Source organism: Gasterosteus aculeatus, chromosome 3, assembly GCF_964276395.1.
Source record: "Gasterosteus aculeatus chromosome 3, fGasAcu3.hap1.1, whole genome shotgun sequence".
Classification (NCBI taxonomy): domain Eukaryota; kingdom Metazoa; phylum Chordata; class Actinopteri; order Perciformes; family Gasterosteidae; genus Gasterosteus; species Gasterosteus aculeatus.
In genome coordinates, this window is record NC_135690.1 from 6995721 (window position 1) to 7284078 (window position 288358).

Here is a 288358-nt window from a genome sequence, read left to right on the forward strand (position 1 = left end):
ACCAGTGTGTTAGAATGCTGACATGAGCCAATTAGCAATACATACACATTTCAGTCTTCAGTTTTCAGTTTTTATGGTTTAGTGTGATGCAAAAACAAGCTTAAGGGACTTAAACGTTTTGTTCTATGATGTAAAATATTTCAGTGGTTCACACATTTGTGTAACTCATTGACGTCTTAAAAAGAGGCTGAATGAGACAAATTAACATCCTCATGAGAACTCTTGTTTGCCTTAAAGTCACTTGACCGTGGTGTACAAGGTTTAAAGCCTAACTCAGCTTTCAACTTCAGCAATCAGGAAACATTCATTACCATAATATGTCAGCCATACAAGGAATTTGACTTGCCAGTTGGTGCATTTCTAAAGTGATTAATCATTACTTTTAAGATTCAGTCTTTAGAAGAAAAACAAACATTCATTATAAACAACATTGTAACAACAGCAACATTCATTCATTTCCATTAACCGAGATGAATGAATTTCAAAATTTAATGTCACTGTCTCCGGACCTGGAAAACTATCCGGTAAAACTATTGATAAAAATGATCGTGTAATGTTTTCAGGGGATTTAACGGTGTTAAAGTAGGCATTAGCTCATTACCTTTTGAGCCAAATACTGTTTTAATTATGAAAGTAAAAATGTTCATAACCAGAGTTGGTAAAAGGACGCTGGTGAATTAGCCGTGCGCTGCTGTAGGCGTGAGCCGGACCGACGTCCATCGTCATTGTAACGTCACTGTCTCCTGACGCGGACGGCGAAATCTATCATCTGCAAAACTAAATAAAGGCATACAGACATTTATTCCACTGTTGAGGCCTTTACGATTACATTTTGTAAATCATTTAATGAAAATGTCACTTAGTAAATGAAATTCCTAAGCGTATCCTGACAGGAGGGACCATCACGACATGTGACCAGCTGGAGAGCATTGGATGGAACATGAACCTTGTAGCTGAATGATGAATGTAGTTTCTGATCCTCCTTTGTTCAGCAATTGTAGGAACACTCTTTTGAGTGGAACAGTTGCAGCTTTACAACCAAACCACTCATGGGCAACTGTAGCCACTGTGTGTGTGTGTGTGTGTATATATAATCTAATGACGTAATACGTATACAGCTATATGCACATACAGATTAAACAGTTCCTACTTTAACCGGAGCCCTCAGTCATCCGTTACATCAGTCTGATGGAGGAGGCCGGTTCCCCTCCTCCATCAGGCGAGGGAACCTGCCTAATGATCTATGTGTAACCATGCTGCCCCCTGCTGTTACACACACACACATCAGCACAGCTGGATCCTCTCACAGATCAACACTGAGCAGCACAAATTGCACACATTTTATTTCAAAAAGCTTAATGCTGGAAAGTCTGTGTGGTTGTCATGTGACCAGTACTTCAGTTAGAGAAGTTTTCTCTCATCATACCACCCCATAAAGGTGAAGATACCAAAACAAAAAATATTCTATTTCTGCAAAGTACCTCTGCTAATACAACAAAATATGTCAAATCTGAAAATAATGTTTGACAGAATTGTATTATTTAATTTTATCTCATAAATCGACCACTGATCCACTGATTTTAATTATTTTAGTCATAATGAGGAATACTACTACTCTTACTAGTACTACTTCTACACTACTACTATAGAAGACATCCTGCCTGTTTGTACTACTAAAGACGTCCCACCTGGTGAAGAAGTTGGTTCTGTGAATCTACAAATAAAAGAATGATATTAATTGATCTTATTTGATGACGAGGCAAGGCAATTTTATTCGTTGCACATTTTAACAACAAGGCAATTCAAAGTGCTTCACATAAAATCATTAAACACATCCAAAAATAAAGCAAGGAGATTTATAAACAATTAAGAACATTGATATATTGAAACATAAAAGAAAAACAGTCATTAAAGGGATAAAAAAGGATACGAAACTACCAGACTATGGATGAGTTTTTTCAGTTGTGGGAAAATACCAAACCAACATCATTCACAGCCGACGTCTGTGAGGTGTCTCGGAGGCATTGAGTTAGAACGAGGAAGGCGAGGCCGTTAAAAAGCCACGCTACCAAAGTGCATTATGGGACAGGAAGCAAACGTGGTAAATCGGTTTGCACTCTTTTCTACATACCAGTATTAAATAATGTAATACTGATGTCATGTTAATAATAAACATATAATTAACATATTTCATTGTTTTCAATTATTGTTTTAAATAAAAATTAAAGAAAACAAAGTTGAATGAAAGATGTAAAAAGGAAACACTAAAGTATGGTTTACCTCATGCACCACCTCGTCATTTGCAAGTGCCTTCATTGTAAAAATAAATGAATAATATACAATAAATGTGAATGGTTTTGTAAATGTCTGATATTGTGACAGCCCTAAATGAAAGAAGCAGTTAATACAAAACTCTATGCATTGTGTTGGTCTGTGGAGTCGGATTGAGACCATGCATGAGCTGCACAGTCCAGCTGCTCTGGCCACCAGCAGGAGGCTCTGTGGGGACGTGAGAGACTCCACGGTGATGTGCGAAGAGGAGGGAGGTAAATCTGTGAAGAGAGAAGCCTTCCATCAGGGACGATTATCAGCACCGCGAACGGATCTGTGGGGCCTTCAAGGATTTTCCTTCCTGCTGCATGCATGGAGTGTTTGCTCCACCATTGAAGGAGCACGGCTTTCAGTGTGTGTGTTCCTTGAAGTGAATGATGGTATTCTGCACTAACACACAACCTTCTGCCAAAGTCAGGACACATTTGATTAGTTCACATGGAGGACTTCTGTGTTTTGGTTCTTGTCCTTCTCACTGGTCTGAAGTCAGTGGGCATCGCCAGTCAAAAGTGATCAAACCAAGGACACACACACACACACACACACACACACACACACACACACACACACACACACACACACACACACACACACACACACATACAGTTCCGAGACCAAAGCTTTTTGTTTTGAGAGCTAAAGTTTTTGTCATGCAGCCAAATATTTTCGTTTCATAAGCAAAACTACCAAATAATGTATTCTCAGTTTATATATATTTACTTAGAAACTTGATTTTTGTTTGTGTTTATCGGCACCAGACCTCGAGGTAATCTGGACCGGCAGCACAGGTTACACAGGCTAGGACGCACTGTGCAGTCTGTGGATTGATACAGGGAGAGAGGACACACGTCAGCGTCAAGCTCAAACCAGAGCTGGTTTTATTCTGAGCTTCGCATGAGCGGAGCCTGTAGCTACGTTCTCTCCAATGGATCCACAGCAGCACCACAGCGCTCTCTACGGACGTGAACGTGTAATACCTCAATATAACGTCTGAAAGAGTGCAATTATTAACAAAGAAAAAGGTGGGGGGTCTGTTTTTGTAGCATTTCCAACCTACTACATTTACAATGCAAGAAATTTCCTCTCAAAACAGTTTTTTTTGTTTGCATGATAAAGACATAAATCTACCTTAATACATGTCAGGTACATCTTGCTAATCTTGCTAGTCAAAGGTTGGACCCCTTATACCTTCAGGACTGCCTTCATTCTTGGTGTTATACTTTCAACCAGGTGTTGGAAACATTCCTCACAGATGTTGGTCCATATTGACACAATAGTATCACGCAGCTGCACATCTATGATGTGAATCCCCCGTTCCACCACATCCAGAGGTGCTCTACTGGATGGAGATGTGGGGTCTGGAGGCCAATGGAGGACAATGAACTCATGTCCAAGACACCAGTTTGAGATGGTATGAGCTTTGTGACATGGTGCATCATCCTGCTGGAAGTAGCCATCAGAGGATGGGACACTGTGGTCATGAAGGGTTGGACACGGTCAGCAACAATACTCAGGTTGTGTTAGGGATTTAAGCAGAAGAGCACATAATGGTTAAAATGTGATGAACTGTGATGATTTAAGATGTGTTTTTATTAAAATGTACCATCTATCAGATGATGTTATTATGCATGCTATGTCATGTTTACATGATGAAGCTTTAAGCCAAAGATGGGATCATTGAATGTCGTATTAAGTGAACAGGGATCGGTCAGGTCAATGAGGGATTTCAGATTTGGCCGTCAGATGGAGCCAGGAGGGAGTCATGTGATAACTTGGACCACAAAGGAGACACGTTTGAATGTGCAGCCAATCACATTCGGTTGCACACAAAGGACACACCCCGGGAGTTTTATAAGTCGCTTTAGACTTGGACCAGGGGACCAGAATGAAAATATTATACTATTCATACTGTATTTCACGTTCTAATTGTATTCCTTCTGTTAGTTAGTGAATTGGTTATCATTTTTAAACTCGATCCTGTTTTTTTCGTCTCAGAAGGGGCGATGGGATCCGTGATCAGCCGGCCAGTCCACAGTAAGCTGCAACATTTAAACCGTACTCAGTTGGTACTATGGGGCCCAAAGTGTGCCAAGAAAATACCCCCCCACCATCACCCCAGCAGAAGCCTGCAGCGTTGGTACAAGGCAGGATGGATCCAGGCTTTCATGTTTGCTCCACATTCTGACCGACCATCTGAATGTCACAGCTGAAATGAGACTTATCACACCAGGCAACATCTTTCCAAACTTCCATCGTCTCATTGTGGTGACCCTGTGTGAGTTGTAGTCTCAGTTTGCCCGGCGTGGTCTGCTGCTGCTGTAGCTGATCTTCTTCAGGGTTCCCTGTGTTGTGCGTTCACAGATGGTGTTGTGTGTTGTTTCTGTCCACACCACTGCTGCTCACTGGACATTTCCTCTTTTTGGACCATTCTGTGAACTCTAGAGATGGTTGTGCGCGTAACAAGCAATTGAACAGTTGTACCCAATAAGGTCAATAAAGTGGCCGGTAAGGGTGTATATCCATGTATCTGACGCAACTAAATGAACATGATGACAACTTAGCCCAATAAATATTTACAATACCTGTCATAGGGTCGTCGTGGCGCAGGGGTAGAGAGGGTGTGCTGGGAACCGCAATGTTGGTGGTTTGAGTCCCGGCTGCCCCATGTCAAAGTGTCCCTGAGCAAGACACCCAACCCCTAATTGCTCCCTGGGCAAAAATGTAAAGAAAAATCCATGGATAAAAGTGTCAGCTAAATGACCTGTATGGTAATGTAATATTCAACACACCTCTTCAGACTTTACCTTGACTAAAACACTAAATTGCACCACTTATAATGGCTCTTCTATGGATCTATAGAAAGTTGTAAATCGGCTAATTTGATCAAATTTCACTTTCTTGTTTCTTGTTCTTCTGAGTTTGTATCCCTATGGTTAAATGCACTTATTGTGAGTCACTTTGAAAAAAAAAGCGTCAGCTGAATGACATGTAACGTAATCCCACTAGAAATAAATTAAGAGAGTAAGACTAAAAGAATAAAATTAAAACCAACATGATCTACAAATATTGCAGCAATGTGATGAAAAGAATATTTATCATACGTGGCAGTACATGAAAACCCACTGATCATTTGTTGGTTTCCTGCTGGACTTGACTTCACGTGTGGCTGAGACATTTGTTCATTTCAATAGTAACTGATGTATGATGGAGGGAGACTGGAGACGAGGCTCCGCCAACGGTTAAGTGTACGGTTAGGGTCCAAATGGAACCTTACTAAAATAATTACAATTTAAAGAAACTTATATCTATTAAATCAAATATCTCACAAGTGTGAAGAGCATGTGTGTGTATGTGTGTGGCGCACACATTGTGGTTTGAATTCCCCTGCTGTTTGTCTACTTGACCATCTGTCTGACCCTCTCACACTATTGACCTCGTTCTCTGTGTGTGTGTATGTGTGTGTGTGTGTGTGTGTCCAGTGTGCCCTTGGCCTCAATCACATTAGCACAGACATTATCAACTCTTGAATGACCACAGCACACTCCCACTCGGTAGTGAAAGATGAGGGAAAGAGAGGAAGGGGGGGTGGAGACAGAGCCGGGAGGGTGCGGGGGGGGGGACAAGATAGCGGGAAGAAGAGAATGAGATGTGGAGAACTTAAACTACATCTTGGAAAACTTTATTTGTCACAACTGTCCTCACTAAATGGCTGTGGCTTCATAATGGAGGCTGTGTGAGGTTTTCTTAATGTGGGTGAGATGCCAGATACCAGCTCTCGCTGTCCTTAAAAATGTTTAACATTGATGTGGGAAGAGCTCCACCTTCACAATGAAAGGAAGGCAGGTGTAGTCCAAATATGCAACCACCTTTTCGCCGCCACACTTCTTTACTATGTCGGAAGGAGACTCTTTTGTGTGCTGGGGGATAAACATAAGACATGTTTATGATGCTTGTTTAGTAAATGTTAGTTCTATTATATGTTAACCTGTTAACTAGGGAGACCTTTACAGCCCTTCCTGAATAGATCATGTATCCCTTTTAACTTCCTGTTCTACCTAAATAAATCAAGATGTAAGTCAATGGCAAACATGTTGACATTCCTTCAAATCACAAGAGTTTATTCCCCTAAATCATAGGGCCGATGCAGAGATCTCACATTGTATTGATTTTAAAGATAATAACTGATTATTTTATTAGAAATCACCTGCAAGCACGCTAGCGGAGCATCTTAGTCCTCCTCTCCGTCAGACACGTCGTAACCACACTGCTTCATTTCATATTAAACTTGCTATGGGCCCAGTGCGAGTGGTGTTTTCTCCAGAACTTGGTTGGTTTTATATTTTAGTTGATTACATTAATGTTCAAGTGGAGATTCAGTCAGTGAGTCTTAAAAAGTGCCTTATCAGTGTTTGTATGAAGTAAAGTGGGCAATACACTACTTTTTAACTAATAATTGAATTTTGTTTTTTCTTTTTTTCTTGGTTCTATGCAACGTTCATTGCAATACACACGTTATCTTTCGCATGATAATAATTTAATACAAAAAATCCTGTGTTTGATCTTTACCTAAGTTGTATTAGTATAGAGTGTGCTATACAACAGGTTCCCTGGCTCCTTTGGATCAAGCAACACGTGTCCATTTAATTTACTTGTGTACAATCTTTACAAAATAAGCTCTGAAGAAAGACAACTAAGTTAAGTTAAGGCAACTAACACCTGGTTGGTCAGGTTCAGTGGTTTGTATTAAAACAAGTACAGACGTGTTATAACGTCCATAACAAACAGATCAACATTGACTTCTTGTTTTACACATCTGCGGTTATGTTTGACCAATCCAATCCAATCCAATTTGGCAGTAGTTATACTTCCTTGTTTATGATTATTTATGATTATTGTCATGAAAAGGATAAGAACAGCCAGGTTATTTTTAACCCAGCGGCTACAAAGCAGGCCAATATTGACTCTCTTTCAGCTCTGTGTTTGGTCTCCACCTGTTCTATGGAATACTTGTCTGCAGCAGTTGTCCCATTGTCATTTGAAATTCCAAACATAGCCACTTTACTTTAATGTGACTTGACCGCTGACACAGGTCATTTTAGGCATTGACCTACCAAGCAAGGAACATCAGTCAGTGTGTCGTTTTGTCTTTGTACCACAGGTGCTGAGCTTGGTCCATAGCGGGGTTTTACGGGCTGCGCTCATTGACTGATGTTCACCGTTGCTGCTGGTCACTGGATACATTAACACTACAACCAAACCTGTTCTTGCTTCTTCGTGGAACGCCCACAATCAAGACCCGTGCAATCCGCCCGCTGCACTGGGGCAAACGAACAGAGCAGCAATATCGGAACATGTAGCGTGTTAAACATGGTATGGAGCATATGTCTTATACGTGTTAATACTGAACACAAATGGATTTTGAAGCCAGCCTGGTGGAACATAACATCTATTTAAGATATTAATCTTCACTAATTTCCATAATAACCAATGTCCCATTAAAGTTTCATTTCATCTTACTCCGATTTATTTAGGTGAACTGTGTGCAAAAGTTATTAGTGGATCACTGTTTTCTTATTTCTCCAAAAGGCAATTCCAACTTTAATTCCAAAATTAAAAGAAACATCAAATGAAAATGTAAGATATAAATTCCTCCCTGGTGGGTCTAGCGAACACAGAGGCAGTGTGCGTGTGTGTCCATCCATTCCTGGGGTGCAGTGGAGCATCCTGGGAGCTGATAGGAGCTGAAGTGTAATTGTGTCAGAGCAGAGACCCAGAAAATACAGAGAGACAGACAGATAGATAGAGACAGGAAGAGAGAGACACACAGAGAAAGAGAGAGAGAGAGAGGGACAGAGTTCCCCCCATCACCCTGAACTTAGCTAAATGTCATCCATCAAGGCATTTGACTATTTTCTAGTTCAGTCTGCCGCACACAGAATGCTGCACAGTATTTCTGCCTGACTCACCAGCCGCCCACCTGCTTCACATGTTCCATTATCAAGGCTGCGCCTGCTGCCGAGCACAGACTCATAGCACGTTCTCATTGCCAGCTGTACATTTGTTTGATGAAAAGATTAATGAAATAAAAAAATATAGGACTGTAATAGAAGCTTTGTGAAATTGCTTGAGTATCGAGGGAGAGCGGTGCAGCAGGCAGCTGCTAAACGTGCTGCTGTGTGATTGGGCATCTAAGTTCAAGTGACATTTAGATCCCTTGAAGTTACTTTAATCAGGTAAACACAAATTTAACTCCAGAAGAACACTAATGCTGCTTATGTGTCTGCTGTAAATAGGCAAGTGTGTGCCATGTGTGTAGACAAAACAGATGGCCGGGTGTATGCTGGTGTAAATGAATATTTTGGCATGGGTGGTCTCAGGCACTTAGTTTTATTTACCCGGGTTTTGCTATTCCCAAACAGGGGAGGCAGACGGTCACCGTGGGTAAACAACAATGAGAGTCTGCGTGAGATTTCATTTTGGCTTTAGCCTTATTGTCCTTTGCCCTCACTTCAGAGTCTGAAGAGTTACTGACAGTGTGAGTGAATGAAGGAATTTTTGTATATACCTTGCGTTGGAATAACAGTTCTGCAGGCGTGCTTTTTGTTGTACTGTGGGGTGTAGATCGATGCTCACGTAGAAAGATGTTCAGTTGTTGTTTCCACAGAGGTCCCTGTGTTTCAGCCACACAAGTAGCTTTGCTAAGTGTGCGCATGAATCGTTCAGCTATTGCATTAGCTTGAGGCCACTGTGGTGAATCCTAGATGATCTGCGAACTGGGAGAACTGGTCACTGGTGAATGGGGGACCATTGTCAGTTTTCACAACTCTGGGGATTCCAAACATGGAGAAGACTTTATCCATGACCAGAATGACTGTGTTTGCCGATGTTCACCGCACGCTCTCTACAACCGGGTATCGTGTATACTCATCCACAAGGACTATCAAGTATTCTCCAGTTGGAAGCGGTCCATAGAAGTCTGCACTTACACAATGCGAAAGAACTTCTGGCAGAATTTTAGCAGCTCCTTATGTGTAACTGGTGTATTGGCCTGACATGCGAGACAACTGCGTACTTCTGCTTTGCGATCAATGTCTGGAAACCACTCCTTGGTTCGGAGTAGTGATCTCGTTTTGACAATGCCACCAGAGAGCCCTTGCAGTGTCTAGCATATAGCATTTTGAAATACTTCCACAGCAGAGGATATACCAAAACTCAGTCTCTTGTAGAGCCTCAACCCAATGTGTGTGGTGAAGGTAGTGATGTACCTGCTGTCTGGATGAAGCTCTAGCTGGTGGTATCCAGCTCTTAAATCCAGTTTTGAAAACACTGTTGCTCCGTTTAGCTTGTGTATCACATTGTCCATGGTGGGAGTTATGTGTCGTTCTCTCTCTATTGCTGTCTTAGCTTGGCACATATCAACACAAAGTCTGACTTTGTCGGGGTTTTTGGCTTGGGAGGTGCAACAATAGGTGAGACCCAAGGTGTCGGGCCATTGATCTCCTCAATAATGTCATCTTCCTCGAGTTTTTGAAGCTCATCTTCAACCTTCTGGCGAACGCGGAACGGTACACGTCGATGTGGTTGGCTTGATGTCAAGCTTTAACTGAAAGTCCTTCAGTTTTCCGATCCCTTGAAACAGTTCCGGATGATTTCTCCATCAGCTCATCTGCGACTGTGCAACACTGTTGTGTGGACGATACTGCTGTGACTATTTTAATCAGTTTTTATGGTGTTGGTTTGTCTTATACTGTGCTTATGTTTGTGCCAATGTCCCTAGTTGTAGAGCGACATTGTTTAGTAAAGTGATTCAGCTTTCCAGTTTCTGCATTGTTTGCTTCTAGAAGGACATTCTCCTTCATAAGGATATTTACCTCCACAGTTCCTGCATCTGTTGTCTGAATATCGTTTTTCTGACCATCGACTGCTGTTAGGATGCTTCTGCACGGCCTTTTGATCCAGCCTCTTTTTATGCCGGTCGCTTACATTTCAGACAGCCCAAGTGTTCCGTCATCAAGAAGCTCTTCTAGGCCAAGTTCAGATTCCATTAGCGCTTTCCTGCGCAGCCTGGATTATGCACAGCTTTGTATGATTTGCGTTTTAATCTCTGCGTTGACATCTGAAAATTCACAGTTCCTCGCTAGCATCCTTAGCCTGGTATGATAACTGTCCCCATTTTCTCCTGGTTCCTGTACCGTTTTTCTGATGATGTATACTTGATACTGTACGTTTTTCTCAGGAGAAAAATATCCAGATAACTCTCTGCATACTCGTCATCCTCTGCTGGTAATGTGTCATAGATATCATGCACTCGTTCTCCTGCAATATGTAGCAATAATGCTTTGAGCCTAGCATCTCCAGTAATGTTCATTGCAGTGGTGTAATTTTCAAACCTTTGCTCCCATTTATTCCAGCGAGGTCCAAAAGAGCCCAGGTCAGTTTCCGTGTCGAAAGGTGGGAGCGTAGCAGGGTTCCCTGCCATGCTTACTGCGACGCGCCGACTGCCATTCACGTTCGTCCGTGTTAGCTTAGCTAGCTTCTCACCCTCGTGTCCGTTTTTCTCCTCCCTCTTCTTTTTCTGCTCGAGAAACTGAGAAAGAAAGGCATGTCCGGGTCAATTCTTTGAGTGTCTTTCCGTTTACTCCTCGTCCCCAATGTAGTGTTTGTGTTATATGGGTTTAAGCACCATAATATGTAGCACAATGAAGATCAGAGAAGAGAAGAACAGCAATCTTCATCCTCATTGCTTCATATTCTCATAAATCGGATCTGGAGCCCTCAACCTTACTGGGTTTTCCTTTCAACTGCAAGAAAATTTCCTGATTTTAAATAACACATGCAAACACACATTCGTGCTGTAGGGTCATTGTATAATCCCATCAGCCTGCATCGATCTCCTCATGTCTGAGAAAATTGAGAACACTAGATGGAAAGAGGGGAGAGAATCACCATCTTTTTCTCTGCATTTCTCTCTGCAGATGTGTAGTGACGCATATTCTCTTTGTGTGTTTCAACAAAAGAGACACAGTGTTTGATATCAAATATCAAAGACATAATGGTTGTGATGATAGAGATATGCACAGAATGACATTTATAAATGATATTTTTAAACATGTGAATTGAAACAGATCAAATTAGTAGACCTCTGACCAAAGTGACTGCTTGATGATGCTCATTTATCCCAGAATGACAGTAATAATAAAAATTTTCATAACTCTTTAAAAACCAGACACCAAGAAAAGGGATTTAATTGCTTTTAATTCAGACAAATATAGCGAGGGGTCGTGGTTAGCACGGAGCGATTGTGAAATGTTGTGAGGGTCTCAAATCCATCATCTTCAACCGCTTATCCGGGGTCGGGTCGCGGGGGCAACAGCTCAAGCAGGGGACCCCAAACTTCCCTTTCCCAGGCCACATCTACCAGCTCTGACTGGGGGATCGCAAGGCGTTCCCAGGCCAGTGTAGAGATATAATCTCTCCACCTAGTCCTGGGTCTCCCCCGGGGCCTTTTCCCAGCTGGCCGTGCCTGGAACACCTCCCTAGGGAGGCGCCCAGGGGGCATCCTCACTAGATGCCCAAACCACCTCAACTGGCTCCCTGCGATGCAAAGGAGCAGCGGCTTTACTACGAGCTCCTCACGAATGGCTGAGCTTCTCACCCTATCTCTAAGGGAGATGCCAGCCACCCTCCTGAGGAAACCCATTTTGGCCGCTTGTACACGCAACCTAGTTCTTTCGGTCATGACCCATCCTTCATGACCATGGGTGTGTCACGGTGTGGTTCACGTCTTTTCTTGTAGTTTTCTGCCACTCGTGTCCCCGGGTAGCTTCACTTCCTGCCTTGTCCTGTCATCCCCTGTGATCGTCTGATACTTTCCACCTGTGTCCAATCACCCGCACCTCCCTAGTGTATTTAAGCCGTGTGTCTCTTCTGTCACTTCTCGCGTCATTGTCTATCGTTGTGGATGTTCTCGGTTCCTGTGTGCCTTTTTGCCCGCAGTTCCCGTGTTTTGACGATTAAAGTCCTTTTGGTTTAAAGTCAGCATTTTGAATCCTGCCTTCCCCGCATCCCTGACAGGGTGAGGGTATGAACCAAGATTGACCGGTAGATCGAGAGCTATGTCTTACCGCTCAGCTCTGATTTCGTCACAACGGTGCGGTAAAGCGAGTGCAATGCCGACCCCGCTGCTCCGATTCCCCCGGCCAAACTCACACTCCATCTTCCCCCCACTCGTGAACAAGACCCTGAGGTACTTGAACTCCTTCACTTGGGGTAAGGACAAATTCAATACAATCCATCGGTTTCCTGCTGAGAACAATGGCCTCAGATTTAGAGGTGCTAATCCTCATCCCGACTGCTTCATACTCGACTGCGAAACCCTCCAGGTCACAGACAGAAGATGCCATCAGGACCACATCATCTGCAAAAAGCAGTGATGAGATCCGCAACGCTCCGAACTGTAGACCCTCCTCCCCCGGACAATGCCTTAATATCCTGTCCATGACCACAAGACCACAAACAAGATTGGTGACAAGGGGCAGCCCTGGCGAAGGCCAACACCCACCGGAAACACCTTCGACTTACTGCCGAGCACCCGAACACAGCTCTCGCTTTGGGCGTACAGGGATTGGATGGCCCCAAGTAGGGACCCCCTCACCCCGTACTCCTGCAGCATCTCCCACATTTTCTCTTGGAGGACCAGGTTATATGCCTTCTCCAAGTCCGCAAAACATATGTAGACTGGATGAGCATACTCCCAAGCCCGCTCCATGATTCTGGAAAGAGTAAAGAGCTAGTCCACGACCAGGACGAAAACTGCATTGTTCCTCTTCAATCCTTGGTTCAACTATTGGCCGAACCCTCCTTTCCAGCACCTTGGAGTAGACTTTACCTGGGAGGCTGAATAGTGTGATACCCCTGTAATTGGCACACACTCTCTACACACTCCATACCCGATCTTTCATGCAATGTTGAAGAGGCGTGTAATTCAAGATAGCCCCCCAACACCCATTGCTTTTAGCATCTCTGGACGGATCTCATCAATCCCCGAGGCTTTGCCACTGCGGAGTTGTTTGACTACCTAAGTAACCGTACTAACCAGGCAAATTGACGATGATCCCTCCTCCACCTCCAGCTCTGCCTCTACCAAAGAGGGTGTAGTAGTTGGATTGAGGAGTTCCCAATAAGCTCCTCGGTCGCGGTCAACAGGGTCCCATCCTTATTGTACACAGCTTGGATGGTTCCCCGTTTCCCCCTCCTGAGGTGCCGGATGGTCTTCCAGAAGCACTTTGGTTCCGACCGAAAGTCCTTTTCCATAGTTACCCCGAACTCCTTCCATACTCACTGCTTTGCCTCCGTCACAGCAGAGGCTGTTGCTCTTCGAGCCTGTCGGTACACTGCAACTGCCTCCGGAGTCCCACCGGATATCATAGCCCGGAAGGCCTACTTCTTCAGTCAGACGGCTTCCCTGACCACCGGTGTCCACCACGGGGTTCAAGGGTTACCACCCCTTGATGCACCTAAGACCTTGAGGCCACAACTCACTGCCACGGCTTCAGCAATGGAAGTTTTGAACATACACCACTCTGGTTCAATGTCCCCTACCTCCACAAGAATGTGAGAGAAGTTCCGCCGGAGGTGTGAGTTGAAAATCTTTTGGGCCTCCACCAGACGTTACCAGTTCACCATCACTACACGCTTGGGTTTACCGGGTCTGCTCCGAGTCTTCCCCCATCCTCTGACCCAACTCACCACCAGATGATGATCAGTTGACACCTCTGCCCCTCTCTTTACCCATGTGTCCAGAACATGTGGCTCAGATCAGACGATACGATAACAAAAGCGATCATTGATCTTTGGCCTAGGGTTTTCTGTTACCACATACACTTGTGAACATCCTTATGTTCGAACATGGTGTTCGTTATGAACAATCCGTGACTGGCACAGAAGTCCAATAACAAACAGCTGCTCGGTTTCATAACAGGGAGGCCATTCCTCCCAGTCACTCCTCTCCAGTTATCTCCATCGTCGCCCACGTGTGCATTGAAGTCTCCCAGTAGGACTATGGAGTCCCCTACTGGAGCCCCATGCAGGACTCCATTCAGGGTCTCCAAAAAGGCTGAATACTCTGAGCTGCTGTTTGGTGCATATGCGCAGACAACAGTCAGAGTTTCCCCCCCCCACCACCCGAAGGCGTAGTGAGGCGACCCTTTTGTCCACCGGGGTAAACTCCAATGTAGCAGCACTCGGCACGGGGACTTATGAGTATCCCCACACCCGCCTCGTGCCTCACACTATGGGCCACTCAGGAGTAAAATAGAGTCCATCCCCTATCCAGGAGTGTGGTTCCAGAGCCGAGGCCGTGCGTAGGGGTAAGCCCCACCAGATCCAACTGATAACGCTCCACCTCCCGCAAAAGCTCCGGCTCCTTCCCCCCCAGAGAGGTTACGTTCGACATCCCCAGAGCCAGCATCTGCCGCCCAGGTCTGTTCCGTCTAGACCCCCCACTGTCACTGCCACCCTTGTAGCAGCACACCCGACCCCATCGGTTTCCCCCTCAGGTTGTGAGCCCATGGGAAGTTGTGTGTGAGAGAACCAGCCAATCAGCTGAGTGCATGTCAGCAAGTCACATTGATTTTGGAAGTATTTTGAAGTATTTTGAGAAGGATGAAAACTAAACTCATTTTCATTAAATGTTGTTTCCTCCTCCCTACCAGGTTTCGAATAGAATGTTTTTCTTATTCTATGTTAATTTTATTGCATCATTCAAATATGTATTAGTAGGTGCTACTTTACAGTTTCACTTGTCATGACAGAGGTGAACTAGCTCATTCGCACCAGGCTGTACAGGCTGTAAATAAACACCGTTCACAGTCACAGAAACATACATGTTAGCTAAACACATTACTTTGTAAAAATGGTGAAATAGTGAAATAAGGATGATAGCCTTTAATGATACCAAATCACAACGCCGTGGTGCAAACGTAGAGCCCCCCCCCCCCTCAGGGTGTCGCCATGTTGAGAGCCCTGTGGAGGCAATCCCTCGGTCATTAACCTGTAATTCCACAAAAAGGTGTAATTGTTTATTTTATAATGACCTTATTTTTGTTAGTGCACACTGTGGGATCCATAGTTTTTTTTAAATTAATGTCTCATTCATTTCATAGTCAGACAGAATGGGACAGAAAATACAAACATTGAAAAAATATCAAGTCACGAAATAGACCGGTGGGCATTATGGCAGCACAGCCCAAGTGTTCCGGCCCACGCTATGTTTGCAGCGGGGAAAAAGTCCATTTGGTATCTGTCGGTAAAACATTTGACCTACACAAAAGCCACTCAATATACACAACAACCTTCTGAGAATAAACACACACACAGAGGATATTGAGTTTTTCGTACAGCGGCGTAGATGGTGTCTTATTTCACGTTACGTTGCACTTACTGTCAGACTGTGTGCTGCGGGTCAGTCAGGTGTGACTTGAGGCTAGCTGGCTGGAGATGTGTGAACACAGAACCCCAAGCAGAGGCATATGCATGAATACATATTGCTATCAGTGAGTATGCTACTGCACAAAAGGTCTCACTCACCATACAAGGAAATTCTCTGCAACGTGCACAGCTTCTAGTTTGAGCACTGGTTGCAGTCCTGTGGGCGTGACATAGCGACACCTGCCCACAAACAGAGGCATGAAGATGCTTCTTAATGGCGACTATGTGTTTTCTTTCAACATCTGATAATTCAGATATGAAAGCAGTCTCTGAAAGCTGTGATGGTTTACCTGCAGTCAGTGCTGGAAGACAGTCCAGGACTAAATGGTTAGATGGTTTTATTCAAAGATCTTAAAACGTTGAATTTTCTTTCTTTGCACAAACATTGCTCCTTTGCAAAGAAGCTTCTTTCATTTTAGTGAGCCTGTTGGCTTAGTTTTTCATGTAACGTATCGTGGGACCAAGATAAGCGTATTGAGCTTGTGTCATAGGGCACAGACAGGTGTAATTTGGATGTAATCCGATCATTTTTCAAAATAAAACATTTTTAAACTATGATAATTGATCAAATTGAAATAGTTTGTTGAACTAAACAATCAACTAGATGCAGTTAGTCTGAAGTTCACCTGATGAATCAATTATTTTCGTAAATGATGGAATGGCAAGCTAAAACATCAAAAATGAGAAACGTTAGGGAGAACGTCAGAGGAGGATCCGTCTCCTGATGGACAGACTACAATGGATGTCATGTGTACAGAATGAACAATGTACAATACATTCAATTCCTATAACAGAAATGATTCAGACAATGTAGTAAGCCAGGTGTACGACAGGATCACTGCAGGGACAATCACCATCAGATAGAACCACCATCAGACAGAACCACCATCAGACAGAACCACCATCAGACAGAACCACCATCAGACAGAACCGCCATCAGATAGAACTGCCATCGTACAGAACCGCCATCAGACAGAACCGCCATCAGACAGAACCACCATCAGACAGAACCACCATCAGACAGAACCGCCATCAGATAGAACCGCCATCAGACAGAACCACCATCAGATAGAGCCACCATTAGACAGAACCACCATCAGACAGAACTGCAATCAGATAGAACAACCAACACATAGAACCACTATCAGACAAAACCGCCATCAGATAGAACCACCATAAGACAGAACCACCATCAGATAGAGCCACCATTAGACAGAACCACCATCAGATAGAACCGCCTTCAGACAGAACCGCCGTCAGATAGAGCCACCAACACATAGAACCACATCAGACAGAACCGCCATCAGATAGAACCGCAATCAGATAGAACAACCAACACATAGAACCACTATCAGACAAAACCGCCATCAGATAGAACCAACATAAGACAGAACCACCATCAGACAGAACCACCATCAGATAGAACCACCATCAGACAGAACCGCAATCAGATAGAATCACCATCAGATAAAACCACCATCACATAGAACCACCATCCACAGAAGAGAAATGTTTGTTGATAACAGTAATAGTAATATGATTAATATTTAAAATGGTAATAATAATAATGATGATGATGATGGCAGCAGCAGGTGTCAGCAGGGCCACAGTAGGAGGCAGGAACAGGGTCTATGGAAACCTGTGAGGAGAGAAAGCACAAATAATCCATGGAAGAAAGAAATTTAGTGATACCCATTAATGTTTACAGCAATAGAAATGTGAATATCAATGGTGTTAGAAGCGTTTTCAATCAAGCCATTGAGTTTAAACCCTTAAAGTGTGCAGTACCTGTTTAAGGACTTTGTGCCATTTAGAGACCCCCCAATGGTCTCTAAATGCATAGGAGGTTAGTCAACTACGGGGACTTGTGAGTTCTAGATGCATATATCCCAGAAGCCTCAGTCCTTTCAGCTGACTTCACCAGAAACAGACAGGATTTAGCTGGGTTGTGTAGTGGGACCAACTCCCCTTTCCTATAAATTTCTATCACTTACGCGATGAAACATAAAATCTTCTACATTGTAGTGGCCAGCAAAGACTTACAGTTGCTTTATCAATGTATAAGAATGTTATTACATGACTGCAACATATGGCACCCTAACTAACAATTAAATGGTTTAAAAACCTTATTTTATCATAAGCAATGCTATTTGTCTCTCAGTTTCTGTGTTTCTCACATTCATCTGCACACAGTATCTTTACTTTGCCTACTATGGCATTTAAGTGCATTTGAATTGATTTGAGAGAGACAGAGGGGGAGGGAGCCGAGAGGAGAGGGGGATGGGAGAATGTTTCCATGACAACTGCCATAATAATCATCCTAATGATTGATGTGCTGCGCTCCATTTCTCCCCGTTTGGACTCTGTCTCCTTTTTTCTCTTTTTGTTCAGTCTGCCTGTCTGTCGCTCTCTTTCCTGTCCTCCTGAGTTCCTTGTTTTTTTTTATGTGCCTGCCATTACAACGGGAGCTGCTCAACAAAAACATAACTCATAATTTACATCTTGTTTTTTTGAAAAAGTTTTTTTTATTTCATTACTGTTTTTTCAGATTTTCTCTTTGAATGGGTAGGTGAATATTGACAAGAGTGCAGGGAGGTTTTGGTTTTCCAAGTCACCATTGCAGGGAGACACCAGATCACTGTCACATCATCACTTCAGCCTAAAAAATAAATCATACCAGTCATCCAAACACAGAGACGTGTTTACTTCATTAACCATTTCTCATCGTCCCAGACAGAGTATAACCACCCAACCCACAGCACATATGCGGCTGTAGGTCCTCACATTGTCCATCATCTGATGATGTATACATATATATATATATCACATACGACCCTCAGTCAGGCCTCCAACCAGTACCAGTTCCACCCTGCCAGCACCCATAGCCCCATTCCTGTGTCCCAGGCTACAGTGGCCAATTATTACAAGACAAAAAGTTGAGAACAATGCATGTATAGTTCTCTTCTTTGCACAGTATTTCCGACCATAAATAAGCAGAGCAAACTGAAAAACACCCCGTTAACAACTTTTGAAGCTTGTACACTGCTAACAGCTCAAGACACTTTAGAAATAAATGAATAAAAGAGAAGAAATGTTAGCTTGCTCATCATTAGTTAATCTGGAGTCAAAAGAAAGTCATTTTGGAGCGCTGCGGCCCTGACCCACAATGGCTCTATGGATCTACAGTATCTTACAGTATGTCATAATAATAACTGTAACATACTTTTAAATTTCCATCCCATGCTTGTAAATAAACGGCCAATGTCATGAATAAACAGTTAAAGCTGTCAATTTACAATAATAGCAGACTACCGTAATTACAGGACATTACTATACATGCAGCTGTCACTTTTATCCAAAACACACACGGTTTGATATAATTTTATGTGGAGTAATTGGAGGCTGGGTGTCTTGCTCAGGGACACTTCAACTTGGCACAGGGTGCAGCCAGGATTCGAACCTTGCACAGCACACCCTCCCTATCCCATGCGCCGCCTTCGCCGTCGTTTCAGTGGCCGGAATGTAAAGATTATAAATATTTGTATTATTCAAAGTATTCATTGCCTAAAAGTCATTTGAGTGTTAATCATGACCGACTGCTCCTGAATGTGACGTCAGACGCGTAATCTCAGTTCATCCAGAACACCTGTCAGTGGAGTTCAACATCGGAGGAGTTTCTCATTGCCTCGTCTCTCCAAGTAACGTTGGTAAGTGTTATTTGCCTAGCATGATTAACATTCTCTTTCCTTACATCTTGTCGTCTTCCTCATCTTTTTATTTTAATATTTTACCAATAAATATTTTATTTTGGTTGGTTTTACAGAGGCACTGGATTAAGAACAACAGCCGTTTGCTGCGGTCAATTGAAAGTGTTCCATAGCGTATTGTTGCAGTTGGTTTACCTTGTTCCTAATAATTTTATGATTCATTTTTGTATTATGGTATACAGCAGCCTACAGCGGCATATTTTATGTTTTGTTCTTGGTTACAAATAAGGCTATAATCTAATAAACTCCAACCATTATGACCAAAATGAGTTTGGTTGTCTTTCTTTAATTTGTGGGGAATTAAACGCAAAAGTACACGGTTATAAGTAAACGATAACATTCTGGTATTTTTAACACAAAAACAGTAATCGTAGAACAAACTGTAATCCAATATACGACAACATACCGTATATTAGGTATATTAGGTAGGGCACTGTAAATAAAACAGTAAGTTACAAGCGTCGACTGCCAGTAAATTGCAGTTAATTCACAGTAAAATTGGTTCAAGTTTACAGTAACATACGGTATTATACCGTAAAATAACGGTAAATTCCTGGCCTCCTTGCTGCCAGTAAAACACCGTTAATTTACAGTGAAATTTTTTAGAGTGTACACAAAGAGGAATTTGACTTTTAACAACAAACTGGCTCGCAGCCCTTTTCAGCGTCAATGAATGAATGTGTTTGCTAGAGAAAAAAAATACTGGGATGTACTGGGATACACTCAGAGTGATTTTTTAAACATGTGGCCAAACCCTAGCGGACATGCAAACTGTTTGTGCCCCACATTTTCCCGTGCTTCACTCTGAAGGACACCTCCAGAATCAGAGTCCAGGAATGTGAACACCTGCCGCCCTTAGAGACTGATCGTGCCTCAGTTTGGGGTCTCTACATCCTAAATTCACGATTTTTATTCCATTTGCAAATTTCCCAAAGCTACTTCTCTAAAGATTTGTTCTTTAGAAATGGCGGCGTACCGGACACGGTGATCCGCGTGGAGGGAGCTAACAGCTAAGAGACTGCACAAATACATTCCTGATAAACATGCGCTCTAAATCAGCTCATACATGAGGCTCCTTCTTCAAGAACACAACTGGTTCTTTGTTCATTCCGGATGCAAAGGAGAGCTTATCGTGTCCTACCTGCTCACCGACAGCAAGCAGAACCTCCTCCACGGTGACGCTACCATCCAGAGGGACCCGCACTCCCTGACGGAGGTGGCGTCTCGGCGGACGCCATTCCTCACGAAAACACCTCAATCACTCAACAGCACTCAGTGAAAGAGTTACTGAGACATACCTGATCAAGCATATGGGACACATGATGAAGAAAAGCAGTCTAAACCCGAAGGTCAGGGACATACACCAATTCATCGGCACTTGCAAATCCACTACCGCACGTTCACACTCAAAGAGAGGAGAGGAGGATAGATGGAGGGGAGACAAAAGTTTAGGAGGAGAGCAGAGTAGAGGAGACGCAGGGGAGAGCACAGGAGAGTAGAGAATAGATGATTATTTAATATGAAGGGATGTGGCCTGTTTAGGAGCTTGGATCAATCTTTCTGTGTCATTGCATTAGACCACTCAGGCGTTGTGTGTTTGTGTGAATGTGGTCTTGTTTTACCGGACTTGTGGGGACATCAATTTGACTACAGTCACATTGTGGGGACTAATATTTATTGGGGGGACAAAATAAGGGCAATTAAATGTCTCCAAACACTTTGTTTCAGGTTATGGTTAGGTTTAGTCTGGTATTGGTTAGGGTAAGTCCTCAGGAAATGGAAGCAAGTCAATGTAATGTCCCCAAAAGCCACAAAAGCTCCACTGTGTGTGTGTGTGTGTGTGTGTGTGTGTGTGTGTGTGTGTGTGTGTGTGTGTGTGTGTGTGTGTGCAGTGTCATTATAGATAGCCTTGTACTCTACTACAAACAAATTGCTCTATAAATGTTGAAAGGGATTACTTTGAAGGCCAGTCTAGGTCAGTATTAGTAGCTACATGACTGAGTACTGGAATCAAACACAAAAGCATCTGCCTGGACAGAAGTCTGGTTTAGCTTGGATTTTATTTGTTTTTTAAGGTTTATACCTCAGCTCCTGAGGTGAGGTATAAATAAGATGGTAAATGAGATGGTAGTCCAACATTTTCAATATTAGAAATGTTTTGAATGTGCCTTTAATTTGCTAATTAAATAATTGGACTTTTTAACAGGTAAAATATTCCAAATGCACCCCTGAATGTTCACACATGGCAACGTGCAAGATGTCAACATGAGTGCTACCTTTTTAGCACGAGTGCCCATCTCGTGCTTCTTTGTCACGTGAGATCTGTAGGAAATTGTGTTCGGTCGGCTTCGTGAAGCAGGCACCTGTCTCTCGAGGTTCGTGGCCAAAATAAATCTGATTATATGGTTCAATTAAAATCAAAAGGGGTTTATTGTAGAAATATAAAAATTGAAACAATCAGCTGAATCACAACTAAAAATATTCAATGGAACCGTCTCCACGTGGTTAAATTATGCCGGCTGGCGTACAGTCTCTCTCAAATTCTCCTTTGTTCTTGGTTTATATTTTTGGCGTAATTCCATCATTTTGTCCATACGTCATAAATATATTCAGATCAGGGATTGTGTGAGACTCCATACCGCGTACGGAGTAAAACTCATCGCCACATGGTTGTTGTCTCTACATTGCATGTTGTCTATGCAAACTGACATGCTGTCAGCAACACTATCTTTTCTTCTCCTTAATTAAAAAGCAGTGTATTGGGAAAACGCTGGGAAACTTGGCATGCACACAAGACAATCTGGCAGGGAACAAACCAATGTGACGGCCTTAAATAGTGAGTAGCTGATGAGGGGATGTGCTTCAGGTGAGGGCAAGGAGAACCAGGTGAGGGTAACAAGCTGATGATGTGGGAGGATCTGAAATGACAGGAGAGTTAGATAACATGCGGTGAAGATGAAATTAAACTATGATGTGGTCTCTTGTGTGACAATCACAGTATATGAATATTGTTTCTATCTTATATCCATAACGTACATCCAATGTTATGTTTTGTCTGTTTGCGTTCCTCTGTCCCTCGAGATGTCCATACATACGGGATCCTTGGAGTACTTATAATAAGGGTTAACCTGTTGAAATGAGAGTTGAACTGACAGTAAATGTTCCTTCTTCATTGAAATTGTTACATTTTACAAGGAAGTGCTTCAATAGTGAGCACATCTCTGTTTATTTGCTATGATAGTTTGTGTCTTTTAGCCTGTACTCGGTTAAATGTCTCTTCAAACGTTCAGACTTTTTTCTTGACATTGTGTTATAATGTGGTTCCCTCTGGTTGGTGTGTGGAGAGCCGTGTTGTTGTGATACTGGTTACAGTGTGTCTGAAATAAAGCAGTTAGTATCAGCACCAACTGAGATAGGGGGTCTCTTTTCTGTGCTCGGGTTTGGTGGACTCAGGACTAGGAGGTGTATAGGCGGCTGGATTAAAGGAACCTAACCCACAAAAAGTATTTTGCATAGGAATTAGTCAATATGAGCTAGCTTGAGGTTTCACAAAGAAATTAGTTTTTTTTCTATCGTGCCTCTGGTGAAAGGAGAATCTCAAAACAGATGCAAACTGACTCAATCCCAGATGGATTAATAGTGAATGACGGTGGTACGGGTATACTTTATGAAAACGTCTGTTCAGAAACACGTAAACTCACTAACAAAACATGCTCTTGCAAAACACATCTTTGCCAAAATCTTTATTTCTTAAAACAATTCCGCAGCTAGAGCACATTCATTTAAGCACTAAGGTCAATCCCCCCCCCCCAAAATACTGTGGAAGTACTTTTTACGTGCAGAGCCATCTTTAAAAAAAGGAATGCAAAGACTCCCTTTGCGTAGCTTGTTAATCACTCACATACTCACACACTCCCCCGGTGGGTAACGAAAGTATTCAGACCCCTTTACATTTTTCAGTCTTTGTTTCATTGCAGCCATTTGCTAAAATCCAAAAAGTTTATTTTATTCCTCATCAATGTACACTCAGCACCCCATCTTGACAAAAAAAACAGATGTAGAATTTTTTGCAAATGTATTTAAAGAAAAGCCTGAACATGGTCATAAGTATTCAGCCCCTTTGCTGTGACACTCATATTGAACTCACATGCTGTTGAGATGGTTCTACTCCTTCATTGGAGTCCTGCTGTGTTTAATTAAACTGGTTGGACTTGATTAGGAAAGGCACACACCTGTAAGACCTTACAGCTCACAGTGCATGTCAGAGCAAATGAGAATCATGAGGTGGAAGGAACTGCCCAAGGAGCTCAGAGACAGAATCGTAGCAAGGCTCAGATCTGTCTACGGTTACAAAAGCACTCAAGGTTTCCAAGAGTGGCCTCCATAATCCTTAAATGGAAGAAATTTGGGACGACCAGAACCCTTCCTAGACCTGGTCGTCACAATCACAACAGTGAAACATGTTGGCAGCATCGTGCTATGGGGGGGGGGGGTGCTTTTCAGCTGCAGGGACAGGACCACTGGTTGCAATTGAAGGAAAGATACAAAGCCAAGTACAGAGATCTCCTGGAAGAAAGCCTCACCCAGAGTGCTCATGACCTCAGACTGGGCCGAAGGTTCACCTTCCAACAAGACAATGACCCCAAGCACACAGCTAAAATAACAAAGTAGTGGCTTCGGAACAACTCTGTGACCATTCGTGACTGGCCCAGCCAGAGCGCTGACATAAACCCAGTTGAGCATCTCTGGAGAGACCTGAAAATGACTGTCCACCAACGTTCACCATCCAACCTGAAGGAACTGGAGAAGATCTGCAAGGAAGAATGGCAGAGGATCCCCAAATCCAGGTGTGAAGAACTTCATTCCCAAGAAGACTCATGGCTGTACTAGCTCTAAAGGGTGCTTTTAATCAATACTGAGCAAAGGGTCTGGATACTTTTTTATAAATTTGCAAAAAATTCTACATTTCTGGGGTTTTCTTGTCAAGATGAAAAGATGATAAATAAAATAAACTTCTTTGATTTTAGCAAATGGCTGCAACAAAGAGTGAAAAATGTAAAGGGGTCTGAATACTTTCCGTACCCAATGTATCTGCTGGAAAATTTAGAGCAGCATGACAAGACGGACCCAATCTCTAGCATCTTTTTTTAGGATAAAACTGTCAACTCAACAGTGTGCAAGACAATATTTGAAAATTCATAGATTTCTTTGAACTAACAAATGGATCTCGACTTGACCCAAATACTAATACCTAAATAAACGACTGAATGTGTTAACTTTTAAGCTCATGTACATGTATGCAATGGATGCACGATGCATACTGTTAGTTGTAGTTGGTACCAACTGGCAGTATCAGTGACTGGCCCGGGATATTCACTGAGCTTTACAGAACCTCTAAAGGAGCGCACATCAGTCAGAGTCCCATCATTTTTCATTCAGATCACTTTAAAATGCACCAGTTCAAGCTGCAGCTCACTTCCTGTCATACATGTCTTCCCTGTCTGTTAAGATGAAAAGGCCAAATGACAACCTGTATATTATATGATTTACAGTGAATGCTCTGGGGTATTAAGGAATGCTGTTTTGCAATTGACTTTTTGAGTGCAATAGACTGCTCGAATCCTGTCATGCAGTTGTGTTATTAAAACCTTGACATGGATATAGACCTGTAGTGAGCGATTGGGCCCATGCCAACACAGGAACAGAACAAGCTAAGTATTATGTACAGAAAAATAAATATAAATGTCTGTGTATTTATTTATTTATAAATTACCCAAGAAAAGCCAAAGAGCTGTACAAGTTAGCAGCTATTAGAATATCTTTAGTCACACCCTCATAATAAACCATTTACGTCTACTAGTTTCCACTCATTGGCTAAAAACTACTCCTTTGACATCCAGTATATTGCAATTGTTTTTGACATATTACATTGTTAATGTCACTTTCTCTCCTAAAATGATATAAGTGACCACAGGGAGTTCCTCCTACCTGTTGTTTTTGTGCAAACATTATCTCTTAAACATAACATTACAGTTTTTTTCAATCGCTAACAAGCGTTTGTCCAAACAGTTGTCACATTTTAAAAACTCTAAACACAATTACACAGCATCGGTGTTTTGTGGCCATACCATTCACACATTTCATGTCGTTTTCACACAATATGCAGTCAGTGAACACATGTCCACAATGCTTACATTTTTCTTAACAGACAAGCCAAACCTCCCAAAAAAACGATGGATTGTTTTAGTAGTATTCACAAATGTTAACACACACCATCCCACATTAGCAAAAACAATATTCCAAACCGTAGATACAGTATAAAAACCTCTGCTTCTGCAATGATATCAGTTCAAAAACAATATATCTCAGCTGATAATGAACAAACTATTGAATAATTGACACACAGCTGATTTATGTTGGGTAAATTGGGCCAACAACAGCTGATTGCAGTCTGGCTTATTTAAGGAGGAATTTGAGGAGTGATGTTTTTGGGAACGGAAACAGAAACAGAAAAAGACACTGTAATGTCTTTGACGAGGAAGAGGAAGAGCAAGGGGCCCAGAGAGAAGACCAGGTGCAGGTGAAGGAGGTGCAGGTGCAGGTGCAGGAAGAGGAGCAGTGAGCGGTGCAGTAGGAGGTGCAGTGAGAGGAAGAGTAAGAGGTGGAGTGAGAGGTGCAGTAAGAGGTGCAGGTCCAGTGAGAGATGTAGAAGGAGGTGCAGGTGCAGGAAGAGGAGAGGCATTCCAAGGGCTGCAAGAACAGTAGTCAGTGATGAAATTTGTGCCACTATCATTGACCATGTAATCAACCACCCAATTTAAGTCCATTATTCGTATCTTTCAACAAACCAACAGGTAAGTATTGCATTTTACATGGTTTGTTTCTATTCTCATTTGACATGTCAATAAGGTCATACAGTAATGCATATGTTGTTTTTTTTGTTTTTTTTTCTCTAAAGAATGCAACGTCTTCCAAGAAGAAAGCTCCTCAATAATGATCAAGAGCTTGCCATTGTAGAAATGGTTATTGCAAATAATGCAATTAAACTGCATGAAATTAAAACTAGAATTGTGGAGGACCATGAGATATTTGCCAATATAGAAAGCATCAGCCTCACAACCATTACGTGGACATTGTCCAAACACAGAGTGCGGATGAAGCAGCTCTACACTGTTCCCTTTGAGAGGAACAGTGAGAGAGTCAAGGAGCTACGACGACAATATGTCCAGGTATAGTGTATATTCAATTCAATGTCCAGTTATATAAGCTTTGCACTCTGCAAGTAGGTAACCTACACAGTAATGGGTTACAGTACAGTATGGTAGACACAGTAATGACATAACATAAACTTTGTTTCAGAGAGTTATGGAATTGGAGGCCAACCAGACCCCTCATGAATTCATTTACATCGATGAGGCAGGATTCAATCTCTCCAAAAGGCGTGGACGTGGACGAAATATAATTGGGAAAAGGGCCACAGTTGATGTGCCAGGACAGAGAGGGGCAAACATTACTATGTGTGGAGCAATGTCAAATGCAGGATTACTCCTTCACAGATGTCAGGTTGGACCCTATAATACAGAGCGCCTCCTTGCGTTTCTGAATGATCTCCACCAGCGCCTGGTACCAGAGCAGGGTCAGGAGGGTGAAAACATGAGGACCTTTGTAATTACCTGGGACAATGTTGCTTTCCATCATTCACAAGCAATAACAGCATGGTTTGAAGTCCACCAAATACTGGTGAGTCTCTTCCTTCCACCCTAGTCACCTTTCCTCAACCCCATAGAGGAGTTCTTTTCTGCATGGAGGTGGAAGGTTTATGACCATCAGCCACATGACCAGATGCCCCTCCTTGAAGCCATGGATGCTGGCTGCAGGGGCATCACAGTTCAAGATTGCCAAGGGTGGATCCGACATGCCAAGCGGTTTCATCCCAGGTGTATCGCCTTAGATGATGTCAGATGTGACATTGATGTGATGTTGACGAAAACATGTGACCGAACCCTGAAGATCGCAGGGATTCGATGCATACATGTTTTGCTATTTTTAGTTCCCCCCTTTTCATCTGGGCTTTTGGCTGTTTTTTTTTCAGAATGCTTGTGTGTTTCATGGATATTTTGTTAAAATAAAATAAACCTTTTCTGTTCTATTATACTGTTTCTACTGTACCTTCTTTGGTAAACAGTTCAGAAAAAATAACTGATTTGCTTTTTACTGGAATGCGTTTGAATGTGAACATTACTGTACATGTGCACATACAGTTCCAAACCAATAAATTTAGTGTAAATGGTGGATTGCATGTTACCTGAAACGTAAAAGTCTATGCAATTTTTTATAATGTCAACAATAGCCAGAATTTTGAAACCTGGTGTACTTCGTTTGACGGCATGTACCTTGTGAAGTGAAAACAAATGTTATTCTTTGACAGAATAATTTGATTTTGAGTCAGATTTCCAGTGTTTTGGTAAAGTTAGTGTGTGCAGAGAAAGATGTGTTCTGTTTTGAAATTAAGCGTTAGTATATATTTAACAAAATGTGTTTTTGAGAAGAAAATTATCAATATGGCTAATTGTGTCTTGTAGGTGTGAGTCTGTGTTAAGAGTTTAGAAAAAAATTCTGAAGTATGGCTAAGTGCTTGTTAGCGATTAAAAAACACTAATGGTTTTGTATTATTAAAAAGCAGCTGTCGCTGGTAGCCTGAGCCCCAGTGGGGGAACGGTAGATTGTAGTTAACCTTATGCAAAAAATAAACGTTCTGGAGGTATAAGACTAAAACTCAATGTTTTTGAGCAGTACTTCAAAATTGTTCACATGTCCAGGGTTAGAGGTGTGTGGTTGGTCATTTTCAAAACATTTTGTAAAGTGTGCCTTAAAGTCTCCTTACTGTAACATCTTGTTGGCCGTGTGTGTGTGTGTGTGTGTCGTTAATGACTGACTGCCCCTTTTTGTGGATTTGTGCTCGCTCCCGGTTGGTGTTTTGAGTTTATTTTTGTTCATCGGTAAAGTGAAGTTTTCAGCCAGCCGTGATCCGTGACACTTGCGTAGCAGGTTCCACATTGGTCACTATCACAGTATTGGCCTGTTAGCTCATTAACATTTGACAATTACCGTTTTCTTCAATCGCTAACAAGCATTGTTCAGTACTGAAACCACTCTCAAAACTCTTCACACACTCCGCATTACCAAGATCCATTTTGGCCAAACAGTTAATCTAACCTCCAAATCTCACTGAGGACCAACAGAACACTTCATAAATGTCTCAAAATAAGCTCGTTCCACCATCACTGGCAACAGATTCTCATTGAGAAAACATACATGTTGCTCATAACACACTGACCTAAAAAACACTAGCAACAGGGAGCATTACATAAATTATGAACTTTTATTGAAAGTTTGAATTTTTGCATACAAACATTATTTCATTATAGAATAACAGATTTTTAATTCATTGGATGTACTAAAGCGTATGTACGTAACAAGAATGAATCGGAAATTATTTGTTTTCTTGCACATCTGAAAAGATTCGCCATCTCCCTCCTCTCTGAGGCAACCTTTGGATCCTAAAACACAACAATTACTGTACTGTAATATGTATCATCTCACCTGTTGTTTCGCCGGAAAAGTCGTGCTATTGACGCAACTGTTGAGCGGTGCAGATTTGGCTGCAGCCTCAGACCGGCCTCTCTCACAGTGAGACCACGTTCACAACGCTTACAGTATTTCATCAGACATCAGCGCTCTGGGTCTTCCTCTCCTTTGTCCTCCACACACTCTCCCTCATATCACTCCTCTTTCCCCACCAGCCTGTATTCTGTGATCCATATTTCCAAACAAAATCAGTTCCAAGCTACCACCTTGTACTGTAACATGGTAATGAGAGTAAAGCAGGACACCTGGTCGGCTTTGTGCTGAAATTGTATGGATGCATTTTGTCTGAAAGCAATGAAAAATTATTCACAGTTTGGTCCGTATACACTTGTGTGTCGCTGAATGTGTGAAGAGTCTTGGAAAATGTGGTTTGAGTATTGAACAATGCTTGTTAGCAATTAAATAAAGCTGTAACTCATGATCTCACGCGATTGATTTGGCACAGGTTTCATGTTCTTGCCATTTATGTCGTTACATGAATTAGTTCTACCAAGATCCTAACGGATTGGGACTTATCAGTATTACATGCCAGTTCTTAAACACTCACTGTCAAACATATTGTTCATATATTTGTGTAGGTATGAACTGAAACCAACAACAGGAGCAGTCAGGTACTGGTGCATGTAATACTGTAAAAATAGTCAGAGGAGAAATTAACTGTTTTTTTCAGTCAGAGAGAGAAAAACACACAAAAAACTACAAAATTCTATGTGGTGAATACTATATGTGCATATATTTTTTCTCTGCATATTGTATATGTGTGTGTGTGTGCTGTACAGCAGCATAAAGAATAAATAGCCCAGTATAAAATAATGATGAGATTGGGTGTAAAACGGTGACAGCATTGAAAAATAGTCCTGAATGATGCATCAACCCTCTGCTAAAAATGTGCAAATGAAATCAGTGGACTTGGTATTCATCGAATGAATGAATGGATCTGTGTGTGTGTGTGTGTGTGTGTGTGTTAAATAAAAAAGCAGAGTTGAGAGGGGGAGAAAGAGTATATTTGTTTGTACAAGGGTCATAAAGGTTCATATTGAATCTGTTTGCCTTGTGTTTTTTCAGTAGGGCCGCTCCCTTTCTCTTCCACCTGTTGTCCTTTCTTCTACTTTCACAAATTGACATGCTGACCTGTTACTGGAAGAAAAGGTGTGCAAAAAACATGTTTGAATGTTACAATTCACTAAAAGTGCAAAACATGTAGGAGATCTATTGTAAGTATGTTGCTACACTGACTCCATGTTTCTCGTTGACGCTTGGCACCCGGGAAGGTTTCACTTGGTTAAATCTGTAACCTCAATACTAGATGGCGCCAGATCTTACACACAGAACCTGTAAAGAAAAGTTCTGTTTTATTTAGGGCTGTCAACATAAACACCTTAATCTATGCAATTAATGTGGCCGAGATTAATGCAAAATATTTTACGTAATTAATGTATCCTTGTTTGAACGCGGAAACGAAACTGCTGCTAGCTGCAGTCAGTTACATCAGAGAAAGCAAGAACTTTTTGCATTAGAAGTAAAACAAACAAAGGCGCGACATACAGCAGAGAACTGAGCAGAGGAATTCCTCCATGTGTCAAACAGAAGAGCGGCGAGTGGCAAACGGACCACTTAAAGCACCGCTATGCTAAGCTAGCTGCTAGGCTAAGCTCGCTGCTATGCTAAGCTAGCTGGAACAGTCACCAGTTCAACTGTTAGGCTTTCTCACTGACTCAATCGCAGACCAGGGCCCTGTTCCTCGGGCTCACTGAGTTAGCCGGATCATTTTCAGGATGAGATGACGTAGATCAGGCTTTGTGGTTCCCCAAAGCAGGTTTGTCTAAATCACCACAACAACACATCGAAAAAAACTTGCTGCTGGATTAGTTCACCACTCCCCCGGAAAAAAAGGGCAGCTCACTTCCTCGTTGATGAAGGAGCGATATCAGTTAGATTAACGTTTTATAGGGAGAGACTTCTCCGAGGACACAAAGCCACTTTGACATGGGACATGGAGCAGACGGGGCTCTAACCTCCAACCTTACGGTTCCCAGCGCACCCTCCCTACTCCATGCGCCACTGTTGTCAACATAGTAACAACAACCACATTAGTTATTCAACATTAATCGAGATGAATGAATTTCAAAATGTGCGCTATAATTAGTTGCATAAGTATTTGTTACAAATACATGTTAATAGCAAAAACCCGGTAGCTCATGTAAGGTGAGTGTTGTGCAGAGACACAGGTTCATTTGCATCCTGCGATCCTTTGCTGCATGTCATACCCTCCCCCTTTCATGTCATTCTCTTGCTGCACTGATAAAGGTAACAAAGGCCATAAAAATAATCTGATCTTCTAAATGTTTCCTTCATAAATGCTGAATGAGGGGTCAAAATACTTTGGTACCATACTTCTTCTCAGTAAAGCCATTGGCGGCTTGTAGAAGCGGGTTTGATTCATGGAGGGAGATCGCCGCAAACGCCGGTTTGCCGGTCGAGAGGCGCACAAAGTTGTGGAGGAATACGGGACAAATGTGTCCGCGATGAAAAGCAGCAGTGGCGATGCACGGGGCAATAAAGTCTATGATAAATAAATAAACAAATAAATAAATAGACGTGACTCTCTAGGTCGTCTTCAACAAAAACACGTTACTCCGCCTGTTGTTCTGGAGGTGAATTGCTCTGCAACACACGCAAGACTTTTAGAAGCATGAATTGAAACGAGTGTGTCGACGCAGAAGCAGAAGCATGCGCCGGCCTTTATTCATAACCATATAAACATGAACGTGTATAACAGGGGTAACAATGAATGCACTCACACACAACCGAGTCTAAGACTCAAACGTGCAAGTTATGGATGCGAAAGTTCTCATCTGATTAAAATCCAGTGGGCAGGAGGGCCATGACCGGTGCAGTGGGAAGGGGCAGTGGCGGGTATACGTCAGTGACATTTGAGATGTAAGTACTGTATACCCATACAGAGCTCATTAAAAAGGATCTCCAGCACCACTGTAACCAACCTGAAGCATGAGCTCGTTCGCACCCTGAAGTTCAACTCTCTTCTCATTATTGACTTGGAGGGAGAGCAGTTGTGGTGGTGGAGATAACGTCCGACGTGTCACGTGAAAATGACTTTAGAGTTCATAGCTTTTAAGAAAAAGGTAAAAGATATGACTATTGCTCTTTGATCGAAGATATTTAGCTATTAAGGCCGCAGTGACCCGAAGGTGAGAGAGGTGAGCTTCTGACTGGCAGGATAAATCTGGGTTTCGGAGAGCCTCCTCCTTCATTACCACCACTGAGGGGCACTTGAACAAGGCCCTTAACTCCAGCCTGCTCGTCAGAGCGGATCAGACTGTGGTTGCATTGGTCGACTTACAGAAGAAAAAAAATTACCCGTCAAATCCTGGCTCCCTCCAGCCACATTTCCTGCCTCCCAGCCCCTCATCACCAATCTCCACCTGTCCACCAGACGCCCTTTGACTTCCAACCCGTGTTAAGGTTCGGAAAGCAAACAGTATTTAATAACTAAACAAAGTGATAAGGAATACAATTACAGAGTGAAATACAATACAATAGTAAGATATTTGCGAAATAGAGAATTCCCAGACCAAGTCTAAAGTGACTCATCAAAGCGGCTGCAGGAAAACGGTCCTTTCCCCGCTTTGGTCATTTGACCTTTTGGGAGCCTTTGAATGTCATTGGCTTCTCTTTCGAATGTGTCTCCTCCTGGATTGTCCCCTTCACGTCGAGGTGTGAATCTGCTCTGCAACCTGAAACCTCTCTGTCTTATCTGTCCCTCACATTCCAACGCATTCAATGAAGATATATTTGGCTTTATGTCTCAATGAGTGAATATAACATAGCATGCATAGTTTGTCTTCATCTTATAACTAGTACACTTTAATTACAACACAACATTAATTATAACAATTCATCAAATTTCATCATACGGTCTAACACAGTTCATGTGGTCCAATACGCAAGATATTTGCCTCACTTTGCTGTCTTGCATCCAGTTGCTCATCTATTACCTGACAGGAGGAAATTGGGAGAAATCCATAAAGGACGGCAATTAGCATCCGTCCCCAGGTTTTAACACTACGTCGTGACAGAATGTTAATGTGTACAGTGTTTATGATTTACATGACTATAACTTGTGTTTGATCCATATTGCATTCACTTCATCTAACATGCTAATGTAATAACTAATATCCAACATCACACAAACAATTCTACACAAAACATTTCTACTAATATTATAATGTCTACTGCTTAAATCCCTAACTCCCGTCCGCACTCTTCTCTCTCCCCTCATTTCCTGTCTTCATTATCTACCACTGCCATCAGAAGAAAGGTATACAATGCTGCAAAACATTGTGATAAGAAGAATTAATCAAGTTGCAGCAACCTTAAAATTCGGCATTTACTAGAAGAGCCAAGACACAAGCTGTATTTCCATCCACACTGTAAAAACACATTTTGGAGGGTAGTAATTAGAACCCACGCAATGTATGTTTTAATTTTACTGGAAGTGTATTAGTCAGCGAGCAAATATATAATTATGGGTTGCTGTGTATCATGAAGGTATTTAGTTGTAAATTGATGTGGTATAGTGGCCTTGCTTCTGTGTAAGACAAATCATTTAGGTTTGTAGTCAGGTTGTTGCCAATTTTCTAAAAAATATAGAAGAAGAACTTTAGGCACGTGAACAGAACTGAGCAAAGACCCTAAACTGAGGAATATCATGGGTGTGCTGCCTCATTGCAAACTAACTTTATCTCATTATTGTACTTAACCTAAATAAAAGTCCATGTTTTTTTTGTTTCTTTCTTTAAAATGGAGGACAGGAGGGAGGTCAACATGGACCAAACCATGAAGGTGCCTGTGATCCATAATCCTGGAGCCAAGGAGGATCCAGCAGACGTGTCTATTGTGATTTAGGGAAAGTGCTGAACACGGTTGGTAGTGCACCAGCCGTGGTGGCTGGTTGATTTTTTTCTGAATTTGTATATAACTGTATGTATATATAACAATATTCAGAATATGATATAACTACCATATCGTAACTATTATAAATATCCAATATAAATATCGTACATATCATATAATAAATATATTATATTACATTAAAGGATAATGTTACAATATAAATATATTTATATAAAATCTATTAGAACATGTGTGTCTATATATATATATTCCTCGTTGTGCGTCGCTGCTGGGTAGCGATGTTAACTTTAACGTGACGTGAGTTATGCTGCGGTCAACCAGCCTCCACAGCCTGCGGTGCGCGAATGTACAACGTTAGCATGTAGCTAACTGGCTAAACATTCAAAAATACAAATAGAGACATATTGGCCAAATGTGTTTTTTAATATAATTTTTAAAAGTTATCTTTTTTTATTTATTATTTTTGGTTGAAGGTGAGGCCACGCCGCATTGCCCTCTATGGATCAGCTGCCACTGCCAACCAGGGCATGTGTGCTGCTGACAACCTCAACCTTGAGTAAAATTATACATTTGAAGTATTCCAAAAACGGTCTATTTTTTAACATTTCCTTGAATAAAAATAATTTTGACATGATCAATTATCAAAGTTAAGTAAGGCTTACCTTCCCGGATTAAGTAATGGTTAATAAATCATATTGTTCAATTATTAATAACAATTATTAGATATTAAATGCTTAGAGTTAATATTATCTACTTTTTGTAAGTAATCAGTTGTATAAGTGTAAGTGTATAAGCGTTTGGTAGACTCATATCTTAGTTGCTTTACATAAACATGTGGTGAAATCTACTCAAACAAACAGAGTGTAATTTGTTACCTCACATTTATTAAGTAAATTCTATAGGTTGTTTTTTATAGTGCATTTCCTTTCAGGCATATTTACAATTTGTGGACAAATGTTGGCCTATTGCAGGTTCTGGTGGTCACAAACCCACCTCAGGAATCTCAACTAAGAACTCGGGCGGGGCATAAAAGTATTTTACGTTCACCTTCTAACTTTGCTCAACTTTTTGTTTGCTTTAAAAGGAATGAAGATCCAAGAGGTGAAATAAAACCAAGGAAGCATGTTGGTGAGATACGTTGTCAGAGAAGCTAAACATTACCAAAAAAATTAACCTCACAATATTTTATAATGTTTAGTGTCATTTTGCCCTTCCTCCTCTCTCTTACTATAATACCTGAAGGCTGACGGGTCTTTACCCTGGATGTGAATCCTGAATGTAAAACCAGACATGATGAGACACACGTCATTCAAATGCACGTCACTGTTTCAAAACAGCAGATATGTTGGAAAGCAAATGAAAGGAAATCTGAGAAATGTGTGCAATAGAGAGAGTGTGTGTGTGTGCTTGTTCTACGTGCATGTATGTGTATGTGTATACGTAAGTGTATTCCAAAGTATTTTGACATGCATATGGTGCAGCACTGGATTGGTGTGTTTATGTTGCAGTTGTGTGATTGCATCTGGTTTTATGTCTGTGTGTGTGTTACTGTGTGCGCATGTGTTAGTGTCTACATAGAGTATTTAAGTGTATATGTGTGTTTGATGAGTTTAGTGCATACGAGCGTGTGGTTCGGAGCGTGTATTCTGTGTCTGCGTTTGTGTGTGTGGAGTTTTATCGAGAGGAACCGTGTGTGGGGGAGGAGAATGTGGAACTGAATTATGTCTTTTTCAGTGGGGAGGGGTGCATATATATATATGTGTGTGTGTATGTGGGGGATGGGCAGAACACCCACTGTATGTATGTTCACTAAGTATGTGTGGGCTGGCTTGTGGCGTGTGTGTGTATGTGTGTGTGTTAAGGAGAGTGAAAGACAACATTTTATAACACCAATTTGTGTGCGTATAAACTCAGTGTGTATGTGAGTGCATGTGCATGTGCTTGTGTGTCTGAGATTACGTTTCCAGAATGCACGTGTGTGTGTGTTCAGATCGTATATGTGTGTGTATGAGTGTAATTATTAGTGTGTCTGCTGGTACTTCATGTGTGTGAGTGTATTTCATACATGTAATATGCATGTGTGAGCATCTGCTGAAGTGTACTGATTGTGTGTGAGTCGGTGAGATGTGCATCTGTGTGTGTGTGTCTGTGACCGAATCTCTTTGTTTATGTGCTTCTGTGTTTATGGATTTATTTGCGGGTAATGGAAATGTGTTGTTCTGTCATTGCAGATCTTTGTTTATCGAGTTTTGAATAGTCTCTGTTTGTCAAACACACACGAGCTGCTTCACTGATTCATCTGAAAAAAGAGCAGTTTTCACACAATATCAATTTTATTATTAGCAGGGTAAGAAAATGCCCCTTGTAAGCCAACATGGATGTGTACTGTGTGTGTGTGTGTGTGGAGTTCCTGTTTCAGGCATTACTGACACCATGGGCGCGGTTATGCGCCACAGCCAGAGCAGCAGAAACCGCTTGCAGTGATCCCGTCTGTCAGGGTCATTATCACTGTAAGTGGATCATTTTTATTTCATCTTTGAATTCCTCATGCAGATTTCACCAAATGGAAGGTTTTGCTACTTGCAGCCCAACGTGCCGGCCATTGCTCCTCACCAAACTCTGGTTTGGGTCGATGGATTGCCGTCCAGCTGTGTATCGGTGGTGTGGCTGCGGTGACCCCGGTGTTAACCGGCCTACGGTACCACACATGAGTGGCCCACGCGGGGCGGGGGGGCTGGATGACTCGCTTTCCGCTCAAGGCGGAGGTTTATTGTGAAGACACACGTACCAATGCGACACCACAGAGAGGACCAAGTCATTTAAAGATGTTAACAAACATTAAATGGACGTGTTACATTCAATGGTGACAATGTAGTTCTTTGGTGTTTTCCCAAAGCCTTTCCCATTTTCCCATCATTACATTACATGTCATTTAGCTGACGCTTTTGTCCAAAGCGACTTACAATAAGTGCATTTCAACCATGAGGAAGGCTCTCTGTGGTCCTGATGTCATCAGAGAGCTCGTTCCATCATTTAGGAGCAGGACAGCAAAGAGTCGTGATCTAGTCAAGTGTTTTGCTCTCAGTGCGTTTGGCCGATGCAGAGCGGAGAGTGCGGGTTGGCGTGTCGGGTTTGACCATGTCCTGGATAGACTGGACCCCATCCATTCACAGCACGGTACGTAACACCGTAGTCTGGAGATGCGGTATAAACTATATCTAATGTATACATACACCATTCACACAGAAAGAGAGGGAGAGAGATGCCGGCCAAGCACATAGAGTGGGACTGAAAGGAGAGCCACAGAAGGTATCAACTAAAACAACACCCTGAAACTACCTTTGATTTGCTGATGCTGTACTTTGGTATTAAGGAATTATTATAATGCAACCAAATTAGCACAGTCAACCTGGGTTTTTAGGAGTGCGTTCTATGCAATCTTAGCACCACGGACAGCAGACAAGTCAATCATTTACATAATTATGTTTTTTCTACAATATGTTTATCATGAAACGGGCGGTACGGCGGCGTGGTGGTGGTTAGCACTGTTGCCTCACAGCAAGAAGGTCCTGGGTTCGACTCCGTCCAGTGGCCTTTCTGTGTGGAATCTGCATGTTCTCTGCGTGGGTTTTCTCCGGGTTCTCCGGCTTCCTCCCACAGTCCAAAGACATGCTCTGGGGATCAAGTTGATCGGTGACTCTAAATTGCCCGTAGGTGTGTGAATGTGAGTGTGAATGGTTGTGCGTCTCTGTGTAGCCCTGCGATTGGCTCGCGACCAGACCAGGGTGAAGCCCGTCTATCGTCTGAAGTTGGCTGGGATAGACTCCAGCCCCCCGTGACCGTGTGTAGGATAAGTTGTTTGTGAATGGATGGATTATGTGCTTCGTTTCAATTTTGACAATTTATTGTCACACAAGAGTCATGCATTCCTATCGTATAAAACACTCACCCAGTCACTTAAGTGTGTGTCCAAAGATACCCCTGGCTGGATCTTTAGAGGCACTGTCCACTCTGGATGGAGCATCTTCTGCAGCTCAGCTCGTTTTGGATCTATTTGTCAAGGTGGACGAAAACACTGTCGGTCGTTTACTATCAAAATAAAATCGCTCGGTGTTCCGCACCAGTACTTGCTACACATTATACCACTGAAATGTATATTATAGGTAGTGTAATGAGTCGTGGACATTTTTAATACATGTTTTGAAGTATCCGTTATCGCTTTTAATGTTTTGTTCCGTGGTCGTCCACGCGGGGCTCTGCGCTTTTATTTTGTGAGAGAATGCGCTTCCGGCCTCGTCACTGCGTGCTCGTGCTGGCTTGATGGCGGAGCCTCTTTGTAGGACTGGCTTAGCAGCGGAGGCGGAGGAACATTCATCAGAGTCCCAGACAGGGACAGACAGGGTCCAGCAGCGTCCCCCTGTCCGAACCACCTAGCAACGTCAAAAACGAGCGAAGGGACCTTTTCCAAAGTGCACCGTTCAACGTGTGGAAGAAGCGCGTTTACCGGGGAGTTGGCGTCTCGCGGCGGCGCGCGTAGGAGAGCATCGCTCCAAACTTCCCCGACTCCATGAGCTCCGTCAAGGGTTATTCTCCCTGAAACCGGCGTTTCTTCTCCAGCAGAAGCTCCTGCTATCAGACGTGGGGGGGTTGGTTCGCCTAAAAAGCATCTAACTTAGAAAAGGTTCAGGTTTTTAGACATTCCCCGAGAAACTAGGAGGACGGACGGAGCGAGAAGTGGATGTATCTCCAGCCATGGATGTAACAGTTTACCCGCCTCCTCATCAGCCGCTGGCCGCGTCGGACCACACCAGGTTGGGACAACTCTCCTACCCGGACTCGTCCTACGGGACCAGCAAGGTAAGGAAGGAAGGAGAGAAGGAGCCTCTGTTGGACCCCTTGTGTTTCCCATTGTCTAGGACAGAAGATGCCTTTGTGGTGTTCACCTCTCCGTGTGTCCATCTTCATGGACGTGTCCACGAACGCCGTGTTGGAACATTCACATGCGGGCAGTTCTTTGCCGGTGATGTAATAACGAACACCCTCAATTAACGGCACCACCTGTAATATAAAGGTAATTAAGTTCATAAATGCACAGACAGGAGCCTTGTGGTGTGAATACAATTGAATGGAAACACGCATTGTTTTATTTGCCGTGCATCGAATAGTTAAAAGTGGAGTACAATCATTGGGATTGAACGATACTGATGTTTGGGGCAGCTGGGTGGTTTTTCCTCCCTCCAGAGCAAGGTCAAAGGTCAGGGTCCGATTTGCGAGAGGAACGTGGAGCTTAGAGGGGTCCGGTGCGTTGCCACCGTTTGAGACCCCTCTGAAGCAGAATGGATGGAATGATATTTGATCATAGGACTATCTGTCCATCCAGCCGCGTCTCCACCCATGTCTCCATCTCACCAGCCACCCGGCATGTGTGTGCAAAGGGCAGTTTCTTGTGCGGTGCGGAGGGACACTAGAGGCAGTGGGACCTGCTCATTTGACAGTGATTAATTGCTTAATTATTTAACTAGTTGCACTGATGAGCGCAGCTATTAGAGAGAAGGATTTCGTTATTATTAGTAACCACTCTTAAATCTTCACAACAGCATTTGGAACACTTACTAGAATTAAAATTAGTAAGAGTTTCTATTACACTTCTACTCAACAGTGTGAAAATATTTTTTTTCCTCCTTTTTTTATTGTTCAAATCACTGACCAAAGCAGCATCATGTAACATCCACGTAGGAACGCTTTGCTGGCTGCACACATCTCCCGATGGGACTTCTTCGTCATTTTAGCACAGCGGGACCCAAACGGAGCCACTCTGGACCCGCGCTCTGAACTTGTGATTCTGCTCCGTCATGGAGTATGTTGGACTATTTCATGATTGATTGTCTGATGGCGCCGTGCCCGCAGACATTAATTCCCCCTCAGCATTTAGAAGAGAAACGCTGCGTTCAAGCTCTCTGCCCACTTTGGTTCCACGTGAAGCTCTTTAGGGTGAAAATGTGAACTAATTGACACCATGAAAGTCTTTAAGTTGATAACCTAAAATAAACACAATATTTGCTTTGCATAACAGGTTTTATGCTAATTTTCATACATTTGAAGAAGCCATGTTAAGAGATATTGGTTTTTTTCATATGTCAAAGGTTTTACACAAGCAATTTTATATCTTTGAATCACTCCAGAAATTTGAAAATATTGTCTTAAAGTTTCACCATGTTTTTATTACTAAATGTGGTATAAATCAGGCTATGAATGATATATAATAATAATAATAAAAAAGAACGAAACGGGATCTTTTGTTGTGTGTGAGTGCAGCTGCTGATTTCTGTCTCCGTCTGAGAACCATTTTAGAGAGATGTTTCTAACTAATAGTTATCGCCATGAAACTTCCCCTGTCTGCAACTCCCATTAGAATGATCCTTTTTTTAATCCATTGGTAGTACCCTGCGCAGCGTTTGCCCTGTGTGCCACTATAACAGCCCCCCCTGAAGTTGTAAACCTGGGCCAAACACTGCTGTTGAAAGTCTACAGATGCCAATAGACAAAATGGTGAAATAAACTCACAAACATATATTTAGTCTGAGTGTAGACGTCTAAAGCCAGCAGGATGTCAAAGGTCGTCTCCTGTGGCGTCTCTCCCTGAGGACTAACAGTACAGAATTACTTATTGAATGGAAGATCATTTGTGCATTATTATGCCTTTCTGAATTTGAGCTCTTTGTGTGATTCACTGTGACCTCTGACCTGCAGGTTGGCCATGAACGAAATATCACGTCTATGTCTTTATGAGATTATAGTGATCTATACTGTGTCTCTTTTCTCTCTCAGTATTTATTACCCGCTGTGCCGCGCGCCAATCTGCTGCTTTTAATCTCTGATTCCACCATCACTTGTAGAAGTGGTTTGCACACGGAATCATGCAACATCGTATGGTGGTTTTTTTTCTCCTCAGTGAGTATTTTTGTTTCAGAGAGAGGGATGTGGAGAGAGCTGTGTGGTGTGGTTGGGGGTAGGGATTGAAAAGAGAGGGAGAGAGAACAGGGCGGTTGGGGGTAGGGATGTTGTAAATGAGAGGGAGAGAGAGAGAGAGAGAGAGAGTAGTGGGGGTGGGGCCACTAAGGTTTGTACTATATTTCTCTGTTGATTCACGGCTGTGTCGGCCTGATAGAAAAGATCATGTTACTGTGTGTGCGGGGGAACAGCAGAGAGAATATAAAAGGAGAAGGAAGGAGAGAGAGAGAGAGAGAGAGAGAGAGAGAGAGAGAGAGGGAGGTACGGCTGAGGAAAGGGGGAGAGAAACAGGAAGTCAGAGGGGAATAAAGGTAGCAAAGAAGAAACAAAATGAGAGAAGAGAGACTGTGTGTGTGTAAGAGAGAAAGTAAAGCAGGTCCTGCAGATGTGTTAATGTAACGACGTCGTATTCGGAGTGCCCTACATTTTTCGTTTTAATTAAATACTGCAAAATGTCCAAAACTACCACCGAGAAGTGGAGGTATGCATGTGGAAGCCTCACAATTAGATCCTGACGGCGACGTTGTGTGATGCATCGACCCCTCAGTTTGCAATGATGCATAAGCGTTTTCACCATCCAGGTTGGTCGAGCATTAGCAGACACTTTGCTCCTGCTTCCAGGACTGGAGTCCAGCTCCAACTCTCCTCTTCCCCGACGGCTACGCTACAACAAATGCAATCAGAATGTTTTAAATGTACAATTGAAGGTTTGAGAGAAAGATGGTGGCTGCTGATCAAAAGCATAACCATAGATAACTTGATGGTCTGGAAAAAAAGTTTGTTTTCCTTTTCACATCTGGAGCATTCTTTATAGTGCTTGTGCCAATCTTCATTGCCATTACGTATAATTAGCATTATATAATAATTAACATCCTGACAAAGAAGTTGTTTATAGATGACCGAAGCAGTGCTCCGCCTCACGCCTGCGGTCGCCGTGATGTGGTGAAAGATGTGTACGTGGTGGTTGTCACGGTTACCAGTAAACTGACCAAGATAGCATTTGAATTAAAGTCCGCATGGAAAACTGGCCTAGAACATATTGAAGTTAAGTCCTTCAGTCTGAAGATATTAATTACATTAATACAGTTTTACCCCAAAACATATATGGCATGTGTTTGTTTCTGTAAATCTTTTTCTTTTCGCGAGTGAATACCTTGCGTTCACCTACAGCAAAGCTCCTCCCCAGGTGGTCCGCGGGGGTACTGCAGGGGGGGCGCGAAATCTTTGGTTGATAAGGTTGATTGTTTTTTTCAACCAATTTTTTTTCCACAAATTTAAATGTCTTCAGAATCAGAATAAGAATTGTATTTATTGTGTTTAAATACACATTAACATGAATCCAATATATTGTAGCGAACGGATAAATTGATGGAGGAGACGTTATCTTTCAGTCCCAGAGCAGCTCTCTGCTGGACACCGGTTCCCTCACAGCTCCTTTGCCACCTTTGGCACCAGCCAATCAGATCCATTCATGCTCACGTCTAAAGAGCGCCAAGCTCAAAAATAAAAGATGGCGGACCAAACTCGTATAATAGGGGGTCCCTGTTCCGTCTCGCCATCAGTTTGGGGGTCGTCGGCTTGAAAAACGTTGAAGAGCCCTGAGCTACAGCATAAACAAAAGTGTCACTGCAGCTATAGTTACATTAACGGAATGAACGGAAGAAGCGAGTGAGCAACGCCGAGCTCCGATTGGATGATCGTGCTCGTAATGAGTTGCCGCAAATGCAAATAGGAGACACTTGTTCGCTGCAAGAGTTTATTGAAACATCAGAAAAGTTGCATTGAAGGTTGTCATGAAGTTAAAACGTGTAGAATCAATCAAGTGTTTTTTGTGGTGGAAGACTGCAGAACTAAAACGAGTGAAATAAAGCAAGAAGAGCAGACACTGAATGTGGAGTAGAGGGAGGGCAGGGTGAGAGAGAGGGAGACAGAGAGAGGGAGAGACTAATGTAAACATGATGATTGTGAAAGCTCGGTGAGGTATTTCTAAAGCAAATAGAGAGGACGACAGAACAGGGAGGAACAAAGAAGGTCTCAGTACGGACCAGGAGACTGTAGAGCGATGCAGAGCAGTATATAGAGGATAGAAATACACTTTCAGGGTTATGAATTAGAAGACAAAGGGAAAAAGTCATCAAAAAACAAAAAGAACCCTAATACTGTGTCTTTCCTATGAGCTTACATATCCGTCTTCTGTCATACATTGTCTTCAAATTGTGCAAATCCACTGGGGTTTACATCCACTTCTCTGCTTCTCCGCATCATCCTCGTTGTTTTGAACAATATTTTAAGGGAGCAGGTTTCAATACAGTGTGACGGCAATCTCTCATACTGCGTCATATTGTACCACATTGCATTGCGTCGTATCGTATCTCCTTGAATTGTACCTCATCCCGTTGTGTCATACCTCACTACATCGCACCGTCCTGCATCGCGTTGTATTGTACCGTACCGCATCGCACCACATCGTATCGTACTTTATCGCACTGCATTGCATCGTTCCACGTCGTATCGTACCTCATGGGATCTAACCACATTGCACCGTTTTGTACTTCATACTTTATTGTACCGTATGGCTATCAGTGTTTCTCCCAGGTCTACAACTTTGGGTTCGGGGGGGGTAGAAGTCGGGCAAACGGTTCGGCTGTAGTCACCGGGAAGGGGGGCAGTCACTCTGGTGCTCTCTGCCCCCGCTGCTGCAAGCGCCACATTTATGCCAGTGTGGATCTGCCGTGCGTGGAAAAATAACGGAACCCCCTTTTTTTTTACTTTAAATTGCACTTGACCCTTTTTCACATACATATATGGAAGGGACATATTCCCATTGTCCCTTCCACCTGCTTTCTAACCGGCCACAGTGTCGGCATCTCCTCTAATTATCTATCAGAATACAACCAGTCGATCTGTCTGTCCGTCTGTCCCTGTTGGCCGTCACTCCCGCTACTGAACTCCTCGCCAGACCCCCCCCCCCCCCCGTTCTTCCATCCCCTGGAGCCCGCTGATGCTTGGGTGACTTTCAGCGTGTCTGAAAGCATCTCAGTTGGTCGGATCATGGGGACGAAGTGATGGGGAACTTCTGGTTGGTGGAGGGATGCCAAATGGAACAGATGGGCGGAGATTGAGCGCTGCCAGAAGAGACTAATTATCAGGATTTAGTTTCCAAAACAAACATATTGCAATCAAATCACATACTGCAATCATTGCTGCATTGTTCTCTGTGTGTCTGCGTGTGTGAGTGTGAGTGCTGTATAATAACTTGGGTAAATTAAGTTGTGTTGCATCCATTCCTGAGGATTTTTCTTCATCTTTTGTTCACAATCATACAACTATTACTATGGTGGTGTAGTGATAATTACTGTGGATAGAGTATAAAAAATAAGTCACACTTCAATGCGTAAACTCGTGTCCGTTCTGACCCTGTGTCCTTCTAGTTTGGTAACTCTTCTTAACTTGACGAATGCCACCTCTTCACGAGAAACTGTATTTTTATGATATTTGAGTGTCATGAATCCTAAACGGGAAAACTCTCAGTCACAAAAGGTTTTCCAGAGGTAACACTTCTCAATGTGGAGCTTCTAATCCTGCTGCCAGAAATCAGCAGTTCATGTCTTGTTTAGCAGTAGTCAACAGTTGTATTAGGCTTGATGACGGATTATTGGCATATTGATATGTGCAATCAATATGCTCATTGATCATTCCTATTGTGACAGATATGAAGACAAATGGTGTAACATAAAGTTAAATCTTGTTTAATAGCAGGGTCCTACAGATGGTAAAGTAGAAACACCCACAGACGTCACTGTCACGGTGTGGTTTCACTTCCTGTTGTATTTTGTAGTTTTCTGCCACTCGTGTCCCCGGGTAACTTCACTTCCTGCCTTGTCCCGTCATCCCCTGTGATCGTCTAATAGTTTCCACCTGTGTCCAATCACCTGCACCTCCCTTGTGTATTTAAGCCGTGTGTCTCCTGTGTCACTTGTCGCGTCATTGTCTTTAGCCACGCATGTCCTGTCTTTGTCTTGGATGCCCATAGTTTCATGCCTGAGTGTTTTTGCCCCTTGGATTTTGGACCTTTTGACTATTAAAGTCTTTTTGTATTGGAAAACTCTGCGTCTGAGTCCTGCCTCCCACCCGCATCCCGTGACAGAATGACGCGACCAAGAAAGGACTCAGCAGAGTTTTTTCCCTTGGACGAGTTCAGGGGAACCTGTCTGGCAATGGGCGGTCCACGGAGTCTCCAGCGGGCTGCCCGTAGTGGGGGAACGGTCCTCCCGGGGGTTCCAGCTGGGTACTTGTACTACTCCGTCTCCCCATCTGGAGCCCTCAGTAGGCATCTGGGTCACCATCCGCCGCCCCCCACATGGTCTCCAGAGGAGGAGACCATTTCGTGGTCGTCTGGCGGCGATTCGCACTGGGAGCGGGTAATGGACCTTGCGGTCCGACTACAGGCCACCTATGCTCCCCACGCTCGGCCGCAGCGCACAGTGTCCAGCGCTGGGCCGCAGCGACTTCCCGACCCCGCTCGGTCGCAGCGCACAATGTCCAACGCTGGGCCGCAGCGACGTTCCGACCCCGCTCGGCCGCAGCGCAAGATGTCCCGCGCTGGGCCGCAGCAGATTCCCGTCCCGGCCTCCCGACCCAAGCCCATGACCCCCGAGCCAGTGCCACGATCCATGCCCCCGACCCCCGAGCCAGTGCCACGATCCATGCCCCCGACCCCCAAGCCAGTGCCACGATCCATGCCCCCGACCCCCGAGCCAGTGCCACGATCCATGCCCCCGACCCCCGAGCCAGTGCCACGATCCATGTCCCCGACCCCCGAGCCAGCGCCACGATCCATGCCCCCGGTACCAGCACCACGTTCCATGCCCCCGACCCGACCAGTTCCGGCGCCACGTTCCATGCCCCCGACCCGACCAGTTCCGGCGCCACGTTCCATGCCCCCGACCCGACCAGTTCCGGCGCCACGTTCCATGCCCCCGACCCGACCAGTTCCGGCGCCACGTTCCATGCCCCCGACCCGACCAGTACCGGCCCCACGTTCCATGCCCCCGACCCGACCAGTACCGGCCCCACGTTCCATGCCCCCGACCCGACCAGTACCGGCCCCACGTTCCATGCCCCCGACCCGACCAGTACCGGCCCCACGTTCCATGCCCCCGACCCGACCAGTACCGGCCCCACGTTCCATGCCCCCGACCCGACCAGTACCGGCCCCACGTTCCATGCCCCCGACTCGGCCAGTACCGGCCCCACGTTCCATGCCCCCGACTCGGCCAGTCCCCGCTCCGAGACTCATGCCCCCGACTCGGCCAGTCCCCGCTCCGAGACTCATGCCCCCGACTCGGCCAGTCCCCGCTCCGAGACTCATGGCCCCGACGCCCCCAGTCCCCGCTCAGAGACTCAGGCTCCCTCCCTCCCATCCCATGGTCCTCTCCCACCCTCCCGTTGGTGATTTGAGGGCCGTCTGGGATCCGGCCCTTGAGGGGGGGGCTATGGGGTGGGTTATGGGGGGGGCTGAGCCGCCGCCGACTGCGGAGGTGTTCCGTGTCCCCGAGCTGGAGCCGACTACGGAGGTGTTCCGTGTCCCCGAGCTGGAGCCGACTACGGAGGTGTTCCGTGTCCCCGAGCTGGAGCCGACTACGGAGGTGTTCCGTGTCCCCGAGCTGGAGCCGACTACGGAGGTGTTCCGTGTCCCCGAGCTGGAGCCGACTACGGAGGTGTTCCGTGTCCCCGAGCTGGAGCCGACTACGGAGGTGTTCCGTGTCCCCGAGCTGGAGCCGACTACGGAGGTGTTCCGTGTCCCCGAGCTGGAGCCGACTACAGAGGTGTTCCGTGTCCCCGAGCTGGAGCCGACTACCGCGGAGGTGTTCCGTGTCCCCGAGCTGGAGCCGACTACCGCGGAGGTGTTCCGTGTCCCCGAGCTGGAGCCGACTACCGCGGAGGTGTTCCGTGTCCCCGAGCTGGAGCCGACTACCGCGGAGGTGTTCCGTGTCCCCGAGCCGACGGCGACAACCGCGGAGGTGTTCCGTGTCCCCGAGCCGACGGCGACAACCGCGGAGGTGTTCCGTGTCCCCGAGCCGACGGCGACAACCGCGGAGGTGTTCCGTGTCCCCGAGCCGACGGCGACAACCGCGGAGGTGTTCCGTGTCCCCGAGCCGACGGCGACAACCGCGGAGGTGTTCCGTGTCCCCGAGCCGCCGACGGCGACAACCGCGGAGGTGTTCCGTGTCCCCGAGCCGCCGACGGCGACAACGGCGGAGGTGTTCCGTGTCCCCGAGCCGCCGACGGCGACAACCGCGGAGGTGTTCCGTGTCCCCGAGCTGCCGCCGCCGACCCCGGAGGTTTCCCGTGTCCCCGAGCCTGCCATTCTAGAGACGTTCCGTGCCCTGCAGTCGCCGCTCCGGAGCCGGCTTGGTGACCGCCCGCCGGGCCGACCCCCAGAGGCTCCCCGCTCGTCTGGCCACCCGCCGGGCCGCCCGCCAGAGTTTCCCGGGTGGTCCGACCAACGTCTCTGGTTTCCCTGCCCCCCCACCCCTTGTTTTGCTCTAGTGTGAGCCGCCTGGAAGTCGGTCCTTGAGGGGGGGGTACTGTCACGGTGTGGTTTCACTTCCTGTTGTATTTTGTAGTTTTCTGCCACTCGTGTCCCCGGGTAACTTCACTTCCTGCCTTGTCCCGTCATCCCCTGTGATCGTCTAATAGTTTCCACCTGTGTCCAATCACCTGCACCTCCCTTGTGTATTTAAGCCGTGTGTCTCCTGTGTCACTTGTCGCGTCATTGTCTTTAGCCACGCATGTCCTGTCTTTGTCTTGGATGCCCATAGTTTCATGCCTGAGTGTTTTTGCCCCTTGGATTTTGGACCTTTTGACTATTAAAGTCTTTTTGTATTGGAAAACTCTGCGTCTGAGTCCTGCCTCCCACCCGCATCCCGTGACAGTCACATTTGGGTGTAACACTGAAAATGTGCACAGTTCTCCCCACAGTCACCACATATCAGGCTTTCAGCCTGGAGCCCAGGCATGAATATGACGCTGTATCCCCCTACAGTGAGTACATGCTGTATTCCTGTTTGACACTAGAGGCACCGTTGCTATATATCAAATGTGTTTCATTCAATCTACAGATGGTCTACAACAGTGGTCTTTAACAGGGGGTCCGCGGAGGTACTGCACGGGGGTCACGAAATTTTTGCTTGATAAGACAAATTTGTGGTGTTTTTTGACCATTTTTTCCCCCCACAAATTTAAATGTCTTCAGAATCAGAATTGTATTTAATGTCTTTAAATACACATTAACATGAATCCAACATATTGTAGAGAACGGATAAATTGATGGAGGAGACGTTATCTGTCAGTCCCACAGCAGCTCTCTGCTGGACATCGGTTCCCTCACAGCTCCTTTCATGCTGATACGACATCACAGGCACCAGCCAATCAGATCGCGTTTATGCTCGTCTGAAGAGCGCCGAGCTCAAAAATAAAATATGGCGGACGAAAATCAACCAAGTTAAATGGTTCTTATTACAAATATTTGGTAGTCATGGTTGTGTCGGATTTAAATAATAATAAGAATATTGATCTGTAGTTCTTTTGCTTTTAGGAAGGGGACATTTTTTTGTTCCTTTTTTAAATCTGATACTCCGGAAAAAAGTTAACGTAATCTGTGTTGTTGCTCATCATTGAGGTGTCCAGAGTCATTAATTAAAAGATAGTATACAATTCTATTCATCATTTTTTGTTTTTTTTAAATGTCCCATAAAAAGCTATAGCGACATTATAAAAATAATTATTTAAAGGCTTTAGCAGATAAGATCAGGAAGGTTGATAATGAAGTTGTCAATCGATAATTAAAACAAATTTTTGACAGTGTTTTTGACTTTTTAAAGGGATGCAGAAGGGTTGAATTACTGGAACACTTACGCACACACAGAGTAGACTTTTATTCGGTTTAGCCGATAAAACGTGGTTTATATTGCTGTCATGGCGACAGAGATAAGACAGATAAATAATTGCCGAGGTGAACTACCACAGCTGTGTGAACACACACACACACGCAGTCGGCCATTAGCCTCCCTCTCTCGTTCTCCATCCATCTCTCACTGTACACTTGATTTAATGTCTCCTGATGGAGTTTAGAGTCAACTGAAATCCCTTCAGTGCAGCCAGGGAGTTTCACACGTTTACTCACACAGAGCCCTGCAGGCTCGTCTGAAACTTTTAAGGAACGCTTTATATTTGTCTAACTCACATTCATTATTTAAGCCAGTGAGGTCATACAGGTTCTCGCCCTGGGTCAATAGGGTAATGCATGTATCTGATAAATATCCGCAGGAAACTTCCCCAGTTCATAACTTACGACAAAGTCTTTTCAATGTTTAATCATGCAAATTCAGCTTTTTCTTACTAAAAAAATTCCAGGAAAAGACACTTCTGGACCAAATTCTTGACCGATCTTTTACTTACTTTCTTATTATAATATAATATTATATTACTTACGTATTTGGGCTTTTTGAATCACTGAGAAATAACATATAGAGTTACAACCTGTAAGAAGTTAGGGTTAAATATGCAAACAAGGCCTCATCTAGTGGTCTTCTTTGGTGAATTTAGGAGAAATCTACAAATGAATAAAGAAAGTAGTAAAAAGTAGGTCACCTGAACGTGTATCTTAGATGTTTTGTTCACACTATAAGTCCTCTAATCTCAACACTAATAAATGATGGTCTTCCATAGATGTTCTGATTGAATACTGATTTACTTTACTCTGCGTATACTTGCAGAATGATTTTTTAAACATGACATTAGCTTATTATTTCGGGTATTGAATCACACTTTACCCCCTGCCTCTCCCAAACTCTCCCTCTCTGCACCGCCTTCTCCATCTCCTTATCTTATCCTTTACATTTCATTTCTTCCAACCTCCTTCTGCCGCTTCAGCTCCTCACGCTGCTGCATTTTTTACCCCCATACACTGTATTTCTCCCTTTTCCTTTGTCCTTGTCTGTCATCCTAATAGTCTCTCCCCCCTCTTCCTCCCCCCTTCCTCCGACCCTGACCCACTTAGCTGGCTGCTTGTTATTCAAACCATTGCTTTAACCACACAAACACGCACATACAGACATACACACACACACACACACACACACACACACACACACACATACATACACACATAGAAGCAGCCGAGATGAGAGAGTAAGAGAGGCATGGGGGGGGGGGGCTAATTTAGTTTGACTACAAACCATCTACCTAGAGGCAGCTTGTCTCTGGATTTTATTTTTTCTAGAACTAATGCTGACTTCCACCTCCACTACCGACCAATCTGCTCTTTTTCCTTGAAATAATTCATCCTTCAGTCAATGAAATGTTGAAAGCATTTATTCCATAATATGCTTTATTTTTAAAGTGGAAAATGAACGTGCACACGATGCCTAAGCGCCATCTGTCCCTAACATGATCTTATATATATATATATATATATATAATGTATAATATAATAATATTTCATGCCTCAAGATATGTTTCACACCAACTAGACAGAGGCAGCAGCACAGCGGCCATCGCATCACACATGGTTTATATCATGGATCATATACCTGTAGTTGTGTGTGCATTATACTGTATGTATAGTACAGATTGACCTGTGGTATTTGTTTGACTATTTAACCACATAATGTCTAAATGTAAATCAGATTCAAAGAAATGTGCACTGCTTAAGTGTAGGCGCCAGTGAGATTGTAATCACGCACACAATGATCAATATCCGTCACTTCTCTGCCCTCCACAGACTTATTCTGACTTTGATTAGAAACACATTTATCAAACGTCAAAAAAAGAAACCCTCACATTGAATTGAAAGAGAAAACCTGTCCAAACCTTTTACTATTATACTTTTACTTTATGTATCATGTCAACGTGTTTCTAAAAAGAGGTTTGTGTGGCTGTTGTTTTAGCATCAACATCAGGCTGATGTTTTTTTCATGCTGGTCAGATTAGGTCATGCTGTGGGGGGCTGTTACGCAGCAGCAGGGAGAACCGCTCCAGTGGATGCACGCAGCACACGAGCGGGCAGGTATGGGGTCCGAAGCCGTCACCTCCAAACAGCAGGAATCTACTCTAACTTTGAGGAGTGGCATCAACTTTCACGTTGACATGTTTTCAGGAATAAGGACACTACGCAGTTCTGCGTCATCTTGCGAATCGTGTCGTTTGGCACGTGAGTTTAGTTTTCCAGCTCAAAGACGCTGGGATACTTTGCCTCAAAGCTTTGTCTGTGAAACACTAATGCACCAAATATTTGTTTTGGGGCGCGCGATTGGCTGGTTAATGCACCTGTTTGCCTTCATGTTAAGAAGTGGTTGCAACCGTCCAAGAACTAACCACTGCTAATCACTCATTTAATCACTGGGTCGATACAACGGTTACTCTGGTATTCGCTCTAAAAGCCTTTGTGTTACATTCAGCTTATTGTGTGCGTCTCATTTTCAGTTCCCGCAGATGTGTGTGTCTGTGCATGCGTCCATGTGTGTGTGTGTAACTGCCATTCCATAAGCAACACTGTGCATGTGTGTGTGTGTGTGTGTGTGTGTGTTATGTCTGTCACAAGCTCTCTGTTGACTCTGTAAACCTACACCTCATTTGCATAATACCTAACAGCTGGCGAACGGATAGCGCAGTTACACCTGCCCGTCCACCTGTGTTTGTAAGTGTGTGTGTGTGTGTGTGTGTGTGTGTGCATGTGTGTGTGTGCGCCTTGCTTCCACCCACCTGTTCAAACGTTCTGCTGTCAACCCAGACAATGAAAATGCACCCATGACCTCTCAGAGTGTGTCGTTGTGTTGTTGCCCAGTAGAAGTGCTGCAGGAATGAGCAGCACGACCTCACTCTGCACTTCCTGTTGGCCCGTCTATGTTTTTTTGGTTAGATGTCTGAAGTAAGGTGGTTAAAACAAGCCGAAGGGATTTAAAAAGCTGTGTATTGAGATGTAAAATAGGTCAGTAAATATTCCTGTTAGGAATTTAGTAACTTAATTGTCATAAAGAGGCATAAAACCTACTACTGCCTTTAGCTTAGCTTATTCTTCACATTTCATGAACAACGATATAATAATAATAATAATAATAATGCATTTGTAACATGAATCATTAGTTATTATACAGACATATTTTGTGCCGTGGTTTGCGGTTCGTCGGTGGCGCAACCGGAAATTATTTTCTGTTTTGTTCATTAATCAACTGTCTCTGTGGGCTGAAGCACCGAGCTGGTGAGTCCAAGGAAGTGTCTCTAAATGGCCCTTATAGACATAACAGTTCATTAACGTCGCCCACTGTGAGTGCTGTTGTGTGTTTGTCCCTGCTGGGCCGGGTCTTCACACAATAGATCCCTCACTGAGTCACACAGTGAAGGAAAATGACCTAGAGACTGCAGCTGACCTCTCTTTTTACAGTCCAGTGCCATCTGCTCGCGTGTCCACCTTCCCCTCCTGCTGCACTGACTAGCGGTTTCTCTTTCCTCTGTTCGCTCCCTGTGGACATTGAGTCTCTCTGAACCTCCGTCAGACACATTGGCTCTTTGGGTTCAATTTTGGATTGTGGGTCGCTCAAGTGACCCAATATCAATCACAATAAGAGCTTGACCATCTCCTAAGACAATGATGGACCAATGATAGTAACCAAAAGACAATAATCGTTTGACAAATTCTCAGAATGGCTGCCAGTGGCCACCTAGCGTCTGTGTTCCTGAGCACGGCAGAGCATACAGCGATGTAGCAGGCTTTTAGTATCAGCAGCAGTCTCCTGGGGCCTCGGACATGGCGTAGGGCAAACACCAGCTCGTGGATGGAGGAGGAGATAAGGGAGCCCACGGGAGGAAGAGGAGGGCAGATAAGAGAGGGAAATGAGGATATAAAAGTCTATACCGCATGCTAATAGGATCCATTGTATGCTATGTAAATAGTACAAGAGTCTGATCTGATGGACGCCCGTCACACCGTGAGTGGAATGTTCTGGAAACACTTTAGCTTCAGGATACGGATCCTTGCAGTACTTTGCCACCTGCTTACATTTAAGGCGTACATGACATCATGTTATTCATGACCTCCTATCGGGACTTTGACCACTCACAAGTGTGACGGTCAAACACCACCCATGTGTCCCTGTGATGTTTATCCTGACAGCTGAGCTTCTGTACCATCGCTGTATCTGTGCACTACGCTGAGGCAGAAGAGGAGCTGGAGCTCCAGCAGCCACTAGCAGGGTGTTCTACGTCTCAAGGAGACGGCGTGCAGACAGCGGCCTTATCTTGTCTGCGGGCGCCGCCCCTTAATCACTCACCTACATCTCCTTATTGTCTCCTGGCCGGCCGGTTGTCTGATTGCAGTTTTTTGACACTGTCGCTGTTGTGTTCTTTTGTTCTCTCCAGCTGGACGGAGACACCATGTTCCTGGGTATGCCGGAGCAAGTCCTTGACTATGCCTCGACCAATCAGGTTGGTGTGTGTCTGTGTGCGTGTGTGTGGGAGTCAGGGTCCTTTCTCCTGATTACTAATCGCACTCTGAGATTTCCTCAATTGAACTACTTGTAAAACTAAAGTGTTGTTACATTTGGCATCTTTTACACAAGTGGAGATGCTAACATGTCTGAATGCAACTAAAAACAGATGCATGCCAGATGTGCATTAAGTGAATATTCCGTTAATTATCAAGCAATCATCACATTCAATCACGCATGTCAAATCCATTTTTCACTCTTGGCTGGTTTTACAGCTTAAGTAAAGGACATCAATATTGTCCACTAGCTAATAGTCCATTGTGGCTTAATGGTTTCCCAATATCTGTTAGGCTTCAGCTATTAATTATGCCACGGTGCTGGAGTAGAACCAGTGATACACTGAGGGCTCAATAAACGTTGATCCATCTCCATCCTACCGTCACAGGCTTTGTTCTACTTGACAATTGGACCTTCTGATGAAGAGTCCTCAAACAACTCTCTGAGCTTTGCCATATAAGTAACCAACCAATGCAAAACCCTTATAATGAAACGCAGCCCGAGGATTCATACGTCATTTTTCCAGTGTTACTAATATCAGAAGCGAAATGAAGGCTTGACACGCTCAACGTATGGAAGCATTTCTCTCCTCCGTCCTCTCTGCTCAGCAGTGCAGACGAATCTCACTGAGTTTATGTCTCGTGAAGGTTTTTTACAGACCATGTTTTTTATTGAAATGAGACACGAACCATTTTCAGCTTCAGATGAGTCTTTTCTTCCCGAGCGTTCCCTCACCAGTTCAAGGACCATTAGATATTTGAAATATTTTCTGTAACAGTAAACGTTTCTGACAGTGATGAATAATGTCATTTTGACTTGTCCTTAAAATCCACCAGCTGAATATTACTGGACCAGAGAGAAAGAAGCGCAGACATTATGTGGAGATTAATTTACAGTGAATTAACAGTATTATTTTTACAGACGGTGTTTATAGGCGTGTCTTTGAGTTCCCCTTTAGCTATTTCAGTCATCACAGTTATTTGCAACTTTTCCTCCCATCCTTTTCCACAAATCGATATCATTACATTACATTACAGGTCATTTAGCAGACGCTTTTATCCAAAGCGACTTACATTACACTTTGAACCCGTGGCTTTTTCACATTTTTGCCCGGGGAGCAATTAGGGGTTAGGTGTCTTGCTCAGGTATACTTCGACATGGAACATGGGGCAGCCTGGAATCGAACCACCAACCTTGTGCTTCCCAGCACACCTTCTCTAACCCCTGCACCACGATATCACTTACTGCATTGGACCTGAAGCCCAGGAAGCACTGCGTTGATGGTCCGTGTGGCACGACCACGCGGTGTGCTGAGGATTCGTAACGCAAGTCGCCTTTCAAAGTATTTGTTTTGTTTGGGATGCCGGAATTGCAATTAGTGTGCTTTAAAAACTGAAAAAATGTAGCGTTATTTGCCTTGAGGAAAGGCAGTAATCAAACGCTGAACCATGTAATCATTGACTTGACCGATTCAATCTGGGTTTGTTAAAAACTTAATAATTCATTAATATGTGGTGTTTTAGAGGCCAATAAGTGAGACATGATGCTTCTCACTCTGTGCACAAAGCTCTGTCAACAAACTTATTTAATGTTATCTTATTCAAATGCAAATTGGAACTTCTTTAATACATATTTTCTGTCATATTTCTGACATGGCGCCAAGTGCTACGATGCACAGACAGCAGCGACCACGTCTTTCTGTAGCCAACAGGAAGTCGGCATCGCGCTGGTTCCCTCGACAACAAACCTTCAAACAAAAAAGCTTCTATTGGATTTTGGGATAATTGTGGAAAAACCCCTCTATGGAAGTTAAGGAGGGAACAGGAAGTGCAAACATGCTGACTCACTTCCTGTTAACTGGCTCTGAATACACACACAGACGGTCTCAACCATTCACAGGACTTCTCTGCCAGACGTTGGAGTTGATTGAACCACAGTTATTAATAACCTGCATCACTGAAAGTGTGTTTGTCTTCTTTTCTGGGAGATGCTCCAAAGGACATGCAGTCCTCGGTGAATCCCAGCTGTGTCCGTAGTGCTGCTGGACGTAGACTACTGACGGCTGGATAGACAAACAAAGAAAACTGATTTATGAATGTTAGCTTGTCTGTTTAATGCCGTGATCAGGGAGGATAACTTGTTTTTCTATACAAATCCAGATCAAAGTCGCAAACAGATTTGCTTTCATATTTGATTTGATTACATTAATGATTAAGTTCAGATTTAAAATAAATATTTGAACTGCTACTGTGTGAAGGGAATACGGATGTTAAAATGAATTATATAGTTTGAAGTGTTTGCATAAATAAAAGTGCTCAATACCCTAACTGCACAAAATGCGATGAATCGCAATTACAAGTTTGATTTGTCTTTTTATGTCTGTTTTCTGTTTTTATTTCTGGCCACATATCTGAACCATCCAACTCACACAGACACCAAATGACCATAAAGTCAATGACAGTAAAACATTCTGTCTCCCTTTACCAGTAGCCCCCCCTCTCTTCAACACACACACACACACACACACACACACACACACACACACACACACACACACACACACACACACACACACACACTGGCAATAGAGCACCTCCCTCCTGCGTCATATAACCCAAACAATTCCTCCTCCTCATTTGCCTTCATTCCCACACCATGAACAGAGACACTGTCATTAAATGTTAGCAGACGTTACAAAGCTGATCGTCGGATGGATACATGAGTTTACAACTGAGTCCATGGTTATTGCTGACAGGTGGACGTCCTGAGACGGGCTGAGACGGGTAGAGAGGGGACACGCGGTGGGAGCTGCCACCAGAGGACATTGTGTCCGTTGCAATGAGTGAGCGATCAAGGTTTATGGTGTTTGCACAGCTGTCGCGTTACGTCACCTCAGCGCCGTGACCGTGGCATTAAAGATCAGCTGTCTTTAGATTCCTGAGCGACCGGCCCTGAACACGGCTATGCAGCAAACACTGAGCAGAGTTACCTCGCCGCGCAGCAAAGAAAAGACCCTCACAGATGCATTATTCATGGAGTACAGTGCAGAGAACATTGTGCGGGGCAGGCGTCCATGTTTGGATGTTTTATTCATGTTGCTGTGCCATAAGAGGACGGGTACGGAGCGCTGGGTGGAATGGAAATGTGTGTCTGTAGTATTCGTAGCGTTGCTTCCATGAAGTCACAGGTTGTTGAGATGAGCGTGAGCCACTTTAGTCCAGTCGGACCCGTCACTCTCGCCGCTGTGTCTTGAGTAGGTGATGCAGGGCAGCGTGTGATGCTGCTGGTCTCAGCCTGGAGCAGCAGAGAGGCCCAACGGAGCGCTGCCAGGACGGATCATATCCACAGCTTGTTAGCACCCATTGATGTCTCGGATTCACTGGTGTTGTCTTACTTTGGCCCTTCGCTTCAGCGACCATTTTACGAGAGCGCCTCTACATAATGAGAAAGAGACATATGGATTTCATGTAATCAAAATGTTTATGTCTCCAGTCATTCTAAGGTTGGATTATTAAAGGGATTCTGTCGCTCCTTTGATCTCTTTGGGTCCATAAAAAGCCTTGGAGGAAATTGGGGTCTTTAATCTTCTTATGGCTGACAAAGTGCTCTTAGGGGCTTTTGGATTGGCCCATAACACCAGTACTTGTTTACTGGTTTAGGGTTAGCAGCAGGTTACCAGCGGCTGGCAACAGTGTCTCTGGGATTGTAACGGACAGATACGAGAGTAGTGTTGATCATTGTATACGATTCACCACACAAAATGTTTCCTTTAATCACTTGTTCATAGAGGGAGGATTCCAAGTGTGACTTTGGATGCTGATGCGTGTGAAGTGATCACTATACTTTGAATCTGAGCTCGCTACAACGTGTGTGTGTGTGTGTGTGTGTGTTATGTGTGTTTGTCTTTCTTCATTGCAGCTGTACAGTCCTCCGTGTAAGCTTTTCTTATCAGGGATTAGCTGTGGAGCGAATGAACAAGCAATGTATTCACCGGCTCTCCCTCTTATCTCGATGCTTCTCTAAAGAGCCTCCGATTCTCCTTTCACTCCTCGCTGTTTCTTTCAGTCAACTCCGCTCAGTTGTTGCTGCTAAAAGCAACATCAGCCAACAATAAAGATAGAATATCATTTTGACGTGTGCGTGGGAGTCCTTCTGTGTGTGTGTGTGTGTGTGTGTGTGTGTGTGTGTGCACGCGAGGGCTAGAATCTCTCTCTCTCTCTTTGCTCCGCTCTGTGACCTTTTCATTTGACCTTTGACCCTCCCCTGGCCCCGGCGTCCATTTGAACCGCTGTTGGTTTTTGTTATTCTTCCCACAGTTTCGTGTGCCACAGCCCCCTCACCCTCTGGGCAAGGTGACGCCCCCCAACCAGCCCTCCCATCACTGGAGGAGGGACACACACATGGCCGACTCACACCGCCTGCCCTGGGTAAATGCACACACACACACACACACACACACACACACACACACACACTCACACTCTTATCCATCAGAGGATTTTATGACTTTGTTTGATGATTTGAAACTTCTATTGATTGTTTTAATCGGGGGAACAGAATCGTTCTTTGTTTTTGTTTTTTGTCATTCGGCTTTTATCAATGTAAACGCCAGTAACGGCGTTGTAAAGTCCAAAAGTTAGAATGAAAAAAGATTGCTTGAATCGCATTTAAAATCCGTAAATGTAATATTCTTCTTCAATCCATCCTAAACCAACATTTAAAAAGGCTGCAGGCTTTTTAGAAGAAATATGAGGCGACGCTCATGTTATGAGTCACAAACTCATGTTACATCCAAAAGCAACAGCTGTTATTAATCAGGAGACTAAATAACCGCCGTGGCCTCAATTTGAGTCCACGTGATGCACCTTCAAAGTGTCGGGAGACGAGTTGTACTTCAGGCCCCCCTGCAGGGCCCTGGATGTGTTTGTGCGCTCTACTTCCCTGACATTTCTACAACTGATCTGATACTGACTGAGTAGTGTACACGCCCCCTGACCTTGTTTTACAAGCACTTCCATCACGGGTCCCCCACCTTTTTTGCCTCATGGAACAATTTCATATCAGGCAAAACTTGGCAGACTTTTTTTTCTATTTTTCCTGCGGCCTGGTGTCAGACGGCCCGCAGATTTTGTGGTTGTTCGATGACGTTTTTACAAATCCGAGCTGAGATCAGCGTAGTGCACGTCTGAGCTGGTGCGAGCAGAAGTCCCAAGCTCCAATCACAGTACAATGGCATATATGTCCCTAAGCGTGGCCCCCGGCAAGTGCACTAGGTGTGGCAGTGGGTGATACATGAGGCCCCCACCAGCTCTCACCCACACATCTGCATCATAAACAAATAGAAATCAAAATTATTTTACACAACAAGATGTACTGAAATGAAATAAAGTTATCCTTGATACTTTTCATTGGGTAGAATCCATGCAAACATCAGACGAACAGGCACAGGTTCTCCACAAAGGCCTTGTGCTCAGCGACATGCTGATTTACAGCTGTTTAAGCACACAGACTTTACTACCCAGCTGGTATTGAAATAATCACATTCACCACTACTGGAGTAAAATCAATGTACATGTTATTCATTTCTAATCCAATCTAATGTGAAGACTGTTGGATATACCGGCCCCTAAAGAGACATTAAATCACCGTGATAGTCACACGTTGTCCAACAGTGATACTTTTTTGTATTGTCTGGGTCGGTCATGAACATGAAGTTGTGCGAAGTGTGTAATGTGAACACAACATGTGTGAAAGGACCTTAATCCTGACTACATTAGTCACTGTAGAAGCTCCCAGCGCACAGGGAACAGACTATTGTACTGGCATGAATGGAAGAGAGAGAGAGAGTCATTTGTTCAGAAGCTTAAGAAATGGTAGAGAGAGTGGTGGAGGGGGAGAGAGTGTGTTTCATGCACAGCGCTGAGCGACGGTGAGGTGAGGACGGCATGAAGTAAGCATGAGGATAACGTGCACACGGCTCAGTGGGGTTGAACAACTTCAGCCGGGTGACAGAACAATAAACAGCTCCATCTGATAATCCCAGAATGCACTTCTTCAACCTCACCATCTGAAAAGGAAAGGTTTTTTTTAACTTGGCTTGAATGGTACGGTTCAAATTGAGCTTATTAGCTCAATTATTTGTCACTTAGTTGTACTTGGAATTCAGCAGACAGCAATGCAGACTGCAAACATTTGATTGGTGGCTTTTATTGTGAAATGTTCCGGTGGTATTACTTCAGCAGTTCTTACACTTCAACATAGAGATTTTATCAGTGATTAAGTATTCTGTAGTTTATGACAATGAGACATATTGGGGTTAATCTGTGAGACGTGCTAAATGAAACGCACCCTGCTGCAGCAGTCTGTGCACTTGCAGCCCTGGTGATGCTGATGATGCTGATGATGGGTGGGCTACCCACAGTGGGCACACAGCACCCGGATGCGTTCTGTGAAACACTATCATACATTAGAGCCTGCAGGAGGACAACAGGGACACGTAGAAGCTGTCCTAAAGTCTGTTCCACGTCCCTTTAATCACACCACCGAATCCACATGGCAAAGGCAGTTTATTAGTCGCAGAGAATACAGAAGGTGCTATTGAGCTGCAGATTCAGTGTTTAGACTTCATCCATATTGAAGATGTCTGTGACGTCTGAACCTTTTGCTTCTCTCAGGAAGTGTGGCACTAAACGGCTGAACTGCTCCTTAGTAGTTCAGTTTATTAAGTGTAGTGTGTAGTTACGTAGAGCCAGCTGATGTTATTTCTTATTTTTTAACAAACTTAGATGCAATCCTGCTGGTTAAAATGGCTTTTTCTTTTTTTTAATTGAAAAAGGGCTCAGTTATTTCCTCAAACAGCTGAACATTGTGGGGTCTTTTCTCCTTTTTAAGCAACTACATCTCATTTGTTGGGGACTACCTTCAGTCGCAGATTAATGGACTTTACATGTTGTGCTCCGGGTAATTATTCACAGTAGCTCCAAATTAACTGCATGAACCAACACATTCCAGAATGCAGGCAGAGATCTGATATACAATCCCAAACCGCGGCCTCCGTCCCCACACCAACAGAAAACTCAAACATGCAATTTCCCTCTAGGATTAATAAAGCAGCAGCAACCTGTTCATATGTCGCCACCTCCACGTACCACCGAGCCCAAAATACAATTTGTTGGTGGCACCTCAAACATCACTTCTCCTGTAAGACTGAGATGTGTTAGCGCCTTTGCAGCAGAGGGGTTAGCAAAAGGACCAGCTGTATTCTTACTAAAACTACAGGGAGGAAAAGTAGCAAAAATAAAAAAAAATCCCACAGAAATTCAAATGTGTTCAAGTAAATGTTCCTGTGTCCTAAAATCGTCTTTCTCGCTGGTGACCACCAGGGGGCGACTCCTCTGGTCCCATAGACCTCTATGAAAAATAACTCGTTCATCTAGTACACGATGGTCCATGTAGAGTCAAATAAAGAAAGGGGTGCGTTAGGGCAGGGCTACACTATGATTGACAGGTACGCTACAAGAACTGTATTCTCTGTCACACTCATTCGCAGTCTTATTACGGGAACCTTTGCTAACTGGTTGCAAAAAAGCCAAACGTGAGGCTCTAAAACGGCTACGACAACCTCCACCTCTGTATGCGGTCGATGGTTCCATCCGATCACAAGACGGAGAACATCACCACACCTGTCCTTCAAACTAAGTGTGTGAGTGCGTATGTGGCTCCTGGTTGTAGGATTAGTGTTAAAGTGTGTACTGCTGAGACATCGCCTGCGTTCCAAGTGTACTGTCACTCTCGGTCTCCTTCCTATTGTGGAAGCACTAAAGGAGGGAAACGCTGCCTGCCAGAAATAGATGCATGTGAATCCACAATGGAAAGGGAGATGATATGGAAGCTTCTTTATGTGCTTGGGGTGCAGGCTGTGATCATATCGCATATTTTCTGTTGCCTACATTTTATGTTAAAGAGGCAAAAAATAAGAGAGTGAGCTCACGCATCGCATGCTGAGCTCCTAACTCATCGCTCAGCTCACAAGTCACGCAACTCATAACTCTCCGCCGCATTCTGGGTCACAGAGTGGAAGAGAGAGAGAGAGATGAAAGGGAAATTGGGGATGAGGGGAGAAGAGCGAGCGGGCTAAAGAGGGCTGGAAGGAGAAGATGGAGAGAGATGGAGAGCCAAAGAGAAGGAGAGGGAGACACCGGTGTGGCCAGCAGAGCAGAAAAGGCTGTCAGTCTCCATAAAAGATCTCCTCTGTCAGATTAGTGTGAGAGGGCTCCTCTCGCACTGACTCTCTCCCTCTCTCTCTCTCTCTCTCTCCCTCTCTCTCTCTGAGTGGAAGGAGCGTGGGGTGAATTGTTTGATAGTGTCTTCTATCTGTTATTTCGTTCATTTGCAGTGTTTTTCTGGTGTGTGTGGTGGTGTGAATGTGACTTTTGTTTCTGGGGTTAGGGTTAGGGTTAGGGTGGGGGGGCCGGTGGTCATCTTTGTGGACAGTGTGGAGAAGGCGTGCGAGGTGGTGGCGAGCGGCGTGGTGGTCCGCGGGCAGGTCTTGTGTGTGACGGAGTGAAAGAGGGGATGGAGGTCCAACAGGAAGGTGAAGGAGTTCGGGGGGGGGGGGCTCGTTGGTGCGGGTGCTGTCCGAGGTGGAATCTCGGACAGTGAGGAAGATATGGAGGAGGGGGGGGCTTTAAGGTCCCCCACCTGAAAGGGAAGACGAGGGCCAGCAGGGGAGGCTCTCAGGCAAAGAGGGGGGGGAGCAGAGGGGAGGCGGCAGGTGGGGAGTCCGAGTCCTCTTTGGGGGGGGGGCAGTTTGCATCTGTTCCATCTATTATCTCTGACTGTCCCTTTGGTCTCTCTGAGTCCTCCATGTAATTCTTATCGATGCCACTTGTCTCTGTCCAATCGGTGAGTCTTCCTCCTCAGGTGCCTGTAATTGCATTGTCTCTCTTTGCCGTGTCTCTTCAGTCCTACTCAATGGGCGGTTTGGGCGACGAGGACTTCAACATCCCGCCCATCACTCCCCCCACCCTGCCAGACCACATGCTGCCCCCCCACCTACCACACGATTCCCGCTCCGGACCGTACCACCCTCTGGACGGCCCCTCCAGCTCCGCTCAGCCCCACCCCTACCAGCTGCAGGGCCTGGATCTGCCCGACGGGGCCACCATGCTGAACCCAGCTGGGCGCACCTTCAGTCCGGATGGGGGTCCGATGACCAGCACCCTGTCGGTGGTGAGTGCTCATAAACGATGCCACTTATAAATGATTGTTTGGTTTAGAACGAGGGAACAGCGGGCAGGAGGCATTGCCTCCTGTACACGAGCGCCCTGCTTTCCCCCACGCGTGCGTCCAATAGTACTTTCCAATGAGACCTTTCTCCCTTTCACACAAACATCCCTGGAATATTCACGCATTTTTCAGCTTCAGCCCCATGAATAAATGAACCAATCACGTTGTTGAGAACAAGTTGGGTCGTGCTGCAGTTCTGCTCCGTCCGACTAAGACGCAGAACTCGGTTCTGGTTTCAACATTGACAATAAAAGCCCCTAACATCATTTCTTATGTGTTTATTAGTCATTTTCTCCTGCATAGAGGTGGTCAGTGTACAGCATACACTGATTGGGGCTTATGAATAATATCTGGTATTAAATGTATCTCTTGATTTTTCCATATTTTCTCTGGAATGTCTGTTTTCTGAAACCCTCTGATGCGTATGATCAGGACGTTTCTTAGTTTCACTACTTTGACTTGAATTCCTGCCTGTATTCCACCTCTCAGCACACGGACCAGCGATTACTACTGTTCTGTTTGCTGCTTTGATTGGAAGCGTTTATCTTTTGGACGACTTAATCTGGCGTCTTCATTTGTTTTTCTCAAGATTACCAACCCTTCCTCTAAGTGTTTGTTTCCCAAAGATGAGCTCAAGAATGACAGTTTGTCACAAACATACTTTGCTCTGTGTTCTGTGCCGCGCTGGATACTTTAAATGGCTCATTGTGCCTCGTCCAGAGATACTTTACTTACTGGCAGAAAATTGCAACTCTCAGCAGTCTTTAGAATGCAGCTGATACATTTCCGCTATGTTCTTTCAGTTCAAACAGGTTGAAGGGGGCTATTGCCTGCAGCAGGGCTATTTAAATCACGGCATTTCCCTCATATTTAAGTCTTCATTTCCCAGTAAAGTGAAAGTCCTGCTCTGAGCTGTGACTCACACTACAGAAATGAGAGCCTCACCTTCACAGACCTGTTGTTACTTTAACCGTCATAGAGACGTGTTCACTGGGGTGACAAAGGCATATGTCTGTCTGTCTGTGTGTGTGTGTGTGTGTGTGTGTGTGTGTGTGTGTGTGTGTGTGTGTGTGTGTGTGTGTGTGTGTGTGTGTGTGTGTGTGTGTGTGTGTGTGTGTGTGTGTGTGTGCAAAAAAAACATCTCCCATCTTATTAAAAATGAAACTTCTCACCTCCCACTCTTGATCTTTGTCTCTCTGTCTGTTGTCTCCATCTCCATATTGAATCTGCTGTAATATGAAGTGTCTGATACCTCACGATGAAGCTCTCAACCCGGGTGGAACTAGAAGAGCCGTGAAATAGCAATAGACCGTTTGGTAGAAGTTTTGTCTTTAAATGTGACTAACCTGTCGGTTAATAGTGGAGATAATGATTTAAATGGCCCGAAGGAAAGATCTTCTCCATCTATACTTCTCTACCTCGCTTTTATATTCTCATTCTAAGATTCATTTACTGCCAGGCCATGAATGATGGTTGCCTAGCAACCGTGCCTGGCTCAGCCTAATGGAGGGGGGGGCGTTAGAGAGATTCAAGTGAATGTGTCTGAAAGAGTGAGTGTGTGTGTGTGTGTTATTCAAGAAAGAGGCTCATTCTTCACGGCCATCAGAATGAAGGTCAATGTCTAACATGAAGAGCTTACGGAGCTCTCTGGTGGTGCTCAGAAGGTGTTGTTACCTGGTTCATGGATGCAACCCAAAGGGGGCTCAACCTTTAGTCCTTTTACCGGACCTTTTCTCATCTAAACACACCTGCTATACACAGTAATACACACACAGCAGTTAGAAGATGAAGTGACTCGTTGCCATGGGCTACGAGCAGCACCACACAAGTATGCTTCTGTATATATGAAGTCTTGGCTCTCAATTATATTTCTAGATATCACACTATATGGGGATATTTGTCAATAATGTGATGCAGAAATTAATACAAAACGATGCAATTATTATTAGAGATTTCTCATTAATAATAAATAAAACTCAGACTTCAGGCTTCAGAGGTCCATTCCAAACACATTCTGGCCGTCGCCATCTTGCTCTATTTGGAGCAGGAATGGATGAAAAAGGCCAGGTTGTCTACCCCAATCAGCAGAAAAGCACATGAGCTGTGTGTAGACCTGACCTGTGTGTGTGTCACAGTTATCTAGTTACAAGGGGGACACTAGCTAGTAAGGTGCACCACCGCTTTTCTCTCAAAGAACCAAACACTTAACTTAAAGTATCAACAGCCAACTCTTTATTATAATGAAAACTCAATACAATATTTTGAGGCACAAAATATGTTGCATAACTGAGATGCCAGTCAAAGTGACCACACCAGCACCAGAGTCATGACAGGCTCCACTCTCACAAAAAGACAAGCATCTACTATTAGGAGTCAACTTTTCAAACCCACTCATGAGTGTAAAGAAAAGATGATTTTGCAGACTGAAATCAAGAACCGATTGAGAATGTTACAGTGAAATCCATTCATCAGCCACACCTACGCGGAGACTCTTTCCCCTTCGGGTGTCATCACTCGGCCCGCCTGCATCAGGGGCTTTCCCTCTGTTCTCTTTGGCCTGTTGTTTATCCGACCCCCCGTCCCCCCCGCACCAAAGGAAAAGCTGATCATTAGTTTTGTTTCCACTGTACATTTTTTCGTAGGTTTTAAGTTGTTGAGCGACCTTGCGACCTCCTTCAAATGTCTTACCAGCCTTTTGCTTTGACTCACTTTTGCCAAGAAAACATTTTTTAAAATTTAAATAATCAATTGGACACCCTGAGCCATGCAGGTTTATCATAAAATACATACGATACAAATCAAATATAATGGAAAACTAATGGAAAATTGCCAAAAATCAAAAGGTTGTTGTTTTCAAGTATTTTTCTTATGCATCAATGCATCATCGACCGCTCAGCTTGTTCCCCTTTAACTTTTATGGGTTACTGACAAATAGATATAACTAGAAGTCAAAGCTCTCAGGAGAATTGTTCCTATCACGACATTTAACAACAACGCCTAACCGCAGCTATTACTTTCTGCCGGCGGGCGTCGATCCGGAAGCTCTCCCCGCGTTAGACAAATGTCACTCGCTGTTCCATCTGAGCACCACAGGGTTCGGTACCCGAGCTCAGGTGGCGCGTTCCCCGAGAGGGCCGCGCCACATCCGCTGTTATTTGATGCTTACCGAGAGGAAACTCTCGATGCGCATCATCAACCGAGCCCGGTCGTCACCAGTCCCCATGCCGAGGGTGTAAACCCTTCTGGTTTAGCTTTCGTTTTCCTGAGAAGTGGACAGAGACTCGCTGATGAGTCACATTTATACTGTGTGGCTTCATATTTAGACCAGAAATACCTTTAATGTCTCTATCTCTGGCCAAAGGAAAAGTGAATCACAAACATCACATCATGGCACAAAAAGCCAACAATTCCAAAGCGGTATATATGAAGAATGTTTTCAAACAGGTTGAGATGCACGTGAACATAACGAGATGAATGCTTGGCACGTGTAGTTGAGAATAGTTTGGAGAATAAATGGTGGAGGCGGTCAATACGCCGAGGTGCAGACCTCACATAATAAAATAATCCATTTGGGATGAGTACAAAACTAAGTATCTCCTAACTCGACATTGAGAAGTAGCTCCCTGGTTGCTCCATTGTGTTTAAAAGACTGGAGCTACGCGCACAATGCTGAGCCTTCAGAAAGACTCCACACAAATCAAAGCCAAAGCTTCAGAAACGGCACTGTGACCTGACGTGGAACTTTGAGATGGAGGAACATTGTGCGCACGACACCCTTCACTTTCATTGTGTACATATTCATTGACCTTTTGTGTCTCACGTGAGATTTGGTCGTCTCTCGCTGTGAAGGAGCATTGTGCGTTCATGGCACGGCGCGCCCGTAAAACCGTCTGGCCACTTCATCTCCAGCAGTGCGTCGCTTTGGGACAAATGACGGAGGCCAGGGGGGAAATAAAGCGGAGTGTGTTTGTCTCCGACCCGTCTCCTCCGGGCGGAAGGACGGAGCAACGGGAGCTCAGTGTATTTACACGCCAGCGTGAATTGATCTCATTGACTTCTGATCTCGTCTCCTCCCTGACCTGTAATGCCTGTTGCCACGGTTACTATCAGATTTCATTAATAGTGAATCCCAGGCCGCTGAACACGGGACAAGCTGTTTCCGATCCCAGCTGGCTGTCACGTAAACAAGTTGTGTAGCTGAGATAGTGTTTCAGCCCGCCTTCTGTTCAGTGAATGTGGGACAAAGCCTGAAGCCATTGTCATAACATCAAGTTATGTCGTACGAACGTGTTGGCAAACCGACACTTTTCCCTATGAAAACGACCTCTCCTCTGTAAGCCGTTGAGTTGTGCACTCACATTATCCCAGATGTTTGCAATGACTCATCCGTCGTCTGGATCTGAAGCAATCAGAGAAACAAGCCGACGACAGCTCAGCCCGCAGGCCCCCGGGACGTCCCGCTTCCACCGAACAGCGTGGGACATGCGTGTATCACTGCACCAACTCCCATGATCCCAAGCCAGCTCATGATGTCACTAACAATCTCAGCACCGTGCTCGCCGGCCGGTCCAGATCCATGAAGTAGTTATGGTGGTGTAGCGTACTGACTCCTTCCCACTCTGAGCAGAGATGTGGCTCTTTACCTGCTGAACATGAAAATGGGGGGCCGGGTCACAGGGTTCGGACTACTACGGGGAACCGAAGACTGAACAGGTTTTACAATTGGATTTTAGAAAACCACAGATTCAGAATAAGACGTAATCTTTGAATGGAAACAGCATTAAAACATAATATGCCGATACTCAAGTGTATCAACATCTTCTTGTACAATTACCCTCACAGATGTTCATGTGGAAAGGGTGAGGTCAGGGCTTCCAGTGGGACCTGATCGGGAATAGGAAATGACACTCTAAATGACAGCTAAGATCCATACACTGCTTTGTTGTGGCTCCCAAACAAGCGACGTCATGGCAACAGCGGAGGACAGAACATGGAGAACAGCAGCGATGGAAAAAGGGTGAGACCAAGCTGTCAGAATCAGGGCAGAATGCTGGTGCTGCTTCGCTGGTTTCACGCGTGTCAGTTAGCTCGGCTCAGATGCTGTTTCAATTGGACGCAACATGAAGGTCACGTGGAAGGTCAGAACCTGAGAGACGGGGGTAGGACCAGCTACGCCTCCCGTCACAGCGCAAAGAGGTGCATGTTGTCTCTTTAGTGGACCAAGACGGAAAGAAAAAAACACTCGCTGTTATTCTGAATCTTGAACTCATACGACTGCAGTGGATTTGACTCCTGTATGGAATAGATAACTGCATCACCGGGCTGATTAAAGGCCAAGTGGAACTAAGGAAAGGACATTTTAGACGTTGACACGTAATCAAACTCCAAATGACTCGTGATCTTTTCTTTCATTTACAAACTCGTTGCACAGATGCAGCAGATGGTGAACTCTGACTCCCGCTTCACCAGCAGCCAGCAGCCAATCGAGGCGGCTCTCGGACCAAGGAGCCAATCGGGCTTAAGCCAGAAAAGCCAGTTGTCCACCATCAACCAGTCCCAGCTGGGGCTGAGTGGGAACTCTGTCCCCCATAACTCTCCCTCCCCCCCTGGAAGTAAGTCGGCCACGCCGTCTCCCTCCAGTTCAGCCCACGAGGACGACAATGATGAGGGACTCAGGGTAAGAAATCACACACACACACACACACACACACACACACACACACACACACACACACTCAGAGTCCCGACTGCTTTTCTTGGTTTTACAAATTTGATAATTTTACAAATACTCCAGACAAAAAAGTACAACATGGTCCGGATCCACAGGGTGTTACATTCAGATGCTTTACTGTGACAAACTGCCACCGAACACAGAAAAGACAACAAAAGTACAACAAACACACAAACACATCGCTCTGAGGAGATATGAGTTGTAGGCCTTTAACAAATTAAAAATAATGTCAATACAGTAAAACAAAATGTATGTATATATACACACACACACACACAGCGGATAGTTTGTATGATAAAGCTGTTTTCTCTACATATCTGCTAAATGCAAATCAGCTCTAGATGTGAAACCGAAGTGACTGTTGATATTGTGGGGAAATGAAAGCATCACTGTGCTGCTGACTGACATCTGCACTCTGCACCATCCTCATTGGTCAAGTATGGCTGGTTGAGATCATGCAGATCACTCATGTTGATTTTGCAATCACTACAACATTCATATTTTTGAATCGCACCTTTCAAACATTGACTAATATTTCATCAGCTTATCTCTAAACATGATGAGATTCTCAAGAAGCCAAAGCTACAGTTACAGTTCATCTAGCGTGAGACATATTTGTATTTGTCTCTTGTGGCTCTGAAACGTGGGAGGGGCTCGTTGGATGAACGTTACGTCCCACAACTATTGGCACCCGACTTCAACCGTCATGTGATGTTACAGTGCGTGCTGGGTCATGTGGGGAATAAGAGCTGTGCTGCTCCTCTACTGAATCGGCACGGACATCAGGAAATAAATACAGCACAATGACAGCACAGTTGCTTACGTGGTAACATAGATACAGGAGTCAGTCTTTGTTGAATGTCCCCGTCGGGGAACACGCGGTTCTCAGTAATACCAAGGTGTTACGGGTCGAGCCGTACAGAAGGTCCCTGATCCTAGGATGTGGTAACGCTCTAAAGCGTAAGAGGCTGGAGCTGCTGCAGCTGGCTGCAGGGAAACACGGGTGAGGGCAGTCCACACGCTATGCACATGACGAGCACACACAGGTGAAACTGAGGAGAATGTGCATGTCACAGTGCTCTGGGGACAGGGGTGTCTAGCTGTAGCGAGTCACAGGAGCCTGAATCAACTCTGGCGTATTTCCGTAGAGATCCAAAGCCAGCTTCCTCTTCCAAACGCTGTCCAGTCATTTCAGAGAGAACGGTTATTCTTCATATTTAGTCAATCGTATATTATAACTTGGTCAGCTGAACTGCTCATTAATTATCTTTACTAATTGGGATTCGTTACTGGCTAATGAAGTGGTATTTGATTTGTAATTAGCTCGTAATCACACCGTGTATCTGAAATCATCACGAGATCTCACGCATGTGGTGAGGGTCACGCATACACTTCATAAACAGCGTTTGACTGTGAGCGCCTGGAATATTTCTACTGACTGACACACACACACACACACACACACAGATCAGGCCTACACACAGGTTGTGCTTCTCTGCTGACTGCTGAGGAGCTCGACATCAAACCACAAGTCATGTAAGAACGTGAGAATGTGTCCTTCCCCTCACACACGGGTTGTGTTCCCAGAGAAGTGTGCCGAACATCCAAGTGACATGTGTATTACTGGTGTCGTGTGTCGTCACTGAGTAGTGCGCTGAGAGGGGACCCGTCCTGCACATCTCTCACTGCCATGTTAACTGCTCCCGACTACAGTAACTTCCCAGGCGCTGTTTCAGCTTGTCATACAGCACCAATACACACACACACCTTTTCATTGAATTGAATGCTTTTGACTGGTCGTGTACAAATCATGCATTTGTGCTCCAGGACTGAACCCATCCGTCTGCGCATCAGTGTCTTCATCCCTTAACGTAGTGGTGGTCACTCACCGGCCTTCTTCTCCGCACAGCTGGTCAGTGGAGAGAAGAGGCCAGCGGCAGTGGACATCGCCAAGAAGCCCAAAACACCAAAGAAGAAGAAGCGAAAGGACCCCAATGAGCCGGTGAAGCCGGTGTCCGCCTACGCCTTGTTCTTCAGGGACACACAAGCCAACATCAAGGCCCAGAACCCCAACGCCACCTTTGGGGAGGTGTCAAAGATCGTGGCGTCCATGTGGGACGGGCTGGGAGAGGTGGAGAAACAGGTAGGTCCTCCATCTCTGCGTTAGCCTGTCCGTATCATCGCATTGGGAGCTACACAGCCTTTCTGACTGAAAACAACTGAGACAACCAAACACTGCCGCCTGACCTGAAGTTGTAGTACATTTCATTACATTACATTTAGCTGAGCCAATTTGCAATTTGCTATAGATAAGTGGCCTTACAAGTACAGTTTGTTAGTAGTTTTGTCTGGTTCCATCCTTGTGTAAGCTGATGGGGATGCTGTGACTAAAGCCATTCACTCATTTAATGCAATATCATCCTTTGTTTCAGCTGTACAAGAAGAGGACAGAGACGGCCAAGAAGGAGTATCTGAAACAACTGGCTGCCTACAGAGCCAGTCTGGTGTCACAGGTACACACACACACACACACACACACACACACACACACACGTTCTTGGCATTCGACTGTGGAACCTGCAAACTGACTTTCTGTCCTTTTCTCGTTCTCCAGAGCTACAACGATCCCTCTGAAATGAAGCCCCCCCACCCTTCCTCCACCCCTCCCTCCTCCTCAATGTTTACCTCCAAACCCTCGGTGTACCCCGGTCACTCCGGTTCAATGGCCCACCCGCACTCCCTCCCTCCCCACCCCCATCAGCACCCGAGCATGTACATGCCGTACCCTCACCCGTCGCACCCTTCCCACGCCTCCAGCCCCGGCCTCAGCCCGCACCTGCCCCCACCTCACTCCCAGATCCACCCCCAGCTCCAGGCTCTGTCCTCAAGGGGCACCGTGCCGCGGCCCAGCGTCCCCCACCAGGGAGTTCTGTCCCTGGGTGGCATGGCGGCGGCGTCCCCTCCTCCTCTCCAGGTCAGCCCTCCTCTCCACAGCCAGGCACACCTGGGGGGGCTGCACAGTCCACACCACCAGCACCACCAGCACCAGCACCACCAGCACCACCAGCAGCTGAGTGGACACTCGCTTGGAATGGCGCACTCGCCTGGCATCCCACAGGTCAGTCTCAGTCTTGATTGTTGTCAACAACTGTTGACTCTTCCCAATTGATGTATTTATTTCTATTGGGGACTATTTTCTCCTGCGAATTGTGTGTGTCAATGTGTTCACGGTACTGAGGGAACTTGTCACCGGGGGCAACGGATGATGAGCTGCCAATAGAGCTTTGTGTTCTTATGGGATTATTTAGGTGACGATATGAAACATGCAGATCTATAGATCTCGATCCACCCTTAGTGATGTTTTCTCACCCTTTCCTCAATCAGCTCACTCAAAAGTCAGCCATCTGTTCTTTTGAGTACTCCTCATTTTTAAATTGGACTTTGGAATCAGGACACATGTTGTGTTTCCTCAGTACGTTCCTCTATGACCACAAAACCATCTCACACACACACACACACACACACACAAGTCAGCCTTCCTATTTCCTTGAGGTAACAGCATCTGGCTGCTTATAAAGCTGCAGAGAGAATGGAGATGGATGAATATATCAGCCGAGGAGACACGCACAGTGTACATGAGATGGGGGCTCGAGGAGGAGAGGACGCGTCAGCATTTCCTTGAGGAGTGCAGCCTGAGCAGACCTGAACATAACTCTATTAATCCTCATCATCATCCAGTCGGATCAGTGGACCTCTGTTTCTCGCCTGTAGAAATCAAAGAGGGAGCCCAATAGTTTCCATTAGGACCTACTTCTAGCTTTCAGCGTACCTGTATCAGTCGATACACTCTGACTGCAAACAGGAGACGAGGAGGACGAGCGGCTGTCTCCTCCGGAGAGACAAAAATGGGGCGATGGATTGCTGCTCGGTCTCATATTATCCTTGGCTTTATAGTGCACTTTTAAATCCCACACTCCATAATCCCCCCTCGCTCTCTCCATCCTCCATGCTTTTGCATATTTTTTGCAATAAAAAGAGAGAGCCGACAAAAGTGGAAAAAGAGAGAAAAGGGAGAGAGGACACAGTGACACAGACCGAAAGTTTTTTTTCTTTCCGATGAGTGAAGAGTGAGAAATGATGGGGGAAGGGAGAAAGCGAGGGAGGGGGAGAGACAAAGGAGGCAGATGGGGTCTTTGTGAAGGAGTGAAGGAGAAGAATTTGCTCGACAATGGATGAATAGGTGAGGTAGAGGAGGAGAGGGGGGAGAACCCAACCACCTGCTGTCCTCCTCTTTCTCCTCTTTCACTCAGATTAACTTCCCTTTCAGCCTCTCTCTCCCTGTGTGTGTGCGTGTGCGTGTGTGTGTGTCTCTCTGTCACACACACACACACACACACACACACACACACACACAGCACTCCCTGGTTTTTCTCTCCCTCTCCATGTCCCTCTCCTCCCTCGAGTATCTTATGGTTAGAGACATGCTTGCCAACTTTTCCTCCTCCTCTCCTTCTTCCTGCTCTCCTCTTACCTTCTCATCTCCTCTACACCCCCCCCCCCCCCCCATCTCCCCTCCGACCCCCACATTCTGTGTAATTACTGCTGATGAACCCATGACTGATGTCCGTCTCCTCATTACCTCACAGCCTTCAGAAGGTGGTCTTTATTCAGCGGTTGGTTTGATAGGACACCGTCGGCTGAGGGATGGGGGGGTTCAGTCGTGGACTGTGTGAGGGTGCAGGAGGACGTGAGGACACCTACTGTCACTATGATGGATCTCACGTTCAAACCTGCTCCTGCACTGCCACCAATGCAGACAATCTCAGCTTTCAACCACTTCTGACCAACGTAAAACCTTAAACCATTACTAAAGAGCTGAAAGGAGTTTCTAAGGTCCTCCTGACTCTTCTTCTCGGCCGTGTGGTGATGGATGTTCAGGCTACTATCACTTGGTTACTTTTACTGAGCAGAAGTTCAAAAGATGGGATTTCTCAAGAAAGGGCTGAAGTTATTGATTATTCGTGATTGGATTAGGAGGTAAAGAGCATACATATATGTCACTCTAAGTCTCAAGCATAGTTCCAGCTAACCCTCACTGAGAACGTGGGTTCTGTCCTTAGACCACATCAGTTCCCGGGAGGCTGACAGGCGGAAGCTTACTGAAGCAAAATAGTTCCAGGGGCAGAAATCAATAGTTTGATGTACAACATCAGAAAAGAAGCCCTCCAGCGACAGGATTGTTCATGTCTTCAATGTTCTTCTCACTGGAGTCTGCTCAAGTCAGATGTGAACATCACCAGAACCTCCTTCAGCTCAGACTCCAGCGGGTCCACCTGCACCGACCCAGTTCCACTTCCCTGCAGCCTTTGACCTGCAGTCGGAGCTCCGGAGGGACAAGGACAGCGTCTCCTCCTCCAGCAGCAGAGCGCTGGAGACCCAGGACGTAGTGCTGGACCCGCCGGAGGGGAGGGAGGCACTAAGGAACCAGAACCAGCACTGGGAGGGGCCGACTGTATACGGCAATTTAATGAAAGGTTTTCAAAAGGGACCCTGGTGCTCCGAAACCACCGCATGGGACCTGCATGTGTTCTTAGCCGTAGAAAATGCTCAGCAGTACCGTATAGAGCTGCTCTGCAGGCACTTCAGCCTCAAGGTTCAACCTCCCAAAACCAGGAAACATCTTCTATGTAAAAGGGTTACGTTATTTAATGAGGCACCTTTTATACACCAAGTGCTTTTTGTTATAATTCCAGGGCTACCATCCATCCCTCCAGTCTGACTACCAGCAAATAGGGGGAGGAATGCTTAACGGCGGAGGGATGATGTCATCATCAGTGGACTACCATCAGCTTGGTCGACACGCGCCCAACCACCACCCCTCTCTGGACTGGAGCAACGATTACCATGGCAACGGGTAGGGTTTTAGGGTCTTTGAAGAGTAAAATGACGTTTTCGCTGCCCTTCTTCACGCATTGCCACAGTTAGGTGCAGCTGTAGCCAACGACACTGTGACATCACTATTGGGGGCGGTTACATTTCTGGCCACACCCATCGGTACGTGCTGGGTCAAGCAGGCTCTCTGATACTTTGATTGAGAGTGGGCTGCTTCCCAGCTGCCCCTGACGGGCGCGATGGACTGTGGTGACCTGTGGTGCGGTGTCGGGTTCCTGTGACCTCACCGAGTGTTTTCTCTCCTCCAGCAGCGGCCTGCAGAGGGACAAACCTCTCTATCTGAGCTAATCTCAGGACAAGATGACGGCAAATCTTCCACGCCGAGGAACACACGACAAGCCTGACCCGCCACGGAGGACTCACCCACCGACACGCGAGCTACACCCGAGTTCAGCGCTCCAACCAGAAGCCTGAGCAGCAGAAGGGGACTTTTCTGCTGCAAAAAGTTTCCGGTCCCTGCATGTCCCACGGCCGGTCGTACCGGTTTCTGGCTCTATTTTTTTCTACCGATTGTCTGGACCGATTGCTATGCTTTGAATTGAAGTTGTGTATCCCAGCGCGGAGAGGCGGTGTGCTGTGAACCACGACCATAGGTGTACATACTCCTCACAAAGGGACGTTCTGTCTAATATCCTGTCCTCCCTAAACAAATGAAACCCCTTATCTAGTTCTTCATTTGGTAAAGACGCCGTTTACTGTCAGCTCCAAAAAGCTCTGAGGAGCCAAGTGTAAATTACTGTAACATAAAGGTTTGAGCTGTCGATTTAAAGCCAATTGACTCATTCTTTTCTTTTTCTTTTGATCTGATGTCTCCTTCTGCGACCAAAGGGAACACAGCACGCAAACAATAAGTAACCAAATCCTCCACAAACTGTTCTTCACTTCCTGTAATAGACTGTGAGATGATGCCGGATGGACTCAAGTCCCACACGCACTGAACTCGCAGCGCTTTAATTGTGTGCGATTTAAGAGCTTTCATTGTTCTCGCAGCGACGCTACAAATTCATTGTATTTTAGTCCTTGAGACAACGAAATGTCAAACAATTCTTTGTTGGGGGGAGAAAAGAAACGAAAATAGTCCTTTGGCCGCTGACAGCTCCTCCTCGCGGCATATGTCCGTTGGTGATATTGATTCGGATCCAAACTGCGTGCGAGTGTGTGAGTGAAGTGTTAATGAGAAGGTTGGTTGGGGCGCACGGTCTCTATGTCATCTCTATTTCTCTGTGCACAGAGGCTATTTAATAAGAAACTATAACTGTTGCTGGGTTGGCTGTGTTTTATTGTTGTTTTTATAATCAAATACAAGTTTTGTTTTAGTGTTAATGATGATGAGGGACGCATTTCTCTCTCTGCTCTGTATCTCTTTGTATTAATGTGTTTTTTTTGGCAGATGAAAGGACTCTGGGCAACAACAACCATGAAGATTTTCTTATTTTTGGATTCTAATAATGTGTTTGAGAATAAAGTCAGCGCTGCATTGATGTGCAGTCATTACTCCAAACCTGCCTTTTCTCCTCCTTTGTTTCCGAGTGGTTTGTGACAGCAGCTCTAATGACGCCACATAATAATGCAAACTTTTATCTCCGTAAGACCTTTGGGTCCCGGCCTTTGCGTGTATGCAAATCAGCTCTGCTGTAATTGCAGAACAAATGTCTGAAGTTCCAGAAAATATGTATTTTTAATCTATTGTCAAAACAAGTTTGTTGGCCACGTGAGCCGTGCCGCTGTGCAGGAGAGGGAGACGTCGGCTGGTCGGTGCAGACTGAACCCCCCCCAGAGGTCGATTTGGTTCACTTATCCTCACGAGTTGGTGGAGACCAAAAGGGAGCTGAAACCGTTTATTGGACTACATGAGAGACTTGTGTATACATCTCAAGTGCAGTATTTTCATCCATCAGAAGCAACAAGCCCACATTGGGGGAGAGGAGGGGGGGTCAGTCAGTTCAGGCTGCTGCTCTTTAGTAACAACCCTATTCTCATACTCGCTGTCCGTAGTCCGTAATTTGTTCAGGGGATCCTGAAGCTCTACACAATATGGGACATGTTTCTGTCTTTTTCTGGGGAGGAGGCTAAATAATTTCAACATTGTGACATACCAACAGTTTTGATTCCGTTCTCCTTCAAATCCGCCTTTAAATAAATGAATTTCTTTGTGAAATAATGTGATTAAGCTCATTGGGTTGGTTGCATTTTGTGTCCAGAAAGTGTCATTTCCCTTCTGTCCGCCATGAAGCCCACCGCTGTGGAACAGGCGGCCTTCAGTGAGGACACACTGCCCCCTGCCGGGCCGCACGGGAGGGCTGCAGCTACTTCCTGTCCATACATGTCCTTTCAATTTGACTTTGGGCTAAATGACAACTGTCCCTTATCCTGTCACCGGATTTTAGTGTAAAAAAGTGTATCAGAGTCATTTTTTAACCATTTAAACTGGAGAGATGAAGTGAATGCTGAAGCAGGACCTGGATAGACCTTCACTGATGGTCAGGTGTGTATAAGCCATGGCCTCTAATGCCTGGATAGCTACCAAATAAAGGTACACTGAGGGTCAAAACCCCAATTGAGATTTGGGAGCCCTGGATTTCGTGGCAGACGGCCTACAACACAACTTCACTGTATCGTTTAGAATCTGCCTCTTTTTAAGCAGCTAGTTGTTTACAGCTAAAGGTCCTGATGAAGCCATTGCGACCTGCCCAGGCATCAAACTATCCCGTGAACATAGTGGAGCAGATTTTATTCCCTCAGGAGCATATGAGAAAAGTACCTGAACGAATGACGTGTCTGCTTGGTGCGTAGCGGAGAAGCTTAACCTGCTGACCTGTTTAAGGTGACGAGGTCTGCTTTAAAGCTACCTCAGCTTCCCACAGTTGGATAAAGAAAATACAGTATATTAATACAGGTTTAAGTAGTTGCTTGGAGTATTTTAGCATCAATAAATTATTGATAGATTAATTAATGGTTGTCAACTTTGGCTGAGTGAGCGGCTGGATTTCTTATGGCACAGAAAGGAAGAGCACGCCCTCCTTTCCTGTGTAAGCGCACTTTGCATTGAAAAGCCACAAGGCTTTTGTAAAATGTTGTTTCTCATCTTGGCAAATTAGCAGCACTCTTGACATGGCACCTTCGGGAAGTGTAAACCGATCCACCTGCAGGCCGCGTTTAGAGGTCGGCAGTGTGACCAGTGAAACCCAACCTGCTGCAAACAACCGTCCTGGTGCCAACGAAACAAAACCCAATCCAGCAGTGACACACAGAATCAGCCTGGAGGTGTGAGGTGTGAGTCCCTGCAGCCTCTGTTACTGTAGTGCTCAGGTCCATGGGCTGCCCCGATCACTGGGGTGTCAGTGACGTCACCGCTGTTTTTTTAATTTTGTCTCAGTATCTGGTGTTCAGTAATTAGAAAATGAAAGTGATGTGATGTCAGTGAAGTTACTGAATCGTACTACATACTTAAAGGTGCTACATTTTAAATTCAACATGGCAACTGGTGACCTTGCAGACAAAACATCCCATTAGACGACTTTGAGCTTTGAGCTTATCACTTGCTCTTCATGGAGTCCTAGAGCTGGAACTTTACAGTGCAAACAGCCCCACAAAAGCTACTAAATATACCTGGAGGTAAGATTGTTTAGTCAATAGCTTTCTTTAAGATCAAGAATTGCATTAAAAAGTCCAAAATAACTTTTTACACAAGTGAAACTTAAATGCAAAGAAAATTGAGCTTCTCTGAATCAATGATAACTGAGCAAACTGTGCAGCGGTTGAAAGATTAATGGACATTTTGTTAAAAAAGGTCAAAAATGAACTCTGAAACTCAAAAATAACACCAACCTTTTTACTTATGGTTTATAATTACAAAAATACAACTCCTAAATAAATCTCTGGAACACTCATTTAGTGTTCAACATATTTACAAGGTATGACAGCATCCACCCCACTCCTCTCTTCATGTGAACTTGAACTATCTTAGATGACTTGAACGAATGCTTCTTCTGACCCTTCCAGTCCACAACAACATGACAAGAGCCGCTAGCGTATCTTTCTCTCCAGAGCGGTGGGTGGTCGGCTCAACGTCTTCTCAGGAAGCACCAGCCTCAGCTTCCTCCTTGGGGAGGATCCACCTTCCTCTGACAGGTACTCCTGCTGCAGCAGTGCAGCTGCTGCGTCCCCGGTGGAGGACACGCTCTGTGTGGACACGCTGGGTGCAGAGACACCTGATTCAGACACATCTGCTCCCTGCATACTGCCTCCTGACAACTGTGCAGCAGGTCCTTCAGGAAGGGCGGCAGCTGACAGGACTGTGGGACCAGCATGCACTCCCTCAGTCTCTGTCTGACTGTTGTTGTTTGACAGATTCTCCACTGTAGTCACTGGTCCAGGAGCCTGAGGGGTCACTGCGGACAAACCATCCCCACTTAAAGAGGCCTGAGTTGGGAGATTGTGACGTACTCCTACCCCAGTGGAAAAGCCTGATGCCGGGACTGGATCAGGCTTCCAACTTGCTACAAGAGGAGAGCTGTCCGGAGGGGGCTTGCTCTGCGAGAGGGACTGCACATGTGCAGGGTCAACAGACGGGTTTAAACTCAAGGGCAGTCCTGCAGCATGGGAGGTAGGAAGAGGTGAGTTTTGGATTTCACTTGCTTGCAAAGTCATGTCACATGGAGCCATGTTTGGCCCACTGATTGCTATAGGACCAACGGATTTAGCTGGACCAGTGGGGAACAGCGATCCCGGGACAAGGAAATTCCCTCCTTGAAGGAAGAGACTGCTGCCAGTTGGTTGAGAGCTTGTCGAGCCAAGGAGGGAGAGGTTGTGAGAGATGGATAAGGGATGCTGCGAGGAAAGCTGGGCACTCCCCAAGACCATTCCAGCTCCCTGAAACTGAATACTCCCGTCCTGCAACATCTGTCCTTGTCCAAAGGCTGATGGGTCAGCAGCGTTAGCTGTATCGTCACGATGGGAGTCCTCTATACTATCTATACTCTGCCCCCCGTTTTCCTGCTCAAAGGACGCTTTACTTTCCTGGCCTCCTTCTGTGTCTTCAGCTTTGTTCTCTTCCTCATGATCCTCATTCGGTCCTTTGTTCAAGGTTTTCTCCTTGGTTTTCTTACCAGACTTTCCTATTGCTTCCCTCTCTCCTCTGTCTTCTGCATCCTGCCTTTTGTCTTTACTCTTCTTTGAGCTGACTTCCTCTGAGTGTCCCAGCTTGGTTGTCTTTTTAGGATGGACTTGGATCTTTCCTAGTGGGTTCAAGTTCAGTTTAACCTTCGGTGGCCGGCTTGACTGGACTTCAGCTTTATGCCTCTTTCCTCTCTCCTTTTCTCGGGAGCTCCTCACTTCCCCCTCCCTCTTGTACTTGCGTCTCGGGCTGCTTGAACTCTCCAGGTCAAACGTTACATTTCTATTTTCTCTCCTCAATCCTGTGTTCTTTGTGTCATACTTGTTGTGGTTAACATTCCTAACCCTGCCAATCTGTCCGTACTGAGGATGGACGCCTTCAAAATGAATCCTTCCTTGTCCTCTGTTCTGCTCTGGAGGTCTGTTCATCCTGTGGCAGCTCTCACAGGGTAACATCTCATGTTCTCTGCTCCTACCTTCCATGTGGGTCCTGTGGCTCTCCTCAATTTCTATGTTTGTCTTATGAGCCAGGGCCTCTGCTCTCTGGGCAATGGTTTCTTTACGTGGACGTGAGGAAGAGTTGACGTTACATCGTGGAAGAACCTCGTCCTGAAGGTCCCTGCCTATTATTCCCTGCTCAAGCCTCCTCTTTTCTTCCATCAGTATCCTCCTCATTCCCCTTGTCTCGCTTTCCTCGTCCGTCTCCATCTTTCCGCGTGTCCTGTCGTTGCATCTCATCGGTTTTGGGCCCATCCCTCTCTGTCCTTGGGTGCTGCAGTCTGGACACCTAAAATGCCCGTCGCCGTGGCCAGTTCTGGACTCAAACTGGCCACTGTGGCCCTCTGTCCATGCATCTATCATCAAGGCCTCCCTGTCCCAAGGCTGGATTCTATGTGCCTGCCACAAGAGGTCCATCCTCTTTGCCCCAACATCTCTGTGATCGGCACGGTGATTCTCCACGGTGCTGTTTCTCTCTTCTTCTTGCTGTCTTTTACTTTCTTTCAGTTTCTTACTCCAAAACACTTGATAGACGATGAGGACTGCCAGCAGGGTCAAGCACACACCACCTGAAGAACGGCAGGACGGGTACAATTTTTATATTCATCTAAACAAATATACATGAAGGTGCCGTGTAGCGGGTTTGACATTCAAATAGATATCCAGTCTAATCGATCTAGAGAATTACTCTCTTAGAGCACAGCAAAGCCACAGAGATATTGCCTCAGTCCTATTTATTGTATCCCAGCGTCTAACGCCACATAGCCGCTCCTAACAAGACTATAGGTCCAGACAAGCATGTTTCATAGTTTGGAGTACATAGTAAGACACAAGCTCATTAAGTGACCAAGTTAGAGTGATTGCTAATTGGTGGCTAGCAAGTTAGCTATGTCAACGGGCTGCTTTTTTGTAAACTAACTGTTACCAGTTAGCATCCTTGCTAGATATCCAACCAGCTTGGTTACAAATGAAATATAATATAATGCAGTTATTGGAAACAATATGTTTGTTGGCCTTAAATAAGCCAATATTAAAGTCACAAGTTGTAACAGCAACTGCAAACTACTGTTTTATACTGGGAGCCCCTGAGCAGTACCTTTGAGCAGTACCTTTGAGCAGTACCTCTGAGCAGTACCTTTGAGCAGTACCTTTGTGCAGTACCTCTGAGCAGTACCTCTGTGCAGTACCTTTGTGCAGTACCTCTGAGCAGTACCTTTGAGCAGTACCTCTGTGCAGTACCTTTGAGCAGTACCTTTGTGCAGTACCTCTGTGCAGTACCTTTGTGGAGTACCTCTGAGCAGTACCTCTGTGCAGTACCTCTGAGCAGTACCTCTGTGCAGTACCTCTGAGCAGTACCTCTGTGCAGTACCTCTGAGCAGCTAAAGATAATGCATTGAAAATGTTTTTTATTCTTTTTCAATGAAATCCAAATGTAAAATCTGTGTTTGCATTGTTTTCCAGGATTTCTGCTGACGGGTATCCAGTTAAATTATGGTTTTCTTTGCTGTGCTACAGCTAAACTTAACAAATCAAATGATTCCTGTAACTGTTTTGTGTATCATCCGTACCGATGAAGCAGATGACTGCAGTGATGGCCAGATCTTGGGCGTAGCGTTGAGGGGTCACGCTGCCTTGTGCGTCTATCCGCACTGTGATGTTCTGATTGGACGGGACACAGTTGGCCAGCTGGTTGGTCAGCTCCAGCACCGTGGTTACCGCCGAGTTGTCGGCGCTCACACACACCATCCTATGGCCATTATAAAGGGTCTGAGTACAGCGGGGAGCAGAGGTGTAAGGTTTGAGTAAAGTAGGCATGTCATCATCATTTAAATGAGAGAAATAAGCTGAATCAGTAAGCTGCTAAACTGATCAGTGTTGAGAGGAATCTCTTTTAATTGCTTATATTTCATTTCACCTGTATCATCAAAATTACACATTGTGTTTTATTCTACCTCAGAACTCCTGGAGTCATAGTTTGCAGTCCCCAAATAAAAGATGATTCTGCTCTGTTTTAAGGTTGAAGACGTCATGCACCTTGTCGGGCTGTTGTATGAAGGTGGTCAGGAAGGCAGCCAGGTCCAGCAGCTGACAGGAGCAGTTCCACGAGTTGAGCTCCAGGTTGAGGTTTGTCAGCCAACTGAGAAAGGAAAAAGCCTCAGCAGGGGCGCAAGTGCCACAGAACCAGACGGTTTCTGGACAGATCCAGAGTCTGCAGTCTCACCAACCCAACAAAACTAGGATCACAAAACCGGATATTTACTGGGTCATAAATACATCGAATATTCATAAATACATCTAATGCTATAATACGTAAATTATTGGAAAATGTGCTCTTGCAATAAAGTTTAAAAAAGCAAAGTGTGAAAAATACTAACTAACTAACTAAATACTAACCTGTTTCTATGCAGATGATCTATCAGATTTTCTGACAGATCCAGACTCTCCAGACCTCTGAGATCATTCAGGGGAAAGAAACCAGAGTCCAAACTGGTGAGCAGGTTCCCCTCTAGCTTCAGACTCCTCGGGGCCTTGCTACCTTTGAGCCAGCCACCATGGATCTGAACATCAACATCATGTTGAGACATGAAATACCTAGTTGTATTTGTAGGTCCATGTAGTCCTCTCTCATTTCAAGAAGCTGAACTTGTCATTCCAACTGTGACAATAGACTTTCTCCCCATCCACTGGATCACCCAGTTTATTCAAATAAAAAAATACGTCCTCCAGCTTTATGTGTCCCCTGAGGCGGTTCCCACCATGCCGATGAGGTTGTGTCCCAGGGCGAGCACCTCTAGTCGGGTTAGATTGGTCAGAACTCCTTCCTGTAGGGCCTGGCTGGCCAGAAGGTTGTGGTCCAGCAGTAAGTTGTGGAGGAATGGCAGAAATTTTGAAGGACTGTTTCCCCAGTGCTGATATCAGGTTGTGACTCAGACCTGGAAGATTGACGGACATATCTCTAGTTCAACATTTTAAAGCTACTGTGTATTGTGTTTCCCTTCCTTGTCGTTCATATACTCTTTGCTTCCTAAACAGTATAATGGCTAAATGATACACATTTGTGCAGGTACATATAAATATACAAACTCGGGTAGGTACTTACTGCCCTATGACCTTAACGTTGCTGAGGTCAGAGAGTGAAGCAGGCTGCACTGCGGATATGGAGCCTTCTGTCAGCAGCAGTGTCTGGGTTGTGTCTGGAGCATCTGGTCACACACACAGTGAACCCATACAGTACATTCCTGTGAGCACATGACGTCTTTAAATGTAATAAAATGACTTTTACCTTTCTCTGTTTATGTGTGTGTTTGTTTTACCAATAATGCAAGGCAGTCTGTGACAGATGACGGCATCTTCAGAGCAAACCACACAGGAAGCAGGGCATGACGGGACAAGGGACACAGGCTCTGATGTCTGACAGTAGCGACAGCAGGAAAGGGCCTGCAGATGAATTCACATTATCCCCAAATACGGTAAACTATATGGTAAACGCCCTAATATGTGACGCCGATTGACTTGGTTTATTTGGGGAAAATGAGCCTAATAGCTTGCTAGCCCTGTCGCTAAACACACTGTACCATTTGATTCAATCTTTGCAATCTTTACATTGTTATTGACTTGGATTGCAGCCATAAAGCCAACTTTCTTTCCCGCTGAGCCAAAGCTGAATGGACTCGATACAGCCCCTAGTTTGGCCTGTTTTCATGAAAAGTTAACCTTTCAATGCATAGAAGCTGATGGAATGGTGGTCCCACATACCAGGAAATCCTTACCCTCAATAATAGCTGCTGGGATGCAATTAACTTGATGCATAAAGTATTAACGCTCCTTAGCTGTTCTGTTAAACAGCTGCAGAATGTTAAATAAAGTGAAGCTTAAAGAACTTAACACTCCTCTACAGCCCGTCAGGCTGGAAACGGCAACATCATTTGTCTTCACTAAAAACTCTTCTTCTCTCACTGTTGCAAGCAAGGGGTTACACAATGGTATTTCCCATTTATCCTACTGCACTGTCTCATCATTTTGCGTAGAAAGAGACGATCTACTTTGAACAGCACTTACAGGTCATGTTGTGTCACAGTAGAGGTAACATGGTGATGATCTTCTGTGGGGCTTCAACCCGCTACATCTTGTCATGATCTGATCAGCCAATGAAAGCATACCATTACATCTTTGGAAATACACATTAAGCACCCTTCTTAAGCTCCATAATTATGGGTAACTTCTACCTATATTACCTATTTTTCAACAGTGACAACTGCGGCCTGATAAAGTATATTTCAAAGTAAAGCTTACCTTCCCTGATTAAGTAATGGTTGGTAAGTCATATTGTTCAATTTTAACAATTATTAGGTATTAAATGCTTGCAATCTAGAGTGCAAATTGTTACCTCACATTTATTGAGTAGATTCTATAGGTTGTTTTTTATAGTGCGTGGTCATGTCCCACGTTCATTGATCAAAAGCAAAAACTTAATGTCCTCTAATTATGTCGTGTTGTAGTGTTTATAAAAAGCAATGAATCCCAGTAGTATAGTAAACAGTAGTATTTCTCTTCTAATGATCATACATTTAAATTGTCAGTGTGTTGTTAAATAAATGTCATGGGACATTACACAAAGATTGACAGGAACGGAGCGTGATGTCCGTCATTTGACACGTGTTCACTGTTGCTAGGCAAACAAACGTGGTGTCCCCCGAGGACGCAGACTGATGGATGGCGCCAGTCTTTGAAGCTGAAGGAGGCCTATCAGGTTTCACTCTTTTCCTCTTTTGAAAGAAATCCACAACAGCAGCTAATGTTTGCATTAAATCCACAAACTGAAGGTTGATGAACAGATTTGGACGTGAATGACCAGAGAACAGAGCATGACGGAGTGGAAATCAGTAGCTTGCACTCAGACCTAGTAAACCATTAAGCCTTTGAAGTAATAATCTGGAAAATTTAATTGAACCAAATGTGGCCATTTTGCATCTATTTGGTGGGTTTGTGTTTCTTTGCAGTTGTTTGCATCTCTTTGTTATTTATGCTGCTTTTTGGTGCCTGTCAGCGAGGAACCTGTGAATGTGTGCGGGAGTGTAACGTCCTCGACAACTCTGAATAGAAAAGCACAATCAGCCACAAACTTCTGCACTACCTGCCGAACCTCAACTCCAAAGGATAGAAAGTTAGCAAACAGTTTGAAAGTCAAGGTGGAATTGGCCTTTCTCTGTTGGGCGGGAGCACAACTTTAAATACCTGCTAATGTGTCTGATTGAAACGTAGGTTAGCCATTGCTTGCTAACACGTTTAGCTCATAGAAGGTTAGCATCTGCCTCCTAGTGGTCAGAAATGAGGGATGCAGCTTCACGCTAAACACTCGCACGTTATCAATCGCTCCTCCCAAGCGGTCGTTGACTGTGCTTCATTGTCATTGTGAATCCCGGTGCTCTTCTTGGCCAGACCCGTCCTGTGCGCCATACACGCGCGTGGTGTTGCCTGGCGTCCATGCTCCCCCGGGCACTGATGCCCTGACCAATGGGCTCTCTGCTGACCTCTGCTCAAGGTCAAGGCCTAACCTTAACCAACCGTCTCTACTAAGTACACGGGAAAAGACTCGCCAAGAAACAAAGTGGGCCGGTTCAGCTAGACGACACCTCAGATCAGTTCAACTGGAACATTCAAGGTATTGAGAAAAATGCAGATGCACAAGGACCATGTGATATGTGTCTTCATACTTCATACTTTAAACATTTATTTGAATTTATTCTTTAGACGTTTGTCCAATCAAAAACTACAACCTCATCCGAGCCGACTGATCCCCAGCAAACATGCGAGAAATATTTATTACACCTCCAATGTATCAAAGAGCACCACAACACTGTTTCTTGATTTGGTTGTTTTCTGAGCATCTACTATACATACACACACCTAAAGCAAAGAAATCCTGATCAGACTGCAGGATCGTTTGGAAACCCACCACGAGCTGCTCACCTGTTGTACAGAACCCAGAGGTCCTCTGCTGCAGGCGCCATGGAACTCTCCATCGTCATTTCTGAATCCATAAGAATCATCTGAGGGCTGTTGGGCGACTTAAACTGGGATCGCCATCGTCTCCCGGTTGCTACAGCGCTGTAGCAGATACAGTGTGTGTCTTAAGTTACCTGCCTCTCTCCGGAGCATGCTCAGTAGAGCCGCCTGTCACCTGAGAGGTGTCCTCTCATGTGAGCATTTCACTGTTCTCCTTTCATCGTCTTCCTTTCATCCCAAATGTCAATAGTGTTTATCACAAAGAGAGTTAAAAAAGGCTTTTTTTGGATGGATTTATTTTATTGATGTTAACCATCTTCTTCTGTCAGGACTCTTTCCCCATTATTCAAAGCTGCGCTACGATCACATGATCAGGACCGTCTTCCCAGCAGCACCAGCGCACTGGATGATGTCGTGGTGGGCCTGTGCGGCCTCGGCGAGCGGATACTGGGAGCCGACGACCGGACGCAGCCAACCAGCTTCCATCCCGGCGTAGAGCAGCGCTGCACACTCCTCGTTCTCCTCCTGAAAGAGGAGGAAGAGGAACACTCCTGTTAACGATCGCAGCGTGCTATCAGGGCGGCCTGCGCGATGCCTCTGCGTCGTACCGGCGTAGCAAAGAAAAGGGCCACTCCCATGATGCTGCTCTCCTTAGCCATGGTGTCTCTGGGGTTGATCTCCACCGAGCCTCTGCAGCCGACGATCTAGTACGGAGGAGAAAGAGGGACGGGGCCGTGTGAGGAAGCACGACAGGGACACATGTCAGGATCAAGTTGGAGGGGACGTCTCAGGGACTCGAGAGTCTAAACACGATGTCATCTCATTTGTGAATATTTGATGCCTCGTTCACTGCCAACTCATCACATAGTATTAACAAAACATGATGTCACCCGTTGCTTCAGCTGGATCTCACTTCCTTAGTGGAAAGTATTGTTGTGCTGATCTCAAGGACAGCTGAACCTTAAATAAAAAATACTCATTTTCATTCTCACCCGTGTTGCAATTTATCAATCTAGATTATTTTGGTGTCTCTGCAGCCAATCTAGACTTACAAATAGCACCATGGGGAAGTGTCCAAGGAGGAGGACTTTTCCTTTCTTAGGAATTTGGACTTTGTGATACTGACCATAACACGTCCTCCCAAAGCCAACATCTGGAGATCTGCACTGAGGTTGACGTTTGACAGCATCTCTACTATCACATCGATGCCTCCACCCTGTGTGGCTTCCTGGAGAGAACACACACACACACACATCTTTAACCACCACTAAAACATTATCTTTTCTCCATTATTGAGAAATTAAGTATAAAAAGGTGATTGAAAGGTTAAGCGCTTGGTGAGCTTTACGAGTGACTAGTTCCTTCCCTACTTGTGTTCCTGCGTGCGTGTGTGCGTGTGTGCGTGTGTGTGTGTGTGTACCATGATTCTGTCTGTGTAGCCCTCTTCTCTGTGATTGAAAGCCAGGTGAGCTCCGTTGCTGAGGGCCAGCTTCAGGCCCTCCGGCGTCCCCGCCGTCCCTAAAACCTTTAGACCCAGAGCACGGGACAGCTGGCACGCTGCCACGCCCACCTAAACAAACATGTAGACACCTAAACAATAAGCGTGTGGGGGGAAAAGCATATATATATATAAATTAAAAAAGAAATTAGTTAGAAGAAAGCAAAATCAGCACCCCGCCACTGGCTCCATGGATGAGGACGGTCTCTCCAGCTTTGGCGCGAGCTCTGCAACACACGTCAGTAAAAACACAGTCAAGTGGAAGTCGTTTATTTTCCTAACTGCCCTCTGACTTCCCACTTGACCCATAAAGACTTGCTGTTTACATTTTAAAAGTGGAAGCTGGTTACGACGCGAAACCCTGAACCACAGTGCACACTGTCGTTGCATATTTGCATAACGTCATTCACTGTAACGTAAAGTTAGGTAACTTGTGCTTCTGAATTCGTAGGTGACGGTGATCATCTTTTTAATTATCTTCATTCACTAATCTTTTTGTCCACGTGCTGGACTGAAGCCGTCCTCTCTCCAGTAACCACTCGGTGCAGCTTATAATCAAATCAATTCCCTGCACCAAAGCGCCCCAGATATGAAAGACTGCAGGCTGAGCCGAGGTCTCACTTGTGAACCAGAGCCCTGTAGGCGGTGAAGTAGGGGACGCCCATGGCTGCGCCCTGGCTGAAGTGTAAAGCGTCGGGCAGCTTGTGGACACACTGGTCGGCTGCCACCGCGTACTCCGCGTAGCCCCCGGACTCCGTGGCTGTGGTGAACACGCGGTCTCCTGCCTGGACCACACACACACACACACACGGAATACATTTGCTGTGGTTGTATTCTGTCAGAAAGCATTAACGCTGTGGATCCGGTTGACTCTGATTGGCCACCGCTAGTTCTGGTGGCGTTTGTGGTGTCTGACCTTTACTGTGGTCACTCCTTCTCCAACAGTTTCCACCACTCCGGCTATGTCTGTGCCCGGTGTGTACGGCAGGGGGGGCTTACGGGCGTACGTCCCTGCCCGGATGTACGTTTCCACAGGGTTCACTCCGCAGGCATGCACACGGATCAACACCTGCAGCGGAGAGAGACGCCGTGGCCAGAGCAGTAGATGGATAGATGTTCATCCAAAGAAGGATTTTGGAGACATGAGAAGTGAAACGCACATTTCCCCCAGTTTAATTGGATCTACATGACACACTCTCACGACTGGAAACGTGCGCCTACCAGACGGACACCAGAGACAAATGATTAGCAGGAAAGTCTAAACACAAGTTACACATTAATTTGATGTGTTCAAGGTTGATTTACTTTACAACATCAGTAAGGCTTATAAGGGACAAGCAGCCAAGTATGTGAGTATAGTGATTTCATAGGAGTAGCTAGATGATTATAGATAGTTTAAATGTAGAACAATGTATGTTTCCATCGTAATCAGTTACATTCAAGGACTTTGCACTAAAGTATGACAGTTATCTGTCAATAGAGTATTGTGTTTTTTGGGGGTCCTTTACTTCCCAGTTTGAAACATGTATTACAAAAGTGATCAAACATTTGACATTTGAATCCGTTATAAGTGAAATGCCATTTCTGATGTAACGTTGTGCTTCGCGATACTGCTCACACACAGCGAGGTTATTGCGGTTCACTGGTGACCGCGTGCTGTGGACCCGCTCGGCTTCCGTCGCGCGGTCTCACCTGTCTGTTTCCGGGCTGCGGGACTGCGACGTCCGCGCGGAGTCTGAGGACCGACGGAGCTCCGAACTCCGTCACCCTGACGGCTCTCATCAGCCTGCTGCCCGCCGACATGTCTGCCCAACTTCAGCGGGCTCCACCTCTCCTCCACACCGCGCTCCACCCTTCTGTGGGTTCAGCAGCGCCGCCACCTGGACAGGAGGGTACTGCAGTTCGATAGAGATGATAAGGATGATATCATTTCATATGTATCAACAATAGTTATGGGAAAAATGAGGATGAATCAATACAGTTTGGATTGTTAAGGTTATTCTTTTTTTATATTTGTATGATCCCAGAAAAACGTCTCCAAGTTCGATCGGATATTTAAGATTTGTAAACACGTCACCCAGCTGACTGTGGAGGACGGAAAATGACGAATGAAGAATGAAGTATGAATAAATAAATGCATAAATGAATGTATGAATAAATAAGGGGATCAAAAAATACATGCTTGAATAAATGTATGAATAAATAAATACAAAGACAAAAGAATAAATACAAAAATGTATGAATATAATTGGATACCTAAACAGGACATATTAATATAAATCTATTTCTACCAACATACTAACATTATACTAAACCTAACTAGGCGGTCATGTGGCGTTCACTTCTTTTTATTTTTTGCAAAAGCAAATGTTTACCTCCAGGGCCACATGACGTATTAAAACGAAGTTTTAATAGGATCAGACTCAAGCAACGCGTTAGTAAACATCAGGGATATCAAATCAGACGCAAGACCAGACATTATTATGGAAATAAAGAGAGTACGACATGATCAAATCCAAAAGGAAGTTTGAGAAATGAGAGAAACTAACCGAAGGAATAACGAGGAAGATAGTATATCTAGAATGAGGTGTGGACAGACTGGTCTTAGAAGCACTCAAAGAATACTGAAAAATTAGGTTTGCCTTCACACAACTGATGCAACTTAATTCACAGCATACAGTTGATAGGCACATATTTACATATAATATAGCGCTGTCGTTGCAGTCCACACTCCTTTTCAGAAGGTGGCGGTAATGCGCAACAGAAAAGTACTTGCCAATCGCCATGAAAAAAAACAAAAGAAGAAGAAGAAAGTGGCTATTACAACGTCATATCCGTTTGCGTTTCCGCGGCTCCTAAGCAACATTTAACGCGACACGAAAGCTAGCAAAATGCTGCTGCACGCGGAAGACTTATTCTCATCCAACCCGGTCAGTGAAGTCCGGTTCTCGGCGTTCGTCCTCATGTGTTGAATAACGGCGTCACTACACAAGAAGCTCTCCCTGACAGCGCTCGTCGTCCTCCAAACGGCTGACGTAACATCCGGTTGACTCTGACAGCTTCAGTCAAACGTCCCGCTTTGGTCCTCGGTCAACATGGCTGCGAAGAGCAGGTATGCGCTTCGGAGGGTGTTCAGTGGACTCCGAGCTCACAGCGTTTGCTCCCGGAGCCCAGCCGCACGCCCACGTCAGGGACGCCCGCTGTGGACACCCCAAATCAGACACGTGAGCGGCTCCCTCCCGCTGCTCCGGTCACGGTCTGCGGCCACAGGTAGGCAAAGAATGCTTCGTCCCCTTATTACGGCTCCCTCCAGTCTTTAATATATATGTAGCGACTGTTTAAAGGCTCCTGGTTGTAGTTACATCTGTATTAAAACTAGTGGATACTTTCCATTTGCCTTGTGTAGCCTGAAAAGCACAAGTGATAATTACATTCCTTGTTATTTGGGGCTTTGGAAGTCGAGTCCCGTCCTAGTTGAGTAAGATGACTTATCAAGTGTAGACCATCATACTAGCAAGTCCTAGAAGAATGTGTCTTCTGTGAGACATGTCTATTGACTCCAATTGAAATCTTTCTAGAAATATCCATTTTTAATACTATTTAAATTCACAGAAGCCCAAGAACTAATCAAACCGAAAGCATCGCATTCCGTTCCACCGAACGCCACACATGTGTTTACTATTTTGTAGCTCGGGGTGGTTTGGACGATGGCAACGAAGACGACGTCACGTGACCAATTCCAGGTATCGCCCCGTCACATTCTCCACCTTCATCCTCCTCCAGGTCCCAGCAGTCTGTCGTTCAGGAGTCACACGTGTGGAGAACTGAGATCGGACCACGTGGGAGAGGAGGTGTCTCTGTGTGGCTGGGTCCAGTACCTCAGGTAGTCTTCTGTTCACGTAGCCTTCAAACCCTAACCTTTTCTTCCAAGTCCTAACTTACCGCACAGACGATTTTCAAAATCAAATGTCATGGTTAAAGTGAAATGAGAACAATGTTGCCTAATTTTCCATTTGCAAAAACATTTGTCACAATTTAAAGCTGCATACTCAATTTGAGGCGCACTCGCCGATGTTCAGGTCACCATCACACACGCGTTGTTCGCTTCCTGTGAGCTCTCCATAGCTCGCTGCTCAATACTTTATGGAGTAAAGAGAAAATGTACAATTACACTGATATTACCACTTGACGGTGGCACAGTTAGGTGTTTTGCTCTTTTGATCTCTTAAAAAAATAGTATTTAACAATGTTTCTGGCTCCAACAGGCAGGACCTGTTTGTCATCCTGAGAGATTTCAGCGGATTGGTCCAAGTTCTGATTCCTCAGGAAGAAGTAAGGACGAAGACAACTGGAGTGCATTGATGCTCTGATTTGTTTGATGTCAAGAATATGTGCTTAAGCTTCTGTTTTGGTTTGAAGTCCGCGTGCCATTTGAAAGCAGCGCTGTGCGATCTCCCAGCCGAGTCTGTCGTCAAGGTTACGGGGACAGTCAGAAGACGTCCCACGGGCCAGGAGAACAAGGTGTGTGTGTGTGTGTCTGCTCAAAATGTTTTGCTTAAAACGGTAAAATGAAAACTAATAACTTCAGTAGAATAGAAATTGTTACATTTATCTCCATTTCATATATGCATTTATTTGCTAACGTAAAATATAAAACAAAATGTCTTTTCCGTCACAAAAAAGAAAAACGATCCCGTTTACAGCTTCAAATATACAGTAAGTGTTTAATGTAATTCATAGTGTGTGTGGAACAAGTATCCAGCAATCTCACCTTTAATCATACCAAGGATTACACTGAATTGCTGTTATGTGTAAGTTTGAATCTGGATCGTCAGGCTATTTGCAAAGAGGCGTTGTAGTCATTTCTTGTTCAGTGCTCCATCTTTTCCTTCTGCTGCTCCATCACCAACAGGCGATGCCGACAGGAGACATAGAGATCCTGGCTGATAGTGTGGAGGTTTTCAATGTGAGCCGGAAGCTGCCTTTTGAGATCAAAGACTTTGTCAAAGTAAGTTAATCTTTCACGCACTTCCAAGCAGGTAATGTAACTTTCATGCTGTTTGATCATAAAACAAGGTTTCTGCTGTTTGATTGCACAGAAATCGGAGTCATTGCGGATGCAGTATCGCTACCTGGACCTGAGGTCCTCTCAGATGCAGAAGAACCTCAGACTGAGGTCTCAGCTGGTGATGAAGATGAGAGAATACCTCTGTAATGTGCACGGTGAGCAAGAGGATCCTCTCCCTGCAGCTCAGTAGTGGGGGTCGTCCTTCCATCAGCGGTTCAGGGGTTGGATCCATGTTTCTTTAAATCTTTTTTCTTCTTTTTTTTTATTGAATTAGCAAAACCGGGCAGAAAGCAAATTTGACACTTTATATGACATCATTTATATTCCAGGGGTTTGTTCTATTCTTCCAGGTGAGCTTTGATTTCTCCCTGTATGTAAAACACGAGGGTTAGACTTTCGTAACGCTACTGTCATCTCCTTCTTTTGACTATGACATCAAAAGATGAAGGATGACAAAGATTCTCTTGGCAGAACCTTTTTGTCAGTAGCGCCGGTTCCTTGTTCAGAACGGCACAAGCTGATCTCAGTTGGATATTTAGCGACATGCAGATTCCATGTAACGTTAAACGAGTACCTTCGTGAGCGTGGGTTTGCCGTTTTTTCTAACTTTATTGAGAATCTGGCACAACGCAGCGACTTGCAAGAAACACAGTTTTCTGTATTTGCTCATAGAGTCTGAAACGGATCATTTGGCCGATGTTTTGATGTTTTAAGTTTTGTTTCCATTATTGTTAAATGATCAAAGATCACATTTAGAACAACGATCCCCAGAACGGCCTCTCTTCCTCCCGTCCCTGTGGGGGTTTCCGCAGTAGAACCCACGCAAACACTATAGATGAGGTGACGGAGTCCAGCCCTCATTGCTTGAGCATGTCTATTCATTTTCTGTAGGTTTTGTCGACGTGGAAACTCCTACCTTGTTTAAAAGAACACCCGGGGTAAGAGGGTCTTCTATCATGTATCATGATTACGTTCAAACCAACATTCAAAGGATTTAACAGTGGCTGTATGTGACAGAGATTTAGGAAAATTCTGTTTGTTTTCACTTACCGAGGGGTTGAATCTCTTGTTTCAGGGAGCCAAAGAGTTCGTGGTTCCGTCCAGAGAACCGGGCCGGTTTTACTCGCTGCCCCAGAGCCCCCAGCAGTTCAAGCAGCTTCTCATGGTGGCGGGGATCGACAGGTGGGTGCAGGCCCGAGCTGTGCTGGTCCGACTCACACGGGTGTGACGTGAGGGGGGCGCTAAGACGTGTTTGTCTCGTGGCAGGTACTTCCAGATGGCTCGGTGCTACCGAGATGAAGGCTCCAAGCCGGACCGGCAGCCAGAGTTCACCCAGGTAATGTAGAGGGGGGAAGCCTTTTTCAATAAATGCCACATTTCATTTGTGTCGATAGTGACGAGGAGTCACCAGTAGAACAATTACATTTGGAACATGTTGACTCCCGACTCGACCTTTTCAATGAAGGTAGTTTGACTCATTTATCCCACAGTGGGACTTTTTACTGAAGCAATAAGGTACGAGAGGCTGTGCTTTATCGTCCAATAATGTAACAGTTCGGGGTGTTGTTAGCAACCCTCAAACTGTTATTATATTATTATTACATTATTGAATGTAAAGTACAGCCTCAAGTACCTCATTGCTTTTATAATACGGTTACCAGCGAAACTAGAATCAGGAAGGAAATCGCTGCCTTTCAGCACAAATTAGTTGTGTGTCTGTGTGTGTCTCATTTCAGTAGTCTAGAGACAAATAGTCCCTGTACCTGCACGTAAACAGCATCGGGTCTCGCACCGTCTCATTCATTCACATCGATCATGACGTCCACCTTAATTGTCCGCTTGTGAAAGCTGGCATTGCCCGGAACCGATCAAACCGATAATTTGTGGGATTTCTGGGTTTTATTCGCCGATCGCCACCGAGCTGAAAGCTAAAACGTCAACTAACGGCCGCGCAAAATCTAACCTGCTACTTTGGGTGCGCAGTGATACGGAACGCTCGGGTCAATGTGACCAGCTACTGTACATTATCTTTCAATAACGTACCCCTCGTGACTCACTCTCAACCAATCAGAACGCTGGATTTCATCTACCCTAATCAATATCTAATCAATATTACAAACCGCTCAATCATCATTTCTATGCATTTTTGAGCTGGCAATAGATTTAGTAGCAAGATGTATGTTTAGAATATCCGAGGAATGTCAACAAGCCTTTATGAGGGCACGTAAAGTGACTTGAGCATCATTTGGGAGAGACGTCTGTTTCCTGCTGGCTCCGGTTGCCTTCATCTGCTGTTGACTCTGACTTGTGATGACCCCGGTTCTCTGACCAGCCTCTCGCTGTCTCTCCCAGGTAGACATAGAGATGTCTTTTGTGGACCAGGCTGGCATCCTGTCCCTGGTGGAGGGTCTCGTACAGTACTCCTGGCCCGCAGAGAAAGGTGCCGTTATGGCTCCTTTCCCGACTATGACGTATGAAGAGGCCATGAGGGACTACGGCGTGGACAAGCCCGACACCAGATTCAGCATGACGGTTAGAACCTTTTCACTGCCTGTTTCTTTGCTTCGTCACCTAGATGATCTGATATCAAAACGGATTTTCTATTAAGGTCATTTCACGACTGACGTGCTGTTCTTAGTGTTCTAGCAGCAGTGGTGGAGGTTTCTTCTGAGCACGAGTCTGTCGTCTTTCTGTCTCTTCGTCCAGCTCATCGACCTCTGTCAGGTTTTCTTGTCCACGGAAATTGACGTTCTCAGATCAGCTCTCAGCCAACCGGGAGGCTCCGTCCAGGCCATCTGTGTCCCCAGCGGAGCGGTAAGACCGAAACCTGTTCTTACTGCTAAAAGAGACCCATCAGCGCACGCTGGCCTGACAACCAAACAGAACTGTGTTTGAGCGGCTGACTCCAAGGATCCTCTCGCTCTCGTGTTTGACCACAGAAGCTGTTTGCTGGGAAGGATTTGGAAGAACTGAAGCAAACAGCCAAGACTCAGTTCGGCCAGGTCGGTTTCTTTGTCCACTTTCCTTCAACTTTTGTTGATCTTTGATGGGATTGCACCATTTCTTCTTGTTTTCTACTAATCTGCCCGTAGTGAATAAGGCATAGAAAGTCAAATCAGTTTCTAATAATAAATAGATGATTTGTGCAATGCTGTATGAGGTACTCCTGCAATAACTATATTGGATGGAGTTTTAAGAAACCGACTGGAGTAGCAGCACGCGAGCAAACTCTTTGCTAACTTCACGCCAACGCTCCCCAAACCAAAACAGAAGTCTCACAAAGGTTTATTTGAGTGTTCCTCGTGTGTGAATGCCTTTCTACCCCCCCCCCCCCCCCCCCCCCCCCCCAAGGGGCTCAGCGTGGTGCTGGTCAAGCCGGACGGGACGTTGAGGTCTCCTCTGAAGAAGCTGTTGTCCGTCTCGGACACAGACGAGCTGCTGCGGAGGACCGGAGCCAAAGCAGGAGACCTGCTGCTGATGGCAGCCGGGTCCCTCCACAGTGTGGTACGACACACGAGCCACGTCAAACGTTCTGCTCGTGGCTTGTGCATGTGTTGACATCCTATTCTCCCGTCTGTCCCCCTCAGCGCCCGTTGCTGGGTAACCTGCGTCTGCGCTGTGCGGAGCTGCTGGAGTCACGCGGCGTGTCGGTCCGCGATCCCTCGGCTTTCCACTTCCTGTGGGTTTTGGACTTCCCCCTCTTCTTGCCCAAAGAAGAGGCGCCGGATCAGCTGGAGTCAGCCCATCATCCATTTACTGCCCCGGTGGCCGAGGACACGCCGCTGCTCTACACGCAGCCTCAGAAGGTACGCACGTAGAGTCGCTCTTGCCTCAGCGTCGTTTCCACCTGTTCTCGTTTGATAATAATCACACGCGTCCCGTCCAGGTACGTGGTCAGCACTACGACCTGGTGTTGAACGGCTGTGAGATTGGAGGAGGATCCATCCGCATCCACAAGGCCTCGGAGCAGCTTTACGTTCTCAAGAGCGTCCTGAAGGTCCGTCATCGTTTGCCGTCACAGTTTGGGAATTGGGTTGAATCGTTTGTCAGACCTGCTGTTTACGAAGTGTGTCCACTGCAGGAGGACCCCGGTCTCCTGTCTCACCTGCTGGAGGCTCTGGACTCTGGAGCGCCGCCACATGGGGGCATTGCTCTGGGTGAGGACAACTCTGTACCCGACCGCAGCCGGCTTCGGCGATCACTGAACTAGTATCAGCAAGGTCCGAAGGCCGGCCGATGCCGTCACAGATCATTCAGCTTCCCATTCACGTGAATAAGAGAAAAGGAGCCAGTCGTATCTGTTCCCAGTTGCGCATTGACCTGGCTGTGTTGTCAAAATTCCACTCTTTTTCAGGGTGGGGGGGCGCCCCCCTTGATATAATGGTAGGGAAAACACTAACACCACAGTCTACACCTCTGCAGATACTAGCTGTGTTCTCATGAGGAATCAGCCCTCTAGTCTACCTGGACTAGATCCTCCAGGTGCAGAGCGGACTCTGAAATGGGGCGGTCTGTCCTACGGGGGGGGACTTCCTGCTTATGTCATCAGCTTTGACAGTAAAAAAGGGCCTTAAAAACCGAAAAACTTCTAGTACTTAATTTACCATATATACAAGGCGCTCCGGATTATAAGGCACTGTCGTTTTTTGAGAAAATTAAAGCCTTTTAAGTGCGCCTTGGAGTGCGGAAAATGCGGTATATTTACTTTAATACTGCAAGAGGGCGCCCCATTGTTGAACGACAGGCGGACAAGAGCAGCCGTTTTGAGCAAAAGCCTGGATACACTTCAACACTAAGTAAACTGTAAACAGTTAATATTTTGTTCAATTTTAAGAAAAGAAATTGCCTTGGCATTTTGTTTCAATCATTGTTTTGTGCTTTTTTTTTTAAATGTATTTTTTAAGTATCGGTTTAGGCACCGCTATCGTTATAAAAGTATGTGTTTAGCACTGGTAATGGAAAAAACCCAGACGATGCTCATCCCTACGTATGCGGTCAACGAACGTGTCCTTAAGGATGCAGCCCACGAGTTGAGACACACCCACTGATGCCTGTCCAGTGTAGAACGCATGGCCAGCTCCTCCTGCTGCATATTGTGTGTCGGGGCTGTAGAACTATGCATTTCATTAGATGAAAGGTTCATTATAAACGTGCTTTCATGATCAAGGACCAACGTGCCAGCTCTGTCTGCTGGGCTCACAGGTTACTGCACAACATCAGGGTTTCTATTGGTTAAGCTATTTCATCCAAGCCGTCCTCTTATCACTCTTGCTTATCGCTTCTCTAGGTTTGGACCGACTGGTCTCCATCCTGGTCGGCGCGCCCAGCATCCGCGACGTCATCGCCTTCCCCAAGTCATTCCGGGGTCACGACCTTATGAGCTGCGCCCCGGACTTTGTGTCTGAGGAGGAGCTCCAGTCTTACCACATCGCTGTCAAATGGCCGGTGGACAAGGAGGGAAATGAAGAGGGGAAATGAAGATGTCAAGAAGTGACATCAGAGGAAGGGGAGATGCCTGCTCAGGAGGAGGAGGAGGAAGAGGAGACGAGAGAACAAGGAGACAACCAGCTGTTAAGACCTGGGGAGGAGGAGGAGGAGACTGCATGTCAGTACTGAAACTTGTACAGTACTGAAGATGTGGAACTGTGAGACATTAAGTGGCTGAACAAAGATGATTGCAGGTCTCTTAAGGGCAGACTGATATGTTGGTTTATACAGACCAACGCTAACTATAACCCGTCTTTATCAACATAAAGTTTTCCATGAACTTCCTCGGTGTCTCAACGTGCGGCCGTGACTCTAAGAAGCTGTTTGTTTTGTATCAGTTTGTGTCAAAGATGTGGCTTCAGAAACGTTGAGAGAGACCTGGATTATTACAATCAGCCAGTGCCGCTTACTACTATAATAATAATACTTTTTCAGGGTAAAACACGTTTGCACAGCTCAGTGGACAAATAATATTGGGCTTTTCTAACGTATGTGTTCCACTGAGTGTCACATTGTTCTTCCGCTCCCTGTATCGCTCACACACACACACCAAAACACACCAACGCCATAAAGACGCTCCACAATGACAGTCCAGTACAAAACCAGACAAAGCAAAGTAAGATAAGAGAAAATAGACACTAATAAAAAGACACTCTTCCCAGAACAGTTTTTACGTCAGCCTCACACTGAAAACACTTCTATACATTACATTACATCTATACATTATTTGGTTAAACACACCAATCAGGTGTGTTTAAGCACCAGGAGATGCAGCGGGTGAGCTGAAGGAGAAGAGTGAGGGTGAAGGGGGATCCACAGAGATGGAGGAAGACATGAAGCTCAAAGAAGAAGAGAAACAAATGTAACTAATGAAATCCACACAACTCTTGTGGACCATTTTGTCAACCATGGATTGACACTGAGGGAGTCTGGACTGAGTTCATCCAAGCAGATACACAGTGGCATCTGTCATAAGGATATTTAGACCGAAAACAGCTAAGACAAACTGTTTACGGACGTTTTATTGTATGCACCATATGAACCCTTTTGATACCCATTCCTTTGACATTTTACAGTGTATTTTGTTCTACATCAGGCTGCGAACGACAAGGAAGGGCGTCCATTTTAACACAACAGCATCTTTAACCAACTCTCCTCCTATCTCCACTGTAACAACCTCCTTGACCCCCACCAGTCAGGCTTCAAGGCCTTTCCACAGAGACTGCTCTCCTCGCTGTCTCAGAGCAACGCCACACTGCTAGAGCCGCCCCTCTCTCCTCTGTCCTCATCCTCCTGGACCTCTCTGCTGCATTTCACACGGTCAACCACCAGATCCTTATTTCCTCCCTTCAGGAACTTGGTGTCTCAGGCTCTTCTCTCCCTTTTCTCGTCCTACCTCGACGGCCGCACCTACCGGGTAACCTGGAGAGGATCTGTGTCAGAACCATGTCCTCTTAATACTGCAATGCAAATATTGTCCCCTGAGTACAGGGAGGTTGAGCCGTGTCTTAGAGTACAGCAACACAATAAACACACACTAATCCTGTTTAAACTGCAGCATTTCGTTGAGAGTCCGGTTGTCCATCCCTCATTGTAAATACACTACTTACCCATTGTATAGAACTGCGTCTATGCACGCGTAAACGAAACAGAAGACAGTGATGCGTCCGTGGAGTATACATAAACATATATATATATCTCTGTGGGGGTCACCTGTGTCTATATATATATATATATATATATATATATATATATATATATATATATATATATATATATATATATATATATATATATATATGTATATATATATATATATATATATGTATGTATGTATATATATATAGTTGTATATGAATATATACTTATATACGTATGTATGTATATATGCATCATTTTAATACCAAACCCAAAAGCGATGACGTCACCAGCGTAACCCGGAAGAGAAGCGAGCAGCTCGTGACCTCTCGTGTGTTCGTAATGAGTGAACAGAGGTGTGATTGTTCCGCCTCGCGCTCCACGCCAGCAGCACGTTAACGGGCGGAACGAGCAGCGGTCCCGCCAACGGAATGCGGCTACGGACCCAAACGACGCTCGCTTATTCGGGGAATCTCGTCAAACAGACACCGGACGCCACTAAACGCACGAGCAGCTAATCGGCGTTCGCCCGCGTGCGGCTTCTCTGACAGCGCGCTGGTTTCCTCGCGTGACAGTCGACGCGTTCACGCCGGCTGCGAAGTGGCTCGCGGACGTTAGCTCGCCTCGCCGGACAGCCACGTCAGCTAACGCTAGCTTAGCATCAGACGCCCCTGTGCCCTCTCGTGTTGTGAGTCGTCATCCCAGCGAGCGCTTCAGTGTTCTCCTCCGGCGATGGCTCCGATGGGCGTCCGGCTGTCCCCGCTCGGTGTGGCGGTGTTCTGCCTGCTGGGAGTCGGCGTCATCTACCACCTGTACGCGGGGGTCATCTCCAACCGCTGGGCTGCGTTCAGGTGAGACTCTCCTCGCTCTCATTTACAGACACGATTATGGCGATGATCGCTTGGCATCCCCTCTCACGGCAGGTCCCGGTCCGGTCCTGTGCGACTTGAACGTGTCTGTGTAGTTCGACTTTCACTTAATTTGACCGATAGGATCAAACATTTTTGTTGGTCGTCTGGCTTTCAGTGGTGGAAACACGGATTTGTCTCTGCAGATGTGTGATGGTACACATATACACAAAATATCAGCATCGTAGCAAACTAGAAAATGCATTTCCTGCTGAAAATGCGTTGGAATGCAAAAAGCTGAAAGCTGAAATGAACTTTTTAAAATAGCTGAAAATACAGAAAGTTGAAGGGAATTTGAATACATTTGCTGAAATTATAGATATTAGAAAAGCTGAAATGAATTTGAAATTGCTGAAAATACAGAAATGGGAGAAGCTGAAAGGAATTTCAATAGATTTGCTGAAAAAGCAGAAATGAAAACAGCTGAAATAAATTTGAAATATTGCAAAAAAATACAGAAATGAATATTAAAAAATTGCTGTTGATAGAGGCATAAGAATAGCTGAAATTATTTTAAAGAACTGCTGAAAATACAGGAAGTGGGGAAGCTGAATTTCAATAGATTTTCTAAAAACAGAAGTTGCAGGAGCTTAAATTTGTTGAAAATTGTTTGTAGTAATATTAGTAGTAGTATTAGTTATAATTGTGGTATTAGTAGTACTAGCAGTATAAGCAGTAATAGTAGGTTTAGTATCAATAGCAGTAGAAACAGCTGTAATACTATTAGCCATAGTCGTATTTGTAATAACATTAGTAGTAGTTGTAGTATTAATAGCAGTAGAAATACTAGTAGTATGGTAGTAGAAGTATCAGTTGTAGTACTAGAAGTACGAGTAATATTCGTAGTGGGAGACAGAATGTTTGTTATTCAAACTAAGAAGTTTTTAATTAATAGGCCTCATCACAAACATTACAGTAAAAATTCCCTCCATGTGGCTTTTATTTTGAAATTATTGGATTGGGTGGGTTGGGGGGGTGTAGATAGAGGGAGGGAGGGTGAGAGGGTGAGGAAGGGAGGGGTGGTGAGGAAGAGATAGAGGGAGAGAGAGAGGAGGAGAAATAGACAGACATACTGACTGACTGAGTGATTAACAGTGAGAAGAGGTCAGGGTGGAGGGGGGAGGGGGGGCGAGTGTCTTTATCATATTGGTCTGTTGACAGAAAGCATAGCTGCGTCATGTGACTCCACTAATCACGTCATTGGAGCAGCTGTGAGTCACACACAGAGATACTGCAGCGTGTTTACGAGTAACCACGACAACGGCGCACCTATTGGATTGGGTGGGGTGGGGGGGTGTAGATAGAGGGAGGGAGGGTGAGAGGGTGAGGAATGGAGGGGTGGTGAGGAAGAGATAGAGAGGGAGAGGGGAGGAGAATTAGACAGACTGACTGACTGAGAGTGATTAACAGTGAGAAGAGGTCAGGGTGGAGGGGGGAGGGGGGCGAGTGTCTTTATCATATTGGCCTGTTGACAGAAAGCATAGCTGGGTCATGTGACTCCACTAATCAGGTCATATAAGCAGCTGTGAGCCACAGACAGATCCTGCAGCATGTGAGTGCTCGTAACCACGACAACGGCGCACCTGTGATCATTAACGAGCGGCTGCAAAATGCAGAGACATGGCAGCAAGTTACACAGAATCCACACCTCAAACAAATGGGAACCAGCGCAAAACTATAACAGCTATCTAAAAAATACGGCGTTTGTATGAGACCCAAGACTCTACCGAACGCGTGGATGTGTATTTATGTCTGTCCGGTAATAAATACGGCTCCTATGGCTGTTTACAAAACGTGTACCTTGTGGATTTTTGTGAGAAATATGTCGGCAGATTTGTATTGGAGCCTATGGGGCTTTTGGCAGAGGTTGTGTCACTCAAACACACCTTGCGCCAAAACTAAAGAACTCTGGGATTCCATGAACACATTAATCCAATCAGCACAACCATACCCTCATTAATCTGAAGAAATGAAGCCTCTAGAGTGTATACTTTGGCTGCAAGGACAAAAGTTCCATATTTTTTTAACCAGATTCCTGCGATCCCCCACACTCTAGCCGTCGAGCTCTCCACTCTAGCAGACGCAATACACACTCATGTAAAAGTCAGAAACGGAGCGAAGAACTAGTGAAACATAATCAGTGATTATGAAAAAAGTACAATAGATATCAAGAAGCAGTTTTTTTCATAAAATAGTTGAGACTTGTGTCAACATTTGAAAGTTTAAATGGTGTCTGTAGCTGAAAGATTGGGGAAGCTGAAAAGTCTGAAAGTTGAAGAAGTTTAAGGAGGATTTGAAAACAATTTCCATTGGAAAACCATGTTAAAATATTTATGATTATTGATTTATATAAATTCAAGCATAAGTGGTAGAAAGCTGAAAAGTCATAGCCTTAAAGCCAGAAAGGAGCTGAACATTTTAATATTTGAACGGTTTAAATAGCTGAAAATGTGAAGGAGTTGAAAGGTCGCGCGGAAGAAATAGAATAACTAGAAAATGCATTTCCTGCTGAAAATGCGTTGGAATGCAAAAAGCTGAAAGCTGCACTGAATATTTGAAAATAGCTGAAAATACAGAAAGTTGAAGGGAATTTGAATACATTTGCTGAAAAGCTGAAATGAATTTGAAATTGCTGAAAATACAGAAATGGGAGAAGCTGAAAGGAATCAATAGATTTGCTGAAAAAGCAGAAATGAAAACAGCTGAAATAAATTTGAAATATTGCAAAAAAATACAGAAATGAATATTAAAAAATTGCTGTTGATAGAGGCATAAGAATAGCTGAAATTATTTTAAAGAACTGCTGAAAATACAGGAAGTGGGGAAGCTGAATTTCAATAGATTTTCTAAAAACAGAAGTTGCAGGAGCTTAAATTTGTTTAAAATTGTTTGTAGTAATATTAGTAGTAGTATTAGTTATAATCGTGGTATTAGTAGTACTAGCAGTATGAGCAGTAATAGTAGGTTTAGTATCAATAGCAGTAGAAACAGCTGGAATACTATTAGCCATAGTAGTATTTGTAATAACATTAGTAGTAGTTTTAGTATTAATAGCAGTAGAAATACTAGTAGTATGGTAGTAGAAGTATCAGTTGTAGTACTAGAAGTACGAGTAATATTCGTAGTGGGAGACAGAATGTTTGTTATTCACACTTAAAAGTTTTTAATTAATAGGCCTCATCACAGACATTACAGTAAAAATTCCCTCCATGGGGCTTTTATTTTGAAATTATTGGATTGGGTGGGGTGGGGGGGAGTAGATAGAGGGAGGGAGGGTGAGAGGGTGAGGAAGGGAGGGGTGGTGAGGAAGAGATAGAGGGAGAGAGAGAGGAGGAGAAATAGACAGACATACTGACTGAGAGTGATTAACAGTGAGCAGAGGTCAGGGTGGAGGGGGGAGGGGGGGCGAGTGTCTTTATCATATTGGTCTGTTGACAGAAAGCATAGCTGCGTCATGTGACTCCACTAATCAGGTCATAGGAGCAGCTGTGAGCCACAGACAGATCCTGCAGCGTGTGAGCGAGTAACCACGACAACGCCGCACCTGTGCTCATTAACGAGCTGCTGCAAAAGACAGAGACATGGCAGCAAGTTACACAGAATCCACACCTCAAACAAATGGGAACCAGCGCAAAACTATAACAGCTATCTAAAAAATACGGCGTTTGTATGAGACCCAAGACTCTACCGAACGCGTGGATGTGTTTTTATGTCTGTCCGGTAATAAATACGGCTCCTATGGCCGTTTACAAAACGTGTACCTTGTGGATTTTTGTGAGAAATATGTCGGCAGATTTGTATTGGAGCCTATGGGGCTTTTGGCAGAGGTTGTGTCACTCAAACACACCTTGCGCCAAAACTAAAGAACTCTGGGATTCCATGAACACATTAATCCAATCAGCACAACCATACCCTCATTAATCTGAAGAAATTAAGCCTCTAGAGTGTATACTTTGGCTGCAAGGACAAAAGTTCCATATTTTTTTAACCAGATTCCTGCGATGCCCCACACTCTAGCCTCGAGCTCTCCACTCTAGCAGACGCAATACACACTCATGTAAAAGTCAGAAACGGAGCAAAGAACTAGTGAAACATAATCAGTGATTATGAAAAAAGTACAATAGATATCAAGAAGCAGTTTTTTTCATAAAATAGTTGAGACTTGTGTCAACATTTGAAAGTTTAAATGGTGTCTGTAGCTGAAAGATTGGGGAAGCTGAAAAGTCTGAAAGTTGAAGAAGTTTAAGGAGGATTTGAAAACAATTTCCATTGGAAAACCATGTTAAAATATTTATGATTATTGATTTATATAAATTCAAGCATAAGTGGTAGAAAGCTGAAAAGTCATAGCCTTAAAGCCAGAAAGGAGCTGAACATTTTAATATTTGAACGGTTTAAATAGCTGAAAATGTGAAGGAGTTGAAAGGTCGCGCGGAAGAAATAGAATAATAATAAGTCGGAAATAAAGATTCGAAGAACAATACTTGGAATGCATCGTTAATGCATTCCAACAATAACTAGAAAATGCATTTCCTGCTGAAAATGCGTTGGAATGCAAAAAGCTGAAAGCTGAAATGAATATTTAAAAATAGCTGAAAATACAGAAAGTTGAAGGGAATTTGAATACATTTGCTGAAAAGCTGAAATGAATTTGAAATTGCTGAAAATACAGAAATGGGAGAAGCTGAAAGGAATTTCAATAGATTTGCTGAAAAAGCAGAAATGAAAACAGCTGAAATAAATGTTAAATATTGCAAAAAAGAATACAGAAATTAATATTAAAACATTGCTGTTAATAGAGGCATAAGAAAAGCAGAAATTATTTTAAAGAACTGCTGAAAATACAGGAAGTGGGGAAGCTGAATTTCAATAGATTTTCTAAAAACAGAAGTTGCAGGAGCTTAAATTTGTTTAAAATTGTTTGTAGTAATATTAGTAGTAGTAGTAGTTATAGTTGTAATTGTGGTATTAGTAGTACTAGCAGTATAAGCAGTAATAGTAGGTTTAGTATGAACAGCAGTAGAAACAGCTGTAATACTATTAGCCATAGTAGTTTTTGTAATAACATTAGTAGTAGTTGTAGTATTAATAGCGATAGAAATACCAGTAGTATGGTAGTAGAAGTATCAGTTGTAGTACTAGAAGTACGAGTAATATTCGTAGTGGGAGACAGAATGTTTGTTATTCACACTTAAAAGTTTTTAATTAATAGGCCTCATCACAGACATTACAGTAAAAATTCCCTCCATGGGGCTTTTATTTTGAAATTATTGGATTGGGTGGGGTGGGGGGGTGTAGATAGAGGGAGGGAGGGTGAGGAAGGGAGGGGTGGTGAGGAAGAGATAGAGGGAGAGAGAGAGAGGAGAAATAAACAGACATACTGACTGACTGAGAGTGATTAACAGTGAGAAGAGGTCAGGGTGGAGGGGGGAGGGGGGGCGAGTGTCTTTATCATATTGGTCTGTTGACAGAAAGCATAGCTGCGTCATGTGACTCCACTAATCAGGTCATAGGAGCAGCTCAGAGCCACAGACAGAGATCCTGCAGCGTGTGAGCGAGTAACCACGACAACGGCGCACCTATTGGATTGGGTGGGGTGGGGGGGTGTAGATAGAGGGAGGGAGGGTGAGAGGGTGAGGAAGGGAATGGTGGTGAGGAAGAGAGAGAGGGAGAGAGAGAGGAGGAGAATTAGACAGACTGACTGACTGAGAGTGATTAACAGTGAGAAGAGGTCAGGGTGGAGGGGGGAGGGGGGGCGAGTGTCTTTATCATATTGGTCTGTTGACAGAAAGCATAGCTGCGTCATGTGACTCCACTAATCAGGTCATATAAGCAGCTGTGAGCCACAGAGATACTGCAGCGTGTTTACGTGTAACCACGACAACGGCGCACCTATTGGATTGGGTGGGGTGGGGGGGTGTAGATAGAGGGAGGGAGGGTGAGAGGGTGAGGAAGGGAATGGTGGTGAGGAAGAGAGAGAGGGAGAGAGAGAGGAGGAGAATTAGACAGACTGACTGACTGAGAGTGATTAACAGTGAGAAGAGGTCAGGGTGGAGGGGGGAGGGGGGGCGAGTGTCTTTATCATATTGGTCTGTTGACAGAAAGCATAGCTGCGTCATGTGACTCCACTAATCAGGTCATATAAGCAGCTGTGAGCCACAGAGATACTGCAGCGTGTTTACGTGTAACCACGGCAACGGCGCACCTATTGGATTGGGTGGGGTGGGGGGGTGTAGATAGAGTGAGGGAGGGTGAGAGGGTGAGGAAGGGAATGGTGGTGACGAAGAGATAGAGAGGGAGAGGGGAGGAGAATTAGACATACTGACTGACTGAGTGATTAACAGTGAGAAGAGGTCAGGGTGGAGGGGGGAGGGGGGGCCAGTGTCTTTATCATATTGGTCTGTTGACAGAAAGCATAGCTGCGTCATGTGACTCCACTAATCAGGTCATAGAAGCAGCTGTGAGCCACAGACCCTGCAGCATGTGAGTGCTCGTAACCACGACAACACCGCACCTGTGCGGCTGCAAAAGGGGAGACATGGCAGCAAGTTACACAGAATCCACACCTCAGACAAATGGGAACCAGCGAAAAACTATAACAGCTATCTAAAAAATACGGCGTTTGTATGAGACCCAAGACTCTACCGAACGCGTGGAAGTGCTTTTTATGTCTGTCCGGTAATAAATACGGCTCCTATGGCCGTTTACAAAACGTGTACCTTGTGGATTTTTGTGAGAAATATGTCGGCAGATTTGTATTGGAGCCTATGGGGCTTTTGGCAGAGGTTGTGTCACTCAAACACTCCTTGCGCCAAAACTAAAAAACTCTGGGATTCCATGAACACATTAATCCAATCAGCACAACCATACCCTCATTAATCTGAAGAAATGAAGCCTCTAGAGTGTATACTTTGGCTGCAAGGACAGAAGTTCCATACTTTTTTAACCAGATTTCTGCGCTGCTTCACACTCTAGCCCGCGAGGTCCCCCTCTAGCAGACGCAATACACACTCATGTAAAAGTCAGAAACGGAGCGAAGAACTAGTGAAACATAATCAGTGATTATGAAAAAAGTACAATAGATATCAAGAAGCAGTTTTTTTCATAAAATAGTTGAGACTTGTGTCAACATTTGAAAGTTGAAATGATGTCTGTAGCTGAAAGATTGGCGAAGCTGAAGAATCTGAAAGTTGAAGAAGTTTAAGAGGATTTGAAAAACGATCTCCATTGGAAAACCATGTTAAAATATTAATGATTATAGATTTATATAAATTCAAGCTTAAGAGCTAAAAAGCTGAAAAGTCATAGCACCCCTCTCCTGAAGGAGCTGAATAATTTAATATTTGAATGGTTTTAATAGCTGAAAGTGTGAAGGAGTTGAAAGGCGGCGCGGAAGAAATAGAAGAAAAATAATAAGTCGGAATAAAGATTCGAAGAACAATACTTGGAATGCATCTCAATGCATTCCAACAATAAGTCGGAAATAAAGATTCGAAGAACAATACTTGGAATGCATCGTTAATGCATTCCAACAATAATACCTGGGGGGGCAATGTCAACAAACCCCTCCCCTGATGTGGCCCACACCGCGTCATCAGGTGTGACGTGACTCTTCTGTCCTTTGGTCCCTGCAGGAAGGGGGACAAAGTGGATCTGAGGGACCTGCTGGCTGTCTCGGTGGAGGCTGCGGTGCTCGGTGGCTTGGAGGTAAAACAAAAGAACCATGTTTACGCGGCTCAGTGGGCAAATATTGAAAAGGCTCATGTTCCACTGAGTATCCCGTTGTTTTTCCGCTCCCTGTTTCACACACGCACTGACGCCGCGAAACCGAGGGGAAACGCTGATGCAGCTTACGTATACTACAATGTGTGCAATACAAGTCTCGTCCACACGTCCCCCAGGTGAAGAAGACTCGTAATGGTGATAACCTGGAGGAGAAGTCAAAGGGCAAGACGAGGGAGGGAGCCGATGAACTTCTGACCACGGGTGACCTGCGCTCTCATAGGAAGATGTTCAACCTCATAAGCAGCACCTTCCCTGATGTCACGGTACGAAAAGGCTTTGACCTGAACGTTAGAGGAGCGCTTGATTTAAAGACGAGCCTAACGCACGTGACTCGTACCTCTGCCTGCATTTGTTCAGGTGATCAGCGAGGAGCACGACAACACGGTGGAAGAGGCCGCGTCCTGGAGCCGCAACATTCCAGCCGACATACTCGACAAGATCAAGGGGGGCAAGGACGTCTCGGCTGAGAGAGTCACGGTGTGGATCGACCCCCTGGACGCTACACAGGAATACACAGGTGGGCGTTGTCACTGATGTTGCGTCGTCCTCATCTCCGTGGCCATTTGAGGAGACCCATTGGACAGCAATACGCCGCCCGCACAGCTTCCGCTGCTGCCCTTAAAGTTCAGTGCGACGGTTTGATGGAGAGTTGTGAGTAGTGTAGAGGGGAGTCAGGTGACACTTCTCTCTGTATCTGGTCTCATCCGTACTGACCCGGTTCCCTACACGGCCCTATGAGCTCTCCTCAGCATCTCTCATCTTACTCCCCACAGAGAACCTGGTGAAGTTTGTGACCACAATGGTGTGCGTGGCCGTAGATGGTAAACCAGTCATTGGGGTCATACACCAGCCGTTCGCTGACTTCACCGGTAAGTGTGTGTGTGTGTCCATGCCATTAGGGGAGGCATCTGTGAAATAGGCTTTCTAGAGCTGTTATAGTGACATAAGACACGTATGACCTTCTCCCCCTCCCCGCAGCCTGGGCGTTTGTAGGTCAGGGGTCAAATGTGAGTCCCCGTGCGTCCTACAGTGTCAGCCCTCCGAAGACGATTGTATCACGTTCCCACTCTGGACAAGTTCGAAGCTTTGTTCAGGATGCTTTTGGAAACAGCACAACGATCATAGAAGCAGGTGGAGCAGGTGAGAATTGGCGTTCATGTACAAAATACAAGTTGGAATTGTTTCAAACCTTCAACCGGAGTGCAACAATTGATCATTTTCACCCATCAGGTTTTCAGACCAATGATCAGAAATGTGTTAACAAAAAGCTTTTACACTGTTACATAATGTATCAACGTCACTAGAGGAGGACGGGCATCTGCTGAACTCCTGATGGACTTTGTCCCCCAATGAGGGATGGCAGGCAGCAGTAAAGACATTTCTGAAGTCTGATCTCAGCTGGTTGGGTGGATGTCAGAATACCGTGGGACTAGTTTGATTCATTATTGGTTGTTTGTGTCTCTCAGGGTACAAGGTCCTGTCTCTTGTGTCAATGCCTTCGAGTGCAAAGGAGCCTGTGGACGAGGCGGACGTTTACATCCACGTCACCTTCATTAAGAAGTGGGACATCTGCGCTGGTGCAGCACTACTCAATGCACTGGGTAACTTCTCTTCTCACTTTCCATTTTCATTCAGGTTCCCCCGCTGATCTGTATCAACGAGGGGGGGTTACAAGAACAAGCACATTCTGACTAAGTTGGTAAATCCTGAAGTACGTGACTGAGCCTCATTGACTTTAAAGCAGAGATAATAGGGTGGAAAACACGGCCACGTCTCGCTAAATAACCCAGGCGGCTCTGACCTTGAGTGAAAACAGTTAGAGGACGCCATCTGTCCGAGTAGTCTCTGTGCCCCGTGCAGCATTTATGTTGCCTAGCAACATAAGATATCTTCAGCGCACATGAGAGGCGTGCTAAAATGCAGCCGGTTGTCAATTCAACCTCGAAGGACATTGCGTAATGAAATGCCTGTTCAAAATGATGCTGTGGGCTTAGAGTATTTGCACATGACCTTGATTAGTTTTAAACCGTTGGCGGTCTCAGGCTTTGCACCTTCTATGTTACCCTCTTGTTTGGTATCGTGGTTTATGTTTATTTTAATATACCAGTTTTACCATTCTTCAATAATAATTAAAAGTTCATTGCTCTTTGAATCCGTGCATTAATTTGCTGATAGATTCTCTTTATCGTGGCTAAAAATGACGATCATATTTTATATTTGAGAGTACATCCATCCAAGTAATTATACCACAAACTAAGCTTGTTGTATTGTTACATTTTCAACCAATGAATGTTTCATGCGGAAGGGGCCTGAACCAATGACCAATGACTTGTGCCTGTAGGTGGTCACATGACGACGCTGAAGGGGGAGGACATCGACTACAGCGGCGCGGCGCTCAACAAAGGAGGGCTGGTGGCCAGTGTTGGTGTGGACCACAAGGCCCTGCTGGAGAGGCTCCCAAAGGGGGGGCCCGAACAGCACTGAGTCCCGCGTACACACGGAGCTCAGCCTGTGGACGGGAAACACGTGGCAGCCATGTTCTATCACCGAGAGCGCCCACTTCATCGTGACACCAAACAATCAGGATGCATCGGAGTGGGGGGGGCGCCCAGCAGGACTGCAGGAAACAAAGATGGCTGCCCCCGGACACGCGTACTTTAAGCGGGAAGAAGCGGTGCGCCTCTCTCCCCACATGCCAACGAACGCGGCGCCTTCACCTTCACACAACAACACGGGGACCTGAGGAGGGACGACACGAGGACCCAACGACATCACATGACTCATTTCAGAAACAGCGAGCTGCCGTCAGTGAATCCGCAAGCTGACGGAGTAGAAAGGAGGCGGTGGAGACATTTGTTGAGTAAACCCTCAGTTTACAGCAGCGTCTTAAAATGAACGGTGAATGTGAAGAATGTCTCTTTATGTCTCGCAGACGCAGCGTCTCAGAGCAGCAATAGTTCGATCATTGCTTCCAGAAGACTCGTGTCCGGCTGGGCAATATGGAGCCAATTGGACATCACAATATTCTGTTCCAACCACCTTTTTTATTGCAGAATATTTCTGTAGTAACCACCACAAGTTTGGATATTTGTCAGTTGATGTATAGCACTCAAATTGTCTCAACAGTAAGTTCATTAGATTTACTAAGTTACCAATTCCTTGACTAAAAGGAGAAACTACAAGGAAATCTATTATCCTTTTGTCTGATTAAACCTTTTCTCAGGTATGTTTTATTTAATTATAGAAAAATATATTGATAGATCGATACACACACACACACAGGACGAGTCAATAGTTTGGACACTTTGTCATTGAATGATAAAATGTGTCAAACCTTTGACTGGTCCTGCAGATAGAATGTTTTTGAAGCAGTACGTCCTCTGTTGGTGGTCGCTGCGTCCCGTCCAACATGGCGTCTCGTGACTGACCGTCGTCCTCACAGAAGGAAAGCATTGGATGTTTAGAGACCAGACCGTCCTGCGTCGGAACGCTGAGCCTCAGTACCAGTCGCGTGCTGAGGGAAGTGGACTGTACGCGCTGGAGCACACGTGCACTTGCATGGCTTCATGCTCTGAGTTGGTCCTTGTCCCTTGTCGGTATGGATTCACGGGGTGGAGGGGAACCTTTTAATAAATGGGAGCTATGTGGAATCTGATGAACGGGGGGACTCGCTTGAGTCCCGGCTGTATCCGAAGACATTCATTCTAAATATGCGTTCAACACTGCACGCCGGGGAGCTATTTTATATCCAGTTTATTAATGCTCAAGCATTTAGCAACACAACAAATGAGCGGAGTTCGTTTTAGATACAATCGAGGTGTCGTTTCCCCCCAGCAGGGTGCACGACGGGGACGTGTCGCGTCTCCTTGCAGCAGGCGGCCCAAGTGACGTCATCGGGTCCTGTGGGAATTTCTTTCAACAATGGAAGACACGAGAAGGTCATGAAGGCCGGCAAATGTGTTCTGAATGAGGTCTGACTAATTATACATAGAAACATTTGTCTGTTTTCCAGACATTTATTAACGCTGACATTTCAGTGCTCTGCTTTCGACCTTTCCTGCTGCTGCAGTCAGAGATAAAGGGAACACTTCAAACACACAAGATAATTGTTTAGTGTAATTCCAAAGACCTCTGTGGGACCTGAGAGGCAAACGGGCCATCACGAACAGAGCGATGTCTTTTATCAGTCAAGTACACCGACCCGAAACACACGGCTCGGGCTGAAAGTCACGCAGTTCCAACAGATCCAGGGAGGACGTCGGCCAATAAATCGCTGACGACGTGAACATGTAGAAATGAACACATTTAAACATCGTACTGAACAACATCTGCTCCAGAGGGTTACCATGGCGATACCCCCACTGGGTAATTAACACTGTCGTAACACTAACCCTCAGGTGAGCTTTAATCGGCCCATCGGCGCCCTAAACACACGGAACATGTCTTGTGTTGTTGCAAATGATGGCACATCAGTCTTTCGTCTTATATAGGACATGATGGCGCACTACAGCCTCTTGTGGCCCACAATAAAGTTTACAACAACAAACGCTTCTTCACCCAATTTTCTCTTGCATCCGTAAAAAAAAAAATCAAAGCGGGAAACTGCAGCTTGTTGGGCTGGTTTCACTGACCGATAAGGAAAGATTTAAGAACACAAAATCAGTCGGCAGCAGTTAGCGAAAGACTCCGGGGAGAGATTTCAATGCTGTGCAACAACGGTACCAATACTACTGTGCCAATACGTACACTGAGCAGACGGCTTGTGGAGAATGGGCCGCAGGGTGTCCTCCATGTCTCTCCTCTGGGCTGTGAAGTCTGCCGCCTTTGGGTTTCTGACAGTCTGGATCCAGTCCGTCTTGGCAGAGCACGCACATTCACAAAATTCCTGTGCAGAGGTCAACCCAAGAGAAAGTCACTGATATTTATGTGGCAGGAGAGACCTGCTGGTGGGCGTGTACACACATCATTTTTCCCCTCGCTGCGTCTCTTAACAGCCCCAGGGCCAATTGGTCCTTCATGAAAATATGCACATCCACAAAAAGGACCTAAAGCAATAATCAATAATAATCCATACAAACAAATATTTGTGAATCCTCATGGAAAATGTGTCACCTTTTCCTCCCCTGTGAGGCTGCTCTCTGGGTCAGAGACAAGGTCCTGAACAAAACCTACATATGTCATCAGGTCCTGTTTAGCTTCTGCACAGAAATATAGACATTGGTCAGGAATAATGCTCATGATTACCCACCAAGCATCAGCTGCACACACACACACACACACACACACCGGCCGTGAGGAGACAGTTAGCGCACTGTGTCCTGGAGTAGGTCTGGGCCAGGTCCACGGGGCGCTGCCCTCTGAAGGTCTTGGCCTGGAGGTCAGCTCCCAGCTCCACCAGGGTCCCCACGATCCCCAGGTGGCCCCAGCAGGCGGCGAGGTGCAGCGCGGTGTAACCCGAAGAGAGGAAAACATAGAAATGGCAATTCAGTAGAATAGAACAGAAACTAGTTCTTCTTAGTAACCACGTGGCCTGCTCACCTCGGGCCGTCCGCTCGTTGACCCGGGCCCCGTGTCGCACCAGCTCCCGGGCGATGGCGGTCCGCCCCAACATGCAGGCGTTTAACAGCGCGTTTCTCCCCTCTTTGTCCTTCATGCCGAACGGATCCAGCTCCCGCGACTCGGCGGCTGCTTCGCGCTCCAAACACCGCTGAAGAGCCTCCAGGTCTCCGGACAACACGCTTTCAAAGACGGCCCTCTGAAACGAGGACATTATTCTGCCCCCCACACGGACGGCAATGCGCCGTTGCCATGGTTACAGCATCACCTGCTAGCCGTTAAAACATTCAACGGTAACGTGAACTTTTGTAGGCTATATTTATTCAACTGCGCCAAAGGACAAGGACGTGTTTGCGTGTGTCTTTCAGTAAAATACGGTTGCTTTCAATCCCTTCAACGCTGCTTAACTCTTTAAGCTACATCAACTGACATTCATGGCTCCGCGGGGCGCCGTGGTTCTGTGTTGAACGGTTTAACGCCCTGGACTCTGAATCCAGCGGTCCGAGTTCAAATCTACCTTCTTTTGAGTCCCGGGAGATGGCGGCGATCCTTGTTTTTGTGTTTTTCACGTGTCTTCACTGGGCCTCGCGGTAGCGGGGAGACGTTTTGAGTAAAGCCACTTTGTTGAGTGTAACTAAACTTAATCACTGAGAAAATCAACGGTTGTTGTCTCGCGCTTAGTTTCTGAACTGGGGGTTCAGACGCCGTTACTGGTAACGTTCGCTACTGTAGGATATTAGAAATAAACGGACAACCCGGTTCAAAATTTAATAAAATGCATATAGTGTACATCAGAATACAGCCATGATTCTGAAACTGTATAATCAATAAAGTAATGACAATATTGTAAAACCACTTGAAACTGTAATCAATAGAAAAGTACCAATGTACAGTTATGATTGTATTTAATGTAATGTAATCAACTGGAATGCATGTAATACTTGACCACACCACAACTGATATTGACTAAGGGACAAAAAATCCGAGTTACATTGAACTCACCAGAAGGCCACTCCCAGAGGCGTGGACACTAACTTTCACACCTTTACTGATCTGTATAAATACCTGTAGGCAACCATCGCTCTCTGGAGTTCTCTGGTGGAAGCAACGGACAGGCACTATTGGGGGGGGGTCCTGTTGGTTGCAAAGACCAGCGGCGCCTCAGCTGAGATGTTCTTTTTACCACAACACCCTACCTTTTATTAAATACATTTGATTTCAACCTTCTTCGTCCGTCCGGCGTTTCTTCATTTTGAACACACCACTACTTTCTGTAGAATCTAAGATTGTTGTAGGAAATGTGTGTCCCCTAAAATACCCTGCGGGTTAATTCATCATCTATGGCACTTTTAGGACAGGTTGAGGCTGGACTCGAACTGTCCAACATCTCGACTGAACACCGGAAGTGGGACGGAATCCCCTTGAACCGGAAGCGGAACCACGAATCGATTTGTTTAGCGTGAACGTGCGGGGAACTTTTAGCGTTGTACGATTCTGGCCCTTTATTTTCTCCCCAAATACACCAACGAAAGCCTCCACTGTTTCCTCCGTTCCGATTCAACATGTTTAACCGACAGACGAGCCTGTGGATGGGTGATGTATGTCTCACGTCTCTTCTCCTGGGGGCCGTTAGCGTTAGCTTAGCTACCGGGCTGGATGCTAGCGCGGTTGGGTTACGTTAGCCCCTTAGCCAAAAGGTTGGGCTAAACTCCGCTGCATGCGACTTGGCTGGTGGGACTTGGCGTAATATAGCGCGTTTCGTAGTGCGTTAACACCTACGTTAATGCTAAAGTGGCGTCAGCTATTCGCGGTAATGGGGCTCAAACGAGTTCCGCAGAACTCTTGAAACGTTACGCTCATCACCCTGAAGTCCGCTTTAGCTAACCAAGTGACTTGTTTCAAGCCTAGTAAAAGTTCACTAAAACAAAAAGCAGAGCTTTCATTACCGTAAAGTACGAGCGTGAACCAGCCGATCAAACACGTCTCTACTCGGGATCGGCTTTTTGAGTTCATTCATTTCATTTAGTGTATTGTGCATGCCTACTCTCATTGAGCCTTTTCCACCGTTACACGTTAGCCACGCACGTCTAACAATAACAACGAATACGTAATAAAGGCTCATCTACATATTTTAAAGTGATATCTAATCTTTACCCGAATAGTTTTACTCGATCACGTATTAACTGAACGGGTTGCGTCAACTAACGTTACACCAATGGTTTTGTATTAAAACCTTATATTAACAAAGATCTGTTGTTGGCTCAACGTGTACGTGATGGTGCATGTACAATTTCACTTGTGTGTTTAGTTGGACCCGTACATGGACGAGACCTTCATCAAGCAGGCCTTCAGTGCCATGGGAGAATCCCCTTTTGGAGTCAAGATCATAACTCACCGGATAACTGGGTAGGATATACTGAGCTGCTCATGCCACACAGCCAAAGGACTGGTGTACCGTGGCCGGTAGGTTCAGGGAAGCCCTGCAAGTGGTTACGGAACGTCCTGTTAACCGTAAGCGACACGTGACCGGAGGGGTTGATGCGAGGGCGCCTGTGTAAGCGGTTCTCTCTCTGTCCTTGTGCGCAGAGGTTCAGCAGGATACTGCTTTGTGGAGCTGGCAGACGAAGCCAGCGTCGACCGCTGTGTCCAGAGGCTCAACGGGAAACTGGTGCCTGGATCGAACCCGGTCAGTTCTATGCTGTAATTTCAAAATACTTCCTCATATATTTCTATATATATATTCAATCCTTACTGCAATATATACAATGATTGTTTCTCAGCAAATATACATATACTATTGACAATATAATACTGCCTTCCTTTCTTTCCCAGTATTGGACTGTTATGTTATCGAGCAGTATTTAATTGTTGATTGGACTGTGGATAGTGGAGCGCCACTAGTCTTGGTCCTCTTTTTGTTACAACAGTAACTCAATAGTATATGTGGTGTGAGGTTTGCTCTGTTAGTACACCTGGTTCCTGTTAACACAACACAACCATTTGGCTTCCCCCACAAATTTAAATTGATATTATACTTTGAGGAACTATATTCCTCCTCTGCTGCTGGAATAGCATGTCTCTAAAGGTGCGCTGATGTAAAACAAAAAGGTCACGCCAGCTTGCCGTGTCGAGTTGTGCGCTTTAGCCGCTTGCTACTGAATTTGAAGCGCTGTGAGCTGGCCAAGCTACTGGGCTCCGCCGTCCACCGGCCTGTCCCTGCTGCTGAGAGGCTGCTTGTACACAAATGTACTTTGTTTGAAGCTGGTGAATAGAGTCTCTGGTAGCAACTAACTGAGGAATGGGCTAAAGGCTGGTCTGGGTGGTGGAGGTATGTAAACCCAAATAACAACAACCATAATAACGCCACTCTCCATTTGCAGCAATATCAGTGCTATACTACACGTGGTTGGTGTTCGAGGTTCGGCTCAGTGTGTGTCTTTTGTCTCTCCCTGTGCAGCCCCGCAAGTTTAAGCTAAACTATGCCACCTACGGAAAGCGGCCCGAGGCCGGGTGAGTGATTGGCACGGAACCTTTATGGTACACACACACCCAACATGTGTCTCTGAACGAAGAACACGCGAAACACTCATCTCTGTGTCAGTGGGATCAAGTAGCATCGCTTCTCAGGATTGAGAGTGATGTCATGAAAACTGCATGCTTCCAATGTTTGTTGTTCTCTCAGGCCCGAGTTCTCTGTGTTTGTGGGCGACTTGGCCTCCGAGGTGGACGACTTCCAACTGCATCAAGTTTTCAAGAAGTACCTTTCCTGCAAGGGAGCCAAAGTAGTAACGGACCAGTATGGATACTCCAGGTACGTCAGCCTATAGAGGTGGACAGCCACGTGGCTCCAGAAATGTTAAATGTAGCCGTTGTTGGAATATTATTGTCAGAAATACACAATATGTAATGTTTTTGTGCTGTAATGATTACTTCTATGGACGTTGACCACCAGTTCATCTTGCATTGATATTCAAAACAAAATGGCTTAAGAAATGTTCACCTGCCGTCTTTTATGCTAAAACTATTGTTTTCCCCATATAGGCTAAGCAAGAGCAACTCACAATTCAAGTGATGCTACCTCATGTTAAAAGTAAAACAACAAGTTTCAGTTCTACCATAATAATACCCATTATATTCTGTTTGTCATTATAAGTGGCTTGTGAATACCAAAGCATGCAGTGTGTCTGTGCGAGAGGACGCCTAACTGTCCTTTGACCTGCAGAGGCTATGGCTTCGTCAAGTTCGGGGACGAGGGCGAGCAGAAGAAGGCCATCGAGGAGTGCCAGGGCACCATGCTGGGGGGCAAGCCGCTCCGACTCAGCATCGCTGTGGCAAAGAGGTGCGGCGATGCATCGTGGCTGCATGTCTAGACCTGCTCCACACATTTAATTCTATGCATCCACATAGTAAGGGAGAAGGAAGTGAAGTGGCACTACACTAATACCTCATTGAACTCCAGAAGTGTCCATCAGACAGAGCAGAGAACATGACGGAAGCTTCAAATGTGCTCCCCAAAGCCAGCTATGAATAAACCTTCCGTTTTTTAGATTTGTCTTGTTTTCTATGCGCATGTTTTCCAGATATTGAGACTCATACACATGACACCAATTGGCTCCCTGATGCACAACCTTTGATTTGAATCTGTTTTATTTCTTTTGTTGCAGCCAGAAGATGAGCAACTACCACGGGGGCCAGGGCCAGAATTACCACAGCAACTACAACCAGTCCCAGTCCAGTTACTACGGCAACCAGGGCAACGGGAGTCAGGGGGCTTACTACCCTCAGTGGGGCGGCTACGACCAGTACGGCGGCTACAACAGCGGCTATGGCAGCGCCTACGGCAGTGGCTACAACTACGGCCCCTATGGGTACCCCCCACCAGGCAACGCGGTGCCTCCACCCCCCATGGGAATGCCTCCCACTGACATGTCGGGTGCTACGGAGGTGAGTCGACACTATGGGACCAATGCTTACGCGGCGTAGAGAGATTGTTTCAGGGTGTTGAAGGCGAGTGCAGCGTTCATGAAGGACGAGCACTCTTAAGTTTTTTTTTACAAACAAAGGCTCCGTCTGATCTGCCTCTAGTGGAGCTCAATGACAGTATAACCGTCATGTCTACGTTCTGTAAAGGGAGTGGCCATATTGCTACACGCACGCGGTGGAACCGTTTATTACATTTAGCTGACGCTTTTATCCAAAGCGACTTACACTGGATGTTCACACTGTTTATGACTGGTGTGTTTGCCTCTTTGGTTTTGTGCTTTGCTTGACTGGGTGTTGTATACAAACATCCCTGTTTCCGAATGAATGCTCAGTGTTTCATGTCTCCTCCAGCAGAATCAAGACGAGGGAGCTGAGGTAGACGAGGACAATTCAGAAGGTAAGACGCTTTCTTATAACCCCAAACATCCCCATTTGTATGACGCTGGTTTCCTTCGTATGAAGCCCAACTGGATCTTCCATCGGATTTCGGAGTATTGCTGGAAATGAGCTCTGTGGCAAACAAACGGGTTGGAATACTTACACATTTAGTTCATATAGTCTCCACTTGCAAACCCTCTGGTTTTTGAAGCGTAAACGCAGTCTGCAGAAGTAAAGTGTTAAGGTTAGTCAATAAACACAAAGTACACCAGATATTTAACACATCACAGCACCACCGTGATCTCCAGAAACAAGTGTTTGACATGGACACCTTTGGGAGTCTCATTCCTCACATGGCGCAAACGTCAATCATCAATCATTTATTGACTTGAGACGAGGGGACAGGAAGTGAAAACATGCTCCTCATTCATTCGTCATTCGTTGCTCTGTTATACTGGTCATGATGATCACCATGCCTTCGGTCTATTCCATATCTAATGGTAGTAAATACCTCTCAGGGGGTCTTGTGAATCTTCAGGGTGGTCCGGGGCCACAAAGGGGCCTATTAATGCACCGAGTGTTAAAACTATTTACGTTGCTATTGCTTCTGACAGCTCGGTGGTGTTTTACAGAACCCATCCCCGAGTGTGACGTGGAGCAGTGGAACAAAGACTTCATGCAGCGGAGCGAGGAGCTCTACGACGCCATGATGAGCTGCCATTGGGAACCGCTGGACTCTGTTAACTCCCCCATCCCCTCCCTCTCCTGATGCATCTCCTTCTGTCCCGTGATGTAATCCCCCATGGACACCTTGTGGAAGGGCCAGTTCAGCACACACACAGATGTTCCTCTTCATGTATCAGAAAGTACGATTAACTATTCACGTGATTTTAATGTTTACCATGTTGGTAATATTCAAAGGTTGCCCAATATGCAGTGTAGTGCACACTGCAACTGTACGAGCCAGAGTTCAAGTTTTTCTATGAGGTGCTGAAGTTCTCCAACAATTTGCCATTTAAAGATGTCACTGAAACATACTCATTTCCTAAATGGTGACGCTAGAAGAGGTAAAACGTTGCCTTAACTAAACTTTGCCCTGCAGTTCCTGCTCCTCTATAAGGGTCATTAAGTTGACCTAGTTTATATGGGATGTCTTTCTTATTTTTTTTTTTTTTAATGAAGGATTTTTTTCTTTCTTTCTGTTACATGAAGTTAAAGATGTAGAGTATGGAAAGATGATCACGCTGAGCTCAACAGTAATAATCCATCCCAAATGTAACTTATCAACATTGCCGGACAACCACCTCAATGTCTTGTTTAATGGGTGGATTGCTGCAACCTCAGAGTGCTTTTGAGCACTGAAACCGCTGCTTGGATGTCCAGGCAGCTTTTATTTCCTGCTCTTTGATGGCTGATGCTTTGTATATATTTTCTTTGTGAAGACATTTTATCAATAAAATGTAGGTAGAAATTTGTTTTGGGTGCACTGTTGGTTAGCATGACGTCGTGTCAGTGTTTCCCTACCATTATTACAAGGGTATTGACAATTCTAATATATATATATATTATATATTATATATATATATATTATATATATTTATATTAGAATTGTCAATACCCTTGTAATTGTAATTGTAATTATATATATATATATATATATATATTATATCAATTATATATATTATATATATATATATATATATACTGGGAGAGGAGCAACCCAGAGTTTCAAACACGATGCTGCGAGGAGGCGGATCTGCAGAACCATGTGGTACACGTTCCAGGGTACATGGTTGTGTGTCCCAAGAAGTTAAAGGGATTTTCTGTTCTTCTGTGCAGTAATACTATCTCATCCTATTAATGCATGAGAAACCATTGCAACAAAAGATGTAAAACCACAACCAGCAACTATCCTATAAATAACCCATTTATCTAACCAGACAACGTGGTACATATATATATTCACAGCCCAGCAGCGCATCACCTCATGTGCAATGCTAGCTCAGCATGTAACAAGAGATCCACAACATGCCTATTACAATGTTCGTGGCTGATGTGTTAACCACTCACTGTCTACTGTGTTAGCACAATTAGTGTTAATTACAACTGGACTTCCAACAGTTCACCCCAAAATGAAAAATACAGTGGCCTTTTTTTCTGAGACATCGCCTTCATATGTCTGCAGTCTTTCCAATATAATGGAACCAAGCCACGTACGAGGAACGGGGCCTAACGGAGTTAGCCGGATAATTGTCAGGATAAGATTACATGAGTCAGGCTTTTGGGTTCCCCAAAGCAAGCATGTCTAAATCACCATAGCAACGCATCCAAAAACCTGAACCTGCTCCGACGCAGGTTCATTTGAGCTGCTGGATTAGTTCACCACTCCCCCGGAAAAAAAGGGCAGCTCTCTTCCTCATTGATGAAGGCGCAATATCAGTTAGATTAACGTTTTATGGGGGGAGACTTTTCAGAGGACACAAAGACCCGTTATGACATCACTTCCTGTACGAGCGCTTATGCTGAAGAGAGGAATCAGGAGCCGTAAGGTTACATGATGAACACCACACGCTGCAGCCCAGCGTCCACTGTCCCTCACACTGTCTAATACTGTCTAAAACTGTCTTACACTGTCTCGCACACTCTCTCATACTGTCTCACACGCGGTGTCTCTCACACTGTCCATGTCTGTACAGTGTTGCGATACAGAGAACATCTGGAAAGCCGCTGCATGTCGTGCTCTTCGTAAAGTTCTGTCAGTTTATTTGGCGCTTAATAAACGTCTTTGCCATGATTATTTGATTCAATTAATTTTATTTTCCATAGCATAAAATCGCAAATTTGCCTCAGAGGGCTTTTTTTCATGTTTTCACATGATTCAAATACACATATTATCTTCTCATATGCGTTAGCCCGATGTCAATCATCAAAACCAGGATAAGGGATTAAGCCGGGATATTCAGGTTATGCTGGATGAATTTAGCTTTGACTTGGTTACACGAAAGACGGTTGAATTAAACCCAGCCAAGTAACCATGGTGATTTATTCTTTGCAGCTAGCCTGCTCCAGACCAGGCTAACAGAAGCAAGATCCAGTGAAAGTGGAATTTTTAATCCCCACATGTAGTCCTGGAAGACAAATCACGGCGATTCACCTGAACAACAGAGAAAAAGTGTAACCAAACTTAACAAACTTCTTCACTTTTTGTTTGGATGCTTTTACACAGTGTATTATATTGAACGTGTACTACGACACTAATAGAGAAATACCTACATAACATCTGTTGACCATTCTACTGATCCATTGTTTAAAAGCTTCACAGAACAAGAGTGGTTCATCACACAAGCTCTCCACTTACTGACTCAAAATGGATTGATATTGTTTTTAATTAGCATGACACGTGGCCTAAGAAACAATTCAGTTAGTCATTTTTAAAGCATTATAAACAAGCGGTTTTAGTGAAGTAGGTTTCTTAAATATTTCCAGCTTGTATGACAACCCTTCTCCAGAATGACTGTGTTTACTTCAAATGGATGGATTACTTATTGCACCTTTGGGCCGGGCCCAGAGGCATTCATCTACAAAAAGATGCTCAGAGGTTCATTTACCAACCAGGAAGAGACCAACACCACAACATTGAAACATAAAATAACCAGAAAAAGACACAAGGAGACTGCGAAGAGACAAAACGGCTGTCCAGATACCTCAAAGAGACACAAAAGTATTTTAGAAAGGGGCAAAAAAACCACAAAGACATCCAAACCAATTGCTGTGCCCATTGGCTCATAACGCAGAGCTTTTTGATAACTGGCATGTATCTGCTGCATTCACAAACATTGGAAAAATGGTTGATACACATAGAGGTATGCAGAGACTTCTGAAACACAAAAGGAGAGGCCCTCTCCCAACAACCACATACAGCTCATTGTTTTATACATCTGGGTCATTGTTAAATTTCCCTTAATTGCAGTCACCATGGCTCCGTTGGGCCACCTGCGCTTCACTACTGCTGGTCTTGGTGTTGAGCAGTCCCAGTCCAGGCCTCCCGGGGGAGTACCAGCTGGGCCCTTGGCGGTACCAGCCCTGGTAGAGTCCCCGCCAGCTCAGACACCCCAAAGCGCCTCCTATTAGCTGAGTGGGGAACTGAGGGAAGTAAGCTAAGAGACAGAGAAGCAGAAAGAGCCAGAGCCAGAGCAGCAGGACACAGAACAGGAAGAGGATCCTTAGAGGGGCACCTGAGATCCCACCCAGGCTCAGATAAGGGCCAAACACGGCTATTTCCTCAGCCAGCAGCAGGCAGCAGAGGCAGAGGAGGAAGACGTCTTCTGAAACTTCATAACCCCTCCACAGCATCCCAGCTGTGAGGCACCCAGACTTACTCTCCCCTTCTCGCAGCACCAACAGGGGCTGCCCGTTGGCGACCTCCAAGCCGGCAGTTAAAGGCTCATAGCAGCTTCCGGTGGTGTTCTCCAGTAGGTCCAGGAGGTTACAGAACCCAAACCACAATCCTCCAGCCACCGCTAGCCGCGAGAGGTGACGGACGGAGATAGAGAGGGAGCGGTGGACAGAGAAGGAGAGGAGGAAGACGAATGAGCCAACAAAGATGCAGGTCCAGCCCCAACCGGATCGCAGGAACATCCTGGAAGAAAGAAGAGAGGTGCTTTGGATTGCAGGACGCCAGACGTGATGGGATGAATGAGATAACCATTTGATAATGACAGTCATTAAAAATCAGGACATAACTGAGACATTTGAGAAATTGTTTTGACTCATTTAGCGCCACTCTTGTTTGGCAACGAGTCCTTCATGAGCACACAGCCCCTGACCAGAGGAACGAGTCCTACACAAGCACACAGCCTCTGACCAGAGGAACGAGTCCTACATGAGCACACAGCCCCTGACCAGAGGAACGAGTCCTAGACGAGCACACAGCCCCTGACCAGAGGAACGAGTCCTAGACGAGCACACAGCCCCTGACCAGAGGAACGAGTCCTACACAAGCACACAGCCCCTGACCAGTGGAACGAGTCCTAGACGAGCACACAGCCCCTGACCAGAGGAACGAGTCCTAGACGAGCACACAGTCCCAGACCAGAGGAACGAGTCCTACACAAGCACACAGCCCCTGACCAGAGGAACGAGTCCTACACGAGCACACAGCCCCTGACCAGAGGAACGAGTCCTAGACGAGCACACAGCCCCTGACCAGAGGAACGAGTCCATCACGAGCACACAGCCCCTGACCAGAGGAAGAAATCCTACACGAGCACACAGCCCCTGACCAGAGGAACGAGTCCATCACGAGCACACAGCCCCTGACCAGAGGAACAAGTCCTACACGAGCACACAGTCCCAGACCAGAGGAACGAGTCCTACACGAGAACACAGTCCCAGACCATGTCTTTGGACTGTGGGGGGAAGCTGGAGGAAACGGAGAGAACACCACGCAGACACGGGGAGAACATGCAGACGCAGAAGTTGTGCTCTGTACAAATTCATACTGCATTCATACTCGTTAAAGAAAATATTTTGTTTAGAAAAATGACCAGATTCTTTTATCAATTACATTAGCTTGTCCCTCTGACACATTTCCCAAGCATCATTTTGCTGTGCGCAGCGACTACTACCCCACGGTGGAGGTGTCTTTGGCGTCCATAGATATACAGTACCAGTCCAAAGTTTGGACAAGTTTGTTTTGGCTTTTTCTTTCCTCTATTCATTTAGAGCCAATTAGGTACAGGAATGGCCTCCGGTTCAAAATAACAACCCATGTTATATGTATATATTTATATATACATCTAAAGTGAGACCTGTAACAAGTGGCCACTCCAGACTCGCGCTGAAAAACGTTCTAATGCCAGGTGTGCTCAGGGCTCCAGGGGCAGAATAACACCCGTGTTTCAAAGAAGACGAGAGGAAGTTAAGTGTAAATTGGGCTCACCTGTAGAGGAAGTGGCTTCTCTTGGCAAAGATGCTGTGTTGGGAGACCCAGAGGCTCAGCGCCGGGCCGATCATCACCACCGCTGACAGAAACAGATGGAAGTGCTTCCGGAAGGCAGTGTTACCCAGGAGCCGAGCCGCCAGGTCCGTCAGGACCACCAGCATTGTGTTAAGGAACATCTGGACCCAGGACCAAACCTTTAACCAGATATCGACCTACCTATTGCTGTATGAAGGTGGAAAGCTGCTGCCTCTGTATGCAATGGCTTGTTTGTGTAGATTTTCCACTTCAGCCTAGCATGTAGTGTTTCAGATGGTTAATCTGTAATCCTGTATATAATGCACTTAGTTTATGCCACAGACTTCTTCTATTTTAAGTCAAAATCAATCAATCAATGTAAGCAGAAACTAAGATCAATTTGTCAAAGCTTGAAAGTGGATCCATCTACAAATCCAAATCCTTAAATCCCCAAATCTGTGCAGTAAAAAATACTTGACGGCCACTAGCATTAGCTGCTAGGGTTCGCCATCCAAAGACTTTACTGTATAACATGAATGAAAGGACAGCTGGGCCCTAGCATTCCACAGACCCACCATGAAATTCTTCAATTCGGTACACTCCTCCTGACTCGGTACTGCTTGTATCAGCTAGTAGCTCCGGTACGCAGGAGTTAAACTAAACAATGCAACCAAAGGGGAGTTGAGCTTTCGTCCTATCTGACCTTGTGGAGCTGGTTTCCCCACGTGTCTCTTTCCCTGTTTTCCGGCTTTGATTGTAACTTGTCACCTCCAAGTCACTTCTGCAGAAATGCAATACCTCTGCGTTACTCCAAGCGATGTCCAATAATTACAGGAGAAAGCACCTGCACCGACCGAACAATCTCTCCAGTAACTGTGTCTTCTTCGCTCTTTTCCGTCACTCACGCACCACCCTCTCTCAACACACTGAGCGTGTTGTCGCCCTATTGAATGCCTCCAAGGCCTAGAAGGTGTCACATTGCTCCTACTGAGATGACGGCAGAGTTACAGAGAGCTTGAACCAATGGCATTGGTTCCTTTGCTTTAATATGGATATCACAATGTTTCTGTATCATTTAGTCAGCATTGCCAGCAGAGTCAGAGGTTGAATAAGCTGATCAGTGATAACAGAACCAGTGACACAAATTGAATCTTAACAATGATTTGAAATCTGATGCTTTGAGACCAATTTTGTGTTTGTGTATGTGTGTTTTCACATGTATTAATAGCAATAACCTTTGTACTGTTTCTGGGCTGAGACTCATCTGTTGCAGCAGTCTGTCCCTGTCAATCAGTGTATGGTAACACACACACACACACACACACACACACACACACACACACACACACACACACACACACACACACACACACAGACACACACACACACACACACACACACAGTCCACATTTAATGTCCTTGCTATACTCTCGCTCAGATATCATCATACTGTCAACATAATGTATCTACATAACTTTATGCTAATACGACATGATAGTCATTAACAGATTGCTTATGCAGTATAACCTATGTTTTTCCCTCTTAAAGTCTGAGGGTTGAGGAGATTAACAATGTAAACCTACCCAGGAAGAAAGAGAGTGGGCAACAGATGCGTTTAACACAGGATATTTACAACAACCAGAAACATTGCTACAACAAATACTACAACTGCCGTAACCGTTCTTCAGCAGGTCAGCGCACTGCCTCTTGTACCCATGTGGCATCAAGCTGCCCTCACTCATCCACTGCAGCTGGTAGCGTAGCGAAGAGGGAGGCACCCGAGTAGACACTGGGGGGAAAAGAGAGAGCACAACAACACAACCCGTAACAGACAAACCTGCCCTCTGTCCAATGGCCATCAGGGGCCGACAAAAAAAGTCTGATTATACAGGTCTATGAGGCAATGGCCCTACTTCTCACTGTATTCATTACCTTGTTTGTGGTTTTGATTTTAACATTGTTTTTCAGTTTAGGGAAGTTCATTTTGGTAAAAATGTCTGATTTAATACTTGGTTTTACAAACTCCATCTTTTTAAAATTCTGGTGGCAAAAACACCAGCAAAAACAAGATGGCGACAGCCAAATTTCTTTCAGAAAAAAAGCAGTCCACAAACATCTGTGTTATGTCACAGTGACTATGTACGCTTTTTTAAATTAAAGTTGAGCTTGGAGAAATTCCTCAGATGTGGGATATTGACGGACACAGCTTCTGCTTCAGTTTATCCTGTCCAGGAGCCACACAGAGAGACTTCAGTTTTTTGTGTTTCCTTCACCCCAAAACCCGCTAGTTCTGGGCGACCCGTGGCTCACCACCCATAACCCCCAGATTGACTGGCGGCAGGGAGCATTGTGGCTTGGAGCTCCTACTGTCATGCTAGCTGCCTAAGGTCTGCACTACCACCTGGAGGAAGTCCGCAGTGTAACCTCGTGCCGCTGCCTGATTTTGCCTCCATTCCCACCACCTAACACCCATTGGGGAGGTGTTTTGCAAAACTCTCTCCTTGTCACCTCACCGCCCCTACGACTGCCATTGACCTCCACCCCAACGCCTCGTTCCCTTCCAGACGGTCTAGTCCAGAAAAGGCGTCCATGGACGAATACATCTCTTAGTCTTTGAAAGCTGGAATAATTTGCCTGTCGTCGTCACCAATCGGACCCTTCTTTGTTGCTAAGAAGGACAAGAGCTTCTGGTCCTGCATTGACAATCGAGGTTTGAACAGCATAACCGCCCGAAACAAATATCCCCAGCCGCTGATTAACTCAGCCTTCGAACCGCTGGCTAGAGCCACAATCTTCTCCACAACTCGTATCACCTGGTGCGCATCTGAGAGGGGGACAATTGGAAGACGCTTGTGGCATTCAACACCCCCCTCAGCCACTTTGAGTATTTGTTCATGCTGTTTGGATTAATCAACATCCCTGCAGTATTCCAGGCGTTGGTAAACAACGTACTCTGAGATTTTCTCAACCTCTTTGTATTTGTGTACATTTGTGTGTATTCTCATCTATTCTGCAGATCTGTTGGAGCACCAGCATCATGTCTGGTACGGATGGTCCTCCAACGCCTACTGGAGAACAAGACGTTATCTGGCTCTTTCCCCAACTCTCTGAAGGAGGCAAGGGTTAACCATCTCCTGAACAAACCCACCCTCAACCCATCTGAAGAAAACAACTGCAGGCCGGTCTCTCCTCTTCCCTTTCTGTCCAAAACTCTTGAACGTGCGATCTTTAACCAACTCTCCTCCTATCTCCACTGTAACAACCTCCTTGACCCCCACCAGTCAGGCTTCAAGGAAGGTCATTCCACAGATACTGCTCTCCTTGCTGTCTCAGAGAAACTCCACACTGCTAGAGCCGCCTCTCTCTCCTCTGTCCTCATCCTTCTGGACCTCTCTGCTGCATTTAACACAGTAAACCACTAGATCCTTATTTCCTCCCTTCAGGAACTTTGTGTCAGCTCTGCTCTCTCCCTTCTCTCATCCTGCCTTAACAGCCGTACTTACCGGGTAACTTGGATCTGTGTCGGAACCTTGTCCTCTTGCTACTGGAGTTCCTCAGGGTTCCGTCCTGGGTCCCCTCCTCTTCTCGCTCTACACCAACTCTCTCGGCTCATTCGTTCGCATGGCTTCTCCTACCACAGCTATGCCGATGACGCCCAACTAATTCTCTCCTTCCCTCACTCGGACACCCAGGCGGCGGCACGGATCTCTGCCTGTCTGACTGACATCTCTCAGTGGATGTCCGCCCACCATCTGAAAATCCACCCCGACAAGACTGAACTACTTCAGAAAAGATTCTCCGACCCAGGACCTGACGGTCAACTTTGGCAACTCCGTGCTAACGGCCACTTTAACTGCTAGGAACCTCGGCGTCACACTCGACAGCCAACTCTCCCTGACTCCCAACATCACTGCGACAACACAATCCTTTAGATACACACTCTACAACATCAGGAGAACATGTCCCCTTCTCACTCAGAGGGCAGCGCAGGTACTGATTCAGGCTCTTGTCATCTCCCGCCTGGACTATTGCAACACCCTCCTGGCAGGTCTCCCTGCTACCGCCATTCGACCTCTGCAGCTCATCCAGAATGCAGCAGCTCGACTGGTCTTTAACCTTCATAAATTCTCCCACACTACTCCACTCCTCCGCTCTCTTCACTGGCTACCGGTGGCTGCCTGCATACAGTTCAAAACATTGGTGCTCACGTACCATGCTGTGAATGGATCGGGTCCAGCTTACATCCAGGACATGGACAAACCCTACATCCCAACCCGCACTCTCCGCTCTGCATCTGCTAAACTTCTTGTCCCTCCCTCACTGAGAGCAAAACACTCGACTAGATTACGACTCTTTGCTGTCCTTGCTGCGAAATGGTGGAATGAGCTCTCTGATGACACCAGGACCTTCACATCTTCCGCCGCAAACCAAAGACACACCTCTTCAGACTCTACTTTGACTAAAAGACTAACAAAGTGAAGCACTTAAATTGTACTTTTAATGCCACTTATCTATAGCAGGTTGTAAATCGGCTTATTTGATGAAATTGCACTTTCTTGTTTCTTGTTCTTCTGGATTCTATATCCTTATCGTTGAAATGCACTTATTATAAGTTTCTTTGGATAAAAGCGGCATCTAAATTACATTTAATGTAATGTAAAGCAAAATTGACATATTTGTGATATAGTGCGCAAATTGACAGTCCAATACAGCTTTAATTAGATCACCACGACAATGGCACAAAAAAGTATGATATATATATATATATATATACATATAATTTAATAGCTAATTTTACACAATTCTACGACATCATTGTACCACATTAATTGAATTCAAATACTTAGGTATAATCAACAAGCAATAAAGAGTCAAACATATTATTACATTTGGTTGGAGATGTATGAATTATAACAAGTTAAGTTAGACAATGAGACAATAACATACGATTAAAAATGATTTGATAACCAGAAAACACAATTGAACCAACGGAAAAACAGAAAATTACTGTTTGAATTCACATGCTGATTTCAAGATTATATTCACTACATGAATGAACAACTATCCACACAAATTGCACAATGGATTAATTAAATTCCTAAAAAATATCATTTAAAAAATAATCTAAAACCTCTCCATACCTTTAGTTAAAAAGTGTTCAAAAGCCCAACATGTGCTCAGTATTTGTTTACTCCTTATGGAAGCGCTCACTAAAGGTATAGTCCCTCTTGTGGCCAAATGGTTAATTAACTCCAGTCTTCCAAAAGTTTATGAATATTTCTTCTTGCATATATACACTCTCTCACACACACATATATATATATATATATTGTAGCCAACCCCTCTCACCCCGGAAAAAACTGGTCATGCCCCTTCCATCTGGCAGGAGGTTGAGCTCCATCAGGTCTAAGACATCCCGCCACACCAACAGTTTCTCCCCGTCGGCAGTCGGGCTCATCAACAGAGCCCAGTCCCCTACGGACTGACTCTGACATTCCACCGGTCACTTTCTTTCACACCGCACACGTCACTTTTCACTTGTCACTTTCATTTGTCACTTTCTGTTCGCTGGTGCACTATATATTTTTTAATGTTTTAATATTTTTAACTTTAACTTTTATTCCATTATTTTAAACTAACCCATAGCCTTATTCTGCTAACCCATAGCATTATTTTTTATTTTATTCCTCGTGCACTGTTGTCTTGTCGTCCATTGTCATGCTGTCTGCTGTTACGCAAATTCCTTGTATGTCTGACATATTATGGCAATAAATGTCTCCTGATTCCTGATGTATATGTGTGTGTGAGAGTGTATATATGCAAGAAGAAATATTTATGAACTTTTGGAAGACTGGAGTTAATTAACCATTTGTTAATATATATACACACACACACATATATAAATATTAGGGCTGTCAATAGATTATGAAAATTAACAAATTAATATCACATTTTGAAATTCATTAATCGCAATTAAATGGTTTATTTTTCTGGAAATGGACAGGTCCCTGCTCAGCTCAAGACAATGTACAAGTGATTTTGTGCCATTTCACATAGTTTTGACTGTTCTTCAGATGCCTGTATGTAGGATAGAATTGGTCCAGTAGATGTCACTCTTGTGTTTTGGGTAAGCGACTGTGTCGGTAGGAACCTTCCCTCAGGTGACAGGTGTTGCTGGACATTAGTTGACTTTTGGGACATACCATCTGGAACAAGCGGTGGGCTGAAGTCACAGCCATTTATTATAAAAGAAGCTGCTTTTCCAAAAACAGAGGTGCCACATTTCATGGTCATTGATGATAATGTTAATGTTTACTATGTCCTCAATACAACTCATAGAAATGCAAGATTATTGTGGCTAGCTGGTGTCATAATCGTTCTACCAGTGCAAAACATATTTCTGTTTGATTGAGTTAAAACAAACTCACTATAGCGCACCGGCACTTCTTTTTGTGAGCTTGTCTAGCAGACCCTGAATGTTAAATAAAATCCTTGTTTATTCATGAAATATTTTTTTAGACCCCCTTTACGATTCCCATCAGTGTACTTCACGACTGTTCCTGCTTTGGCACTCGTCCTATTTGTATTGGTGGTTTGGGCTTAATGAAGGAGGATGTAGCGCCACATGCTGCTGCTGCTCCTTCCAGAGCCGGTCCATAAAGGGCCTGGTGTGGTGCGTCCAGGAATCCACAGGGACTGTCAGCTTTAGTATCACACCTGTAGTCCTCCGCTGACTAAAAGCACAAGCAGTTGCCTAATCTGCTGCCCCCAGTCCTACTGCTGATGTTCCAAAACAGAGAGACAACAAGGAAAGACACTGGTGGACATGAGGGAGACCTTATGTTTGACAAACAATGTGCCATCATATTTCCCTTGTAATGACAGAATTCATTGGGTGATTGGTTACTGCACTTGCAAAATGAATAGTAGTGATTAGACAATAAAGGATTTATATTATTCCAAGTGCTCAGAGGTTGATTGAGGTGAATTCTCACTATCAGGATGATCGTGCATATCACCACATAACTGACATTAAGAAGTCAGATAATCAGGTAGAGAAGTGAAAAATATGCCCTGATTTAAAAAGAAAAGACTGGAATTATCAAATAAAAAAATAGAACAAACTCACTAAGTGTTACAATTTTTCCAAATCTGATACCCCTATTTGCCCCACCCTGGGGCATCTTATGATTCATGATTTTCGCATTTGAGATTTTTCATTTTAAGGTAAAGACCCTTGTATGTGTATTGCCATATCAAGATTTTTTAGCATTGTTAGATGAATAATATCTTGAATCACAATTAAAATGTCCACAATAACACTAATATTAGATTTTCATATTGTTCCATGTTTTATTAAGATTATACCCTTCGCAAAATAGTAATCTACTCTGTGGTAGTGATGGACAATATAGCTATAATCTTCTATTCCAATATACTGTATGTCATTTCACCTCACGAACAATATATATCACAATATTAATTTTTTTTTATAGAGGCTCAATAAATAAGTATTTTATTAACAAAATCTGTTAAAGCAAACTTGTGTGTGCTCCAAATTATACAATGTTCTTACGAGTTTAGGTTCGTATTATTATCAATCTAGCCAACATAGACGTATATTAGGACTTCTTATTCTAGTTATTCTAGTCTATTGAAATATGGTTAATTATTATGAAATTAAAGCACAGCCCTACTCTGGCACATAAATCAGTTGGTTAATCTCTAATAGTCTTAATCAATATGTTCATTTATTTACTATTACAACTGTGTTGTAAAACTCCAGGTTGTGTATAAAAGCCTAATTGGGACTGAGAGAATAAACAGGAATACAACTCGTTTTTACAGCCGTGGTGGTTATTTTCCACCCATGACCAAGTCAGTCCTTATCTTCTCTGCTGCTATCGGGCCAAAATGCTTTGGCCACTAAACCGGCTCACACACTGTTTGTGTGGTCCGCCTTGCCGAGGGGTCAGGCAGTAAAACAAACTAAAGGTTTATTTATATCATCGCACCCAGAGTATTAATAAACTGCACAAATGTCTTTTACCAAAATAAGAAAACATCAGGGACAATGCAACTTTCTATGCATAGAGAACTTACTGTGGCCTGAGAATTTCATTTATTTTAACTACAAAAAGTTTAGTGCTTCAATTATTATTTATTCATACCAAGCAGGATATTTTTCATTTGTTTGTTGTTAATCATGAGGACAAAAAAGTACCTCCATGGCAACAATTACAGACAACTGCTGAGGGTTTTGCCTAAAAAAACTTCATATCAGTAGTACATAACTGACCTTTTGCACATGCATGCGTCTGAATGTGTGTGTGCGCACATCCTGTTATTTTGCATTCGTTACACAAGGTGTTAACGGCTATTGTTATAAGGTGTTAAGGTGTGTATTATAAGAACAGAGGGCCACACAGGGTAAATCAATCAGTGAAACCTGTGTTAACAAAATTATTCTTTGATGTCTGGGTGGGCAGACAGGATCATTTAGTTAGTTATACATGTTAGCCAGGGGGGTTGAGCGGAAAATATGTCTGCCCCCATGGTTATTTAGTTTACTGAATTTATAATCATATGTCATGTGAGCAACCCACTTGTATTTGTCCGGACATTTACATTACATGTCATTTAGCCGACGCTTTTGTCCAAAGCGACTTACAATAAGTGCATTTCAACCATAAGGATACAAACTCAGAAGAACAAGAAACAACAATTACACAACAAGTGCAACTTCATAAAATAAGCTGATTTACTTAATAATAAGAGCCATTACAAGTACAATTTAAGTGCTACAGTTTGTTAGTCTTTTTAGTCGAGGTAGAGTCTGAAGAGTTGGCTGTCAAGTGACACGCTGAGGTTCCTGCAGTCAAAGTGGCTGTTAACACGAGTCAAGTCCTGGGTCGGAGAATCTTTTCCCGGAAAGAGAAGAAGATCAGTCTTAGACTTCAAGAATGTCTTGGAGACATCAAAACTACTTTTGTACTTAAACATATGCAAACCAGATCACTATCAGGATCAGCTTTATTTGCCAAGTACACAACCACTGATGTCATCAAGCAGCAGCTTCACTCTCTTCAGGGGTTTTCTCACATCCCCTGTGGATACTGACGCTGGCCGGTTCTCTGTAGTTGGGGCAAACTACACCACTGACTCTTTGTTGAGGAGATCAGAGAAACTTACATCTGGAAATGATAATCGTAAGGAAGGTCTCCTATAGGCCTATTAGTGCGAAGCCCCATCAAGCAGCCTGGTCCATTCTAGAAACCACACTATATCAAGGAAAAAAATAAGTACGTATCTGACACGGTGTCGCAAAAACACTTCCCAACTGTTGTTTGGTGGTGCTAAGGTCATGGCAGGTGGTCCGAAGGGACCAGCAGTTGGGAGAGTGGCTGGGAGAGCTATTGGTGACAGCTGATGGGCCAGAGTGGCGGCGTGCTCATACATGGTTCTGTTAAATGTGATAAAAGATCAACCTCACACTCGGGGGTATGAGCAGTAGCTGCGGCAGAAGAGGGCTGTGGTTGTGAGGGTGGAGATTGAGCCGGTGGTGACAGGTGGTGGACCAGAGAAAATCCACACCATGCCACAAGGAAAACAGGTTACAACAAAGACGCTTACCAGTTATTGTTTTGGTCGATGATGGGTGGTGAGGCAGAGTGACCAGCATTCTATTCTATATTACAGATATCCAAAAGGGATCTTATCACAAAGGAGACGTAAATCCCACCAGTGTGAACCGCAGCCGGATGAAAGTATGAGATATGCTTACTACTACGCACCTTGAAACTTCAGATGTTAACACACTTGACAAAAACATAATTCATTCAATTGTTATGTTTGAGGGATCCTTTGCTGCTTTGTTTTAAAGAGCGATTAAATAACTTCCTGTCTTGCAGCCACCCCTCACAGATAACTAATAGAATGTGCTTTCTGTCCATGGCCGGACGTCACTTGGACAAAGAATTTAGCACACTAGATGCTTGATGCCAGAAAAACCACCTATGGAGGACTTAGAGATAGAGAAGCTATGTTTGGGTGAGTGACAGACAAGTTATGCAGGAAAAGTTCCAGGCACTGATCCAAAAATATCATATTATTTGTACGTGAGCGTGGAGGGCAGGCAGACATACTGATAGCCATGAAGAGGCCTTTCATAGGTGATGAAAGTGATGCTGATTACCACAATGTGTGTTTAAAGTGTTGTGTGTGGAAGTAGTGTAACTGTTGAGATATGTGTGTGTGTGTGTGTGTGTGTTTGTGTGAGTCAGTAGGTCAGGGTGTTGCCCTTTGCCTTGTAAGGAGGCTTAACGGGATTATATATTTGATCCCTGTCTGCCCTGCTGCAGACTAGAAGCTGCCTTCTTTTCACCTGGCCACCGTAAGTCTGCACAACTGGCATCATTTTTTATTCCTGTTATATTTTTCTGTTTTCTAGACCGCAGGTAAAATCGATTGAAACAAAACCATGTTTAACAAACTATATGGGATGGAAGGTACTTTTCTTTTGACGGTACAGTATATCTAACGCAAGACCTTACTGTAGATGCTCAACACGGTGTATGCCATAAATTGTTTTTGTCAGATACACTACTAAAACATCTCACTAATTAGGTTCAACAAATGATCCAAAACACCTAATAATGATGTTAGATAATGAATACACAATTAATTCACGTTGCAATCTCCTGCTCACAGTTTTCTCTGTCTTCTTCAGGTCTACTCTAAAGTCTCACCTGACATCTGTGCTGAATCCACCGGTAAATATCCATATCTTAGTGCTTTTATAGCATTTCAGATTGTGGTTAAACACTTCTATAATGTGACTAGAGGATTCTATCCAAATTCACCCAAAATGTTCTTTGAAACCAATGGGTGAGAAAGTAAAGTAAAATATATGAGTAATGTGTGGGATAAAGACTTTCTCATCTCCACTACCTGTGGGTGTGTTAGGGCAGCCATGGGGGATGCAGAGATGTCCGTGTATGGGCCGGCTGCTTCATACCTGAGGAAGTCGGACAAGGAGCGCATGGAGGCCTCCACGCGAGCTTTTGACATAAAGAAGGAATGCTTCATCCCGGATCCAGTGGAAGAGTTTGTGAAGGCAACTGTCGTTAGCCGAGATGGAGACAAGGTCACCGTGGACACTCAGCACGGAAAGGTCAGGACTTTTTACCGGTCGCTTATTTCATATTATTAATATCATATTTCTTATCATATTTGTCAGGATAAGCCTACAACCTTCAGCCTCACTTTAACATAGAGCTGTAGAGAAGTATTTTTTTTACAAATACAGTCATTTTGATAATGTTGGAGTAACCAGAGGAAAAGCTGCAAATAGAGTTTTTAAATTGGTTGTGAATATAAAAGTTTTGTCTGAGATGAAACATTAATTCATTACATGACCTAAAATATTTGATCCACACACATTTGATCCACACACACACACACACACACACACACACAAAAGTTTTTTTTTAAATTATTCAAAGAACTGCTTTCATGTTCTCTAGACTGTGGTGGTCAAAGAGTCCCAGGTTCTGCAACAGAATCCTCCGAAGTTTGACAAGATCGAGGACATGGCCATGTTGACCTTCCTCCATGAACCAGCTGTACTATTTAACCTCAAAGAGCGTTATGCAGCATGGATGATCTATGTAAGTAACCCACAATCTTACATTTCTTGTATGGATGCTCACAGAAAAATGTGTTTGGGATTTATTTTTGCACCCATTCTTAAATCAATATTTTTTCGCATTGGCACAAAAACAAAATAATGAAGTCAAAGTCAAAAAAATTGTCCGACACCTGAATAATCAAAATAGGTATATTAAGAAATGGCAGCAGTTGAAGTAGTGCTATTTACAGGATTCAGAGCTTTAATATAGCAGAAAACAACTATGTACAATGTGAAGATACAGTAGAGAGATGTCTATCGCTGCCATTATAAAGTCTCTCTCCCTCTTTGTGTTGTCATCCAAGCTTCTCCCTAGTTTTCCAACGGCTGTGTATTTTAATATGTTTGTGCAAATCTTTCCCAGCTGACTCGCTCAACACTAGAAATCTGAGGTGTCACTCTTTCTACTGATTCAAGTTTATATGAGTCACTTTACTATGAAAGTAGGGTTTTCAAGTCTCTTGAGTCACGGAGCAGAGCTGCGAACAACTTGACCCCACTCTGAGATAAAGAAGCTCACTGCAGGGGGCGGAGTGGCAGAGCCAAGGCTGATACTTGACAGTGTATGCACCATTAGCATGCATACATAGCAACGAAATGCTCCGGGTTCTGTATATTGCACATTTAAAACAGTAGTCTTGTGTTCTATTTCTCACAGACCTACTCTGGGCTCTTCTGTGTGACAGTCAACCCCTACAAGTGGCTGCCGGTCTACAACCAAGAGGTGGTTTCTGCCTACAGAGGAAAGAAGAGGGCGGAGGCTCCTCCACATATTTTCTCCATCTCTGACAATGGGTACCAGTACATGCTGGCAGGTAAAGACTATTAACACAAATACTGTGGACTTCTGTTACATGTAATGACGCAGTGTCTTTATAACAAAAATATACCCTGTTTGTTTTCTAGACCGCGAAAACCAGTCAATTTTGATCACGTATGTAATATATTTTACTTTACTTTATAATTAACACATAAATAAGAACCCCATTCTTCTTAAGTCGCTTTAGGTATTCATCATTGACTTTCCAATTACAGTGGAGAATCTGGTGCAGGAAAGACTGTCAACACAAAGCGAGTCATCCAGTATTTTGCAAGTATTGCAGCTGGAGGCGTAAAGAAAGATCCCAATGCCAAAGACAAGGTAAATAATAAGCTCTGTCAAAGGTGTCAAGTATTTGTGTGTAGTGTGGAACAATAATAACAGACCAATGCTGCCCCCGTTCGGCGCAAGTCTCCAACCAGAAAGGGCCAAAGGAAAGGACAGTCATACAGTCGTAAGATTTCTTACTTTGTAGCTAGGTGATACTGCTACAGCACAACCACCTTGCGTGTTACACCACAATCACACTGCCCTCTCGTGGCTCTTGGGCAATACAACCCCCTACAGTTAAGTTGATTGGATGAATTGTTCCATCGAACTATTGGAAGAAAAAAGACAGACAGACGCGTAGAGATTTCTCTCTTTATGGTTTGATTGGGCCTACCGAATGTTCCTCTTCGATAGGGTACCCTGGAGGATCAAATCATTCAGGCCAACCCTGCTCTGGAGGCTTTTGGCAACGCCAAGACCATCAGAAATGACAACTCTTCAAGATTTGTGAGTGTCTAAACCTTGCGTGACTAAATTGTGAATATTAGGTTTTTAGTTTCCATAAAAACACAAACATCAGATACTAATGTCTCTTAACAAAAACTATTTCAGGGTAAATTCATCCGGATTCATTTTGATGCCAGGGGAAAGTTAGCCTCTGCTGATATTGAAACATGTAAGAACAAACACCCTCCTCGTGCCTTCACTAATTCTGTACACGGTATCTTGTTGTTTAATGGCATACAGTAGTACTATAGTTGATTTTACACAAGGCAATCTTTGTCTCTTGTGTTTGTCACAGACCTTCTGGAGAAGTCCCGTGTGACCTTCCAGCTCAAGGCAGAGAGAGATTACCACATTTTCTACCAAATTCTATCCAACAAGAAGCCTGAACTCCTGGGTTAGTGACCAAGTGGTGGTTGGCCACCACTCATAGAAAAACAATGGCTGTCAAATTTGTTTTAATATCCATCTCTCTCTCTCTCTCTCTCTCTCTGTTCTCCAGAGATGCTGTTGATCACAAATAATCCCTATGACTACGCCTTCATCTCTCAGGGGGAAACCCAAGTGACCTCCATTGATGATTCAGAGGAACTGATAGCAACAGATGTCAGGCTTTCATTCCTTTTTGTTTTACAATTATACATTTAACCGTGATCATAATGAGGCACTATGTCCGAGGGACTTATACCGAACCCTGTGTAGAAAAACCCCAAATGGGAAATTTTTTGGTTTAGTAATCATGTCAATGATGAGTAACATATTAATGTGTTAAATATTAAAGTTTGAGAAGTTATCATGTACTCCTCCGCAGGATGCCTTTGACGTTTTGGGATTTACTCCAGAGGAGAAGAACTCTATTTACAAGCTGACCGGTGCCATCATGCATCACGGCAACATGAAGTTCAAGCAGAAGCAGCGAGAGGAGCAGGCGGAAGCTGATGGCACTGAAGGTGAGACAAGCCCTGTTTGTCAGTTCGGGCTCAGAACAAACTGACAAAGTAGGCCACTGTTTTATAGCATTCACTTTCCCTTTTCAGATGCTGACAAAGTTGCATACTTGATGGGCCTAAACTCTGCCGACCTCATTAAGGGTCTGTGTCACCCAAGAGTCAAAGTAGGAAATGAGTGGGTCACCAAGGGACAAAGTGTTGCTCAAGTAAGAAGCAAAAAAAGTCAAGTGAAATCTTTGTTATACACGATGTTCTCTATCCAATGTAGGAAAACGTTATACTTTCTACGTGCCTCTGCAGAGAAAAAAATGTTGTATTTGGATACTTGGTACTAAGCATGTTGCCTGTCTCCCAGGTGACCTACGGAGTTGGAGCTCTATCCAAGGCCATTTATGAGAAGATGTTCTTGTGGATGGTCATCCGAATCAACCAGTCACTGGAGACTAAGCAGCCACGTCAATACTTCATTGGTGTACTAGACATTGCTGGATTTGAAATCTTCGACGTAAGATAACTTCTTAGAACACATTTAAGCCCACTCTTTCAACAGCTAACACACACTAGCAACTTTTTCATGCCTGAGTTAATATCTACCTACTATCAATGTCATTTCAGTACAACACCTTTGAGCAGCTGTGCATCAACTTCACCAATGAGAAGCTGCAACAGTTTTTCAACCACCACATGTTTGTGCTGGAGCAGGAAGAGTACAAGAAAGAGGGCATTGAATGGACTTTCATAGATTTTGGTATGGACTTGCAGGCCTGTATTGACCTGATAGAAAAGGTGAGAGACTTGACTATTAGATGTTTGGACGCATATAAAGATTGATGTATTTTCTTCAAACCACTGGTGTCTATGTCCCTTCAGCCCATGGGTATCATGTCCATCCTTGAAGAGGAGTGCATGTTCCCCAAAGCCTCTGATGCCACCTTTAAAGCAAAGCTCTATGACAACCATCTGGGCAAATCTGGCAACTTCCAGAAGCCCAGAATTGTCAAAGGAAAACCAGAGGCTCATTTTGCCCTGATGCACTACGCTGGAACTGTTGACTATAATATCTTCAACTGGCTGGTGAAGAACAAAGACCCTCTGAATGAGACAGTTGTAGGACTCTACCAGAAGTCCAGTCTCAAGGTGTTGTCTGTCCTCTTCATGAACTATGCTTCAGCAGAATCGGGTACAGTGGAATGAATATTATGTTTGGGAATGGCAACGTTTTTTTGTTTCCTTGCAACTTACTTACACTCTGAGGTAATCTTTCTGAAAGCAACAGGTGATGGCACGGAAGGCAAGAAAGAGAAGAAGAAGAAGGGTTCATCGTTTCAGACTGTGTCCGCTCTTCATAGGGTATGGCGATTGAGCTTTTTTTAATCCTCGATTATTTTATTTTGTATGATGCTAAATAATTTACGGTATTTTCATAATATATATTTCATCATGTTAACATCTTTAGGAGAACCTGAACAAGCTGATGACCAACTTGAGGTCCACTCACCCTCACTTTGTCCGCTGCCTCATCCCCAATGAGACAAAGACTCCTGGGGCCATGGAGAACCCTTTGGTGATGCACCAGCTGCGCTGTAATGGTGTGCTGGAAGGCATCAGAATCTGCAGAAAGGGCTTCCCCAACAGGATCCTCTATGGAGATTTCAAACAGAGGTAGTATTTGATTTAAGTCACATACTGTACCTTTCCAAATAAATGCTAAATAATATTCTTCAACATTCTTTGTTTTTGTTTTTCAGATATCGGATCCTGAACCCTGCTGCCATTCCTGATGGTCAGTTCATCGACAGCAGGAAGGGAGCTGAGAAACTTCTGGGGTCTCTGGATATTGATCACAATCAGTACAAGTTTGGGCACACAAAGGTATCCTTTGAAGTTGTTCTGATATTGGGGACGAGTAAAACATTCCAGTCAGAGATGAAGAGGTGGGCAAAAAAGTTAAGTACTCATTGGTTTTGCTAGGTGTTCTTCAAGGCTGGTTTGCTGGGTCTGCTTGAGGAGCTAAGAGATGAGCGTCTTTCCAAAATCATTTCTGGTATTCAAGCAAGATCCCGTGGTTTGTTGTCGCGTATCGAATATCAGCAGATGGTTGAACGAAGGTATCTTTTGTGTCCAGCTGATGTATAACAATTCAAAGAATAATGGTTTATGATTTGTACAGTTAATTAAAGCATTGTATTTAAATCTATGTTTTAGAGAAGCATTACTAGTCATCCAATGGAATGTTCGTTCATTCATGGCGGTCAAGAATTGGCCCTGGATGAAGCTCTTCTTCAAGATCAAACCTCTGTTGAGATCTGCTGAATCAGAAAAGGAGATGGCCAACATGAAGGAAGAATTCCTGAAGCTGAAAGAGGCGTATGCTAAATCTGAGGCTCGTAAAAAGGAATTAGAGGAGAAAATGGTTTCTCTTCTCCAAGAGAAGAACGACCTGCAACTCCAAGTCCAAGCGGTGAGAATCCCACTCTAGAATTTCCCCTTTAACCTGTCATAAAGGTATGTACTAAAGAGATGAAATGTTTGACAGGAGCAAGATAATCTTTGTGATGCTGAAGAAAGGTGTGAGGGGCTGATCAAGAACAAAATTCAGCTGGAGGCCAAAGCCAAAGAGCTATCTGAGAGACTGGAGGATGAGGAGGAGATGAATGGAGAACTGACTGCTAAGAAGAGGAAGCTGGAGGATGAGTGCTCTGAGTTGAAGAAAGATATTGATGACTTGGAGTTAACACTGGCTAAAGTGGAGAAGGAGAAGCACGCCACTGAGAACAAGGTAGGACACCATTTGTGTAATATAAGCTTAACACAGCATTAAGTAAATAGTCATTTCTTGGTTTATAGGTGAAGAACCTGGTCGAAGAGATGGCTGCTCAGGATGAAATCATTGCCAAGTTGACCAAGGAAAAGAAAGCCTTACAGGAGGCTCATCAGCAAACGCTGGATGATCTGCAGAGTGAAGAAGACAAAGTCAACACTCTGACCAAAGCCAAGACTAAGCTGGAGCAGCAAGTGGATGATGTAAGAATTAATATCAAACTTGTACCACTTAGATCATTTTGTGAGTATAATTGATGAAACAATACAATGTGTTTGCATTAAGCTTGAAGGATCTCTTGAGCAAGAGAAGAAGGTTCGAATGGACCTTGAGAGAGCCAAGAGAAAGCTGGAGGGAGACTTAAAGTTGACCCAAGAGTCTGTGATGGATTTAGAAAATGACAAGCAACAACTGGAGGAGCGCCTGAAAAAGTACTAATCTATCATTACATAGATCATTTAATACTATGTTCACGGTTTCCATTAAGCTAACACTGATTCAATTTAACACTCCAGGAAAGACTTTGAGATCAGCCAGCTGAACGGAAAAATTGAAGATGACCAAGCCCTAATCATTCAACTCCAGAAGAAGCTGAAAGAGCTTCAGGTACAAACATACATTGGTGGAACATAAGTTAATGTTAAACTATTGCTACTATTTTACACGTTTTAACACGTTTGGACACTAGGCTCGTGTAGAGGAGCTGGAGGAAGAGCTGGAGGCAGAGCGAGCTGCCCGAGCCAAGGTGGAGAAGCAGAGAGCAGACTTGGCCAGAGAGCTGGAGGAGATCAGTGAGAGGCTGGAGGAGGCCGGTGGAGCAACATCCGCCCAGATTGAGATGAACAAGAAGAGGGAGGCTGAGTTCCAGAAACTGCGCAGAGACCTTGAAGAGGCCACTTTGCAGCATGAAGCCACTGCTGCCACACTGAGGAAGAAACAAGCTGACAGTGTGGCGGAACTGGGAGAGCAGATTGACAACCTGCAGAGAGTCAAGCAGAAACTGGAGAAGGAGAAGAGTGAGCTCAGACTGGAGCTGGACGACGTGGTCTCCAGTATGGAACACATTGTGAAGACAAAGGTATGTTCTAATTAGGATGCTAAGACTCCGCCCAGTGGCCTTTCTGTGTGAAGTCTGCACCCCGTGTCTGCGTGGGTTCTCTCCGGGTTCTCTGGCTTCCTCCCACAGTCCAAAGACATGCTCTGGGGATCAGGTTAATTGGGGACTTTAAACTGCCCGTAGATGTGTGAGTGTGAATGCTTGTGTGTCTCTGTGTAGCCCTGCGATTGGCTGGCGACCAATCCAGGATGTACCCTGTCTATCGCCCCAAGTTGGCTGGGATGGACTCCAGCCCCCCCGCGACCCTGCGTGCAGGATAAGCGGTTTGACAATGGATGGAATGGATGGATGGATGTCATATAAAAAGGGTTCTACCTCTTAGTTGCCCATAAAATCATTTATCTCAGTAAGCTGACACTGGGGATGCAGAGTAGTATAAAGTATTTTAAAAAATCCATGTGAACTACTTTTCATTTCTTTTGCAGACTAATTTAGAGAAAACCAGCAGAAATTTGGAGGATCAAATGAATGAATACAGGAACAGGTATGATGAAAGTCAAAGATCCCTCAACGATTTCACCACCCAGAAAGCCAAGCTTCAATCTGAGAATGGTCAGTGTTACTCTTTTCACTTGAAATAATACGCCTGTTCAGTTTCTAACAAAGAAAACTAATTAAATGTTGCCTGTCCAGATGAGTTTTCAAGGCTGCTGGAGGAGAAAGAATCTCTGGTTTCTCAGCTTACCAGAGGAAAAAATTCCTACAATCAACAACTTGAAGATTTAAAAAGACAACTAGAGGAGGAAATAAAGGTAGGAAAGTGACAAAAATACAAGGATTCCTCTTTACTTTTCAAAAGCGAATGTTCAAGAGGAATACACATATCATTAATGTTCATTCAGGCAAAGACGGCCCTGGCCCACGCAGTGCAGTCGGCCCGCCACGACTGCGACCTGCTCAGGGAGCAGTATGAGGAGGAGCAGGAGGCCAAGGCTGAACTGCAGCGGTCCATGTCCAAGGCCAACTCTGAGGTGGCTCAGTGGAGAACTAAGTACGAAACAGATGCCATCCAGAGAACCGAGGAACTGGAGGAAGCCAAGTAAGTCCATTACATTCGAGAACATTAATCTTAAACTGGTGTAAGATAAAGACTACATGAGAAGAGCACTAAAAGCAAAACCCCTTAAACTTGGACAACTGGTTATGCTAAATCAATTGCTGTCGTATATTCTGGAGAAATTAGAACTTGCGCAAAATCCGGACATGTTGTGCAAGTCTCTTACCAACCAAACACTTGTCTCTGTTTTCGACTGCGTTTGAATCTAGGGAGGCTCAGGCAGCTTGACCCAAAGTCTCCTTATCAAATAAAGCACTAACTTTAGTTTTTCAAATAAAGGCATACAATACTCCAACAAATACAAGGGGAACTCAAGCATCAGGGGATAAGACTTGTTTTTTTTCTGAAGGAAGAAGCTGGCTCAGCGTCTGCAGGATGCTGAGGAGGCTGTTGAAGCAGTGAATGCTAAATGTTCATCTCTGGAGAAGACCAAACACAGGCTGCAGAATGAGATTGAAGATCTCATGGTGGATGTAGAGAGGTCTAATGCTGCTGCTGCTGCTCTGGACAAGAAGCAAAGAAACTTTGACAAAGTATAGTTTTCCAGGGATTACAAACCTATTGCTGCACTACATATAATCTCATTTGCCAAACCTGAGGTAGCGTGATGTGGTGATTATATCTTGTCCAGGTCCTGTCTGAGTGGAAACAGAAATATGAGGAGTGTCAGTGTGAGTTGGAGAGCTCTCAGAAGGAAGCCAGGTCTCTAGGCACTGAGCTCTTCAAACTGAAGAACGCCTTTGAAGAATCTCTTGAACATCTGGAGACCATGAAGAGGGAGAATAAGAATCTGCAGGGTAATATATCGCTGAATGTGTCTAAACAGGTAATACACTTCAACTGCAGGTATCAAACTAAACACAACTGCTTTCATACACAGAGGAGATTTCTGACCTCACCGAGCAACTTGGGGAGGGAGGAAAAACTGTTCACGAGTTGGAAAAAGTCCGCAAGCAGCTGGAACAGGAAAAGAGCGAGATTCAGTCAGCCCTCGAGGAAGCTGAGGTAAGACTAATATCTCAACTCCTCAGTGTCTCCAAAGGTAAGTTGGAAAATATATAACGTTTGACAAACTCCTGATGTTTACCTCAGGGTTCTCTGGAGCATGAGGAGGGCAAGATTCTCCGAGCACAGCTTGAGTTCAACCAGATTAAAGCTGACATTGATCGTAAATTAGCTGAGAAGGACGAGGAGATGGAGCAGAACAAGAGGAACCTGCAGAGGACGATCGACACCCTGCAGAGCTCTCTTGAGGCAGAATGTCGTAGTAGGAATGAGGCTCTCCGTTTGAAGAAGAAGATGGAGGGCGACCTCAATGAGATGGAGATCCAGCTGAGCCAATCCAACAGGCAGGCAGCAGAAGCCCAGAAACAACTCAAGGCTGTCCATGCACATCTGAAGGTAAAATAAGGACACACATTTTTAGTGAGCACCAATGCTTTGATATCTGTGTAACCACGGACGCTGAACCTCCCTCAGGATGCTCAGCTCCAGCTTGATGACTCCCTTCGATGCAACGATGATCTGAAGGAAAATAGCGGCATGGTTGAAAGACGCAACAACTTGCTTCTGACCGAGCTGGAGGAGCTCAGAGCTGCTCTGGAGCAAACTGAGAGAGGCCGCAAACTGGCTGAGCAAGAGTTGCTGGACGTTAGTGAAAGGGTGCAGCTACTGCACTCACAGGTAAGATGGAAGCAATTCTTTGAATTATTATTATTAGATGTACCATATTCTATAATAAAATGTTCTTACTTGTACAATAAAAGAACACCAGCCTGATAAATCACAAGAAGAAGCTGGAAGCCGATACATGCCAGCTTCAAAGTGAGGTGGAGGAAGCTGTGCAGGAGTGCAGAAATGCTGAAGAGAAGGCCAAGAAGGCCATTACTGATGCTGCCATGATGGCAGAGGAGCTGAAGAAAGAGCAGGACACCAGCGCTCATCTGGAGCGCATGAAGAAGAACATGGAGCAAACCATCAAAGACCTGCAGCACCGTCTGGATGAAGCAGAACAGATCGCCTTGAAGGGAGGCAAGAAGCAGGTGCAGAAGCTCGAGGCCAGGGTGAGTGTTTCTCCTGATTTTTGGCGATTATGTCGAGGAGTTATCAGTTGGATTTGGCCAATTGTATTTTTCCCGACCAGGTGAGGGAGCTGGAAAACGAGGTGGAAATGGAGCAGAAGAAAAGCAGTGAAACTGTGAAGGGCATCCGGAAATATGAGCGCCGCATCAAGGAACTGACCTATCAGGTACGTTGCATGACCATTATTATCTGTGTGTGGGATTAAAGTTCTTCAAAAGGAAAAATAACGTTACGACCTTGTGTCGTAATCACAAAGACTGAGGAGGACCACAAGAATGTTGCCAGACTCCAGGATCTGGTAGATAAGCTGCAGCTGAAAGTGAAAGCCTACAAGAGAGCTGCTGAAGAAGCTGTAAGTGTGGAGATGTTAAGTTCTGATCCACTGTCAGTGTATACCTACATACCTATTTCATTCATCCAAAACAGGAGGAGCAGGCCAATATTCATCTCGGCAAGTTCCGCAAGCAGCAGCACGAGCTGGACGAGGCCGAGGAGCGAGCTGACATCGCTGAGTCTCAGGTCAACAAGCTGCGTGCCAAGACCCGAGATGCTGGCTCCAAGGTTTGAATCTTTTGTCTTCTGGAAAGGTTTGGCTTCACGCACGAGCACAAACACAAGTGTGGTCCATTGCAAGTTTTCGACTTATTTGAGTCTGCTAGTAAATGCGTTGCTCTGTGGCATTCAACAGTACTAACCGCAAAGCCTAACAGCTGTTTTCTTTTTCTTTCATTCCCATTTCCCGGCTGTGACAGAAAGGGTTTGATGAGGAGTGAAGTTTGGAAGCTGCAGAAAACACTTTGCCTGCTGTGTGATGTCGATGTACAACTGAGTGCGAGGCCCACAGTCAGTTTCCTGAAATGTTGAAACCATGGTGGTAATATTTTCAGAAAAAACACATTATTTGCGAGAATTCATCTGTTATTTAATTAAAATACAGTCAAAATAATCCAAGAAAAAAATTGGAATATTACAAAAATTAACATTTAACTTTAAATGTGTTCTTGATATGTTTCAAATTCTTTCATAATATGATGACTTCATTATCAAAATTTCAGATATTTTTTTTCTAATATTTTTTTTTTGCCATATATGTCCCCTCAAATACCACTACTCACAACCTGTAGTGCTTAATAAAATATCATTAAGCTGTTGCTAAAAATTGTTTTTATTTTATTTTTTTTATATATATATATATATATATATATATATATATATATCAGGCTCATGCTTTGGAGGGAAAATACTGCATTGAAGTAACTTAAAGCTTCAGTTGGTAGTTCTGATGAAAATAACCTTTTGTCATTTCCTTTCTGCCTCTTTATCCGGACAGTGAGTGGTGTGTTTGAGAAATATGAGATAAACCCAAGTGGCTCTTCCTCCTTTTAGTGCTCCTGGTGGATTTTAGGAGATTCCACCACACCACTTGGCAGGGAGGATTTGATATGAATCCAGATTCTTATTTTGCATCAAATATTTTCAGAAACATATTTTTGTGTACTGTTTACACATCTTAAAAAGTTAAACAGTTGAGGTGAAACTAAGCACCGTCCACAGACTGGAAAAGTCAGAACTATCAACTCAACTGGCTCTCTGGAAAGATACACGCATACACACAGGAACAGAACCTTCATTCATATTTGATTGGCACTGCCTGGTTTTACATTTAATTACAGATTTCCAAAAAGTAGTCAGCTTCTTCAGAAACTCCTTGGCTCTGATTGGTTGTAGGAGGGGGAGAAGGGAAATATGAACAGTTATTTTCACTGAAGTTACCAACAGCAGCATTACATTATATAGAATTGTCAGTAACAACATAGATGTTGGATTAGAAAAAGAACTAAAGTATATGGGGTGAAATACTAATAATTCCACGTAATTGCATTTGTGCCTTACAATTACAAATTTGACAATAAACCGCTGTGGCAAAGGACCTTAAAACAAATCCCAAAGTTTTGGGGGCGTTGCCTGAAGATCAACGATAACCCAATGCTTAGTCTGATTAAGATACTTAATCAAATACATCTGTCTGAAAGTTTTATAAATAGTTATATTATATTTATGTAAACACTATAGTTTGTTGTATATTTGAAATGACAGAACAACGACAACAGAACCCTTATGAAAGGAAGAGAAGAAATACTGGCATGTGTAGGCCTTCATTGAGCTTTATTCAGTCCTCCCTCGTAAAGCTGCAGCCTAATATCTCGAAAAGATTCTTAAAAAATAGGCCGGTTAGGATTTAAGTCAGACTTAAATCCATTTCCGTGTGGCCCCTGAATCTGAAAGCCTGAGAGTAGATGCTCAGCCCTGAGCGTTGCCTTGGTGATGAGTCTCAGTCATTGTTACTGCTGCTGGACACTAAATAATGATTAGGGGCAGGAGGAGGGAGGCCCCAGACACCCATAGTGTGAAATTCAGGGAGTGCCGTCTCGTCTCTTATTACGTGTCATGTCTTTAACTCCCTGAGCGACCAGCAGGTCTCTGGTAGCTAATGAAAGCACATTCGCAGTACGTGTTGAGGATTATCAGCAGCACTAACAGGACATCTGAGCTCATGTATGAATGACTTAGAGAACCGGCCGAAGATGGAACAGTTAGACCATCTATAATTAGACCATCTTTAACGTGGTGTACCATGCCTGTGGGAGTTAAACACTCATGTAGCTTTGACTGCCCTATCACCGCTTATTTATAATCAGTTCGGGAAAGATTTCACACACGGCCGTCGTATCCGGGTCGCTGGGTTTTCCCTCCGCCGCTCTCTTTACCAGCAGCGACCTCAGTGGTTGTTCAGGAAAAGTCAAATGAATCAATTAGCAGGAAGCATGATATCACCCTCCTAAGTGTGGGTGTAAATGTTTAGTAAGGACAAAGAGGAGGACATGATTGATTAGGTAACAGACCAGTGTGTCAGAAATCAGCAGAAATGGAGTAAAATATGTATGCTATTATATTCATCAGTGTATAAACACCTGAAATTAAGAGTAGTCATGTTTTTGTTGGCTTCGAATGAGGGAGGTCTCCTTCATGCAGCCAGCCCATATTTCTGTTGTAGCCCAGAGGAAACAAACCAAACACTGACTCTAAAGAGAGTCTTCTATCTCATCACGACATACGATGACCTCTCACTCTTAAAGGAAGTGGTGAGGTGTCCAGTTTGTTTGCAATCTGCAGCCACATTGTAAGACGCTCCTACACGCTGAGCCTCTAACTCCAGAAACCAACCAAAACAAAAGAATACTTGTACTGCTGTACTCAATCTACCAACCTCTATTAGCAACTTAAAAAAATAACAAAAGTTGTCATTTACTGTAAAAAGCCGAGGAAAGTATCATTTGAGGAAAGATTTCTGTCAAACTTGAGCTAAAAAAATCGACTTACTATAGTTCACATACTTTGTAGGTGTCTCTAGGCCCCCTCTATTTCTCCTCCCCCAGTTTCCATCTCAGTAACTATATATGGCGGCCGTCTTGTTGTGACACAAACAAATCCAAAGAATCATGTTTACCTCAATGACTACATGTTTGAACTGTGAGGTCAGCGTTGTCTTCGCTTCGTCTCTTTAGCAGGGCCACAGTGTCTCTCACTCCCATTTGGCTCCTGATGCCAGCTGTCAGTAACGGGGCCAGCAGCCGAGCTCTCGGTATGGAAATAATCTCAGCACTTGTCACCAGCTGTTGACCCTCCTTTTATCTCTTGACCTTTGGAGGGGCCGCGATTACCGGGGTTAGTGACTGCCATTATGCTCTCTAACAGGGAAGTTTCAGGAGACCCCTGAACAGCCGATCTATTCCCAGCCAACGGGCCAGTGGTCGCTACGGTTTTATCTTTCAACTTCTGATGTCAGCAGTTGCTGTGTGGTCCTCAGTGGTGTGGGGCCACGCAGAAAGAACAGAGCGGATCCCTTCCTGTTAAACCTGGACGATCCGATGCTATGAATGGCCCTCAGCGTAGCTCCGGCGGTGGAAACAAGCTAACTGTGTTTACTTCATGGAGAACCGATGGACAGGCGAGAGACTTCCGTCTGTCCTCATTACTCCTCTATATCTTTACATAGACAATACTACTACCTAATATTGTAGGTATGGTAAGATAAAATATTTTAAAGTTAGTAGAAAAACTCAGTTACCTCAATGACCAGAGAGTATGAGTGAGCAGTTAAATAAAACTGGCGCATCTCAGCTTTGATTGAAATCCCACATCGCAGCGGGGTTTGACTCGGAGCTTTAAATCTGACGTGCTGTGGAATAAACCTGCCACTCAGTCGATTTATGTGAAGCGCGAGCCGAGGCCATCGTCTGCTACAAGTGATCCCAGACGCAGGGTCCCGAAAGCCCCCTAGGCTGTTCTCCTCAATCAGTGCCGTGTGCTAAACAGGAATTTCACACAGTTATCTTTGTCCTCCAAAGACACCAAGCCGTGTCAATGGGAGATAATGGGAGAAGGCTTCCACGGTGACCTTTGCATCCAATCGGAGCACATCGCGCTGACACAGCCTTCCATTGTGTGTCATCGTTGCCGCCATTCGATGAATCTCAAGCCCGTCACCTGTGGCAGAATTCTGTCTGTGGTGCCTTGCACTGGTCGCCTGGTTAATCTCGCAGAGGGTTGTTCTTCATTTAGACCCACCCATTTGGAATGTGGTTGCTGTTTATATTCCCCCAAAGTCCCTTTTATGATAACTAAACACAATGTGTTACTAATGCCTCACTGCAACTCTACCTAAGCCTTCTGGGTAATTGATAGCCATACATGACATGCTTCTCTAGAATATCCTGCCAAATATTTTCTTTGTCTTCATTTGTGTTTAGAAAACAATACCAGTACTTTGCATTTACAAAATTCTCTGGGTTATTTTTTATGTATTTCTTAGCGAAATATATAATTAGAATGTAATTTGTATATTTCAAAACATAACTTCTTTTTGTACTTAAACGTAAAATGTTCTACAACAATTTATTTGTTGACCTCTACTTAGGTTTATTTGACCATAATTTGTATTATTATTATTATTATATTTTTATCATTACATCAGTTTGTTGATCAACAGGACCCCACTAATAATTATTGAAAGCAAAAATTAAAGTTAGAAAGGTTTTAACATGTTGAGCAACATCTGTTAAAATATCAGCACATTTATTTGAATCCTACGCCATTAAAATCCATTTCAACAGTTTGTTGATCAGTGTCCGTGTGCCTGTCCCATGTGAAGATGCTTCTGCACAGGCCTGCATTTATTGCTCCTGACAGAAGCTCACTTAAGGGACGATGAGCAAAGAATTCCTGCCTGTATCTATTTAAAGAGTGAGTTGTGGTCTCCCGGCTGCTTGAGGATACAGATGATTAATCACTGCACCACATGGAGCTCCTAATATGGCCTCGCCAGGAGACCCCGTCGCTGATTACACTCTGACCTGCTGATTTCTACATTGCTCTCGGCCTCTCATTAACCCCAATCCCCTCACGCACCCCCGAAAGCACGCAGACACAATAACATTCCTGGAGCCTGAACGCTCCTCCATATTTGGCGGAGGGGCTTTGTTTATAAGGGGGACTCATGGTGAAACCCCCAACTGGTCACCATTCTATCTCAAGGTAAGATGCAGAGACAATGGCTCACAATTCACCTCAAGCTCTTTTGGTGTGAACTGCAGATGGTCTGATCATTTTCTGTTATTTACTTCCACAGGACCATCACACCTCATCTCCTTGGTAGGGATTAGTAAGGTAAGAGCATCTCTGAAAATGAAAAATGTGCTTGATTGAAAAAATTCTTTTTACATTGAAATTAAAATAAACAATAAAAAACTGACTGTATTTGCATATGCTGCGTGTCTACGCTGAAATTGAAGAATGTTTTCTGTAGGCAAGGTGAAAAAATGGGTGACGCTGTCATGAGAGAGTTCGGGCCTGCGGCCCCGTACCTGAGGAAGTCAGATAGGGAGCGTCTGGAGGCCCAGACCCGTCCCTTCGACATGAAGAAGGAGTGCTTCGTACCTGATGTTGACGAAGAGTACGTGAAAGCTTCCGTTACCAGCCGAGAGGGCGACAACGTCACTGCTCAGACGGCGAAAGGAAAGGTCAGTGAGCTGGCAGCCACAGCTGGTTCCCTCACTAATACCCTGTTTTCACAGGGCCATTTGTCCGGTGGCTATGCAGAGGAACAATCTTTGAAGTCAGTTAGAAGACAGTACATTAACTTTCACTATCTCCATGTTCAGACGGTGACAGTGAAGGAGTGCGATGTACACCCTCAGAACCCACCAAAGTTTGATAAAATTGAAGACATGGCGATGTTCACCTTCCTCCATGAGCCCGCTGTGCTGTTTAACCTCAAAGAGCGTTATGCGGCGTGGATGATATACGTAAGTTACAGCAAAGACTATATTCTTCACCTGTCTGTTGCACAACACTATTGCACCTCTCAAAACCATTCACTTCCTCAATTTCATTCTGACAGACCTACTCTGGGCTCTTCTGTGTGACCATCAACCCCTACAAGTGGCTGCCGGTCTACAACCAAGAGGTGGTTGTTGCCTACAGAGGAAAGAAGAGGACTGAAGCTCCTCCTCACATCTTCTCCATCTCAGACAATGCCTACCAGTACATGCTGACTGGTAATCATCATCGCTTTCATGATGTTAACAGGTGTTCAATTTGCACATCCTCCAGTAATCCTTTCTTCTCTTTTCCAGACAGAGAAAATCAGTCAGTTCTCATCACGTAAGTTCTGTTTCCGTGTTGTACTACAAATGAGAATTTTGCTGTGAGAAATATTGTTTGTTTTAGCTGATATGCTCCAGTTAGAAGTGAACCGTGTTAGAAGTGAACAGTCATGCTTGCTGATGCCGCAGTAGACTCAACTGAAAATGGACATTCATATTACGTTGTAGTTTTACTGGCAAGAAAGGAAATAGTCAAACAATAAACGGAGTGTATTCTGAGCCTGTTGTCATGCCAATGCCGTGAGACACCGGCGCTTTGTGACATCCCTGATCATCTGACAACGACACACAAAGCGCCCTTTACCCTCTGTATGAGACACGCCCAAGTAAAGCCATCCATGCTATTATTAGAAGTTCAGAGCAAAAGGCTTTTGGAATGTAGGGATGCATTATGTCGCACACAAAGTCAGTCGCTGACTTTAGTTTACTTACTTATATTAAGGTGTTTTGTTTGAATAATGTTAACCATCTCTTAAGTTAAGTTTGAATGACAACAAGTTGACGTTCTTTTATCAAAAAAACTGAGGTATTTGGAGATGATGTGGTGTGCATGGTCCACTTATCCAAAACATCTGTGTCTCCAGTGGAGAATCCGGTGCTGGGAAAACTGTCAACACCAAGAGAGTCATCCAGTACTTTGCCAGCATCGCAGCTGCAGGCGGGAAGAAGGACGCAGGCTCTGATAAGAAGGTTTTAATGCGGAAACATTCAACGTCACATTGAATCCTTTTTCTTTTTGATTTGAGGTAGTTCAACTATGTTGCACCCCTCAATTCTTTAAGGGTACCCTGGAGGATCAAATCATTCAGGCTAACCCTGCTTTGGAGGCCTTCGGGAATGCCAAAACCATCCGGAATGACAACTCTTCAAGATTTGTAAGTTTCTGTATGAAATAAAGATAAAGATAAAAATATTTTTATCCTCATGGAGGTGATGCAACCAAATTTCATTTAGCAGCCCTCAGCCCAGCAACAACAACAACAACAGTGCAGTGTAAACATTTGTGTGCCAACAGTAGAATCAGTAGAATGGAATTGTCACCAGCAGGGACCCATCCAGGTCACGGTCTCATGAAATTCTATTTAACATACTTTCATAATTTCTAGGGAAAATTCATCCGAATCCATTTTGCTGCCAGTGGAAAGCTGGCCTCAGCTGATATTGAGACATGTAAATATGCCTTTTTATCCACACTTTTCATTTTGTCTGTTGATGATGATGTTCACCATCTTACATTATTCAAATGTCTTGACAGATCTGCTGGAAAAGTCTCGTGTCACCTTCCAGCTAAAGAATGAGAGAGATTACCACATCTTCTATCAGATTCTGTCCCAGAAGAAACCTGAGCTGCTCGGTAAATGGAAACAAACTGGTTGGTGACCAGGAACATCCAAACTGGCAAAGAGAATCTCAACATTTCTTTGTTGATCCTCAGAGATGCTGCTCATCACCAACAACCCCTACGACTACGCCTTCATCTCCCAAGGAGAGACGACAGTAGCCTCCATCAATGACTCTGAGGAGCTGATAGCCACTGATGTGAGTAGGGATGATCAATTATATATATAGCTGATAACAAAGTGGCATGATAACAAATCATGTTTAATATTATTAGTAGTGCTATAAGTATATTAATAGTATGTTATTTCATTTTAGTTTGTTTTATCTTTGTATTTATGAAACCAGACTTCTCATGGTTAATATGAATATATATATAGATATATATATCTATATATATATCTGACTAATGTCATAACGGGGGATCACGGAGGCTCGGGGAGCACAAACAACCTCTCCTGCCACTCATACAATGCAAAAAGTTAATGACGTATGAATTATATTGTCCTTAAATACCAGCACAAAATTCAAAAAGTTATCATGTTCTCCTCAACAGGATGCCTTTGACGTCCTGGGCTTCACTCAAGAAGAGAAGAATGGCATTTACAAGCTGACCGGTGCCATCATGCATCACGGCAACATGAAGTTCAAGAACAAGCAGCGCGAGGAGCAGGCGGAGGCCGATGGGACTGAAGGTGACAGAAGCTCTGTGATTGGGCACATAAAACATGTGGGAATTGTATGAGTTTATTAATAAGGGATTGTGCATTTTCTCAGGTGTTGACAAAGTTGCATATCTGATGGGCCTGAACTCTGCCGACCTCATCAAGGGTCTCTGTCACCCAAGGGTCAAAGTAGGAAATGAGTGGGTCACCAAGGGACAAAATGTCCAACAGGTAAAAATGAAACTTATTGTTTTCTCCAAAGCAGAGGTAATCAACCACCGGTCTGCGGACCAGTACCGGTCTGTGGGCCGTTTGGTATTAGGCCGCACCACATAAAGAATAAAAGCGAAATATTGTCTAACATGAAAACAGTCCGTGAGGTAGAAAGGGTTGGGGACCCCTGCCTTCAAGTACAATAGAGAGAAAACACTGATCGTAAAACAAAGGGCTATTTACTCTAACTTTGTATGGTTGGATTTTTCTTTAGGTGTACTATGCTGTTGGTGCACTCTCTAAATCAGTGTATGAGAAGATGTTCCTGTGGATGGTGGTGAGGATCAACCAATCCCTGGACACAAGGCAGCCCCGCCAGTACTTCATTGGTGTGCTGGACATTGCAGGATTTGAGATCTTTGATGTGAGAAAGCAACTAATATAATATTATATATTATGCAGTCAAATGTATTTAATCAACTTCATCTTTTTCAATTTAATGCCGGTAAAACAAATTATGTGTATAAAGAGTATGAATAGGATTACTTATCAAAACATTTGTCACATTTAATTTCAGTTCAACACCTTTGAGCAGCTGTGCATCAACTTCACCAATGAGAAACTGCAACAGTTTTTCAACCACCACATGTTTGTGCTGGAGCAGGAAGAGTACAAGAAAGAGGGCATTGAATGGACTTTCATAGATTTTGGTATGGACTTGCAGGCCTGTATTGACCTGATAGAAAAGGTGAGAGACTTGACTATTAGATGTTTGGACGCATATAAAGATTGATGTATTTTCTTCAAACCACTGGTGTCTATGTCCCTTCAGCCCATGGGTATCATGTCCATCCTTGAAGAGGAGTGCATGTTCCCCAAAGCCTCTGATGCCACCTTTAAAGCAAAGCTCTATGACAACCATCTGGGCAAATCTGGCAACTTCCAGAAGCCCAGAATTGTCAAAGGAAAACCCGAGGCTCATTTTGCCCTGATGCACTACGCTGGAACTGTTGACTATAATATCTTCAACTGGCTGGTGAAGAACAAAGACCCTCTGAATGAGACGGTTGTAGGACTCTACCAGAAGTCTAATCTTAAATTGCTGTCTTTCCTCTTTGTAAATTATTCTGCATCTGAAACAGGTAGGAATGAACTCAACATTCTCCATTTGTCACAGTAAAACTTGCAAAATTGAACAATTGAATGCTGAATTGCTGAATTTGTTGATGGAACCTAATGAGCTGTACACTGGTTCATTAGGTGAAGGGGGGAAGGGTGGCAAAGGAGGGGGCAGCAAGAAGAAGGGTTCATCCTTCCAAACTGTGTCTGCGTTACACAGGGTAAGTGAAAACATAATACTACAGCCACTTCATATGTCAACCAATGACTGAGACTTAATTCTACATTGATAACTAAGAGATATGGATCCCAATAGTAAAATGATGCAGTAAGCACAGGGTTTAATGACCTCCACAGGAGAACCTGCATAAGCTGATGACCAACTTGAGGTCCACTCACCCTCACTTTGTCCGCTGCATCATCCCCAATGAGACCAAGACTCCTGGGGCCATGGAGAACCCTTTGGTGATGCACCAGCTGCGCTGTAATGGTGTGCTGGAAGGCATCAGAATCTGCAGAAAGGGCTTCCCCAACAGGATCCTCTATGGAGATTTCAAACAGAGGTGTTATTTCATATGCCTGTTTTCATATTTTCAACTTCCTGCTGTACTTTCTTGTTTTTTTCTTATGTCCTCCACATATGTCCATTGTACGCCTCAATCTAACCACCTTGTCAACAAACCTGATTCTTATTCATCCTAAATGCTTGGTCATATACTTTGAATTCCCAAACAAAGTGTGATTGTAATTTTACATATTGATTTTTACCATTCTATTTATCAGATATCGCATCCTGAATCCTGCTGCCATTCCTGATGGTCAGTTCATTGACAGCAAGAAGGGAGCTGAGAAACTTCTGGGGTCTCTGGATATTGATCACAATCAGTACAAGTTTGGGCACACAAAGGTAATTAATGGAAGAGAAACATCCAAAGCACATCTGTAACAATTGTTCAACCCATACTAAACTAAAGAAACATGGTGGTCATTTGACACAAATGGATGTCGTGTAATGTCATTTTAATTGTGACAAAACCCTTCAGTTGGGTCGTAGAGTGATGTTGCAGTTTGGCGGAGAGTACATGGTGAGGATGGATGGCTGGCTAGTTAAATAGCAAGCTTATCCTTCTCCAGAATAACGTCGGGTGAGACAGCGGTACCACTAATTCCACACTGGTAAAAGATAATGAGCCAAACAAAGTTGTCATACATCTAGCGATAGAAACAACCTTCCCTATGCTGTGACACAAGGGTGTAGATGAAGCATTAATACTCATTTACTCCACGCTTAATAACATTTCTGCTCCACTGCTCTTTTTAGTTGTTACTGCAAAACCTCTACTCAGTGAGTCCTCGACCTACCATCAGTGGGTTTAATTTACCCACAAGTGTTCACATGGCAACATCAACGCAGTAACGGTACAGAGAAAGAAAGCCGCTGCTCCCACCTTCCAGCTACGTTGATTTGGATGGGAATCTACTACTATTCTATTTCTAAGACACCAACTGAATAATGGCAGTTATAGATTATTTTTGTACAAGATTTGCTGACATAAGCTGCTCGTTGCACCAGCACTAATTCATCTATTTTAATTTAAAATGGACAAGGATGGGCAGAATACATTACCACCATCAAATACAACCACCATGAGATACAACCAGTATTAGATATAATAACCATCAGACATAACCACCATTAGATATAACCACCATCAGATACAACGACCATCCTATGTAACCACCATCAGATGTAACCACCATCCACTTATCGTTGTTCGATGGCAGTAACAGTGTGTGTTGCATTGAGCAAGTTGGACTTTGAATTTCTAAAAGGAACATATTTATTGCTACTAAAGGTATTCTTCAAGGCTGGTCTTCTCGGGACACTGGAGGAAATGAGGGATGATCGTTTATCACTCATCATAACTGGAATCCAGGCGAGAGCAAGAGGCCTCCTGGCAAGAATGGAATTCAACAAGATTGTTGAGAGGAGGTCAGAGAAAACAGGAATTGAAAATGAAAAAACGGGGATGCATAGCAATCCTTCATAAAGATGCTGTTTTGTGTAAGTGAGAGTAATAACTTTTATCTGATCTTCTGACAGAGATGCACTTTTGGTGATTCAGTGGAACATCCGTGCCTTCATGGGGGTCAAGAATTGGCCCTGGATGAAGCTCTTCTTCAAGATCAAACCTCTGTTGAGATCTGCTGAGGCAGAAAAGGAGATGGCCAACATGAAGGAAGAATTCCTGAAGCTGAAAGAGGCGTATGCTAAATCTGAGGCTCGTAGAAAGGAATTAGAGGAGAAAATGGTTTCTCTTCTCCAAGAGAAGAACGACCTGCAACTCCATGTCCAGGCTGTGAGTTCAATGACATTATTCTGAATATCAAAATGGTAATATAACCTTACAGTATATGCAACACAATCTCAGTCCAAATTTGACAAATATGGATGCTTGGTCAGGTCCCATAAGAATCCCTTTTTAATTCATTGGGTACCCTTTGGCATCATTTTTGAACGTTCATTTATTTTCCTTATTATCGTGTATATTGCAACTTACCAGATGAAGCATTATTTCAATACAGGAGCAAGATAATCTTTGTGATGCTGAAGAAAGGTGTGAGGGGCTGATCAAGAACAAAATTCAGCTGGAGGCCAAGGCCAAAGAGCTATCAGAGAGACTGGAGGATGAGGAGGAGATGAATGCAGAACTGACTGCTAAGAAGAGGAAGCTAGAGGATGAGTGCTGTGAGTTGAAGAAAGACATTGATGACTTGGAGTTAACACTGGCTAAAGTGGAGAAAGAGAAGCACGCCACTGAGAACAAGGTAGGACACACACCAACTACTATTAAGTGTCCCAAATAACTTCTGTGTGGAAATCATCCCCTCCTCTCCTCTTCTGGTTTTAGGTGAAGAACCTGGTCGAAGAGATGGCTGCTTTGGATGAAATCATTGCCAAGTTGACCAAGGAAAAGAAAGCCTTACAGGAGGCTCATCAGCAAACGCTGGATGATCTGCAGAGTGAAGAAGACAAAGTCAACACTCTGACCAAAGCCAAAGCTAAGCTGGAGCAGCAAGTGGATGATGTAAGAATTCTCCTATGTATTATGGCAACCCTTTGCTTTTAGTAATACCATATGCTCTTTGCGTATTGGTTACATGGTTGTACTTTCTACAATAATATTGTCCAGCTTGAAGGCTCACTGGAACAAGAGAAGAAGATTCGCATGGATCTTGAGAGAGCTAAGAGGAAGCTAGAGGGGGACTTGAAGATGACCCAGGAGAGCTTAATGGACCTTGAGAACGACAAGCAGCAACTTGAAGAGCATCTAAAAAAGTAAGCATAATATATCATCTGTATGTACAGCCTGGATCTCATACATTTCAATTCAATTAATTTCATTTTGTATAGCCCAAAATCGTAAGTTACAAATTTGTCTCAGAGGGCTTTACAGTCTGTACACATACGACATCCTCTGTTACGAAACCCACACATCAGCACAGGAAAGACTTTAAAAAACATGTAAACCCCTCCATGGGGAAAAAAGGGAAGACACCTTAGTGAGAGACAGAGGAAGACCCGTCTCCTGATGGACTACAATGGATGTCATGTGTACAGAATGAACAATGTCAAAGATGTATAATACATTCAATTCCTATTACAGAGATGATTCTAAAACAGCTTTAGATGACAGAGATCTAATATTCAAAAGTCCCCTTTAATTCTCCTATTTGGTTGCACTGTTGCATTAGTTTTAACTTTAAGTTATTTACTATAACTCCTCGGTTGTTTACCTCTGATATAGATAACTGTATCCGTGGGGCAGACAAGGTCTCTATAGGGTTAATTATGGTTTGGGTGAGTGACTGCGCGGATGGAAGCGCAGAGAAGTGTGTAAGACTGCGGCTCTGCTCCCTGGTCTGAATTCTGGGTCAATTAAGTCCACTAAGAAACTGGGAAATAAGTTCAGCTCCATCCAAAGTGGGATGGATACCGTCCCTCCTAATCAGACCAGGCTCTCCCCAAAACGTCTTCCAGTGATTAACAAAGCCCACATTATTTACTGGGCACCACCTCAACAACCAGCGGCGGAAAGACGACATGCGGCTACACGTGTCGTCACTGATCGATACAAGACACTATGCTGCACAGGTAAAAGCAGAACTGACGACCAGTTGTTCTAACCCTACCGTATTTCATCGCAGGAAAGATTTTGAAGTTAGCCAGCTCAACAACAGAATAGAAGATGAGCAAGCTATAACAATTCAGCTCCAGAAGAAACTGAAGGAGCTCCAGGTAATGGATGATTATAGTAATGGATGATGGTTCAATATTGGTAAAACCCTTGGTAACAATGACCAAATAGTTCTACATTTACAGGCCCGCATTGAGGAGCTGGAGGAAGAGCTGGAGGCAGAGCGAGCTGCCCGAGCTAAGGTGGAGAAGCAGAGAGCAGACTTGGCCAGAGAGCTGGAGGAGATCAGTGAGAGGCTGGAGGAGGCCGGCGGAGCAACATCCGTCCAGATTGAGATGAACAAGAAGAGGGAGGCTGAATTCCAGAAACTGCGCAGAGACCTTGAAGAGGCCACTCTGCAGCATGAAGCCACTGCTGCCACACTGAGGAAGAAACAAGCAGACAGTGTGGCGGAACTGGGAGAGCAGATTGACAACCTGCAGAGAGTCAAGCAGAAACTGGAGAAGGAGAAGAGTGAGCTCAGACTGGAGCTGGACGACGTGGTCTCCAGTATGGAACACATTGTGAAGACAAAGGTTGGCAGAACTCATTCCTTGCTAAAGTTATAATAGATATTGGGTATAACTTGTGGGACAACGGTATTCAAAATGTTTTTTGTGAAATATAGACAAATTTAGAGAAGTCATGCAGGACTCTGGAAGATCAAATGAATGAATACAAGACTAAATTTGAAGAGGCTCAACGCTGGATCAACGACTTCAATATGCAGAAGGCGAAACTTCAAACGGAAAACGGTATATTTTTATCTGCTCCCTGTTTTGCTTCAACAATTTTATGAAGAAATATTTTTTTCCATTAAGAAAAAAGGTTGCTTGGGACACTAACAATATGATTCTGCCTTTGCTGAAACAAGGTGAGCTCACAAGGCAGCTGGAAGAAAAGGAATCCCTGGTGTCTCAACTGACGAGAGGGAAAATGTCCTACACTCAACAGGTTGAAGACCTGAAGCGACAACTGGAGGAGGAAACCAAGGTGTGATAAAGTTTCAGTACGCAGTAACATAAGAGGAAATGTTTTACAGTGTTACTCATATGGTTTTGTTTTGACAGGCAAAGACGGCCCTGGCCCACGCAGTGCAGTCGGCCCGCCACGACTGCGACCTGCTCAGGGAGCAGTATGAGGAGGAGCAGGAGGCCAAGGCTGAACTGCAGCGGTCCATGTCCAAGGCCAACTCTGAGGTGGCTCAGTGGAGAACTAAGTACGAAACAGATGCCATCCAGAGAACCGAGGAACTGGAGGAAGCCAAGTAAGACAGTTTAACATACAAATTTATGATTTGAAATACAATTCTAAAGAGGCGTTTTACCTTGTCTAGCAGATCAGCTTTTTGTTTGTGTTATGTTCATACTAAAATGTAAGACGAACAAAAAGTTTGTCTGTTGGATGACCGAGCAACCAGTCATGTTAGTTTCATAACAATTTATTCATGCAATCACAATGGAAGGACGTTGAACAGTTTGAATGGTTTATTTCTGAAGGAAGAAGCTGGCTCAGCGTCTGCAGGATGCTGAGGAGGCTGTTGAAGCAGTGAATGCTAAATGTTCATCTCTGGAGAAGACCAAACACAGGCTGCAGAATGAGATTGAAGATCTCATGGTGGATGTAGAGAGGTCTAATGCTGCTGCTGCTGCTTTGGACAAGAAGCAAAGAAACTTTGATAAGGTGAACTACTGCTTAGTGTCTCCTGTAAATGCAGCCATCTCTAACTTCACCTTTGAGTGCTTTTTATAATAATGGGACAAATTGTTTCCAACAAAGCCAACTCTGGTGCATACACACTTATTGCTGGCCCTACTATCCACTGTAGGTCCTGTCTGAGTGGAAGCAGAAATATGAAGAGTCCCAGTGTGAACTAGAGAGCTCCCAGAAGGAAGCCCGTGCTCTGAGCACTGAGCTCTTCAAACTGAAGAACTCTTATGAGGAGTCTTTGGATCATCTGGAGACCATGAAGAGAGAGAACAAGAACTTACAGGGTAAGATCTGCTGCTAGGGTTAATGTCTAAGTTTCTCCTGACATACTTTAAGATGACCTTTGATGTAAAGCCATCTTAAATGTCTGCATGGCATTCCACAGAGGAGATTTCCGACATCACTGAGCAACTTGGTGAAAGTGGGAAGAGCATCCATGAATTGGAGAAATTACGGAAACAACTGGAGCAGGAGAAAAGTGAGATCCAGTCTGCTCTTGAGGAAGCGGAGGTACAGGCCTTCTGAATGAACAATTCTAGAAGTCAAACTGTCATCTTTCATAACTCTAACTTTGTATAACTCCGCACCCCTGTCAACCAGGCCTCTTTGGAGCATGAAGAAGGTAAGATTTTAAGAGCCCAGTTAGAGTTCAATCAAATCAAAGCTGATATTGAACGCAAGCTAGCTGAGAAAGACGAGGAGATGGAGCAGAACAAGAGGAACCTGCAGAGGACGATCGACACCCTGCAGAGCTCTCTTGAGGCAGAATGTCGTAGTAGGAATGAGGCTCTCCGTTTGAAGAAGAAGATGGAGGGCGACCTCAATGAGATGGAGATCCAGCTGAGCCAATCCAACAGGCAGGCAGCAGAAGCCCAGAAACAACTCAAGGCTGTCCATGCACATCTGAAGGTATACCAGTGAAGGAAAGCTGCACTGTCTGAGTTTCAAATTCAAACAGATTCTTAATATTCATCTGGTTGATATCATCCTGTAAAGGATTGTCAGATTCAGCTGGATGAGGCTGTTCGTGCCAATGATGATCTCAAAGAGAATATTGCCATGGTTGAAAGACGCAACAACTTGCTTCAGGCCGAGCTGGAGGAGCTCAGAGCTGCTCTGGAGCAAACGGAGAGAGGCCGCAAACTGGCTGAGCAAGAGCTGCTGGACGTTAGCGAAAGGGTGCAGCTACTGCACTCACAGGTAAGGTCCCATGGAAAATTGAAGAAACCACCAACGACAGAATGGTTTTCTATGACATTATGAAGAAATAAATTGTTATGCATTGTTATTTCACAGAACACTGGCCTTATAAACCAGAAGAAGAAACTTGAGGTTGATGCTTCTCAGCTTCAAAGTGAAGTGGAGGAAGCTGTGCAGGAGTGCAGAAATGCTGAAGAGAAGGCCAAGAAGGCCATTACTGATGCTGCCATGATGGCAGAGGAGCTGAAGAAAGAGCAGGACACCAGCGCTCATCTGGAGCGCATGAAGAAGAACATGGAGCAAACCATCAAAGACCTGCAGCACCGTCTGGATGAAGCAGAACAGATCGCCTTGAAGGGAGGCAAGAAGCAGGTGCAGAAGCTCGAGGCCAGGGTGAGTGAAATACGCCAACATACGCATTTTACACACTTTTGGAGTTATGAAACGAATACATCCGCTTCTGAAAAAGTGACGCGGAGCACAAAACTCCTCGGTGCCCCTTGGGAAGTGTGTCAAGAGTGCATGTAACTGGAAAGGAATCCGATTATTTTTAAATCTTAAATAATTATCCCCAAAAAACAAAAATTAAATGAATTTGAATGAAATTAAAGGTTGATAATCTTTACTGAATGTAATTGTTGAAATATTTTCTTGCGCAACCGTGAATTTCCAATGAGTCGTTTCCTGATGTTTTTCAGGTGAGGGAGCTGGAGGGTGAGGTGGAATCAGAGCAGAAGAAGAGCAGTGAAGCTGTGAAGGGAATCCGTAAATATGAGAGACGGATCAAAGAGCTCACATACCAGGTGATTTCTTTATTCTGAAATCACCTTATTCTGAAAATTCTTTATATTCTTCATTTCAAACTAAAGCGTCTTTTACTTATACCCTCCATTCATTAAGACGGATGAGGACAGAAAGAACATGGTGCGTCTGCAGGATCTGGTTGACAAACTGCAGCTGAAGGTCAAAGCCTATAAGAGGGCTGCTGAGGAGGCTGTAAGTGCGAGCTGCGTGCTCATGGTCTATACACAGTTTATTTATTCATTAAGAACTACTTCCGTAAAATATTGTTAAAACGCCTGCTGCTTTAAGTTGTAGTAACATCTCAGACTCCACTATCACTTGTTTTCAACCTACAATGTTGTTTATAGCTGGAATTCTTTCAACTGAAGACTGAAGAATGCAGCCCCTGTTTCATTGCTTCTTGGACTAGTAGTAAATTGTGACCCTTGTTTTTGTTGAATCCTGCAGGAAGAGCAGGCCAATACTAATCTGGGCAAGTTCCGCAAACTGCAGCACGAGCTGGACGAGGCGGAAGAGCGAGCTGATATCGCAGAGTCTCAGGTCAACAAGCTGCGTGCAAAGACCCGGGATGTGGGCTCAAAGGTGAGAAGCCAACGCGCTTCATGTGCTGTCCTGCTGCCTTCACACTATTGCACTCTACTGTTCAACCATCCATTGAAGTTTCCAATGGAACCCATTTAGGGTTTGTTTTAACCACATTATTAGTCATTACAAAATCTTCAAAATCTATCGACCAAACCAATTTATTTATAGATCTATTTCATTTCACAAAAATGTATATATAGATAATCAGTAATAAGTTGTGTTGGCAGCTTTAACTGTATTATTAGTCCTACAGCAGTCAGTGGAACGTGCTGATGTTGTGGCAGTGTTGGTATACTTCACATCAGCGGGTATCTACAATCACTATGCAGTTATAATCAACCCTCAACCAGTCTTGGGCTTATGTCCCTCAGGGGAAACGCCCCCAGCATTTACAGCTTTTTTCATGATTTTAAAACAAAAATCATTAACAAAAAGTAGAATAAAATTCTACTCCAACTTTAAATATCAATATAAGCTTGTCTCTTTTTAAAAAGTGTAGCTCTCCTCCAAATTCATTCAGTGTTACAATCTTTAGATTCATCAGATCCCACAAATTATACATTTATACTTGAGCATTTCAAAGGATTTTTTCCAAGTCAACGCACAGTAAAGGACAGCTGAGAATAAAATAAACCTTGTAACATCTTAAAGTCACCTTGTTGGGTCTTGTTGCTCCGCTGTCACTAATCTGTCTCTTTGCCTCTTCTAATCCTCCCTCACAGAAAGGGCTAGATGAGGAGTGAAAGGCTCAGACGGACACCTAAGACCTTACAGCTTTCCTGTGCTGTGTCCCCTTTTGTCTTCAAAGTCATTCTGTAGAATAAAGAAAAAGTGCAATCATATGAACGTGTAGAGTCCTCGTTCATTTCAGAATTCTTCCCGTTAGCATTTCACATCACGTGTATGTTAAATCCCCCGCTTTCATTTTATCAGCCATGACAACCGTCACCCAATTGGTAAAGTAATGTCAGAAGGGTTACCATCTAAAAGCACATAAAAAAACATTCACAAAACTATGACGTTCACTTCCTGTGGCAGGCGGGTCACAAATGGGTTAGTTACTAAAAGTCACTCCTGCCATCTTGTGCTGACGCTCTCAACTCACTTTCTTAAGTTGCAGAGAGGTTTTGGAAAACAATTTTATATTTGTGATGTATACACTTATGAATAAATGATACTTACAGTTGACGTTAAAGTGCGAGGCCATTCAATTAATATTCATCAAGGTTGAGTTAGACAATTTCCTCATGCAAAGGTCTGCAACATCACTCTCTCTCTGATGACATCAGAGTGTGAATGAAGTCATGTGTTTCTGGGCTCTAATGTTTACTGGATATAGTTTTGTCAGTACCGGGCAAGGGGACACTATGGTCACTTGGCGAGATAAACTATGGGTATGGCTCTTGGACACTGGCTGGTGTGGCGACGTAGGACGACACACTGGCACAAGACAAAGGGAGACGCAGACTATATGAACACATGGGGGAAGAGGGAACAGGTGGACACAATCAGGAAAGGCAAGGAACCTGAAACGAGGAGATTTAATCGCCAAAATAAAACAGGAAGTCACGAAAACAAACGTAGAGAAAGAACAAAAATCCAACTAGACATACAGGTGTGACAAGTTTGCCTGTACAATTTATCAACACGCATTTATCGTTTTTAACTTGTCTGCAAAACTTTGTCGGGCTTGTAGGGCTTGTAGCCTTGCAGGGGGGCTCTGCCAGTTTTTGCCATGATTACATGATTACATGATTCATTTAATTTTATTTTGTATCGCACAATATCGCAAATTTCCCTCAGAGGTCTTTACAGTCTACGCGTGTGACATCCTCTGTCCAGAAACCCTCACATCAGCACAGGAAAAACTCCCCAAACAATGAAAAAGTATTTGATGGGGAGAATAAAGGGAAGAAACCTTCCCTGCCGGTGCTGTTTGGCTGGTGTCGCCCAGCTCGCCTTCATTCTGCCCACAGTGTTCACGTCTGAAAGAGCCCTCCCACCTTTTTGTTTACCACCCGATGACCTCGATGACACAGTCACTAATATTACACTTTGCTAAAGAACTGATGTGCGACAGCCGAATACCTGATTATTACAGTACCAAATGCTAATAATAGGCATTCATAAAAACATGTGACTATGACATGTTGTCAAAATGTCTTTGCTTCTTTTATAAATTTCGTGGCAACTGAAATGAAGCCAGAGAGTAAGAAGATGTGAGGGTCATAATGAGTTACTGTACACAATGATAATTCTGAATCCTACTTCAGCCCAATGTGTGTCAAGCTAGATAAAATAATTCTCTTTCAAGTCTTCTTTATGTCCACAACGCATTCTTTTAAGAAATGATTTGTGTTATAGATAATTATATAGAATGCCATAAAGAATGTCAGTAGTATTGTTTGTCATCAAAAATAATGATCCTCAGATCTAGATGCTTCCATTAAACTAATATTTGTGGTATGTAGATTTAGTCTGTTACCCGTTAAACATTTGGACTTTTGTGTTTGATGCAGAAAAGTGAATGACGACTTAAGTAAATAGAGAGGAAATAACACAAATGCAACACTGAAGGATATTTTGCTCATATTTTTAATTTCATGATTAATATTCACATCACTGGTTAACAATGAATCACAATGAACATCTCTTTCATACCAAATATTCAGAATTGAAAGGGGGGGGGGTCTAACTAACAGGACAGATGCCCCTAACAACCAGCACATTGTTTGTTGTCTTCTGCATGCTTCCTCTTGCTATCACACCACAGTGGTTCCTCTCCTTCAACTTGTAATGAGATTACAGATCTGAACATGTTGCTGAGACTGCTGACTGCTGAAGTACAGCGGGGGGGGGGGGGGGGGGAAATATCTCATTATCAAATGTTGTCGTATAGATAGTATGACCTTAGTTCTGTCATACTGCTGTGTAAGTGGTAACGGTAAATAGGGCAAAAGGACGGTTCAGTGACGCTGAGACTCCAGGTGCTTCTCTACCAACACTCCCTTTGCTCTAATGGAACCTTTTCAGTTACATTTCAGGCAACTAAGGCTATTTAAAGGTGTGGTTCAGGGTCAAACTTGATTTATTTTATGCTTTTGTACTTTTTATATTATAGTTTCAGCCTTCGCTATTGATGCTGAGAAGGTAACAAGGCCCCAAAACATCCCATAATTCATCCCGTGTTGGCAGGTATATCGGGGTGGAGCTGTCTAATACACATTACATTCTTCCACATGCCAAAAGACTAAGTGTGGTTAGTGTAAGGGGGGGGGGGGGGGGGGTGCAGGGGGAGGGGCTAACCAGTGTGCATCAGGTGTTCCACGTGCAGCCCAGAACCTGAACCGGCTTTGTTCTCCGTTTCCAATGAACCGACTCGGTTTACTTGGTGACTGACGCGTTTTTTTCTGCGATGCTCGTTGTCGCATGAAACCTGACACACACACGCGCTGCCTCCCTTCCTGCCCGCCTTCTGTATGTGATCAGAAAAAGAACAGAGACAAACCTCATACCCGAACATCTTGCACCTTTGATACATTTTTTAAACATTCTTGAGACTTCGGCAGCCCTTTTTCTTAGCAGGAAAGAAACAAAAACAAAAGCTTCTCACTCTTCTAATACCATTATTAGGCTGGACGGTAACAAGTTAAGGAACGTCAAAGCCCGTCTGTCGGCATCTACAACATCTTGCCAAGAATTACGATTAAGAAAAAAATGGATTAAAAGTGATTAAAACATGGGGGAGACTATATACAGGGACGGTGTGACATACTAGTGGTGCTCAAGCGCTACAAGTGGGGAATTGAACAGTTGTGAACGGAGATTGGAAGGAATCTGGTTATTTCCTTTTGTCCAAGCTGCAAAGATAACTGTATTCCACAAATCTAATCACATCATATCCTCTATGATTATATCAAATATTAACTTTCATTAAGGGGTGAGGGGGCAGCCGCTTGTCGTCTCTTAACGATACACTGATTCCGATCTGCTTTGGGATAAATGAAATGCTGAAGATTCTCGGTCAAGTGCTTAAAGACTTTGACTATCCACAAGGATCTTTTTCATTTCCTGTCCTGCTAACTTACAGAGGCACAGATGCTCCTCCAAAAGGAGCAACCCGTTTTTCAAAATTTCACATATTTGGCAAATCGAAACTCTCTGTTTAAACTGAATCTGCAATCCCTTAATTAAATGAATTGAATTACAAACAAAATGTGACCCTTGATTAAAAAAAAACTTTCATAAAGATTCATAAAATCATCATTCTCCTCTATCAATAGTAGCTGTCTATTAAGAGCAGCATTATGACATCACCTGTTCTGCTGGTCAAGTACAAATGTTGGATGGTTTTCTTTAAAAGCGTTACATTGATTAGTTGATAACTTTATTTTTGTGCCGTGCACATAATGTGCTGGTTTATAAGACCCGAGAAATACATGCTGGTCCTCTCAAAATAACAAGAGAGGCTCCTGCAAGGTTCAGTCTGGCTCCTCAAACTGACCATAAACTGAAAGGTCTGCAGCTCGGTCAGAAAGTAATAACCAGTGAATGTTGAGAGAAACCGGAGAGCCGATTGTTAAACAGCACAACATCCATGAGCAATGTTCCACTAACATCCGCTAAGCCGACCACGACCACGGCGGTCATCGCGTCACATGGCATCAAATGCTAACGTTAATATTAAGACTACTTGTTCCTCTGTTGAACAGCGACCAAAGGGCTCTCATTCCTTCTGTCCTTCTGTTCCCCAAGACAGATTCACGTCCTCACCTTCACATGTGGCCCTGCAGGGAATTTAGTGTTATCCACTGTATGATCGCTTGCTCTTTGATCATCATAACTTATTACAAGTACCCAAACTGCTCTGCTCCCAACACACGTACAGAATACCGCTGATGATGTTGTACCACTTTTACATCACTTCAGTGCATCAAGAACTGAACAAGACAGTGTTCAAAGTGCGCGAGACGTTTGTAGTTTTAAGGGGAACTGTACATAATTAAAGGAAGTGATTCCAGATAACATGATATTGAGTGGCCGTCGATAGACTGAAGCTTTTCTAATGGGGGTGAAGGTTTCTCAGTCGGCCTTTGGTAAGTCTCACAGCCAGACTATCAGTGTTCTAGAGGCTGAGCAGCGCTCTCTACAGGATGGATGCAGTAGTAACACGTCACACATCTGACAACTACGGCAGCAACCCAGCAACACATCACAATTCCACAGCACGATGCATAGAATAAAGCCAGCAGGTAATTACGCTACCCTTCCCTGTGAACGTTATCTGCTATAGTTATGAATCTGCCGTGACTCACGAAGCAAAGCTCTTGGTCTGTAAATCAGTCACATCGAGTGTAAAGTTCCTATGTAAGTGCACTGCGACCCTTTGAATGATACTTTGCTGCTACAGGCTGCTTTACAAGTATGGATGGAAACCACAACCGGGATTCACTGTCCCTCTGGGTTTGTCCTTTTCTGGAATACTGCTGCGTTCATGGCAATTTGGCTGTGCAGTCCTTCCTGTCCGGTTCAGTTAAACATGTATAATTCAAATTATTATTTTTTTTACCTTTGACAATTTTAGGATTATTTTCAAATGTCCAGTTGTATCCTCCAGTTGTAAACAAAGAAATATAAATGGCTGGAAAAAAGTCTTTAAAAAGCTTTTACTTTTACTTCAATTTATTTATGCTACAAATGGGTAAACTATGCGATAGAGACTTAAAACATGATCATCCGTTTCTGTGCAGGAGTCACCTCAAGTGGCTTGGTTCTGTCTACTTTTCAGTATGTAGTGAACTAATAAGTCACTAAAAAGTAGCAAAGAAAGTGACAATTTTAGACTTGCCATGAATGTAACATTATTCCCTTTTAATTGACACTTCCTCTGTCTCTGTCCTGTGTGCGCCGTGCGTAATGGGACGTTTTCCGGACTAAAGATGACTGTCTTGCTGTAAGAGAGTGAACCATGAGAGGAGGAAGAGCACGAGAAGGAGGCGGGATGTGTGAGCACATGATCCCAACGGCAGACAACGACCACGGTGGGAATCATCGCTGCTCTCTCGATAGCAGCACTATGGAGAGAGGTGCTTCCAATGGGAAAATGCTGCTATGTATTTGTACCGGATGCTACAATACCATGTGTTTGTTTGTGTATATGTGTGGGGGCACACACACTAACAGGCATGTGTGGGCTTCCCCCTAAATACTGTATCTGTGCTGGTGGGTCTCACAGAGAGGAGACTCAGGAGAACCCTGAGCCTCTCCACGGGCTCAACCATATGTCAGTGCATGACCTCAGTAGACTGTGGACTTGTGCTTTGACCACGTGACCAGGACCGATCTAAACCAGCGTGCTACGGCTTCAGCATTGTGTCGTTACACTCGACATCCCCCGAGGTGGTGGGTAATATATCCACGATATATGTTATGAAGTTAATGGGGATCCAAATAGAGAATAAAAAATATGGTGCTGTAATAAATTATTATTCATCCGTAAGTATGTGGCTTTAGTTGGAAATGTGGCAGGCAGCTAGCTAACCGCTAAGGCCGTAGAAAGCTGGGAACACGCGGGCCTCGTATGTCACGGAAGCATGCGTCTCTTAACTTTGGATTGTGGGGTTTACTCCCCAACAGCAAGTTGGTGGGGCACAGTTCACCGAGCACGACCCCGCAGGCCCAATCGCTCATCCTACCGAATCCATTAGCACAAATGAATCAAATGCTGCCATGCCTTCTTGGCTGGCGCCAACGTGCCTTTACCCAGCAGTGAGGGCGATGCGGTCCGCAGCAACATTCAGCATAGTGTGCGTTGACTTTCTGGGTTGACTAAAAGGGTTAGCAGCTAGCAGTTCAACTCCAAACCCCTGCTACTGGTGAATGTTAAGAAGCCTTGATGTAATACAATGGGATGAGACAAGCTGATGGAACGATACCAAGAAATACAATGGTAGATGTAATGGGACAACGTGCATTGCTGTAGATACTGTAGATTTGGAAAAAACTGGTGTTTGGCTCGGAGGCTAAAATCTGTTGATTTAAACATGTTGATTTTCCACAGAATGGAGAATGAAGGATCGGAGAGGTTTTGAAGTGAAGGCCTGTAGGAGGGACAATAGATCTGCTTTTGAGTGTTAAAACAGTTTAAGACTCAAAGGTGAAAATATTCTAAGCTATTTCCAATAGACTTCCATTAGCGTTGACTAGAATAGTGGGTTTATTGCGTTTGGTGTTGTCTTCTAAATCAGTGTTTATAAGGACATTTCGACCAGCCAACAAGCTGGCTGAGCCCACACACAGAAACACAGACAAACAGGAAGGTCAACCGTTGACAGGTCAAAGGTCAGGGGTTAATAGCAGGAAGCCGGCAGGTGGAACCCCGTTACAAACACAGAAGGGGATCGGTCGGCTCGGTGCTGTGCTGGGCGAGATGAGGGGCGGGGCCAAAGGGAGGTGTCTGTGCCGTGGTAGGTTGGTTGGTCTGTCGGCGAGCGCCATGCGTGTCCCGCCAAAATCTACTGGTCACTGGGACTCAATCTGTTGGACAGAAGAAATTGGATTTAGAGACGGAGAAAGGCAACGAAAAAGGAAAAACAAATGATAAAGAGGATGAGAGAAAAGTGATACTAGTCTTAAACTGCCCAACCAGTGTGTGTCTTCAGCGTACAGGATTCTACAGTCTGCGACAGGGTTCATATGAATTATGGAAGAAATTCTGAACCATTTCTGTTTTAATTGAACTGTCCGGCAACGCCCCCACCCCACCGTCACCTTTTTCGCCCCTCATAAGTTTGCAGGTCTGGCAAAAGTAAGTAAAAGGCACGTGGCTTAGAAAGAGGTCAGTTAGCTATAATCACAGACGTGCGCTTCATTGCTTTTACAACTGACTGTGTGTGTGTGTGTGTGTGTTGACACCCACTTGTCTCAGTGATGCGTTTGTCAATGCTATGCTCCCTCAGTCCATCCCCTCCGAAAGGAGTGGCTGTAGGTTCCTTCACCCCATTTTCCTTGGCAACACCTCCTACTGCTGTTGCCTTAGCAACGCCCGCCGGTCCTGTTGTCGGGGGTGAAGATGTCTTCGCCTCTGTTTTCTCGTCCTGTGGCCAAAAATAGACCCACAAGGCAGGGACACACACAGAACACACAGCACGGTTTTATTGTTGGTAACCACACACTGCTTTAGAAGCACAGTGAGTCAGCAGAGCCAGAGAAGGTAAATGAGTGAGCGTGTTAGCGTTTGACCTTGTGTCCGTTGGTCTGCTCATTGCCTGGCCCCATGTTGTCCATGGATCCGATCTTAGACTTGGCCTTAATGTTTTGCTTATGGGACTCAATCTTCACATCACCTCCACCTGGGAAATAAAAGGGAGAAGAAGGCTAGTTTGGGAGGTCAAATATAATCATGAAATAGAGGAGCATAGAAGCATTAAACCAAACCTGGCTTGTGTTTGATGTTGTCCTTTGAGCCACATTTGGACGTCACCTTGCTCAAATCAACCTTCTTATTCAGGATCTGCACCTGGGGAGGGGTGGGAGTGGGGGAGATCAAGACGTAGGGGCTAAATACAAACTCACAGAGAGCTCAAATCCAGTGGAATGCAGCTGCGCGGTCGCGCGCACTCTGTCCACTTTAGGAAACCACCATCACTAACATGCACCGGTGCAGTAAGACAGGATGCAGTCTGTACAACAGGGTGGTGTATGTGTGGGAATGGACACCACACAGCAAATGCTGGACTACCTCCCCATGCTTCATACTTTGACCTATGCTTGTACGCCTTGTTGCGCTCCATGCATGAGACCGTCGCCCCGTCATGGGAGTGTGTGTTCAGTATCACAGCCAGCAATCTGAAGCCAGCTGGAGCTGCTGGATGTTAAGAGGCAATGGCCTGTCGGACAGCGTGTGATCAGATCAACAAATATACATATGTGATGAAGGACAGGACGATGAGAGTTGGCAGACTGTGTCTCTGCTGTTGAAAACGTGTTAGCAAACCAACCATGATTGGTGTCGTGGTGGACGATTGACATTACAGCTCTCCCTCATTACTTGACAGGTAATCACCTGATTTTTATAATACAAAGTAGAATTGTTGTTTGTTGTAGAATGCGTCGTTTATGTGGAACATGGTCTACAAAATAAGGTTTTAACCAAATACACATATGGAGCAAAAATACAAGGTAGAGATTAAAATACACATCTGCATAGGAGTATTAGTGCAAAGGTTTGAGAGGCATAGGTGGGATTGATAATAAGGAAATGATTCATTCCTCTTTAGCTGGACCAAACCGCTGCGTCACAGACGCCTCGTAGTGGCTGTTTCTCTCTGTGTGCGCTGGCATCTTTCAATGCGACCGGGGGCAGTAAAAGGAAGCAGATGACCTAACATTCATCACACATTACCCGTCTCATGTGCTACTGTCAGGATATAATAACAAATCGAGCTTAATTATGACAAAAGGATATTTTCCACATTGCAGGTTTAAGGTTATTTCACTGCCACTATTATGGAGCCTTTAGCTGTATTTGAGGTCCCGTTTGTGGACACTATGAGTCGGTTCATTTGGTTTAAGTGATGTGAAACAGCAAAGTGGTGGATGAGGGCAGCCCACAGATGGACAATGATAGTGCAGCAGGTGTTTGGAGCAGATGGGAGCAACATCTGGAAGGGTGGGCAGAGGGACCTATGGTCAGGTCACTTTGAGTGAAATCATTCCAAAATGCAAACAAAGAGGATTATAGTGCAACCCTTCTTTGTTGCTTTGAGAATGATGCTTCTAGGTGAAGACAGCCCAGCTGGGAGTAAGAAACACATGATTCCTGAGCCTCTTAGTGGCTGAGATAAAAAAGTAGATCCTCATTTGATCACAATTTTTTTAGGGTCTATTAGCTCTGAATATGAGACGCATCCACCCTCATAGAGTCTCCCTCCAGCTCCAGCAGTACTTACTTTGCCACCTCCAGGGACATGTTTGATATTGTCCTTGGAGCCACAGCGAGACGTGATATGGCTGAAGTCCAGCTTTTTGTGCACTATCTGAACCTAAAGACAGGCAGGCAGACACACACACAAGCAGGAGAGTGAGGACGTAGAAGAGAAAAGAAAGAAAGAAAGAAAAAAAGAAAGATAGATAAGAAAGAAAAGAAGGAAGGGCATGAAAGGCAGACAGACAAGAGCAGCAGAGAAGAGCAGATCAGCTGGCAGCTTAAGTTAACAGGAAACAGAGCGGCTTTGCTCTAAGTATGGAAGAGGTTCTGTCATTCAAATCAAATGATTCCTCCTACACACAAGTTGGGAAATGATCTGCATTATGGGGAAAATGTATCGACACAAGGCACTGTAGAAGTGTGTTGGGATCTAAACCAAGCAAATCATTGTGGCTGAAAAACTGGGTGCAGCTGATCGAATGGATTCTTACAGGAAAGACTTGGGAATTTTGAACAAAAAGGAACAGTGTATCAAAAAGCATCAAGACGGAGGTTGGCTGACTGAATGACAGCAGATGCTTCCATAGTCAGTAAGAGAAACAGCTCGGGACAGTGGAAGGGGAGACAGAGCACATGCAAACAGAATGCTACACGGGGCAGTCAGTGGTTGTGTGCTAATGCATGCCGTTCTATGCAAGCGATTAATACACCAATGTGGGAGAGGGGGGCCATTCCATGTATTACCCATGAGCCTCTTGTCACCCTGAAGGATGACTTAGGCACTAACTCAGGGCTCTCAAGTGGCAAGTGTGCGACCATATCGTCTGCCCCCCGCCCTGCCCCTTTACCTGAAGACTCACAAAGGGAAATACGGGTGTTTAAGTATTATGTGATGACCCAATTAACTCATGTGGGATGCATTCAATGCCATTGTGTTTTTATTTAGATTTTCAACTTATGCATAAAAGCAGGGAAATGATTTTGCAGCAATGACACTGAGTGAGAACATAGAGATATAAGCAATATAATATTAATATAATTTTATTAAAGTTGTCGCCGGTTTCAAATGGACGTTAATATTTTTAAGCAGAAATCAATCGACCAGGAAGACGGAAATGTTTCGCACTTCGCGGTCAACTCGATCTCATAGACGCTTCAATCAAAGGGAATTCTGTTTATGGCCTTGGTTCATATCTTATTTCGTATGAAAGTTTTCATATCCGCGTTTCTTCCTTTTCGATCTATTATATTATAATTCGCACCTGCCACTGAGGATGACCTTGTTGTGTGTGTATAAAAATTCAACGTTTTTACTGCTCGGAGACGCCATTTACACTTAGCACTGTAATACGTACTGTACTTGTATTCGACCTCCTGCTTCTAAGCAATAGTTAGAGCAAGATATATCTGCGGACAATTGCTTATGTAATATTTTTCTCTTCTAAATAAATGTTAACCTTTTGACTTTAATTGATTAACGTGTCGCGATCCTTCTCATCAACCAACTCGGGAGGATTGGAGATCCCGACGCAACCCCATATTCCACCACTAGTTACATTGTTAACCAACACCGGGGCACAACATTAACTAGGAGTTTCAACAATAACCATGAAACAATGAAACATTGAGGATGTATTTCAGGGATATCCGCCATCGTTACACAACGTTAACAATATTGACAACACGTTACAGAGTTAACCAGGATCTAGTTTACCAACGTGACGCAACGTGCTAACGATCCACGCTTAGCAAAGCGCAGTTTCACTACGTTAAGCAGAACCATTTCACTACATTGACCACGTTTTACAACGTTAAGCAGAACCATTTCACTACGTTGACCACGTTTTACAACGTTAGCAGCAATTGTCTCACAACACAAAAACCTTCAGTGTCCGGATATTATTGAAAAAGCTGCCCTGGGGCCACTAAAGATGACATCCGTGGGCTTCATATGACATTACACTGATCCAAGTGAGAGGCTCACACCTTGATTTTACAACTATTTTCAGGTCAAACTAGAATAAAATCAGTATGATCTGTAAAAGAGATTTGGAGTTTGGTGTAGAACAGTGAACATTGTTTGATCCAGCCCCGACAAAAGGAGTAAAGGAGAGGTCCATCCATGGACACACATTTGACACAATGCCAGCTGCTTACTGCTGCTCAGTATAAATTGGCATACAGGATTGAAACTATTAACCTACCAAGGACATTTTAATCCTTATATTTTCTCCCCTGACTATTTAACTGACAATTTTCTCAGGAATTTAACTTAAAGCAAGCTCACATTTGTGCAGTGGTCAGTGGTTGTTCTACCACTGCGAGGGAAGAGGGACCCACCCGTCTCCCACACTGACATAAGTTCTCCCCACAATATGTCGTCATAGTTGTTTCATTGCCTACGTTGTCATATCGTAAAGAACCCTGCAGCAGACTGCAGATGCTTTCCTCTTTTGTCTCCGTCTCTGTCTGCAAGATGAGAAAGGCATGATGACGCAGGTGGCACCAGCAGAGGATGACTCACTGAGCAGTTAGAACATCTGCGCTTAACGCATGACGATGCGCGCACAGACACACACACACACACACACACCTGTACACTAAAATAGGACACAGCAGGATGCTAAATTTGTTTCCCTATTGTATTATTGAGAAAGTGAAAAAACAGCAGTCTCCATGATACTACGATCTGCTGCAAGCACAAGAGGACAGGTCGGGGGCCAGCTGCATTTTTAGGTGCTGGATCCCATCCAATCAAACTGCTTTGAGTGTGTGACAGGACGCTGTTTCAGTTTAGGTGAGTGTCTCTGGAAGCCCCAAGATGCAGTAGTAGCAGAATGGTATTAGGAGCTGCCAGAACCCATTAGCTATACCTCGTGACTCTGCTGCAATCAAGTTTTAGCTGGGCTGTTTTCAAACTCATTTGATTTTATGTGTATTTAATGTTCAAAAAAGACAATGACTGATGAGCATTGTAAAGCAAATAGAGTTTAAGGGGATTAAAACAAACAGGAACATGCAGTCTAATATTAGCTGATATTATTACTGTCACTGTTTTGTTACTTTGAATCTCTATATTCTCTGAACATCTAACAGGATTTCAGAATACCTTAATTCTAAGGTTGTATTCAGGACTTGACATTAACATTTTTGCTCACCAGCCACTGTGGCTCGTGGATTTCCAAAGGTACCAGCCACTCAGCAGATTCAGTAGCCACAAGTTTTGTTGTTGGGATATTGGATTTAATATGATTTAAGTTGACTACAGTTTGCTAAGGACTAGATTTAAAATCCTTAAATCACCATTGTAAACACCCAAATGACGACTACATCAAATGTTTATGTACAGCCACCTGTACTTATACAAAAGGAGCTTTACCAAGTATGTAAAGCTCCTGTGGTATGAAAACATGTGCAACTGATAAAGACTGATACAACAAAGACCCCTTAAACCTTCACTCCCGTACATCCTACAATTAGTCCGATGCAATATTTTCATTTCCTCAACAGTCTTTTCTTTTCTTGTCTCCTCTTCATTTTTCACCAGTCTTTCTCTTTTGTGTCTGTCCTCTGGTTTTGCTACACCTGCAATGTGCTGCCACGTCCTCGTCTTGCACTGAGCAGGTCTCCTCAAGTCGTATCAAAAGACTCCACCTGTCACGTGTGTTGGCGCGTGTATGCTGCTTAGTAACGAGCGTACAGGAAACGATACGTACACGATGCAACTTGTTTGGCGTTTCCTTCTCAGTGTGGCGTGTGAACTGGTTGGAATGTGTGTGTCTCACGGTCAATGCATGAGACTTGAGAACTCTGCAAAGAGTTTTAGAAAACGGAGCAGGCAGGTCCATATGGTTCTCTGCTGGACGACTGCTTGCAAACAGTCCTGAGCTGTTAAACGGGTCTCAGTCTTCACGCTCATCTTGAACCGGCGGTGCTTCACTCTGAAGAGGATTCAGCCTGCTAGCTAAACTGAGACAGCTAAGCTAAGGAAGTGCACACTCGTCGCGATGCACTCATGACACATTAATAACCGCCTTCACCCCTCGACCCTTCTACGGCAAAACTGGAGGGATAGACTATCTCAAATGCGAAACCCAAAAATGGTTCCTTTTCCCACCACAGACGAATTCTACCTGCATCTGGCGGGTGGGCGACGCTAATGTCTGTTGTAAATTGTCTTAAAATGCTTCTGTAACGCTGCTTATTTGAATAGCGTACTTAACAGGAAGTGCTTTTATTTAGTTGAACAACAGGACGTAGCATTTGACGTTGTCTTTACTTGATGTAATTGACAATATGTAAACCTGTATCGAGAGCGCGTTCTGCAAGACTCTCTCACTACAAGACGTGTTCGGGTCATTATTAGAAGCTCCACTTCACAACAATGTCAAGCCCTAGTTGTACAAGAAAACAGGTTTGTGTTTTAGCTTCGATGTTTTGTACAGTGTTCCAGATCGGACAAACCAAACACTGGCTCCAGAGAGATATTAGTTGGTTTAGGTTTCTTGAAGGTCGCCGTAGTTCTTTAAACTGAGGCTACCCAGAATAATGTCACAACTACCTCTGTGGACAAAATACTTGTATTTGTTCATGTGATACGAGTAGTGATGCTGAAATGTTGCTTTCAGTTTGCTTTTAAGCAAGCTGCTGTTGTTTGGAACACGTAACCAGCAAGGGTGTGGATGTTGTATGTGGTGGATGCCGACGTAGGGTGATGAGTCACAGTTGTAAGGGTGCAGGTGGTAAGGACTCACTTTGGCCTTGGCGGCGGGGGTGGAGGGGTCGGATGCCTTGTTGTTTGGGGTGGAGGAGACCTGGAGAAGACAACAACACCCGAGCGGTCAATACAACCTGCAACCAGTGGGAGGTCAGGGAGCAGGTGGAGGGGCAGGGACAAAATAATCAGATGAATCATTACTGCCAATCAGAGAGAAGGACGTGATTGGCTGATCTTGTGGGTCTATGAATCATTACTAGCTTAATAGAAACTGTATGATACCAATAGTAATTATTGGCCAATCAAATGGGTGGAACCTATTCAGGTGTGTGTAGCACTGCCAATCATATGCGCTGTTTCAGATGGATAACGGCGAGCGGCAGTGAACCGATGGAGCACTTTCCAGAAAAGTTACAATGAATTACAGAAGATTACTAGCAACACGACGGGGGCTAAATAAAATATCAGCACAAATAAAAGAACGTAAAAAACTGACTCAACTCAAACAATTCCATCACTGAGGGTGGAAAAGTTGTCAGAACAATAAGCATTGGTTCATATTACAATACATAACAGAGGGCGCCGGTGAGCTTGTGTGTGTGTCTTTCTGTGTGTGGGTGTGTGTTAGTGTGTGTGACTTTGCTCTGACAAAGCTGAAAAGACGACTGTGAGCTTGCTTTGGAAAGGGACGACACAACGTCACAAGCGATGCCTGCACCCGACCGTGAGTGCAGGGAAACATGTGGGGGGGGCCACATCGCTGCCTCCTGTGCTCCGGTCACACTCTAACTGGCCCAAGCGGATTGTGTCTGGGCGATGCAGGGTGACGAGGTGAGGAGTGAATGTGAAAAGAAGACAAAGTGGGGGGGAAATAGGAAGGGGCGACTGTGCTCTACAGCCTGTCACACGTGCCCACTGCAGGCGGTCAAGGGAACATAGACGTGACTGATGGATATTAAAGCATTATAGTTTTTAGATATCGTCATTTGTTAATGGAGTCTGGTGGAGAACATTACATTACATGTAATTTAGCTGACGCTTTTATCCAAAGCAACTTCCAATAAGTACATTTCAACCATAAGGATACAAACTCAGAAGAGCAGGAAACAAGAAAGTGCAATTTCATCAAATAAGCCGATGTACAATTTGCTATAGATAAGTGGCGTTACAAGTAGAATTTAAGTGCTACAATTTGTTAGTCTTTTAGTCGAGGTAGAGTCTGAAGAGGTGTGTCTTTAATAATAAATAAAAAACTATAATTTGTTTTGTCTAAAAAGAGTCCTGCTCAGTACATTGCTTTGCTCCTGGATCTGTTTTCATTTGAAATCTTCTATTGTTCATCTGCTCAGACGTGTTTGTGTCCTCTGGAATCGCTCATTTCAATGTGATTGTAGCAGTACATTAAGTGCTATTGATGAGCTCGAGCTCAGAGCATCTGATTGACTTACTGAGCCTTCACCGGATCATTTGCTAATACAATGAATAACCTCAATGTGTATTATGTCACTTCTTGTGCATTTTTCCCACCTTTCCCCCGCCAGGCTGGTACTTGATGTTGTCGATGGACCCGATCTTGGAGCGGACGTTCTTCAGGTCGGGTGTGGGAGCGTTGATGGGCCGGGGGGTTCGAGGTGCGCGGGGCACCGCCGGCTTCTTCTCCATTGGGGTCTGCTTGGGAACGGGGGGCTTGGTGATGACGCGGCGGCGGTGAGAGGCTTCTCCGTTGGTGGAGGCCACAGGAGTGGTGGCGGAGGCCGGGCGAGGACGGGCTACAGGGTGGGTGACAGGTGAGTGGGACAGAGGGGTATTCATACTGGTTGTTTGAAATGAGAGTACTCTTTGTGTTGGTCAATTGAGGAGGAGAGAGGAATATTACCTTGCATGTAGCTACACTCCACTGCCTGTCAGCATATATTAGAATAGAACTACATTTTTTTACTAGTTTTTAAAGCACCTGGTTTGACACCGGCTTGTGCTGTCGCTATATAACCTACTGCTAGGTTTGTAACACAGATACACAGATACACACACACACACACACACACACACACACAAGGCAGTGCACATTTATTTTAGCTAAGACCCAATTGTATCTTTCCAAAAGATAATATAATGACTTCTTTTTAATTTCAACCCAATTCAATTGCAAATTTGCCTCAGAGGGCTTTACAGTCTGTACACATGTAACTTCCTCTGTCCCAAAATCCTCACATGGGCACAGGAAACTCCCCATAAATGAAAACCCTTCCATGGGGAAAAAAGGGAAGAAATCTCTGTGAGAACGTCAGAGGACGATCCGTCTCCTGATGGACAGTCTACAAAGGATGCCATGTGTACAGAATGAACAATGTAAAAGATGTATAATACATTCAATTCATACGACAGAAATGATTCAAATTCATTTTAATACATTTTTACTAGCCATTTAAATTGTGTCTATTGCAAAAATCTTTCTACGTCTTTTTTTTGTAAAGCACGTTCAGTCACAATTATTTTACGGTAGTCTGAAGACATGAAACTGAGTCTCCCTCAGCATTCCGCTTTCTCTCCGTTTCATCTATTTAACATTGTGAGCAGTCAATGACCGTACAAAACATGGCCGTACCTAAATGGCACATCCGTGTCTGTTGGAGAGTAGCAGCTACACGGATGCTTGGTTAACGTGAATTGAAAGTAAACAGCGTGGCTAGGGTGAGGAGAAGATCGATGTTATATAACAACTTCAGTTTGTTACTTCTCTTATTTGAGTTATTTAAAGATGTAAGTTCAAGAGAGAAGATGATCGGGATCAGATCATGTGAACAACAAAGTTCTTTATTTGATTCTGGTGGCATTCAGGAGTGGTGTGTCGGAGCTCTCGGTCTTATTTCTGGTAGTTTTGTTACCTGTTGTCTTGGGTTTCTTGGCCTCTCCCGTCTTGTTGTCAGTTTTGTCGTTCTTGTTTGCTGTAAGCAGGAAACACAGCGCACACCGTTAAACACACTGCGGTACAATCAGCCTAACAGAATCCCGACCCCCTTTATTTACTTTTACTTACAACACCTAAATACAATTGAACAACAAAACACATCACTAGTAGGACACTTTTAAGACGCTCGTAAAACATCGCCATCTCTCCGTGACTTTCTGCTGCGCTCACTTCCCCCCCCCATCACAGGCTCTCAGTCCCGCCACTGATTTATTGATTGACATAATATCTAGAGAGCAGCATTTCTCAGCTTTCAGAATCCGATTGTGCAAATAGTTAAGGAGTCACATGATTTCAATCCTCCATGTCACTTTCCGTCGCCGGCGAAAGGCTTCGGATTAAGAGGGTTAAAAGACAGACAGTCCGTCTGTCCAATCAGAAGGGTCCATCCTCTGCTATAAGGCCCTACCCTTTCCGTAAGAAGTTAATGTCGTTGTGTTTTCCTACTTGCCGTTGTGATTTGCACTTCAGGGCCACCGTACCTTCACCATCCACCCACTCGTCAGCAGACAGACCAAGCTGGTCATTAACCAAAGCACCAGTGTCTTTTATAAAACAGACACTAATGGAGCGTTAACATCAAGGCTTCTATTTTCAAAGGGATTTCTCGAGGCTGGTGGGACAGTTTGACTGTCGCAGTCCTCTCGGAGAGGTCGGACACTGCTTGTGATGTCGGGCCCCGTTCCTCGAACGAGGCTAACGGAGTTAGCCGGATAATTATCAGGATAAGATTCGGTTTCACAAAGCAGGTTTGGCTACATCACCATAGCAACGCATTTGAGCTGCTGGATTAGTTCATCACTCCCCCGGAAACAAAGGGCAGCTCTCTTCCACATTGATGCATTTTTGATAATGTTTTATAGGGAGAGACTTCTCCGAGGACACAAAGACCCGTTATGACATCACTTCCTGTACGAGCGCTATCGATGCTGAAGACAGGAATCATTTATTTACAAGAAGACCTTCTGGAGCCGTAAGGTTACATGATGAACACCACACGCTGCAGCCAAGCGTCCACTGTCCCTCACACTGTGTCTCACACACTGTCTCTCACACTGTCCATGTCTGTACAGTGTTGCGATGCAGAGAACATCTGGAAAGCCGCTGCATGTCGTGCTCTTCGTAAAGTTCTGTTGGTTTATTTGGCGCTTAATAAACTTGTGGATGTTCCATGTTTCACTGCTTCAATTGATCAAATGTTTGAGATACATACTGATTCTCTCTCACACACACACACACACACAATACAGCTCCTAGTTCTATATGGTCATTTACGGTCTGTGTCAACAGCGTTCACAGCCCGCAGTGGGACACACTGTGGGTGCATAATGGAGGCGATGAAGCTCTGCACCTACCAGCAGTTCTACTCGCAGCCGGTGCAGAGGAGCCGTTCTTGCCGGCAGCGGGGCGGGCCGTGGGTGCGACCTTTGGCCCGGCTGGCCGTTTGTCATTCTCCGGAGTCTGGGAATCACAACAGACAACAACAAGAGTCGGTGGGAGCGAGAGTCCGTCAGGCTCTCCGGGCCTCCGGTGTTATTGGTGAGGGTCAAGAAGGAAGAAGAAGGGTTGGTGATTGGATCAACGGCAGAAGGGCGATTCCTGATAGTTGCTTCCTGATATCAGGGATATTGTATCTTACTATCAGAACATTAATCGAGGTACACTGTAATTGAAAGGGCTGCAAAATTGCTGCTAGATTCAAGTATTGAAAATGTTGTTATTGAAGGATTGGACAAATATATTGTTGGATAAAAGATATTGTTTTTGCAGACAATTCTGCAGAAAGGGACTGAGCGCTCGGTCGTGTTACCGTAACAGCGAGTTCCTATCATTATCATTAATGAATAACAAAGAGATAATGTGATAATGTTAAACGGAAAGCACAGGCTTATCTAAAAGATCTGATAAGATTCACAGGAGGCTTAGATGTTTGAATAAATCAGTCTAAGGCTTGATTGAACGCATTAAAAGTGATAGAAACCAGATCAATCTTTTGTTTAATTGTAGAGATTTTATTTTACAATTTTTCCTATTTAGCAGTGTGAAGTCTTGTTTTATTTACACAATAAATATTGTTTCACCAGACACAGAGGCAGAATACCTCCAGCTTACATTATAGACTTCTGGCAGACCAGGCAAAAAAATGCCTGAATTCATTTTGAGGCATTAAGTGCTACGCAACCTTTCAAGATGTCCTACCTTGTCATAGAGAACAACATAAACATAAAGCTGCATAAAGTGGGGAACGTGTTTGTCTAGACAGCAACTTATACAAATGAAACATAAAAGAACATTCTTTAACATTTTGAGACAGCACAGTAGATGAGGTGAGGTTAAACACAGTTATAAAGTCAATCCGGTGGCATTTCCTTTGGGAGATTTGAAACCAGAGATGCATGCTGGGATGCACCAAATTCATAAAAGTCATCCCCCCAGTATCCTTGAATAACACTTCAAGGCCTTTGGACCACTCCCCAGGTGTGGACTGAGGACACATCCACCCGTGTGCGTGTTGTACTCACCTTGGCAGCCTTGGCGGAGCCAATTGCTGTCGGTGACCGCTTGGCGGCGGTGGGTGTGGTCGCCTTGGTTACGGGGCTTTTTTTTGTGGCTGTGGTGGGGGAGGGGCGTTTGGCCGAGTTAGCCTCACCATTGGTGGAGAGGGTGGATGGACGGGATTTGGTAGAGTTTGGTTTAGTTGAACCGACGTCAGGCTGGTGATAATCAAATTAAAAGAAGCCACAATACGGTAAAAGAAGAGAGGCAGGGAAAGGAAGACAGACAGAAGCAAAGGATACAAGCAGAGATGAAATCACTGATTGCAATGCCAGCGTGATATGGTAGCAAAGCCAGTCATAAAATAAAATCACATAAAGGTATGGCAATGCATAACCCCTTTTCAGCGCTCATGAGCAGTCAATTATAAAATGGTAAGCCTCAAATCGGATGAATGAAAAGATATTGAAGAATCAGCAAACCCGCATTGCACACACACACTGGGCCGAGGTCATTGAGTTAACTCATTGAGTTATCAGTGGCCTCATCTGTTCTGAGGGCTGGACGTCGTTTTATCCAATTCAGAGTTATTGATGAGGGGGAAAAGCACTTCCATATATCTGGGTGTTTATCAAGCAAGCTTGTTAGCTTGGTCAGGCAGGAGACATGCAAACGAGCATGGCTCCATCGACGTGTCAGAAAGGCAGAAGTAGCATTTTTTCTTCTTTAACATAAGCTAGGGTTGATAATGCTGAGAAACTACAAAGAGTATTGCTAGATTTGAAAAAGTATCCAACCCATAAACCCAGCTCAGTGTTGCTTATTATTTTCAGCAACAGTTTAAACTCATTGATTCAGTCAATGAGTCGTTGATGTGTCAATCAGGTAATAAAAACCTGAAGCCTTTTTGATAATCATGGTGACTAAAGAGGAGACTGGTAGAAGCAGCATCCAGTGCATCCATATGTGTGAAGAAGGTTGGACACACCTTGTGACTTGTGGGTGACGGGCTGTTGTTTCTGTTACACACAGCACTGCTGTCGACCCACTGTGTGTGTGTGTGTGTGTGTGTGTGTGTGTGTGTGTGTGTGTGTGTGTGTGAGAGAGACTCACCTTGATCTTGCCGTCAGGGCTCGGCAGGGTCTTCCCGCCGTTGCCGGCTGGAGACTTGGCCGCCCCTTTGCCGCCCTTGTCCTCCTCCTTCTTGTCGTCTTTGTTGGTCTTCTCGGGCTTGTCCACCTTCTCGGCCCTCTCGTTGGCATTCAGCTTCTCCACCTCGTCTTTGAGGAGCTTCTCAGACTTCTGGTTCTTGTCCGGGAGGGTGTCCTTTTTCTGCTGCTCGTCCTTCTCTTTCTTGTCAAAGTTGTCGAACTTGTCCGTCTTGCCAGGCATGATGTCCGTCTTTACCTGTTTGTCCGATTTCACTGTGACAGAAAAAATGTCCATTTCAGCACCAAAGATGATTTTTAACTTAGATTTGCAGAAAGAAATGTTCAACTTGATTCAATCAAATGTCTGTTTGCCTTTCTACTCGTAACCAATGAACAGAATTGACCATATTTGGAATACCAAGGAGCGAGGTCGAGGTGTTGGTTATGGCTGAACAACTCGAGCTCGCTCTGGAGACAGAGGCGATAGTTGTCTCCACCAACCACCCTGTGAGATCCCTGAGGCAGCTGAGGACAGTGATGGTACACTTCTTAGTCCATCCTCTGCTCCTCCATCACCGTCTGGTACGCTGCAGCCACAGCCGTCTACACCGGACACTTTATTGTAGGTTTAGGAACATTTTTCTTTTGGCTGGAATACAGATTTCTGATGTTGTGCAGCGTTTTTGTCTGTTTTATGTTCATAGTTGCACCATACCGACAAGAATAATATCGCACATGTGCATATAGTGCATTTATACAACATATATTACTTGGCAATAAATGGTTCTGATTCTGATTAACATCATGATGTATTGAGGGAATAAATTAAGAGAGAAGTAGAGTAATTTTCTCTTCCACTTCTATACAACCAGAGGAGTCGTCACCTACTAGGAGAGAGATATGTTTGTGGTACATTTTGGCCCTGTGATTCTGCCTTTTCGTATGAGGGACACATTTATTAGTTAATCCAAAACCATACCTGCAAACTCATAGGGGATGAAAAAGGTGACAAGAGGGGGACGGGGTTAAGTGTAATCCAAAAAGTGAGCCAATGTAGAATAATCTATGATACAAGTTAGGCTGGGTGCATTTTGATTTTCATAAACCGTCTTCATACCGCGGCAGACCATGTCCACATCCACGTTGTGTGATGAGAGCCCCAACTTTATAACTACGGTCTTCTGATTGCTTGAACCAAAATACTGAACTGATCCGATTAAGATCATTGATCCAGGATTCACGTGGATGACATAGACAGTAAATTTTGCCAAAAAGCGACAAGTTTGCCGGTATACGGAACGGCGTGTCAGCTGTTTGAATTCCTTACATTATATTAAACATGAACGCTCCATGTTCAATCAAAAGCCACAGCATGTGCATTGACAACCAACAGAATGTTTGAATAGCTTAATAAATAAAATTATTTCTAGATTTATATGTGTGAGAGTCAAATATGAAGCATTACAGAGTGGAAAATATGAAGGGCGAATGTCACTACCAAACTTCCGGGCATACTAACAGGCAGCTCAAATTTCAGATGGACGTTGTCACTCGATTTACTTCAGAGCTGTGGTTTAAAGTGGCAAGGAACCACCGATAAGAGGAGCAGCTCGGGCCCCTACAATGGATTGCTTATGATACACATTTTATTCCATGGATTCTTGATCAGAGGTTTAAACAACGGATGTCTTATGGAATAACAGCAATATGTTATTACAGATGGAAGTGCAGTAAGTTTCCACGAGTTGAAAGATAAATACACGCTAAATAACCAGTTCAGATATCTACAATTAAGGGATCTTTTTGACAGAAAAACAGAGCACGAAATTAACCAGGGTAAAAATGGAATAATTAGAACCATAATGGGAGTTTACAACTCAAAGAAATACAGAATTGTCTGGAAATTGTAGAGTTTTGGGGCAATGTCCATACAACCACTGTCAAATGACATAACTAAGTCATGTATGCTTCTTTACCTTATCTGCTAAAAATTGTGCTAGCAGCTAGTAAAGCTAGCATTGCAAAGAGAGGACACAGGATAGAACCACCAACACTGGAGGCAAGGGTGAAGATTGACACTGAATCATATGGAACTGTTAACCCACAAAATAAGAACCAAATAGGAGCAATGTCGTGAAGAGGGAAGGAAATGGAAGATGTTCCACACATCAACGACAGTACAGGAGAAGAGCACATGAAGGTCCCCTGCATTGGTCCTGTCGTACACCTGCTTACTAACAATTATCTGAATCATCTCTGTTATTGTATTATACATCTTTTACATTGTTCATTATGTACACATGACATCCATTGTAGTGTGTCCATCAGGAGACGGATCGTCCTCTGACGTTCTCCCTGAGGTTTCTTCCATTTTTTCCCCATGGAAGGGTTTTTCATTTTTGTTTGAGTTTTTCCTGTGCCGATGTGAGGGTTTCTGGACAGAGGATGTCACATGTGTACAGACTGTAAAGCCCTCGGAGGCAAATCTGGAATTTGCGATTTTGGGCGTTACAAAATAAAATTAATTGGATTGAATATTTTCTCAGCATTTATCTCGTTATTGAGAGGACAAAGCCATCCAGACCTCCCATTTTTCTTTCTTGTGTATATATGTATGTAGGTGTGTGTATATATGTATATGTGTGTATATACATATATATATATGTGTGTGTGTGTGTATCCTGTCTGTGTTGAAAAGGCAAAAATAAAGAGATGTTTGAATACAAGAAAAACAACAAAGCTGCATATTTGACAGATAGCGTCTTCTTTCTATAATTGTGTTTTCACTGACGCAATCCATCACATCAAATAAACATTGGGACTGCACTTTAGCTATTCATAGCTCTGAACGTCCATGAGGGTGATTCTATGTAGGTCGCACCAGCAGATCATTCTGGGTCGGATCGATTGACAGGCTAAACCAGGTTATTTCATTGCTATGGTGACGCATCAGTGAGTGAGGTCACAGCCAACGCTGGGTAGAGGAGGTGACGTCTCAGCATCTTTATAAACCTCAGGCTGCGTTTCCTCCTTTCTCTCTCCAACACTTGGTCATCTGTAATCTGTATGCAGATTATAATAGCTTTGTCTGTTTTTTGACCAATCAAAAAGTGGTTGAGGAGTATTTTTCAGCGACAGAAAGAGGTAAGTGAGGGGTAGGAGGGGGGCAGCTCATCCTGAGGGAAGGCTGTGGACCCCATTTAAAGCTAGGGTGGCTCATTTATTTTAGAAACCTTTTTTGCCATATTTGTGTAAAAGTATCAGTATATCTCGACTGCAATCAGTACAAAATGAAAGAGAAGGGACAGAAAACCTTGTATCTGTGGACTATAATAAGCCTGAGCGATGACATCATAAGGCCTGCATGCTTGCTGCTATCTTGGGCTTGGAGGAGCAGGCTGTCGACTCATCCAGTTCCTCTAAGAAGAGATACAGCAGATCCTTCCTGCCCACTGGAAAAAAGACTTCACAATAAATCACTCACACCACTGTAGCACCGACGCACTGATGTTTGCATGTTTGGTTACATCTTTGCATTTTTGTTAAGTTGAGTTAGATACTCCCGTGTACAGCATACGTTTTATAGCTTCTCTCCAAACTAGAGGTTTGAGTAAGTTTACTCCTGGCATTAGGCCTCATAATGGTGGGGGCAAAGAGGATGGATGAGATGTGACATGCCTACTCTCAGTCCCAAGTGACCAGTTCTACTGTAGGTCTGCATGATGTTGGTATAGTAGGTTTCAATGAAAGTCATATTCACTTAGATGTAGTTGTATTTTATTTAACCTGAGTGTGCAAGTGAGAGATTTATTTTCTCCTATAAGGTCTGTTACTCGTTAACTTTGTGCAGCCTTTTAGTGTTCATCTGCATTATGCAAAAACACCACACGGCCCATCTGTCCTCCTCAGAGGAAGCACAAGGTTAAACAGGAGACAGGTGAAGTTGGGTTTGGGAGGTTGACGAGGTTCAGCAGGGACAAGGGACGGATGGGACAGAGTGGGACGAGGGGCTCTTTGTCGCCACCAAGACACCTCTTGCAGAACAGTGGCAACTCTGTCCCCTCGTGTCCCCTCATGTCCCCTCATGTCCTCATGTTCCCTCTGAGCAGACGTCTGGTGCGTAACAGCAGCTCCGTCCCTACAATGTCTTTGTGCATTTTTCTTTTATATCTCTCTCCAACAATGGAGGCTTCTACATGGAGCGTGTCCCCTCGTTAGTGTGGACGTGGGGCTGGGACAAAGCCAGCTCCAGTCCGCTCATCAGAATTCCTCTACCAGCTGCCGGTGATGAGGACTTGTCACCTGCTGCTGTTTTACGAAGCCTCCCAGTGACACCGACCATCTCCTCATGAATCTTAATGTCCTGAAAACATGTCATGCTGCAATATTATTGTCCATTGGATTTCCAGGAAGCAATTGGAAATGCCTCTATGTTGTAAAAGCTCATTACAAATGTAGTTCTTTGCTTTGTTGACTCTGGATGTGTGGCAATTATCTTCTGATCCTTTTTGGCACACGGTCACACCCAGGCTTTTAAACCACTGATGGTTGATGGTTGGTTCATGGTTGGATTCATGATTGACAGTTTTAAAAATATCCAAATGAATGCGAAAGAAGCCGAGATGTCAGATGAATAATTTTCTTTCTTCCGCTTCCAACCACATCTCATTTGATCCGTTTACATGGTTCCTAATACGCCACTAATGACCTCAATAATAGGACCCAGTCAGAAAAATCCTGCCTCATTGGGAAGGGGCTGTTCCAGTCAAAGGGACTTTTATTCCAGTTGAATTGGTGTAAACCTGTGATGATCCGATCAATAGGAAAATAATATTGTCTAATAACCATGTAACAAATCTATCCAATAGTGTCTCTGCGGTAATTTCCATAGCAACAGCCTACCTATAGCAACTGCCGCCCAGGAGGGACTATTGTATTGTGTATTTGAACGTTGAATCATGAAAAAATATTCTGATCTGAATCTGAATTTCATGCAGCCAGTTGATGGTCATTTTATAAAAAACATAATTCCCTCCAGGCAGGACTATTATAACCCGTAGCATGGTATGATAGTCCTGCCTGACGCTGCAGCACCTTACACCGCTGTACCACTCCACCCAATATGGGCCATGCAACATGGAAGTGCTGGCTGAGAACATCAAATAGCACGCTACAATACACAGCTGCTGGCGACGCACTGTGTGCGTGTGTTTGTGACAGGCAGAGAGGGAGAGTTGACGGCCACAATCAGAGCACGACTAACATACACAGACATGGAGCTGGTGCAAGGTTACGTTACTGCAGGCGGCCTGCTCAGGTCATGATTTGCAGCAGATCAGTCTCAAATATTGCACGACAGCAATAGAAAAGTGTTAGGTGTGTAATCAGGGAAAATAATTTGACTGCACTGTCAACAAACGCACCTGTTGTTCTGCTGTTTTGTTTTCTGTCTAAGTAACTACTTAAGGAGTTTTAAACCACAGTGAAAAAACATTGCAAGTTTGCAACAACTGCAGACTTTTTGTAATAACGGTTTGAAAGACAGCCGCCAGGGTCCTAAGGACAGCGTGCCAGACTGTCTGAACCCTCTTTCCCCTCGGCTCATCAAGTATTTGTTGTGCAAGCAGACCTTATAACTAAGTAAGCTTCATTTGGAATATTATTTTGAAAATCAGCTGTATAAAATAACTTGAAGAAAGAAATCAAACAGCGTTTTAAACGAGGGACGTAGCCCTGTTCGCTCAAGCCTCCCTCCCCTGTGTGTGTGTTGCTGTACAGCTGTGATCTATTTCTATCTCCGTACAAACGGAGCGCACTTCCTGCTGTCTGTGTGTCTGCGGAGGCGCCTGACTGTGAAAATCTGTAAGATTTGCGTCAGTGGAAGCTGTTCACCTACATACACACATACGTGCATGCTTGGAATAGCTGCTCTATATCTGGATGAGTACAGTCGATGTCTAATCAATGCCCCATCCTTCCTCTGTCGGCTGCAGACTGAAAAACAGAACACGTGGCCGGATAGATGGATATCATTCCACAGGCGGATAAACAAACTGTGTGTACGGAGCATGAATGTACAGGGGAGATCTGGTTCCCCCTACCACTGAACAATGTCCCCTGCAAGGTTGTAAACCACTGAAAAACACGTTTTCACCTATTGATTAAGACCATTACAACCCGGATCGGATGAAGGAGAAGACGATTACCTACATACAATTAACCTTTGACCTAGTGGAAACACAGAAGCACAGTCTGTAGGCTTGGCAACAAGAGAGGGACCGGTTTGAGTCCCCTTGCCGACAAAGTGTGGACATTGCTGCCATTGCTGTCATGAGCGTAGCTGTATAATCAGTCACATGCTCCACAGAGGAAAAGGAAGGCGAAGCAGCATTAGAGCTGGAACAGCTTACCATGAGGGTGTAAGTGATTTAAAGTTAGATTTATAGTTGCAAGTAAAAGGGGGTAAGGCGGAAGGAACAAAGTCGCCGCTCTGTGGCTTTTGTGCATCTCAAAGGTACACTTTGATACTGGTGGAGATTGTTGATGGTGTAGAGAACATGTAACAAGTAAGCTTGCGTAAAAGTCAATCTTTTCTCAGATTGCACCCATTTCTTCTGACGAATGGTCCGTAAACAGTAAACGGAAGAACAAAACAAGTCTTGCCAGTGTTTTGTTTAGTTTTTCAGGAGCGACAGAAAAATTCTAACCGAACATACGAGTACAATGGGAAACTTACCCGTTGTGTTCAGTTTGCTATCTTGGATGCTGTTCATGGACGTTCCAGAAGGAACTGGAACAGGAAGTAAAACATTGGTCTCGCAGCTCCCATGATGCCTCTTTGGAGGTGGAGAAGATGGCAATGCAGCTGACGTCATCAACGGGGATGACATCATCGTGGCCTTTGCGGCTGCAGCATCTGTGGCGTCAGTGACTGTGAGTGAGCGCCGGACAGCCACGTGTGGGTATGGCCCCCGGGGCGGGCATGCTGTTTCCGACAGGGCGAAATTCGGTACGTTAGGCGTCATTGCTGGCAATCCTCCCATACCTGTGGGGTACGTTCTGGCCATCACCATGGGAACAGACAGGTGAGAACAGTCGGACATCGCCCGTCTCACTGCGGTCCGCTGGGGCAGTTCATTGCTGTGGCTAGTTTTGGTCTCTCCGCTTAAGGCAGCACACGATCCCATTCTCCTGTCTTCAACACCGATAAGATTGTGTGACTGGCCATCAAGCACACCTGTCATGTCTCTGCTAGGTAGAGTACATGACCCTGACTTCCCCGTACCCAGAGGTAGGCCTGTTCTATCTTGACCTACTGTTTGGTTAGCAGTAGAGGGAGTATTATCAGTAGGTAGGACATCAACACTTTGCTTTGCTAAAGATGACTTTAACGTTTGATTAGTTAAATCTTCAACTGAATTTTCCTTCAGACTTCCAAATAGGCCGGGAGACGTAGAGGACGTTGATTTCTCTTTATCCTCTGTATTTCCTGGACTTGATCTGGTACTTGCAGTGCAGGGGTCCAATGTGTTTCTCTCCCTCTGCCCTGGTGCCTGCATTGAAGGAGGAAGCTTGCTCCGGTCTTGGGCGGACACTTGAGATCCTTGGATGTAAGATCCATCTTTGATGCCTAAATAGTTTTGGTGCAGATGATCTTGTCCAAACTTAGAGTTTGATGCGGCTGTACGGTCCGGCAAAGAATTAGGGAAGACTCTCCCAGGTGGGATAAAAGGGGAAGGCAATGTAGAGGAAGTTGAGGAGTGAGAGGAAAGGGGGCTGCTGGGTCTTTGTCCCGCACTCCCTAATGAACCCCCAGTCCATCCCATCCTATATCCTTCCTCCCTTGGTCTCCCCCCTCTGGACCCCTCATCCTCTACCTTCAGCTCTGGAATCCCCGGTGCTTCGGCCACTGTCCCAGACAACGGCTCCTCAGCCCTGCCCCGCCCCGATTTCGCCTCGTCCACCGTCAAAGTTATTTCGGACCCACGATGTGTTGCGCCAGCGACCTGCCCCCCCGGTGCTGGCTGGCCTTGGCGATGCCGGTCGCTCCGTCTGTCAGAGGCCGGGCTTGAGGGTGACAGCGGCGAGGAGGCCATGACTGCAGGGATGCTGGCCCCCGGGAGGGCAGTAGGAGGTTGGTTCTGCTGTTGATGCCCACTGGAAGGTTGTCCGTACCCGCTGCTTCCATTAATAATGCCAGGCTGCTGCCAGGGCGAGCCAGACAGGAAGGACATTGTGCCGCACTGTTAGGTCTCGTTTTCTCACTCTCTTCCTTCTTGTCTCTTCTGTCCTCTCTTCTTTACTTTTCCTTTGACTTTCTTTGATAACCTTTCTCAGTCTTCAGTGTTCCTGCTGTCTCCTGCTGAATTCTGTCTCCAGCAAGTGTCCTTTTACTCTTGTCCTGCAGGCAGAAATATCCTCAGTATCCAAAGTGTTATGAGTTTGAAAAGTAGAGGACGGAATACATCCTTTTTTCATGTGATGCCTCAGAGTGGTGAGTAACTGTGCCGATGTGTGTGGCGTACATTTGTGTATGTGTGCTTCCAGGCAAGGCAAAAAGGAGTGCAAGTGAGAGAAGTGTGTGTGTGTCTGGTGGTCTCCGCTTCTCTCTGAGCACTGCACGGATCAGCTGTGGTGCTAAATTGCATCTCTCTCTCTCTCTCTCTCTCTCTCACTCTCTCTCTCTCTCTCTGACATCACATGGTCACGTGACAGCCCAGAATATTCCCCCATTCGCTTGTGGTGCAAAATTGTGTCCCAGTTGTTCTTAGCGACAAAGGTGACAGACATGACAAACCATGATCGTGCACAGCCATGTAAAATAGCACAGACGCACATAAACAGATCAATGGTTGTCACAGTTACTGAGTCGCTATTTAACAGCCACTGTTCACATGTTGATTCAGAGTGAGAGACAAGGACATTTTTATGAAATAGCCACAATAAAAGGCTTTTGAGGCTATAATTTACCACGTTGATGTCATGACAATAATGAAATAACTTGCTCCTTTCTTGATTTATGCTTGATTCATTTGTGCTTTCACAGTTTTTAATTTGTAAAGCTTTTATTTTCATTAGCTTATCGTCATTCCATTGACGTGATTAGTGAACTACACTTGAATAAAAGTATAATTCATCGCATATACATAATCTTCTTTAAAGTCTAAATTTTACGTTGTGCTGGTGGCTTGGTTGTAATTTTTGTAACATTCTAAAAGTTTGGCATTTTGCTTTCATGAATAGAAGAGGGATGGGTATGTTTAAAAAAAACTACGATACCATTATAGACAGTCGTAGTTGAAGGTGCATAACAAATCAATAAGTTGGGTCACCAGTCCGTGGTAACCCAAATAAGTCAGAGATTTTTTTTAATATTTTAATGCCCCTTCCACCAGACATCTCTTCTTTGTCTCCCTGAGCTTTTCAGTTCCTCCTTAAAAGGATTTACGTTTTGGTGACGTGCTGCCGGTTGGCGCTCCAAAGAGGCTTCCACTGTGAGCGAGTGACGCAAGAGTTGAGTAGACGTGCCCAGTGGTGTCAAACTCAATCACAAAGACGCCTAAAATTAAAAACTGCAATAAATATTAAGATACGCGATACTGACGATAATTCAATACCGTCTCCTTTGTGTCTCTCCTGCGATCTATAGAAAATCTTGGAGGGAGCTGAAAGTCTGTGTTGCCCAGCGACAGCTGAAGCCTGAAGGATCTGGAGAAGGTCTGTATGGAGGAGTGGGCCAAAATCCCTGCTGCAGTGTGTGCAAACCTGGTCAAGAATTATAGGAAACGTATGATGTCTGTAACAAAGGTGTCTGTATAAAGTATTATGTGTGGCTTTTCTGATGTATCATGCCTTAAACTGCAAAATAAATGTGATTTTCTGGATTTGTTTTATATTCCGTCACTCACAGTTGAAGAGTACCTATGATAAAAAAGACTCCTACATGCTTTGTAAGTAGGAAAACCTGAGAAATGGGCAAATACTTGTTCCCCCCACTGTAAATCTCAGTCAGTGATTATTGGCTTCAGGTATTTCAGTAAACTTAACATGTTCTGTGAAGCATAGAATATAGTTGGCGATGTCAGAAGGAGGGCCGGTGGGTGACGGAAGTGGGTATTGGACCGGCCCAACACTCCGTGGCCCACCGGAGAAATCGCCGATGGCCAGTCCGCCCCTGCTCCCTATCAATCTCAAACCAAGATTGGGGTCCCGGAGCCTTCACAATGTTCAAAGTGACGCCTAATGTAAACCACGAAGGGAGAAGAAGAGGGAGACATTAGATGTTTGGCCTCAATAGACGTGGAATGTGCATGATGTACAAAAGTCCTTCTGGTAGTTGGGTTAGGCTTCTGCTGACACTCAAACGGGTTTTCCTAGTGAAAGCAGAGCAATTTGTAGATTTGACAGTTGTGGGGAACGAGGGGACAATTGTCTCCGGATCACTTTCATGTGGCTGATGAAGCCAACATGTGTTCATCGCTTCTCTATTGGCTGTTATGTCACTGACCCTTGGATGATGCCTCCAGAGAGGCAACGGTCACTCCACTAGCAGAGTCCTCTTCATCTGTCCAAGAGACCGGTTTGATTGAGAACAACTAAGTGGGTTTAATCCTGTTGAGGTTGTGCCATTACTGTGTGTGATTGCAGACCAAACTGCTGTGTTGTGTTATGGTGATGCGGTACAGCCCGCCTACGTTGGTCGGAAGATTCCCTACAGTAGATTTCCACGCATCAGGGGATGTTGCTTTGGATTCAGGGAGTTAGCTGTGGCTAACAACTTGAACTCCATATTTGACTGGTTTCAGAGTTTGAAAAGTGATGACCGATGACAAAGTTGACTTGACAGTGGATTTCAACAGCGTACCAGAAAAATATTTGAAATGACTCAACCTTTTGATGCAGGTTCTAGACACTCATCAGGGTTCCGCTGTTAAGACCTCTGCCATAACTGAACCGCTGAAGGCCGGCCAGGTGCAACCAACTATGCCTTAATTTCTTCCTCTTTATCGTGTTCTCTTCGCTTCATGTCTGGATTTATCACCATGTTTTTCTATTGTCAATATATATATTCCTCTGTGCCAAAGTCACAATACTGTTGCTATGGTCAAATTTGTTCCTTCGTTCCATGGACACGTTACCTGTAGTGTACCTGAACTCAATCCCATGAACACCATCTGCTTTGAAAGTCTTGAGCCCCTGAGATGGCCATTATGAAAATCAATAGAATTAGAGGGGCTAAATTGTACTTTTACAATACTTAGTTAGGTACTTAAGTTAAGCCTGTGTTGAGTTCCCACAGCGCGTGGAGAAGGATCTTTGGGTGTGGATTGTTCTGTAGATGGAAACAGTCCCTTTGCACTACTTTGTCCTGTTTGACGCAAGTGGACAACTGTTTTAGGACATTTCTGAGGATTCAGTCAAAATCTGCATCATCGTGTTCTAAAACACAAGGTAGGGAAGTTGTTGCGAAATGGACTGACATTTGTTCATGATACAAATGACACAATAGCACCAAGATAATTCTTTATAACAATCCTTTTGTATTAATGAGGAAACACATTAACATGATCTTCCCCCTGCAGACACTACTGGAAGGTTTCGTTCTCGTTAATTCACCAGTTTCAAGGAATAAATGAACCAGTGCACACATAACCATCCTAAAAATTTAAGTTATTTTGCATGTATGTTCGTATGAAATGGCCACCGGTGTGAATTCTGTCTGAAAATCATAAGCATCTAAATTTCTAAATTCGAGGATTTGTAAACCCAAAGTGAAAGTGAAAAAATATCTCAAACTACAACTCTGGCAGCTAACACGCAAGACAACGAAGGCACACTGAGAGATTAAGTAAGGTAACAATAAATATATTAGGAGAAGGGACGCTTTGTTATGGCTCTCCGCTCAAGACAATCCCAGAGGTCGCTGTTAGTTCTCCCTCTGAAGGTCACGGATTGTTAAACATCAGCTGGAGATGGAGAGGGATAGAGAGAGAGGACCCTACATCTGGTTGCCCATAGTGCCTGGCAGAGAAACAGGAAGGGGCGGGGGGTTGCGGGGGCATGTGGGGGTGGAGGGGTGTGGTGGGAGGAGGAGGAAGAGGAAGAAGAGGGTGGGGGATCTTGTCAGAGCGTTTCTATTTTTACTCTTCGACCTCACTGACTGTCACACCCGGTCCACCCCTTCTCCATCCCTCCATTGGCCGATCGTCGAGTCTCTTTGTTTCCAGGGCAACCACTTCTCCACGTCTCCCTGACGACTCCCCCTCCCCACCCCCCAATCTGCAGCGATTATTCCGGTGCCGCAGCGACACAGGGAGTCTGGGCTGGAGAGGGAAGACGTGATGCCGATGGAGGAGACAGAAAGGGCAAAGAGACGAGAGGAGGGAGGGAGGAGAGAACGAGGGGAACAGAGGGGGCGGGTGGACTTAGGGACTGCCAAAAATAGAGGAATCCGGGATGAATACAGAGGAGGGTATGGGGGGTGTAGGTCGGAGTGGTTCCATCACTCTCTGCCTCTCTATGGTCTGGTTAAAAAACCCAAACACAGACTGGGGAAGTAAGAAAACACACACTCTAAAACCTGCAGAAGATTGACAGCTTCTTCAGGCTTCTACATCACATTATATGTCAGGTGGCAATGAGTCACATTTGGCAAGAGTGCCGGCGAAAAGAACAATAATTATCAGGCTTTCAGGCAACAAAAAGAGGAGGATTTCATTAACCGGCATCACGCGGGAGGGGTGGGGGGGTGGGGGTGGTGTTATGGATCAATCACACGTAGGGAAATGAAATGAGTCCTGGAGACAAATGGCGGTCTAATATCTAGGGAGAGAGTCATTAGATGAGAGGCTGAGCTGCGCTGCTGATGTTGTACAGATCCCAGATGTCATGTACCTTTAAGGGACAAATCACCCAAATAGGAAAGTCCAACATTCATTTTTTAACGTGTGTCCGCCAAAACTCATTTTGAGTCAGTCAGAGATAAAAAAAACAACAACCTTTCAACAATTCTATTTCTACAGTTGGCTTAACACATACAGTGTGTTGTATTATCTTAAATGTACTCAAACCGATTTTTCAACATTTCTGTACTGCAAACCAAAATATCTGTACCTTAGCAGCCAACCTTTTTGGTCAAGGTCTACTGCCTAAAATATGGTATGGTTTAGCTAGGCTATGAAATGCCTAGCTGTGAACTGTGAGTGTTCTGATGTGTAAATACCTTTTTATTTGTTACTGGTGGACAAATAATTCTAACAAACACACACAAAACACAAGTATTAAATTATAGATATTTACATTGAAAGCATTAGGAATGATTGGCCAAATACTGGCTTCTGGCAGCATTCCTTATCCAGATGCCATTCTGTTTACAGTTGTTTCTGAATGCTTAAACCCTAACTGTGATTCTAATAGCACAATTTCTAAAACTATTAATTCTTATAGCAAAACCACTCACTGAGTTTGCAAAAGTGAACACTGCTTTGCACTCAGTTTGCAATTTTGTACATTTTGCAATTTTGTACATTTTTGTACACATTTTGCAAAACTGTAGGTACAATCCACTGCACAGCACAATCACTGCTTTACGCTCATTTTCCAAATGATCAACACACTCGGCTAATATTTACACTATTTTGGCAATTGTCTGGCCCACTGTCACATGTGAAAACTATTTTAGTTAACTAGTTCACTCTGCAATCAGCTTAAGCACTATAAATAAGCCACAGGTCAGCTGTCCGTGTAGAGTACAATGGAGGGAGCAGGAAGAGGGAGAATTAGAGGAGGCAGAGCAAGAGGACTTGGAGGTGAAGAAGTAGGAGGAAGATCAGCAAAGTTCAGCTGAAGAAATTCCACCTGCCAAAGACGATGATGGTGCACTTCTACACGGCCATTATCGAGTCCATCCTCTGCTCCTCCATCACCGTCTGGTACGCTGCAGCCACAGCCAAGGACAAGGGCACACTGCAGCGTGTCATCCGCTCTGCAGAGAGGGTGATCGGCTGCTATCTGCCGCCCCTGCAGGTTAAAAAGATCGTAGCCGACCCCTCTCACCCCGGACAAAAACTGGTTGTGCCCCTTCCATCTGGCATCAGGTCTAAGACCTCCCGCCACACAACAGTTTCTTCCCGTCGGCAGTCGGGCTCATCAACTGACTCTGACATTCCACCGCACTGCACACGTCACTTTTCACTTGTCACTTTCATTTGTCACATTTGTCACTGTTTCTGTTCGCTGGTGCACTTTATTGTTTTTAATTTTTAAATATTTTTAACTCTAACTTTTATTCCTTTATTTTAAACTAACCCATAGCCTTATACTACTAACCCATACCATTATTTTTTACTTTATTCCTCGTGCACTGTTGTCTTGTTGTCCATTGTCGTACTGTATGCTGTTACGCACCAACCGCTAAGTCAAATTCCTTGTATGTCTGACATATTATGGCAATAAATGTTCCCTGATTCCTGAAATGTTGGTGCAATAACCGCACAACAAAAATTGGATATCGGCCCTAATGATTGCAAATAATTCCGTAAGGCTACGAGAAATACAGCAGCGCGTTTATAGACAGAGCATTTGGATATTATGTTGTGTACTTGCCCGCAACAGAATCCACAGAATCCCTTTTGAAAGAAACAGTGAACATGTGAAACAACTGCGTCTTGTCCAGAGAGTGGCGGAGCTGGAGGCAAATGCCAGGGGTCATGGGCTGCTTTTTGTGCATAAGGTGGGTTTTAACCTCACTAAAACAAGGAGACGTGGCAGGAACATTATTGGACACCGTGCCATAATCAATGTCCCAGGACAACGTGGTGGTAACATAACTATGTGTGCAAAAATGGTAAAAATGGTGTTGTTCACCATCATGCAACCCTGGGCCCATATAACACTGCACATCATTACATTCCTGGACACCTTACATGACATGCTCTCTCTGACATGTTCAGAGACCAGAGCAGACCAGATACCTCATCATACGGGGCCATGTTAGTTTACATTGGACTGCTTTGGTCTGCAACTGGTTTACAGATCACCCACTCCTCACTGTACTCAACTTCCCTGCATACTCCATTCTTCAATCCAATGGAAGGCAATGGAGGAGGCATGTGGGTATTGCCTGGGGTATTGACCAGGCATCATGTCATGTCAGGGTGGGATACGGAATTCCAGATAGACTCAAGATATTTTCCCGGGTGCCTTGGACTAGTGGACATTGCATGTGATGTAGACAAAATGTTATGGCTGCACCCAGAGAGACGACACACGGTGTAGACTGATTTTTGTAATACTATTTTGTGTTTTCACTTGAACATAGGGCGGCTAGCACTGTCGCCTCACAGCAAGAAGGTCCTGACCCCGCCCAGTGGCCTTTCTGTGTGGTCTGCATGTTGTCTGCGTGGGTTCCCTCTGGCTTCCTCCCACAGTCCAAAGACATGCTCTGAGGAGCAGGTTGATTGGTGACTCTTCGTTCCCCGTAGGTGTGTGAATGTGAGTGTGAATGGTTGTTTGTCTCTGTGTTAGCGATTGGCTGGCGACCAATCCAGGATCCAGGGTGTACCCTGTCTCTCGCCCCTGCGACCCTGTGTGCAGGACAAGTGGTTTGAAAGTTGATGGATGGACATAAAAACCAATACTTGAAGTTTGAATCCCTGTATGTTAACGAAAGTATGACCTCAAACTGATTGCCTACCTTGTGCACATAGAGGCACATAAAGGCCAGATGTGTTCTTTATTCATGCCACCAGAGTGTAGCATTGTGTGATTACTAATGTGATGGCTTGTGTTAACTGTTAGATTCGAACATTTATACGAATGTAGTTTACGAAAAGAGTTAAGCAAGGTTTATTGGCTTTTGCAGGAGAACTACAATATTTTGCTGATTTGGTGAAAGGTTTTCCTATTTGTGTGTGGAGTTTTGAAAAAATAGATAATAGCTACAAAAAATATGCCTAAGCCATCAGAAAAAACTGTAATACTCCTCAATTACTTGTTGTTTCCTCTCTGGAAATCAACAAAGGATCATTTGAACCCGTCTCTCTGGCTGCATGCCAGTCAAACATCTCTAAACTAATGGCTTCAGTTCTCCCAGTAAGCCACCGGATGGAGCCAACGGGCAGCGCTGAGACTCAGCAGCACTCTTCAACCGGCCTCCCTCACACAGCATGACGATGATCTATCCACAGTGCGCGCCGGCGCAGACCAACAACAGGCGCCTGCACCCGGCGATTATCTCAAACCATTCGCTTCCATTCAATCTGGCTGGCTCGGCCCTCAAGGACAAATCCATGTCCATTCGTCTTTTCTCTGCGTGTGTTTAGATCATGCAGACTCCACACAGAAAGGCCACTGGGTGGAGTCGAACCCAGGACCTTCTTGCTGTGAGTGCTAACCACCACGCCACCGTGCCGCCCTGTCCTTTCCTTATGTTAGCGCGAAATAGTCAGAGACATGAACAATGTATGTGAGCGGAGGGAGATATGAAGGCAGAACACAGGTTTATGAATAGAAACAGAAAATGCGGCATAACATAAAATAAGACTAAGGAAGCAGTCGAACATCAATAACTATTAGATTCGATAATTATTAGACATCAATAACTATTACATCCAATGAATACCAGTCTCACTGGACAACAAGAGCTCTGTGTTGCACTGTCTGCAATGTTTGAGCCAAGCCACCTGACACGTGTGCTAAGAAGTGACCATACACACTACAGATTTGTAACAACACAACCCAGTAGCATTGCTACTAGTGACCAGCTAACCGCCACCACGTTACAACTTTAACCAGGTGTTAAAATGTTCATCAACCCGCGGTGTTTCACAAAAAAAGGCCGAAGATATTATTGACATTATCTCCCTTCACATCAATAAGTCACAAGAATAATCTAATGTGTTTTTTGAGAAGTATATTGCAGAAACGCTCTGGCAATGAGCAGCAAGTTTAAAAAAAAGTTATGATTATTATTATATTAAACAAATTACAAAAAGGGTAAATCACTTTATGACTTAATACATATTAAAGGATTTATTTGTATCAGACAAGCATCAGTTTGAAAACACACACACACACACACCAGACTGTGTTAATTCTGGTGCACCCTTTGTGTTCTGTGTCGCCCTCCCAAGGGCCCGGACCTCGGGTTGGGAAACACTGCCTTGCGGCATAATCCCCCGACGCTCAGGTTCCTCAACTGCAGTATACTTCATCAATATCCAATGCAAGCGGATTTCAACTACTTACACTGACATGCAGTGTGTACCAGAACAATACCATGAGGTACGTACCTGGGATGCATTTTATTAGACAGTTCTAACAAGTTTCTCTTAATTCTTTCTAAACAAAAGCCCAAAGTGTTTTGAGTTCATTCAACTTATTATTAATACTTCTATTACTACTACTACTACTACTACTACTACTATCGTATATGCAAATAACTATGTGTTGACATCACACAATAAGGTGTAAAGCAAATGAGAAAAACTATTCGCCACACAATCTCATTATTATTATACCACTAAAGGCTCAGGCCTGTCTCACACAGTTCCAATTGAGAATCCAACAGGTAAACTGAGAAAAAAAACGTGTCTTACCTGTTGATCAAAGCCGCATGATTAGTGTCATTATGAAACACAAAAAAGGAAGGGGGAGAAAAAGACAATGGTTAGCCAGCTCAGCTTCAGTGCATTAAAAGACACATTAACATCCAACATCTGCAATTTCGTTAATGGATCAAGTTACCACACATTTTACACACAGTGTTTGGGTCAAGTTAGAGTAGTGAGTAAAGTCTGAGGAGCATAGATGTAGAATAACTGTAAAAAAAAGAAGGAGATTGGAATAGAAACCCAGCATCATCAGGAGGAGGAGGCCTCAGACTGAGGTCATCTCAGGCTTTTCCCCAGCAGACCAGTGTTTCCCTTAGGTTTACGACTTTGTGGGGGTGGACCCGCACCGGCCTGACAGGAATGGGGGTGGCTAATCGGTGCGGCGCACAACCCATGTCCGCTGGTTGGAGCGTCCTCACACGTGTGTGCATGCACAAGTCAGGATGGAACTGCCGTGCGCAGCCAGCAGTGGACAATTGTCAAACGTGAAAAATACTTTTTTGGAGGGCAACGGTGGCGCTGGTTGAGGGGAAGAGCCCCCCTGTAATAATGGTAGGGAAAACACTGTGGTTGGTACTGTCACAGTTACAGACATAACTGCGTCTGCATTTAAGCCTTTACCTGTTTATTGACCTCCGCTCGAAACTTGGATGCACCTACTAAAGAGGCTGCACCTCTGCACCTATTTGAATACATTTTTTATGACATAAGGAAACCTTTTGGAGTTCATAAAATGTGTATTACTTTGATGCTTCAGAGTAAATAAATGCAATATACTACTTACATACGTAAATCGTATTTGTCCCTACAACATGGAGCTATCAGGTTGGAACAACTTCTAAGTCATAGCACAATGTATGTACAGTATTTCACTCTGAATGAGTGTAGCCGAACCAAATGAGAGAGGTTTTAGTAAAATCCTTACGGTAGTTTTAAGGGCCTGGAGTAAAAGGTGTGTGTTTGGTGTTAGTTTTAGGGATGAAACGGGGAAGGTCTAATGTATGTTAAAGACATGCGTTCTCTGTTGGCAGTTTGCTCCATCGGTGGGTTCACATTATTGTTATTAGTGGTTATTAGTGGATTACAGAAAGGGCTCCGTAAGGGGTCTGCTCGGGTGGAGATTACATTCAACAACACTGATATTTGAGGGTGTTTTTATTTCACTTGATTTGTTCTTAACCTTGACAATACATTAAAAGTGTGACAGAAATATTTTAAGTTTCCTTAATGGAAGTCTTGATAGCAACATCTTGTGACATCATTGCGTCGTTTTATATTAGTGGTTTAGTTGTTATCATCAGACTTAAGCAATTAAGTAATATATCGAAAATCAGGAACTTCCTGTTTCAAAGTGATGCAGAAACCTTAATGTGTTTGTTACTTCTAGACTGGATTACTGCAATTCTTTATCATCAAGCTGCTCTTATAAATCTCCTAAGCCTCTCCAGCTGATTCAGAATGCTGCAGCAATGTACTTCTCCTCACCTACAAGGCACTTTCTGGTGAGGCACCGTCTTAAGGACCGTATAACACCATATTGCACCGACGTGTTGTTTCTAGAGTCTTAAAAAGTGGGATGGGACCCAGAGCCTTCAGTTATCAAGCTCCTCATTTATGGAACCAGCTTCCACTTTCAGTCCGGTGGGAAGATTGGCTCAGCTCATTTAAGATGAAGCTTAAAACTTTCCTCTTTGATTTTGCTTCTAGTTAGGGCTGGCTTAGGTTAGCCCAGACCAGCCCTTAGTTAAGCTGCTATAGGCTTAGACTGCAGGGGGACTTCTTAGGACACACCGAGCTCCTCTCTCACTCTCACCCTTTTCTTCTACAATAATTCATGTTTTATTAATGCACATCAGTAATTCAGCTTCTTCCCCGCAGATTTTTGTCTCCCCTTGCAGGTCTCCATGAATAATGGTTCTGTCTGGACCCTGGTCCTGACTCCTGCCTGGCCCGCAGACACCTACCGCTTCTAACACCATTGATGTTCCAATTTCTATTGCTGTAAATATTATTGGGTATTACTAACTTTGTTTCTTCCACAGAGTATTTGTGCTTTCTAGCCTCACATATTTTCCTGCTGACACCTGCTGCTGCTATCATCATTATTATTATTATTTTTAAATATGAATCATATTACTATTATTGTCATCATACAATTATCTCTGTTATATGAATTGAATGTATTGTACATCTTTTACATAGTTCATTCTGTACACATGACATCCATTGTAGTCTGTCCATCGGGAGAGGGATCCTCCTCTGTCTCTCACTAAGGTTTCCGCCCTTTTTTTTTCATGTTTTTCCTGTGCCGATGTGAAGGTTTCTGGACAGAGGATGTCGCATGTGTACAGACTGTAAAGCCCTCTGAGGCAAATTTGTAATTTGCAATTTTAGGCTATACAAAATAAAATGAATTGAATTAAGCATGGAACTATCCAGTTGTATACTGGAAAACATCTATCAAGGGAAGATTGAGCTATAATATATTATGTCAAATTGCAATTGTTATTTAATGGGATCAAATACTTTATATTTGATAGAATTGCCCTCTTCAAATGATATCAGCTAAATTAAACATCTTATTGTCTGTTCACATGGTTGATCACCGATAGAAATGCAAGAAGACGGGCTGACACGTTTAAAGGTTGCACAGGGCACCACTAATGGGTCAAACAAACACAGGGCTATCTACAATTGTACATGCATACAAACTACAATCCTATCGTCAATTCAACCATGTGTTTTTTTAAGTCTAAACCTAGTTATTTCTTTCAATTTGTAACTCTCACTTTAGGATCAGTTTACTGTTAGCTAGCAATGACTAATGAGGCCCATTCAATCAAATGACAACTTTCATAATGGGTGTACAACTGGAGTGTGACGGAAACATTATCCTATTCTACCCTGTTTTGAGGTTGGTAGGTATGTGTGAGAATAGCTACTTTGTTGAATGTTCTACAATACCTTCAAATACCAGTTGTGCCTCTACAGAAAATATGTGATTATATAGACAGAGAGGAGATGGTGGAAGGTTACAATCACATGAAGCAGTAGATAGTAGCGCAAGCCAAAACAGCACCGCTATCAGAAGCAGTAGGTCAAGTAATGACATTGCTATGATCATGGTAACAGGAATACAGAGGCATGCAGAGGGGAGGCATATCTGACAATACACTGACAATACACTACTTCAATACACTACATTTCTGTACCATTCTCTTGCCAACAGCTGTTAAGAGTGATGTTACTGGACACAAATGTTTTTCTGGTAGAGAAAAAAAATGGTAGGGATTTTTTAAAGGTGATTTGAAGAAGATGTTTGAATCAATCTGTTCAAGATTTGAGCTGCTCTGCATCTATGTCTCTGTTATTACAAATACATACAGGAAAGGATAAAGCACCAAGCAGGCCTGGCGCTCAATCCACAGACAAAGAGCATAGAGGAAGACAAAAGATAGTCTTCCTAGCAGGAGCTAGCCTAGCCTACAATATTTTAATCAAATTTTCCCCATATTATTCATAATCTTCCCTGTAGTTCACCAACCTTCCAGTAGGGGGAGCTGTCGCGACGAGGACTCCTGGTGCTCTGAGTGTGCAGGGAGAACGGGAGGGGCTGCAAGGGTGACGGACGGGAGGGAAGTGGCTGTAATGGGCGTGACTACACTTTTGGGGGGAGTGTCTGATAATGCCGTGAGGGTGGCTTCATTCTTACAGGAAGAAGCTGAGGGGTTAAAGGGCATGGCTAAAGTGGTAGCAGACTGGATAGCTGCAGTAGAACCAAGTGTGGTTGGGGAGGACAAGAGCGTGGCCATGGGGACAAACGGCTTGGCATCGACGTTGAGGGCTGATCCCACCGCAGTCGCTGGAGGGTGTGTTCCTACAGAAAATACCAGTGATGGGCTTGTGGACGAGTTCGGAACAGAAGTGCCTGGTGAAGCTGGGACACCAACTTCTGCCAGAGTGGACTTAGTCAGGGAAGCCGTGGCAAGGGAAGGGGTGCAGGTTACAGGCGTTGGGGTTTGCGAGTCGGGAGTGCAACCTGGAGGAGTCTGCAGGACTGAATCCAGGAAAGAGAAAGTCTGGGAGACGGGGCTAAGATTGTCCCCGCTAATCAATGCTAAACTATCATCCCCAGCTCGACTACCCTTAAATTCAAGCTTGCCCGCCAAAACCTTCTGTTGATTTGCTTTCTGACCATCTTTATTAGACAAGGCAAAATCGTCTACACACATCGGCTCGTAGGAGCGTGGAGATGCATCTGTCACGGGGCTAGCATGGGAACGGTTGGTGAAAGTGGCAGGAATTTGTTCAGGGGGCGAGGTTAAAACAGAGCCCGGGTTGGAATCGGAAGTTCTGGAGTCAAAGACCAGACCAGAGTTGGCTGTTGTTGCCGTGGTTGGAGCTACTGTAGCCAGGGGTGGGAGAGTGGGCGGCTGGGTCACCCCCCACTCTTCTGGAAGTCTTGCCCGACTCTTAGTCTTCCTGCCTTTCACTCTACCCCCTCCTCCACTCTCTCTGATCTCCCACTCCCAGTTCCCCTCGTCGTCCTCGTCATCCTCCACCTCCAGGCCGCCCTTATCCTGCCTCCCTTGCTTGTCTGATTGGCCGACGTTTTGCTCCTGGCTTGCCAAGAAGTCGTAGACGTGGTCACGGCCCTTCCTCTTCTTCTTCCGCCGCCTCTGCTGTTCCTTGCCAGCCTCGCCCCCCGGCCCAACTCTCTCAGGGCTGAGGGGTTCGGAGGCAGAGGAAGTGGGACTGCTGTCGTCCATTGAGCCGCTGGGAGGTAGGACGGGAGCTGCCAAGGAGTGTGGGGGTTGGGGGTGGGGGGTTTATAAGAGGAGGAACCGATCACATACTGTGTCAGAGAATCAACTGCCACAAAGCCATCAGATTGTGGTCACGGTAGGTGGTTTTCACTACATTCATTGTCTCATCGCAGTAGAGGAGTGTAACAACTGGTCTAACCAAAAGTGAAGGTGTAGTTAAGCTCATATTTCAAAGTAAATTAGCTCAGAATGAGCAATATCTGAAGGCGGTATGTTTTTTCTCTTCCACAAAATAACCGTTCTTTATTACAAAAATCTAGATAAACTCATGTATACCATTGTACATGTTTGGGGTGTAGTTCAAAGGTATGTTGAATAGGTCAGAGGTAGAGCTGTATTTACCTGTAAGAGTTGCAGGCTCCATGCAGTCCCTAGGTCCCTTTGCACATGTAGGGTAGTTTCTTAAGAGATTTGTGTTAAATCTCGAGTTGAGTACCACAAAGCAAAGGCAAGGTCTGAGCTCAATACACACATAATGCCAGACTAGCTCGAGCCCTGCATATTGCGTATCCTTAGTGTTTTCAGGGATTGTAACCACAATATGATTGCTTTTAGGCTTCTTTTGGTAAAAAATTCGGAATATTTGATAAAACACGATGTATGTGATGGTGCCTACTTTTATAAATACATTCAAACCTCAGATACCGTGTCATTTACTCACCTGTTCCAGACTTTCTATTTTTTAGCAAAGGCACTGCAGCGCAATGTGCAAAATCAAGACGTATATTTTTCAGTGCTGCTTTACAAAAACATAATGGTTCATCACTAAGCGAGAAGAGGTTCTGTGATTTATCTGCTTGGTTGTGTGCCCTCACTGGCAGCTGGTTTACATTAACTGTTCATTCACATTTTATACAAAATACTGTTTTTGTTTCAATTTGGATGATAGCTTTGAGAGACAAAAGCTCATTGTGACTGGAGGTTGAGTGCTTATCTGCCTTTTACATCTCTACAACAGTGTGCAACACTGTTGCTTTTGGACATTGAAGGATCAATTTTGAGAATGATTCTCTGGAAAATATGTTTGATCGACCTATTTTTAAACATCATCATCATGATGCATATGTTATGTCTTGTGTAGAGCAGACCTAAACAGACACGCCTCCACCAACGGAACTTTGAAGCAACTTAACAAGCTGAATAAACCAAGCACCTTAACATGCATGATTCAAAATAAAATGCATGCATGTTTGTAGGATCCTGGCAATAAATGGTTCATTGTCCCACATACAGGATCACATATGGAACATGTAACTGAATCACCACGCCATGACAAACCATGCACATGCAGCCTTTCAAAACACAAGGAGAAAGAAATCATGTTGCACTGAAATGATCCCTTCAAGGCCTGCTCCCACTTCTCTTGTTTGGGGATTCATCCCAGTCTAGGCTATGGTTTTCCCTCTGAAGACAATATTTTGACAAGCATGTTGTCGGCTCAGAGAGAATGAGAGAGATGGAGATGAACACACTGGTGGACACGGACAGACAGAGGGAAGGCCGAATATATGCAAAACTTGTGCCTATACAACTCCTGTCGAACCGCACGCCATATTACGCCTCCCGTCTAAATTCCTATTCCTCTATCTCACCTTTCATCCTCCCATCCCGTCTAGCTGTCTTACATCACCGGATGTTAATGGGAATCCAGATAAAGGTGCACCCTTCCCTCTACATTGGCAAACCTTCCTCAGTTCTTCTAAATTGATTGAACTAGCTGTCTTCCTCCTTTTCGGCCTTCATTGCTTGTCCAGCAAAAAACAGTCCTGGGACATGGTCTATATTTAATGCGATACGATATTTAGTGAGAGAGTATGTGTTAATCTGGCCTCTGGCTAACTGCCCAGGGAAGCATTAATGTTGGAGCGCTGGCTGTTTCAAACGCATTGCCAGTGCAAAAGAAATGGGGGAATGGAGGGGGGATCAGGCAGAGGAGCAGGTGTAATACAGGAGGGTGGGAAAAAAGGCTTAATTGCATCATTATAATTCATAAACAAGGTACTTGTGTTTCTCGTATTTTTTAAGAGTCACAGCAAACTCTACACAATCATCATCAGAGCACAGAGCACTGACTTATCCATAACTCCCTCTGCGAGGGGTTTAATGGTGCTGCTTGCTTGTTCCTCCCTCACTGAGAGCAAAACACTCGACTAGATGACGATGATATCCTTGCTCCGAAATGGTGGAACGAGCTCTCTGAAGACACCAGGACCGCAGAGAGCCTTCACATCTTCAGACTAAAGACACACCTCTTCAGACTCTACCTCCACTAAAAACACTAACAAACTGTAGCACTTAATCTGCAGCAAGTTGTAAATGGGATTATTTTATGAAATTGCACATGAGATCTTGTTTCTTGTTCTTTTGAGTCTGTATCCTTATGGGTGGAATGAGATTATTGTAAATCGCTTTGGATGAACGCGTCAGCTAAATGACATGTAATGTAATGTGAGTCTGCTAGAGGCGGGAACACATGAGCTGTCATGGCTCGTTCTGCCTGGCAACAGGATTGGACTACTCTTACTCAACTACCGTATATTCCGGACTATAAGCCGCTTCTTTTTCCCCACGCTTTGAACCCTGCGGCTTACACAACGATGCGGCTAATGTATCATTTTTTTACGGGCTAATGCGCAAGAGCGAGACAGACAGGTACAAGTTACAAGCAACCAGTCTGGCTGTTGGAGATAGCCAGACTGGTTGACAGCGGCTGCACATGAACTTGTCATTAATGTCAATGGTGAGACGTGAACTCCGGAACGTACAACTCTGCGTCAGTAGCCATTTTTTCTGCTGCGTGGACCAGTGACGTGCGGTGGGTTGGTGGTTGGGAGGCAGTGACTCTTTCAAAGTCAGATTCACAAATTTATGAATTATGCTAAGTAGCATGAATTCACCATTCAACTGGCTGCTTGCAGTTCGACTCCTGGTTACGTTTCATATCCCGTATCGTATATTCTTTTATAATACGGGGCAAATGAAATCAAGCATTCTGATTGGTTGCGAGTGAGTCACAGGGTGTACTGAATTGAGCCATAATGTAATTTTACCTGCTTACATTGACCTGAGCGTTCATATCAGTGCGGTGATCAAAATAACAGTTCGATTTTACGCGACCGCTGGTTGTCATTTCAGTTTCTAGCTCGTTGGCGGCGCAAATGAGCAGTTTTGGGAAATGCGAGCTTTCGCAACCGATTTCTGTCACCTTTTAGCCAAAAAGGACCATTCCAAAAGGTGAGCAAAGTGAATGAATGAGACAAATACATTAATGTTGATCTCCTTGCTAATCATCAACCAACTTCTGGTGCTATGCTAACAAACGTGTTGTTTGTCTGTTGCATAGTAACACCCAAGTACGGGGATTTTCTGTAGGCTACTGAAATGCGATACACAACGTTTGGTGGCTACGACTTGTTTTGTGCTTAGAGAAAGCTATTTACTTACTAATAATTTCACTCACAACCTAAGGGAGGGGTCTTCAACTATGAAGAGGTCCAGTTAAAGAACATTTCTAGAAGCAAAGGTCCGGAAGAGTGTGACTACTTAATGTGATTAAGGAATATCACATTTGCATCAAATCAATACACGACAAATCCAATCAATTGAGTATGATTCTAAAACTCTATATTTATTGTTTCGTAACAAAGAACTGAACATGTGTGACTGCAAATATAAATAATGTTCTCTTGATCAACTAAATAAAAGTAGAGCTGCATTTAAAAAAATAAATAAATAAAATGTGAAAAATTCTGCATGTTCAGAAAAAAATGAAATAACGGGAAAAAACTGCTTCACATTTGGACTTCTGAGCCCATGAGACACTGGTTTAGTGCTGCAGTGGGAAGTATGAGCAGAATCCAGTCTACTTCCGCTGTCTATTTCTTCCTCATTTTTCTCATCCGTCTCTTTCTCTTGCTTTCTCCATTTCACTCGTCTTTCTCTCAAATTTCATATCTTTCTTTTCTTCCTACAGTCTTTTTATTTGTCATTTGCCGCTACCTCTCTTGTCTGTATTAAGACGATATCCAGAAACCGCCTTGTTTTATTATCCCACATCTTTGCACACGCACCGTAAAATTTGTAGTGTTGATATCAGAACGCTCTACCTGAAATATCTTATATGATGATTAAAAGCAATTAGGGCAACCTATAGTATAAGTGGAGTTACATTACTGTAACATTTTTCATGGAATTTATTTCTGATGTTGTGCCCGTATCAGTACTTTGTACCATTTCAAATCCACGGCGTTGACCAATAGCTGGAGATAACGCCTCTGCATTCTGAGCTCAGAAGATTAGCTTCTCATGGTCACGTCATGGTGACGTAACATGTGGCAGAAAAGTGCGGTTTACACCATTTCAAGACCTCATAGACTGTCCAACTCAGTCAGTAAGTCTGTTGAATCAGTTCAATTTAGGGTGGAGATTGGGATTCGGCTACCACGTTGATCTATGATCTATGATTATTGTGGCCGAGATTAATGCAATAAAATATTTTAACCCTTTGTTTACTTCCTGTGTGCATTGACCCCCGAGTGGCAAACGGACCTCTTAAAGCACTGCTATGCTAAGCTAGCTGCTAGGCTACTTCCATCGCAACATCTTACCCTGCACCTCACACAGTCTGCAGAGAACCACCACTGTCTTCCTAAAAGACCGTGGTTTGAAAACATTCTGGCTAAATGTGGGGAGATTGTTGGCACTTCAAACACAGCCGTTAAATGATGGAGAGTTGAGAGCAAAGTGCACGAGGACAACAGGAAGAGTCGCTGGTTAAACATGTTCCACCAGGTGGAATTCTGCTTCCAAGATGATCAAATGGGTGTAGTTTTGTGTTTAAAATAACATTAACAATTAAACAAGTGTCTAAAATACACACTTTCTAAAGTGATTTCTCATTACTTACTACCGGTTTACTTCTGGTCAAACCGGAACGTAAACTAACTACGTTAAAATATTTTGTTGCGTTAATCTCGGCCGCATAGATTAACGTGTTTATGTTGACAGCCCTAATATTTATACAGGTCATTAAAGGTGTGAAAGGCAGTGTCTACGCCCCTGGCCATGTGACTTCTCCTGGTGCGTTCACTGTAACTAGGATTTCGAATGCATTTTGGTTGGTTACATTACATTGAATATTATTTCGTATTATTCTATTGATTACAGTTTTAAATTACAGGGGTATTACACTATTCTCATTTCTTTATTGATTACATAGTTTCACATAGTTGCACAATCATAGCTGTATCCTGGTGTACACTAAATGCATTTCATTAATTGGTCTAATTTATGAACCGGATTGTCAATTTGTTTATAATAATCCAAAACGCCCAAATCAAGGCTACATAAAATGTATATGTACAGTCACCAAATCTACAGCTCCTATAATGCTCCTTGTTTTATCCGAAGCTTCCACCTGTCACGTGTGTTTGAGCGTCTATGTTGCTCAATAACGAGCATACGCGATACAACGTTAGCAGGACGACTTCACTCGCCAAAGTGGCTAATGAGAGTGACTGCTTTACCCATAACAGCCGAAATCTAAACGCATTTGGTGGGTTCCAATGTCAAGCTGCTCTGTGGGAAGGAGGTCAGCTTGGTTAATTCATTGAATCTACATTTCAACCCACACATGTAGCGTTACACCGCTTGTTACAATGCATTATACTGTTTGTATGGGTGAAGCTCATAATCACATTATAATGCATTTTAACAATAATTATGTTTTATCTAAATAATATTACAACTAGGGAAATTATAACAACTTTTAAGGATGTCAATGATGAATTACAGACATAATAGGAAGTACCTCATATCTTTATGCTACAAATGCAATTCTAAAAAGACAACAACTAGCCAACAGCATTGTGTAACAATGGTTTCTAAAAGTCTGTTAAGATTCCTGTGATAAACTGGGATAGTAACTTGTCACGGTGTGGTTCACTTCATGTTATATTTTGTAGTTTTCTGCTACTCGTGTCCCCGGGTAACTTCACTTCCTGCCTTGTCCCGTCATCCCCTGTGATCGTCTTAATAGGTTCCACCTGTGTCCAATCACCTGCACCTCCCCTAGTGTATTTAAACCATGTGTGTCTGTTGTCACTGGTCGCGTCATTGTCTTTCGCCACGCTTGTTCTTCTCTTTCGTCTTGGATGTCCGTAGTTTCTTGCCTGTGTGCTTTTGCCCCCGGTTCCTGTGTTTTTTGACCTTTTGACTATTAAAGTCTTTTGTTTCGGAGAAGTCTGCATTTGAGTCCTGCCTTCCACCCACACCCCTGACAGTAACTGTTATGTAACAAGCGCCTGTATTGGGCTATCTTTAGCACTGCTTGACAACAGAGGGTGAGGAGATCAAAATAAACCCTGAATACGAGCTTGATAAATGTTTGATGAGTTTAAAGTCAGATGCTGAGTCATTTTAAAAGTTTAGTTGAGGTCCCTGCGTATGCTTCTATTACAGAATCTGATATATGGCTTTTAGGCAAATTATACAGGAAGACTACAAACAGCACATCCGGCTGCTCGCCTTTACCGTTAAATCCTTTTTGTTCGTTCAGCTGTTATTGACTCGAGCTGCTGCTGATATGAACATGAATTAAATATATAAGGCAGCCACACATCTACAGAGGGAGCAGGTCTTTTTGTCCCAATCAGACTGCAGTAACTGCGTAAGACATATAACTATGGGTTGTCCTGTGTTTATTACTGCACTAGACCCATCTGTCTGTCGATCCAGTTTGTCAGTAGAGGTAGAAGGGGGGGGGGGGGCGACCGCTGACGTCAAGGCAGAGCTGGGTCTGTGGGAAAGGCTGCCCTCTGCAGCTGAAAGTGAGTCCTGTGATGGACTTCTCAACCTGCCTCGGCTGTCCTTGCTGGCAACTTTCTTGAATAATGAACATAACATTTAAAAGGGTAAACATTCAAATTTAGGACAGGGTATAGTTATTTTCTGCCCATAACTGGAACCTTTCTAAAAACCTGACTACGTAAACTCCTCATCTCTCTTCCTTCTCCCTTGCTGCCACCGGGACACAATGACCACATGCAACCCACCAACCCCCTCCTGTCTCTGATACCTGCAGAGTGGTCCATGGAGTGGATTCCCGGGCTGCCAGATGAAAACGGATCGCTGGTTTTAAACGGACTGCTTCCACTGGTGTTGCTGCTGGTTTTGTTGTCCACTCCAAATAGGCCTGAACTCTTCTGGGTGTCCATGGCTGAACCCGTCCCAGTCTGGCTGAGAGGGGTGCTCATGCTGGTTTGGAACGGTGGAAGGCCAGACCCCATGGTCCCTCCCATTCCAGACTGAGGAAAGCCTGATGGAGAGATGCAACACACGGTTTCAGGACGGAAATGTTACATCGCATTGCATTAATAGTTGACTTTTAGAATTCCCTAAGTGATTTTAGACTGAAAAGAAAGTGTTCAGTGAGATGTTTGACTAAAAGGGGGCAGCTTGTGCTGAGATTAAAGTGCCCAGACTATTAAATAGACTTTCAGGAAGAAATGGCTCGAGTTTTTTGTTTTTGTGAAATTTAACGCCCAAACCAATATTTTTTTATGCCATCCATCCATCCATCTTCAACCGCTTATCCGGGGTCGGGTCGCGGGGGCAACAGCTCCAGCAGGGGACCCCAAACTTCCCTTTCCCGGGCCACATCTACCAGCTCTGACTGGGGGATCCCAAGGCGTTCCCAGGCCAGTGCAGAGATATAATCTCTCCACCTAGTCCTGGGTCTTCCCCGGGGCCTCTTCCCAGCTGGCCGTGCCTGAAACACCTCCCTAGGGAGGCGCCCAGGGGGCATCCTCACCAGATGCCCAAACCACCTCAACTGGCTCCTTTCGACGCAAAGGAGCAGCGGCTCTACTCCGAGCTCCTCGCGAATGGCTGAGCTTCTTACCCTATCCCTAAGGGAGACGCCAGCCACTCTCCTGAGGAAACCCATTTCGGCCGCTTGTACCCGTGACCTAGTTCTTTCGGTCATGACCCATCCTTCATGACCATAGGTGAGGGTAGGAACGAAGATTGACCGGTAGATCGAGAGCTTTGCCTTCCGGCTCAGCTCTCTTTTCGTCACAACGGTGCGGTAAAGCGAGTGCAATACCGCCCCCGCTGCTCCGATTCTCCGGCCAAACTCACACTCCATCTTCCCCTCACTCGTGAACAAGACCCCGAGGTACTTGAACTCCTTCACTTGGGGTAAGGACACATTCCCTACCTGGAGTAGGCAATCCATCGGTTTCCTGCTCAGAACCATGGCCTCAGATTTAGAGGTGCTAATCCTCATCCCGACCGCTTCACACTCGACTGCGAAACGCTCGAAATATTTTTTTATGGGGATTTTTAATTAGATATGACTAAAGTAGTTTTTTCCTGTAATAATACTGGTGAGAACATGTAATTAATGTAACACGGTGGACTCTTATGAAGAGGAGCTGAACACTGTGGCGATGAAGGGCACATCCTAAGCTAATGGAAAAACAATCATTTTGAATTTCAGGCTATTATACACTAAGGAAAATCTACAGTTTATTTTATTTATTAGCACTCGTTATGGTCATATCAAAGACTGGGAGCTTAGTTGACCGTTCGCTAAGTTCCGCCCCTTGACCCGCGACCAGTTGTTGCGTAGCATCTGCCAGCTCTGACTAGGGCTTTCTTTCAAAAAAAAGGCTGGTTAAACGGACTCTCTGGTTGTTCTTAAAAATCTCTGTCTTACATTTTGGTTCTTCAAAAGACTAGATAACATCTTTGCAGTAAGTGCAGTTAGTGGCAGTGCGGGTTAGGGTTGGTCCATGGTAGCTCTTGCTGTTTAACCAGCCTGATCTCCAAAACCTGTTCGTAAAAATGTACACAAAAATCTTGAACATACAAATTCTATGTCAAACATTTCGTACATTTTTACGAACAGGTTTTGGAGATCACGTTGGTTTAACAGGTTAGCAGCTTGGAGCAAAGAGACAGTTTCTGTTTTTTGAATAAAAGTGATGCAAAGCTGATTGCGAAACCTGTTGAATGCTACATTTCTATGCAGCACATGTGCAGTGTTATCACCAAACAGTGCTGACGAGCTACAACGCATCAGCTTGCGCCAAAGGTTTGTTTTTATAGATTACCCCCGGGATGATTTCTCATCAATCACAATACTTCTTTAGCAGCTTAATTTGTTTCTCACCAGATTTTTACGAGCATATGAACAGGGAGGAAGGGGGAAGATATGACAGCCTTCCAAGCTTTAAAGTCTACAAGCTTTAAAGGCAATAAAAGACACACAAGGTGAAAAAGTAAAGGTGACCTAGAAATGAGTCAGGCATGCTGTTGTCCTTTGTCTTGTTCATGCTCCATTGATCTGTCCTCCCACCCATCATAGGACCTAAAAGGACAGACAGAAAGGCAGACAGACGGATGGAAAGAGAAATGGAAGAGTGACTCAGGGGAGTGAAATTGGAGAGTCAGAGATATCGGCGCCGCCGAAAGTCAAAATAGGTGGGAGGAGGGAAAAAAAGATGTTAGATAATAAGAGATGAGGAGGAGAACAGAATGAGCCACCAGAACATAGAAACAAATGCTAATGTAATATTACAGTAGTTTAAGTGAAATGGAATCACAAAAAACAATGTATCGGACCTTTAGGCGTGTCACAGTGGGAAAAACAAGTCAAGTGCCAGAAAGGATTTGAATGATGGCTGAATCATATAAGCTGCTTCAGTTACAGTGTCCTAGTGCACTGTCATGGCTGACCGGTACACCTAAATAGAACTATGACTGGTTTAAAAAAAAAACAAGGCGCATGAGCCAGAGATGCTGACCACTTGTCTCCTGTGAGCCCGTCTCAAGTCTTTCAGGAAGAGTTCATGTCAAGTATCAGGGTTTGGTTACAAGCTCAAGTCAAGTCTTTGAGATAGACTCCAAGTCATACCTCAGCTATATGATCTACAGTCCCAGTCATACTCTAGCCTCATATGCAGGGGTCTTCAACGTTTTCCAGGCCAAGGTCCCCCAAACTGATGGCGAGATGGAGCAGGGACCCCCTATTCTACGGAGTTTGGTCCGCCATCTTTTGTTTTTGAGCTTGGCGCTCTTTAGACGTGAGCATGAAGGCGATCTGATTGGCTGTTCCTTCAACTAACCCAGTCGTCATACCTCAGCCCTTTTCCCTACAGTCCCAGTTATGTCACGAGTCACGACTGTTAAGGTTTTTTTATTCAGACCTACAGGTCCCATGGGCCCTGACTCAACAAAACCTCTGACTCAAACTTGTGCAACTTCTATGCATTAGAAGAAAAACATTCCCTCCACCCTCACCAGACAGGTAGTCAGAGCTGAAGGCAGCCTGTCCTGGTGGGTCTTGGCGTCCACTTGATGACATCATTGACGACATCATACCTGGACCTAAAGGAGAAAAAAGAATGATAAGCATGATCTTGGGTCAACATCATCACGGACAAGCTCACTATTAAATTGTTCATAGTCACACCAACAAAGATCTTTCCCTGAATCTGCCACTTGGCGCTTTCAGCTGTCTATCCATCAAACAGGTCCCACATCCCAAAACCAGCCTGTGCAGCCGGCGAGTGTGTATTTTTGTGTGTGTGAGTGTTATACATTTTGACAGTGAGGCAAGCAGATACAACACGTCGCTGAAGGGCCTGTCACCATGGTTACACAAAGACAGGACGACAGCATCTGGAGCTCCGAGGGCTACGCTTGCTGTTGGTGGGAGTGGATGTCTCTTACAGCGTTGCTGCAAATGTGCTACCCGCTGAGGCCCAAACTAACACACGCACACACTACATACTAACACTGCATCGTGTCAACCACTGCGCTGATACGGATCAAAAAGTTAGGGAAAAAATTTGTCCTATGCAGATGCTGTTTAAATAAAGACGGCTCCCGACATTTGTAATGTCTGAGCCGGCGGCTCGCAGCTAACGGTGCTCAACGCTGTCCCTTTGTTGACATTGTTCAACATCGAAGCTTAGATAGCACACACAGGGATAGAATGAGACATTACTTCACAATCTGTCACAGTTTGGGTTCATGTCCTGTTTTATTTTGTAGTTTGTTGCCTCATGTCTCCCTGGTTAACTTCACTTCCTGCCTTGTCCTGTCATCCCCTGTGATTGTCTGTTGTGTCATGATTGTTTCCACCTGTGTCCAATCACCTGCACCTCCCTACTGTATTTTAGCCACGTGTGTCTCTTGTCACTTGTCGCGTCATTGTTGAATGTTTTGGATGTTCCTGGTTCCCGTCTGCGTTTTTGCTTTTTGAGTTTTTGACCATTAAAGTCTCTTTTTGTTTGAAACGCTGCGTTTGAGTCCTGCCTTCCCCGCATCCTGACACAATCTTTGTCATCAGAGACAATAGTTTTGTTATTTGCTTCTTTCTTCTATCAAAGCCCCCCTCAATATTTATTGTACATAACCATCAGCTGTTTCCTGTTGCAATACGTGTGCTATATCTCTATACTTTCTTTGAGATGATGTACATTTGAATCTATATTTCTGTCACCATGGATAAGTCTGCCGCTGCACAGCAAATAGAATGTATCTGTCCGTGGTCCTGAAACACCACGGGAAACACAAACTGTAAGGAGGTATCAAGATATCACTAACCCAAATAAAAAGGATATTCTCATTTATTGGAAAGGAATGCAACACATGTGTTCTTTTGACTTCTCCATTCTCAAAAAAGCAAAGAGAGGAGGAAGACAAACAGCAGACTAAACAAGATTTAGATGTTTCTACTTTCTTTGCATGCAAGATGTAGCAGAACGTTGAGAAAAAAGAAGAACATTTCAGTTTCAGTGCAGTCGGTCAAAGGTGCCACAATAAGATTTTAATATTACCGTAAAAAATCATTATCATCACATTAAGTTTTAAAAATGTGAATTACAATGCCCAAAATGATGAATATTGTACGACTCTGCTTTGGCATTTTACAGGAAAGAAAAGACAAAATAAGAAATTACACGCACACAGTGCCACACACAGTGGAGCCAAACTTTGATCTTTGCTAAGAATCCCATCCCACTGATTATTATCAATGTGTATATTTGACATTATGATTGGGCAAACACAAAATCGCAGCTTCATATGTGAAGAGGTGGCTTTCACTTCAGGTGGCAGGCACGACAGTAACCTGAGAAGTTCATTTCTCCGCGGTGAGAATCATGGGAGACACTGAGTGTGCTGACGCTGCCTCTAAGCGTACACCTTGCAGAAGCCAGGTGGCACGGCTGCGTGCTGTGCAGTGCTGTCAAAGTGGTTGGGTGCTTGTTGCAGTGCTCTTTGCAACGATGGGCCATGTACTGTGGGGGTTACAGAGGATGAACCCAGATGCACCCAGCTCACAGCAAGAGAACAGCCTTTGTAGATGTTGTCCGATAGCCTGTAAGCGCCCCGGGGTGCCTCTATATTTAGATTAACATGTTACGGTCCCTTTACAAATGGGCCACAAGGTTGTTGAGAAAGTACTATTTACTTTGACGTGCACATCAGTACTCTCGGTGTATGATTTATTGCGGCCTACCCCAGGTGGAAACCAGTGAGGAGACCATGTGTCCCGATCTTGTGTGTTATTATAAGGAAAATTAAAACCCGGTTCATACATTCGCCGCCCCTCCCTATGATTTTAATGGTCTCAAAGTGGGCAGTATCTGCAGTATCTGGCCCACAACTGAAATGAGTTTGACACCCCCGACCTAATGTAATACCTCATTGCACCACTACATTCAGTAAAAGTCTTTCACTGAAAGACTTCACTTCTCACTTTTTGAACACGACACACTGTCTGTCCATGGCTACTCTTGTGTACTACTACACCGATCCACCACCGGTAGCAAAAGGTGAGTCCGGAAAATATTTTTTTCTGCTCTTGATCCATACTGCTATACTTTTTAACATTTAACCTCATGGCTCCCCTTTGTTTATGTAAAAAAGAAAGTAAAAACCACAGTGACATCCCATAGTTGTTTCTGTAGCCGTCCCTTTTTTGTGAAGCTAACCTTGGCGCGCGTGTGTTTGTAACTGTACTAAATGCTTAAGTCTTTGTCTTTATGGCTCCCACATGTCTTTGTGTCTGTCGGACTTTCTGTCTGTCTCACTGTCGCTGTCTGACTGCCTGTCTATCTGTCTGACAATAAGTCAAGAGCTGTGCTGTAAAAGCTTTACTTTTCTCATCTCATCCCCTTCAACATATCTTTTGAGCTCAGCACAATCAAGTCAAAACTATTGGCAGTGACAGCCAAGGTGTGTGTGTGTGTGTGTGTGTGTGTGTGTGTGTGTGTGTGTGTGTGTGTGTGTGTGTGTGTACACACACAAACAGCATCAGCAGAATTGCATGAGTGTGTGTGTGGTCTCCCAAACACACACACACAGATGAATACAGACCACTCAGGAAAGCAAAAACCATGAGATAAACAAACCGGCCCATTCTACTGCAGTGACTGTCTTGCACACACGCACACTTCTGTGTGACCCGTACCACCAGAGGAGGCATGTGTGCTCCTGCCTCAGCAGACATGGCTCCTTCCCTTCCCAGCAGCACCATCAGACTGCAGCACAACACTACCAGCCGTGAGCGCACACCCAACTATACTGTACATATATAAGTAGATATTATCTTAATATTCTGCATATACATCTAAAAGATTTTTTGATTTCTTTCCTGATGTAATTACAGTATAAATATATATATATAGATATATAATTATATCTATATATAGATATATAGATATAATTGGTACTGTATAGCCCCGAGTACGCTAATGCTAATGCAACAGTAACTCAGGTGGAGCCACAAAGTCAACAAACGTTCCTCGTACTTCCTGTACGAGTGCTGATGCTGAAGACAGGAATCATTTATTTACAAGAAGACCTTCTGCAGCCGTAAGGTTACATGATGAACACCACACGCTGCAGCCAAGCGTCCACTGTCCCTCACACTCAGAAACCTTAGTGAGAACGTCAGAGGAGGATCCGTCTCCTGATGGACAGACTACAATGAATGTCATGTGTACAGAATAAACAATGTAGAAGATGTACAATACATTCAATTCCTATAACAGAAATGATTGAAATATACAGATGATGGTCTTGAACTCCTCAAACTGCGCTTGACTTCCTTTAAGTTTATTTGCCGTTGTATTAAAAATCCTGGATTTGGTGATCGACTCTTTGCGATTGTCCTGATGACTGACATCTGGTTCAAACTAACGAGACTGTTTGAGCGCGGATCAGTCAGGCTATCCCGAGGCGCGGGTGGTCCGGGAGGGGGGTGCTGTGCGGACGGCACTGCGTTGGTGAACGACCTGGTTCCCCTGGTCCAACGCATGCACTCACTCACACCCCCAGTTGACTATTTAGGAATAGCAGCTACTTTTATAGAAATGCAATTTATGTCTTCTCTCACAGTAGCAAAGTCATCTGGCGGGCCTTGAGTTTGACACCTGTGATTTAATGAATGAGCATGATGCTGTGTTTAAAACTTTAAACTAGAGACTGAGACCATTTATGTCACAATGTTTACTGAGGGAATACATCAAAAGAGTTGCGACCTGATGGCTATTAGAATGCAGGTTTAAGACACTTCCACATTTTCATGCTCACTTTTCAACAAGTAGGTGGACGCCTGATCTTGACCCATATCACAGCCTCTTGCTTCGTCTCTGCGGAGTTTTTTACCTCCCAAACTGCCCCAGGTGTCATTTATTAGAATATGTTGCCAAACTGTTTGTTCCCTACAGCTGTGGTGTGTTGCAATTCAGACACTGACAAGATAGATCACGGACTACACTGTGAATGTGTGTGTGTGTGTGCGCTGGCTGATGGCAATCATGCCAGTACAGCGCTGTCTCCAGGCTGACACGGCTGACACGGCGGAACAATGACAGGAAAATAGAAGGGCGAGAGGACGGGTGCAACAGAGCAGCAGCGCTCAATGAGAGAAGTCACTTACCGGTCTTGGAGTCCTTTCCATCCAGCAAGGGCCGGTACTCGCTCTTGGAGACCGTCTCCCCCACCTTGTCGTCGTAGCTCTGCTTCTCCAGCGAGGCCACAAAGTCTCTCTTCAGCAGGGACTCGGCGGGTGCCCCGCCTGCAGCCCCTCCTCCGCCCCCACCCAGAGCGTCTCGTAGACTCAGGTCCATATTCCAGTTGCTGGTGACGAAAGAGGAGATTGCATTTATTATTTGTTGCCCAGTGTTGTTTGTTGTTGTCTTCTCAGCTGCAGAGAATGTCTGCTGTGCAGCAATCATGTCGGTAATTACACATATGAGAGACTGAGCGCTTTACACATTTTACACTCAGGTGAGAAGGAGATTGACTGCCTGCTTCACCCAATTTGCAGTTGATGCCTGATTACAAGAATGCGTGTTGTGTTCTCTCTTTACTCTGCTGTCCCTCATATGTATTTTATAACTCAGTGTCTAAGAGCTGTGCGGGTGTAAAAAAGGGCCTCCAGACTAACTTTTTGTCAGGTTGCACTGGTGCGCCTTACTTTTATATTTAGGTGCACCAGCACAAAATTTAGGTGCACCCAAGGTCATTTTTATCACGCCCCATATACCTTTATACATATTATGTAAATTATTTAAAACAAGAATAAGGTGTAGGTAAATGGGGAAAGAAATCTATGTATCTATCTATGGGTAGGGCTGTCACAATATCAATATTTTTGTTGTGCGATTATTGCACCAACATTTATTGCGATATTATTGCAATTTTCAGACCATTTTATGCCACTGATGCCACTGATAACATAATGACAATATAATAGCATAGTAATAAAAGTACGCTATTTCAAAGAACAAAGAACATTTTATTTGTCAGTATAGTTAGACATTAGAATCGTAATGTGAAAAAATATATCCTATATAAATAAAAACATTTTAAAAAGCGGGAAAAGCATCGGGCTTGGTGTGATTCAGTCGGGTTCGAGAAAATGTGTCCAGCGGAAAGGTGCGCCGCGGCAGCCAGGGAGGTTTAACCCGGGGGTTCGACCGCCGGCAGGGCGACACGCTCCGCGGCTGCAGGGAGAGACAGAGCGGCCCGGAGGAACGCAGGACGGCGGTCCTCCCGCCCAAAGAGGCGAACGAGCAGCACGTTGCTTCATTTGCTCTTCTGCGCCATCAAGTGGACAATAAATGAAATGACACCATGGCTCTGTCTCTGATTGGTTTAGACCACCATATGATCCAACCATGAGTTCAATCAAAGGAGAACAACAACTTTGTTTGTTGAGAGGCAGCGGATGCGAGGACAGGTGCACCGGTGCGACCTAGAAAACATTTTAGTCGCACCAGTGAAAAATTTTGGTCGCACTCTAGAGCCCTGCAAGATGTTCTAGAATGTGTTTAAACTTCTCTTTAGTAGGGCATGAAAACAAAGTCTCTACAACAGCTGTCACGTCAATCATTTTCCTGATACCGTACTCAGCAGAAGGTCAAGTGCAATAACACCACATTGTATTCTTCTATGCTTTGTAATAAAACAGTATTGGTAATGTGTCTCATTGACTGTGTTTACATGCGATTCATAAGCTGCACGTGTGCGCTGCGATTAAGGTTTTTCCTGCTCATAAATTTAGGAAATCCTTTTAAAGATAAACACATCTCATCACTTTATTTATTTTATCCATTTCTTCAAAAGCGTCTTAAGAAGGGTTGCAAAACTGGAAACTTTCCATGGGAATTAATGGGCATGAACTGGAAAGTGTGAGGTAATTTAACTGTATGGACTAGTGTTGCACGGTGTACCGGTGATAGAAAGGTACCGCGGTACCCTTACGTTGAAACAATACGGTTTTGAAAAGTTTTAGTACCGGTACTTTAAAAAATGCATGCAATCAGAGCGCACTCACAAGACATCTCGTTAGCAATGTTAGCTTGTTACAACACGCTCGGACATCGATGCTGGTATTAAGTGCTCACGCTTCGGCTTCTTTGTAATGTTGTTGTGAGCTACACAGCTGAACTTTTCACTAAACCTTGGAGTGAGATGTTGTCGGGGGTGAAGCTACGGCCGACGGGGGTGTACGTTACGCTACGTGCAGCGAATCAGGTTACAGATGCGCTGTTTACCGACGGCGAGGTTGGAGATAAACCAGCGTGGATTCTTTTTAGCGTAGAAAATTGGATGTGTGGCGTGAGTGCGCGACAACATGCAAACGCGTGTGTCACACGGGGAAACAGTGAGAGTTGGCAGCCCTGTAGCTTTGCTGGCTAACTCGACAACAACTTTCTAGTCAAACATCAAGCAAGAGCAACACAAGACAAAGCGAGACCGCAAATAAGTTCCTGAATAGTCCAGCAGAAATATATACATGCAAAATAACCTACAATTTCACGCATTTGGGCCGATATGATCATGAGGTCAGAATGCACACAAAACTGTACCAAATAATACACACTTGATGCAATAGGCTACATGCTGGTGGAGCCTTAAGGAAAAATATTTATTCCATAAATTAAGAAATATGAATGTGAGAATTAATGTGAGAATATCAAACTCTATATGCAAGTAAATGAAGCATTGTTCAAACAGATGCCAGGAAAAAAAGGGACCCGTACAGATGTTTTATTTATTACTATCATAGATAAATATTCCAGTACCCTAGTTGTGGTATCGTATCATGAGTAAAGGTACCGTAATATTTTGGCAGGTATAGTATTGAAGTCATAATTTTGGTATTGTGACAACCTTAGTATTGACCTTCATATATGACAAAACAACATTTTGTACATCGTAGTGTTTAAGCGCATTTCTGTGATGCGTTCAATGTTTCCAACATAGAAAAAATACAGGGAGAACAACTCGCTAGCTGAACCAACACAAACATAACTTCATCAACAGATGTCCTATACAAATGCATGAATAAAAACTCCCGTCAACTTGGATCAATTACGTCAGCCTCAACCTTACGTCTGGGTGCGACATGTCTGCTGAATGTCACACAAATAAACCCTCAACAAACTCCACTTTCTCCCTGTCCTCCATCTCTGTTCATCCGTCCGACCACCCGACCAGCAAACAAGCTGTCATTGTCTTGCAACTGTGCCACACACACGTTCCCTATATTTTTATCTTTTTTTATACGCTTTTACCCATCCTGTGCCCATTGTACCACAAAATGATGTGGTTCCTTGTGGTCTTAATGAAATGTTTGTAACATACTTTGGTCCAAATACCACAAGGATCATTTAAAACAGGTCTCTCCACAGAGTGCCTGTTCCTTTACATCCTAATGAGTCAGCGTATTGTGAATTAAGATATTAAATTGATCAGTAGTTGCTGTTTTTACCTGATGGTCTAAAACTCAAATTGGTCCCCAACTGTAGGCCATTGTTCCAGGGGCAGGACACAGTACAGTGCACGAGCAACACGCACACACACACACACACACACACACGCACACACAAACACACACACACACACACACACACTTACGTTGTGATTCCACCCCTTTATTGGTCTCTGTTTTCGTTGTTTCTCTCTATGACTTTATTTTATTGTCTAGGATATTATCTTGAATTGTGTTGTAATCACACAGCGCTGTCTCTCACCAACACACACACACACACACACACAAACAATGCATCCAATCATTCCATTGCTCCAATTCCAGAATGACCCAATACTTTCAGAGTATTATTCTGCAATATTTATCGCTCCATTGGAGAGGTTTGATGAGGCGGAATTTTCAGTGGCCTAGAGCTGGTGTCCTTTGTCTCTTCCCAGTCATTGTGCTCTCAGTAGTGTCACATCACTGGCACTTTCCCGAGGTTTACAACTTTCTTAGAGGGGCGGCACACTGCACTTTTATGACCTTGACTTAAGATTTAGGAGAGATTTTGGAGGATTCTTTAAGTGCTTGTATGTATATTTATAACACAGTTCATTAACATTTATGCATTATGTGCGTGACCAAAACATAACTGGTTGTCATCAGTGGCCTACTTTGTGAAGGCAGAGCAAACAGCAGAATGTTCACCCCAAAAAGAGCCTCTTTTTAAACTTCTGTCCGATTAGTGATACTTTATTGCTTTTACTCAATAATCTTTTCTGAGTGAGAAAAGATATTATAAAATTTGAAAGATGTAGTCATTGAATGCATTTGTGCCAAAGAGTGTGAAGAGTTTTGAAAAAGTGATCGAAGTATTGAGAAATGTGTCCTAGCGACTGTAAAAAACAGTAATAACTCAAAATAAAAGGGGACAAAACTACAATCACTGGTCACCCAGGAGACCTATGTTAGTGTGTGTCCCTTCCCTGTGATCCATGATCCATATGTAACATACTTAACTAACATCCTTTTCCTTAGCTGTTTAGGTATGGCAACTAACGTGTTCCACCAACATACAACTCCAAAGGAAAACAACGTTTCCTTACTCCTTACTCCAGCTTCCAATGGTCACTTCCACATAACCACATTGGTCACCTCCACACCAGGGGAAGACAGCATTGTCAATTTCTTTTCATTGTTTCTCGTCTCAGCTCTGACGTAACTGGTTCGCTGGTGTTCAGGTTGCAATTTCAATCGCACAACACGGAGCAGTGTAGGCCTACAGGAGTATCTGGAACACAGCCAATCAGAGGCAAAGACCCGGCGCATCTCTGTCTCTGATTGGTTTAGACCACCATATGATCCAACCAGGAGTGAGTTCAATCAAAGGAGAACAAACGCAGATGCAGTGATGTTAAGGAGACGCCTGTTTTTACACTTTCTGAAGACTTTTTGAGCTCTGAATTTTTCTCAGACACTTCTGTTTTTGAATAAAGGGTTGGAAATGAATTCTTTTTTGTTTTTTTTAATCAAAAATCATCAATTAATCGGAAAAATAATCAACTGATTAATCGTATGTTAAAATAATTGTTAGTTGGAGACCCTAGTAATAATGAATGTGTGTCTGTTTGTGTGAAAGAACGAGAGATGATGATGCGGGTTGTTGGGTGCACGCATTTGTGCACTCTGAGGGATTAAAAACTACACCCACAATCCCCTGCTCCAGCATCCGCCACATCTTCCTCACACAGCCTTCTGCCACATAATCATCTCATCCTCCTAAATACTGACGGCTCTCATGCATACGCACACGCGGGATTGGCACTCCTTCAAATGCATCAATGTTCTGTGAAAATACAAGAGAGATTTGGTAGATAATATTTGTGTGCCCATGCGTGTGTGAGAGAGAATATGAACCGCACCCCAAATTAAGCTCTATTAACCCCCCTTTTCCGGCGAAACAACAGGTGAGATGATATATATTACAGTACAGTAATTGTTGTGTTTTAGGATCCAAAGGTTGCCTCAGAAAGGAGGGAGATGCCGAATCTTTTCAGATGTGCAGGAAAACAAATCATTTCCGATTCATTACGTACATACGCTTTAGTAAAAATTAGTAAAAATCTGTTATTCTATAATGAAATAATGTTTGTATGCAAAAATTCAATCAAACTTTCAATAAAAGTTAATAATTTATGTAATGCTCCCTGTTGCAAGTGTTTTTTAGGTTAGTGTGTTATGAGTAACATGTATGTTTTCTCAATGAGAATCTGTTGCCAGTGATGGTGGAACGAGCTTATTTTGAGACATTTATGAAGTGTTCTGTTGGTCCTCAGTGAGATTTGGAGATTAGATTAACTGTTTGGCCAAAATTAATCTTGGTAATGCAGACTGTGTGAAGAGGCGCTGACTACCCAATGAGCTGCAGATGTAGGTAATGCAACGTATGCTGAAGTATTCCAGTGCTTTCTGCAAGTTGGCCGTGCACTGATAATGCAACGTTGTACGTACATGAGGGCCTCTGAGTCTAAAACTCAGCAGCTTAGAGGAAACCTGAAGGTAAACACAGTTTGACCAGCATTTCACAATAAAAGGAGTATGCACGGAAGCAGGTAAACATGAATAATAGTGGAGTATTCATTTTTGTTAGGCATGTAAACAAGTTAGTGGGAATATTTTCTTTTTCAGAATTGGGGAAAATGATTTGCTTATTTTGATTATTTTGTGCACGTAAACGTAACAAAAAAGATTTCCCCAAAAACTTTTATCATCATGTTAAATCAGGCGGTACAAAAATATACAAGACTGAGCAGATTGGGCCATTACTAAAGAAAATGTCAAACATGTTTATTGCATTGTATTCTAAATAAAATTCAATTGCTACAGTAAAGGGCACAACAACACTAGCGGCAAACCTAAATTAATTAACAAAAACTGCTTTTCTGAAATATCTCATGTCATTGAACCTTAAAATGTACGGATTTACAGCGTTATAACCTGAACATTTTGAAAAGGTCTGAAAGCTGGAGCTCCACATCTGTAGGTGAAACAATATAACCCTTTAGCTGTAAGAATATATGTAGATGTCCAGTCATTCCCCTCTAAACTCACAGCAGTGCTGACCTGTTTAATGTAAATGTGCTGACACTGGACACGTATCAGATGAAGCACAATGTGTGTGCCCTAGAACAAGGTCATGTGTGGTGACCAGCAGGATGAAAGACCCAAGGACGACTCCCAAGAGGTGTGGTTTAAGCACATTTGATATGGTGTCTAATCTGTTTTTTAGGGTTTTAGGGTTTAGGGTGTGCTAACAGAAACCCTGTCGTGGCTACCTGGACGGTCACTATGGTGACTCAGCAGCTTCTTGCTGTCTCCTTTGTGACGGGCACAGACTCGACACACACACGCATGGTGTCCTTCTGAAAAAAAACCGTGTCATCCCATCCAGACACATACACACGGCGGATGTTGTTACGTGAGCGAGAGGCGCAGACAGTCGGCTAACTCTACAGACCAGGACTGTGCGGTATGGCCAAAAATCCATGTATTTAGAAAGATTCTGAAGGTGTCCCGGTATATGACGGTATTGAACAGTACGTGAGAAATTCATACCGTCCGGAAATCTTATACCGGTATACCATTTGAACCGGTATACCGTGCAGCCCTACTGCAGACCGTCATATGTGGCTCGGGGAGAGGGGATGAAGGAAAGGAGACAAGATGAGATGAGAGAACACTCAGTGAAGAAAGCCAAACAGTAAATTATGCCGTGTTTAAACTGAAGCTCCAAGTGTTTGAGTTGGGGCTGCAAATAACGATTATTTTGATAATCGATTAATCGGTCGATTATTTCTTCGATTAATCGATGAATCGGATAATTTCCAATCTAAAACAGAACTGCAAATTCATATTGCAAAAATAGTGCAAGTTAAGTAAATGTATACACCACATATAAATACAGCTAAAAAATAAGTGCTATGAGAGGAATTTCAAATGACATTAAAAGGTACAACACACACAGACATATTTGTCAACAATAATCGATATGAGACAAAGAACAAAATAAATACATGACAACAGATTGAAAGATTAAAGGCGAGTAAATAAAAACGTGTCTTTAGTCTTGCTAACTGCTTTACTGCTGTTATTAGCGAGCTAGCTTGTTTAGCTGGAGGATCCTTACGTTCCTCACGTCGAAACGGGACAACGTGTTGCTCCCGTGCCATGTTATGTTGACTGTTGACTATGTTGACTTTGCATATTTTGCCATTAACACATTTTTTTTGTTTAAATAGCGTGAAATGCTCGCACACCTTGGACGACTTAACTCAAAAAGACTTCTCTGTCTGCGTGATGTGACTCACAACAACTGCCGGCGCTGCTGGCTGCTCTTTCCTCTACGTCGGCTCGGCTCTTTTGTATTTTTTCTCAGCGCGCATCTCCGCAACTCATTGAGTGACGCATTAATCGCGCGACACGACAAAACGCTGATGAAATTCGTTGCAGCCCTAATTTACACCTGTGCTTTTCGCTACTGTGACGACTCAAAAGTGTCTGCCGTGAAGAGTATGTTTCATAGTATACTGTAATTCTACAGCATACGTACTGTAAATTACAACAACGAGCATAATACTGTAAAACAAAACACTGTACAGTGGTCTATAGAAACAGCCATATACCGTTATTTTACTGTTCCTACCGTGGTGTCCATGAACAGTTGATTACTGTAAAATGTTTTACAGCTGTTCCACCAGCTGCTATAATCGCCCCAAAAACAATGTATTGATTTAAATTACGAATAAATATGTAATAATAAATATTTGTTTCTATTTTAATTTTATTTGAAACAAAACCGAGATGTAATTTTTACCAAACTATGTTTCATTCACCTAACTATAGTAGTGTTTTTTTGCACTACAACACTTTGTGTACTACACGCAGTGACTTTGCTAAATATTGTAGGGCAGCATCAGGTCTGGCATTGCTTTTCTAACTTGATAAATAACAGGAATAAACATTCAAAGTTTTTCTTTAAATCCACAATATAAACCGTAATTAAATTAAAACTAAATTGAATAGAGCCGATCCAGCTAGTCAGTATCGGTGCATCCTTGTTCGTCACACAGTAGACACTGCGATGTCTACTCAAACTCTATGGCCCGTTTTCAACGGGAGAACTAAGATGTCCCCATAGCAACATGATTCCCGGGGAAGCTGTCCGTGCCCTGGTGGCCTATCGATTAACGAGTTGGTGGGGCATTCGTCATCCTCAACACGCACTGAATTTCATGTGAGAAACTGACAAAAAAAAGAGCAAAAGCAGACGCAAACGGAGACAGACAGACATGAGCATTGATCAGAACAATGTGTACTAATCCACATAGAGGCAGTGTGTGTGTATCATTGTATAATGGCAGGCTTACTCCCTATCGAACATCACAGACCCATAAACTGGTGCAAGGCTGTGTAGCATCGGGGAAGACAAAAAAGCTCTTTATATAACAAGAAGGCCCTGACTGCTCTGGAGCTGCACCTGCTGCCTCTTAGACAGATACGCTCCCGTAGTAAATGTTGCAGACTACTGAGCACCAAAACGCGCAGGACACAGAGGGCCTGTCGTCCCGTGTAAGAAAATACGCGTTAATGAGGCAAACTCTAAAATGGCATCAGATGCAATGAGGCTACTGCACTCATTAATGCTTGCCGGGGAGTCCTACGAGCCAGCGCAGGGATATCACAGCGACATCTTCGGATTACCACAGCCTAGTGGGTTTTTAGAAGGTCGGGGTGTAGCATCCCCGACTGCGGCACCGCCGTAACAAAGAGACCCGAACCCACGGACGGACGAAGCCCCCCGCTCCCCCTTCCCCCTCTCACACGCCCACCATCCATCCACCATTGCAACGGGAAGCACCGCACAGCGACACGTCGAGACGTCCCGTATGCCATGACTAAGATAAATATAGGCCCACATCCACGCCGCAGCAGCGCGAGAGCTAAATAAAGCAATGACCACGACGTGAATGTCATCGTTTACTCAGCGCGAGGACACAGTGGGCTCAACGACGAAAACCCGAGCAGCGACAAGTCGAATATTCCATCTAAAATGTAAAACAAGCCACTTTACTCACCGTGTGGATGAGTTTCGTTTATGTCACAGAGCGCGTTTGTGTCTGTGTGCGCGTTTGACAGTCAGTGCGCGTGAAGATGAGAAGCTCTCCACCTTTCGCTGCTTGCAGCGCAGACTGGGGCCCGGACTCAGATGAAAGCCCCGCCCTCTTTCCAGCCGGTTCAGCCAATCAGTAGCGAGGAAGAAAAGAAAAAAAGGGAACCTTCTGATGATTCTGCAGGGAGCGGGGATGCTGCCACGAAGACTTAATAACAAAACGAAAACATTTTAGAGTCAATTTCTCGAATTGTAATCACAAATTAAGTTCGTAAATGGAAACATTTAAACTGAGAATAAATAGTTTCTTAATTTTTGGTCGCAAATCCCAAAACCTTTGCTCTCAAAACGAAAAAAGGGTTTTGAAACCCCACTTCTCTGGACACCGATGAGCTGTAAGGCCTTGTAAAAGTGTCTATCTGATTGCCGTGTTATGAAAAGCATGCCCCGATTAAAATCACATTATATTTACTAATGTTTTTCTCACATGCACCATTAGCTATTACCTGACTGCCTTTCTTAATTTTGGCAACCTTGTACTCAAAACTTTATTAACTTTATTTTTTAATGCTCACACATAGGCATAGCCTCTGAATTTGAACCCTAAGGATTTTTGGAGCATCAATTAATCAAGCCTGTTTCATTTTGGGCCACCAGTAAAACAAAGCAGCAACTTACTTGAATGTACTCTGGGTTTATGAATGAGTCTCATCTCATCTTTTACCACTTCTACTACATTTTTGGTCAGGTTGCAATGGCAGCAGTTCCAGCAGGGGACCTCAAACTTCCTTTCCAGGGCCACATCTACCAGCTCACACTGGCGGATCACCAGGCATTCCCAGGCCAAGGTGGAGATATAATCTCTCCGCCTTGTCCTGGGTCTTCTCCGGGGTCTTTTCGCAGATGACCATGCCGGGAAAACCTGAGGACATCCAGATGCCAAAACCACCTTGACTGTCTCTTTTCCACGCAAAGTAGCAGCGGCTCTACTTCGAGATCCTCACGGATGGCTGAGCTTCTCACCCTATCTCTAAGAGAGACACCAGCCACTCTCCTGAGGAAACCCATTTAGGCTGCTTGTACCCGTGACCTAGTTCTATCGGTCATGACCATCCTTCATGACCATAGGTGAGGGTAGGAACAAAGATTGACTGGTAGGATTGAGAGCTTTGCCTCACGGCTGAGCTCTCTCTCTCTGTCACAACAGTGCAATAAAGCAAGTGCCACCCCCGGTGCTCCCATTCTCTGGCCAAACTCAAACTGCATATTCTCCATCTTCTCACTCGGAAACAAGGACCCGGGGTACTTGAACTACTTCACTTGAGGTAAGATCACATTTTCTACCTGGAGTAGGCAATGAATTGGTTTCCTGCTGAGAACCATGGCCTCAGATTTGGAAAACATTCAATAATGGAAGACAATCAACAGAATGTCAATAGGCTACAATGTTGGCACTATGTTCAAAGTGTATTGTGTTGCAGAGATATCTCCTGAAGTGACTGGTTAACCAGCTAGCCCTGGCCCGTCCTGTCTTGTGTAAGAATTGTGTTTAAACTTTCTCGTGGTCCGTCTTTAAAATAACACTGAATAGATGGTTAAATTAAAATCAAATTCAGCTCAGGGATTGGCTGAGTCCACGTCAGGAACCTTCATAGCTCCGCAAACCCTAACTGTTTTGTTGTTTCGTCCGTCACTACCTTCTTCACTATTACGCAACCCATGTAATGACTGAAAACAGAACAGTGTATGGCTATTAGAATCCGTGCATCATTCGTTCCTTCGTTTTTCAATTGGGAAACCAAGAACGAAAAACGGGCTACTGGCTGACATTTATTTAGAAAGTTTGCTACCTGTTTTGTGACGCAAAATATTTCTAAATGTATTCCACTAATGTCTCTTAATCTTATGTAAATGCATTTCGCCACAAAAAAGAAGAAGTCGAAATTAGGATTTAAGATATGCGCAGGCTGCGCATATCTTGGGGTGGGGTGACAGGGTTACCATTGGCGGACCTGAGGCAACGGGTTGGGGCGTGGAGGGGGAGGAGGTCTGAGAGGTAGGTAGAGGCCAGGTTGTTTAGGGCTTTGTAGGTGATGAGTAATACTTTGAAATCTATTCTGTATTTTACCGGAAACCAGTGGAGGTTGCATAGGACCGGGGTGATGGGTTCATAGCCGCGTTCATGTGAGCAGTCGAGCGGCAGAGTTGTGAACATATTGCCGTTTGTTGAGGGTTTGTTGGGAGAGCCATAGAGGATGCTGTTGCAGTTGTCGAGTCTGGAGGTTATAAGTGCATGGATGAGAATTTTGGTGGTGGCAGAAGAGAGGCAGGGTTTGAGCCGTGCAATGTTCTTGAGGTGGAAGAAGGCAGTCTTGGTGATGTGGTTGGCCAGCCTGATCTCCAAAACCTGTTCGTAAAAATGTATACGAAAATCTTGAACATACAAATTCGTAGTGATACATACTAAATAAATACGGACTGCAACTGATGACTTCACCCTATTCAAAGTGAATGGGGACCTGCACCCCGTAAACACACTTCGTGAAGTCTAACGATGTAAAATAAACGTGTTATGATTGCATTTTTAACGAGAAATCAATGTTAACTTGTAAGAATAGAATACTAACCCTAACCCCCTCAAAAAATCCAACATGGCGGGGAGACGTTCACTCAAGAATCCAACATGGTCCGCCATGTTGTTCACTCAAGGGGCGTGGTTAACCACCGCCAGTTCGTATGTATTGTTACGAATTTGTATGTTCAAGATTTTCGTATACATTTTTACGAACAGGTTTTGGAGATCACGTTGGGTTGGCATGGGGTAGGAAAGAAAGGGTGGGGTCGAGGATGATACCGAGGTTGCGGAGAAGGCTGGAGGTACTAACGATGGAGCCATCAATATTGAGAGTGAAGGTCTGGGCTGAGCGGATGAGGGTGGTCGGGCCGATAATGAGTATTTCAGATTCATTGCAGTTGAGTTTGAGAAAGTTCTGTTGCATCCATGATTTTATGTCAGTGAGAGTGGAGTGGATACTGCGGTGATGGTCTTTGAGAAAAGGTAGAGTTGGGTGTCGTCGGCGTGTTACGCCGCTGGGGCCACAAGGGTTTAGACTCAAAAGCAGACCCAAGGCGTAGTAGTCAGAGGCAAAAATAGTCTTTACTTCAGGCAGGGGTTCGGTACGCTGGTAGTCAGACAGAGAAGGTGGATCAATCGAAATCGGCAGGCAAAGGTTGACGGAGGGACGGAAAAGGGTCAAAACACGGGAAGGCACACTCAGGAGAATCGCGGGTAAGCTCATTGGGAACAAAGAGACAAACTGGCAAAGAGCAGGCTGTTGGCACAAAGTAATTACACATCAGAACGAGACACAGGTGGAAACAATAAGGGTGGGGCTTGCAATCACAGGGCGGTGGCACACATGGAGGAGGTGTCTGAAACGAGAGGGAAAGGTGAGTGACAGAAACACAACAGAAAACAATATGTGACCTAATGCCCCAGTCTGGGTGTTACACGGCGTAGTAGTGGAAGTTGAGGCCATGATGACGGATGATTAAACCAAAGACTCTGAAATCAACCCTCTCTGTCGGGATTAGCTTCTCTTCATTCACAATTGATTCTCCCGTCCACCCTCCTTCTGTCCTCTCCGTCCTTCTTTCCTGGTCTGACAGAGTGTAATAGCCAGCCTGCATCATCTCTTTCCCTTTCTATCATCAGCACCTTCATTCTTGTTTCACCCAAACCCAATGTTTCAGCATTCATCCTTTCACTCACTCCTCCTTTGCTATGATCTCAATCCTAAGACTATCATTCCTGCCTCTTAGCTGTAACCCACCACGGGCTTTCCCTCTGTAAGTAATGGTAGATGATTCAAACTAAGATATACGTTCCTACTTTAAGACACTGTTACCAGGCATCTGTAGCCTGCTCCTTCTCTCATGATCAAATGACCCCCTAGCATAACATAACACAAACTGTCGGCAGTCAAGTTGCATTGTGGGTAGTGTAGTCGCCAGGTTGTAGCAGGAAGGAAGGAGGCTTAAAAACTGTTGGGGGTTTTGGCCGCTGAAAGCTCAATCTCGTTATAAACTGCCCCACCACTTCTCAAGAACCGCTCATTGGCCCTTGACTCCCGGGAAGGGACGAAGGGTTTAGTTAGAACCTTGCTGTATCCAGCATGTCTCTGGCCCCCCATCCACACACCCGTCAAGTGCGCAACAGATTGGCTAATATTTTCTAAGCAACCCTGAGAGTTTCAATTCATGCTGAGCCAAACCTGAATGTTTCAAAATGTATGACAATCCATCCAATAGTCTGATTTAACTAAAAGTGACAGGTTCGGTAGGATACATTCTCCTAATCCATGATTAACTGTGTATAATGGCGCAATTCATCACATAGATGTTTTTATACATTTATATGAAGATATTTCTGTCTGCGTCAAAGCCAGGGGCGAAAAGACAGACGTTGCCACCCACATAGCTCCGGCTATAGCAAGTTCAGGTATACATCATGTATACTATGCATTTGTTTTTATGTAATTGGATCATGAGACCATCTGCATGTGCAGATGCAGATGGTATTTAGTGCGCTTCTTGTATATAGTCTAAATGACTCACTGTACGTTTAACATCAAACTCGGTCTCCATGATCCATTTACAGTGCAGGTCTGTTCAAAATTTCTTCGAACCACGTGTCCCAGCCGTTTTGGGCGGGCATTATACCTTCCGTGCATTCCGCTGTTATATAAAAGGTATAACAAGCAGGGCAGTGTCCAGCGTGGAAGAAAACTTTATTTCTTAATTTTATGTAAGGAGATCCCCTTTCATCACAGTTAGATGAGCTTCCAGGAATGATGGCAGTGCAGACAGTCTTTGCTTTTCATTTTACCTTATTGATACATTTAGACTTTATAGTCAGTCCTATCACGTATTGTATTCCCGCCAGAATCTTAAATACAACTAGTTGAAATGATCATTGAATTATTGGTGCGATGCGCATAAAAACATGAAATCAATAGGGAAGAATGTTTAAATTTCAGCTTGGTTTAACAAAGCACTTGCTGTCAAGAGTGTGGGAAAGATCAGGAATCAGACCTCATTAACATATCAGTGAATCTTATCCACACAATAAAATAATACTAATATTAAAAACAATAAGAAATATAAGTCACAACAAATAAATCTTTTTTTTTAATAAAATGAAGATAACAATGAAATGACAAATTCCATGAAATATTCTTATCCAGGGGGATGTTGCTATGTATTGTCTATTGTTTATTTGGCGTTTTTCTGTGTACATATATTTTTATGATCTTTGCTACATATAAGCAATAATATGATGTACAAACCTGCATTACAAGTAAAAGGTATAATAATTCAGTACAGCTACATGAGTATTATCAGCGAATGCACTTTTCTATCAATATAAATGATTCATTATTAACAGGCTTAGCTGCTGATATATCATTTTATACATGACCTTAATGGGCTGCTATCCCTGATGCATCATTGGTTGAGGTGGAGCTATGTACACACTTGTGTAAACACTGTGCTCATTTTGGGCACCACCTCAGTCTGTGAGTGCAGGATTTAGGCCATGTAGACAGACTAGGTGTCAGGGATGAAACCCCTCTTTTTTTTTTTACAATTTGCGGACCAATGCAGGAGAGCGTTTAACTCCTTTAACGTCATATGACCTAAATAAGGAGCGGACCCCTGCAGAGCAGAGGCTTAACTGAGGGATTGACACACTGATACACTGCAGTTCACCCACACACATGCAGCAGTACACGCATAATTACACTTGTCAGCAAGATTCTCTATTGACCACTCACCAAAATCATATAAGAAATACTAGTAATTCATTTTACTAGAGTAATAACTCTCATTTTCTCCGAGATAGTTATTGTGAAATCATGGTATTTAATTGTTCCCGGTCATGGAGTTTTTGGGGCATCGGGGGGCGGGGAGGGAGGAAGGAGATTTTGAAGAGAGAGTTTTAAGGCTGTAGGGGGATTTGGGGCGAGGCTGCACAGGGGGTGTATGAGGCAGGGTAAATAGGAAAAAAAATAAAAAATTCTGTTGCCTTTCAGCTTGGTGATGTGAATGGAGCACAGAAAGAATAATAATTCCTTTGAAGAAGTGAAATAGAAGAGAAAATAAATAGATAAATTAATATTTATTTTTGCTTCTTATGCAGCGACGCAATATTTTGAAAACCCACAGTATATTTAAAATATATTCTCCACAATATATTTATTTCTAATGACTTCACAAACAATCTACTAAGCGCCACTTCTCTGAACCACATTGCTTTAGTTCACAAAGGTTTAACAGTAATCTGAAAAGATGGTGAGCTGTTGTTGTTCTTTAAGGTGGGAAGTCTAGTTCCCTCCTTTTACAGAAAGAAAGTGTTACCATCCCTTTTGTTCTAAAAGCTTGCTTCATGCTGCTCCTGCAGAAAACTGTGACTGTGACTATAGCAGCCACATGGATCCGCACTGCAGCATGGACCTGCAGCGATACCTAGTGGACATAATGGGGGTTTGCAACTTTCAATGAACAATCACAGAGTTGGATTCTGGGAAATCAACAAAGTGACTTAGAACACTGAGACATTGAACCAGCACCATGTGTTCCTTTGAAGAACCTATTACACCCATAACACCTCCTCCACCAATAAAACATAATACTAAATTAAAGCTTGGAGCAGCAATGAACGGGCCTTCGCCTCCCCTTGCATGTCGGGGCAAGGAATGGGAGCAAATCACACAACTTCTGCTGCACAGAGAAGTAATCACTTGTGAAGTATACACCTTTTTGATCGAGTAGAGGTGTGGCAGATATCATTTGCAAACTGAACTTACTGAATGTCTCTTCATGGCAAAGACACCAGCATCAGTACTTGTATGACAAGCTGCTACAGCTACGTGAAGACAGCAGAGCTGTGGAAAGGTGACTCTGCAAAGACCTCTGCTTTTATCAGGTGGATCTTCTCTCCGGTTGTGTTGGTCAAAGTGGGACATTTGACGAACTTGATTAATTATTTTCATACCTATCTGCTGATATGCAGGAGGAATATGCACAGCTGTATCAAACTGTGGCCTCCAAATGAGTGCACCTGGATCCAAGCAGTTGCTGGGGCTGCTTTATTGATACGTGTAGAGGGCGCTATCGAGCCAAAGTGCATTTAGGAAGAATTGAAATCATGTCCGTTACTACATCTTTAACTTTAAATGTGTTTTACCACGTTTAATAAAGATTGGATATTTAGTCCCTCAAAAGCCCCTTCATTTTGACTATGAATAATCAGTTGTCATGGCAACGCCGTACTTCATTGAAAATTGCCAGGGGGCGTATAGAGGCATTTTACCACTTTTGAGCTAAAACATCAGCTCTGTAACGTTATTACCTAGGACACTGACATTACTTTTCAAGAGTTTGCGAAGGCACCCAAATATTTGCTTGAACTTTGATGCGTTTTTCAAAAAATCCCAATAATCACTGTGAACAATGACCAAAGTCTTATGGCTTGTCTGCACAAATTTGAGGTTGATTAGAAAAAGGATTAGGATATTATTATCTATTACCAATCAACCTAAGCGGCATGTGTTTTTACTGTGGGAGGAAATAACAGAACTCCCCAACACGAAGGATTAAAGATGGAACATAAAAATTGGAGGAATGGAAGCAGGGATTATATTACAAATGTATCAAACAATTCATTTATTTTTGAACAATACAAGTAAATAAAGGATTTTAAATTCCCCTTACTCTTTCTTTCTGTCATCATTCATGCGGGTTTCTTTTTCCACTTCCATACATGTAGAAACCCTGAGGGTGATGCGTGCCTCATTGTTGTCGTTTTGTTTGTTCAGCACCTGACTCTTTACGAGGAGAGAATAAAGGACACACACACAGATATAGACAGAAAATGTCCTCCAGATGTGTGACCAATAACACGAAAAAGAAAAGAAAAGGAAGATTCTGTTTGGCCTGTGACGGTTGATAAGGAACACTACGTGGTAGGTTTTCTACAGTTACCTAGTAGATTAAAGATAATAATTAGACAATGATAAATGTTGTGAACGGTAACCTTTTACTGTCTTAACTCAGCCTTGGAAAACAGGGCGCAGAACGCGCTCTCGATACAAGTTCACATTTCAAATTTTTACATCAAGACAAAAACGTACCATGCTACTTCCTGTCTTTAACAAAGTAAAAGCACTTTGCTTGTGAAGTAAGCTTCACAGTGTTACAGAAGCAGCATTAAGTATATTTCTTAAACCCATCCATCCATCCATTGTCAAACCACTTATCCAGCCAACTTCAGGCAATAGACAGGGTTCACCCTGGATTGATCGCCAGCCAATCGCAGGGCTACACAGAGACAAAGAACCATTCACACACCTACAGGCAATTTAGAGTCACCAATCAACCTGATCCCCAGAGCATGTCTTTGGACTGTGGGAGGAAGCCAGAGAACCCGGAGAGAACCCACGCAGAGAACATGCAGACTCACTTCACACAGAAAGGCCACTGGGTGGAGCCAAACCCAGGACCTTCTTGCTGTGAGGCAACAGTGCTAACCACCACGCCACTGTGCTGCCCCTATTTCTTAAATAATAATGTAAAATCTAATAATTTACAACAATAACGTAAAGATGGGAGGGCAAGCAGCAAAGCCAAGTGGGCCCAGATAAAACTAATGAGATGCAGGGGCAGACAATCACAAAGGCGGGAAATGGACCCTAACGCATGAGATGAGGTTCTTCCATCCGGATCCCCCCCCCCTCCACACACACACACACACACACACACACACACACACACACACACACACACACACACACACACACACACACACACGCACGCTTGATGCAGTGCTGCTGAAAGGTGATCTGGGCTGTGTGTGTGCGACTGTATATGTGCAGGGTCTATTAGTACAGTGGAGCCACAGGAACGAATGCTATTTCCTGGGAAGCGCGGTTTAAAGTGTGATGTAAGTCGCTTTGGATAAAAGCATCAGCTAAATGACCTGTAATGTGATATTCAGGAGGAATAGATACCGTATGTTGATTCTTAATAATAATTATTAAACATAAAAACTAATACCCATACTGAAATGTTACTAACTGACACCTGCCCGACCAGACACTTCCCAGGTGGGCCCGGAAGAGGGGGAGGATAGCCCAGATAGAAGCTAAGCTAACTCAGCTAGGACCTGGGGCGACACTGCGCAGCCTCCTGTTGGCTATCTAAAGCCCTGACGCAGAAAAATACGAAGCGTGAAAGCAGCGGGGGGGTCGGTGACTGTTGAGCCCACATCTTCACGGAGACCTCGCTCCATTGCTCATACCAGGTTGCGCAGAATTTGACGGACAGATAGCAGGACAGATGGGGGCCGCAGTGGGACGAGAGGAGGAGGACTCTGCGTTTACATCATGATGCTTTGGGCTCAAAAATCTGTCACAGTCATGCTCATGTCATGTATACGTGTTTATTGTGGAGATGTCAGCCGTGTTATCTGCCCACAGACTTGTTTTTGTTGCTGCTGTTTACATTCCATATCACCCAAATAAAATTAAAAAAATGCCCCGCAGGAATGTGCTACTGTGTATCGACTATTTGTCATGTTTTGTGGTCTTGAAAATGGGCTACAAATGTACTAAACTCATGTATCCTTTTTGTTTTGCTTGTCATCAGAATCTGCCCAGACTGCCTTTTTAACTTCAGTTGGATTCAACAAAGCGTTCTGACCCCTGGCATGATCACTCAACACTCAACACTCAACACGCACACAAACACAGACACACACAGACACACACATGCACACAAACCCTCACCGAGGTCTGTACTGATTTCATCATGAAGCAGGATATCCTACCGCCACTATATAAACACTCAAAGTGGGTCCACAGTCTCTCCTTACTTCCCTACTCTCCCTCTCCTCTCACCTACTCTGAAACCAGGATATGTTTGCTTTGTTGCCACGGTAGCCACCTTTTTTTTGTCTTCTGACAACCTTAAAGGTTATTTTACTTTGAAACAATTTATATAGCTCACAGAATGAGAGACTATTGAACTCAGTGAACTTCAATGAGTTAAATGTGTTTTATTGATATTAAGGTAGGTCATTTGGAACGGACAGGAAACATCAGTTTGTTGAAGAAAATGTATTATAGTTATATGGAGAGATGACGAAATGCAGGCCTGTTCAAAGAATAACCTCACAAAATGTTGTCTTTGTGGTTTGACCTTGCTGCATTGATGCGCCGGTGTACCCAAGGACTGTGTGACATCACTGATGGGTGTGGTTACAGGTGCACAAAGCCACACCCATAGATTAAACAGACTTGAGATGTCAATAAATAACATGTAGCCACATGCCACCCTGATGGTCAGCATTTCACCTCCAGAATTGGTCCATCCCAAAAAATATATTTTTAAAGTTTTAAATGTAGGATGGGAGCCAGAGCCTTCAGCTATCAGGCTCCTTTTTTGTGGAACCAGCTTCCACTTTCAGGCCGGGGGGGCAGACACTGTCACCTTATTTAAGACAAAGCTTACGACTTTCCTCTTTAATTACCCTCATAGATAGGACTAGCTCAGGTTAGGCTGGACCAGCCTAGATAAGCTGCTACAGGCCTAGAATGGCGGGTATTTTCTGTGACACACTAAGCTTCTCTCTCCTCTTCTGCCTCTCCATCTATAAGAATTCACCTCATTAATACAAATCAATAATTCAGCTTCTATCTATATTTGGACCACCGTCCTGCCTCCTGCCATGCTCCGGCTGCTGTTGTCATTATTATTATTCGTCAAATTACTTAGAATTAAATTATTATGTTCTCATCAAAGGTGAATTGTTTAATAAACTAAACTTATAAATCTTGAGGTAATAATGGATGAAGTTCTTTTAGACATTTGTGAAAATGTGATATTACACAGTAGCAACACTCAAACCAAAAGCCAAGCCAGCAAGCCCTCAATAAGATTGGTTTAGATGTGAACACATGGCTGGAAGCTTGAAGATAGTCAGAATGATAGACACAAGCTTGATATAATTCTGGTTTGCCCGCAGCAGTTCTGCCAGGACCTTCTGGCCTATTGTTTGAGCACCACCCGGAAAAACTGACCGGACGTTTACTGGACGTTTATCTCCATTACCTCGCTATGTTTACCTCCACAGGCGGCCCAGAATAACCTGTCACTCAGTAGCCACTATTCAACCATTTCCTCCAATGGCGTGACTCTGCTGTACGGGGGGGCGGGAGCTGGATTAAAACAGGATAGAGTGGGGAAAACAAAATGTGACAGAGAGGAGGTTTTCACAAAGGACAGGAAACGCAGAGAAATGTCAAAGAAAGAGGAGAGAGGGAAGATGAAGGGGGAGATAGAAAGCTGAGAAATTAGTAAATTGAAACGGGGAAAAAAAGAGAGAATACAAGAGAGGGAGGACGAGAATGGAAGGATGGATTAACAAACAAAGAGTGTAATGAAAAGGTACAGTAGATGGTGTAATTAAGGAATGAATAAATAAAGCACCAACAGAAAGATGTATGTAAACTAGCAAAAATACTCAGACTTTGGCTTTGAAGTCCACTTTTAGACACAAAGTGGTCCGTTGTGGTTCCGATATGGTTTGATAAACAGTGGTGGCTTCCTGTGAGTGCCCTAGCAGATGAAGTGATGAAAGTTTTCTAACAACAGAAGTGAGTCAAAGCTCAAGGTTTTTACTGGGCATTTAGTCAGCAGACTGACAGACGCAGTTCTGATTCCCAGTATCGAGACCTGAGGACAGGACAATATAACATTCATTGAGACACAGATTGTCATTGATTAACATAACGTATTGGTTATTTTCTTAGGGTGCGGTGGAATCTTGTAAATGCCATTGGGGGAGCAAAAAGGGGGCAGAGGAACTTTTTTTCCACAGATAATCTGTCTCATCCACAACTGTCGGGATACATTTGAGCAAGTTGAATTCTGTCAAGAAGTTAACTACTACTCAATACTGTACAAAGGCAACACGAATGAGAGAAAAGTAAGCCAAAAAAAAGACTATATACATTTGCAACTTTGACTGTACTTCTTTGTTTTTCATTTATTGAATCACAACCCTTCAGATTCAGACGTTCAGCGTTGATTGATGAAATTCTGTGAAGCCCAGAGCCCACACAATGGCAAAGGGCCATCACTCTGTGTTTTTCCATTCCAGTTTCTCCATAATCTGCTCCAACAGAAACGGGAATGCCTCAGGATTTTTCAATAATTCTATACCTTGCTTGGTTTTCCAATGTTATTTATTGAATCAAATGTCAATGCTGACGGTAATTATTCGTGGCGGCCGATTAGGTTTTACTTGTGAGCTTTCATCTTATATTTCAAGAAATAGGCCATCCATGGCATTCTTTTGCTTGAGAAAAGCTCCAAGCGAGAGTGTTTTTCTAACCTCCATCCCTAAGTAAGTCTTGACGCTTGCTGTGCTGCTGAGAGCAAAGCTTCAAAGCTCAGTTGGCTAACATAGATGATAATTGGACTTCTACGTTCAGGATAGTTCATTTCGCAAGAGTTTACACAGAAGGTTACCATAAAAACACACACAAGTGATGTTGTTATATAGCCTACCCCTAGTTGCCCACATTTCCAACTGACGTGGGTGTTTTTGTGTTACGGTTTTAACCCTTTTCTAACTTTAGCCACTTGGCCCCCTTTAGAACTAGCTCTTTGAAGGCAAACCATTACCTTTCCCAAAAACCCTGAACTTTTTTTGCGCATAAACATTTATGGCTTCCTGCTGATAGCGGGGGCAGTTCGGACAAACTTTTATTAATTTATTTTGCGTAATTTTTTGAAATTGTACCGCACAGTAGAATAAGTTAAATGTGTTATGATGAAGGAAGGAATGAGTCCCCTTCAATTAGATGTCTTAAATAGGTTTTGAGGACAAGCTTAAGAGATTTAAATGTTTTGTTATATGAAGTAAAATACAAAGTAAAATTATCATGTTAGTGTTTGAGGACATTTTGGAGATGCTTTGTGTCTCTTTGTAGTCATCTTGTGTCTTTTTTGGGGTTGTTTGTCTCTCTGTTTTGGTGTCTTTGTAGTTTGTCTGTGTCTCAGTATGGTCCTTCAGAGTCTCTTCATGTTTGGTATTGAGTCTAAAATGTTGTTGTAAAAAGTAAAGGAAATGGGGGACCCACAACTTGCCTGTGCATGGAGGGCCCGTTCAGTAATTCCTTCTGTGGTAAATGGACAACTGGATTTCACCTTAGTGCCCTCACTAAGATCATTCAGGACCCAATGTCACAATCATATCGGAAAATAGCAATCATAATAAAACTGAACCAAACTAGATCCCTCCAGGTCCAGAAGTGGCTCCCTGAGGCTCATGAAACATCAGCTGTCCCTAATATAATTTCCCCCTTCTGACAGAGCAGACCGCCATTCAGCTTAATATTGTGTCGCCGGGCAAAATACAATTCATCTGTCATTGGCCAGTGATGCTAACAAAACCCAGATGTGGCATTCGTCTGGACCAGTGGCGGCTAGTCCATAGAGGGCAATTTTGTAATGTGTGTAATGTGTTTTTATGTTGTTTATTATATTAAAAATACAATTTACAAATAGTCAATATTTGTGTTTTTGAAACATGGATTATATACCCGGTAATATTTGTAAATTAAGATATCTGCGAAAAATATATGGTTTTCCTGCACGTCCTCTCAGCTGGGCTCTGGCGCGGTCCCAAAGCGGCAGTTAGCCAATCACTGATAAAGTTAATGAGTTCAATTCAATTTAATTCATTTTATTTTGTATAGCCCATAATCGCAAATTACAAATTTGCCTCAGAGGGCTTTACAGTCTGTACACATACAACATCCTCTGCCCCCGAAACCCACCATCGGCACAGGAAAAACTCCCCAAAAAATGAAAAAACCCTTACAAGAGGGAAAAAAGGGAAGAAACCTTAGGGAGAACGTCAGAGGAGGGATCCCACTCCCGGGATGGACAGACTACAATGGATGCCATGTGTACAGAATGAACAATGTATAATACATGCAATTCCTATGACAGAAATGATTCTGTCGGCGTGTTAAAGTTAACATTGCTACCCAGCTGCTACGCACACAGGACTGCAGTGAGAACACACCTCCAGGACGTGGATGAAAACAGGCACATTTTATCCAAAATAATTCATTGTGTGGGGATTTTGAGTTGATGTGTCTTCCTCAACACACAGGTTCATAAGTGCATCTCAATATATAGACACACATGTTCTAATAGATTTTATATAAATCTATCAATATTGTAATATATTTATCCTTTAATATAATATATTTATGATAAGGTAGTTATAGCATCCATCCATTGTACACCCTGGATTGATCGCCAACCAATAGCTGGGCTAACACAAACAACCCTTCACACACCTACGGGCAATTTAGAGTCCCCAATTAACCTGATGCCCAGTGCATGTCTTTGGACTGTAGGAGGAAGCTGGAGAACCCGGAGAGAACCCACACAGACACAGGGAGAACATGCAGACTTCACAGAGAAAGGCCACTGGGTGGAGTCAAACTCAGGACCTTCTTGCTGTGAGGCAACAGTGCTAACCACCACACCACCGTGCTGCCCTAGTTATAGCATATTCTGAGTATTGTTTTATATATATATATATATAGTTATATACATATTCATTGATATACTCAATTGTTTGAATAATATGTCCTTATTATGTTCAACTGTTGGAATAAATGTTAAATATTTAACTGTAAAGTAATAATGCGTGTTTCATACCCCTTTTTTGCATTGAATCATACTGGGATGTTTACTGAAACTCATCGGCTAGCCCTACTAGAAAAAAATCCACTAGCCGCCACTGGTCTGGACCCACCCACCCCCGCTCCCTTATTGTCTGTTGCTACAGCAAAACAGTACCCAGAATCCCATTGTTTGCTTTAGTTGTCCTGTTGATGGGTTCCTGTTCTGAGATGAAAGCGGAGTTGGAGAGGGTGGGGATAATCAAATGTACTCACATGTACGTTTACATACACACACCAATGACCTTGTTGGTTGGCAGTCAGTTACAGTACAAGTCAGCCTATCAGGTTTGTGGACAAAATGTGACCAAATCAAACAAATCAAAAAGTGTTACAATGTTAATAAAGGTGCGTAAAGCCTAAAGGTCATCGTGCCAAAATGTACTTCAGTCTTTTCATTAAAGGAGGAGGTAAAGACATTTTGTTGCTTTAAAACTAGTTGAACCTGGACACGTAAAATGGAAAGGCTCTCTGATGCCTAGTCAGTTTAAGACTTCTCATTTAGGAAGAGATTGTTTACGTCGTTGTTTATGTAACTCGTGTAGGGTGAAATAATTAATGAGCATTACAGAAAGAGGAAAGTACAAAGGACAAAGGTACCCACATGAAGTTTGTCCTTTGAAATGCTACTGTCAACAGAACATAAAATGTTCTGTCATTTGAAAGACATGACCTATGGTTATTCTTGTTTATTAATCTGTTTTTTAGTGTTTAAGGGAAATTTAGTTTTTTTGGATTCAGCTGTAAAAAACTTGTTTTATGTGCGTCCGTCCTGGAAGCCAGAATCTTGAGGTCTGCATGGGGATCTATGCACACAAATGTTTGTAACCTATACGATAAAAGCTGCTGCAACAAAAAATGTGCTCCAAAATGTGATGCCGTGTAGCATAGGCTGCCCTTTGGAATCAAATTGGCCTGAAATCAGCAGTTCTGATAAAAACGTGCTCTCAAAAAAGTTTTCACAAGCATATGGTTTTATTCAATTAAAAATATACAGTTACGCTAAAACTAGCCATGAAAGAATATAATGTGTTGCCGCCATCACTGACAGGTGAATGCTAGCTGTCTGATCTGCCTCATCTGCACGCTCGCACACATACTAACATGCACACACACACACACACACACACACACATGCATGCATTGACCTTTCCAATTTCATCTGTTTGGATCCCAGTGTACAGATCTAAATGACCACCATCATCCTGTCATGTCTTTCCTCTCCATAGCTGTCCAACCACTTCCTGTCAGGGTCATATAACTAATGTAAATATGTCAGTTAGCATGAAAGGTACCCTAAACCTTGTCAGACAAAGACAGGAGGTGTCCAGCAGCCGAAGGGGACCTGATTGACTCACAATAATCCAACAATCCAACCAAATAATTTCCTCAAATCAGTTTGATATTCTAAATTTAAACTGGATCTTCTGAATTTAATTGGAGGAATTAGAATTACAAAATTGTTTCTCCTTTTTCGGATCAGAGGAAAATTCTCTCTCTCTCTCTCTCAACCAGGTCTTTGTTAGGTTTTATACTGAACTCTATAAATTAGAGGCAGATCCAGAAATGGGAAGCTACGTGAAATTCTTTTCAAAAATGACATTATCAGAAATTCCAGTGGATCAAAAGAATATTTGACAGCCCCATAACAGTGGAGGACGTTAAAAGGGCCATCTGTCAGGGATGCGTGGGAATGCAGGACTCAAACGCAAAGTTTGCAGGAAACAAAAAGGACTTTAATAGTCAAAAACTCCAACAAAGTAACAGGCCAACGGGCAAAAACACACACAAGTACCGGGGGGGAAAAAAAGGCAGGCAGGAACGAGGAACATTCATACGGTAGACAGGGACAAGGCACATCCAGGACGCCAAACAATGATGCGACAAGTGGCAGGAGACACACACAGCTTAAATACACTAGGGAGGTGCAGGTGATTGGACACAGGTGGAAACAATCAGACAATCACAGACGATGACAGGACAAGGAAGGAAGTGAAGTTACCCAGGGAGACAAGAAGCAGAAAACTACAAAATAAGACAGGAAATAAAACCACACCGTGACACCATCTCCTTAATGAAACCTGGAAAATCGCCTGGGTTACATGGATTCCCTTCAGAGTATTATAAGAACTTTATAGATGAACTGGCTCCCATCCTGACAGAGGTCTACAAAGAATCATTTTCACTGGGAGAGCTACCAAATACATACAACGAAGCTGTGATATCCTTAATTGGTAAAAAAGATAAAGACCCTACTGATCCTGGAAACTATAGACCTGTCAGTCTGATTAATGTGGACTGTAAAATTCTAACAAAGATATTGGCTATGAGGCTGGAAACTATTCTACCACGCGTAATACATGCAGATCAAGTAGGATTCATAAAGGGAAGAACATCCACTGACAATATTAGACGGTTGTTACACCTTATACAAGTGAATCAGGAGGAAAACACGCCCATAGCCAGCTTCTCTTTGAATGCTCAAAAGGCATTTGATAGAGTAGAATGGGGCTTTTTGCGACATACCCTAAAAATATTTGGTTTTGGCAAAGCTTTCATCAAATGGGTGAATGTCATTTATTCAAATCCCAGAGCATCAGTGATAACGAAGGGTATAATCTCACCTCAATTCAACCTAATGAGAGGAACCAAACAAGGAGACCCTCTGAGTCCGTTACTCTTCACAATATTTTTGGAACCTCTGGCTATCGCAATCAGGGCAGAAACTGACATTAGAGGGGTCTCACAAGGAGAAGTGGAACACAAAATGTTTATGTACGCAGATGACATTTTATTGCTGGTCAGGGACCCTCTGACATCAATTCCTTAGGTTCTTTCTATAATCGACGTCTTCTCAAAAATATCAGGGTATAAAATAAATTGGCATTAATCAGAATGCATGCCAACATCAAGAGGATGTACTCGAGCAATGATAGAAACATTTCAGTTTAAATGGATCCCAAAGGGTCTAAAATATCTGGAAATTAGGCTCTGTTCAGATATCGAAAACATTATCTCTTTTAATATGGCCCCTTTAATGCAAAAGATGAAGTTGGACAAATGGAAATTGATACATTTTACGTTATGGGGAAAAATGTATATTATTAAGATGATACTGGCTCTGCAATTTAACTACATTTCCATGATGATTCCAGTAACCATCTCTGAAAGGATCTTTAAAGAATATAATCACTTAATTAAGGATTTTTTATGGAATAACAAAAAAACGTATGAAAAAGCTCTTGCCTCAAAAGGTAATGGAGGAATGGCTCTTCCAAATATGGAATTATATAGTATAGCATTTGAAATGAATAAGCTAGCAAGGCACTGGCAAATTTCTGGACCTAAACCACCGTGGGCAAAAATGTAAGGGATACTAGCAGCACCATACCAGGTTATAGATATACTATCACAAAAACACATAAAACACAGAGATCTAGTTTTGCAACACTCTCAGTGGGCATGGGCAAGGGCACACAAGATGCTCGGCATCGGTCATTACAAACATGACTACTCCTCACTTTGGAATAATCTTGTCATTTGTATAGGCAAAAAAACAATTCTATGGGATAGATGGCTAGCAAAAGGGATGCATGCGGTCAAGGAGATATATGAAGATAGGGTAGTCAGATCATTTGAGAACCTTAAAGGAAAATTTAAGTTACAGGAGATTTCTGGAAGTATGTACAAAGGAGCAGCATAGGGAAGGTGTTTGGACTGAAAGGAGCAGAGAAGGAAAAAAACAGGATTGAAGAATTTCTCAGTGCTTCAAGCTCTTCACACGCTGGCTCAATATTACAATATCAAAATTAATAATATTAAATATCCAAATTAGAATGTGCGAAAATCGATCTCGGCAATGAGATTAGGGAAAATGTGTGGCAGGAGATCATATCAAATGTAGGCTGGGCTAAGGGATGCAAGAAGTTTATCCATTATAAAATTGTACAAAGGTATTATTTCACACCTCATAAAATGCACAAAATGGGATTAAAGCAAGATGTTAAATGTTGGAAATAAAGAAATTGGCACTTTTTTTTACATGCGATGTGGGAATGTTCTAAGGTGGAGCCTTTCTGGATAGCGGTTCTGATGTATTTAGAAAGGTGGCTCAAACGGCCTTTCCCAGTATCCCCTAGGCTCTGCTTACTAAGAGATAAATCGCTGATGCCACCAGGACTAACAAAAACAAACAGTCATTGAGCTGACGCTTTTATCCAAAAGCGACATTGCATTTTTTAACACATGGCTTTTTACATTTTTGCCCAGGGAGCAATTAGGGGTTAGGTGTCTTGCTCAGGGACACTTGGACATGGGGAAGCTGGGACTCGAACCACCAACCTTGCAGTTCCCAGCGCACCCTCTCTACCCCTGCATATCTATAACCAACATTATCCTTTCCAAGTCGTTGTGCTTTCCCTCCTCACAGGATTTTATGGGGACGGAAAGTCAATGCACAGACGCAAATGGTTGTGGAGGAAGCACATTTTCAACGGGCGGTGCAGAGGATGTGAAAGAAGCAACGCGAAAGACACAAAAAGGCAAAAGGATCAAAGCAAATATATTGCTTTTTTCGCCCCCAGCCTTGCGGTACCATAGTAAATTCGTAGGTGTTATTATTGTATTTATAGAGATATGTGTGATGCTTCTCGCCAGATCTTGCCACAATCCATGTAAAGCTCTTTTTGTTTCCCTCTCGAGGAATGAACCGAGAAAGACAACTTTGACTTCTGAAACTTTTATTATTGTTTTGAGAAAATCTTCCATCGCAGGCGACACGCCCGTGCTGTGACTCTGCCAAACAGTCAGATAAGCACGGCATGTCGAGGGGCCAAACCAAAAGAAGCGGCTGCTTCCAAGCGAAAACAAGCGAGTGTTTGTGTGATGCTGGGAGGATTTTGGCTGAGGAGGGAAACCAAGCCCACCGACAAACACACCACTCACGTCACAATGACCAACCATCCACTGTTCATTGCAGAAGGTAGAAGAGGGCAATGGCCTTTCGTTATTTTAAAAAGATATATAAATGCATCGGGGTGGCTACTGTTAGAATATTTTGCCCCCCTTTTCCAAGTCTTTCTTGCATAATGATATCATCCAAACCCACGGTTAAATTGTCGACTTCAGAAGGGGGACAACGGCTCACCAACCGACCAAGTTCTGGGAAAGGATGTGGAAAGGGTGAAGGAGGGTGTCTCAATCAACAGCACTCAACTGGAAAAACATCAACATTGTGTTCAAAAAGGTGTATTCTATTTCTTTGTATATGTTGTGCATTTTTTATGTTCTGTTATTTATTTACATTTGTAAATACTATAGCAAAAAAAGGTCCCCATTTGGGATTAATAAAGTATATACATATCCCTTTATCTATTTATCCATCTATCTAGATACACCACATTCATTTTCATAGGTTTAGGATGCTGTATGAGAAAAGCAGACTAGGTTCAATAAAAACCTGACAGGTTTGACAGCTAAATGATCCATACACTCAAGCAGCAGGTGTCTGCAGTATGTGGGATGTCAAGAGCTCTCAGATGTTCTTTTTCAAAATTAAAGACATTATAATATCCTTACTCTTGTGTATTGTAGCCCTACAATATCCAAATATCCCTACAATATAGTGACCTCAGGTCAAATTAACTGGTCCAAATAAAAGAGTGAAGAAGCCCCTCAGAATAAAGAGAGACAATTCCTAAACCTCAAATGAACCCCCCCTAAGAGCATCCATGCAATAGGATTACATTGAATTAGTCCAACTTATTTTGATTTTGATCAAATACTTCTAAAACATTATTTTTATTATTTTACAAAATAATAAACTATAATAATAAATAATTATATAATAATATATAATAAATGATAAATTATAAATCTGATCAGGAAATTAATGAACAAAATAAAAAAATGATCAAGTGCATTGTGTATTTCAATAATTGACAATGTAAATGAATATTAACCTCAAATCCAGATCCAAACCGCATTCCTTACACCTCTGCATGCAGAATCCTATAAAGGAGAACAGGATAATTAGCACACATCCCACTAAACAAATGACAGTAAAAAGCATTGAGCATACAGCCTGTTACTTACTATCATACAGAGGTTGTCCCAACGGCCTTGGTGATGCTGAGCAAACTATAAAAGATGAGATAAATGTATTAGAGAAGGGAAATGCTGGAATACTCCACATGTCACAGTCAATGTTTTAAAAAACTTACAGATGAAACATTTAGAATAGACCCATCAATTTACCTTTTTAAGACAATCCTGAAAGACCACGTCAAATACCAAAGATCAAATATCATTTCAAATACATTTTACTACACAATCTTAATAAATATAAAACTGTGTTGACCAGCGAAATATCCTATTTTACAAAGCTCTACCATTAGCGGATTACATCATTAGTGATTCATTATCACATCAGATCGGGTTTATCAAACTACAAAGAAGCCACAACTAACATGTCGACTCAAAAACCAACATTCTGGGCATGCAAGAGAGTGAGGAAACCTTTTTCATTTTAAAGATCTAAATATAGATTTATAGAAAGAAAGGTTTTGATAACAATATCTTTAAACCCATTTGAGTGAGCAGTGGCTTAAATGTTTTGTCAAGAAGTAATAAATTAAGAGTCCATTTGAATGTTACATTGATGCCCGTTTAAAAGGTGGATTAATCGTGTGTATAAACTGATTATTGCAATTCCTACTACATATTTGTCAGTAAAAAGAACTTGTTGGGACCAGCATACACTGGCCTGCCTTTCTTATTGTGGAGGAGAAGGCAGGGAGCCGTGGTTGGCTATTTTAACCGCACTTTGGCCGTGCAGCGACAACTGACAGGGACGGACGTTGGCAGGGACTCCCCTCGTGGCTTTGAAGATGACTGACTTTCTGGCCTTTGGTCAGAATGCTAACCACGCTCAGCTAACTAGCTTGAATGCTGCCAAATCAGACTTCAGTAAAATGGAGCAGAATTTCCCTGATTGAACTTATTCAGAACATTTCACAACTAATCCTTACCCTGTGCAGGCGTTAAGTAACAGAGAGTTACATTGTACACTACAACAAAAAACCACAGTTACTTACCAAATCACTTTTTTTCACCCGAGCCAGAGAAAATGATGTTGCAGCCAATTTCAGTACAAAATGTGGCACATGCGCAAAGGGTAGTACTCAATTAATGAATTTGTTTAAGTTGACACATACATGTTTTTAACCTAAATCAATCTCATAAGTGAAACTATTAAACCATTTTATGTTGCTCCTATTGATTATATATATGTTCATCCTTTAATTGTACGTCGCTTTGGATAAAAGCGTCAGCTAAATGACATGTAATGTAATGTAATGTAATGTAATATACATAATAAAGCAAACCCATTTGAACTTGTCACATCTAAGGTCTTGATTAATTTTGTGAGTGTAAGGATGGCCGGATTAGAGGCCCCGCTATGAAGTTAAAGGGTCCGCCACACTGAGAAGGATTTTATATCTGGTCTGTATTGAAATAGACTGCTTTCTGGTTGAGACACTTTTTCTCTTCTTCTAAAATAAATTTAGAAATTCAAAAATATCTGTGGTGCTGATTTTTATTTCTCAGTTTTCAGATCCAACGGTCTCCATTGTCCTCAAGTAAAAAGTTGAAACGCAGATAGTCTTTCCTACAAATCCATGCATATATCCTGTCGACTCCATTTGGCTGGCTGGGGAGCTGACATATAGGGTTGCAGACACATACACATGCGGACTCTTGACCCGGCGTCTCCCGCCTCTTCATTCACAAAGCGCCCCCTGAGAACGTACACTCATGCCTTTTTGACCCCAGTCTTTGGTCAGCCATCACCTCCACTTAGAGTCTTACATATCGTAATCGTGGAGGAGGACGCACACTGTAGATTGAAGGCCGCTTGGCACTAACAGACCCCCCCCTCCTCCATGCTGTCTGGTTGATCCCTCGGGCTGAAAAGTTCAAGGCAGGGATTGACCCGTGCAGTTCCTTGTCCCTGATGGCAGAACAGGAAAAGATGACAAACACTGATAGTGTCAGACCAGAACTAAATGAATCTTAACATTTTGAGTGTTAAAGATCAGGTTTTCTTAATGTCTACATCCAAACAGAGTCTCGGGAGGTCAACACAAAGTGTGTAGCCTACTACATGAGTCTTAATTTGAGTTTTGGCCTTGATGATATTGAAAAATGAAAATATTATTTAAAAGAGAATTGAAAAAAAACCCGAAATATTCCTTCAATAATATTAGTTTAACTTCTCTTAGAGGCTGCAGCGGGAGGGTCCGAGCACAGTGGGAGGTGCGACGGGCTGCTTTAAGTGGGGTTGGTGAGGGAACGGAGGCCTCAGAAGAGCAGGGAGAAGCGAGGCGGAGGGGAGGGGGATATAAGCGAGGACAGTCGGGCCTAAGACACCGGGGTCACCTGCTGCGGAATAGACGCGCGACATCAGGCCCGCGCGGGGCGTGTAGCGCAGGAGCCGACGGATGCTCCGGGACAATGTTTAACAGCGTGGTGAGTAATACTACAACGTCTTAACGATTTCACTACGCGTGGCCCTTATCCGTTGTTATTACTGCACGAGTTATTTGACTGATTCTGTATGATGGGCTGCATCTGACCCGCACCTGAATTGAGTTTGAGACCCCTGGTCTAGATGAACGTGAGAGGAGGAGCACACCGGAATGGACTCATCATGCGCACGTGCGCGGCTGGACACTTATCAGTTAGTCGGAATCAGATTCAGCTGTGCACCAGAAGGAATAGCTCATTCTAAAAAAGGGGGGGAAGTCGTTTGGGCTTCCATTTCAAAGTGGATGTTAGGAACAGTAGCCCACGGCCATAATAATAATAATAAAGTCACATAAATATCTTTTAAAAGCTTGAGCGAGTATCGTGTGCGGGGGTTACTTGTATTAGCGCGTGGGGCTAATGACGGCGGTTGCCATGGAAATATCAACGGGACCGTCATTGTGTCTCGCGCATCATTCCGGACTCACTGACACAATGTCGGACGATGAAAGGAGAGCCGCGGAGGCGATTTTCCCTCCGCTACAGCAAGGAGACATTTATGTCGACACAGTAGGTGCTTTCACTTCCGAAACAACAACTTGTTTCCCTCCTAAAGTCTCGCAGCTTGTGGGCCAACTTTCAGTTGTTGTATCGACAGACTCGGGCCCCTGTACCCATTACTGATTGAAGCCAATATGTAGCCTTCTGTAATACTGTGAACCAGCCGAGCTAAAGAACGCTGTATTACTTTTTAATGCCCTCAAAACTCCGAGCCTTACCACCGTGAGATATGGTCAAACTCACGCAATGCACTCACGTTTTTACATGTAACATGTGGAAACATTAAGTGTGGTGACATTGTCGGACATTCTGCTTCTGACAGGGTTCCTCTGGGCCTGATGATATTTTCGACGAGGACTCGTACTCTCCGTCCTCCCTCTCCTCGTCCTCCTCGGCCTCCATCCGCACGGTGGGCTCCCTGCAGGGGAAAACCGTGTGCACCTCCTGCGGCCTGGATATAGTAGACAGATACCTCCTCAAGGTCAGATGAAGATGTGGTTGACAATAATATAGTGCGCTTCTTACTAACAAAAACTCTTTCATATTTTAGTTTTTTTTTTTAAACACATGAGACTTAAATTAAGAATATCTGCATTTTAAAACTACAAACTACTACCGCTGAATACTCTAATCCTGCTATGCACTCGTCTTATTCCTTGATAAGCACATTACTAAGTTTTATAGCTAGTGAGAATGAGACCCGTCATTCCATTAGCACAAATGCTTTGTGAAGAATCTGAGGACCCTCTGTTAAGGAATGTATAAAAAGTCACTTGTACGCTTCATCTTGATACATTCTTTCTCCATCTCAGGTGAACGACTTTTGCTGGCACGTGCGCTGCCTCTCGTGCAGTGTTTGTAACACATCACTAGGGCGTCATGTGAGCTGCTACATTAAGGACAAACAGGTTTTCTGCAAACTCGACTACTTCAGGTGAGTCCGCACTGACACTGTTTTGTCTCTAGTGGCATTTCTTGATAAATAACAATCATGTGAGAAAAATAAAAATACCAACGGTTTGCTGCTTGCAATGATAATTGTCATTGTTCAAGCATCACTTGTATACTATAAACTACTCTTATCCTGAATGTCTAGGCCTTGGAATTAATTACAAGCTGCAATTGAAATAAAACAACGTCAAGGAACAAACAAACTGTGGACACATTGATGTTGCTTGCATGCTTCTGCACATTCAGCTCAATCTGATAGAGCAACCATAATTTAGGAAATATATTGTCAGCATTGCTGTTTAAAAAAAATCAAATAAATGTGCCCAGTGTTTTTGATTTTGTTTTTATTTTGACTACTCTCTACGAGTTGGAATACATAAGTAGATTACTCACAGAAAGTGGAAATTGAGAACAGCTTTATCAGACTGACCTCTCTCGCCTGGTCTGAGAGGCCCAAGCTCTGGAGCACACTGTATATGCCGTTCTATCACCAATGTGAAAAAATAATGTTCAAATATGCCAATTGTTGACAAAGCATTGGTTGATTTTGGTTTATTCGGCTTCTGTGGAACCTCTTCCTTCACACTGCTATAAAGAAAACGTCCATAATACACATTTGGGTGTTTATTTTACTACTTTGTCTCTTTTGGGTCTGCAAATTTTAAATTGACAAAAGGTTTGCTTTAATCATCTGCATTTTTAACATAACCTTTAAAAAATGTAGAACAATTCCTAATTGTAATTTCACACATCTATGTTTTAAAGGACTCTTCCCTTAATTTACTTTACTTACGTTCTCATGGCCAGAAATCTCCACTTCAGTAGCACTTACATACAGAATTAATATTATATATAATACAAAATACGGGAACAATTGATTTAAAAAAAAAAAAAAATGTTTTGGCTGTAGAGCAGTAATTCTGAACCTGGCTTTACCAAATATTCAGGTGTCCTTTTTTAAAAATGTATTTGCATTTTTTTACTACATACAAAATTAGTTCCTTTTGCTAGCTTCCATTTGCATATTTCAACATAACACTCCAGGAGACTTGAAATGGCAAGTAATGGTATCGATGTTGGTAATGAATTTCAGTTTTATGGCTATCTACTATTTACTCTACGGGTCTGTAGCAGGACATCTAGAGCCGACGTAAAACAAGTGGGACTAAATGTAGGTCTCTCTGTAGAAGATGATCCCTTCACTAGATGATACCATCACTGATGACGTAGTCACAAGCCCCACCCAACCACTTTGACCCAAAGCCGACTTATATTCCACCTATTGTCCCGTTGCCGGTCTCTTGTTTAGGAGGTATGGGACCCGCTGTGGCCGCTGTGGCCGTAACATTCACTCCAGCGACTGGGTGCGTCGGGCTCGAGGCAGCACCTTCCACCTGGCCTGCTTCTCCTGCACCTCCTGTAAGCGGCAGCTGTCCACAGGGGAGGAATGCGGACTGCTAGAGAACCGGGTCTTCTGCCGGCCACACTATGACATCATGATGGAGAATATCAAACGCACTAAAGAAAATGGTGAGGAAGAGGTGTGGTTGAGCAATGCTAGACAAAAAGTCAGATCAATAATATAAAGAAAGAGTTCACTGATCTTGGTAATCGACCCACTTTGGTTACATGCAGGTGGCAGCTTGGACACCAAATACTCACTCAGTGACCCATAAGATGGCCACAGGAGGAGCTCATCTGAAACAGGCCCTTATTTTGAAAATGTCAAATGACTCCTGTTACACGTTTTTGTCTCAAGAGCAACCAAAAGCAGCAGCAGCAGAGGAGGAGGAGGAGGAGGAGGCCGAGAAAGAAGAGTCAGGCACCCTGAGAAGACCCGCTAAGAGGGCCAGGACCAGCTTCACTGTGGACCAGTTACAAGTACGGCGAAACCTGTCTGTGTCCTTCGCCTAGTGCTCTGATTAGTGGGCTATACATGTATTTTCTCCTCAGTGTAGTGCAGGTGGCACAGAAATGGTCAGGCAACAAGTACTGTACAGACACAAATGGATTCTCTAAAGGCTAAGGAAAGGTGCCTCAATGCTTACGTACTCCGTGCTTCTTTAGCATAGGAACCACTTGACTGTCCTTTACGAAAGAAAAGGAGAGAATTCCGTGCCACAATTCCCTGCTAAATGCTGCCGAATCATTTGGGCGTTTGCGAGAAACCATGATCATGATGGAGAAACGCAGATCCTTTAAGTAACTGTTAGCGTAACAAATTTAAATGCATTATATACTTTCTTTTATATTGTCTGCATGACTCTGCACTGTAACAACACCTGAAGGCATCTAAGATGCTTGTTTGTAATCCATCTTCAAAGAAATTGTAGTTTGTCCGCTGCGCACGCCGCTGTCGGAGATGTTCGGTTACCTCGTTCTCATGATGTCTGCCCTCTAGTGTGCAGGGTATTTGACCACAAACTGAATTTTCGTGAGTTGTCTTTTCCATCCAACAAGTTCTCTCTCTCTCTCTCTACATGTGTAGGTAATGCAAACTCAGTTTACTAAAGATAACAACCCAGACGCACAGACTCTACAGAAACTGGCAGAGTGGACCGGTCTCAGTCGCAGAGTTATTCAGGTAAAGCCTCTCACTACTGGACAGCAAGACATTTGCTTCCAAGAAAAACGTCAGCATTGTGATGAATTCTGACAATAGAGAGAGAATGATAACTTTAATGGCGTAGTCAAAGTATGCAATCAGACTCCAACTAGAGTAATCAGTTTGTTCTCCTGGTTCAGGTTTGGTTTCAGAACTGTCGAGCTCGACAAAAGAAATACATCAGCCCAAATTCTGCCTCCTCCCTGATGACATCCTTTGCTCCTGGTCAGCTGACGCCACCTTTGATGGAGGACCTGCAATACACAACGTACATTTCCCCGGACACACCCCTCCTCACCACGCTGACTTACATGGAAGGTGAGAAACAAACACACATTGCTATACTTTCATACGAGGTTAGCTCAGTGCTAATAATATAAATTGTCAATGGGATAGCTGTGTGTATGGTCTGGGCGGGTGACAGCCTACCTGACGGAATCCCTTCTCTACAGTTTGTTTAAATCATGTTCTATAAATGTAGCTGTTGTCTCAGAAATAACTTTGTGATTCAATGAACAGTCCTTCATCATTTTTCATCCTTTTCAACTCCCTTAGTCCAAAATCCGGACCCGCTTTTGCTTCAGCCACTCATCTCTCATTCCCTAACACAACTGCCAGTCAGCCATACCTGAGCTGCAGCCCGCCTCTCTACAACGGACGACAATGATAATGGCTGATGATTGGATGATGACAACCAAAGGCCACGGCAGCAGTTGGTCTATTCGTATCGTTAAATGCATCGCGTGTGGCAGCCAGAGTTAATTTCATCGGATCACACAGGGACAATGAAAGTGTCAATGCAACCTTTGTTAATATGTATATGTTGTGCATTTCTTTGTTTAATTTATTAGGAAAAAATGATCGAATATGGCACTTTATGTGTAATGAACTTTTCAGTTTCAAGCCTTTTATTTAAGGATGTGTTGGATGATCGAATTGTAAGTTGGGCATTCGAGTGGTTGCTCCTGCTCCTACTCCAAAGTTTGTTACTGACCGATGTGTAGAAAGTACTGATGCAGACTGTCCTCCGCTTGCAGTGCCTAAGTAGGCTCCTCTCAAAACTTCCACTTGTCTTATTTTGGGAAAAAAAAAAGATTAAATGCAATGCAACATTTAAATGTTTCCTTAGCTAGAAGCCATGTATGAAGTGCAACATGACATGTTTGACCTGCTGGGAATTAAAAGTCTACGGCTGCAACACAATGTGCTGTTTGAGTTCACATGCTTTGGACTGTTTCTATTTGTGTGACATTGTGCAGTACTCGTACTTAGAGCTTTGCAGAGGATATATTAAATTATTTTAGAAGTTCTCTCTTGAAATGCTGCTTACTTTTTTGCATTCATAATTTTAATATAGTCTATACATTCTTAATATAACTGCTTTGTCAGGTGCTATTGCACTGCATAACAATAACTACGTATTGTTAATAATGAATTGCAGCACATCTCCTGAAGTCTTTTAAGTCTTAATCATTATTGGATGAACTAAAGACAAATCATGTATTTTGATTTATTTTATTAAAACTACTCTACTACACAGGAAATGGGTGTAGCATATTTCAGTATGGATTTACCAGGAAAGTAAACACAAAATTGTTTCATCAAACTATTGTTTGACAAACTGTTGTTTGGCTCCTATTTTGCCGATTCGTTGGTGTGGAAAGATTTTATATATATACGTGACTGTAATCGGGCCACGGTCTGCTTTCTTTTGAGATATTATTTGTGTATACTGCATGAAGTGCCGTAGCGGAAGAGCAAGAAGGCAAGTGGTTACTGGGTCAACTAGATGCCATTATATGGGTCATTTGGAAAATAATTTTGTTGGTGTTTGAGTTGTCTTTGTAGCATGTAAAAATGACTAATATGTTCTTGTAGTTCAGGTTGTGCTGTTTAATTTGATGTGCAACATCACTATATTCTTGTGTGATCAGTGCATTGTTTCACACTGTGTTTTGCTCTGGCTTAAAACACTCATCAGTAATGAATTGGAATAAAGATATCACAATTATTCAATTAGGTTTTAGACGTTACGGGACGGGTGGAGGGCGACTGCGATCCCCGGTGATTCCTCACTCTCGAGACCTGCCCTCTGATTGGTTTGTTTCAGGTTCACGGCCAATCAAACCAACAATGGCAGCGAGTATTACTCAATCAAGGGCCGAATAGGACGAGTCTTCACAGAATTCAAGTGGGATTATTTGCATGGGATGCTGCAGTGACAACTCGGAAAATACGGGACAAACCCCGTCCCGCATTGATTCAAAACGGGACGCGCTATTTTGTTCTCAAATATGGGACGATTCCATATTTTTGGGGACGGGTGGCAACGCTATGCCCCAGGAACTGCGCTGTCTATGTGTGTATGCCATTAGCATTGCGCGGCCCGCAAGGCTGTGATTTGTCTGCTAACTACATCCTTTCTGGCGTCTCACATTTCCGGTTTCATAGCACAATACCGCCATTATTCAAACAAAGATTTTTTACGAGAGAATGGATCAGATTGAAGAGCTTTTGTCGGAAGAAATCCGTAAATATGACCACTTGTACAACCCGTCGTTGACGGACTATAAGGACGCGCAGGTGGCCTCCGATTCATGGGGGGAGATCTCCACAAACGTCAGTTTGCCGGTCAAGGGGTGATCAAAGTAGTAGGAGGAAAACAAATATGCCCTTTCGAGAAAAAAGGCGATGAAAAGCAGCAGCGGCCATGGCGGCCAATAAAATCTATGATCAATAATCAATAAAGGCGCCAGCCTTAACAGCCACAACCAATCCCGCGGAAAGGTGACGTAGGACAGAGCTGCAGATCTCGGTGCATTCATAGGCCTACATGCAAGGGCGTAACCATGGTTTAGACATTGGGGGGGGGGGGGTGTAGGCGCGGACGATACGCGGGAGGTTGAAGAGGAACCAACACAGCTCGGCCCGAAGTCCGATTTTTTTTTAGACCGACATGAGTGACTGTCAAGCTCAATGCGTGACACTTGAGAGCACTGCTTTCATGGTGGTTTTCATGTGGCTCGTTGGCCGCTAGTCGGCCTGGTGCCCGCCGCGCTGCCCCGCTGAGCGAAGCGATTGGTCATTCAAAGAGTCCCGGTGCGTTTTTCTTAACAAACAGAAATAAATTGAAAATAAATAAGGCATAACAACAGATCCATTGACAGAGTTCATAAAAGGAGAACATATATTTTACATTTTCTGCTGTATATTGAGGGGGACAGATTGGTATTTTCTTAATATTGGGGGGGGGACGACCCGCCCAAAGAATGCGTGGTTACGCCCTTGCATACATGTCTACTAGAGCAGTGTGTTCTCAGCTAGCAACGTGAATACAGATGCAGGCATCTGAGTTTGGGGGTTCTGTCAAAGCCAGTGGCTGGCTTGACATGGCCTCCTCCTTTCTTCAGTCGATTTCATGTTCATGTATCGCACAGGTGTCGAAAGTATTCATATTCAGTAAAAGGCTCATACCACCAGAGGAATCGACCACCCAACCTGCCGTTCTGAAAAAGGATCCTACCACTGACCACTTTTCGCACCTGGCGTCACTCTGATTTGAGTCATCTGCAGGTGCATTGCAGAGAAAAGCAGGGTTTTTATAGAGGAATAGAGGAAGGAGAGAGTGTCAGCATGCCTCTTAAAACGGGAGTCCTAAAAAGAGTGTACTCTCTTTGCTACAGCTACTGCAGTATCAAATGCTACTGCTAATTGCTACTGTTATCTGCCATGGCTACTATACTGCATTTTAACCTTTAATCTTCGCAGGTTGATTGCCGGCATTCAAGTTTGATGTTGCCAGTTCTCTGTTGTCACACACTCATCACTCACTGATGCAGGTATTGCAAGGTCGCCGCAACTTCCCATCTCCAGGAATTCTAGCGCCGCCCGCCTGCTCAGGACACGGTCCGTACCACATCCATCCATCCATCCATCTTCAACCGCTTATCCGGGGTCGGGTCGCGGGGGCAACAGCTCCAGCAGGGGACCCCAAACTTCCCTTTCCCGGGCCACATCTACCAGCTCTGACTGGGGGATCCCAAGGCGTTCCCAGGCCAGTGCAGAGATATAATCTCTCCACCTAGTCCTGGGTCTTCCCCGGGGCCTCTTCCCAGTTGGCCGTGCCTGAAACACCTCCCTAGGGAGGCGCCCAGGGGGCATCCTCACCAGATGCCCAAACCACCTCAACTGGCTCCTTTCGACGCAAAGGAGCAGCGGCTCTACTCCGAGCTCCTCGCGAATGGCTGACCTTCTCACCCTATCTCTAAGGGAGACACCAGCCACTCTCCTGAGGAAACCCATTTCGGCCGCTTGAACCCGTGACCTAGTTCTTTCGGTCATGACCCACCCTTCATGACCATAGGTGAGGGTAGGAACGAAGATTGACCGGTAGATCGAGAGCTCCGTACCACAGCAATGCTTTATTAGAGGCTGGGCCTGGTTAAGCGCAGGATGCATTTTCAGAGGTGGAGATTACGCTTTGGCTAAATGTGCAGCCAACCAGAGACCATCAAAAAAAAAACATTTTAATTGATGGGTGCCGTTCTGACCTGCGGTTCTGGGCTCTCCTGCTCGAGCACTGGAACGGAATAACGTTCTTTTACTACTATATTGTGAATTCCTCCGATTCACTGTAACTATTCAAGAGCCTGCTTTGTCTGGGCCAAGCATTGGAAACGCAGGCAAGGATAGCATGATATGCAAAATTGTGTCATTAAGGGTTTAGGATAAGAAAAGGGGACACATAAATCCAAAGTGCCTATGTATTAATCTTATAAGTAGGACCAAATACTTTTTTTCTATAAGATAATCAGCCATATTATGGAATACATATAAAAGAGATGCTCTGTAGATTTACCTAGGCTTAACCTAGGTATTATAAGAGGTATAAAGTCATCCTTATTGACACACCTATATGTGCAGGTGTTCTTATTTTTATCTAAAACTGTACAACGCAATATATATATGTTGGTGTTGAGATATGTTTGCGTTATGTAATGGACAGAAGTGACAGTAGTTCTGCGAGCAGATGTGAGGCCCTAGTGCAGGTGGACACTTGATAGGATGATTTATGGCCTCAGAGGCCGTGAGAGTCTTTTTCCTCGTCCGTGCTTTTTGGGGGATTGCCTGAATCTCCAGACTTCTGTCTTTTTTGGGATATACATAACAAACAAGATTGACGTTTGAACGTCAGTGTTGTAAATCCATTTAGATGATATCTAAACGCACGTTGAGGGTACTTGCCAGACTGGTTAATGCTGTCATGCATAGATGATATCTAAATGGATTTTTGTCTAGATGTAGCGGTTGTACTCTCTTGCGTTGTGTTTTTCAATTACCACCAGGACATGGACCACATTCAGCACCCTGGCGAACATACAGAAGTTAGCGTCACACATTATTACACAGCCTGCACGAGACTAACTTTAGCTACAGGGTGTCACACCCACGTCCGCAGGGACCCACTATAGGGCCTTCCTTTTGTTTTTCCTATTATCAAACGGCGTGGTGAAGGTTAAAACTAAAAACATGTGAAAAGCCGAGGGAAATTTCTACTTTTTGCTTAGGTACAAATGTGCAGATTCGCAGGCACAAATGGATAACCGACTGAAATCTCAAAGAGAAAAGCGCTGGATGCTAAGTTGATTTAGCTCTAAACTGAACATATTTCCTTTATATGAATCAATGTATTAACATATTTCCATCTATGTCTTTTATTTTGAAAAGACAAAATTCCGGAAGTGGCGTATGACATTTGGCATGCGCATACAGAGGAAGAAAAGCACTAGCGTTTAGCCGACGGCATTACATTATAAACATTAACAATCCGGGCTGTTTCTCTCGGTCGCTGGGATGGAGATATAAGGTAAATCCTGTCTTAAATGTACGAACTTTTTTCTAACACAGTTGTCAACAACCCTCCTTCTCGGAAGCGTTAATGTTAACTTATTTTACGTCACAATTTGGTTACAATGTTATATGTAACGTACTGATGCTGACACCCATTCTCCAGTGGCAACGGATGCCCTAAACATGTTTGCTAAGTCAGGGGTGTTTTCGTCGGTTGAATCGCTTTACTTGAACACGCTGTTTGTACTGTATCGTCTGTGGGTTTAGCGATAGCACTTAGCTTCTGCGTTAACTGACATCCTCTGGAAATGATCAAACATTAGCCAACTGACGTCAGCTCGTTAGCCAACCGGCTACTGTAGCTCGCTGTTTTTACTGGCTACGTCAGTTCTTCGTCTAGGCAGCAGGCGATCCTTCGAACCACACCACCCGTCTCTGTCACTCGAGTGACATTAGTGATATTAGGATCCTAATGTCAATCGAAATAAACGTAAAGAGGATCGGTTTTCAGCAACTTTGTCGAGTTAGCTAACGCTAGTTGGATTGTCCTGCATCTGAAACTGCTTACAACAACAACAACAACAACAGTGGCTTCTCTCAGTAACTCTCCAATAATGCGGATTATGCAGCTAAAAAACACCCTCTCTGCCAGGAAGCTAACGTGTGCCTACATAACATGAAGTGATATGGCTGACGCGGGTGACTATTATCGCTAAATCTATATAATGTATTGGTTCTCAATTAAATTCCCGTGAAATAAATGGGTCCTGTCATGTTATATTTGTTGTCTATGGTCACGCAGCCAACCCCAACTCATGCATGTTTGCTGTCTTTGTCGGTCGACCTCAGGGTGTGGGACCAATAACTGCTCTTCAGTGCATGGACGCAAAGCCAATGCGCAGGTAAGTGTGTGAAAGAAACCTTTGTAAAATTGAAGAACTCTCCATAACTCAGTGGATTCTAATGTAAGCACGTAAACAGACTAATCCGTGTCCCTTCATGAGGTTATGCTCCCATTCTTTAGTTTTTCAATCAGTAAATGATGGTCTATTTAGATTGAAATAGACCATAAGCCAGCGGATACTTTAGGCGCGTCCATTGTGATTGACAACCTCAACTGCCAGAAAATATAATGTTTCTACAGTACATCCCAGATATGGTCACTTCCATTTAATGTTGGCGCCTGACAAAATGGTAAAACTTAAGGGTCCAAACCATGCTCCACAAACCGGTGTGTGAGATTGTGACAAGTACGTACAGTTCTAATATCAAGTCAATCATCCGAACCTTTATTATAGGCATGTGGCTTCTATCTGTGAGTGTGAATCCTGGTTACTGTTCACTTCTAAATTTTGAGCATCAAGCCCAATTCTTGAAGGATTATCCGACCATAATTCCATATGCCTATTTTAAGCTCTACTTTAGACAGTGCATTTCTGTTCTCAGGTCTCAGATAATCTTAAAGGATGATGATGATGATGATGATAATAATGCTAATAATAATAAGAATGATAACAAAAACACTACTGATTATGACAATAACAGTAATAAAAACTAAACAAGCAGTTCTATTATCAATGATTAGGAAAATTAGTATTAGTATTTGACAGTTAAAAGATTAATAAAAACATTTAACTGACATGATAAAACAAAACTACCCAACAGAGCTGAGCATGATGAGTGGTAAAAGATGTAAAGTAAAAACCGAGCATGTATTTACAAAAAATCATTGAACCATCTGAACCGTTTTTAGGGTCACCAGCGCACGCCAAGACGCTACTGGAATGGACATCACCAGCCGCTGTACTCTGGGGGACCCCAACAAGCTCCCAGAGGGGGTCCCCCAGCCCGCGCGCATGCCCTACGTCTCGGACAAGCACCCACGGCAGACCCTGGAGGTGATCAACCTTTTGAGGAAACACCGGGAGCTCTGCGACGTGGTGCTGGTGGTGGGCGCCAAGAAGATTTATGCTCACCGCGTCATCCTGTCAGCCTGCAGCCCTTACTTCAGGTACAAGGAGGCTCCTCGCGAATTCACATGGCGGTGCAGGTGCATTACCTCGAGTGCTGGGCTGTGATAATAAGCAGTGATGATGGGCACATTCTCTTCAGGGCAATGTTTACTGGGGAGCTGGCGGAGAGCAGGCAGACCGAAGTGGTGATCCGCGACATCGACGAGAGGGCCATGGAGCTGCTCATTGACTTCGCCTACACCTCACAGGTAATTGCTGGTGTGTTGTTTATGGTTACATAAAACACTATCAGCCATGAGAACATTTTATAGGGATTGGAATGGATTTTTATATTGCTTTCACTAATCAATCTGGGGTTTTTGGGGGGCGGGGGGTAGATACAGTCAAAATATAATATATGTCCAGTTCAGTATGGTCAGTATTTCAAAATGTTATCCTTTTGTTTTGTCAATGTCTTTAATAGTGGTTATTTATAGAAAACACCGTTCCAAGCTTGCGTGCAAGTTTAGAGAGCATTTCAGGTGTCTACCAGCATCGGAGTTGCCAGATCATTTGTTCAGGTCTTAACCATTGAATGTAGTGTATCTCTGAATAGAATCATGAATGTAATTTGTAGCAAACTGCAAATTAAACTGGATTTCCCAAGAACAAAAATTGTGGCTAATCAAATTGCTAAGTGGCTAGTAACTAGTAGCTAGAAAACCACGAGCCACAGTGGCTGGTGATCAAGCCCTGCATGTGCCTACCCAATTTTGTACAGGTCAAACATAATAGAAAAAGGTGCACAAGCAACAGGGATAGCTGCAGCCTTGTCAAGCAAAGCCCATTCAAGAATTTGGGGTAAATTAACAAAAAGTGGACTGCAGCTGGAGTCAGAGCTTCTAGAGCCACCACACACAGACGGATCCAGGACGGGGGCTACAACAGTCGCATTCCTTGTGTCAAGCCACACCTGAACCACAAACTATGTCAGTGGCCTCTTACCTGGGCTAAGGAAAAAAAGGACTGAACTGTTGCTCAGTGGTCCGACGTTGTCTTTTCAGATAAAGGTTTGCATTTCATTTGGAAATCAATTTCCCAGAGTCTGCAGGAAGAGTGGAGGGGCTCACAATTCATGGTGTTTGAGGTCTAGTGTGAAGTTTCCAGTCCAGTGATAATTTGGGGAGCCATGTCATCTGCTGGTGTTTATTAAGTCCTAGTGTCTACATACGCACACATGAGACAGTTGTCCCACAATTGGGGTGCCCACACTTTTCCGCCTCAACTAACCAAGTCGTGGCGATCCACCCCGTCCCCTCCAAGGGCCGTAGTAGCGGTGACCAACAACAGCGCTGCCGTCAGCGCATAATGAGTCGATATGAAGAAAACAACAAGCCTCTCATCTGTCAGAAGAAGGAAACGTCACAAGCATCCCCCACATTTTTGGTCGTTACCTTACTGCAGTCAGCCTGGGTTGCTTTGGAATGAAATGCATCCGTTAGTAAGCAAGGATTACTAATTAGCATTAGTTTCTGGCATCTCCCGCCGTAGGCCGCAAATGCGTGACGTGGCGTAATTTTTTTTAATCGACGGGTCAATTGCGATCGACCTATTGGGCACCCCTGCTCGACACGATCTTGTCCTAAACCTTTTGCCATCCCCAGTGTCGCGATGACTCTCCTGTCTCTATGCAACCTTGCCTGCTTGGCATCTCACATTATCTGTTTATGGGCCTCCTGTTAGCTTCTCCCTTCTCTCTGTTGAATTATAACTCATCTACAGGGATATATTAATATAGATATACCCCTACCAGCGGCAGCTGGTGGATTTTTCTTTGGTAGGCAAATTCCTCACAACTGTGTGGTCAAAAGTTATCAAATTCAAGAGTTTACGTGCAACTACCTGGGCGTGGCCAGGCGTCCATTTTGGTCGATTTTCTTGAAAATGTCAAGGAAGGACTCCAAGGAACATTTTTATTTCTGGCCGAAATTCTTTATACATGATGCTAGTGTAGGCCTTAAAGTATTCCAATGCAGTGATTTTCAAAAAATTACAGCACCACCTATTGGCAAAGGGAGGTGAAAGGTTTTACACTTTGATGAGCTACTTTCATCTAATCAACCTCAACTGTCTGCAGATAATCCTTAATTGTTCATGGTTAATATTATATGAGTTTTTGAAAAACAAAAGTGCTAAATTGTTAGTTGATTGTTTCCTTTTATATCTAATCTAATCTGAATTTGACCAAGTAGTCTCGTGAAAGATTTTGAAGGAAGGGGGTCGTCGTGGCGCAGGGGGTAGAGAGGGTGTGCTGGGGAAGCACAAGGTTGGTGGTTCGAGTCCTGGCTGCCCCATGTTCCATGTCGAAGTGTCCCTGAGCAAGACAACTAACCCCTAATTGCTCCCCGGGCAAAAATGTAAAAAGCCACGGATTAAAAATGTAATGTAAGTCGCTTTGGATAAAAGCGTCAGCTAAATGACCTGTAATGTAATGTAAAGTTTGCTCATGTATGACATTTTGAGAGACTTTATCTTTGAAATGGTACATCAGAATGTCCTGATTATCACTGATCAAATATACATTAAAAAAGTGCACAATAACTAAATCCAACATACTTATAAACACACACACATATACACTCCCATTAACCTTTTTCAGTTCTCACAAACATATGCAAATTATGTAAAACTGCTGTTTGCGAGCCTTGTTTTGTGCAAAGGCAATCACAATGTCCTCCATGTCCAAAGACTGGCAAACATCGCGCTCAATTGAAGTAAGTGCCAGTCCTGTGAGCCTTTCTTGGCCCATGGTGGCCCTCATGTAATTTTTTATCAGCTTCATAGCTGAAAAGCTCCTCTCACCAGAGGCCACAGACACAGGGAGAGTCAGGAGTAGACGCAATGCTTAAATTACTGTACGAATCCAGTAGCTTCTCACTGTATATGTAATTAAGCATGTCAAATGGGGAAGTGGCTACGTGGTCTGGAAAAGTGTAGAGAGATGAATTGATCTCAAGTGCCAAGAGTTTTTTCCAATTTTTTGCATCGTTCATGAAGCTTTCCGTTCTTTATTGTCTGCTTCATGTTGTCCTTTGAGAACAGAAAGTCATAAAGGTCATAAACACCCTTCTACCTTGTCTCTTCTTATCTTCCTCTTCCTTTTTTTGCTTCCTGAAGCGTAACTCCGCTTCATGATGCCAACTGTCCCATATTACGCGGGACATCCCGAATTATGGGCATTTTTGATTTGTCCCGACCGTGACAGCTCCAGTTCCGTTTTCCAATCACAGCCTCCTAAGTCAATGACGCGCGAAAAACTCCCGATTGTTGTGACGCATCCGACCAGTGTGCCGGGTGACCCGGCCGCCGACCGATTTTTTTATCCCCAAATGCGCAAGAATATCTAAATTTTAAATATTAAACTTCTGATTCGCATGCCAAAATTCAAGAGTTTTTGAATATGATAAAGGCCTCAAAAGTGCGATTTAAAGTGGAGAAATACACAATAGGGCTTTGCCTGAATTTCCGTTGGCTCAAGCCCTAATAAAGGGGCCTCGATCATTTCTGCCGCGGAGATGGGGGACAGTCTACAGACAAGGTTTCGCTCAAACAACCATAGTCTTGGATTAAAAAGTGCACGCAGAGTGTCTGACGTCGTAAACCTCCTTGCTCCCAGGTGACTGTCGAGGAGGGAAATGTTCAGACGCTGCTACCCGCCGCCTGCCTCCTCCAGCTCGCTGAGATCCAGGAGGCCTGCTGCGAGTTCCTCAAGAGGCAGCTGGATCCCTCCAACTGCCTGGGCATCAGGGCCTTCGCAGACACGCACTCCTGTCGGGAGCTGCTCCGCATCGCCGACAAGTTTACCCAGCACAATTTTCAAGAGGTAAGCTCATGGAAAAGAATCTGGACATCATTGTTTTTACTTGCCGTTGATCTTGTTAAAGATTCCACTCTATTGATACATATCAAACATTATGCGATGCCTGATCTTTGGTGCTGAGATGAAAAGAAGTAAAAGAGCCGTTGCTGCATCGCATTTGAAGTTAGTAGCATCACAATTTATTGCTTTTCAATGTAAATGTATGCAGTCAAGTGAGGTGAATTCAGCAAACCTAAGGCACCTATGGGACATTCCTGTTGCATTTCCATTTTATATTTTCCATACAAATCTGCCTTGTGCTACTAACTATAAGCTAATAATGATAAACATGGATAACTGCTGAATTGCTGCGTCTCCCGCCGTCTTTACATTAGATGTCATTTAGTTGACGCTTTTTTACAGAATCAGGAAACATTTATTACCAAAATATGTCAGACATACAAGGAATTTGACTTTGCAGTTGGTGCATAACAGCAGACAATTAGACAATGGACAACAAGGCCGATTAGACAACATAGTGCAAGAGGAATAAAATAAAATATAAGGCTATGGGTTAGTTTAAAACCTAAAGGAATAAAAGTTTAAAATAAAGTGCACAAGCAAATAGATAGCGAAACTCTACACACTGTGTTGTGAGTGTATGTGAAAATGACACGTGCCAGTGCAGTGACCGGTGGGATATCAGTCAGTGGGGGACCGGGCTCTGTTGATGAGCCCGACTGCCGACGGGAGGAAACTGTTTGTGTGGCGGGAGGTCTTAGTCCTGATGGACCTCAGCCTCCTGCCAGATGGAAGGGGCACAAACCAGTGTTCATTTTGGCAGCTATTTTTGATTTAGTCTTAGATGTCTTAAATGGATAATAGTTTTAGTCACATTTAGTCATTTTAATCCTTCTTAGTTTTAGTCTAGTTTTCGTCGACAAAAACTAGACTAAAATGTAATTGTTTTAGTCTAGTTTTAGTCACATTTAATAGCCATTTTAAACTCCTTTTCTTCCCTTCTCAGGCCCAGGGTCCCCCTGTGTTGTGTCTACAACTGCATAATAGTCTAGCTTGCAGCCGGGCCAAGAACAAATGGTTCAAGTGTTTGTGTGAGCGGATATAAATTACATTTGAGAAATCATTACATGAAAGGATTTGAATTTTAACAAATAGCAAAGCATTTATTTGCAAGGCAATTTAACAAATTGGCAAAAGTGTAACAACTTCATGAGGACCAGGGATCTAAACGCAACACTTTGTTGTCTTTGTCTGTTTACTTGCAATGCTTTTGACGTGGCCACCGGAAACTTCATGGTCCTTTATTGTTTCCACTGTCCCAACAAGAGAGACCTTAACGTAATACAATCGTTGCACTACATTATTTTCTTGGTTGCATCATAAACCAGCCATTCTAAACTGGACCCCCACTTTTCATTCAAGTCTTTTCTTTCTCTTTGTCTCTTTGTTTATTTGTTAGTTTCATGACCAGTTCTTCTCTCTTGGGTCCTGCGGGTTTTCCTCCACCTGCTCTGTGCCGCCACATCCTTCACCTGCACTGCGCAGTTCTATCAAAAGGATCCACCTGTCACGTGTGTGACGCCTCTACGTTGCTTAGTAACGAGCGTACGGTGGCCGAGACGGTTTAACACCGTCTTCTCACGATGTGGCATGTGAACTATAGTTGAAATGCATGAGGCTTCAGAACCTGCAATGAGTTTATTATGTTAGACGTGTTAACAGCCCCGAGCTGTTAAACGGGTCTTCATGTTTCTCTGAAGCAGCGCGGCTTCAGCCTGCTAACAGTCAGCTACACCGACACAGCTGAGGTAAACTAAGGAAGCGCACATTCAAACTCGCCGAAGCGTAAAATAGTCGTCGCGGTCCGTAGTCGGTGCACAAGAACAAGGGTTCGTGGATGACGTCATCATGACGCATTAATATCCGCCGTACTTTGCCTGTCTGTTAGATGCGTGCGAATTTAGGGAGAAAAAGTATTGTGACTTCGTCAACCACCAACATGTTCGTCTCGTCTCGTTAACGAAAGTTAGAATAGATTTAGTCATAGTTTTTATTTTTTAAGATCGTTTTCGTCACGTCTTAGTCTCGTCTTAGTCACGGAAAAAAGGTTCGTTAACGAAAAAATTTCGTCATAGTTTTAATCGACGAAATTAACACTGGCACAAACAATTTCCCGGAAGCGATCAAGTCTCTGTAGAGCGGATGACAAGCTGCAGCCTGCCCTTGTCCTTAGCTGTGGCTGCAGTGTACCCGACGGTGATGGAGGAGCAGAGGATGGACTTGATAATGGCCGTGTAGAAGTGGACCATCATCGTCATTGGCGGGTTGAATTTCTTCAGCTGCCTCAGGAAGAACAACCTCTGCTGAGCCGTGTTGGTAATGGAACTGATTTTCAGCTCCTACTTGAGGTCCTGGGTGATGGAGCCCAGGAAACGGAAGGAATCCACAGCGGTGACGGGAGAGTCACACAGGGTGATGGGGGAAGGTGGGACTCTGTTCTTCCTGAAATCCACAACCATCTCCACCGTCTTTAGAGCGTTGAGCTCCAGGTTGTTGTGGCTGCAGCACGTCACCAGATGGTCCGACTCCCACCTGTAGGCGGACTCATCACCACAGTCCAATGAGGGTGGTGTCATCCACAAACTTCAGGAGCTTGACGGACTGGTGAGAGGTGCTGAGAGGCTGAGACATGTTTCTCCAGCTTCACGTGCTGCTTCCTCTCAGACAAGAAGTCTGTGATCCATTTGCAGGTGGAGTCGGCCGGTGCAGCTGAGAGTTTGTCCTGAAGCAGAGATGGGTGATGTTGTTGAAAGCAGAGCTGAAGTCCACAAACAGTGGATTCCTGGGGAGTCCAGATGCTGGAGGATGTAGTGGAGCGCCATGTTGACAGCATCATCTGCAGACCTGTTAGCTCTGTAGGCGAACTGCAGGGGGTCCAGGAGGGGGTCGATGAGGGACAGGACTAGCCGTTCAAAAGACTTCATGCATCAAAGCAACTTACAATAAGTGCATTTGAACCATAAGGATACAAACAAGGAAGTGCAATTTCATCAAAGAAGCTGAATTACAACTTGCTATAGATAAGAGCTACAATTTGTTAGCATTTTTAGTCAAGGTATCGTCTGAAGAGGTGTCTTTAGTTTGCAGCGGAAGATGTTAAGGCTCTCTGTGGTCCTGATGTCATCAGAGATACATATTTACATATATTGTATGTTCGTCTGGGAGGAATTCTGAATGGAATTCAGAGTTTTGTTTTTCACAAAATTAAAAATGGCGGGGAAGAGCACCTGTGTGCAAAATGTCAAGTCAATCTGTGAAACGGGGCAAAAGTCTCCCCAGAGGAAACACCTACCCTCAAAATTGCGATTTAGTGAAAGTGAAATAATAATAATTCTTTGAAACACAAAGGGGCTTTCAGTTGGCTCAGGCCCTAGTAAACTTTCAACAAGGAGAAAACGGAAGTAACCTGAGGGAAAACAGAGGAGGATCCCTCTGCCAGGATGGACAGACTGCAATGTATGTCATGTGTACAGAATGAACAACGAATCATATGGACATTACGCTCAATGCATACAATTCCCATAATGATTTAATCATACTACTATTATTAACAGCTGTAGTGGACTAAATGATTTCGAAGTAATAGTAGTATGACTACAACTGATTAATAACTTAAGGGAGTTATCCACAAAAAGAAACCACTTGGCAAGCAGAGAAAACACACTGAGTCCTAATCATTCCTACAAAGGAGCCATCTCGCTTAATACCACAGCCCTGGGGGAAAAAAACTAACTAAACTGCAGCCCAATCTTGTTACACCACTTTTGTTTGGGATGGATGAATTCAAATTCCCTGTCCTCTCTTTGGGGCCGAGCCGCTGACTGACTCTCGTGCCCCATGTTGGTCTTAGGTGATGGAAAGCGAGGAGTTCATGCTGCTGCCCGCCAACCAGCTGATCGACATCATTTCCAGTGACGAGCTCAATGTGCGCAGTGAGGAGCAGGTTTTCAACGCTGTGATGGCCTGGGTGAAGTACAGTATCCAAGAGCGCAGACCACAGCTGCCTCAGGTTTGTACCCGGGCATGTGTCTCACCGTGGCGGTCGGCATGGTTGGGGACTGACATGGATTTTTTTGTGCTCTATAGGTCCTACAGCATGTCCGGCTGCCTCTGCTCAGCCCCAAGTTTCTGGTGGGCACCGTAGGGTCTGACCCTCTCATCAAGAGCGACGAGGAGTGCAGGTGAGGGCTGTTTGTACAAAAAACATTTCCATGTTTTGGGCAGGGGAATCGGCTGATCTTGATGATTCAATTAGTATGAAAAGTACAGAGGAAAAACTCCATTTTATACAAGAATGGTACAGTGACTGTATTTACCTAGAGTCATAATGACATGCGTCTTTTTGTTTTGTTTTTTCAGAGACCTGGTTGACGAGGCTAAGAACTACCTGCTGCTGCCGCAGGAGAGGCCACTGATGCAGGGCCCCAGGACCCGGCCGAGGAAACCCATTCGCTGTGGAGAGGTCCTCTTTGCAGGTCAGTACCTACGGGCTCCCATCACTGTGGGATGGAATACATGTTGCCCTTTTAAAATCATTGTTTTCTTCTTGTGTGCTGGGTTTGAAGAATGCAATTCCTACTCTGCTCTTGTCTTTGCCACTCCTCATGTCTCTTTGTAACGCAGTGGGCGGCTGGTGCAGCGGCGACGCCATTTCCAGCGTTGAGCGCTACGACCCCCAGACCAACGAGTGGCGGATGGTGGCGTCGATGAGTAAGCGGCGGTGCGGCGTCGGCGTCAGCGTCCTGGACGACCTGCTGTACGCGGTGGGAGGTCACGACGGCTCGTCGTACCTCAACTCCGTAGAGCGGTGAGTGGCCCATTCTCCCAGCTTGAGGTCTGGAGTTCAAATTATAGATGGTCATCACACATTGTCTTCATTCAATCTTTCGCATCTAGATATGACCCGAAGACCAATCAGTGGAGCAGTGACGTGGCCCCCACCAGTACGTGTCGTACCAGCGTTGGAGTGGCTGTCCTCGGTGGTTATCTGTACGCTGTAGGGGGACAGGATGGGGTTTCCTGTCTCAACATCGTAGAAAGGTATGGGTCAGAAGTCTTGCGTGCATGACAAACCGTCCATGCAATGACCAGTCCATTAGGGGTTGGTTTAGGTTGTTCAGAATGGAATGTTTTAAGTAAAGCTGATATGTCGTATAAGGTGGAGGGTCTGTGCTGGCTGGCACGAGGTGGCTGCTCTGGCTACAAAAAGATGTGTGATTGAATAGAAGTCCATTAGAGAATAAATGTTCCTCTCACGAGATTTAGTCCCTCAGTGGACATTGTAAACATAAACTTAAATAGCCCTCTGTTCCCTCTGAGCTTCACCGTTCATTTCTCAACGCTTTGTATGCCACGGGATTTGTTTGTATTGTGTTCCTTCTGGCTTCACTTTAAAAAGATTTATCCCCCCCACAGCCCAGCCCAGTGGTTGCAAATACGTTTCTTTTTTTTGTCCGTCAAAGTATTCCATCAGGATGTATTTTATCATTTTAATTGAAACGTTTGAATGATCACAAGATTGGACTATTTAAAGGAGGATCTCTGATTGTAATCCAGCGCACTTTGTCAAATTCAGTCAATGTCTCCGTCACGGCCCACTATCTGTCTATCCGTTCTTTGTCAAACAAAGTGGATTGGACGGAACCACTGTGGTTGTTTTATGACATTTAAGGTATTATTTTGTGGTTTAACATTTAAACCTTCCTCCTCTGCATGGACCTCTTTATTTGAAATCTTTGAACATTTGATTCCAATTTACGTTCTTGTCGCTGTTTAAAAGTTTTTAAAAAGTATTCCGTTGGTGCGACCTCTGTTCTGACACACCCACTTTGATCTATCCGCACAGTAACGTTCTAATCATGGTATCTGTCTTATGCTTCAGGTATGACCCCAAGGAGAACAAATGGACTCGAGTGGCCTCCATGAGCACCAGGCGGCTGGGTGTAGCTGTCGCTGTGCTCGGGGGCTTCCTGTACGCTGTCGGGGGGTCTGATGGGACATCACCATTAAATACAGGTGAGGTACTGAGTCACGTGGTGAGTACAATCTTAAAGTAACTCAGAGCTTTTTTTTAAATGTATTGTCCCTCTTTATATTTTTCTCTCCTGGTCAGTGGAACGCTACAACCCTCAGGAGAACCGCTGGCACACAGTTTCCCCGATGGGAACCCGAAGGAAGCACCTGGGCTGCGCCGTCTACCAGGACATGATTTACTCAGTCGGAGGAAGAGACGACACCACAGAGCTGAGCAGCGCTGAGCGATACAACCCCAGGACCAACCAGTGGTCTCCCGTGGTGGCCATGACGTCCAGACGGAGCGGGGTGAGTGGGCGGCTTCCACTGGGAAGGGACTTGCGCTGTGGGAATACAGTTTTTGCGCTGTTTTAGTGGCTGCTTTTAATTTGTGAAATGTTTCTCTTAAGTTACAATAGTTGATACTATTAAAGAAAGAAAAAGATACAGTTAAGAAACTTTGTGTGTCTGTAGGTGGGCTTAGCTGTGGTGAATGGTCAGCTTATGGCAGTGGGAGGCTTCGACGGGACGACGTACCTCAAAACGATAGAAGTCTACGACCCCGATGCCAACACATGGAGGTGAGAGGGGGGTGCTGCCACAAAACCATGGAATAATATCTATAAATACGATTTTAGATATGTATTAAAAGCTCAAACGTATATAGGCAACTCAAAGCCTTTTTCTTTTCTTGGCTTTTAGCAGAAAACCGCCAAATTACGTTACTAAACCATAAAGTAATCTGGCATAACATCTTCTTTAAAGAGCTGTCATTGTGCTGTCGTCTCCTGGCACTCCACAAGTCACTTTTGACCCTGAGGTTTCTGAAGTCGGTCGGTGTGGCGTATTGAAATAGCAGATCAACGTAGCAATCTGAAGTAAAGCATAGGAAACAAATGACTTTAAAAAGTGTGAAGCGTTCTGCTAAACGTGTGACGTAGAGGCGGCGGTGGTGCATGGAGTAGAGGGTGCGCCGGGAACCGCAAAGTTGGGTGAGCAAGACACCCAACCTCTATCTGCTCCCCGGGCCCCCCTACGGGTTAGAAATGCAATGTAAGTCGCTTTGGATAAAAGCGTTGGCTGAATGACATGTAATGTGAAATAGTGACTTAGTGACTGTCACAATATATATATTATCTTGTCACGATGCAAATTTCTATAAGCGATGCTACAAGCACTAGTGGTAATTCAAGAGCTATGTTAGCATTGAGCTAACTAACTCAGACATGGTTCTAGGCAAGGCATCAACCAATGACGTTGTGCAGAGCCACAGAGGCTCTGTAGTCCCGACGCATTCATAGACTCTCTTAGGCACAGACCAGTTCTTACCTTTCACAATAAAAGCCCTTGATAAATACATTGTGCAGGCTACACATCAGTTCAGCTCAGACTGCCAGCTCCTGCTCTGGGTCTAGAGGACTGCCACAGCTGCCTGTTAGAATGTTAGATGAAATATTTACTGGTGAGTATTTCACATTTTGATTTTGTTTGTTTGACTGCTGTTAAAATGGAAATAAACGCTACCAAAGTCACAGCACACGTAATAAGAAAACTCTTTACTTTTACTTTGTGTGATTTTATATATATACACACACACACACACACTTCATATAGACGTCCTTTGAAAAGAAAAGTACAGTCGCAATATAGCACGGCCAAAGTCCAAAGAAGGTAACCAACAATGCATAGATTGTCTTGCTTTTGTTATGTCCCCTTCTTTTACCCTGCAATGTTGGCATCTATGAATAACAGAACATGCACTAAAACCTGATTGTCCTTCTCCTTTCCTTCACTCTCTTTGCACCAGGCTGTACGGAGGAATGAACTACCGTCGGCTAGGTGGGGGGGTGGGCGTCATCAAAATGACTCACTGTGAATCTCACATATGGTAACAACACCCCCCCTGCACGCTCTCTCACACTTCTCATCACGTTGCAATGGATGCCTCTTTTCTCCAACTCCCGTGCCTATGAGACGATATAGTTCACGCGTGGATGAGAGACGTGGTGGAAGAGAGGGAGACTTTGAACTTTGAACTCTATCTCATCCCCCTAACCACACCCCGACTACGACTCTCTTCGGGGGCATTGACTGTGGGATAGCCCCATTGTCTTCATCGGTTGGATCAGCATGAACAAATGTACCAAAGCTTCCGGTTTTGTGGAGGACCGGCCTTTTCCTCTGGAACAGCAGCTTGGTCTGGTCTGTTTACATTTTAGAGGTTGTGAACGTTCAAGCATCACGTTGCAGCAAATCCACTACCCGGGGAAGAAATATCATTTTTTGTTTTAAATTAAAATGCCAGCCCCTGAATTGCTGTTCCTGCCCAGCCTTCAATTGGTTAAATTAAAAACAGCCAGCTGATGTTCGGTCCATTGTGTGAGGCTGTGACGTCTCTGGGAAGCATCATTTTATTCCCACGGCAAGATGAGTGGCATTAGAAGAAGCTAATGCTACTCAGCATTCCTTCCCCCTATTCTCTCCCACTGCCGCCGCTTCTTACATGAAGGTGTTAAAAGATGTCAGTTCAGGTGCTGACAGTGCATTTTGAAGGATCATCTCAACCCACCAGTGGAAAGAACTCACACATCCCGGTGAAGTATTTTTTTAGTAAATGTCAAATTTGTTTTGGGGCCAAACATATTTTCTCAAAGTGTAGATTTAGTAAAAAAAACATTGGTTGTTAAAAAATGCAGAAAAATGAAATGAAATACAATGGTAGCAGAAGGACTTAGTCTGGTTTAGTACGATCAAATATTTGTGATCCAACACCAAACACTTTTCCCTCAACACATTATTCACAGCACGGATCTGTTGTATTGGAACATTACTTTTTGGAGAAAATGCTGTGTGGAAATGAATCCTGCGTTAGAATTATAACCTAGGATTTTATCAGACCAAGCCTTTTTAAAGCAAAGAAGATTTCAGAAACAAAATAATTTGCACAGATTGAAGCTATTTTTATTCAAGCCAGCAGTTAGAATGCCGATCACCCCAAGGAGTCATTTATTATTAAAATAATATACAGCATTCTCTCGTTGAACTATGCAGTAGTATATTCATCCCAGTTCTTCATTTAGATGTTCCACATTGGTTTAATTCTTAACTGTATATGCATCAATAAACAGCTCACAAGTTTTGAAGCACAGGTCGTTTTTATTTGTTCGGCTTTATCACATTTCTGTTTTTAACTGATCTCAGCTCAATGTGAAACACAAATGGCGAGGGTCATAAGTCGAATGGACTGGAATTTGTTTGGAGTGAATCTCAAAATTGATTGCACTGTGATCGGAAATGTATTTTAGATTACATCTTTTTTTTTTTTTTTCTTAATTGTATTTTATTTGGGTTTTCATCGGTTAATCATAGGAATGAGAAATGTCAGGCTGAGGTGCACGGATTCATTTCTGCCAGTCAACACGTGACTTTCTTTGTCACAGTCCTGCACGCTATACGGTTGGAACAAATTCATCGCTGTAATAACGCGCAGGCCTGCCTGCCTGCTCCTTGTAAGCTGGCACGAATAGAATATTTTGCTATTTGTCACTACCACAGAAGTAAAAAGAAATAATTTGGGGTAAGGTATCTGACGCCTGTTATTGCTTTGGATCTGTTACTGTTCGATGCCTTATATTGGCTGGATTCAAATTGTCAAATTAGCTTAGGAAGGCCGCTATGATAAGGGCTGTTTGAATTATCTAAATGCTATTGAAAGGAGCTTCAGTGCTTCCCTAGTTGGCTCCTTTAGCATAGGAACCACTGACTTTCTTTTACAAAAGGAAAGATAATTCCGTCCCTCAATTCCTTGCTGCGGCAACAGTGACTCATCATTTGAGCGTTCACAAGAACTAACAATAATGACGGAGAAACGCAGATCATGTGATTAGTATAATTCATTTATGTCGCAGCCTTGTCAATAAAGTAATACTTTGAACCTTGTTTGTCGTCTGCATGACTCTGCACTGTAACAACACATGAAGGCCGCTAAGAGGCTTCTTTCCAGTCCATCTTTGGAGAAGATGAATTTCCAGAGGTCTAGGAATGGTGGGCAGGAATAGAATAGTATTAATAGAATAGTTGGGGGTAATTTTTTTGACATTTCAAATCCAGCCATTGTTAGATGAGACCCTAGATATATATAAAGGCTAGATGTCTTACGGCAAAATATAGAACATCCGCACATAGCGGCCATCTTAGTACAGTGCGCTCGCCCACCCACAACGTATGGTAGTGGTACATGTACTTTAATAACAACTTGCTCAATTTTCAACCGATTTTTAAACTTTGGTTTGTTATAAACATAAGAGATGTAGTTATGACATGGCATGATTATGATGAATGTTCTGTTTTAATGTAATTTTCGTATGAAAACCCATGGTTATAATTTAGTATGCAGTGTCGTGAATACATCTCTGTACAGGGTGGGACTTTCAACATGCGGCATTTCTTGATGTATATTTGTAAAGGGAAATCTTGTACCTATTTTAGAACATTATTATACTTATTTATCGACATTTACATAACATAATTATTAATAGTATGTATGCAGTGTCATAACTACATCTCTGACATTTATAACAAACCAAACCGTTCAAAAAGTGAGTTATTATTTCAAGTACATGTACCACTACACAACACAATGTGATGGGTGAGTGAGCTCACTGTACCAAAATGGCCGCCATGTGCGGAGGTTCGACTCCCTTGGCCGGCAACGCAGACGAGACATCTAGCCTTTATATATATCTATGGATGAGCTTGCAGGCCTGAAAACCTCTAAAAAGAAATGTAGGGTTATGGCACCACTTACTGGTAATGTCCTTTATGGATTTCTCCCAATTTTCTTTTTTTTGGGGAGTTTTTTCTCCTGTCAGGTAGTGAATGGGCAAAGGATGTAAGACAGCCCCACGAGCCAAATATTCTGATTTTGGACCATATAGAACAACAAGTTAAACACAATGGTTAAAATTTGATGTTGTTATGCATGCTATGTTATGTTTACATGATGAAGCTTTAAGACACAGATGTGATCATTGAATGTACTGTATTTAGTGTCTGAAAAGAAAAAAAAGAAAGTTTAAAGAAATATGCAACCCTGAAACAAACGTGATAATGGAGAGGCGCAATTTCGACACCAGACACCACAAACCTGGCGAAACAATTGAGGCACACTGAGAAATCAGGCAAACATTTTGGTGCACTGGAAAACAAACTGATAAGAGACAGACTGGTCTGTGGAGTAAGTAGAGACGGTGCCAGGCGCACACTGCTAAGAGAGACTGACCTACACCGTCCAAAGCAATATGCATTTGCCAATTTAGCAAACTCACTGAAAAACATAGCAAAACTCTCTCCACGACAAAAACTGCAAAAAACCCCAGTGTGGATGCAGTACAAATAAAACATTAAAAAGTCTACAGCAAAATGAAGCGCTATGAAAGAAAATTCATCAGTCTCCAGCTGCCGATATTGGGGGGGGACCCATTTGGCGAAACATGAGTGTCCAGCTTTTTGCAAACAGTGTCACAAATGTGGAAAGCAGAACCACTTCAAGAGCCGATGCAGGTCTGCCAAGTCGAGCAGACCAAACGGGCAGGTAACCAGCTATATGCAGTGACAGTGAAGACACAGACAACATTGAACGTTTGTCCTTGCATGATGATGAAAAGGAAATTGACAGGGAAGGACATCGTTTTGTGACTGTTAATTCAATTCAATTCATTTTGTACAGTCCAAAATCGCAAATTGAAACCCACACATCAGCAAATGAAAAACTCCCCAAAAAATGAAAAACCCTTCCAAGAGGAAAAAAAGAAACCTTAGTTAGAACGTCAGAGGAGCATCTCACTCCCGGCATGGACAGACTACAATGGATGTCATGTGTACAGAATGAACAATATAAACAATGCATAATACATTCAATTCCTATGACAGAAATGATTAAGATAATTGTGAGTAGCAAACCAGGCGCACAGCAGGACCACTGCTGGGACAACCACCATCAGATAGACCCACCATCCACAGAAGCCTGTGGGGAGGGAGAGCACAAAGACTTTAGGAGAGGGTAATGTTGGTTTATGATTACAGTAATATGATTAATATTTAAAATAATAATGATGATGATGATGGCAGCAGGGCCAAGGAAGGTGTCAGCACCAGGATCTACGGAGACCTGCTAGGGGAGAAAGCATTAAAAAAACTGCTGAATCAATGATGTGCATTAATAAAACGTGAATTATTGTAGAACGAGAGCGTGAGAGAGGAGCTCGGTGTGTCCTAAGTAGTCCCCCGGCAGTCTAAGCCTATAGCAGCTTAACTAGGAGCTGGTCCGGTCTGCCCCCCGGACTGAAAGTGAAAGCTGGTTCTACAAAAGAAGAGCTTGATAACTGAAGGCTCTGGCTCCCATCCTACTTTTTAAAACCCTGGGAACAACAAGTAACCCAGCATCTATGGAGCGCAGCTGCCTTGTAGGGCAATACGGCGTTACAAGCTCTTTAAGATAAGACGGTGCCTCACCAGCAAGCGCCTTGTAGGTGAGGAGAAGTACCTTAAATTCTATTCTTGATTTAACAGGGAGCCAGTGCAGAGAAGTTAATACAGGAGTGATATGATCCCTTTTCTTAGTTCTTGTTAATACACGTGCTGAAGCATTTTGAATCAACTGGAGAGGCTTAAGAGATTTACAAGAGCAGCCTGATAACAAAGAATTACAGTAGTCCAGTCTAGAAGTAACAAACGCATCAACTAATTTTTCTGCATCACCTTGAGACAGAGTTGCTGATTTTCGATATATTAAGTAGATGAAAAAAGGCAGTCCATGAAGTCTTCTTTATATGAGAGTCGAAGGTCATATCTGTGGTGGAAATTTCTGGATTTAGCCCTTGTGAGAAATCAAAAGTATCTTGAGCTTGCTTTGTGATTAAGTATTTATTACTAACTAGAATATAGAAAAATGATAAAGAATACAGAAATCATCAACCCTTAATTGTACAGACAGAAGTCAAATGAATACAATTCAGCTGAAAATGGGCAGATTGTTCCTTCCCCCAAAAGGAGCAGGAAGATCTGGCCAAGTTGAAAAGGAGAACAGGAGGTTTTATACACTTCAGGGAGGTTTGTGCTGCCTCAGCACAGGAGAGCCCACCCCTCAAAGAGGAGTGTTTGGAAAAGTACCAGAGACGACGTAGGGGAGACACTGTGACGCTCTTTTAATGGACCCAGTCAATCAACAACATTTAAAAGGTCAGTCAGGGCACGCATGGTCACATTCCTGAGAGCCTCACCCTACGCAGGCTCAACAATTTCCCCCCGACAATATCCTGGTCGGAGAGAACTCCAAGATTCTTGACGGTGTTGCTGGATACCTGGTTTGGTATCTGGTTTGATCAACAGATACAGTTGAGTATTGTCTGCATAACAATGAAAGTTTATGCGGTGTTTCCTGATAAGATCGCCCAAAGGAAGCATATAGAGGGTAGATAAAATCAGCCAAGTACAGAACCTTGTGGGACTCCGTGAGCAACATTGGGGGTCTTCGATGATTCACCGTTTACAAGCAGAAACTGGGATTGATTCGATAAATAGGATTTAAACCAGCTGAATGCAGTTCCTTTGATATCAATTAATGTTCTAGTCTCGGCAACAGGATATAATGGTCTGTGGTATCAAATGCTGCACTGAGGTCCAGCAAGACAAGAAAAGAGATGGGTCCTTGGTCCAATGCAAGTAGAAGATCATTGGTAATTTTCACCAGTGCTGTTTCTGTGCTATGATGCACTCGAAATCCTGACTGGAAATCATCGAACAAACCATTGTTTTGTAGAAAGTCACATAATTGATTTGGATTTCTCAAAGATCTTAGAGAGGAAGGGAAGATTAGAGATAGGTCTGTAGTTAGCCAACACCTCTGGAGTAGGTTTCTAAAGAAGAGGTTTAATTACAGCTACTTTGAAGGACCATGGTACATGTCCTGTCAGCAAAGACACATTCATAACATCTAGTAAAGGCTGGTTGATTTTTCGCTTTAATAGCCAGAATCTTATCATTGAATAAATTCATGAAGTCTTTAATATTGAGGTCCAAAGGAATACACGGCTCGACAGAGCTGTGACCAGAGGTGGAAAGAGTAGGCCTACTGAACATTTTTACTCAAGTGCAAGTACTGTTACATTTTTACTCAAGTGCAAGTACTGTTACATTGCTTAAATTGTAGTCAATTACAAGTAAAATTACGAGTGTTAAAAAATATTTAAGTAAAAAACTACTCAGAGTACAAATTACTTTTTAACCGATGGATGTTTTATTGCATCGTCAATATCAGACATTTGATTCACCTGTATAAAATTCAAATTCGAAGCACATTTCTCAGACAAACAATATTAGAAAAAATTACAGGCAATTTTAATGTGGCCGGCGCGTGCAAACGGCAAAACAAATCCAACAGTAAAACACTGCAAGAGAAAAATACATCAATCACAAAAACGACTGGAGCACACGTGACAAAACACGTGCAAGCGAGAAACGCTGCAAGTTCACTTAAAACACAACGGAAGTTCGCCAGGCCACTAGGGACCTGTGGGATAGTGGATGGGAGTATGGGAGATCGACCATAGTAACTCCAGGTACGTCCACGGGCAGTCGTCCTCCGTCTTTTGTTCATTATTTCCCCTGGTCACTTCTGTCTCCATTTTGGCTTCTTTCTCAAATTCTCAGTCCACTCTTTACACCGCAGTGTATTTTAACTCCAGAAACATTTGCCTTCTGCAGCAGCGAGTTGGCCTTTGCTTATATTGCGTCTTATGGTACGTTCACACAAAAAGCGAAGCGAATTTTCGCCCCGCTTTACTCACGTAAGTTTACTCGCGCGAGTAAAGCGGGTTATTTTTTAGCGGGTTATTTCGCTTCATTCGCGCCTGGAAGGGGGCGTGGCTTATCTCCGTTACGTGTCTCCGTAAAGACAGTTATCGTTTCCACCGTGGCAATAAATAACCACAATTTCTGCTCTTTATTTGTTGTGTGAATTACACAAACGTCGGAACCGCAAACGGTGTTGTGTGCGGGTTTATGACATCATCCGTCGCCGCACACAGCTTGAATTTCACCGACTCCTCCAGGAGGTGCGTCTGGATGACTGCGGCTTCCAGCGCTGCTTCAGGCGGACCAGCAGCCGGTCTGATGACCCGTTGTGTCGGATCGGTGCCGGTGTTCTATCATTTTCTGCTACTTGTCGAGAACTGCTACTTATTGCCCATAATATTTTGCAACCCTGTCGGTGAACGACGTGTTAACGGTGAGTAACATCCCGATTATTTCCTATTTTGGCCAAGTTAAAAAGTGCATTGAGCATGTAGATTGTACAATGACCGTTCTCTTTAAATTAAATATTCAATAATTGCATGGACTGTGTAGCCTTGCCTCCGTCTACTGTGTCGTATTATCCATAGTCCGTTTTCCATTTGCAGAAACACGGTGAGAAACATCCCCTTTCTTCGCGCTTTTGGCTCAATT

The 288358-nt window shown here is 43.9% G+C and overlaps 13 protein-coding genes across 29 annotated transcripts; 8 read left to right on the top strand and 5 right to left on the bottom strand.

Annotated features, from left to right (window-relative positions):
• The first annotated feature begins 38467 nt into the window (after positions 1-38467).
• tox (thymocyte selection-associated high mobility group box) lies at positions 38468-76197 on the top strand. Of its 3 annotated transcripts, none has more exons than XM_040171797.2 (10): positions 38468-39026; positions 53601-53666; positions 58042-58152; positions 62690-62956; positions 68445-68690; positions 70654-70887; positions 71177-71257; positions 71359-71862; positions 74498-74658; positions 74948-76197. In XM_040171797.2, the coding sequence occupies exons 1-10, from the start codon at positions 38922-38924 to the stop codon at positions 74982-74984; spliced, it is 1812 nt and encodes a 603-aa protein (XP_040027731.2). In that variant the 5' UTR covers positions 38468-38921; the 3' UTR covers positions 74985-76197. The 3 variants fall into 3 exon arrangements, with proteins under 3 accessions (XP_040027731.2, XP_077954980.1, XP_077954981.1); XM_078098854.1 differs by having other exon boundaries at positions 38486-39026; positions 74945-76197; XM_078098855.1 differs by lacking the exon at positions 53601-53666 and having other exon boundaries at positions 38516-39026; positions 74945-76197.
• Positions 76198-78547: 2350 nt separating this feature from the next.
• On the bottom strand, positions 78548-82577 carry lrrc53 (leucine rich repeat containing 53). The gene is made up of 4 exons (XM_078098910.1): positions 82570-82577; positions 82344-82446; positions 81878-82076; positions 78548-80878 (listed from the first exon to the last, which is right to left on the bottom strand). Exons 1-4 carry the CDS (start codon positions 82575-82577, stop codon positions 78723-78725), a joined length of 2466 nt encoding a protein of 821 aa, XP_077955036.1. The 3' UTR covers positions 78548-78722.
• Positions 82578-86594: 4017 nt separating this feature from the next.
• Positions 86595-90957, bottom strand: cryz (crystallin, zeta (quinone reductase)). 2 transcript variants are annotated; one of them, XM_040171508.2, is made up of 9 exons: positions 90741-90957; positions 89506-89708; positions 88730-88882; positions 88435-88598; positions 87989-88040; positions 87736-87885; positions 87442-87543; positions 86924-87019; positions 86595-86840 (listed from the first exon to the last, which is right to left on the bottom strand). In XM_040171508.2, the coding sequence occupies exons 2-9, from the start codon at positions 89614-89616 to the stop codon at positions 86679-86681; spliced, it is 990 nt and encodes a 329-aa protein (XP_040027442.2). In that variant the 5' UTR covers positions 89617-89708; positions 90741-90957; the 3' UTR covers positions 86595-86678. The 2 variants fall into 2 exon arrangements, with proteins under 2 accessions (XP_040027442.2, XP_077954983.1); XM_078098857.1 differs by having other exon boundaries at positions 90638-90767.
• Positions 90644-99032, top strand: dars2 (aspartyl-tRNA synthetase 2, mitochondrial). 2 transcript variants are annotated; one of them, XM_040171507.2, is made up of 17 exons: positions 90644-91083; positions 91503-91696; positions 92079-92145; positions 92233-92334; positions 92726-92821; positions 92913-93036; positions 93773-93819; positions 93957-94063; positions 94148-94217; positions 95234-95413; positions 95588-95695; positions 95821-95883; positions 96233-96385; positions 96469-96687; positions 96768-96878; positions 96963-97038; positions 98169-99032. In XM_040171507.2, the coding sequence occupies exons 2-17, from the start codon at positions 91521-91523 to the stop codon at positions 98357-98359; spliced, it is 1890 nt and encodes a 629-aa protein (XP_040027441.1). In that variant the 5' UTR covers positions 90644-91083; positions 91503-91520; the 3' UTR covers positions 98360-99032. The 2 variants fall into 2 exon arrangements, with proteins under 2 accessions (XP_040027441.1, XP_040027440.1); XM_040171506.2 differs by having other exon boundaries at positions 91597-91696.
• Positions 99033-100257: 1225 nt separating this feature from the next.
• On the top strand, positions 100258-111925 carry bpnt2 (3'(2'), 5'-bisphosphate nucleotidase 2). Its single transcript, XM_040170650.2, has 8 exons — positions 100258-100857; positions 108549-108621; positions 108816-108962; positions 109057-109216; positions 109473-109568; positions 109678-109839; positions 110166-110300; positions 111041-111925. Exons 1-8 carry the CDS (start codon positions 100739-100741, stop codon positions 111181-111183), a joined length of 1035 nt encoding a protein of 344 aa, XP_040026584.2. The 5' UTR covers positions 100258-100738; the 3' UTR covers positions 111184-111925.
• Positions 111926-112437: 512 nt separating this feature from the next.
• ankrd45 (ankyrin repeat domain 45) lies at positions 112438-114964 on the bottom strand. Of its 3 annotated transcripts, XM_040170652.2 has the most exons (5): positions 114773-114964; positions 113986-114473; positions 113812-113897; positions 113446-113584; positions 112438-112611 (listed from the first exon to the last, which is right to left on the bottom strand). In XM_040170652.2, coding segments are annotated over exons 2-5 (711 nt in total). In that variant the 5' UTR covers positions 114470-114473; positions 114773-114964; the 3' UTR covers positions 112438-112609. The 3 variants fall into 3 exon arrangements, with proteins under 3 accessions (XP_040026586.2, XP_077954993.1, XP_077954992.1); XM_078098867.1 differs by lacking the exon at positions 112438-112611 and having other exon boundaries at positions 113260-113584; XM_078098866.1 differs by lacking the exons at positions 112438-112611; positions 114773-114964 and having other exon boundaries at positions 113260-113584; positions 113986-114616.
• A 7-nt stretch (positions 114965-114971) lies between these two features.
• Positions 114972-121087, top strand: trnau1apb (tRNA selenocysteine 1 associated protein 1b). 2 transcript variants are annotated; one of them, XM_040170654.2, is made up of 9 exons: positions 114972-115853; positions 116564-116661; positions 116842-116941; positions 117713-117765; positions 117938-118066; positions 118478-118594; positions 118920-119199; positions 119590-119635; positions 120249-121087. In XM_040170654.2, the coding sequence occupies exons 1-9, from the start codon at positions 115818-115820 to the stop codon at positions 120383-120385; spliced, it is 996 nt and encodes a 331-aa protein (XP_040026588.1). In that variant the 5' UTR covers positions 114972-115817; the 3' UTR covers positions 120386-121087. The 2 variants fall into 2 exon arrangements, with proteins under 2 accessions (XP_040026588.1, XP_040026589.1); XM_040170655.2 differs by having other exon boundaries at positions 115609-115853; positions 119593-119635.
• A 1898-nt stretch (positions 121088-122985) lies between these two features.
• On the bottom strand, positions 122986-126828 carry fitm1l (fat storage inducing transmembrane protein 1, like). 3 transcript variants are annotated; one of them, XM_040172116.2, is made up of 3 exons: positions 126151-126828; positions 125558-125736; positions 122986-124255 (listed from the first exon to the last, which is right to left on the bottom strand). In XM_040172116.2, exons 1-3 carry the CDS (start codon positions 126151-126153, stop codon positions 123577-123579), a joined length of 861 nt encoding a protein of 286 aa, XP_040028050.1. In that variant the 5' UTR covers positions 126154-126828; the 3' UTR covers positions 122986-123576. The 3 variants fall into 3 exon arrangements, with proteins under 3 accessions (XP_040028050.1, XP_040028052.1, XP_040028051.1); XM_040172118.2 differs by having other exon boundaries at positions 126374-126513; XM_040172117.2 differs by having other exon boundaries at positions 126279-126509.
• Positions 126829-135859: 9031 nt separating this feature from the next.
• On the top strand, positions 135860-148044 carry LOC100174878 (myosin-7). 2 transcript variants are annotated; one of them, XM_040172107.2, is made up of 39 exons: positions 135860-135968; positions 136305-136347; positions 136541-136748; positions 137101-137244; positions 137923-138079; positions 138171-138198; positions 138300-138405; positions 138769-138861; positions 138967-139030; positions 139157-139255; positions 139361-139464; positions 139670-139808; positions 139896-140014; positions 140164-140313; positions 140424-140594; positions 140679-140988; positions 141079-141158; positions 141265-141470; positions 141557-141680; positions 141780-141916; positions 142014-142269; positions 142345-142587; positions 142656-142832; positions 142915-143060; positions 143145-143235; positions 143318-143707; positions 144172-144298; positions 144380-144498; positions 144589-144785; positions 145153-145336; positions 145435-145600; positions 145684-145808; positions 145896-146204; positions 146283-146486; positions 146570-146866; positions 146947-147051; positions 147142-147237; positions 147312-147446; positions 147638-148044. In XM_040172107.2, exons 3-39 carry the CDS (start codon positions 136548-136550, stop codon positions 147656-147658), a joined length of 5820 nt encoding a protein of 1939 aa, XP_040028041.2. In that variant the 5' UTR covers positions 135860-135968; positions 136305-136347; positions 136541-136547; the 3' UTR covers positions 147659-148044. The 2 variants fall into 2 exon arrangements, with proteins under 2 accessions (XP_040028041.2, XP_040028042.2); XM_040172108.2 differs by having other exon boundaries at positions 141085-141158.
• Positions 148045-152322: 4278 nt separating this feature from the next.
• LOC120816480 (myosin-7) lies at positions 152323-166324 on the top strand. The gene is made up of 39 exons (XM_040172106.2): positions 152323-152480; positions 152575-152612; positions 152752-152965; positions 153107-153250; positions 153346-153502; positions 153581-153608; positions 154195-154300; positions 154393-154485; positions 154717-154780; positions 154866-154964; positions 155046-155149; positions 155505-155643; positions 155726-155844; positions 156101-156250; positions 156404-156574; positions 156659-156968; positions 157087-157166; positions 157303-157508; positions 157729-157852; positions 158802-158938; positions 159050-159305; positions 159532-159774; positions 159858-160034; positions 160140-160285; positions 161155-161245; positions 161330-161719; positions 161812-161938; positions 162058-162176; positions 162254-162450; positions 162683-162866; positions 163012-163177; positions 163279-163403; positions 163494-163802; positions 163890-164093; positions 164190-164486; positions 164792-164896; positions 164994-165089; positions 165345-165479; positions 166205-166324. Exons 3-39 carry the CDS (start codon positions 152765-152767, stop codon positions 166223-166225), a joined length of 5820 nt encoding a protein of 1939 aa, XP_040028040.2. The 5' UTR covers positions 152323-152480; positions 152575-152612; positions 152752-152764; the 3' UTR covers positions 166226-166324.
• Positions 166325-168061: 1737 nt separating this feature from the next.
• LOC120816481 (uncharacterized) lies at positions 168062-233739 on the bottom strand. Of its 6 annotated transcripts, none has more exons than XM_078098858.1 (17): positions 233598-233739; positions 224140-224339; positions 219486-219572; positions 218476-218553; positions 216256-216495; positions 207899-209149; positions 186705-187015; positions 185618-185809; positions 184451-184556; positions 183013-183072; positions 181655-181896; positions 180165-180224; positions 175433-175525; positions 173919-174000; positions 173724-173833; positions 173401-173578; positions 168062-173018 (listed from the first exon to the last, which is right to left on the bottom strand). In XM_078098858.1, exons 2-17 carry the CDS (start codon positions 224327-224329, stop codon positions 173014-173016), a joined length of 3285 nt encoding a protein of 1094 aa, XP_077954984.1. In that variant the 5' UTR covers positions 224330-224339; positions 233598-233739; the 3' UTR covers positions 168062-173013. The 6 variants fall into 6 exon arrangements, with proteins under 6 accessions (XP_077954984.1, XP_077954985.1, XP_077954986.1 ...); XM_078098859.1 differs by lacking the exon at positions 175433-175525 and adding an exon at positions 177814-177879; XM_078098860.1 differs by lacking the exon at positions 218476-218553.
• A 23047-nt stretch (positions 233740-256786) lies between these two features.
• On the top strand, positions 256787-262303 carry lhx8a (LIM homeobox 8a). Of its 2 annotated transcripts, none has more exons than XM_040172400.2 (8): positions 256787-256986; positions 257867-258025; positions 258357-258478; positions 259805-260025; positions 260255-260376; positions 260984-261079; positions 261241-261418; positions 261656-262303. In XM_040172400.2, the coding sequence occupies exons 1-8, from the start codon at positions 256972-256974 to the stop codon at positions 261730-261732; spliced, it is 990 nt and encodes a 329-aa protein (XP_040028334.2). In that variant the 5' UTR covers positions 256787-256971; the 3' UTR covers positions 261733-262303. The 2 variants fall into 2 exon arrangements, with proteins under 2 accessions (XP_040028334.2, XP_040028333.2); XM_040172399.2 differs by having other exon boundaries at positions 256974-257553.
• Positions 262304-266571: 4268 nt separating this feature from the next.
• On the top strand, positions 266572-282788 carry klhl20 (kelch-like family member 20). Its single transcript, XM_040171561.2, has 14 exons — positions 266572-266966; positions 267800-267852; positions 268704-268961; positions 269063-269171; positions 272579-272785; positions 276693-276851; positions 276929-277023; positions 277202-277317; positions 277466-277649; positions 277739-277882; positions 278724-278857; positions 278955-279163; positions 279329-279435; positions 280662-282788. Exons 2-14 carry the CDS (start codon positions 267830-267832, stop codon positions 280744-280746), a joined length of 1830 nt encoding a protein of 609 aa, XP_040027495.1. The 5' UTR covers positions 266572-266966; positions 267800-267829; the 3' UTR covers positions 280747-282788.
• Positions 282789-288358: the final 5570 nt, after the last annotated feature.

Bases quoted from the DNA above. Each gene is read 5' to 3' on its own strand.
- tox (XM_078098854.1), top strand. From the start codon at position 38,922: ATGGATGTAACAGTTTACCCGCCTCCTCATCAGCCGCTGGCCGCGTCG. The intron at 39,027-53,600 runs GTAAGGAAGGAA...TGTTCTCTCCAG, and splicing joins CGTCCTACGGGACCAGCAAG to CTGGACGGAGACACCATGTT. The intron at 53,667-58,041 runs GTTGGTGTGTGT...TTCTTCCCACAG, and splicing joins ACTATGCCTCGACCAATCAG to TTTCGTGTGCCACAGCCCCC.
- lrrc53 (XM_078098910.1), bottom strand. The intron at 82,077-82,343 runs GTGCATGACGTC...CGCTGTACTCAG, and splicing joins TCATACAACAGCCCGACAAG to ACCCTTTATAATGGCCATAG. The intron at 80,879-81,877 runs GTACGGATGATA...GCCGTTCTTCAG, and splicing joins TGCAGTCATCTGCTTCATCG to GTGGTGTGTGCTTGACCCTG.
- cryz (XM_040171508.2), bottom strand. From the start codon at position 89,616: ATGTCGGCGGGCAGCAGGCTGATGAGAGCCGTCAGGGTGACGGAGTTC. The intron at 88,883-89,505 runs GTGAGACCGCGC...TCTCCGCTGCAG, and splicing joins CGCAGCCCGGAAACAGACAG to GTGTTGATCCGTGTGCATGC. The intron at 87,020-87,441 runs GTCAGTATCACA...CCTCCGTACTAG, and splicing joins CTTTGGGAGGACGTGTTATG to ATCGTCGGCTGCAGAGGCTC.
- dars2 (XM_040171506.2), top strand. From the start codon at position 90,909: ATGGCTGCGAAGAGCAGGTATGCGCTTCGGAGGGTGTTCAGTGGACTC. The intron at 95,696-95,820 runs GTAAGACCGAAA...GTTTGACCACAG, and splicing joins TCTGTGTCCCCAGCGGAGCG to AAGCTGTTTGCTGGGAAGGA. The intron at 96,688-96,767 runs GTACGCACGTAG...CGTCCCGTCCAG, and splicing joins TCTACACGCAGCCTCAGAAG to GTACGTGGTCAGCACTACGA.
- bpnt2 (XM_040170650.2), top strand. From the start codon at position 100,739: ATGGCTCCGATGGGCGTCCGGCTGTCCCCGCTCGGTGTGGCGGTGTTC. The intron at 109,217-109,472 runs GTGGGCGTTGTC...TACTCCCCACAG, and splicing joins CGCTACACAGGAATACACAG to AGAACCTGGTGAAGTTTGTG. The intron at 110,301-111,040 runs GTAACTTCTCTT...TTGTGCCTGTAG, and splicing joins AGCACTACTCAATGCACTGG to GTGGTCACATGACGACGCTG.
- ankrd45 (XM_078098867.1), bottom strand. From the start codon at position 114,469: ATGTCCTCGTTTCAGAGGGCCGTCTTTGAAAGCGTGTTGTCCGGAGAC. The intron at 113,898-113,985 runs GTGTGTGTGTGT...ATTTCTGTGCAG, and splicing joins TAACTGTCTCCTCACGGCCG to AAGCTAAACAGGACCTGATG. The intron at 113,585-113,811 runs GTGACACATTTT...ACCTCTGCACAG, and splicing joins GCCTCACAGGGGAGGAAAAG to GAATTTTGTGAATGTGCGTG.
- trnau1apb (XM_040170654.2), top strand. From the start codon at position 115,818: ATGTTTAACCGACAGACGAGCCTGTGGATGGGTGAT. The intron at 115,854-116,563 runs GTATGTCTCACG...TTGTGTGTTTAG, and splicing joins CGAGCCTGTGGATGGGTGAT to TTGGACCCGTACATGGACGA. The intron at 116,942-117,712 runs GTCAGTTCTATG...CTCCCTGTGCAG, and splicing joins TGGTGCCTGGATCGAACCCG to CCCCGCAAGTTTAAGCTAAA.
- fitm1l (XM_040172116.2), bottom strand. The intron at 124,256-125,557 runs GTGAGCCCAATT...TCTTTCTTCCAG, and splicing joins AGAAGCCACTTCCTCTACAG to GATGTTCCTGCGATCCGGTT.
- LOC100174878 (XM_040172107.2), top strand. From the start codon at position 136,548: ATGGGGGATGCAGAGATGTCCGTGTATGGGCCGGCTGCTTCATACCTG. The intron at 138,199-138,299 runs GTATGTAATATA...TTCCAATTACAG, and splicing joins AACCAGTCAATTTTGATCAC to TGGAGAATCTGGTGCAGGAA. The intron at 144,299-144,379 runs GTCAGTGTTACT...TTGCCTGTCCAG, and splicing joins CAAGCTTCAATCTGAGAATG to ATGAGTTTTCAAGGCTGCTG.
- LOC120816480 (XM_040172106.2), top strand. From the start codon at position 152,765: ATGGGTGACGCTGTCATGAGAGAGTTCGGGCCTGCGGCCCCGTACCTG. The intron at 158,939-159,049 runs GTCAGAGAAAAC...ATCTTCTGACAG, and splicing joins AACAAGATTGTTGAGAGGAG to AGATGCACTTTTGGTGATTC. The intron at 160,286-161,154 runs GTAAGCATAATA...ATTTCATCGCAG, and splicing joins CTTGAAGAGCATCTAAAAAA to GAAAGATTTTGAAGTTAGCC.
- LOC120816481 (XM_078098858.1), bottom strand. From the start codon at position 224,329: ATGGACCTGAGTCTACGAGACGCTCTGGGTGGGGGCGGAGGAGGGGCT. The intron at 184,557-185,617 runs GTGAGTACAACA...TGTGATTCCCAG, and splicing joins GCTCCGCCAAGGCTGCCAAG to ACTCCGGAGAATGACAAACG. The intron at 183,073-184,450 runs GTAGGTGCAGAG...TCCTGCTTACAG, and splicing joins GGCTGCGAGTAGAACTGCTG to CAAACAAGAACGACAAAACT.
- lhx8a (XM_040172399.2), top strand. From the start codon at position 257,404: ATGACGGCGGTTGCCATGGAAATATCAACGGGACCGTCATTGTGTCTC. The intron at 258,026-258,356 runs GTCAGATGAAGA...TCTCCATCTCAG, and splicing joins TAGACAGATACCTCCTCAAG to GTGAACGACTTTTGCTGGCA. The intron at 261,080-261,240 runs GTAAAGCCTCTC...CTCCTGGTTCAG, and splicing joins TCAGTCGCAGAGTTATTCAG to GTTTGGTTTCAGAACTGTCG.
- klhl20 (XM_040171561.2), top strand. From the start codon at position 267,830: ATGGACGCAAAGCCAATGCGCAG. The intron at 268,962-269,062 runs GTACAAGGAGGC...CATTCTCTTCAG, and splicing joins GCCTGCAGCCCTTACTTCAG to GGCAATGTTTACTGGGGAGC. The intron at 277,883-278,723 runs GTATGGGTCAGA...CTTATGCTTCAG, and splicing joins TGTCTCAACATCGTAGAAAG to GTATGACCCCAAGGAGAACA.